Here is a 288,358-nt window from a genome sequence, read left to right on the forward strand (position 1 = left end):
AATATTTAACAGATAGTCCTTTTAGCATGAGCTAAAGACATTCCTATGATCCAGTAGGAGCACAGAAACTATTTGCACATTAATGTTAATAAATGTATCAATATCCTAATTCATTGCTAGGTGGTCATTTTCCAATCTAAACATTTCATTAAGCGGGTATATATGAGGTATAAGCAGGAATACAAAGGGAACAAAGCATCGGGTCATAATTAACATACAGATAGCAGGAGAGAGTAATGACCACTATTACAAACAGAATGATCATTTTTCTAGTCCTAAGCAAATCCTAGAATCATTTAGTAAACATTTTCAGGGCTCCTATGCATTTAAGTGACCATTCATTTAAATTTCAGAATAGCCAACGGCACATATCTAAAAAAAAACTTTTCAACTGATTTTTACATTTTTATGAGGGCTAAATCATTAATCATATTTGAGACCAGGAGGACCACAGAGGGCCATAAGAATTAGAACAAAGAGCTGCAAAGGTCTGCTCCACCTCAAAAACGGGACATCCAAAGGGGTACATTATTGACAAGAAAAAGAAGAAGTCCTTGGGGAAATTGAAGCCGCTGTACAACCAAGCCAGAGTGGAGTCTTCTCCCTGTGTCCGTTTGAGCCTCACAGGCAGGCTCTTGTTGTTTCCACGGTGGAGCTGCACAACTTTCAACTCAAGAATCAGAGCCCAGTTTCATGGGAAAAAGTCTCTTCTTTCAGGATAGGGCAGTCACCCACTAGGGCAAATGCTCTTAGCGATCCTGTCCAGTGTCTTAGGCAGTGCACCAGTTTTCTTCACTTCAATCTAACAGGCACCGGAGACACAGCACCTGTACCCTGAACTCAAGTCCTTCCCTAACTCCTGTATTGCTCTGCTGGTGCACTGCTCATTCATTGGGGCTAAACATTGCATCCAGTGTGCTCAGGCACCTCTTGACCAACAAACAAAAGAACAAACTTGCATTCACTTCGGAACCAGGATTCAGAGGCCTGATGCTAGGATCTCTGAAGCAACCCTTGTTTCAAAAGGGGTCACCTCAAGCAAAGCTTCCTCACCATTCTGGTCGGTCTGTGACTCTCAGCAAATACTTGATCCACAATTTCTCCTTTCTGATTTGTGACCCCGTCTTTCGCCCAAGACAGTGGCAGGGGTACACACTTTATCACAGGGCTTCTGCCTTCACTGAGGTCCTAGTTGCCAGCAATGCCTGTGCTGGTACCTTCACCTTGGCTTCAAGCTGGACTGGTGCTGACGCTGACTCCCCAAGCTGAATCTGATGTCCGAGCCCCTCTGGCAATGGTTGTAAAGCAGCAAATATCTATTGGTGGACAGAACAAAAGGTCTTTAGACAAGGCACAGAAACAGTCTATTAACAGAGAGGATAGACTCAGATTACTTCCTAGTCTTGAGACACCCCATATATTAGCAAGGCACCCAAGAACACTTTCAACTATCTATGAGAGAGTAAAAAAAACAATAACCTGGACCTATTTGCAAGTATAAAAGGAACTCTTTGGTGAACTGACAAGAGTAATACATCACCCAATCCCAAGCAGCCAAGGAAGTCTGTATATTTACTAAATTGTGAAGAAAAGAGAAAAACAACACAGACATACCCTAAATCCTTACATTAGTGTATTCCTGTGTACTAATCTGAAAACCCTCAAAAAAAAGGAAACGTTTTACACTTTTGCTCATAAACTTTACATTCCTTGTACAGGACTGCAGATACTTCTAAAATGATTCTTCTTAATAAAAGCACGTACATTGTATGCTCTCATGTTATAGGAGAAACAGGAACATCTAAAACTGCTAATTTAACAGGAGTTCTTATCTATAAAATAATGGGGCATATTATCAAGCCCCAGCGATAATTATCGCTAAGCGCACTTAGCGCTAGGATAATTATCGCCGGGTAGCGTGGATTTTCATCACTGAGATAGCGTGCTATTAGCAACGCTTATCTCAGAAGTGATAAAAATCCTCGCGCTAACTGCCAAATGAGAGATTATCGCTGGAAAACCAACCATAATCTCTCAAAGTTTGGCGTTAGCTTGATGATAGGGGCTCACAAACTTAGCCATGATATCCACCTTCCAGAGGATATCATGGCTAAGTCAGGAAAAAAGCAGCGCTAACCGCGATTAGCACTGCTTTTTTTATCATGAACAGGGTTAGCGACATCCTTGATAATAGGAGAAATGTCGCTTAACAACATTTCTCCTATTATTTTTCTCTGGAACGCCCCCTTTACTTCTCGTTAGAGATGCAAGGGGAAGCGTAGAGAAAAAGGGTGCTAACATGCGAATTTGCGTGTTAGCACCCTGTTGCTGAAAGGGAAATAATTTTATCTCCGCTTTCTTGGCTTTTAAAGCCAAAAAAGCAGAGATAAATCCCTTGATAATATGCCTAGATAATATAAGAGCAATATCAGCTCTAATAAGGACTGTCAGTTTATATACACAGACTAGCTCATAAAAATTAGCAATGCCCTTGCAAAACTATGTAGCATGAGAATAACATACAATAATGGTGTTATCACCTAAGACTTGTAGAACAAAAACTACCCACATCTAGGGGCATATTACCAACAAATAGCGATATTTATCGCTAAGTAGGGTTAGCGGCAATATTTTCATCGCCGCGCATCACCGGTTTTTATCACTGAGATAACTTTCTATTAGCAAGGTTTGTCTCAAAAGCGATAAAAATCAGGTGAAATGCGTGAATATCGCTGAGAATACAGCGATATTCACGCATTAGCGACAAAATGCTCTTAGCCATGTTATCCACCTCCCATTGGATAACATGGCTAAGAACTGGTCTGAGCAGGCGTTGGTTTTTGGCGATAGCGGTAATATTTCCATCGCTACGCCTGCCTTGCTAATAGGCGATAGCGACGTTAGCGACTGCTTTCAGTCGCTAACAGGTTGGGTACGCCCACTTTGCATATCATTAGCGATAAATATCGCTGACATGCAAAGTGGGCCCCAAACCGCTGGCTATCGCCTAAAAGCTGTCGCTAACATCAGTTAGCGACAGCTTGCTAATAGAGCGATAGAATTATCGCCGCTTAGCGGCCGAAAACGGCCGCTAAACCGGCGATAATTGCCTATTGCCACCCTTGGTAATATGCCCCCTAGTTCCCCTTATTTTGGAATCAGCTCCCTGAATCCATTCGGCTGGAACCTAACCACCTTGCCTTTAGGAAGCTGTTAAAGACCTTTCTCTTCCGTTGAGCAGTGAATACTGATTTGGTCTTAAATGCGCTGGGATGCCTCCGGGTAGCCATGCGCTATACAAATACGTATTCATTCATTCATTCATTCATTAAAGATCAAAATAACAATCTAGACTTACTCTACTTATCCTGTCATAATTTTATCAAACAGTATGGGCAGTAACATAACATATATTCTTATTCATTTTATTAATGCTAATAATGTTTAAAACAGTATTACTGAATAGCCAATTAAATGTCTCATTGCTATTTCACAGACAGCTTAGACAGGATAACAAAAATTGAGAAAAAGAGAGAGCAACATACATTTTACCTAGCCTTAATTTGTAGAGGAGCTACCTCTTTCCCCCATTTAACAGTAGGAAACCTGAAACAGGTTTCACTTCTGTCAACACTATCAACCCCTATTTGTAGCAATTGAGCATAAACAAAGTCATAGGAGGTAGCTAAAAAAAAACATGAATGCCCAAACCTCAATCCTCTTAGCAAATGTACAAGTGAAACATGAGGGCGAATTAATTCAAACTAAATTTCATTGCCACAGCTTTTTTTACAGTAATCCTCAGACTAAAAGCATTAGTGCTGTATATATATGGCAAAGCGTATCTGTTAATCAAAGTTCACACATACCATTATATAGTTTTCTATCATATGAGTACATAAAGTGCTTGCTTTTGCCAAAAAAAGTAAAACTTCTCCTTCTCTCCCCTGTCGTCTTTCAAAAAGTTTCAGAGATCAACATGTCAAAGCAGACCTTGCTCTGGGAGCCCTGCCAGGCTTCTAAATATAGAACTGACATTTAACTCTTCCCGGCTGTCCTACTCTGTGTGCAATGGTTTCCATGTGGCTTGCCCAATTCTAAGTCACCCCTATTTGTCAGTTTAATAACTTCTGCTGGTTTTATACAATTTTCAATTAATAAGCAGTGGGCAATATACTTGTCTAACCATGTAGAAGTCAGCTATTTGTAGTATACCTAAATGTATGCATTTACTGAAGCATAAGGCATTTTAAAAGCTGCTCAGAATGCAGAATTTGTTTTTAAATTAGTGAATTTTGCCCAATTTCGACTTTGATATTCGGGGCACTTAAAAATGAATATCCTATAATTTGTTTGCATAATAGACATCCTCAGAATGTTCTCTACAAATTCCAGAGATTGGGCATCAGAAATATCACTTATACCATTATAAAAATGAGTTTTTTATGCCTGCGCAGAGTGATATTTCATATGCAAATTTCCTCATTATGCGGTACAACACAATTTAAATTTAATTTTGATTCTAGGAGGTCACAGTATGAGTTTTAAGCTTTATAAATATTAAAAAACGAATTTAAAAGCACTTATTTTTATAATAATTTTTTCATATTTCTTTTTAATAAAACCAATCATTTTTGATAATTCCACATATGAAAAGCAAGCTGCATCCCTTGCCTATCATATTTAGACACATTCATTTCTAAGCCTAAGCACAGAAGCCTAACTTGAAACAAGAAACATTTTACACCACTTTTTTAATAGGACAGTCATTATTTACCATCAGAACCAAGAATGCGCTTATGTAAAAAGGCTTTAAGAAAGGAAATCCTTAACAAATGTTTTCCTGTTATCCAAAATAATGAACCTGATTTTTGTAACTTTTTAAAACAGAAGTCTGAAATGCAGGGTTTTACACCACTGACAAAATCCTAGCTGAGTCAACATTCCTGTCTCTCCGTGGCCTACAATCAAAATGACAGCTGCTGCTTAGCGACTGTTAAAACACAGCTGTTGGGAAGCTTTTTTTAGTGTTGAAATGTAAGCACGGTGACAGTCTATTTAAAACTGAGGCATTTCAGTGCATGTTCTATAATATGTGTTTTAGTTCAGCAAAAATTTACTCAGATGATGTGTTTGCCTGTTTATATCTAACACAATCTATCTAAGAAAAATGTTGTAATATTTTATAATTGTTTATTTATTGCAAAACACACAATTTCGATTTTGAGGCCTATTTTATTCCTATTCAATGTGAATTCTAATTTTATCTTTTAAGCTTTTGCAGTTTGTACATGTGCATAATTGCTTGCTCTATAAATTTAATAGTAACATGCAGTTATTTAGCATATCATATGGTTCATTTCTGGATTTTTATTGAATTTTTATTTAATATTAATTAAATTACATTTTGCATAACAGACTGAGGACAGCAAACAAAAAAAACACACACAAACACATTGAGCTCATTCCAGACATATACAGAAGGGGTCATACACTCAGAACACACGATACAGCGCCCTAAAGGCTAGCCATTATTTCACAAATAGAGCAATCGCTATTATCTCACAGAAGTTCCACTAACGTGAAAGCCACAAACCACAGACATTTAAACACACATTTAACTCACAGATCAACACTTAGGACAGAAACAAAGGGCAGCCCAGAGACTGTACTTACACCAAACCATTTGTAAATACTAGTTGTAAGTCATATTTACAAGAAGAGCTTCTCAATAGTATTCCAAAAGACTGCAAAAAAAACAGCCCATCAGACTGTTTCATTTTCAAGTAGCCAAAATACACTCAATTCACTAGCTTTGGCTGGCAGAACACCAAAAAATCGCTCTGCATATCTCCATTTATAAAAGTGCGCAGAAAAGGATCCTTGTTTGTATTATTGTTATATTTTAATTCCATGGGGATACAGAATCACCAAGGAAGAAATATGTTTTTTATACCTAAACCTAATTAGGTATTCTCTCTAGGGGAGCCGGCTAATTCACTTCACATCTCACTATGGTACCTCCAAAAAGCAACACATCCTTCGATGTGTGCTTGAAACAGACATTCCAAAAATATTGCAACATATGTAAGTATTATAATCAAAGTAGCACTTAAGGTACTCTTGTACTGTGTGCCATTCAAATCAATTCAAAACAGAGAAAAGTCTCCTCATTACCTGCCTACATAAATTGCAATTTACATATTACATACATACAAATACAAATATTGGCTAATCATATAAATCAAAAGCCACAGTAAGTGTTACTAAACTACCTTACCAATCCAAGCCATCAAAAACCAACAGCAAGTGCCGCAGAACGACTCTCACGAATCAAATGGTGTCCACATTCTAACTGCCAAGTTCTGAATGACCTTATGGTCGTTTTTTTTAGAATACTCACGCCAAAAAGGTTCTCAGGCAGGAGTGGTAAACATCATGTGGAGAATCAAAATCAGGAAGATAAGAAATATACTGGACTGCAGAGACAGAGAATCCCCAGAATCTCTGTGCACAGAGTACTTCCTTAGTAGAGTCCAGTCCTGTCCTCCTCAGTAGATTTCTGTCTCCTGACAAGATCACTCCCTTAGATAGCCATTTCTCTGATGAGGTATACGTTGGAGTGCCATTTGAAGAAAATAGAAACCTTCCCAGGGGTTTCATTGATATTTGGTCCTTTTAAACCAACAAAGAAGAAATTGGCACTGAAGCTGAAATATAAAAATAATGCATCTATTCACCTCAAATGAGGGAGACTACGTCACACAGAAGCCTTAGCAACTGAATGAGGCAGTCTAAGGAGTACAGAAAACTGGGGTCTTATATATGCTTAGGGTTACATAGTCAGCATAAGACCAAGGGGTAGTCCTGGCTCGTGTTAGCATGCAAAATGCCTAATATGGGCATGCAAGATCTGCTTGCGCAACAAAGTGGGAGGAGAGTTACTTCTCCATACAGCAGCAAAAATAGCCTGACAGTTCTATACTAGGAGCAGGTGCATTCTACTAGCGAGGCCCTTCTGAGCATGTCCAAGGCTCTGAAGAGGGAAACAGCACATGGCGAGCACATGGCTAACTAAAATGGCTACCAAAATACAAAATGGCTTTCAGCTCATACTAACAAATTCCTGCAATATTTAACAGTGGTGGAACCGAGGTGCGGGCAGCAAAAGACAAGTGAACTGCCAGTAAGTAAAAAATGTCTCCAAAATGAGCAGAGCAATGCTAGAACGCCAGAAATCAAGTATTTAATAGCATGTGCAAGCGGGTTTAATAATGGCATGGCAGTCTCACCACAGTGAAAGTCAGCGCGTGTCCATGCAAAAAGAACAGTTGGTGGACAGAATGCAGAACAATGTCATATATTCACCCCAGTACAGAGATCTGGGCCTAAATTCATCGTTGTTTTGCTCACCATGCCATTCCAGTTTGGACCCAGCCATAAGCAAATCAGTCTTGACCCTGCACCCAATGGCAGCAGTCCAGCCCGTACTGCCAGGCCATGTCCTCCCTGGACTGAAAACAAGCATCCTAGGACCGGTATCAGGCTTTCATTCATTTCAATCTTTATTCGGTTTAAAAAACCTTATAAGATACAATACATTCAATCATAATACATCATATCACAATTTAAATACATAAAAATAGCGGGTGGATAAAAATATCAACACACTTCCTTTGTATATAATACATAGAATTCAGTTAATTTCCCAGTTTGTCCACTTGGGGGTGGCTTGGTCCTAGTTGGCCCCTCTAATGTACAAGAACACTGAATAAATATACAGAATAGTAAAACAATAAGTTAAACATCTGTTTTTGTTAAAAAAAAAAAGTGTACACCAGAACATTAAAGCAGGCAGCACTTTAGCAGTCAACAGGTGACTCAGTAACATGGTAAACTTGCCTATTTCCTTACGTTTTTTGGTCTTTCATCTTCCTAATCAAGGCTACGCATAAGAGGAAACGGCTCAGGCTGAACACAATCGGTTGGGCAGTGTCTCCCTTAAAAATTCTAAGTCCAACCTTAATTTGTCGGAGACCTAACTTTTTACAGATTGGCTTTAGCCATTTTTTCCTGGCTTTAAGATATGCTGGGCATATAAATAAAACATGGGACACATCCTCTTTCAGCCCCATCTCGCAAAACTCACATATATCGGATCCGACGGCCCCGACCAACCCCTTATTGCAGTTCCAGCTAGATGTCCTTTCTTTTAATTGCAAAATACCATACCGGAACTTTAAGTATAGGCTTTTGGCCAATGGAGGGTAAATTTCATCCATAAGGGGCTCTAATTGCATAGTCACTTTAAATTCAAAAAATTTCGAGGTTAGAGTCCCTGTTCTGGGGTTTGATAGCACTGAATCTCTAATATAGTCCCAGTACCTTTGTTTCAAGATCCTTTTTGAGCTATTTGTGAGAGAGTCAGGGTCAAACCAAAAATCACTTAACCCTAGTTTTTCGAACCATTTTTTGACGTACTCTAACCATGGCAAATGCGTGATATTCCTTATAGCCAGTATCTCTTTCAATGCTTCTCTGTAATCAGTCAGCTCCTCAATGGACCATAAACGGACCCAATAGAGCAGCGGACGGAGAGAAGCATAGTCATCTGTACGTCGAAAATTAAGGTCCCATAGTACGGGTGTCAGTGGTGTTGACCCAGGTATCCCTAAAAGTTGCCTAATAAAGGAATTTTCCCTCACTCGGAAAGTATCCTTTAAAGCATAAGCCCAGAGATCCGCGCCATAAAGTGAGGATGATTGCACTTTGTACTTAAATAGTTCAATGGCTGGTGAGACTGCTTTAAAATGGCTATTCTTATGCCTCTTTAAAATCGGACACTGGTTTTGAGTCAGCCTTAATTTTGAGTTCTCCAATTGTGTTTTCCATGTAACTTTACTGTCTAAAATGATACCCAGGTATTTAAAATTGGGGACTTCTTCAATAGGTTCGTTATTTATCTTAAAAACTTTGCTAAAACCTTTGTGAGGGTTGATTGTCATAACTTTTGTTTTTGAGGAATTAATTTCTAGTTCCTTGTCATGTCTTGGTATCAGGCTTTCAGTCCTCATCAGCCAGGATAGCTTGACTCCAGTGTCATGGAGAGCATGGGACCCACGTCTTGGCATACCCGTTCCACTCGGGGTGACAAATACAAAAAAGAACAATTGATGGACAGAATGCAGAACAATGTCATGTATTCACCCCAGTACAGGGATCTGGGCCTATACCCATCGTTTTTTGCTCAGGATGCTTGTTTCCGGTCCAGGAAGGACCTGGCTTGGCAGTTCGGGCTGGACTGTTCCCACAAGGAACAGGGGCAAGACTGATTTGCATATGGCTGGGTCCAAACTGGGGTGGTGTGGTGAGCAAAAGAATGATGGATTAAACCCAGATCTATGTGACTGGGGATGAATGTTTGCATTGTCCAGCATTCTGGCCATCAATTGTTTCTTTTGCCTATGTCACCCTAAGTGGGAAGGGTATGCCCAGACGTGGGTCCCGTGCTCACTACACCACTAGATTCAAGGTAGCCTGGCTGATGAAGGGTGATGCCCTGAAACCGGGCCCCGATGCTTGTTTCCTGTTTAGGAAGGACCTGGCTTGGCATTTCGGGCTGGACTGTTCCCACAAGGAACAGGGTCAAGAATGATTTGTATATGGCTGGGTCCAAACTGGGGTGGTGTGGTGAGCAAAAGAATGATGAATTAAACCCAGATCTTTGTAACTAGGGGTGAATGTTTGCATTGTCCAGTTTTCCGGACATCAATTATTTCTTTTGCCTATGTCACCCTGAGTGGGAAGGGTATGCCCAGACATGGGTCCCGTGCTCACTACACCACAGGATTCAAGTTAGCCTGGCTGATTAAAGGTGATGCCCTGAAACTGCTCCCATGATGCTTGTTTACGGTCCAGGGAGGACCTGGCTTGGGAGTTCGGCCTGGACTGTTCCCACAAGGTACAGGGTCAAGACTGATTTGCATATGGCTGGGTCCAAACTGGGGTGATGTGGTGAGCAAAAGAATGATGGATTAACCCCAGATCTCTGTGACTGGGGTGAATGTTTGCAATGTCCAGCATTCCGTCCATCAATTGTTTCTTTTGCATATGTCGCCCTAAGTGGAAAGGGTATGCTCAGACATGGGTCCCATGCTCACTACACCACTGGATTGAAGCTAGCCTTGCTGATGAAGGGTGATACCCTGAAACCGGTCCCAGGATGCATGTTCCGGTCCAGGAAGGACCCGACTTGGCAGTTCGGACAGGACTGTTCTCAGAAGGAACAGGATCAAGACTGATTTGTATATGGCTGGGTCCAAACTGGGGTGGTGTGGTGAGCAAAAGAATGATGGATTAAACCCAGATCTTTATGACTGGGGGTGAATATTTGCATTGTCCAGCATTCCGGTCATCAATTGCTTCTTTTGCCTCTGTCACCCCAAGTGGGAAGGGTATGCCCAGACATGGGTCCTGTGCTCACTACACCACTGGATTCAAGCTAGCCTGGCTGATGAAAGGTGATGCCCTGAAACCGGTCCCATGATGCTTGTTTTCGGTCCAGGGAGGACCTGGCTTGGCAGTTCGGGCTGGACTGTTCCCACAAGGTACAGGGTCAAGACTGATTTGCATATGGCTGGGCCCAAACTGGGGTGGTGTGGTGAGCAAAAGAATGATGGATTAACCCAGATCTCAGTGACTGGGCTGAATGTTTGCAATGTCCAGCATTCTGTCCATCAATTGTTTCTTTTGGAAATGTCACCCTGAGTGGGAAGGGTATGCCCAGACGTGGGTCCCGTGCTCACTACACCACAGGATTCAAGCTAGCCTGGCTGATTAAAGGTGATGCCCTGAAACTGGTCCCATGATGCTTGTTTTCGGTCCAGGGAGGACCTGGCTTGGCAGTTCGGGCTGGACTGTTCCCACAAGGTACAGGGTCAAGACTGATTTGCATGTGGCTGGGTCCAAACTGGGGTGGTGTGATGAGCAAAAGAATGATGGATTAACCCCAGATCTCAGTGACTGGGGTGAATGTTTGCAATGTCCAGCATTCTGCCCATCAATTGTTTCTTTTGCATATGTCGCCCTAAGTGGAAAGGGTATGCTCAGACATGGGTCCCATGCTCACTACACCACTGGATTCAAGCTAGCCTGGTTAATGAAGGGTGATACCCTGAAACCGGTCCCAGGATTCTTGTTTCCGGTCCAGGAAGTACCCGACTTTGCAGTTCGGACAGGACTGTTCTCAGAAGGAACAGGATCAAGTCTGATTTGTATATGGCTGGGTCCAAACTGGGGTGGTGTGGTGAGGTGTGCAAAAGAAAGATGGATTAAACCCAGATCTTTGTGACTGGGCGTGAATGTTTGTTTTGTCTAGCATTCCGTCGATCAATTGTGTGTTTGGCATATGTCCCTAAGTGGAAAGGGAAGGCCCAGACGTGGGTCCCGTGCTCACTACACCACTGGATTCAAGCTAGCCTTGCTGATGAACAGTGATGCCGTGAAACCGGTCCCAGGATGCTTGTTTCCGGTCCAGGGAGGACCTGTATTGGCAGTTCAGGCTGGACTGTTCCCACAAGAAACAGGGTTGTGGTAAATCCAAGCACACAAGATGTAAGTTCCAAGTAGATTTATTGTTAAGAAAGACAGCTTAACAACCACAAGTAGGAGGTGATGTACTCCCAGGATCAACCTCTCAGTAACAGTAGAGAAATCAAGCCAAAACATTCTAAATGACCTGGACAAATTCTAATTGAGATGGATTGATTCCAAATGACATCAAGTCATGGAATACCACACACCTCCCCCCTTTTAAAAAAAACTAAAGAAAAAAACAACCAAAAAAAAAAAACCCCAAGTGAAAAAAAAACAAGAGAGAAAAAAAATATATAATAAAGAGTTAAGTTCTAACATAATCCTTAAACTTTGAAGGAACACATTTTACGCGCTCACTGCGTCTTAAAGAAATTTCTTCACAGTCTACATTCGATAAATGGTTGTCAACTTCAATACAAGGATCAGGTCTAACATCAGAATTGATCGCAACATTGGAATTATTTACAAACTCATTTTCTAAATTGTCATACACTTCATGTGTACCAGAAAAGCCATCAGAATAGTGATCTGAAACAAACTTTTCTGGTAAAGTGGTCTTTTGAGTGAAAGGAACAACAGTAGTCTTACATAAGGAGATCCTTCTCAGATTCCATATTTTCCCTCCTTCCACTCTAACAGCTTTGCTGAAAACCTCAATGACCTTGACAGGATCAGACCATCTAGATAACTTCCTGTGTAATAATCCGCCCAATTTTACACGAACAAGATCACCAATCTTTATGCTGCAAGAATCATACTTCATCTTGGCAGTGTGTTGAACCATCCTTTCCTGATATTTTCCAATTTTATCCTTCAACTCTTTAAAATCCACCTCATAAGAAGAATTACCTTTTAACCACCAAGGTAAAAGTCGAGAACCTGGTTTCCTCCCACGTAACAACTCAAACGGAGACAAACCAGTCACCGAATTAGGAGACAAACGATAGGTCAACAAAGTCGCTTGAAGAGCTTTCTTCCACTTCAACCCACTCTTCACAGCCAACTGGCAAGATTCTTTGATGACCCTGTTAAACCTCTCAACTTGGCCGTTGGCTTGTGGAAAATAGTTCGAAGTTCTTTTATGTACAATTCCATAATTACTAAGAAAATCTTCAAATTCGTTACTGATGAGCTGTGGACCATTGTCCGAAATAAGTTCCTCCGGTAAACCTTCCCTTGCAAAAATTTCATCAAGAAATTCAATCACATGCTCAGAAGAAGTTCTTTCAACAATTTTCAACTCAGGCCATTTTGAGAAGTAGTCAATTAGGACCAAAGCAAACAACTCTTTTCCAGATTGATAATTGAAAGGTCCATGAATGTCAATAGCTAGTCTCCGCCAAGGACCATTGGCATATTCAATGGGAGTCATGTCAACGGTAACACTTTTCACAGACTTGTCACTCAACAAGCAAGGAGAACAATTCCTGACCCAATTATCCACCATAGCATCGACACCAGGCCACCAGTAGTGTTCCCTAATTCTCCTTTTAGTCGTAGACATACCCATGTGTCCTTCATGTGCTAATTTGCAAATCGTATCCCTTAGCTTCAAAGGAGGAATAATTTTATCAGATCTGACAATAATGTTCTGACTCAACATTAATTCATCCCTGACTTTGTAGAATGATGCTAATTCACCGGAAAGTTTCCTTTCTTCAGGCCAACCCTTAATCAAGAACTGCTTAACTTGGTTCAAAACATGATCATTTTTCATAGCTTCTAACCAATATTTCTCGGAAAAGACCAGAGAACCTACTTGACTAAAGATCGCATTCACATCTGCAAACGAGTATGCAACATCACAATCAACACTTTTACCAACGGTTACACTCGCAGGAAAACGTGACATACAATCCGCATGGACATTCAAACGCCCTGGGACATACACAACCTCACAACGATATTCCTGTAATTTGGCTGCTAACCTTGCTAAACGAGCAGTAAGTACTCTTCCACCGCCGGCAGACAACATAGTGATCAAAGGTTTGTGATCAGTTCTTAAAGAAAATTTTGTTCCCCACAAAAATTGTCTAAAGTGCTGAGATGCCCAAGTACAGGCAAGTAACTCTCTCTCAATAGTTGAGTAATTCTTTTCAGCGTCACGTAGGGCTCTAGAAGCATACGACACAACAAACTCACCCGATCTATCTTTTTGCATTAACACGGCACCTAAGCCAACACTGCTTGCATCCACGTAAACAATGCACTCCTTACCCACTGAATATGGCTTCAAAAATGGAGCTTCAACAATTTTGTGTTTCAAAATTTCAAAAGATTCCTGTTGTTCCTTGCCCCAATCAAATTTAACATTTTTCTTTAGTAAGGTCCTCAATGGATGTACAATGTCTGAGTAATTTTTTTTACACATTTACCATAAAATTCAGTCAAACCTAAAAAAGAAAGTAATTGTTCTTTTGATTTGGGTGCAGAAGCATTGACAATACTCTGAACATGGTTAACCTTGGGTTTGATACCATTCTTTGAAATTTCATGGCCTAAGTACTCAACTTTGTCTTGCCTAAACTTGCATTTAGTAAGTTTTAACGTAAGACCCCTGGATCTAACTTTTTCTAAAAACAGAAACTAAATTCTCATCATGTTCAATGCTGTCTTTCCCAAAAATCAAGATGTCATCTTGGAAAGCTATAGCCCCTTTGCATTCCATCAACAATTCTTTCATAAGACGCTGGAAAACAGAGGCTGCACTCGCCAAACCAAAAGGCATACGCAAATATTGGAACATCCCTTCTGGTGTGACAAATGCAGTTAACTTCCTGGAGTCCTCATGTAACTCCACTTGGTGGTAGGCACTAGCCAAATCAATGGAAGAAAAGACAGTAGCGCCAGATAATGCAGCAATTAACTCGTGTATGTTTGGTAAAGGGTGTTTATCTATCCAAATTTCTTTGTTAAGACTGCGAAGATCCGCACATAAGCGAAGTTCGCCTGAGCTCTTAAGTGATATCACAATGGAGGAAACCCAAGGCGATGATTCGATTGGCTCGATTATGTTCCTTTTGACTAAATCATCTAACATTTCCTTTAATTTAGGCCTATAAGCTAAAGGAACATTTCTTACTCTATGCCTAATAGGAACAGCGCTATCATTCAAAATGATTTTGTGTTTAAAGTCAACGTATTTTCCTAATTTCTCGTTAAAAATTTCAGGAAACTTTTCCAGTACCATCTTAGTGAAACTAACACTGTTAGATACATCTAGAGTTAAATTCACCATAGAGTCAGGTATTGACTTTTGAAAACGGGGTTCATCAACATAAACTGGAGGATCTGCGTTAGGATCCAATTTAATTCCTAAACCATGTTGATGAGGCCAACTGAGAATGGATACACCTTTAGTAGCAACATAAACTTTTGCCCTGATGTCCCAATTCTTGAAAGTTAGCTTCGCCCAGAAAAAACCCTCTAGAGCAATCTTTTGTCCCGTGTACCCACCGGGATATATATCTGGACTTAATAATTCTCTTTGGTACCACAATTGTTCAAAAATGTTCTTGCTAATAATGGTGTACCAAGCACAAGAATCAACAAAAATTTCAACAGGTTTATCATCCATCAAGATTATACAAGAAGGAAAATTCTTTTGAACACACTCATCAACAGAAAGTATACAGCTCAAACTATTAAGAACCTCTTCTTCTTCAGGAGATATGTAATTGATTCTCTGTCCTGACCTGCATACATTACCAAAATGCCCTTTTTTCTTGCATTTTACGCAGATTTTGTCCCAAGCAGGACAACCTCTGTAATTGCCCACATGGTTAGAACTTCCACATCTATAGCAAAGTATAGTACTCTTCTTCACAAAACTTCTATTATCATTAGCATTTCTTACATATTCCTTCTTGAAATTAGTTTTACCACTGGAAACACTCGAAGTAGGTAGACCTTTAACAACAGCTACTTCTACGTCAGGAACATGTGTCTTCTGATTTTTCCCTCTAATTTCAGACACAAATATTTCAGAATGTTCTATACCTTTTGCTATATTCACTACTGCAGCTAATGTAGTCTCGGTTCCTAACCAAAGTCTTTCTTGGATCTTTTTGCTTTTAGTCTTCATCATAATTTGATCCCTAAGAACTTGCTCGTATGATATAGTTTCAAAAGAGCAAGTACAAGCAAGTGAACGTAATGCTGCAACGTAATCTTCAATAGTTTCGTCAGATTTCTGCTCACGAGAATAAAATTTGAACCTTTCCATTACAGTATTTATTCTTCTGCCAAAGCGAATTTTCATTTGCTTAGCGGCTTTTTCAAAAACATCCATGTCACCAGCATCCTCCAAAGATGGTAAATTATCAAATTCTTTAATCCCAGCACCCCCAAGACAATGTCTCAAAAGAGCAAGTTTTCTTTTTTCAGAACAACCATCTTTTTCTAATACTTCTACATATGCAATAAACATAGGGTACCAAAGATCCCATTCTATGTTAGGATCACCTGCAACTTGAAGAAAATGAGGAGGTGCAGCAATATTTGACATCCTGTAAATAAAAACTAATATTGAAACGATATAAGTGAATAAATAAAGATAAAAATACAGGAAAATGATAATAACAGTATTGGTGTGCAAATCACCGTAGTTGTGGATTTGCTAACATAGAAGTTTATTTTTTTTTTTAAATTGAGGGTCTGGATAAAGGTGTGCAAATCACCGTGGATGTTTGCAGCGAAGCGTTTTAAAGGAAGATAACAACGTTGTATGGATTCGAAGAAAAACGTTTCTTTCCTCGATGAGTTTTCAATAGACGCGAAGTCTTCACATCCAAACTCCTTCAAACTTCACAAAGATGGCCGCCGTGAGCGTCTAGTTGTGCGCGATGATGTCGGTATCCCAGAATACACTGCAGGAAGTCCAAACAGTAAACGAATTCCGGGAACACGGGAGCTCGAGGTAACAGCTCGAGGTAAACTTCTTTAAGTATTTTTTTTTTTGAAGGTCAAATACTCAGGAAAGCGTATTCGACTGGCAAATCCAGTGAAGTAATCCCAAATCAATGACAGGAGAAACACCGCTCGATGAGTGCGGTCGTAGAAACGATGAAATGTTAAAACATTGTGCAGGAGCAGGATTTAAAATAAATCCACAGTAAGTTGAAAGAAAAACAAACTTATGTTTGTGGAGCCAAATCAGACAAGTTCGTTTGACAAAGTCTCAAAGTATACCGCAGATGAGCTTTTCTTTAGTTGGAGAAGCAATGTAGGCTTTGCTTAGCTTAAAAAAAAACGTGTGAACGTTCTCTTCTTAAATCTAGTCGTCCCAATCGTCGCCAGTAAATGTGTGGTAAATCCAAGCACACAAGATGTAAGTTCCAAGTAGATTTATTGTTAAGAAAGACAGCTTAACAACCACAAGTAGGAGGTGATGTACTCCCAGGATCAACCTCTCAGTAACAGTAGAGAAATCAAGCCAAAACATTCTAAATGACCTGGAGAAATTCTAATTGACATGGATTGATTACAAATGACATCAAGTCATGGAATACCACAAGGGTCAAGACTGATTTGCATATGGATGGATCCAAACTGCTGCAGGTCTTCTTTATTGGTTGTTTGAGACATTATATAGCCCTTATGGCCAGACACCTGTCAGGGGTGGACAATTCCATTGCATATGCGTTGTCTTGTTTACAGTGGGAAATGTTCTCTGGGCTGGCTAGAGAGGCGATCAAGGTCAAGACAACAGTGCCTGTGGGAATGTGGTCCATAGGTGAAAAAAGATGTTGCAGTGGTGGTAGGGTCTCTTGCGTAGTCCACCAGGCTTTCATCCAGCCTGGCTTGACAGGAGTTTCTAGATGGGGATCTCAGGAGAGATCAGAATTTTAGGCCAGCGAAGAGGTTGTTGTTCAATTTATCCTGAGGCTAATTGAAAGGGGTTGCCCAGGATTACAATTACAGGAAAACTGCCAGGGATTACCTTTTTGGGAAAGATGTTTTGAGGTTATGCTCTATCAGCAGGTGAACTGGTCAGAAGTATGTTAGAAGGTTAGGCTAGGGAAACGGGTAACAAAACACAAGCCAGGAGGCCAGTGTCTGGTCCTCATATATGTGTCTTTTCAGGTGCAGTGGCAGGACCAGAAGCGGTGGAACTGTCTATTTGGATATTAGGACACTCCTTCCTGAAATGGGCCGAAAGGCATGAAATCCAGAAAGGGAAAGGTCTGAATCTTGGGCTCAATGACTCTCTGTTCAAGGTCTCTTATCACTGAAGAGGTGGGAAGCGTTGGTGAGAATTGCCGCAATGTTTGAACAATTTGCTGAGGCATAACACTTGCCCAGATGTGTTAATATTACATTTAGGGGAAAACAATTTGGTGGTATTTAAAGGTTTAGCGATGCTAAAGCAGATAAAAATGGTCTTAATAGAAATCAGACAGCAAGGGTTGGGGTATTTCCTCCTGTGGACGGAGTTTATTCCAAGGAGGCATTGGAGGGAGGCAGCCAGACTCTCGGACATTGATAAAACGAGGAGAAAAATTAACAGAGACATGAGAGTATTCTGTAGGGATGAAGGTTTTGGTAGGGTAGAGCAATCGGAATTGAAGCATAAGGCGGTCAATTTCTTTGGAGGAGACAGGGTTCATTTGTCTCGCTTCGGGATGGAGATCTATTCGATTCAAGTGAAGGAAGAATTAGATACGACAATGAACCTAAGAAGGTATGATAGATCTGCCTACTTGGGCCGGGGGGGCCGGCGGTAAGAAAATAGGAGGGGAGAAGGAGGACTTTTCTGAGTGGCGGTTGGCAGCTACTTTTTACATGGTTACAGGTTGGAAGCAACAAATGAGAAGTTAAGATATACGATACTTAGATAGGTAGATGTTAATAGAAGTAGGTAAGAGGATACAGGAGTTAAAGGTCAACAGTTACAGACAGAGTAGGATGTAAACAGTTGCAAAAAAGGATGTGAAAGGGGTGGGAATGTTAATGGTGGGGGTAGGAAGTGAAGTAGATAAACAAATGTTCAGTGAGGTTTATTTTTGAAAGGCAAAGGCCTAGGTTTTCCTTTGTGATGTGCACCTGTCTTCAATAAAGCATCCTTTTTCACACATTAAGAGTGTGCTTGTGGTATGTGCTGCGCCTCTTTGGCCAAATGGCAACATATTTTAATAGTGCGGAAAGAACGCCATTGTAGTAGACGCTGCTCTCTCGTTGGAGCACGGGGGTGCGTCCAGGCACCCAACGCCCAATCGGTCAAGACAGACATCAAAGTGTGCAGGGGATCGAGGTTCCCAAGCTTTATTAATTTGATCAAAACAGTTCCCATACTTTCTATAACAAAAATGTTTCTAAATGATTTAGATGCTGCAGATTGAAAGGTGAGCTGATGTGACTACTATACTGTGAAGTGAGAGAAGGGTCAGACAGCTGAAAAAGAAACAAGCCTTCTGTTCAGGGGAATTGCGACCTGATAAAAATTTAAATGCGTGCAATTAAGTGATTAATTTGGGACAGTGGTTGCAGGTGGGGCCCACACGCACTCATTTTGGGAACCAGCAACTTGAACTGAAAGCAATAGAGAGAAACACATAAAGGGGGGAAAAAGGAGTTGAAGAAATAAAGAAAAACTGACAAGAAAGCAGGGCTGAGAGAAAGATTGAAAGAGTGAAATAAAGGCACACACAGTGTTTTTTGATGGATGACAAAGGCATTAGGTGGAATCAAGACTATGCAGCCTTGGTATGTGGCTTTCCCAGCATTTGATAGTGCTGGTCGTAAAGGGCTGAGCAAAACTTTGGGCCCGGCACATATACTTTTACAAATAAAGCACTGGTGCAATAGTTTAATCAGCAAATCTTCAGGCAAGCACATGTAAAATATCATGCACACACCTTAAATGAAAAGAATGTTCAAATAAAGGTAGGAAATGCATCTTTTTAAGTTACTTAAATTCAATAGGTAGATGTGGTCACTCCAGGTGTATGTGTGTCTAACCAAACAGTCACATAACTGAATCATGGTAGGGGCACTATTAGAATACTGATGTGTATTTATAGTGCTGTGAGAACCCAACATGCGACTAAAAAGCACTTTGTTGGAACCAGCACTTTCTGGTTGGCTGAACAAATGCTCCAAGCCAGGCAGAACCTCCTACTCCCATCAGGGACGGGTGGTTACACACACTGTATAACCTGTGCTCACCCTTGGTAGCTTGGCACTGAGCAGGCAGGCTTACTGCAGAGGCAATGTGTAAAGCATTGGCACAGCACTCACTCACATTAAGGACCTTGAACATCACATGAGGGACTTCACACCTGATGTATGTAAATAATGCTTGTATTAAAAAAACATAATAATCAACACAACCTGAACATCATGTATTTCCAGGCATAACTCACATTCGGAATTATTACTAGCAGTCCCAGCTCCAGTGGTGTTCAAATGACATCAGTAATATGCACACTTGGGAAAGATCCTAATATACACTCCTCCCCAGCACTCGGATGTGGTGCCACACGTTTACTACCCCAGGACCACCCCACCAACTTTTATAATGCAATGCCACACAGTTAGAGGGTGCACCACGGTATCAACAATATCAGAAATATGTACATGCATAAAATTATACTACTGTTTAGCAGCACCAGAGGGCTGAAGCCGCACAGGAAAAACCAATGTCAAACGTAATGCTTTTCTGACAAGAAATCAACATTCTGGGCACTGCCATCCAGTGTTATGGATCACGGGCGGTTCTCCACTATCACTCACACACCCACACACACTCACCTTGCACCGCTATGTTGTACAATAGATATCAGCCTAGTCCGTAAGTAATCACTCACACACATACAGCACTCATCACCCGAATGCCGTGCAATAGATACCCAGCAGGTCAATTGGTTACACTCTGACCCCATGGCACCAGGCCTCCCTCTGCCCACCAACTCACCCGGACTATTCTACACCCACAGATTGGAGACACCACTTTTTCTCCCTCCCGTATACTAGGCTGCATACAGCTGAAATCACTCTTAGTCATGGTCCCAGGAAGCAGGTGGCGGTAGGCAGCAAGGCCAATTAGAAAGCAGTCGGCAAAAGGGGTTTGGCAACCACTCAAAAGGTTCACCCACAGGCTGCGGAGCATTGCCAAGAGCAATTGACAGTCACACCAAAGGTGTCCCCAAGGGCATTCCACCCCAGCTCAGTTCTACAAAGCACAGGGGAAGTCACGCAGTCTCTTGACCCGCTTTCGATAGTTCTCGGAGACATTCCTCCTGCCCAGTCTGTCACTCTCACCAGCCAGGTCCGAACTGGGCAATAATACCTTGTAACACAGTGTTGTCAGGGAGTGCAAGATGAGAATAGGGCAGTAGGTCCACTGCGCGGAGGACCAAGTAAGGGACAGTCAATGAATGGAGAATGAAGCAGAGGGGCTATCGGAAGGAGGAGGCACCCTGTCAGGTACATGTTGATCATAGTCACACCCAGGCAATCTGGGTACAGCGTCGAGTGCTCGATTATACGAATGATATCAGACCATCCAGTCACATAAAGCGAAGAGTTGCAGGATCGGTACCTCCCTGGAAAAGAGGCACAACATCCGGTGTACGTCTAAATAGGTCGCTCCAGACAGTCCCGGTCAAAAACGTAGGCGCAAGTTCAGCAATGCATCCCAAGGTGGAATAAAGCACTATTAAGGTTACACCCCCACCTCCGAGGTCGCAACCTGTGAATGAGACACTGCATGCAATGAGCATACAGTTGGCGTGTCGTACAAAATAGATGCAGCATGGGTGACGAAGCGGGCCATGTGACTCCTGCAACCGGTGAATCTGCTCCCCACCAACAAGATGCTTATGTGTGACAATGTCCCCACGATAAGGCAGGGACATTGCGAAGATGCGAGCCGGTCTCAAGGCACAATACTTAGTTCCAACCTCACACCGCACAACCAGTTGGTATCCAGCAGACGATGTGGGCACTTGAGAGGGCACCACCATCCAGGTGTCACAGGTGATGGTCTGGGTCCCTCGTAGGAGATCTATGATGTCCCTGAGATCTCCGAGAGAACAGGGCGAAAGCTCAATATGCACTTGGCGAGCACACTTCAGGTGCCACATAGTAGCAGGTAGTCGGCCCAGGCCAACCACTATTCAGGAAGGGTACACAGTCCATTTCAATGACAGTGATACTCCTTGTGCACAACAGAGTCCTCAGGGAATGTGCACCATATCATCCAGGATCTCTGGTCCTATGCCCTCACAAGCATATCTCACCCTTTGGTGCAGGAAGCCATCAGTAGTTATACTGGAGTGTGCCTTTGAAGTTGGGGATGGCTGAAAGGGTCTCCCTTTGAACCACAGATGGCTCAAATAAATTTCAGTCCTGTCTGCCATGAGGCCATCGAATACAGATCTTAATCTTTAGTGGGGCCATGATCTGACTACGGAGACCAAGTGCCAAAACCTCCTCCTGCAATTTCTGTAGCCGTGCCGCAGATGGCAGAAGTCTGGTGTTACAGTTGAATGCCCAGTGTTTTATAGATTCACTGGGAAATGCCCAGATGTCCTTTGTGTGGACCGGAGGCAAGCACCAAGGCACATAAAGAGTTTTAGAGCATAGAGATGCCAATGCTCTAGTAGTGGCATTTCTACACGAGTCATGACAAAGCCATCTTGACCACCGGCAAGGGGCTTTCATTGCAAATCAAATGATAGGAAACATCAGGAGGCTGCTTCACTGCATTCCACTATTGCAGTCTGATGTAATAGCAACCATTTCCCCATGTTAGCTTATGGGAAGAGCAAACTTCATAGGTAGCGAAAACACTCATGGTTATTCCTCACTACCGGGGCAGGGGACACACCTATGTACCTGCCCTGCCTTTCGCCCATCACTCACTTCACCTCTTAGGCCATACCCTCGCGGTACTTGGAGGGAGGTGAAAGGTCCTCTCAGAATGGTGCTCATCAACCTGCAATGGCATGCTGGGCACGTACTTAGAGACACGAGGTAAGCACCACCTCCTAATGTGTGTAGGAAGGTGCGTGCACTTTCACACTGTATTTACAGTGGGAAAGTGTCCTAAGCCCACCTCAAGGAAATCAGTTAAGCCTGATAGGAATAACAAAAAAGTTTGGAGAAACAATACCCGAAGGATTCAGGTCTAACACACTGTGAATAAGAAAGTCACTATTTTGAAATAATATTACACAAAGAATAAAAAAGTCTGCTGCAAAATGTGCAAAGAGATTTAGAAGCAGATTTACTAAGTTTTCACGCAACGCAGAGTAGCAGCTAAGGTCGCTGTACTGTGTTGCATGAAATGAAGAGAGCAGAGCAGCGCCATATCTATGTAGAAATTGTGCTGTTTCCTTCTCTCCCTGTGCTGTCACACTTTAGGCTGAAATGCGCCAATGCACACACCTCTGTATCACAGTGCAAAGCTGTGTGTGTGTGTGTGTGTGTGTCTGTCTGTGTGTGTCAAGCATAGGTTTTTTACTTAAAGATTAGCCTTCCAGTACAAAATACTATGCTTAGACGTGGTGTAACACTTTGCGCCCTGTGAATGTATGTTGAACAGTGCAGCACACATGTAAAGTTGGAAATGTTTGGTCAAATAAAAACATGAATACAAATTAGAACATTGGAATGTTGGGAGCTCCATTGAAAACAATGGAGTGCTCTGGGCTTATAATGGTGGTATAAGCCTGGAGCTTCAACATTCCAATGTTTCTTTGTTCACAGCTCTGGCTGTGAACAAAGGCTTCAAGGACCCTGAGGGGTTTCCAATCCCCTCACACTCTTAAAAGGCGTTGTTCTTTTTTGTTAGAACATTCTGCCCTCTAGTGGCAGAATGTTCTAATAGCCTTATAGCCCTTCGTAGCTGGGCTATACCGGGTATTAAAGTCCCTCTCCCTTGTTAAAGGCCCTCGCCTTTGGCTCGGGCCTTTAACGCTGGAGAGGGCCTTTAATAGCCGGTATGTCCCTCTACGGTGGGCTATAAGGCTATATAATATCTAGTCAAACCATCAGTTTGTGTCGGTTTGCATCACTTTTGGTTACCAGGCACAGATTGTTAGGAAATCTGCCCCTTTGTGTGTAGAAAAGATATATTTTTAGAAATATGAATCAGACTACACTGAATGCAAATGTTTTTTGTAAGTTTCCATTAGAAGGACGCTCTACAGAGCACAGCTAATAGCGCTCTTACATTACCCCTCAGAAAGAGTAACGCTTTGTCACGATTAAGTCTCAAATTACTGAATCAATAAAAGCCATATCCTGACTCCCAAGAAGCCTTTAGGTTTGCTGAACAACAAATTACACACATTTAAATTTCTTTCAGGAAGCATGCATCATGGTGAGAAGATTTTGTTTCTCTTTTCTCTGTCTGCCTCTCCCTTGGTATTAGAACAGGAGATCCCCTCTCTTCCTTTCAGCCAGAGGTCCCCGAAGGTCCCCAGTACTGGATGTATGTCAATACTACGCATGCTTTTACAACGCATGCCTTTACCACGCAGGTTTTACAACGCAAGTCGTTACAACGACTTGCGTTGAGGGCGCTGGATAGTGAATAGTTTAATTTACTATTCCAACTTCAGTCCCCGTGGATAGTAGGGAACGTTTTGGATAGTAAATTAAACTATTCCCTATCCTACAGCGTCCCCCAGCGCAAGTCGTCGTAACGACTTGCGTTGTGATACCTGCGTGGTAAAGGTACTGTGTTGTAACAGTTGCTTAGTAAAGGATGTTCCCCCCATTATCCATTCTGGAATGTTTTTTAAAGTATAGAAACCGGTATTGTAAAAATTGAAAAAGATTGGGAATGTCATTCTCAACACATCCCACCTCCTTCACCCACTGAGGTCTTATAAAAAAGACATTAATTGGTAAAGGAGGCCTTGTTAAGTTTTTTCACTGCTTCTCCTGCCTCATGGTGTTGCAATCTCTCTGTCAATCATCCCATCTGCAAGTTGCCCATAAGAGATGGGCCTCGATTGGGAAGTGTGCGGAGTGGAACTCCTGTGTGGAATTCCATTCCACACAATTATAAGAGGTCCAGTGTTTTTCTGCACCCAGATTTACTGAGTACGGGAACAACAAACTTGAATTTACAGACCGGACAATCAATCAGGTAAATCAGTATGGGATAAGGCTGCATTGAAGCCAGACCCTACCATAACCCGGCCCAAACATTAGACAAGGCATAGGGGAGCAATATAGGCTCCCCCGACAGCCAAGATTCTCCACTGCTTCCTTAACCCCCCCACACCCCTTACAACAGTCCCCTGTACCCTTTCTCCACAGCCCCTGCTCACTTTTACTAACTGCTTAAAGCAGGTGGTAAATGTGTGTGTTAAACACCATGGAAAAGGGAATAACGTGGAACACCACCAGGAAAATCTGAGTCCGCACAGTAATTCCTCATTCTGGGGGTTTAACTCGTAATGGCACAGTCCTATTGGGTAGTTACCTCGCGGTACTGATAATTCTCATATGGAGTTTGCACCACAACAGTACCAAGCAATTTGTAATGGGCACCACTGTAAGGTACCTCAGGGATATAAGGCCCAGTTATCACGTTGCACTACTTCTACAAACACTCAGAAGGGTACTTTACCACACTTTAACTTCAATAAAAGACAGGCAATGCAAAATCCCATCAGAATGGAACTTGAAGAAAAAACACCTTTAGATTCTGAGGGCCCGATTCACAGAACTAACTTAAGACAACATCCTAAACTTACTACTTTTGGTATTCACAGAAGGCATTTAGTAGTAGTAAAGTTAGGATTTTGTCTTAAGTTTGACTTAAGTTTGACTTAAGACAGACTTAAGACAGTCTTAAGACAAACTTAAGACAAACGTAGGACAGACTTAAGACAGACTTAAGACAGACTTAAGACAGACTTAAGACAAACTTAGGACAGACTTAAAACATACTTAAGAGAGACTTAAGACAGACTTAAGACAAACTTAAGACAAACTTAAGAAAAACTTAGGACAGACTTAAAACATACTTAAGAGAGACTTAAGACAACATCCTAACTTTACTACTACTAAATGCCTTCTGTGAATACCACAAGTAGTACGTTTTCAGATTTTGTCTTAAGTTAGTTCTTTGAATCTGGCCCGGTGCCACTGAAAGCTCGTATTGCTGCTTCCACCATGATCATTTCCAGACTGAACTATGCCAGTGCTTGGTAAATTGGGCTTTGTTATGTGAGGTATTCATAAGCTTTAATGTGTTTAGAATATACCAGTGTGACTTGTCATAAATTTTCAGGAAATTTGATAGGTTCTCCAACGCTCACCTCAGCTACATAGGTTGCCTGTTTCTAAAAAGATCCATTATAAGGTGCTCTGCTTTTTCCCACAGAGCCTATTATAAAACAGTCACCATGTTGTTTATGTCTTTGCTTCCAAGTTTAAGAGATCCCTTCATTTTAGCTCTTCCCTCCTGCTTTCCGTCCACAAGTTTAGAAAAGAGTCAATGGGTGGGTAGAGAGGGATGTTCTTTCTCTGTTGTTGCTTCCTTTATTTGGAATGCACTCAGTCTTAGCCTGCACAACACAGAGGACCTTTCTATATTTAGGAAGGCTCTTAAAAGTAATCAGTTTTGTTGATTATCTTCATATCTTTCCTGATAATGTTAGTTCAGCACCTAGATGCATTAGGGCGTTTGTTGCATTTCATAAGAAACAACTCAGCTCAACTCAAATTTTAAATGTATAGGTTTTCAATATATTTAGCTGGTGCCCTCAGACATTAAACACAAATCTGGTGGCAAATTTGGAAAGGAATAGAGCATAAATTATGGGTTGTGGGTCTTGTCCCTTGGAGGTGGAGTATCGTAAACTGAGGGATAGCTCCGGTGTTTGACACCTGATCTACAGGCACTCTGAGAGACAGCTCAGCTACATGAAGCCCAAACATATACTTTATGCACTACCAGAGGCATACACCTGCCACTTAAAGGAAATGCCTGTATGATCAGCTTCTCAGATAGCGTTGTACAACAGATGTAGAATTTGCTTTGTACTCATGCCTTGTCATTTTTCTGTGGGATGTGGTCTATGCAGAGACAGTACATCATCACTCCTCTTGTGTAGGCTTCTCATCGCTGTCCCCTGCCTCTTAAAGCTCATGTAGTTTGGCAGCAAAACGCTTGTGAAACATTATTCTGCTGTCAAACTTAGCCTAGGTCTGTCAAAAGCAGGGTAATTCTGATATTGTGTATAATAAGTTACCAACGCAATAATGTTGCACAATGGAAACTCTACTTATGAATAAATTCCTACCGTAAGTGGGCTAGGCTCTCCTGCTCGTTGACATTGTTCCTACTACCATGGTAGCATCATTTATTACTACTTTTTTTACCACATACTGTGCCCCCCTTCGCTACCTGTGTACAACTGTTTATTATAACCCTCCGTGCTGCAATTGTCTTGTAATCTGCGATCATTCCTGTTTTCACTCCTACCTGATGTTGATTTTGCATTAATGTCCTTCCTTCCTTCCTAATATAAAGCGCCCTGATATCCTTCAGGATCCTGTTCGCGCTATAGAAAACATTATAAATAAATAAATAAATAAATAAATGAATACTTGTTCCAGTGTTACAATGACAAATGGTTTACTATAGCAGATTCCATACATTAAATGCTGGGGCATCAAAACAACACTGAATGCATTGTCAATGCTAGTATAACATATGCTATTATGTGACTTGGGGCCCGATTCACAGAATGAATTTAAGACTAAATCCTAAACTTACTACTATTTGGTATTAACAGAATGCACTTACTACTTTCAGGATTCACAGAGTGAACTTACTTCTTTCGGGATTCACAGAATGAACTTACTACTCTCTGTATTCACAGAATAGATTTAAGACTACTAACTTTATGTCTGCACTGGGGCCGGAAATTCCGACCCGGAGGCGGAGCTTACGACTTGGGGGCGGAGCTTACGGCCCGGAGGTGGAGCTTCCGGACCGGAGGCGGAGCTTGCAGCCCAGAGGTGGAGATTTCAGCCATGGCTAAATCCCCACCTCCGAGCCGGAAGCTCCGCTTCCTAGCCGCAAGCTCCGCCTCTGGGCCAGAAGCTCCGCCTCCGGGCCACAAGCTCCACCCCCAAGCCAGAAACTCCGCCTCTGGACCAGAAACTCCGCCTCCGGGCAGAATTTCCGGCCCGAGTGCGGTCGTAAAGTTAGTAGTCTTAAATCTATTCTGTGAATACCGAAAGTAGTAAATTCATTCCGTGAATCCCGAAAGTAGTAAGTGCATTCTGTGAATACCAAATAGTAGTACGTTTAGGATTTAGTCTTAAGTTCATTCTGTGAATCGGGCCCAATATTTCTGTGTCTGCTGGAGTGGCTTCCTTGCGGGACATTGCACATCACCCACACATTCTAAGTGTCCTGGAGCTTGAAGGAATACTTTTGCAGGGATTCTGCTCAGGAACAGAACTATGCTTGGGACCACAGAACATCGGCAAGTAGGGACTGAGTCACTATACCACCTCAGTATCTATGAGCCTGAGTCATAGTGCCACACTTGCCCTCCTAACCCTTCCAGAGAGACCAGTGATTTGCCATCCCAGAACACAACACTCCCGACCCTCTCAGAGATCGGAGTAACAGGACACCGCCTCTCACTCTCTCACTCGTACTTGTCGACAATAAAATAGAAAAGGGACATGAAGGAAGTTTACAATGTTTATTTAAACTATCGTGCTCTAAAATGCAATAATTGAACCACAAGAAGAAAAATACATGACAATAAATCAGCATGGTTAATAAGCCATATACAATAAAGGGTCCTGTAATGTTACTTGACAGATCTGCCTAAACCCTACCCCACTACTGAAGCTAAGTGGTTATAAATGATAGATCTCTGGGTTTAGTGGCGGACCCCGTACCTCAGCATACATAGGTGGATGATGCAGCAGTCCTGTCTCAGGACCTTCACTCTGTGTGTGTTTTTTCAGAACGCCTGTCCTCAGTTATATAAAAAGACATGTGTATTCAAAACAGCACCTGGATTCTTTTATTATGTCTAGGCGCTAGCGTCTGACCAGAGAGAATAACAAGCAATAATGCTTGACATTGCCTAGGCTGGTCAGACTAAATCCCAGGAAAATAATAAAATGCCAAAACATGCTTGTTCTGTGTGAAAATACAATGTGGCATAAAAGCAAGCATGATCTTTAATAACATGCGCAAAACAAAAGAGCGCTATATTGCGCATAATTAGGCTAACATAGGGAAAACTGCAATGGACCATACAAAAAAACACAACAATACTTGTATCCTTGCATGCTAGAACTCCATTTGTTGTAAAGTTATTTCAAGGCAACTACCTGTTCAAACTGCTCAGCGTGAGATGCTAACAACAACTATTTTGTTTTGATTTAGAATTGAACAGATTCCTGAATAATTAACAGCTGGTAATATTGCCAACTTATTAGCACTCACCTATTCAATCCCTGTAGCAATGGAAGACGCATTAGAACTTAAACTCAAGACTTGCCAGCCAAACATCCCAAAATTAGGTGTGTTAACCCACTAAATTCAAACTTTCAAGACATGTACATGTATGCGGCCTCAAACCAGCATATGTTGCAATGTCTCAATGAGCAGACTGGAAATGCACCTTTGATTGACAGTCAGCATCTTTCTGAAGATTGAAATACAAATATTTCATGAGCTCGTCATTTCTTGCACAGTATTTTTTAAGAGAATTGGAAACAAAGGGTTGTCATCTTGAAATAACTTTGTAAAAACTCATTCTAAAGAGCTTTGGACTGACATGCGGTAGAAGCAGCTTTTTGGTTGTCAAAGCACTCATGTACCTTTTTTTTAATTGTTTTTATTAAGAACAATAGTAGGGCATCTTTTAGATAAATGGTACATACATTGGATATGGCAGTTCATTATAAAAGACAGCGTCAGTACATTATGCAAGATATTGAGATAACATAGTTCTAATTCTATTGGTACATTCCCATAGCCCCTTACCCCCTCCCGTCTAAGATTCAGAATCACTCTCTTCTTCTGGCATTGGTGGATCGCACAGATACCCCCTGTACTCATTCCTAGGGTCCTGTACCTTTTAAAGATCTCTATCAATAGCCTATAAACACTGTCAAATCTACTAAAATAGGTTTGTTATAACCATATGGAGTATGACCAATATGTTTCATATGCACAGCTTATCACTCTCTTTTCTTGTGTTGGCTCTAAGGACAGATCTGCCCCATTCTTTGAAGTGTTAGCTCTGTATCCATTTGTTGACCTGTTAGCTCCCCCAACTAAAGCTGGATCTAGTTGCACACCTGGGTATGTCTCATCACTTGTAGCAGCTGATGTTATCACAGTAAGTCTGCTGATGGTCTGAACAACCTACAGGATAACCTCTTAGGGGCTTATCTACAAGACCCTTGCGCTACTTTTACGTCACGTTTTCCCATGTTAAAAGGGACGCAGTGGTGGCGCTAGGGGCTTGTAAATCAGCCCCTTTGTTTCAGCACCTACGTGCACACTGAACGTGTAGCATAAGTGGATGGAAGGCCCAACTGCAGCCCTCGTTCATTATGCACATCGTACACGTCAACCTATGGAAAGTATACTTTCTACATGTAAGTTCCTTCATGTGTGCACCACTGGGGTAGAAAAAAGCCTTCTCAAATCCTCACCTCAATTCCTCATTGGGCAGCTGAGTCTGGTAGACATCAGCAGCCAGCCAAGGATAGGAGAGATGTGGGCACCTGGTTGGTACAAAGTTTAGAGGGTGCCAATAAACTGTTGCATGCCCCACTACCCTCCTTGCGTAGTCAGCTCCACAAGCCATCATGCCCAGCAGGTCCCTTGGGAGCCTTAGTGATGCTGGGCCTACATGGGGTGTCCATGTAGGCCCTGGGCAGGTCTGCATCTTCTTCCTGCATTTCCATGATGGTCAGTATCAGCAATATATAGGCCTGGATGCCCCTTGATCAACAATCAACTAGGACCAGATCAACAGACTGTGGAGGAGAAACAAATGTCATCAGGTGAGTCCGGATGAGGCTGGAAATACTAATGAAGGTGTTGCTTATGTATATGTTGGTATGTAGGGATACTAACATTCCAGGCTGATATTCTATGAAGGATAACATATATGAGACAGTGGGTGCCCCCTTGAGAGGTTTTAGTTAGTATGTACGAGTACCAAAGAGGTCCACCAGCGACCGCCTGTGTTGAGAAATCTGACCGCCCATGTTGAGAATTCTCGCCGGGAGGTGGATTTTCCTCGCTCCTACTCGCCAATGAGGGAAAACCCTCCACTACGTGGATTGGAGTTTTTCAAAACTCCGCGTGCTCCGCGGAGTGCGGAAAACTCTATGAACAAAGCAGAGTTCACCGCCCAGACCTAGCGATTTCGCCATGACTCATGAACCAGAGCATAGGTGAACATTTCTTCGCAGAAATGGATTTCTCCTACTATAAAAAAAACTATAGACTGTACAACTGTAAACAGTTTTATCGATTTGGAGGTACATTTCAATATTTATGAGGTTGTCAGTTTACTGTAGTCTCAGACATATATATTCAGTTGGATCAATCAATCAATCAATCACTCAATCATCATCATATGTAAAGCGCGCTACATACCTGTGAGGGTCTCAAGGCGCTGTGGGGGGGAACGAGGGCTGCTACTGATCGAAGAGCCAGGTCTTGAGAAGTCTTTTGAAGGCCAGCAGGTCCTGGGTCTGTCGTAGGCTGGTAGGGAGAGCGTTCCAGGTCTTGGCGGCGAGGTAGGAGAAGGATCTGCCGCTGTCGGTGGTTTTCTGGATGCGTGGTACTGTGGCGAGGGCGAGGTTAGCGGAGCGGAGGCTGCGGGTGGGGGTGAAGAAGCTGAGTCAGTTGTTGAGATATGCTGGTCCGACGTTGTGTAGGGCTTTGTGTGCATGGATGAGGAGTTTGAAGATGACCCTCTTGTCGACGGGGAGCCAATGCAGGCCTCTTAGGTGGGGTGTGATGTGGCTGCGTCGGGGGACGTCGAGGATCAGTCGTGCCGAGGCGTTCTGGATGCGTTGTAGCCGACTCAGGAGCTTAGTTGTTGTTCCTATGTAGAGGGCCTTCCCGTAGTCCAGTCTGCTGGTGACGAGGGCCTGGGTGACGGTTTTTCTCGTGTCGGAGGGGATCCATTTGAAGATCCTGCGGAGCATTCGGAGGGTGTTGAAGCAGGAAGCGGAGACGGCGTTGACCTGCTTGGTCATGGAGAGGGCGGAGTCGAGGATGACCCCCAGGTTGCGTGCGTGGTCGGTGGGTTCTGGGGCTGTACCTAGCGATGTTGGCCACTAGGAGTCATCCCAGGCTGAGGGGGTGGGGCCGAGGATGAGGACCTCCATCTTGTCTGAATTCAGCTTCAGTCTGCTGTCCTTCATCCATTCGACGACGGCCTACATTCCTCTGTGGAGGTTGGCTTTGGCGGTGTGGGGGTCTTTGGTGAGGGAGATGATCAGCTGGGTGTCGTCGGCATAGGAGATGATGTTGAGGCTATGTTGTCTGGCGACGTGGGCGAGTGGTGTCATGTAGATGTTGAACAGCGTTGGGCTGAGGGATGATCCCTGTGGAACGCCGCTGATGATCTCGGTGGTCTTGGAGCGGAAGGGTGGGAGGCGGACGCTTTGGGTTCTGCTGGAGAGGAAGGATGTGGTCCAGGCCAGGGCCTTCTCTTGGATTCCGGCGACATGGAGGCGTGCTGTTAGGGTGGGGTGGCAGACTGTGTCAAAGGCTGCTGATAGGTCCAGAAGGATGAGTGTGGCTGTTTCTCCTTGGTCCATGAGGATCCTGATGTCCTCGGTGGCAGCGATGAGGGCTGTCTCGGTGCTGTGGTTGCTGCGGAAGCCGGACTGGGATGGGTCCAGGATGTTGTTGTCTTCGAGGTAGCGGGTCAGCTGTCTGTTGATGATCTTCTCCGTGACTTTCGCCGTGAAAGGGAGCAGGGAGATCGACCGGAAGTTCTTGAGGTCCTTGGGGTCCGCCTTGGGTTTTTTCAGTAGGGCGTTGATCTCGGCGTGCTTCCAGCTCTCCGGGAAGGTTGCTGTCTCGAAGGAGATGTTGATTGTTTTCCGGAGGTGGGGTGCGATGGCTGTGCTGGCTTTGTTGAAAACGTGGTGAGGGTATGGGTCAGATGGGGATCCAGAGTGGATGGAGTTCATGGTCTTGGTGGTGTCTTCGTCGCTGACGTTGGACCAGGCGGTCAGGCGACTGGTGCGGGTGGTGGTCGCAGGGGTGGTGGTCTTGGGGGTGGTGGCCTCGGCGGTGGATATGGGGGTGGCGGTGTTGAAGCTGTCGTGGATGTCAGTGATCTTGCAGTGAAAGAAGGTGTCCAGTGAGTCGCACAGGTCTTGTGATGGTGGGATGTCTTTGGTGTTGGAGCTGGGGTTGGAGAGTTCTTTCACGATGTTGAAGAGCTCTTTGCTGTTGTGTGCGTTGCTGTCTAGGCTGTCCTTGAAGGAGGTCCTCTTGGCAGTCCTGATGAGTTGAAGGGGTCTGCGGGTGGCGCCCTTGTGGGCTGTGTAGCTGTCTGGTGTTTGGTCATGGAGTCAGCTCTTCTCCAGCTTCCGACAGGTGCACTTGGAGGTCCGGAGGTCTTCGGTGAACCATGCGGCTTTCTTGTTGGTGTGATTGGTGGCGGAGGTCTTGAGTGGTGTTAGACCTAGCATCCTTGGCATGGGTCTCCTTACATCCACTCCCCTAGGCCTCCCACGTGCATGACCCACTCTTCAGGCAAGACGCTCCCGTGCCCCCAATAGTAGCCCCGTGCGAGGCCCCCCTAATGTAACCCTGGCCTCTGACCTCACAGATCCCCCATGACCCCGGGGAAATAACAGAAACCTCAGCGTAGCACCCCCGATCCCCCAGATTCATGAAGCCTAGTCATAGAGCAGAACGATAGAATGCCCAGTCTAGAAATCACCCTTTCCCTAAGACCCCTGACTCCGTAGCCCCCATGCAGGGCCCCGAACCAAGGGAATCCTGGACGCCAAATGCACCATGCCAGGCTGTCTCCCCCCCGCCTGAGGGTAGCGAGCCTCTCCCAAGTGAGGGGGGGTGGAGTAGTTTCGATCACACATTCTGCCTCCCTCGGGGATGGCTCCACTCCCCGCTGGTCGTCTGGGAACCCTGTGGCAAGACTTCAAAGGATCGAGGTGCCAGCTGGCAGGAGCCCCCACAATCAGCACCGGGGCATCAGGAAACCGCCTGTGAGATCTCAGGACTTCAAAGAGAAAAGGACTATAACTGGCGGCCCTTTCTGCTACAGGGTGTTGTTGTTTTTCTTTCGTCGGAGGAGAGCCCTGCTGACCTGGTCGCGGCTCGTCCGACTTGGATCCTAAGTCCGCTTCACCCCTGGCACCCAGAGAGCCCTGCTGACGCTGTTGCGGCTCTACTCGACCCCCAAGTACGTCCCGTGACCCCCGGATCGAGCCCTGCTGACTTGGTCGCGGCTCTACTCACCCTGAGAATGGTCCGCTTTCAACTGCTCGAGCCCTGCTGAACTGGTTGCGGCTCGAGCTGAATTCTGGTACATCCCGTACCCGCAGCCTCAAAGAATCAACACGGCTTGAGGAGTGCGAGCCGAGCACCCGGTATGTCCCGTACCCGCAGCCTCAAAGAATCAATGCGGCTCGAGGAGTGCGAGCCGAGCACCCGGTACGTCCCGTACCCGCAGCACTGCAGCACCAACGCGGCTCGAGAAGTGCGAGCCGTACACCCGGTACGTCCCGTACCCACATCACCGTATCACACGGCTCAAGGATTGAGAGACGTACACCTGGTATGCCCCGCACCCGCAGCCCCAGAGAATCAATGCAGCTCGAGGAGTATGAGCCGTACACCTGGTACGCCCTGCACCTGCAGCATCCCCGTATCATGCGGCTCGAGGATTGAGAGCTGTACGCCTGGTACGCCCCGCACCCCCAGAGAATCAATGCGGCTCAAGGAGTGCGAGCCGTACAACTGGTACGCCCGCACCTGCAGCATCACCGTATCACGCGGCTCGAGGATTGAGAGCCGTATGCCTGGTACGTCCCGCGTCAGCAGTCCAGCAGTCCCCACGTGGCTCCGGGATTGAGAGCCGGTGGCAAGGTATGCTTAGTACCTCCCGCCACAACGTCACCGCTACTCTTCACGGTTTCCCAGAACCGGCCCGGACGCTGTGTACCTCGTGCCCGTGGACTCGTGACCACCTCTCTTTTGGGACTGTGAGTACTGGAACGTCTCTACAACTAATCCAGATCGAACTGTCCCTTAGTGACTACGTGCCTGCTGATGCCCCTACCCCCCCCCCCCCACCTGATTGTATGGTGTATTCCTTGACCTTGCAAATCTAATGACAATTGTTATATAAAGAACCCTTTATTCGTATAACCAACTGGTGTGGTGTCCCTTTGTAGTGTGATGAGACCTTACTGTGCACGACCATAAATGCATAACCCTCCCATCTGAGGGTCAGACTAAAGCGCTCGGCAACGTTCCTGGAGGAGGTGGGTCCCTGTGTGGTCAGAAGTATCTACCTCTACCAACCAGAGACCTCCAACTCCAACAAGTGGGGTGAGGGTGTCGGCGCAATCGTTGATCCACTGTTTGAGGTTGATGGCGGCGGTGTCGGGGGCGGTGGGGTCGGCGGGTGGTCCCAAGGGCGAGGGTGGGGGTCAGTTGGTCCTCGCTGACCTTGCCCCAGCAGCGGCGTGGCATCTGTTGGGTGCGGTGGTGTGTGGTGGGTTTTCTGAAGGTGAAGAGGACGCATCTGTGGTCTGTCCAGTGGGGTTCGGTGGTGTGGTTGAAGGAGATGTGGAGACTTGCGTAGAAGATGGGGTCCAGTGTGTGTCCGGCGGCATGGGTGGGTGTCGTCACGAGCTGTTTGAGTCCGAGGTTGACAAGGTTGTCGATCAGGGCGGTGGAGTTGGCATCGTTGTTGTTCTCGAGGTGGAAGTTCAGGTCCCCGAGGAGGATGTAGTCCGTGGAGGCGAGGGCGTGGGTGCTGATGAGTTCGGCGATGGTGTCGCTGAACTGTGGTCGGGGTCCGGGTGGTCTGTAGAGTGTTCCTCTGAGGGTGGTGTTGGGATCGGTGTGGATCTGGAAGTGCATGTGCTCGGCAGTGGTGAGGGTGTCTTCGGTGTTGGTCGAGACTCTGAGGGTGTCCTTGTGGATGATGGCGATTCCACCTCGCACTCCGTTGGTGCGGTCTCTGCGGGAGATTTTTTAGCCCTCTGGGATGGCTATGGCGATGTCTGGTACCGAGGTGGTGTTCAGCCAGGTCTCCGTCAGGAAGGCGACGTCGGGGTGGTTGAGTCTAGGAGGTCTCAGAGTTCGATGGTGTGCTTGCGAGCGGAGCAGGTGTTGAGGAGGATGCATCGGAGGTGGTTGGGTTCTCTGGTTGATGGTTTGGCGGGCCGGATGCTGGTGAAGCTGCAGTTCCGGCAGGTGAAGGGCCCTTGGGTACGTTTCGGGGTGGCCTGGTAGCAGGAGTGATCTCTTCCGGGGTTGGGTGTTGAGTACTGGGGGCACAAATACAGTGGTCACAATTAAATACTGGGGGCACAGAAGCAAGCAGCGGCAATAAACCTAAGACCCACTGGCCACCAGGGATGAGGCGCAGGTGGTAGCCTGCGGGTGGAGGTGGGCCTCGAACACCCTCAGAACGAAGTCAGCAGCGGGAGCGGGAGCACAGGAGCAGTCAGGTGGAGCTGCGCGGCGTGGGGAGCGACCTGCCTGAAGGCAGGGTCAAGGGTCGCTCATTCATGGCATTCATTTTCCTATGCATTATGTCATGCATTTCTGACTAACGTTTTAAAGTGAATGAATGACTATTAAGAACACAAATATGAAAATGAGTGAACACGAAAAGAAGTGTCTCTTTTGTATTCCTGTAATTTGAATCCTGTGCTGTTTCACCTAAAAACGGGTCGTTGAGTTGTACAATTAAATGTGTCTATCCTGCCAGAAAATGTGTGTCCACACTCAAATAGATTGTGAGCTAATGAGGAATTAGCAGTGATTGTGATATCAGGTTACTAAAGTGTCACTTTTTTTTCAGATATGCCTTTGACCGACGGGCTACTCAAGCACAGTGTAATGGTAAGACTTATGGGCGCTTCTAGACCTGGTGAATGCATGTGATGGTCATAGCCAATATATGCCGAAACATGTCAACAAAGGGGAGGGGTATGCGTGTCCTTTGAAAGCTTTTAGCGACCACGCAGAAGGATGAGTGAGCCCTCCCAAGGGTCTTACTTTACTGAATGTAATACTAAATGAAAGGTTGTTCAGCAGAACAAATGAATCATTTTGCTATATTTGTCTGAGCAAATTCTCTTCATGTTTTCAGAACGAATGCTCCAGAGTTTAGTTGGAGGGCTGTACTAGGTTGTAGGCGCCACACCCGCACTGAGGATGTTCATCTGTTCACCCAGAGTTCAGGAAAAAGAATTCTCTCCTTGGGATATATTATCTATGACAGACATTAATGGATCACAAGGGACATAGGGACATAGGGACACATGTAGGTAGCCACATACCGGTTGGTAACGGGCGAAAATTGGTAAATTTGCCTTTACCGACCGGTATTTAGCTTTTTCCAATGTAGGTGGGTATAAATAAGGATTTGGTAAAATTTGGTATTTTAGAATCGGTAAATAGGGATTACCTACATATGGCCCATAGACTTGAGCAGTATATTTATAATAATATGAATATTGCAGCGTTATTCTTGCCATCACTGACCTGATAATTGCTGAGCCGCCTGGCATGATGATTATCATTTCAGGTTCACTTGGGTCTTACCTGGAATATCTCAGGCATTATGGTAGTTCATTTTTGCAAGAAGGAAGCCATCTCTTATATATATAATGGAAGGAATCCTGTCATAGATGAAAGAGTTTATTTCAGATAGTGGTAATGAGGATATTTACTAAAAATAGTTGATGTGCTTAGAATGGCAAGCTGCAAGAAACCACAAAGTGAAGGAAGGAATGCTTGAAATAATCACAGCCACTGGAGATCTGTTGTCCAACAAATCATAGTTTTTCACCCACTATGATATTATAGACAAAGACCAACCATATGCAAATCAGTCTTGGGGCTGCACCAATAGAAACAGTCCAGCCCAACCTCCAAGGCCAGTCTACTCAATCCACGAACACAAGCAACCACAGAATAGATTTGGCCCCCTTAGGCCTCATCAGTGAGCTATAGTCGGGACCACAGGAATTATGTGGCAGGAGAGGACCAGATTATGTGACAGGATTGACTAAATGATGTGGCAAGAAATGGCAAATTATGCGGTGTAATGTGTTGCATTTTGGGTCATTAATACATCACTAGTTAGATATGTTTACACTACCTGGGTAAATGTTTCAGATCCTTAGTAACACTTTTACACCTAAGATTGCAATCATCAACTGAATGGTGACCCTCTAACGTTTGCAAATGAACTGGTAATGTGTGGTAACAGGTGTGGCAGTGCTTTTAGTCATTGTTGAGCCTTTAGTGCTACTAACACTTTTTTTTGCTAATGTATGCAAATTATGCAGCAGATAATAGATTTTGTGGCATTTGCACCCAATCCAAAATGAGGCCGATAATGGCACAGCCATTGATTTGAGTAATTCCAGTGGCCCTGGGTGTAGCTCTTTGATATAGCTTGCGTCCTATGGCACAGTAAACCTGAAACCCACATCTGTTCATACCTGTCCCATTTAAGATTGCTACTACATAAAAATTATAGATGCAATGCTTGAATAAATCAGTCACTGTCAATCCCTCGGCAGCATTCTAGTCCATCATTTTTTTGCTCGCTAAGCTACCAGCTACATACAAATCAGTCTTGGTCCTGCTGCAGTAGGAACTGCCCACCCTACACCACCATGTCAGTTCCCTTTAAGACTAGACCACCCCGACAGGTTTCGGCCAACTTTTAACTTGAGTTCTGTGGCATAGCAAGCATTGGACTGGGCATACCCATCTCTCTTAGGGCGTCTACTGAAACAATCAACAAAGTGATGGGTGTATGCTAGAATTACTCACCGCCACTGGTGATTGCTCTGAGACTCATTCAAGTCCATCATTTTTCACCCATTATGCCACTCTAGATAGAGACCAGCCATATGTAAATCTCTGGAACAGTGCAGCCTGAACTACCAGGCCAAGTATCCAAACTGGAACACGGGCAGTCCTAAGCTGGTGTTGGCAATATTAAGGCCTTGTAAGCAGTAGCAGCTCCTTGAGGGAGTGCTGCGGAGCAGTGGGGTGATGTGGGGGAGGAGCAGGGTGGGCGGTAGTAAACTACGGCATACGGACAAACAGAGGTAAGTAAAGAAATAAATAAACAAAACAAATGACATTGCACACGCTGCAACGCCAAATGGTGATACAGTGCCCGCAATGTCATTCGTTTTATTTATTTATTTCTTTACTTACCTCCATTCGGCCATACGCCGGAGCTTACTACCCCCCACCGTGCCCCTCCCCCGCCCTGCCTCACACGCCCCGCAGCACTCCCTCGAGTGTGGGTAACAATCTATCTAAATAGGATAGGAACGTTTGTATGACTATATGTACCTTTTTTAATGCATGGGTGAGTGTTTTATGGTACTGGTGATTATTTCATAAGTGCACTTTCACGCTGACACCCACCTCAGAACTGCTGCTTGACCGGATATGACATCTGAGCAAAGAGCCTGGTTGATATTTGGATTGGATCCTAGAAGGCTATGCAAGTCAAATTGATGTGCTATGTTCTGGAACTGTCCAAAAGATTTGACATGGAGAACCAGTGCTTAATTTGTAAAATATTATGTGCCAGGGCTCGGACCAGAAGGCCACTGCAGCTTGCACCACCCATCGCTCTTGTCATCGCTGCCAAAACACCTACTAACCATCTCTCTCGCATGTAAATGCAACAGTTCAGATTATTCCAGGTCCCCATAGCTAAAGGAATGGCTGGGGAGGCAGGTGTTAGCAATTTTTTTTATGTATATTGTATTCCTAAACGACCATTGTTCTGCTCCTCTCTAAATTAGATGAGCAGCGCCACCATGTGGTGGACTGTTTTAAGTATGGTGTTGACAACTAGGTGCTGGTGCCGAGCACCGGAAAGCACCAGCTCAAATTAAGCAATGTGCTGAAGCTTCATGGAGGCAGAGAATAGTTTCATTCAAACCAGTCCCACGGTACTGACATCATCATCAGTACCACCAAACGCTGGAAATAACTTGCATATCACCATTACAAGTGGATCTGTTGATCTTGCGCTCTCTATACAGGTGAGGGAGAGCAAGTTGGGTGGGTGATAGCAGACATTGTGAAAGAGACATGCCCCGTCAGTAACTGTAAGTCACACCATGTGCTTTTGGGTTACTGTCTCTGTTGACCTCTTCTTACCTTTTCCAGGCCACAGCAATCGCTGTGTGTGATTCGTTGCTGTGGACTCAGTTCTGAGAAGGGGTGTGGCCTGACTTCCATTCTGTCTTTGTGCTGTTTTGTCCCTGTGGTCCTACAGGTTCTCTCAAGGTCTATCCATGGCTCGAGTCTCGCCATGGTTGTACCCTCTAATTAATTGTTGCCAGTGCTATATAAGACTCTTTAACGCCTTTGCAGCGGGGCTAATTCCCCCGTGATGCGGGGGTGGGGTGATGGGGGCCGTGTGGCATCGCGGTGCTCGTGATGAGCTGGGCTTGTCCTGACCACGGCCATTAGATGGAACGCCCAGCACAGCAGGGGAATTATCCCTGCGTGGGCATTCCGCAACGGTCATGACGTGCTAAGCTCGTCATGTGCACAGCGCCACCGTGCCTCATGACGAGCTGAGCTCGTCATGAGCACCTAAAGGGGTTATCCAAATAAGTGCTCCACATCAGTGACGGCTGCTGCAAAATACAAGTGAGTGGGAGGATGGGGTAGAGGAGGGGGGAATGAGACAAGGGAAATAATTATAATTATTTTTTTTTACTCTCCTGTTCCGACGTTTGCCGGCTGCCCCTTTGCTCCTCTTCTCTCCTGATGGTGTGCCAGCAGGTCCTGAGATACCAGCACAGGGTCCCCACCCAATCCCTACGCTGCTCTCAATAGCATGAGAGCAGCACCAGGATTGGTCTGAGCAGCTTGGTTTGCCACTCAGACAGTGCCTTGGAGTCTGTGTTGTTTCTCCAACCTGGCTGCGCAAACCATCATGCGCACTTAGGTTGTACATTACTCCTCCACTGCTGGCTGTGATGACAACCAAGCCTGCCTTGCTCTGGGTAGCTCCAGAGGGAAACAGGAAAAATAAAATAATTTAAAAAACCTATTTATTATAAAAATAATTCCTGTGTCAGGTTTGCCCCACAAGACTCACCTTTGCTTGTGGCGCGATTCCGCAGAGACGACAAGAGCACCCGTCCCTGTACCCACCTAACCCTCGTGGACGACAACACCCAGCAGGGATGAGATGGACGCAGGGATGGGAGCCAGGGTGTTGGGGTAAGGATGGCGTGGAGCTGGTGGGGCGTTCCGGAGACACTGGAAACCAGAATAAGAAAGATCAGAAAGGGAAGCAGACCCGAAAGGAACCACCCCCACGTACACACACAGGACCAGGTACCCCTTGAGGACTTACCAAGGCTTCCGAAACGAAGAGTTCTCGATGAATGCAGCTCCGGTTGTGAATAGCGAGGAAGGCGCTCCTGCGCGTTATCGCCAAGTACAAACTAAAGAAAGCGCTCCTGCGCGTTCACCCAAGCTAAAACAAAAAGGAAAGCGCTCCTGCGCGGGTAGCTGGAAACGGGAAACAACCACCCAGCTTGTGGTATCCCTGGAAAGGTGAAAAAGGATCTGTAGGCGGAGTTATTCCCTGATAGCGCTCCGGCGCGATGGGAAACAAAGTAAAACCCCAAAACACAATCTTAGGTTCACTTAATACCCTTAGGGCGCTCCTGCGCACCAAGGGTCATGAAAACGAAATAAAAAGGCTTTTCCTGGAACCCCCAGGTGAAGTAGGACACAAGCGTTCCTGGATGGCGCTGTCTAGGACAAGGAAGCGCTTCAGCGCGGCTTGCCTCCTAGACGTTGAAACAGAGTTTGCAAAGCAGCGCGGCTCTTCGTGAAAGCCGCTGAAACAATGTAGCACTTCAGCGCGGCTTTCTGTAAATGCCGCTGATACAATGTAGCACTCCAGCGCGGCTTTCTGTAAATGCCGCTGATACAATGTAGCACTCCAGCGCGGCTCCCGTGAAAGCCGCGGAAACAAAGTTGCACTCCTGCCCGGCTCTTCTCCGGGCATGCAGGTCTCAGGAAACGTGAGCTTCAGCAAGAATCCGGAATCCGAAGCACTCAGCCGGCGGGAAACGCGCAGTTTATGCGTTTTCCCCCGGAAGTGCTTCTGTGCCTGGTTTTCCCAGTGGCTAGACCGGGTACTCGACTTCCGCCGGAAGTGAGTATCCCGGCCTCCCGTGTGTGTTGCGGGATGGCCGGCCGCGGCAACGCCGCGAGCCGTGACAGTACCCACCCCCAGAACAGAACCCCTCCAAAGCCACCCCCGAAGTCAGAAAAGAGAGACAGGGCGAGGACACAGGGGATGACGTAGGTGGAAAGCACGGACCAGAACAGGAGCATGGCGCACATGGGATAAGGGCTCCCAGGATCGTTCATCGGGACCGTACCCCTTCCAGTCCACAAGGTAGAACAGCTTGCCCCTGGTACGACGGGACCCCAAGATAGCCCTGACTTCGTATTCATCATGGCCCTCCACCACCACCGGAGAAGGGGGTGACGGAAGAGAACCGCCAGACTGAACTGCCCGCAGCAGGGAGACGTGGAAGACCGGATGGATTTTCATGTGCGAAGGCAGGGACAGCTTCATGGCCACAGGGTTGATTACTTTCTCCACAGGAAAGGGACCCACATAACGTGGCAACAGTTTTTTGGGCCCATGCACATTCAGGTGCCGAATAGAAAGCCATACGTTATCGCCTTCGCGATACGCGGGTTCACGTTGCCGATGAGCATCTGCTCGCTCCTTGTAGGTGTCTTTTGCTTTTGCCAACTCGAACCGTGCCTTTTGCCACAGGTCGCGCAGTGTCTCATGGTAAGAACGTACGGAGGGCAGGGGGCAATCCTGAGGCTCTTCCCATGCCGACGTGCGGGGATGGCGTCCATGGAGGCAGAAGAAAGGGGACATGCCGATGGCCGAATGCTTGCTGTTGTTGTACGCATACTCTGCCATCCATAGCACTTCGGACCATTCCTTCTCGACTAACAGCAGCAGACAACGGAGGTACTGTTCCACGGTGTGGTTTGTCCTTTCGGCCTGGCCGTCGGTCTGGGGGTGGTAAGCTGAGGAGAGACGTACGTCCATCTCGAGTATCCTGCATGTCTCCTTCCAAAAGCGGGACACAAACTGCGATCCCCTATCCGTTATGACCACGGATGGAATGCCATGGAGACGAACCACCTCTCGTACGAATATCAAGGCCAGCTCGGCCGCCGTGGGAAGCTTCGTCAAGGGAACGAAATGCGCCATCTTGGTGAGGTGGTCCACGATGGTGAGAACCGTGGTGTGCCCTGTTTTGGTGAGTGGGAGCTCAACCACGAAATCCATGGAGATGGTATGCCAGGGAGAAGGAGGCACAGGAATGGGCTGTAACCGACCAACAGATGGTTCGGATCTGTTCTTGCCAAGCAGGCAGACAGCGCAGTTCGTCACGTGTGCCTTTGTATCCGTCACCATCGTTGGCCACCAATACTGCCTCCGCACAAGGTCGAGCGTCTTGTGGTAACCAGGATGGCCGGAGAGTACATGATTGTGACACATGTATAGGGCTTTTGTTTGTTCGGGTACCCCGGTTAGATGCGTTTGGTTTCTTGTCCCTCCTTCTTCGTCCCCTTCCGAGACAACGGGATCGGAACGAACAGGAGCGATGATGCCTTGGAAATGTTTGTCCGGTAGGATCAGGCCAGGCTCATGGTCTTCAGCGTTTTCTTCCGTTTCAGCCAGCCGTGATAGTGCATCTGCTTTGGCGTTGTCTTTCCCGGGCCGGAATGTAATCAAGAAGTCATACTCGTTGAAGAATAAGGTCCATCGGAGCTGTCGGGCTGTGAGGGCACGTGCTGATCGTAGAAACTGCAAGTTTCTGTGGTCTGTATAGATGGTCACCTTATGTTTCGAGTCCTTCAGGAAGTGTCGCCATTCCTCGAAGGCGGTCTTGATGGCTAGTAGTTCCCGATCAGACACGGTGTAGTTGCGCTCGGCGGGTTGGAGTTTCTTGGAGTAAAAGGCCACGGGATGCAGTCGGCCCGTCTCGCAGTCCCGTTGTGAGAGCACACCGCCTATGGCGTCCTTAGAAGCATCAGCCTCTACGATGAAAGGCTGCTCGGTGTCAGGGTGCACCAGAACCGGGGCCACGGTAAACCGTCTCTTCAATTCCTGGAAGGCATTGTCAGCTTTTTGGTCCCAATCAAAACGTACTCCCTTGCGCAGCAAGCGCGTAATGGGAGCCACCATCTCAGAGAAGCCTGTGATAAAATGACGATAATAGTTGGAAAAGCCGAGGAATCGTTGGACGCCCTTCACCGTCTCTGGGGTAGGCCAAGACAGGATGGCTTCCACTTTTTTGTTGTCCATTTGGATGCCTGCCGGTGTGATGATGTGCCCCAGGAACTCAACCGAGGTGACGTGGAACAGGCTTTTTTCTAACTTCACGTACAGACGGTGTTTCTCCAGTTGCTGTAGGACTGAACGAACATGATGGACATGCTCTTCATTGGTTTGCGAATAGATCAGGATGTCGTCGATGTAGACGATACAAAAGACGTCGATGAAGTCCCTCAACACCTCATCAATGAAAAACTGGAATGCGGCGGGGGCGTTGCAGAGTCCGAACGGCATGACCTGGTATTCGAACAGGCCGAACTTCGTTCGGAAAGCGGTCTTCCATTCGTCGCCCTTCCGGACCCTGACAAGATGGTACGCCCCCCGAAGGTCTAGTTTGGTGTATATGGTGGCGTTTTTGACCTGGTCCAAGAGGTTGGTTATCAACGGTAGCGGGTACCGGTTTTTAATCGTGATGGTATTCATCGCACGAAAGTCGATGCAGGTCCTCAAATCCCCTTCCTTCTTCGACACGAAGAAAAGAGGAGAGGAAACCGGAGATCGGGAGTGACGTATGAAACCGTTGTCCAGGTATTCGTCCAGATAGGAGCGGAGGTGGATGTTCTCTTTTTCTGTGAGCGAGTAGATCCTGCTGCATGGCAACGTGGAGCCGGGAATCAGGTCTATGCGGCAGTCAAAGGATCGATGGGGTGGCAACGTGTTGGCTCCCTTCTTATCGAATACCCCCGCTAGGTCCTGGTATTCCTTCGGTATGGTCCCTAGGGAAACCATTCCCATCCCAACCACAGGTAACGAGTGTGCCTGAATGACCCGAGGACCTGTCAGGTCGATGTCTGTGTAACAGGTGCTGGTGCAGTGCTCTGATTCTAGATGGACGGTTCTGGTCACCCAATCGATGCGGGGATTGTGCTTCACCAACCAAGGCAAACCCAGGATCACCTTGAACTGTGGGGCGTCTATGACGTCGAAACATATGGACTCGGTGTGGTTGTTTGAGAAGACCATGGTCAAGTTTTCGGTTCGGTGTCGGATGGGGCCGGAAGTAAGGTCCGTTCCGTCAACGGCCTTGACGGGTTCAGGTTGGGCCTTCGTCACAGTGTTGATGCCCAATGCGCGGGAAAACGCAGTATCGATGAAGCAGCCTGTCGCCCCAGAATCCAACATGGCGGTCACCACCCAGGTTCTGCCCGCCTGATTCCGTAAGGACACGTCCATGCCGACATGATGACTACCGTCGTATACCACAGGGATCTCAGATGTGCATGACGAAGAACCCAGAAGACGGATCCCTGTGTCTACTGGGTTTCCTCGTTTCCCGTCTTGTCTCCCTTGCTGATGGGCAACACAAACGGCCTTCTGCCTCGTGGTCTTGAGGGCTTCGCAGGGCATTCCCGTACGAAATGGCCGCTTTTGCCGCAATACAGGCACTGGTTCTGCTTCCTCCTTTTTTCCCGTTCTTGACTGGTCAGGGGTCCTCTGACGCCGCCGATCTGCATGGGTTCGGACGCTTCTCCCTGGGGAGTAGGTGCTTCTTTGGCTTTCTCGGCGCCCTTGTCACCGATGGGCAAGGGTCGGTTGTCGTTCCCTTTTCCTCTGTCCGTTTTTCGTTCCTGTAGTCGGAAGTTCATTTTCACCACCATGTCTATGAAAGGGCCTATGGCTTCGGGCGGATCGGGATACTGCGAGATGAGATCCTTCAGGTCATGTCGTAACCCCCGATAGAACACGGATACCTTCTTGTCCTCTGGCCAGTGGGCTTCGATGACCAGCCGGTTGAACGTGGTGATGTAATGGAGCAAGTCCTGGTTGCCTTGCTTGAGGCCGAGCAACTCGTTGTCTGCAGCCTGCACGAAGGTATGGCGAGCGAACATACGCCGCATAGTTTCCTTAAACGTAGGCAGGTGGTTAAGCATGGGATCGTCGTTCTCTACCAAAGAGATGGACCACTGAGCCGCATCCCCGCCCATGTACGATAGTATGTAGGCGACCTTGGAAGCATCATCGGGAAAGGCCGCAATTCTAGCCATGAAATGTAGTTGGCATTGATGGATGAATATCCCGTACTTAGTGCTATCTCCGTAGAACCGTTCAGGTGGAGCCAACTGCACCGGATGGGGAGTGACGACCTGGATGGCTGTGTCTTGGTTGGTGGTGGTGGTGGAAGGCCCCCCAAAGGTGAACGTGGGTTGTCTCAACAGGCCGTCTTGTCTGGCTCTGGGGCTGGGAGTAGAACCCCAAGGACTAGAGACCCCGGCTGCCATTTGACCCTGTAGGGTCGTTATGTCCTGGCGGAGGGCGAGGTTCTCTGTTTGCATGGCAGCCAGCATGACTGCGATGTCTTGCAGGGTGACTTCCTCACTCATGTCGTCTGGGTGGAATGTATTACGTGGGCTTCGGATTCTGTCAGGTTTGCCCCACAAGACTCACCTTTGCTTGTGGCGCGATTCCGCAGAGACGACAAGAGCACCCGTCCCTGTACCCACCTAACCCTCGTGGACGACAACACCCAGCAGGGATGAGATGGACGCAGGGATGGGAGCCAGGGTGTTGGGGTAAGGATGGCGTGGAGCTGGTGGGGCGTTCCGGAGACACTGGAAACCAGAATAAGAAAGATCAGAAAGGGAAGCAGACCCGAAAGGAACCACCCCCACGTACACACACAGGACCAGGTACCCCTTGAGGACTTACCAAGGCTTCCGAAACGAAGAGTTCTCGATGAATGCAGCTCCGGTTGTGAATAGCGAGGAAGGCGCTCCTGCGCGTTATCGCCAAGTACAAACTAAAGAAAGCGCTCCTGCGCGTTCACCCAAGCTAAAACAAAAAGGAAAGCGCTCCTGCGCGGGTAGCTGGAAACGGGAAACAACCACCCAGCTTGTGGTATCCCTGGAAAGGTGGAAAAGGATCTGTAGGCGGAGTTATTCCCTGATAGCGCTCCGGCGCGATGGGAAACAAAGTAAAACCCCAAAACACAATCTTAGGTTCACTTAATACCCTTAGGGCGCTCCTGCGCACCAAGGGTCATGAAAACGAAATAAAAAGGCTTTTCCTGGAACCCCCAGGTGAAGTAGGACACAAGCGTTCCTGGATGGCGCTGTCTAGGACAAGGAAGCGCTTCAGCACGGCTTGCCTCCTAGACGTTGAAACAGAGTTTGCGAAGCAGCGCGGCTCTTCGTGAAAGCCGCTGAAACAATGTAGCACTTCAGCGCGGCTTTCTGTAAATGCCGCTGATACAATGTAGCACTCCAGCGCGGCTTTCTGTAAATGCCGCTGATACAATGTAGCACTCCAGTGCGGCTCCCGTGAAAGCCGCGGAAACAAAGTTGCACTCCTGCCCGGCTCTTCTCCGGGCATGCAGGTCTCAGGAAACGTGAGCTTCAGCAAGAATCCGGAATCCGAAGCACTCAGCCGGCGGGAAACGCGCAGTTTATGCGTTTTCCCCCGGAAGTGCTTCTGTGCCTGGTTTTCCCAGTGGCTAGACCGGGTACTCGACTTCCGCCGGAAGTGAGTATCCCGGCCTCCCGTGTGTGTTGCGGGATGGCCGGCCGCGGCAACGCCGCGAGCCGTGACACTGTGTCCCTCAGCTGGCTCTCAGCAGGGCGGGCGGGGGTGACGCTCCTCCACCATAGCAGAAGAGCCACCGCTGCTTCACATACTCATCAACGTCTTTGTGAATCAGCCCCAAAACCGTTAAACCAACTGTAAATTAACCTTATGGATTTGGTGGCTTCCTTCTTTCTTATCCCTTGAAACCAATGTTCCTTCTTATCCATGCTCCAAACTGTGGGGTCCATTCACAAAAAGCATTGATGAGCCATGTGCAGTGGCACCACAGGAGCCATGTGTAGTGGTGCCACAGGAGCCATGTGCTGTGGCACCACAGGAGCCATGTGCTGTGGCACCACAGGAGCCATGTGTAGTGGTGCCACAGGAGCCATGTGCTGTGGCACCACAGGAGCCATGTGCTGTGGCACCACAGGAGCCATGTGCAGTGGCACCACAGGAGCACCACAGCAGCCATGTGCAGTGGTACCACAGGAGCCATGTGCAGTGGTACCAGAGGAGCATTGTGTAGTGGTACCAGAGGAGCATTGTGTAATGGCACCACATTAACCCTGTGCAGTGATACCAGAGGAGGATTGTGTAGTGGCATCACAGGAGCCATGTTCAGGTGTACCACAGGAGCCATGTGAAGTGGTACCTCAGGAGACATGTGCAGTGGCACCACAGGGGCCATGTGCAGTGGTACCACAGGAGCCATGTGAAGTGGTACCTCAGGAGACATGTGCAGTGGCACCAAAGGAGCCATGTGCAGTGGTACCAGAGGAGCCATTTGTAGTGGTACCACAGGAGGCATGTGCAGTGATACCACAGGAGCAATGTGCAGTGGTACCACAGAAGCCATGTGCAGTGGTTTCACAGGAGCATTGTGCAGTGGCACCATAGGAACCATGTGCAGTGGCACCACAGGAGCCATATGCAGTGGTACCATAGGAGCTGTGTGCAGTGGCACCACAGGAGCATTGTGTAGTTGCACCACAGGAGCCATGTGTAGTGGTGCCACAGGAGCCTTGTGCTGTGGCACCACAGGAGCCATGTGCTGTGGCACCACAGGATCCATGTGCAGTGGTACCACAGGAGCCATGTGCAGTGGTACCACAGGAGCCATGTGCAGTGGTACAACAGGAGCCATGTGCAGTGGTACAACAGGAGCCATGTGCAGAGGTACCACAGGAGCCATGTGCAGTGGTACCACAGAAGCACTGCCTGAAATTCTCATACTTGCCTTTGTGAGTTGCCCATATAATCTCCATTTGAGATCTGTTTCTGAGGCATGAAGATGCTTTTATTGGTGTGTGGGTAATTTTCTAACTGTAATTCACATATACTTAATTACTGCATGGTGACTTCATAGTGGCGTTGACACTCAGGCAAAAGTGCCAATCGCTTCTGTCTCTGATACCTGTTGTACAAGTGTGTCTGATGTATGTCCTGGAGACCAGGGCCCATGCAGTATTTTTAGGATGCCTACTGACTATGAAAATTAGCTTCACTGAGATTCACCATAGGTCATTTTATTTTCTGTGGATATCATGAAACGTTGCCATGGAACTTGCTCCCCAGAGCAGACCCAGCTCGAGTAGTATATATCAGCTTGTTTGGTATCCATGATCATCGAAGTCATCAAACTCTTTCGCCAGAGGCATTGCATAGCTCACAATTGTGCATGTTGACCCAGGCAAAGCTTATGCAGCTTACAGATGGTGAATCATATGCAGGGTCACTGGAATTATGTGATTTTGCAGCTGCAGCCTTTTCCGCATAGTTGTGGATTTGCTACATATGCCACATCATCCATGGTCTGCATAATTTGCAGATTTTAACCCCTAAAAATGTTTCTAGATCACATTGCAGAGGTTGACTGGTCGCCTCTCTTTTGCCTATTGTTGTACTTGGGTGTTAAATCAGTACTAATAGGGTGAATCCTTTGTCCAAACAGTGTTAAAGTGTAAAAATGACAAAATATTCAAGGCAATTTACTTTATCCGCAGAACCTCCCATGCAAAAAGACCACCATATCTGCAAGTAAATTCAAGCAATACAAACAAAATAGGACATTGCTCTCCAGGCTTGCACCATAGACCATCAGGCCACTGAAATAGCAGAAATCCATGGGAGGCACTGTCTTTTCAGTACAACGTCCAATCATCCTGTAGCATTTATGGCACAGAGAGGTAAAAACATGGCTGTTTCCAAGATAATTACACCAGTCCATTATTCTTGAGCCAGAATCCGAACAATACCTGCTCTTTCAAGTACAGCCTCCAGTCCACGGATATGGAACAGCCAACCAGCGCTCTCACGTCCTGTGTGCAAACATGTTAACACATTTCTACGTTCAATAAAGTTATAAAGAACTGACCTGTGTCCAGCCTGGATACCATATAATATGTAAACTCATACATAACATCCTGGCCCATACTCACTCTAATATTATAACACTCAGCAGTCATGAACTGATAGTAATGGTTACAAACTGCATGTTATTTGTAATAAAGTCCATCACAACAGATCTGACCACCATTCCCTTCTGCTCAAGACCATAAACATACATAAAAATCTCAGAATGGACAAAACTTTTGGTGCTGGCAATCGTTCAGAGTTAGACGGGCTTTGGACGAAGCCCTCTAGTTTGCAAGGTCTCAACACCACTGTTTAATCAAGTACATAGTGAGGATGGTCACCTGAAAATCTGCATGTAATATGAGCCTACTTTAACTTTTAAGTGATATCACAGATTTATCAAGTTTCCGATTGGAATTATCAAGCCAGCAATTGAATTAATATTGAACAAAGGAAAGTGTTATAATAGATGAGTTTCCAGGTAATTTAAGCCCCCGGATCCATCTGCAAGTTTTTTTAGACGATGACCTGAACTACCACTTTGTGAATAGAGAGATTTTTTATGCAGTTAATCAAAGTCCTTGACATCAAAAGATGAGGATCGGTTTCAATCAAAGTACAACTAACAAATTGGAAGGAGTAACCACTGGTATGGAAACCCTGAAGAAGGCTTTGCCGAAACGCGTTGGCAGTCAACAACTATAACCAGTGTTTCCAAAATTGGCAAAAAATTGTTTGTGTGTAGCCTAACAGAGATCAGGCAGATCTTTGTAGATTATTTTTGATTGCTCTGATTATACCAACTGGAGATACAGATGTTTTTCAGGTTATACCATATAATGCAATAATCTGTGGTTCAAAGATGTATAATCACCTCTAGAATTTATGTTTTATGAAAATAATAAATCATCATGCAACAAGTGTATTTATAAATGTTTTTCTATCCTGAAATACTTTGAAAAAAAGAAGAAAAATATAAACAAAAAATACATTTTTCTATATTAGTTGTATTGTTTGTATATCTTGGTTTGTTGGTCTAAAGTTAATTTGCTTTGCTAGTATTATCCAGCACTGTGCCCGGTGCAAAATATCTTCCAAATAGTTGTTTTCCCTGTTAGGGTAGTATTCTTTCTTTCAGGGGGCCGTTCTTTTTCCAGAGTACAAAATTGTGCATTAACCAGGCTAGTGGATGGCGATCATTAGAAATCCCAAAAAGGGACATGCAGAGCTGATCAAGGCTACAAGCTTACTGAACTCCTTAAACTGTGTAGCTTTCCCTCACAATTCTACATCTATCACGCTGCTGAGTGCTGCGTGCCATATTACCATAACTGCACCTCAGTGGTCATCACGCACTAAATGGAAACCCTTCCTATATAGAGTAAAGCAAAGACAATGCCATTCCAGCCACATAGCCTGCATGGCGTAGCATGGTACCCACGTAGGCAAGCGATTCAGCATCCCACATAGGGCGGTAAGGACTATATGAATGTTACAGTACACCTCAGTCTGGCATCAGTGCTTAATTTGAGCCGGTGGTTTCTAGCGCTCAGCACCGGCACTTAATTGTCAACACCAGCACTTGTGACAGTCTGCCAGAAGGTGGCAATGTCTGTCTGATTTAGAGATGAGCACAACAACAGTTAATTATTAATTCAATATACATTAAAATGACTATTACCTGCTGCCCAAGCCATTCGTCTAGCCTTGGAGGCTTGGAGTAGTCCGAATTGTCATACTTGTAGGATTGTGATGGTTAGTAGTTGTGTTGTTACTATCACTGGCAGCTTATCAGGGGCAACGTGTGCTGCAAGCTGCAGTGGCCTCCTGACTAGAGCCCTCGCAATTATGTTTTTTTTACAAATTAAGCACTGACCCGGCAAAATTATTAGCTGTGATAAATGGGTTTAATTATCTTTGTTCCATGTAGGCGCAAACTAGGCCGGGCAGTGTCAAGGGTGGGGCCCCAGTTCAGCTCATGCTCCCTGCCCATGATTTGAAGAGCCAGAGGAAGGTCTCGCCTGAAAGGTATTACTTCCATGGTGGTTTCACGGAAACAGGACATGTGCATTTTCTGGTGTGAAAGTAAATCGTGCTGGACCCATTTGAAAGTATGATTTAAATGGGACTGAGTTATTGTGAGGACAGTTTGATATTATTCAGTTTAAGCCTGGAACCCGCATCAAAATAGGACCCAGTGATCTAGTTAACCGCTGGCTACATAGAAGTTAAGGAAACAGAATGCATTTTAAGCCCAGAAGGAAGAATTAATATACTACTTCCTGTGTCCAGATGCTCGATTGAACTGAATCCCGACTGGACTGGATGGAGAGAGACCAGATCCAATCAATCAATCAATCATAGCATTTATAAAGTGCACTACATACCCGTGAGCGTCTCAAGGCGCTATTCACAAATCCCTCCTGGCACCATTGGGGTATTAATGCTGCAGTTTGCTTCGGTGCTGGCTGAGGGGAAAATGTAGTCCCCTGACGTCGTGAGGGTTCCCTAGCTGCTAGATGGCCCATGAGGATAAGGCTGAGGCATCTGGACCCCTCTGTGGAGCTGGCTGTGCCTGGTTCCCTGTTGGACTAAAGTGGAAAAGATTCATGCCTGACTCTAGGAGCTAGAACCCATCTAACTGCTGGACAGATTTACGATATTATCATTGCGTGACAGGAAAAGGGAAGGAATGCGCCGTATTTAAAGCAATACAGCATCGTCCTGACTTTCCCCCTGCGCTGACGCTCATTTGGCTGCCTAGCGTCAACGCAGGCACCCTTGCACCATGGTTCACCTGCAGGCACCCTTGCACCATGGTGCACCTGCAAGCACCCTTGCACCATGGGGCACCTGCAGGCACCCTTGCACCATGGGGCACCTGCAGGCACCCTTGCACCATGGGGCACCTGCAAGCACCCTTGCACCATGGGGCACCTGCAGGCACCCTTGCACCATGGTGCACCTGCAGGCACCCTTGCACCATGGGGCACCTGCAAGCACCCTTGCACCATGGTGCACCTGCAAGCACCCTTGCACCATGGTGCACCTGCAAGCACCCTTGCACCATGGGGCACCTGCAAGCACCCTTGCACCATGGTGCACCTGCAAGCACCCTTGCACCATGGGGCACCTGCAGGCACCCTTGCACCATGGTGCACCTGCAAGCACCCTTGCACCATGGGGCACCTGCAGGCACCCTTGCACCATGGGGCACCTGCAGGCACCCTTGCACCAGGGCGCACCTCCAGGCACCCTTGCACCATGGGGCACCTGCAGGCACCCTTGCACCATGGGGCACCTGCAAGCACCCTTGCACCATGGGGCACCTGCAAGCACCCTTGCACCATGGGGCACCTGCAGGCACCCTTGCACCATGGGGCACCTGCAGGCACCCTTGCACCATGGGGCACCTGCAAGCACCCTTGCACCATGGGGCACCTGCAAGCACCCTTGCACCATGGGGCACCTGAAGGCACCCTTGCACCATGGGGCACCTGCAGACACCCTTGCACCATGGGGCACCTGCAAGCACCCTTTCACCATGGTTCACCTGCAGGCACCCTTGCACCATGGTGCACCTGCAAGCACCCTTGCACCATGGGGCACCTGCAGGCACCCTTGCACCATGGTGCACCTGCAAACACCCTTGCACCATGGGGCACCTGCAAGCACCCTTGCACCAGGGCGCACCTCCAGGCACCCTTGCACCATGGGGCACCTGCAAGCACCCTTGCACCATGGGGCACCTGCAGGCACCCTTGCACCATGGGGCACCTGCAAGCACCCTTGCACCATGGGGCACCTGCAAGCACCCTTGCACCATGGGGCACCTGCAAGCACCCTTGCACCAGGGCGCACCTCCAGGCACCCTTGCACCATGGGGCACCTGCAGGCACCCTTGCACCATGGTGCACCTGCAGGCACCCTTGCACCATGGTGCACCTGCAGGCACCCTTGCACCATGGGGCACCTGCAAGCACCCTTGCACCATGGTGCACCTGCAAGCACCCTTGCACCATGGGGCACCTGCAAGCACCCTTGCACCATGGTTCACCTGCAGGCACCCTTGCACCATGGTGCACCTGCAAGCACCCTTGCACCATGGGGCACCTGCAGGCACCCTTGCACCATGGTGCACCTGCAAGCACCCTTGCACCATGGGGCACCTGCAGGCACCCTTGCACCATGGGGCACCTGCAGGCACCCTTGCACCAGGGCGCACCTCCAGGCACCCTTGCACCATGGGGCACCTGCAGGCACCCTTGCACCATGGGGCACCTGCAAGCACCCTTGCACCATGGGGCACCTGCAAGCACCCTTGCACCATGGGGCACCTGCAGGCACCCTTGCACCATGGGGCACCTGCAGGCACCCTTGCACCATGGGGCACCTGCAGGCACCCTTGCACCATGGGGCACCTGCAGGCACCCTTGCACCAGGGCGCACCTCCAGGCACCCTTGCACCATGGGGCACCTGAAAGCACCATTGCACCATGGGGCACCTGCAAGCACCCTTGCACCATGGGGCACCTGCAGGCACCCTTGCACCATGGGGCACCTGCAGGCACCCTTGCACCAGGGTGCACCTCCAGGCACCCTTGCACCATGGGGCACCTGCAAGCACCCTTGCACCATGGGGCACCTGCAGGCACCCTTGCACCATGGGGCACCTGCAAGCACCCTTGCACCATGGGGCACCTGCAGGCACCCTTGCACCATGGGGCACCTGCAAGCACCCTTGCACCAGGGCGCACCTCCAGGCACCCTTGCACCATGGGGCACCTGCAGGCACCCTTGCACCATGGGGCACCTGCAAGCACCCTTGCACCATGGGGCACCTGCAGGCACCCTTGCACCATGGTTCACCTGCAGGCACCCTTGCACCATGGTTCACCTGCAGGCACCCTTGCACCATGGGGCACCTCCAGGCACCCTTGCACCATGGGGCACCTGCAGGCACCCTTGCACCATGGGGCACCTGCAAGCACCCTTGCACCATGGGGCACCTGCAGGCACCCTTGCACCATGGGGCACCTGCAGGCACCCTTGCACCATGGGGCACCTGCAGGCACCCTTGCACCAGGGCGCACCTCCAGGCACCCTTGCACCATGGGGCACCTGCAAGCACCCTTGCACCATGGGGCACCTGCAAGCACCCTTGCACCATGGGGCACCTGCAAGCACCCTTGCACCATGGGGCACCTGCAGGCACCCTTGCACCATGGGGCACCTGCAAGCACCCTTGCACCATGGTTCACCTGCAGGCACCCTTGCACCATGGGGCACCTGCAAGCACCCTTGCACCATGGGGCACCTGCAGGCACCCTTGCACCATGGGGCACCTGCAAGCACCCTTGCACCATGGTTCACCTGCAGGCACCCTTGCACCATGGTGCACCTGCAAGCACCCTTGCACCATGGGGCACCTGCAGGCACCCTTGCACCATGGGGCACCTGCAGGCACCCTTGCACCATGGGGCACCTGCAGGCACCCTTGCACCATGGGGCACCTGCAAGCACCCTTGCACCATGGTTCACCTGCAGGCACCCTTGCACCATGGTGCACCTGCAAGCACCCTTGCACCATGGGGCACCTGCAGGCACCCTTGCACCATGGGGCACCTGCAGGCACCCTTGCACCATGGGGCACCTGCAGGCACCCTTGCACCATGGGGCACCTGCAGGCACCCTTGCACCATGGGGCACCTGCAGGCACCCTTGCACCATGGTGCACCTGCAAGCAGCCTTGCACCATGGGGCACCTGCAGGCACCCTTGCACCATGGGGCACCTGCAGGCACCCTTGCACCATGGGGCACCTGCAGGCACCCTTGCACCGTGGGGCACCTGCAAGCACCCTTGCACCATGGGGCACCTGCAGGCACCCTTGCACCATGGGGCACCTGCAAGCACCCTTGCACCATGGGGCACCTGCAGGCACCCTTGCACCATGGGGCACCTGCAAGCACCCTTGCACCATGGGGCACCTGCAGGCACCCTTGCACCATGGGGCAGTTGCAAGCACCCTTGCACCAGGGCGCACCTCCAGGCACCCTTGCACCATGGGGCACCTGCAGGCACCCTTGCACCATGGGGCACCTGCAAGCACCCTTGCACCATGGGGCACCTGCAGGCACCCTTGCACCATGGTTCACCTGCAGGCACCCTTGCACCATGGTTCACCTGCAAGCACCCTTGCACCATGGGGCACCTCCAGGCACCCTTGCACCATGGGGCACCTGCAGGCACCCTTGCACCATGGGGCACCTGCAAGCACCCTTGCACCATGGGGCACCTGCAGGCACCCTTGCACCATGGGGCACCTGCAGGCACCCTTGCACCATGGGGCACCTCCAGGCACCCTTGCACCAGGGCGCACCTCCAGGCACCCTTGCACCATGGGGCACCTGCAGGCACCCTTGCACCATGGGGCACCTGCAAGCACCCTTGCACCATGGGGCACCTGCAAGCACCCTTGCACCATGGGGCACCTGCAGGCACCCTTGCACCATGGGGCACCTGCAAGCACCCTTGCACCATGGTTCACCTGCAGGCACCCTTGCACCATGGGGCACCTGCAAGCACCCTTGCACCATGGGGCACCTGCAGGCACCCTTGCACCATGGGGCACCTGCAAGCACCCTTGCACCATGGTTCACCTGCAGGCACCCTTGCACCATGGTGCACCTGCAAGCACCCTTGCACCATGGGGCACCTGCAGGCACCCTTGCACCATGGGGCACCTGCAGGCACCCTTGCACCATGGGGCACCTGCAGGCACCCTTGCACCATGGGGCACCTGCAGGCACCCTTGCACCAGGGCGCACCTCCAGGCACCCTTGCACCATGGGGCACCTGCAGGCACCCTTGCACCATGGGGCACCTGCAAGCACCCTTGCACCATGGGGCACCTGCAAGCACCCTTGCACCATGGGGCACCTGCAGGCACCCTTGCACCATGGGGCACCTGCAAGCACCCTTGCACCATGGTTCACCTGCAGGCACCCTTGCACCATGGGGCACCTGCAAGCACCCTTGCACCATGGGGCACCTGCAGGCACCCTTGCACCATGGGGCACCTGCAGGCACCCTTGCACCATGGGGCACCTGCAGGCACCCTTGCACCATGGGGCACCTGCAGGCACCCTTGCACCATGGGGCACCTGCAAGCACCCTTGCACCATGGGGCACCTGCAAGCACCCTTGCACCATGGGGCACCTGCAAGCACCCTTGCACCATGGGGCACCTGCAAGCACCCTTGCACATGGGACACCTTCCTGCACAAAAACAATCAATGGAGGCGATTTCCTCTTTCTATGTGTGCTGCAGAAAGAGAAAAAAAACTATGAGAAATAATGTAATTTCTCCTTTTTGAGCCTCACCTACATGACTGCGGAGGGTCAGGCTTTTGACGCATTCCCAGGTTTACATTTGTTGTAAATCTGGGAATGTGTTAAATGCCGTGGGTGTTACGTGGGATCACCCACTGTAATTCCCATTGCACGCCTCCACATCGTAATGAGGCAGCGCAGTGACTTGCACTGCGTTGCCTTAATCCTTATCTACAAGGCCATGAAAAGCAAGCAGGGTGGCTTTACGTGGCCTTGTAGATATGGCGGAGCCCTGTGCGCCCCCGGAACATCACAAAAAGTGGTGTTCCGGTGGTGCACAGGGCTTGTAAATGAGCCCCAAAGTCTGGGAGCCTCATTTGAACGACTGGGGGCCATATTATCAAGTAACGGTGATAACATTATTGCCGCTTTAGCGGCAGGTATAAAGCGACGATAATTTTAACGCCGTTCTTGATCATTTGGCCCTGGGTTCGAGTGCCTGCATCAATCCGACAATCGAGGTGCGACTTCATTGAACGCCCTTCGTCCCAACCTGAGACCTTTCATTCATTACAAAGCAGCCCAGTATGTACGCACTCCAGTATGTGCTTGGGGTCACTGTACGAGGGATCTGGGGCCTCATTTAAAGAGAAGTGATGCATCGCTGCGTGAAAGCAGCGATGCGTCACTTCTCAGTGCGCCCTCCTTGCGACATGATTGATGCATCATATTTACAGTATGATGCATCATGTCGCAAGGAGTTACAGATACGTCAGTATTTCTGACGTATCTGTATGGCGCAAAAGTGACGCATTGCTGGAGTGTGTCACAAAAGTGATGCAACTCCAGTAATGTGCCCTTTCACATGGGGCAAGCCCCATGTGAAAGGGCCTGCTTCAGTCTTACGCCTGCTGTGAGGCAGGCGTAAGATTTTGACGCATTTACGTCCAAGAAGTGGCGCAGTGAAATCTCATAGATTTCCCTGCGTCACTTCTTTGACCCTTTCTTGCGTCAATACGCCCCCCCTGCATACATTATACCTGGAGCAGGTATAATGTGGCACAGGGGTTTACAAAGTGACGCATCTACCTAGATGCGTCACTTTGTAAATATGGTGCAACAAGGCACATTTTATACGCCGCTGGTGCGGCACAAAAAGTGACACACCGGCGGCGTAAAAGTGACGCACAGCCTCATAAATAAGTTTCCATGAGTCCTGCTCCACCCGCACTTTCCAATTGGTAATTGAAAAGTCCATTCATTACCACATCACAACCGAATCTGCTCTGCACCTGTGCGGAGCTTTCCTTGAGCATCAGTCACTTCCAAGCACCCAGATGTTTATTACCTTTACCTGTTCAGGCTGATGACGCAGTTAGTGCACGTGACATCACAGAACCTTTCAATTAGCCCCGTTGGTGAATTTCTTGCCCTGCGAAAATGAATCCTTCCGAAGGTAACTTTCTGCACTGGATCTAACCCATCAACCCTTACCAAAATCATGCACACTTGAGTATGATCCAAGTCTCTGAAAGGTGCCCCTGGCCCCCTATACCACCGTTGTTAAAGCTGCATGTCTTCATGAGCACCCTTGCTCACAGGCTTCTCCATACACTTTTATTGACGCGCTCTCACACCGTTTTCACTTTTTCCCGTCGCAAACAGTTCGATATTCTTTTCCCCAGTATTTCTTTAGAATTTTGCCCTGTAGTCATCACTTAATAATTGTATCTAGATATTTATCAATGTCATTTAGTTATTTCATTGCTTTCATTGTTGCCTGTATTTCTGCATTCCTAACCCGAATCCCATGCTTCCGCCAAGGGCGGCTCTAGGCTCATGGCGGCCCTGGGCAGGGAGTGTAGGTAGGGGGCCCCGGAAGAGGGGGAACGCAGGCCCGGAGGGAGGGGGGGACCGAGGTCAAGGTGTTTGGAAGTGGAACAGAGCCGGAGGCCGCCAAATCCCTGCTAGGGGCCGCCACTCAAATATGTATCCATCCTCAGAGGATTATTATGTTAAGGATATATATTGGCGTGGTGACCCCTGGGGGTTGGTGGCCCTGTGCAGGTGCACAGCTTGCACATGCCTAAGGCCGCCCCTGCTTCTGCCCCCGAACAGACCTCCTGGCCATGTGGCTGTGGAAGTTTGGCCTTAGCCACAACGTCGTTTGCATCAGTTTCCACCTTTTCCTTCTCTATCGATATAACACGTCATATAGGCCCTAGATGGTATATAGTGGCACCCCTGGGAAGTAAGGGTTTCTGAGATGAGTTTATATGTCTCCATGAATTGACACCTTTCTCCTGTGCTTGATCGCCTCAGAGACTTTGATGCTGGTCCTTTTCTGGATGTCTTACACTGGTCCATGGATTTCACTTTGTATCTAGAAGTTGCGTGTGCTTGTGGTGGGTAGCTATATTTTTATGTTTTTTATGTATTTAGCTTCTTTACTGGCTAAGGGGGTATTGTGTGTTCGTGGAGTACATGTTAATGTTGTCTGCTGTCTTGTTTTGGCATGCATGTTCGACACTCAGGGTTGTTATAGTGTTTAGGACACATGAGCAGCACATTCTGACACTGCCTTCTTCATTCAGTCAGGTTACAGTTCTTCCAAACAGCAAATAACATATTGCCCAGCCACAGACTTGGACCGGGCCCTCTCTGCCGGGTCACCCTAGATTTTTGCCTTCCTTTGTTATGATATGTTAAAACTTTTGTAAAGCGCGACAGCTTCCCCAGCTAAGAGGCGTCCCGGCGCTGAACAGCAGAATGGTCACGCACAGAAAAGGCACAGGATGGCCTACAGTGAAGGGAAAAGAAAGGTTTTAATGGCTTTCCTGAATTGGAGGTAGTTAGTGAGCCCTCGAATATGGGGCAGCAAAGAATTCCAGAGGATGGCAGCTCTGTTCCAAAAAGGAACGACCTCCGGCAAGAGCCCTTCTCACTCAGGTGATCACTACCAGGCATTGTCCCATAGATCGAAGCAATCGCGTGGGAGTGTAGGATAAGGGAAGGTCGGTCAATATTTGCGGGGATGCCAATTTCAGTATTTTGAAGGCTATACACAGTGCCTTAAACTCGATTCGCCTGGCCACAGGCAACCAGTGGAGACGGCGGATGGCACTTGTCACTGAGCAGGTTCTGCGCAGACCAAAGAGGGATCTAGCAGCCGCATTCTGGACTCTCTGTAGCCTTTGTATTTCTGACTTGTTGACTTCCAGATACAATGAGCTGGCATAGTCGAGTCTAGACATAATCCGAGCCTGGATAATGACCTGCCTCGTCAGGTTCTAGCTTCTTCACTACAAGCTTAGGGACAGGGGCAGGGCCTAGACTCTTTGGCCACCAGAGCTTGTTCCAATGTTCATGGTTCCCTCCCACCAACAACACCTCCGACTTGTTGGTATTTATTTGGAGACAGTTAGTGGTCACCCACTCGGCGACTGCCACAAGGTCGCCCTGAAATTTCATGGCGTTCCGCTCGGGGTCGCTCGAGAGAGCCACTACCAACTGTGTGTCGTCGGCATAAGAGACCATGGTCAGCCCTCTGCTCTTGGCTACTTCGTCCAGAGGTTGAACATAAAGATTGAAAAGCAGAGGGCCCGATTTAGTTTAGTTGGCTTTCAGAACTCTGTGCACTTTTCCCTGCTAATCAGTGGAAAATTGTTTGTACTCTCTCTTCCTAATGTGGTAAAAGTGGCCTACACCTGATTGGTACATTTAATTTACAGACTATCTCTCCCATTGACTTTATTACACTGAATAAGTGATAACTTTGGTTTGGGAACAGATAGAGAAATGCTTCTTCCACTATTTTTAATTGTCAATTAAATTCCTCTATAATGGTAAAGTCGGGTTTCATGCTACTATGCTGCAAATAGAAAGCTGCCATTTTTCTGCCTGAACCAAATATGCTTTCCCGCCAGTGTCCAGGGTCACATGACTGTGAATGGCTCTCCTGTTGTCGGTTGTGTATTCCTACTAGACATGGGGACAAAAGGGGCCTGGCTGTAGAGAGAGTGTGTCATCTTGACAGGATGGTGGGGAGGAGCTGTCCCCTGCCCTGATTATTGTGCCCTGACCTGGTGGTAATACTCTTGTAATTGCATATGCGGGCAGTAAAGTGGTGTGTAGCCGCACGTTGTTTCTTACCGTAGGCTCGAGGATAGAGCGAGTATGGCTCCTGATGTGCCAATTGTTTCTGGAGCTGGTGGAGGAAATTGTACAGAGTTGCCACTATTGTTTAAAGTTGCTGTAAACATGGTGGCCTTCATGTGCCATTCCGTCGCCCAAACAGAAAAACAGCCAAAACCTTAAGCTTAATAGCACAGTGCAATAAAAGACTTTATTTCCCATGTATTTACAGTCAACTGTCAGGGTGTGAGTTGGTGGTACATTTTAAATAGAGGAAACGGAAGCGGACAGCAGAAGTGGTTGCAGGGGACCTTTATAAATAAGATGGGGCTGTCCTCTCAGTAGAACTGGTGCTTGCCCTGTTGGTGTCTGTTGGCCATATGCATGAGCTTGAGGAAGAAATCGCTGGCGGTCCCATCCAGAAGGGTCATGTTTCTCTCATTGGGTCCTCTCCTCCGCTCGGCGTCGTCGTCCAGGCAGCTGCCGTCCAGGGTGCAGCTCTCTAGAAAAACATTTTGAGAAGAAACATACTCATTACTGCCGGAATATAGTTATATCTGGTATCCATTTGTCACATTTTGTGACACTACAACAGTCAAAATATGGAAAAAAATGTTTTTTATACCAGTGACCAAATCCTATCGCCTTATAGCTCACCGTTGCTGGCTATACAGACCATTAAAGGCCCGGGCCGAGGGCCTTCAATAAGGGAGTGGGACTTTAATGCTGTTATAGTCCAGCTACGGAGGGCTACAAGGCTATTAGAACATTCTGCCACTAGAATGTTCTAACAAATACAGCAGAGGAGTCATGGAGCCCGAGGGGACTGAAATCAACATTGGAATGTTGGAGCTTCAGGCTTCTACCGGCTATTAGAAGCCCGAGCCACTCCGTTGTCTTCAATGGAGCTCTCAACGTTCCAATGTTCTAATCGAGATTAGACTTACCGCTATATGTATCAAGCTATTTAGCATTCGCAAAGGCCGAAATTCTGCGAATTTCGGCCTTTGCGAATGCTAAATAGACAAATGGAATGTATCAAACAAGTTTGATGCAAAATAAGGATTAGCAAAATTTGCTAATCCTTATTTTGCGATTGCACTTAAGGAATTGCAAATTTTGCGATTCCTTAAATGCAATGTATCAAACAAATATTATGGAAAAAATGCCATTAAGGATTAGCAAATTACCACCAACTTCTAGTTGGTGGTAATTTGCGAATTCTTATCAAAAAGCTTTTTTGAAAAAAACCAAAGGTGCCATATGACGCCCATACATGCCCTTAGGGCATGTATGTGCGCCATATGCCCCCAAATGTCTTTTTCAGGGGTGCAGCAGGGTGTTCTTGAGACACCCCTGCACCCTTGGAAAAATCCCTAATTTGCGATCAGCAAATTGCTAATTGCAAATTGCACTTTCATTCCTATGGGCCTCCTGGCCCATGGAAATGAAGGGGTAATTTGCGAATGACAATTTGCTAATCTCAAATTAGGAATGCTAAGGAATCGCTATTGGAAAGCGATTTTGTACATACATACCGTTTTGCATTTCCTAAATAGCGATTCCTTAAAATTCGCTATTTAGGAAATGCAAAATGGTTTGTTGATACATATAGCGGTTAGTCACAATGCTAGGCGTTGTGCTATGGTGACCCAGCAGTGCTTTGTGTGAGATGTGGACTTGCAATAACCGATTCAGAACCACCTAAGGGTGAGCAGTATAAAAAGTGCTATTTGGCTACAATTTCACCTTTTCTGTGCAAGAATATCGCGATATCCCACTTATCCCCTGTTTGCATATGGTTTACTTTGTCATTAGTGTTCACAGTAAACCAGGCAGTGCTAATTTAGATGATTTGACTTTGCATTAAAACACTTGGGCCCACATGTATCAAAGCAAAAACCGGTCGCAAACGGACAAATTCTCAGAATCTGCCCCTTTGCTACCGGTATTTTTGCATTTGGGATGCATCATCCCAAATGTAAAAATCGCAATTTAAGTAATCTCTAAATAGCGATTATTTAAATTGCCATTGCATTCAAGGAATCGCAAATTGAGATTCCTTAAATGCAATGCCTTAAAGTAAAAAAACTAGTGATTTCACTAATAGGGGGAGCAAATTACCATGAAATTGAACTTTATGGTAAGTTGCAAAACTTTGAAAAATGCACTAAAGTGCATTTTTTAAAGTTCCATTTTACACACAAACATGCCCTTAGGGCATGTGTGTGTGCAAGATGTACTCATATGTAGATTTCAGGGGTGCAACAGGTTGTCCTTTTGACACCCTGGCACCCTTAAAATTGCATTCTCAATTTGTGATTCTCTAATTGAGAATCGCAAATTGAGAATGTCTTCCCATTCATTCCTATGGGCCCCTAGGCCTATAGGAATGAATGGGGAGGTATTCCTTAATTGCGACTCGCAATTTGCGAGTCGCAATTAAGGAATATTTAGAAATTGCTATTTTTTAAGCGATTTCTACATGCATAGCCTTTTGCTATTTCTTATTAGCGAATCCTCATTTTTCGCTAATAAGGAATCGCAAATGCCATTGTTGATGCATGTGCCAGTTGGTTGTTGGGTCATAGATCAGTGCTCATTTCAACTTCCAATTTAAAAAAGATATTTCACTGGGAGGTTGATCAGCGCTGTGCTACGTGCTGATAAGCGCTGCCGTGCGTCACAGTAGAAACAAATAGTGAATCTGGGCCACGGTGCTCACTTGAAGACAGATAACACCACAATTGCAGAAATAAACATACTGCACTTAGGAGGCCCTGTGGCTATCAGCAGGTCCAGGACTAGAATGCACTGCGAGTCGTGAAGAAGAAGGGGCCACCGTCCTATGTCCATAGGCCTAACTGGACTGAACCTAAAGAGACTGGACCAACACAGGGGCCAAACACAGGCCCCTGCAGGGTCCCTAACATTGAGGTGGCCTCCCACCCCTTCATGGGGTCGCCATTCAGCCCAAGGTCAATGAATATCTGTGAGATATGGGAGACTCAGGGGACCCTCCTTACATTCTGCAGAGGGGCCCTATTATTTTCAGTTACCCCCAGGGCCGGGCTGGGAACCGAAACCAGGTCTGGCATTGGAGGGGGGTTGGTAGTGGAAAACTTTTATTTTTGGGGGACGATATTGCAGCTATGCTGCAAAACCAGCCCCCGTAACAGAAATGGCACCCAGGGGTCTAAAACTGGCCCCCACCCTGGCGGCCCACTGGGAAAACGCCCAGTGCCCACTACGGCCAGTCCGTCCCTGGTTACGCCACTCAGACCTGCAGATCACCAGTTTACCCCTGGTAGCAGAGGTCTTGCCTGCTGCAGGGAGACTTTAGTTTTTTACATTCCAAAAGACTAGCCTCAGTCAGCGGGAATGGACGAAACACGCCATAATGCAATTACTGCACAGACAGACCATTACCACACTGCTCTACAGCAGCCTTAGGGCAGATAACTTTTCAGGCATTTTTATTATGGGTCGATATAGAAATGTTGAATGGATAACCTGCAATGTTTGCATCCATGTGGAACCAATTAAATGCAAATCATGGCAGAGACTCAGGAAATCCAAATGTAGGATATCTAAAAAACACCGGTGACAGATATTAAATGGAAAAGCCATTCATGGGAGGAGGTGTGGCTTAGTGGTTATAACTGCTAACTTTGGAGCATAGGGACTTCGGTTTGAATACTGATCTCAGCTTTTGATTCAACATTGTGTGATTCTGGGAGAATCACTTAATCTTCCTGTGCCGAGTGAGTGTGTATGTGTGCTGATAGGCATTTAAAGGACAACTGAAAGCTACTTACAAAAAATCCAACAACAAGGAACACGTTCGGGACTTTAGCATTATTAGGATTAAAATGAGTATCTTTTGTTTTGATTGCTCTATATTTTACCTATATGTTCCATATTTATGGGATGTATATCTTTAATTAGATGTCTATGATTTTAATGTCTGCTTTGGTTTCCAAACAGTGCCTGGCTGCTGGTACAGCTGGCATTAGGCACTTTATAAGGGTAAACAACCTTTACAACGCAACTTTTACCACGCAGTGCCTTTACAACGCAACTTTTACAATGCAAACCATTACAACGCATTGCGCTGGGGGGCGCTCTAGGATAGGGAATAGGTTTAATGTACTATCCAACACCATCCCTACTATCCACGGGGACTGGAGTTGGAATAGTAAATTAAACAATTCACTATCCAGCGCCTAAAAGCACTATGCATTGTAATGGTATGCGTTGTAAAAACCGCGTTGTAAAATCATGCGTTGTAATGTCATACATCCCTTTATAAGTAGATACAATTAAAATAAAAACACTTCATTGTAGGAACGAAAGTTCTTGACAAGATGTTCAGCAAGCATCCTTACCATGTGTCTCTTATTCCCCTGAAGTTCTACCCTATTTTTGCATTGTTGGACACAGTTTGTGGTGCCCCTAATCCATAGGGGTAATCTCAAACAGTACATCAGGTGCCTCAGGATCACCCTTCGGTGGGACCCTGAAAAGATTACTCCCTCGACCGAGCCCTTGTTGGTTCTGGTTGATGTTTTTAGAGTGCCCAAGGGAGCGGGCTACTGGCCTCTCCGTGCAAACTGAAGTCGTAGATGCATGGTCAGAAGGCGGCACATTGTGAGTGTGGGGGTATATATATATGTATGTATGTATATATATATATATATATATATATCAGAGGCTCAACTAGAGTCAAATTTTGGGGGAGGCTAAGAAAAAATTTCAGTGCGGGCTAGGTCTTCCAGCAATTGGCAGAGTGTAGAGGCAGGGGGTCTAAGAAGGGGTGAAAAAACAACAAAGCCTCATTAACAAGCAAATGGTCTTTTAAAGACCTGTGAAGTACTCGGTGCGGCTGTGTGTGTGCCCAGGAAGCTGTCTCAGCCCGTGCGGCCACGCACCATAGGGGGGTGTTGAAGCCCCTTGAGCCCAATGGGTGTTGCGCTCCTGATATATATATATATATATATAATTTCTTTTTTAGTATTATATAGCGCGAACTTGACCCCGAAGGTATCAGAGCGCTCTACATGAGCACCAGTGGTATTACAGACGGACACATTTATTTTGTTAGGCACGGGGAGATTACGTGATTTGAGCAGAATCACAGGATGTTGAGCATCCCGTCCCTGCTGAGACTCGAACCCGGTTTCCCAGCTTCTAGGTCGACCACTCTAGCCATTACAATATATATATATATAAAATATGATGTTCACATGCCTTATGTGCAGTCATCAATGGTATACCCCTTCACGAGCATTAGTGCGTTTGAATTCTGATAAGGGGTTACGGACGTTCCCCTCAACTATTTGCAAACTTCTGTCATAATGTGAAAATGGCGTCTGCACGCTGGTGGAGTACTGCCCTTAAATGATATCACCAATGCCCACTTCTTTTTCCATCTTTTCCCTTTATTTGAGCCAGTCCAGAAGGAGTACACATGGGTTACTGCTGGAGACGTGCCTGATCCCTCACATGTAGGAGGAGAGGGTACAGCTTTCCCAAATTCACCTGTGAGGGGGGAGAATTGATTGTATGCTCGGCAATATAATGTCAAGATGTAGGTTAGAGGTGATGATCTCACAGACGCAAGTGCTGAGCTCATGTCAGTCCTTATATTAGCTGCTGCTGATGGTACAAGAGGGTCTGATATGATCCTGCTGGCTACCGCTAAGTCAACAATGGCTTCTGGGTGTGTATAGTTTACCTACCTCTCAGGTATCACCACTGAAATGGCTTATTAATTGAAATATGAATTGTAATTTCAGGAGGTACGTTGTTACCACGCAATTTATTACATTGCGGTACTTTACAACGCGCCTTTTACAACGCAAGTCGTTACCACGACTTGCGCTGTAGGGGTGCTGGACTTAGGAATAGTTAAATTTACTATTCGAACACCAACCTACGTACAGTAGGGAAGGTGTTGGAATAGTAAATCTACTATTCCTTAGCCTAGAGCGCCCTCCAGCGCAAGTCGTGGTTACGACTTGCGTTATAAAAGACGTGTCGTAACTGCACTTAGGGGTAACATCCGCGTTGTAAAGGATGTTCCCCGTAATTTCATAGCCACCTTCATCTAGGTAATAAATGCATTGCTTTTCTTTGCCTTCCAGGCGATTGCGTTGAGTCTGCCCAGTGCTGACCACTTACCGTCACTACAGCAGATCCCAGGGGCCGCGCACTTGCCCTCCATGCTGCAGGACTTGCCCCCAGCCTCGCAGGGCGATGGCAGGTAGTTCTCTTCGACACAGCGCATGGTTTCTGAGGTTCCGATGTAGCAGCCGAGCTCCTCGCCGCAGCAGATGTTGGGGCCGAAGCAGCGACCTCTGTTCCCTGGACCACACGGTATGCACTAGGAAACATAAGGAGCAAGGTTCAGATGCCACCACGGCTTACTCCCAGCAAATCAAACTGAATTGGACACCGGTTCATCAGACCTGGATGATCCACAATCAATTCTCATCCTACAAATTCGAAAAGATTAGGATAATGTGAATTGATCAATTTGAAAGGTTTGCACGCTGAAAGATTTGCTGAAGCCAAGGTATATTCCTGTCTCTGGTATATTTACCCATCTGATCGGGTCTCTATGTATCATCAATTTCTGAATTGCAAGTGTTATTGGTGGTACCGTAAAGATCAGAGATCTCCTTTACTTTGGGTTCTTCACTAGTTTCCAAGTGAATGGAGATGTGGTTTACCTCACTAAGGGGTCTATTACGATGGTGGGAGGACACCATAACGGAATGCGGGACTGTCCGCAAGGGGTGTGGCGGTTCCGCACCTGCAATTAGGATGCCACCGTGGTGGTGGCATCCTCTATTCCCAGCATTGTGGCAGGCGGTGCTCACAACACCACCCGCCACAATGCCGGGAATGCATGTTGTGCTTTGGCATGCACAAGGTGACAGGCACCGTGCGGGTCCTGCCACTTTGTGTATGCCAATGCAGGGGGTACCATAGATACCCCCCATGTGCGCCCCCACCTCCACCCAACTTCCTGGGGGCCCGCTATGGGCCCCCAAAGGCAAAGACCGCATGACTTTCCAAAGGCACATCTCCGCATGCATGCTAATATGGATGGCGGTGTTTTACAGACACCGCCACCATGTTAGACTCCTTTTCTACCCGGTCAACTCATCGATGGGCAGAAAAGCAGCGGACGGTCTTCCCGTCTGCCATGGAACCCCCAGCCATCCTAATATGGCTGGGGCGGGTCATTCATGCGTGGATGGCGGGCTGATCGCACACGCCAGACCTGCGGTGCCTATGGCCAGCCCGATGGGGACGATCCGCCAGCCATCCAAATAGACCCCTAAGTTGTTGCCTTTCTAACTAAGAGACCTTAATCTTTCTTTCACTCTTCCACTTAACCAATTATGAGATCCATGGCAAATAGCTTCTTTTCAGGAGCCACATGACTACTATTTCCAACAAGCATTGGCATTGCCAATAGGTCTCGCTTGTGGGACCTTATAAGTATTTAGTTATGCAGCACAATATCCTTAGTGCAACAACATCAACTGTTGCATGCCTAAACACTTATAAGGTACAAGGTTTAGCCGTGCAACAGCTGATGTTGTTGCACCAAGGATATTGTGCTGCAAAACTAAATACTTATAAGGTCCCACTAGCGAGACCTATTGGCTATGCCAATGCTTGTTTTGTATTTCAATGCAACTAGATCGCTCGCCTTCCTGCCCACGCCTACAAGAGAGCCTTCGAGACCAGCCTCGTAAGCAGGATGGGCAAGTTGTTTACTGCAAGTACTAGCCCCTCCCAACCTGCCTCGGGCGATAAGTCTACCTTGGTTTAACAGAAACCTCGGGCGATGGTTACAGCTTAAGAAAATAGACATACTTGTTCGATGCAAAAATGATAGGCAACGAGTTGCAAATGTAAAACCGGACAGTTGTTTTGATTTTGGGTTAGCCTCAATCCAGCTGCAGCATATAGTCATTGTGGTGTGGGGTTGGAAGAAGGGAGCACGAATGCGGAGGCACACGAACCACGAAAACACTACACAAGGAATGCGGCGGAGTGGAAAGAATGAAACACTTGGGATACGATCGAACAGTTTTAAATGGTACCAACAACACCGCCTGCTGCAAACTCTCAAAACCGAGGAACACATTGGTGTTTCTAATGGTCGTGGGACTGGCGTTACACATGCCAGATATTGAAAAATAGACTGGAATTTTTAAGAAAGGTAAAATAACGCAGTTTTTGTCCTGGAAAGTAAATCGTCTCCTGTTGTATGTGTTCGCATTTATGACACGGGCAGCAAACCTTCATGGGACTGAGTAAAAATCTAATAAAAACCAGCAAGCGGGACGTGTAAATTAAAGTAAACTGCACCCGGCTAAATGATAAACAGTCACGGGCGGAAGGTGGAAGCAAAGCCGGATGGGGGCGTGAGAGCCTGGTGGGGGGCGGGCCAGATATTGAAAAATAGACTGGAATTTTTAAGAAAGCTAAAACAACGCAGTTTTTGTCCTGGAAAGTAAAGCGTCTCCTGTTGTATGTGTTCGCATTTATGACACGGGCAGCAAACAGTCATGGGACTGAGTAAAAGTCTAATAAAAAGCAGCAAGCGGGACGTGTAAATGAAAGTAAACTGCACCCGGCTAAATGATAAACAGTCGCGGGCGGAAGGTGAAAGCAAAGGCGGATGGGGCCGTGAGAGCCTGGTGGGGGGCGGGAATGCGAGCGAGGGGAGGAGAATGGAGGGGGAGGCAAGACAGAGGCAAGGAGTGTGGCAAATGGCCGGAGGGAAGCCGGATGGGGGCGGGAGAGCCTACGAGAGAAGCACACAAGGGAGACATGGGGGAAGCTGGTAATTAGGGGAGGAGATGCCGCAGAGCGCACGCTGGGCGAAGCCCTTTGATGTGCTGTGAGGCCGTGAATGCGCGTGCTTGTTTGATCACGTGATTCACGTGAACTTAATGAAAACCGCAGTGCAAGAAGCCCTTGGTTTGACGAGGATTTCGAGCACTTGAATTCTCGCTCCGCTCAATGCGCTTGCGCGCATTGATAGGTCGCGAGACCTAAAAATGACAATTGACTGAATGCCTCTATCAATGGCTCTGTAAAACGTGCCTGCCCATTGGCTGCACTCGAGGCCACCCCCACCATGCGCTGGAAACCAATGAAGTTTGTGAAGGGTACAAGCAGTGCACCAGACAACAACCTTCGAAACCTGTCGCTTTTGGAAACTATAGGTGGCAATATGGGACACTCAATGCTGCGCTGCATTGCGTCAAATGTTAGTAAATATGCCCCATATTCTAGTGCTTTTGCGCCGACTCTGATTACATGTTTCACTCGGGTTTGCTGGGTTTATATACTCTGTTTTTTGTGGGAAACTACAGAAATACCTTTCTTTGTTTTGATACTTAACTAGCTGTGCACCCAAAGCTACTGAAATATAACCTTATAAAACACTTAAATAAATACGTCCTCTTTGTGCTTTCAGGTAGCGAGTCCTGAAAGCCACTTCTTCAAGCCCAGTCTTGCCAGTGGCTCTGCACAGCAGTCACGGCCGGCAGCGGGATACCTGCAGGGTGGGGTGACGTGGGGAGGGGGAGGGGCAGGGTGGGGGGTAGTAATGTATGGATTACGGAGTTTTATAGGTAAGTAAACATTTAAATAAATAAAACGAATTTCGTTGCGCGCACTGCGTCGCATTTGGGAATGCAGTGCACTCAAAAATCCATACATTACTACCCCCCGCCCTGCCCCTCCTCCTCCCCACGTCACCGCCCTGCAGGTACTCCCACTGCCGGCCGCGGCTGCTGCACAGCCCTGCATAAGATTCGGTGGTCATTATGTCCCCTGTGCTCTTCAAAGCACACACACACACTATGCCTGGCTTCCTCTCAGCTTGCTGTCTGGTGGTGACCCTGAGGGATTGTGGGTCTTTACTCTTGTCCAGGAGTAAGCTCGATGCAGGAGTATTACTCATGGAAATCTACCACTCCTGCATTTTTTTTATAAATCGTCCATGATGTTTATGGTCTGTGGGGAAACCCTTAAAAGTTGAGAATGCGCCCCAAAAAGGGAAGAAAAACCCATGCAAACCAAATGAAAAAGCTATTTGAGTATTTTTTGATGCAACTCATGTGCACAAATAGTTCAGTTCACAAGTTGAATTTCACATTTTGTATGGAGGAAATGTGAGTTTACACTCACGGGCATTCACTCACAGGTAACAGGACCCAAAACATGTATGTGAATGCAAAGGTCTCTCGGTTCATTCCCACCCTGGAAGGGGTCAGAGCTTTACTCTTGGCAAGGGCAGAGGTAAACCACTTTTCGTGGCATGGAATGGCTAAGTCAGTAATACTTAAAGTTCAGCCCAGAGACCGCATGGGGCTCTCCTGACCAGCCGCGGTCCATACAGGTAACAGTGGTGGGGCCGCTTTGGGGGGGGGGGGGGGGGGGATTTCGAGGGGCGGAATGCCGAGGGAAAATTATTTATTTATTTAATTTCCCCTCGGCATCATCCCTCGAAATCACCCCCATGCAGCCCGGCCGCCCCACCGCTGTTACCTGCACGGACCGCGGCTGCTCCTGACCTTCACATGCGGACCCCTGGTCAGCAGCAGCTCTGGGCTGCTGATTCTCCACTCAGCACTATGGTTGAGAAATATGTTAAATGAAGGGGGACATATTTATTTACAGCTTAACTAACGTCTAAGGCTCCCTGTTTTCCCTTTTTACTGATTTTTACAGATAAATACAGACAGAAAACCATTTATTTTCTTGTCTGTATTTATTTTTAAATGTGGATAAAAATGGACAACGGGTGCTTTTTGAGTGATTCTAAATACACTCTGCCATGATTGCCAGGCCAAGAACTGTGTGGATTGATAGGTGAGGGGGTTAAAAAAGAAAGGAATTTTAGTAAAGATGCTTAAACCGCAGTAGATATGTACAAGGCTGATACTGAAATGTGCATATTTTCATATATGTGCATTGATTTATCTTCTGCGGGTGTTCATATCACTGAAACCTGGCAGGCTTTCAAGCGTGACTGCATATTTATTGGTTAAATAAATGTGGAAATATACCAGTGTCAGCTTTAATTTTTCCACAAAACCCATATTAAATATGGATAAATACAGTTATAACTGGCAAAAAATAAATATGGATAAATACAAACAGAATTGTCAAAAAAATAAATACCTTAAAACCGGGAGCCCTACTAATGTTAAAGGAAGTAGTTAGGGTGTCCTGCAACACTTACATTTAGGAACAATTGCATTTTAAGACATGTTGCAACTGTGAAAATCTGATAGTCTCTTCAAAATTCAGAAAGTGTATCTCCTGAACATGCAGAAGCGTTTCGTCTCAGTACATTTGATTATATCAGTGCATTGAGAATTTTTTTCCTTAAAGTGATAGTGTGCAAAGATGAATTTAGAATTTTTTTTGCAACACTGCAAATAGTGAACTAAGAGGCAAGTCAGTTGTTTTGTTTACCATCTGAGTAGCCAGTGTTCCTATTGTACATGGATAACATTATAGCTTAGCAAATAAAACGCAAGAGAAGGTTTCAAACAGTGCCCATCTTGAAGTGGTGAATTTTGAGGTCCTCTTGTTTGTGATAATGAAGAAAAAGAAGGAAATGTGAACTCAAACAATTGTCTAGTATCATACATGTGGGGAAGCTGGCATTATCCCAGGTTTTCTTGCTTGACACTGCGCACTTTGGGGCAGATTTATGTTGCCTGACGCATCTCTGCTAATCCGCAGAGATGCTCCAGGAAAGATACGGCACGCAAGTTTATCCTTGCGCCACCCATGATGCGCCGCATTTACAATGCAGCGCACCATGGCGCAGGAATAAACAGATGCGTGTCGTATCTAGGGCGTGAAGTTGACGCAGTGCTGAAGTTGTGATGCGTGCAGCACGCAACTTCAGCACATTTCCAACTTGCCCTATCTGTAACGTGGTGCGTCAAGCCTTACGCCTGCTTCAAGCAGGGTTTTGACGCATCAGCGTTGGTAAAGTGACTCAGTGAAATCTTGTAGATTTCACTGAGTCACTTTTCAGGGGCGTTCCTGTGACGGAACGCCCCCATGCGTGGAAATGCCAACATGAAACCTGACGGAGGTTTCATGTGGCGCAGGGCCTTCCACCATGATGCATCTCCATAGATGCGTCACGATGTAAGTATGTTACATCGTGGTGCAAGGTTTACGCAGCCGCTGCGTCACAGAAGTGACGCAACGGCGGCGCAAAAGTGGCGCAAGTCCAACATAAATCTGCCCCTTAAGCTTTTATATGTACACACTTTGCTTCCCGTATACCCATCTTACACCCCCCACCGTCATCAATGCGGCCCTCGGTCACACGACAGGCAAACGTTTTGGCCCCTTGGAACATGTTTGCGAGTGCCCATGGGCTAGATGAACATTCCCAAAAATTGTGAATTTATAGGGGAAGGCGTTTCTCCAAGAGAAAAATATTTTCCAGTTAGAGAAAAACCAGAAAAGAGCCATCAGAAAGTAATTTGCACTTGTTCCGGCATCTTCACAAGACCAGATATGTTTGTGTGTATTAACCCTTGTGAAAATGGAATTCACTGAAAAATCAAGGATTACTCCTTGGTAAATGCAACACTCACACATCCTGATTCAAGAAGCTTTTCTTGTCAGCAATTGTGTCTTACTTCCATCCTAGATATAAATTAGCCCTTATATAAATTACACCTGAATATCCAGACCTGATTCACAAAGTTTTTTTCTGAGAGTAGTTCTACCTAACTTCTGCCCTAAATGTCATTTACACCTCTGTATGATTTGTGATTATTTTGCGATTCTCAAATGCTATTTTTTGCGAATCGCTATTTGAGAATCGCAAAATGCTATGTATGTAGGATTTGCAATAACTTTTGCGAATCCTCCATATTCCTTAATTGCGAGTCTCAAATTGCGATTCGCAATAAAGGAATACCTCCCCATTCATTCCAATAAGTCTAGAGGCCCATAGGAATGAATGGGAAGAAAATCTCAATTTGCGATTCGCAATTAGCGAATCGCAAATTGCGATGCAATGTCAAGGGTGCCAGGGTGTCAAAAGGACACCCTGGTGCACCCCTGAAATAAGCATGGGTGCACATGTGGCGCACATACCTGCCCTAAGGGCAGGTATGTGCTTCACATTGCACTTTGAAAAATGCAAAAAAGTGCATTTTTTCACAGAAATCGCAAATTACCACCAACTTGAAGTTGGTGGTAATTTGAGATTTCCTAAGGCCAAATTGCACTTTTTTGTTGCTTCTTACATTGCATTTAATGAATCGCAATATTTGCGATTCCTTAAATGCAATTGCAAAATAAGGAATCACAAATTTTGCGATTCCTTATTTTGCATACATACGCCTCATACATACCACGAAGCAAAATTGCGATTGCAAATTCCGATTTGCGATCGCAATTTTGCTTGATACATATGGCCCTAACTTTAGTATAAATAGGCTCAAGTGTGGCCTGCTCTTACATCTCTAGGACTTTAGTCAAATTAAAGATTGTGTGAAGTTTTTTTTAATGAATGAGCATTCCTACAAATAAAAATACATGAATAAGTCAAACAGAGCCTGGAGTAAGTCATACTCATTTGCAGGAGTACTTCTGAAAACGTCTGTGAATTAAAAAAAAGTCCGGTTTTCACTACCAGACTAAATGGAAATCCAATGAATTAAAGTTCAGATTTCTACGCTGAATAGAGCTTTAAAAATGTGTTTGTGAATCGGGTAAATTGATGTTTGATGCTTCAAAAAAGCACAGACTGCTCCAAATTTCAATGGGGTAAAGTAGAACAACCTTACAAAATGGTACTAAATAGTATATCTTTGCCCATAGGGCCAGCTGGGTAGTTTATCTAACCTCAAAAAGTATATAGGTCGAATAGGAGATACTACAAAATTGAAATGACTCAATGGGTTAACTTCTGGTGAGGCAAACTGGCATTAGACAGTCAATGTGTTATTTACTGGCTGTGAAAGGTTTGTACTGTAATTATGTGATTGGCACTTGTATTAAATAGTTTACAATTTAACAGGAGAGGCGAAATTAGATGCATCAAATGACCAATGGGATATTGTAGAGAAGGGATTCTACTAGTGAATCTCAAGTAGTTAATTCTATGTATACGACCCTCTGGGCTTACTCCTGAATTACAGGAGTAAACCAGTAAAAACAATTCCAGGATGAAACCAGGAGTACTTTAAGAGAAAGTCACGCCTACTCCCAGCAAAATCTTTATGAATTTGGCCCACTTTGCTTCTCTTCGTTGTTGTGGCTTTCAATATCCTTATAATGTGGAGCAAGGGGTACTTTATCCTATATTTTCTAGGACACAGAGAAATGGCTGTACCAAGTGGAAAACAGCTATTCTGCTGCCTATCACATGGGGATGTTTAAACTCTCTGGACAAACTTTTTATCTCTTTAAATTAATAATTACAGTAATCACCAGGTGGAGGTGACCCTTTAACTTTTGTGAAATATAGTGCACCGATTGCATCATGTACACTGGAAGTTTTAGAATATTTGACCTCTTTGATCTACAAAAAAAATTGTTTTTTCTTAAGGTCTGCAAATGATGCAGTTAGTGAAGGAATATTTGGTGACAGCAGCAAATGTATATTTATGTAGAAAAAGCGGAAGCCACGGAATCACGTTTTAGTAGTGGTCATTTTTATACATTTACAGAACCTATAGGTGTTCTAGAATGTCCTTAAATATATTTGATATGGGTATTTAATTACATATTTATGTGAAATGTAAAATAGGTATTTTGTAGGTAAGTTGTGAAAATGTGACTTAAAGTTAGTAAGAATAGTGCATTGAATGCTGACGCCTTCTTCCCTGGGAGGGATTTTTGTCAGTATACGTTCACTGACGTCACAAACCACCAATTGTGATATCATTAATAAAAACTGAGGAATTCTGGGCAACAAATGACAATAAAGATTTCCTGGTGCAAACCAAGGAATGGAGAATCAGATAACAAGGAAGGACCTATGGACACTGTGGGGCTAATTTATGAGGGCTTGCGTCACTTTTGCTCCGCCGGTGCATCAATTTTTGTGACGCACCAGTGGTGTAAAAAATGTGCCATGTTGCGTCATACTTACAAAGTGATGCATCTTGGCAGATGCGTCACTTTGTAAACCCCTGCTCCACATTATCCAGGTATAATGTACGCAGGGTGGGCGTTTCTATGTAAGTAAGCCTTGTAGAAGTGACGCAGTGAAATCTATGAGATTTCACTGCACCACTTCTAGGATGCAAATGCGTCAATATCTTATGCCTGCCTCACAGCAGGCGTTAGACTGACGCAGGCATATTTCACATGGGACTTGCCCATGTGTAATGACCCATTGCTGGAGTTGCGTCACTTTTGTGACACGCTCCAGCAATGCGTCATTTTTGCGCCTACAGATACGTCAGAAATACTGCTGTATCTGTAACGTCTTGCGACATGATGCGTCATACTGTAAACATGACGCATCCAGCATGTCTCAAGGAGGGTACAATGCAAGGTGACGCATCGCTGCTTTCACGCAGCGATGTGTCACTTTTCATAAATGAGGCCCAGTGTTTTTTGGTTTTTGGGAGTTTTATATAGTGTGAACTCGACCCGAAGGTATCAGAGTGCTGTTGCGTTACAGACGTTCACAAGATTAATCGATAGAATTATACTCGAGTAGCAGTGATTAACGTGGATATTATTACCAAGTGCTTCTAAGTAACATCAAAGAGACGAAAGAAAACCCGGAGGTAAAAAAAAACATCCCTGTTACTCACTTCTTACCAATCTATGGAGCTCATTAATGGGATTCTGGCACAGGGCAGCGGAGTGACGGACTTTGCTGCGCTGCTCTATGCCAAAGTGAAAGGGCAGGAATGCACCGTAATTAAACAATACGGTACCTTATTGTCCTTTCATCGTGCACTGGTGCCGTTTCTGCAGCCTAGCGCTAATGTAGGCACCCTTGCACCATGGTCCGCGGATGCCTTTGTTGCATGCAGGGTTGTTTTTATGCAGGAAGGGTTAGCTCCCTGCACAAAAACAATCCTAAGAGGTGTTTCCTCTTTCTATGTGTGCTGCAGAATGAGGAAAAAAACGAGGAAAAATAAACATATTTCTCCTTGTTACGCCTCACCTTGGTAGGTGTACGGATTTTGCTCTTCCCCAGATTTACATGATTTTGTAAATATGGGGCAAGGTCGAAATCCATGGGTGTTGTGTGGGAAAAGCCATTGCAACGCCCATGGAGCGCCTCCCAGGCTCAGAGTTGGGCAACGCAGCGATTAGCGCTGCGTTGCCTTCTCAAGATTTATGAGGCCACTCAAAGCCACGCAGGGGGGCTACATGTGGCTTCATGAATCAGATCAAGAGCCCTGTGCCACGTATGTACCTCTTTACGTGGCGCAAAAGTGACGCCGGGCTCTCATAAATAAGCCCCCTTATTTTTATGTATGGACCCCAAAATCATGACCCTTGCCTGACATCTCCAACCAGTGGCAGGTGTGTAATAGGGGAGCCACACATAACATGACCTCTCCTCCCGGTCCCAAATTTTAAAATAATATACCCACATTCCTGCCACTCATCCCCAACCTCTGTGCCTTCTTCCCGCCCTCCCCGGAGGCTGCGCTCCCTGCTGTCCACTGGAGCAGAGCGCCTGTGCTGCGCTGTCAGAGCAGAGCACCAGGGCTGCGCTGTCAGAGCAGAGCGCCAGGGCTGCGCTGTCAGAGCAGAGCGCCTGTGCTGCGCTGTCAGAGCAGAGCGCCTGTGCTGCGCTGTCAGAGCAGAGCGCCTGTGCTGGCTGCGCTGTCAGAGCAGAGCGCCTGTGCTGCGCTGTCAGAGCAGAGCGCCAGGGCTGTGCTGTCAGAGCAGAGCGCCTGTGCTGCGCTGTCAGAGCAGAGCGCCAGGGCTGTGCTGTCAGAGCAGAGCGCCTGTGCTGAGCTGTCAGAGCAGAGCGCCTGTGCTGAGCTGTCAGAGCAGAGCGCCAGGGCTGCGCTGTCAGAGCAGAGCGCCTGTGCTGCGCTGTCAGAGCAGAGCGCCAGGGCTGTGCTGTCAGAGCAGAGCGCCAGGGCTGTGCTGTCAGAGCAGCCAGGGAGTCCTGGAAGACACAGCAGGGGTGGTGCAGTGCAGAAGCAGATTCAGCCCCTGGAGGCCACGCTGGCGCTCGGTGTGAGCCGAACACAGCACTGATAGCGATATTTATCGCTAAACGTGGTTAGCGACTTTTTTTTTTAATCGCTGGCGATCGCTGGATATTTTAGCAGAGAAAACATGCTATTAGCAACGTTTTTCTCCATTGTGCTAAAATATAGCGATAGCTGGGAAATGCGAGAATATCGCTGGAAATCCAGCGATATTCTCGCATTAACGCCAATGGGGGCTTAATCTGATAATCCACCCCCCATTGACTATACAGGACTTTATCAGGCGTTAGTTTATAGCGATAATCGTGCTTAGCGCTATTTTTTTTACCGCTTCGCCTGCCTTGCTAATAGGCGATAGCTGTTTTAGCGACTGTTTTTAGTCAGTAACAGTTTGGGTACGCCCACTTTGCATGTCATTTGCGATAAATATCGCTGACTTGCAAAGCGGGCCCCAAACCTTTGGCTATCGCCTAAAAGCTGTCGCTAACAGCATAAAAGCTGTCGCTAACAGCATAAAAGTCCCGCTAAAGCGGCGATATTGCCCTTGCTAATATGCCCCTGATATGTTAAAATCATGACTAACACACCAATTTCCCATGCGCTTCCCACAGTTGCTAACTGAACGACTGTTGCCTTACCTAAGAGGGCGGTGCCCAATTTATCGACTTCATAAGAATGAATGACGAGGCGAACCAGCTTGAATGCCTTGCCGTTTACGTGATACCGGTGCATTAACCAACCGAGCTATCCCACATGTCAAAGGGCTGAGATTGGGTCGCAGCACTTTGGATTTAGAATCTCTTTGGGTCTGGATCTTCGGGTCGCTACATCTAAAGGACAATGTCACCTCAATTTAAAGCGCACTGAACGTGTGAGGAGCCCTCAGGGCGCTGTGAAGTGTTCTGGGCGCTGTGCATGACAGAGCCCCGCCTGTGCGCTGTCTGACAGAATGAAGCTCGAGTGTCTTGGGACACCACTGGGATGGGGGGAGGGGTCAATTAAGCCAGTTTTCGTCGCTTTATTGATAAATCCCCAAAGGCGCAGTGTTTCCGGGTGGGGGCTTCTAACCCCTCTTCCGCTCTCACGGGATGGGCCAGCAGAGGGGCACGCGCGCGCACGCGAGCCTGATGCATTAAACATCACCCGCAGCTCTCTTCTAGATATTCATGTTTTGAGACCAAGCGCCTAATAGCCCCTTGCTATGCTTTGGCACGCGCGCCAATGCGCAGCAACAGCGCGCGAGTAATGAAGCATTTATTATGGGGGGGGGGGGGGGGGGGGGGGGGGGGGAGTGAAAGGCCACTGCCCACCGGTGACGCACTGTCAGTAGGCACTGCACCCCTGTCACTTGGGGAGCCCCTCTCTGGAAGCGGAGCTGCAGGGGGGAGGGGTGTTGGGACTGCACCCCTGTCACTTGGAAGCAGAACAGCACGGGGGCTCTTGGGGCGTGAAAGTCTGGAGAGCAATCTCCCCTGACTGATTATACTTAGGGCTCCCGGTTTTATGGCATTTCTTTTTTTGAACATTCCTGTCTGTATTTATCCATATTTATTTTATGTTTTGTGAACAGATGATGTGATAACTCGTATATTTCCACATTTATTTAACAGACAAAAGTGCACTCGTTTTGATGCCTGTAGGATTGTAGCACATTCCACAGCCAAAGTAATAGACGAATAAACCCACATGAATACATTTGCATAACAGCACCAATACATATTGAGATATGCAGTATTGTAAGCAAATCTCATCAAGCTATGTAACTCCCATGCCGCCAATATGTACAGCTATTGGCCCACAAGTCATTAATCTCGGCATGGGCAGTCATTCAAAAGAAGCCAAATTATCTGCATTTTTCCACTTTTAAAAATAAATACAGACAGGAAACAGAATGTTTTCTGTCTGTATTTATCTGTAAAAATCAGTAACAACGGAAAACAGGGAGCCCTAATTATACTGCGGAGAGAGTGAATGCTGCGGTTCTTGAGCTGACCCGGAAGTGCCAGTGTCAGGCGCTGTGCGGTGAGTGCCGTGGTGCAGGGCATGACCAGGGCGTCACAGAGTGCAGTGCCAGGCGCTGTGGGTGAGTGCAGTGGTGCAGGGCATGACCAGGGCGTCACAGAGTGCAGTGCCAGGCGCTGTGGGTGAGTGCAGTGGTGCAGGGCATGACCAGGGCGTCACAGAGTGCAGTGCCAGGCACAGTGCGGTGAGTGCAGTGGTGCAGGGCATGACCAGGGCGTCACAGAGTGCAGTGCCAGGCGCTGTGGGTGAGTGCAGTGGTGCAGGGCATGACCAGGGCGTCACAGAGTGCAGTGCCAGGCACTGTGCGGTGAGTGCCGTGGTGCAGGGAATGACCAGGGCGTCACAGAGTGCAGTGCCAGGCACTGTGCGGTGAGTGCAGTGGTGCAGGTCATGACAGGGGCGTCACAGAGTGCAGTGCCAGGCACTGTGCGGTGAGTGCAGTGGTGCAGGGCATGACCAGGGCGTCACAGAGTGCAGTGCCAGGCACTGTGCGGTGAGTGCCGTGGTGCAGGTCATGACAGGGGTGTCACAGAGCGCAGTGCCAGGCACTGTGCGGTGAGTGCAGTGGTGCAGGGCATGACAGGGGCGTCACAGAGTGCAGTGCCAGGCACTGTGCGGTGAGTGCAGTGGTGCAGGGCATGACAGGGGCATCACAGAGTGCAGTGCCAGGCACTGTGGGTGAGTGCAGTGGTGCAGGGCATGACCAGGGCGTCACAGAGTGCAGTGCCAGGCACAGTGCGGTGAGTGCAGTGGTGCAGGGCATGACAGGGGCGTCACAGAGTGCAGTGCCAGGCACTGTGCGGTGAGTGCAGTGGTGCAGGTCATGACAGGGGCGTCACAGAGTGCAGTGCCAGGCACTGTGCGGTGAGTGCAGTGGTGCAGGGCATGACCAGGGTGTCACAGAGTGCAGTGCCAGGCACAGTGCGGTGAGTGCAGTGGTGCAGGGCATGACCAGGGCGTCACAGAGTGCAGAATCAGGCACTGTGCGGTGAGTGCCGTGGTGCAGGTCATGACAGGGGCGTCACAGAGTGCAGTGCTAGGCACTGTGTGGTGAGTGCCGTGGTGCAGGTCATGACAGGGGCGTCACAGAGTGCAGTGCCAGGCACTGTGCGGTGAGTGCCGTGGTGCAGGTCATGACAGGGGCGTCACAGAGTGCAGTGCCAGGCACTGTGCGGTGAGTGCCGTGGTGCAGGTCATGACAGGGGCGTCACAGAGTGCAGTGCCAGGCACTGTGCGGTGAGTGCCGTGGTGCAGGGCATGACAGGGGCGTCACAGAGTGCAGTGCCAGGCACTGTGCGGTGAGTGCAGTGGTGCAGGTCATGACAGGGGCGTCACAGAGTGCAGTGCCAGGCACTGTGCGGTGAGTGCAGTGGTGCAGGTCATGACAGGGGCGTCACAGAGTGCAGTGCCAGGCACTGTGCGGTGAGTGCAGTGGTGCAGGGCATGACCAGGGTGTCACAGAGTGCAGTGCCAGGCACAGTGCGGTGAGTGCAGTGGTGCAGGGCATGACCAGGGCGTCACAGAGTGCAGAATCAGGCACTGTGCGGTGAGTGCCGTGGTGCAGGTCATGACAGGGGCGTCGCAGAGTGCAGTGCCAGGCACTGTACGGTGAGTGCCGTGGTGCAGGTCATGACAGGGGCGTCACAGAGTGCAGTGCCAGGCACTGTGCGGTGAGTGCCGTGGTGCAGGTCATGACAGGGGCGTCACAGAGTGCAGTGCCAGGCACTGTGCGGTGAGTGCCGTGGTGCAGGGCATGACCAGGGTGTCACAGAGTGCAGTGCCAGGCACAGTGCGGTGAGTGCAGTGGTGCAGGTCATGACAGGGGCGTCACAGAGTGCAGTGCCAGGCACTGTGCGGTGAGTGCAGTGGTGCAGGTCATGACAGGGGCGTCACAGAGCGCAGTGCCAGGCACTGTGCGGTGAGTGCAGTGGTGCAGGGCCTGACCAGGGCGTCACAGAGTGCAGAATCAGGCCCTGTGCGGTGAGTGCCGTGGTGCAGGTCATGACAGGGGCGTCACAGAGTGCAGTGCCAGGCACTGTGCGGTGAGTGCAGTGGTGCAGGGCATGACAGGGGCGTCACAGAGTGCAGTGCCAGGCACTGTGCGGTGAGTGCAGTGGTGCAGGTCATGACAGGGGCGTCACAGAGTGCAGTGCCAGGCACTGTGCGGTGAGTGCAGTGGTGCAGGTCATGACAGGGGCGTCACAGAGCGCAGTGCCAGGCAGTGTAGTGACGCCACGGCCCGGGCGTCAGAGCGCATTGTTACTTTTATGTGGTGAATGCGGTGGTGCTGGCCATGGGCCTGGCCTGGCAGTGCATTGGTAGGTGGTATGTGGTGAATGCCTCAGTGAGTAAAAGGCTGGCACTGCGAGGTGAATGCGCCTTGAATGTGATGGTGAAGTATCAGGCAGTGTGGTCCTGGCCATGGCGTGGCGTCCCCCAGCAGGGCCAGGCAGTGTGGTCAGTGCTTTAAATGGGCCGGTACTGTCCGGTACGGAGTACCGGCACTTTTTTAATTTGAGAGGGAGAGTACTGACATTTCTCGAGAGTGGGTACCGCCCTTTAGTTCACCCTGTGGTGAGGTGCAACAAATACACTGACCTCTGCTCTCAATTTGATAATGTGGTGTCAGGCACAGTGTGCTCCATGCAGGGACGCTGCCCCTGGAGTTGGCATTGCAGAGCCGCGTCACGCTGGGGCTTCGGTTTGGGGACTCGGTGCTCTGCCAGTCGCACCGAAGAGAGTGGCCTCGGCTCTAGAGCTCACATCCACGCGTCACGTGCGTGCAGTGAATGCAGCGGCCCTCCGTGCAGGTTACAGTGTGTGAGCAGGTGCAGTGAGTGGCTGCAGTGGCCCTCCGTGCAGGTTACAGTGTGTGAGCAGGTGCAGTGCAGCAGCAGGTGCAGTGCAGTAGCAGGTGCAGTGAATGTAGTGGCCTTCCGTGCAGGTTACAGTGTGTGAGGCTGCAGGTGCAGTGCAGTAGCAGGTGCAGTGCAGCAGCAGGTGCAGTGCAGTAGCAGGTGCAGTGAATGTAGTGGCCTTCCGTGCAGGTTACAGTGTGTGAGGCTGCAGGTGCAGTGCAGCAGCAGGTGCAGTGCAGCAGCAGGTGCAGTGCAGTAGCAGGTGCAGTGAATGTAGTGGCCTTCCGTGCAGGTTACAGTGTGTGAGGCTGCAGGTGCAGTGCAGCAGCAGGTGCAGTGCCTGCTGTGTCTTCAGTCCTTGCGCTCAGTGGGGTATCCAGCTCGCCGAATTGGGTGGAATCGGCTCCAGAGTTCACAGCGACGCGTCACGTGCGTGCAGTGAATGCAGTGGTCCTCCGTGCAGTTCACAGTGTGTGAGCAGGTGCAGTGCAGCAGCAGGTGCAGTGCAGTAGCAGGTGCAGTGCAGCAGCAGGCGCAGTGCAGGTGCAGGGCAGCAGCAGGTGCAGTGCCTGCTGTGGCTTCGGTCCTTGCGCTCAGTGCGGTGTCCAGCTCATCGAATAGGGTGGCCTCGGCTCTTGGGTTCACAGTGACGTGTCATGTGCCATGCAGTTGTGTGAGCAGGTGCAGTGCAGCAGCAGGTGCAGTGCCTGCTGTGGCTTCGGTCCTTGCACTCAGTGGGGTCTCCAGCTCACCGAACAGGGTGGCCTCGGCTCTAGGGTTCACAGTGACGCGTCATGTGCCATGCAGTGACCATGTTCTCGAATTCTCAATATGATACATCAGCAGTGCGTGCAGTGGCCTTGCAGCGTGCAGTGCAGGGAGTCGTGCAAACCGATGCCATGGATACATCGACACGGTGCCCTGAGCCAGCGCCCCCTGTCCGTGGCAGGAGCTGCCCGTGGTCCTGAAAGCCCGTGTGCAGCCCACACTGCCCTCCTCCCTGTGCGCAGGATAGCGCCTAGCACGACCAGCGACCGACGCAGCGCATTCATTTCAAAGTCTCGTATCTGAACGGTGTAGACGGCGGCACCATTCAACGCGGGCACTTTTGTAAATGATTCCAATGATGAACACTGCGCACGGGTCACGCGCTGCGTGTTCACAAGTATCACCAGCACCACTCTGCCCAGGCCAATGAGTCACGAGGAGCATTGCAAGCACGGGCCCTCTGCTGCCCTCCGCGCTACGGCTTCAGGTCACGGCTTGGAATACTGTAAAGGGAAACCTAGCCTTTCATCCTCCCAAGGTCGATGTACCGAGCACGCACGCGGCCAACTTTGACATTAAGCGTTATAGGGCCATATGTATGAAACGTAGGTTTTGCGATTCTCAAATAGCGATGTTTAGAGAATCGCTATTTGAGAATCGCAAAACGCTACGTATGTAGGATTTGCAAATAATTTTGCGAATCCTACATATTCCTTAATTGCAAATCGCAAATTGAGATTCGCAATTAAGGAATACCTCCCGATTCATTCCTATGGGCCTATGAATGGAAAGACATTCTCAATTTGTTATTCTCAATTAGAGAATCGCAAATTGAGAATGCAATTTCAAGGGTGCCAGGGTGTCAAAAGTACACCCTGTTGCACCCCTGAAATATGCATGTGTGCACATGTGGAACACATAGATTCCCTGTATGTGCGTGGCACTTTGAAAAATGCAAAAAAGTGCATTTTTCAACGAAATCGCAAATTACCACCAACTTGAAGATGGTGGTAATTTGCGATTCCTTAAGGCCAAATTGCACTTTTTCTGTGCTTCTTACATTGCATTTAAGGAATAGCAATTTGCGATTCCTTTAATGGAGTCGCAAAATAAGGAATCGCAAATTTTGCAATTCCTTATTTTGCAAGGCAATTTTGCTTTCATTCATACCATTAAGCCTAATTGCGATCGCAAAGGCTGAAATTCTGCAAATTTCGGCATTTGTTATTGCAATTTGGAATGATACATATGTCCCATAGTGTTCTTGTTAACCGACAGCGCGGGGAGTAGTTAGCATGAACTTACGTGCGCAAGCTGCGACAACCAGTGACTTCGTCCCCCTGACAGACACTTGAACACAGGGTGACATTTGGCGCAGCTCACTGACTCAAGCATGTGTACACGCAGGGTGAGATATACTACACTTCTCTGACGTGTGCATGCGCACAGGGTATAAGATACTGCATTCCTCCGAAGCACACGAACGAACACCAGGCGGGCCTATCCCGCACCTCTTAACACAGAGTGGCATATTCTGCACCCCATGAACACGTGGTGGGAGGCTACGTCACCTACACATACATAGGTGGAGTGGCTCACTGGTTAGAGGCGGCAGACCCGGAAGCAGAGGACGGCCCGGGACCAGGGTTCAATTCCCGACGCAGCAGGGTCGTGGACCAGGGTCAGCGGACTCGATAATTCTCGCCTCGGTGCCTACTCTAACCAGGAATCACACTCGGCAACTCTGGGCATTAGCTTGCCTCCTCTCCACAACGGCCCCCCACATACGCCGGGGATGCCTGGTTTCACCTTGGAGATACCCAGTAGGGACCATCTCACAGGGAAAGCCAGGTCGGGTTCTCCAGCAGTCTACAGCGCGGAGATACCCCATGTGGGGTGATTCATGCGCTTTACAAGACATCATTACATTACATTACATTACATATGGGGAATGTATTGCGCCGCTGTGAAGTGCACATGCAGGCAGGATGTAGCGTACACCTCGCGCACATATACGTTTACACCGAGTAGCGTATACTGCACCGTCCCAAAGTATGTAGGAGGGACAGGTCAGTCATACATTCTCCAAGTTCCCATATACCTGCTCATACGGTACAACGCACTGCCGTGAAGCACACATGCACAAGGCGTGTGATCGTGTGCACACCCCTTAAATGTACATGCACCAAGGTGCAGAAGTGCACACTGCACTCAACGATACAATGCAGGCGATGGAATGTAATGCGCCTCTCCCAGGTATACGTGCACACAGCGGGCGGTACACACCTCACACACACACACTCATGCCACGAGGGGACATGCGGTTCATCTCTGATGCACATATGAACACATGGTGCGGTATTGCATCCCCGTCAGGTACATGCACACATCTTCCATGTGTACTCACGAAGGGGCCGATTCACTGAACTAATCTGAGACAAAATCCTAAATCTACTACTTTTGGTATTCACAGAAGGCATTTAGCAGTAGTAAAGTTAGGATTCCTAACTTTACTACTACTAAATCCCTTTAGTGAATAACGAAAGTCATAAAGTTAGGATTTTGTCTCAGTTTAGTAGAAGTAAAGTTAAGAATCTTAACTTTACTACTACTAAATTCCTCCTGTGAATACCAAAAGTAGTACGTTTAGGATTTTGTCTCAGATTAGTTCTGTGAATCGGCCCGATGTGCGTGTATATATGCACGAGGTACACTCACACATACATGCACACAGTATAGCTGAGGGAGTGATGTGTTGATACACTGCATACATATATCTGCACACAGGGTGTAGTTGTGTACACCCTAGTCACTTGTACATGCACAAAGGATGGACATATTGCACTGCATCTCGAGAAAGTACACAAGCACAGAAGATGTAGAGTGTACACATCACCGACATAGGCATGCACACAGGATTTACTATGATTCACCTCCCTGACAGGGAGTAATATTACACATATCACACAACACCTTGGGTCTGGGCAAATAAGTGATTTGTGAGTGAGGGAAAAGAATGAAAATATGTCGACAGGTAAAGGTACCAACCACCTCTGTTAAAGAGGAGAAACTCTATTGCCAGTACCTATCATTCACAACTTGTGAGATTTCATCATTTGGGTCTGGCCTCCTCTTGCTCGGTAACTCACCCTATGGAATTGACGGAGATTGCCTTTGCTGTTTGAGGAACTAGAGGATGGCTGTTGACTCCACAGAGTCTAACATAGAACCCATAGGCATAAGTTCATGCTATGTGAAGAGGGTTTCTTCCATGTAACAAAGAAACGTGCAGCGCTAAATCATACGAAAAAAGTGTTTTGAAAATAACTAGGGGAACTCAATTCTTATTTTATTCTTAGAGTGCCCTTGTCATATTTTAAAAAGCAGTATGTCAACATATGAAGTTATCAAATGTTAGACGGTATGGTGGGTCGACATGTTTCTGCCCTCACTAGGATCTAAAAGTATCGGGGCATTCCTCAGGACCAGCCAAGCAATAAATACAAAAAGCTGCTGCTAATATCCAAACAGTGAAAAAATTATAATAGAGTGAAAATGTAACAATACGTATACTCCACCGGTAATGTCCAACTCAGTGGTAGTAGAAGATTTTACCAATTACCCATAACAATTGGGTGTCACCCTCACCTCTACCTGGTAACTACTCAGGGAAGGGGGCCCCGCTCTGTCCATCGGTACCCCGCCCCGCCTCTGTACACGTCAGCGGAAGTGTACACCTCTGTACATGCAAGCTGTACAGTTCACCTCTGTACACGGCAGCGGAAGTGTACACCTCTGTACACCCAAGTTGTACAGTTCACCTCTGTACACGCAAGCTATAGTGTGCACCTCCGTACACGCAAGCGGTAGTGTGCACCTCCGTACACACAAGCTGTAGTGTAAGCCTATGTACCACACGCTGTAGTGTACACCTCTGTACACACAAGCTGTGGTGTACGCCTATGTACACACAAGCTGTAGTGTACACCACTGTACACACAAGCTGTGGTGTACGCCTATGTACACACAAGCTTTGGTGTACACCTATGTACACGCAAGCTGTAGTGTACACCTCTGTACACACAAGCTGTGGTGTACACCTATGTACACACAAGCTGTAGTGTACACCGCTGTACACACAAGCTGTGGTGTATGCCTATGTACACACAAGCTTTGGTGTACACCTATGTACACGCAAGCTGTAGTGTACACCTCTGTACACACAAGCTGTGGTGTACACCTATGTACACACAAGCTGTAGTGTACACCTCTGTACACGCAAGCTGTGGTGTACAGAGCGTGTACACCTCTGTACACATAAGCTGTGGTGTACACCTATGTACACACAAGCTGTAGTGTACACCTCTGTACACGCAAGCTGTGGTGTACACCTCTGTACACGCAAGCTGTAGTGTACGTCTATGTACCACAAGCTGTAGTGTGCACCTCCGTACACGCAAGCTGTGGTGTACGCCTATGTACACACAAGCTGTAGTGTACACCTCTGTACACTCAAGCTGTAGTGTACGTCTATGTACCACAAGCTGTAGTGTGCACCTCCGTACACGCAAGCTGTGGTGTACGCCTATGTACACACAAGCTGTAGTGTACACCTCTGTACACTCAAGCTGCAGTGTACGTCTATGTACACACAAGCCGTAGTGTACACCTCTGTACACGCAAGCTGTGGTGTACGTCTATGTACACACAAGCCGTAGTGTACACCTCTGTACACGCAAGCTGTGGTGTACGTCTATGTACACACAAGCCGTAGTGTACACCTCTGTACACGCAAGCTGTGGTGTACACCTCTGTACACGCAAGCTGAGGTGTACGTCTATGTACAAACAAGCCGTAGTGTACACCTCTGTACACGCAAGCTGTGGTGTACGTCTATGTACATACAAGCCGTAGTGTACACCTCTGTACACGCAAGCTGTGGTGTACGCCTATGTACACACAAGCTGTAGTGTGCACCACGCCTAAATATACATGGACACTGTATAGAATATACTGCACCCCTCTGTAGTACACACACAGGCTGGCGCAGGCAGCAAAGCTCTAAAGTACACGCACACATACAGGGTGGCACAGGCTGCAGTTCTCTGAAATACATGCATAGATAGGGTGGCACAGGCATCAGCTCTCTGAAGCACACGCACATACAGGGTGGCGCAGGCAGCAGCTCTGAAGTACACGCACAGGGTGGCACAAGTATCAATTCTCTGAAGTACACGCACATACAGGGTGGCACAGGCAGCAGCTCTGAAGTCCACGCACACAGAGGGTGGCACAGGCTGCAGCTCTCCGAAGTACACGCACATACAGGGTGGCACAGGCTGCAACTCTCTGAAGTACATGCACACAGGGTAGCACAAGTATCAATTCTCTGAAGTCCACGCACACAGAGGGTTGCACAGGCAGCAGCTCTGAAGTCCACGCACATACAGGATGGCAAAAGCTGCAGCTCTCTGCAGTACACGCACATACATGGGGGCTCAGGCAGTACCTCTATGAAGTATTTGCACATACATGGTGGCACACACAGCTCTCTGAAATACACTTGCACATGCAGGGTGGCACAGGGTGCAGAGCTCAACAGCACACGCATATGTACAGGGTGGCACAGACAGCAGAGCACTAAAGTACATGCACACATACAGGGTGGCACAGACAACTCTCACACAAACATACACATACAAGATGGCACGGCAGCCAGCTCTCTGAAGTACACGCACACATACAGGGTGGCACAGGCAGCAGCTCTCTGAAGTACACGCACACATACAGGGTGGCACAGGCAGCAGCTCTCTGAAGTGCACGCACAAATACAGGGTGGCACAGGCTGCAGCTCTCTGAAGTACACACACACATACAGGGTGGCACAGGCTGCAGCTCTCTGAAGTACACACACACAGGGTGGCACAGACTGCTCTCTGAAATACACACACACACATGTAGGGTGGCACAATTATCAATCTCTGAAGTACACGCGCACATACAGGGTGGCACAGGCTGCAGCTCTCTGAAGCACACGCACACACAGGGAGGCATAGGCAGCGGCTCTGAAATACACGCACAGGGTGGCACAAGTATAAATTCTCTGAAGTACATGCACACATACAGGGTGGCACAGACTGCAACTATCTGAATCACACACAGGGTGGCACAGACTGCAACTATCTGAAGCACACACAGGGTGGCACAGGCAGCAGCTCAGAAGTACACGCACACATACAGGGTGGCACAGACTGTAACTATCTGAAGCACACGCACATACAGGGTGGCACAGGCAGCTGCTCTGAAGTACACGCACACACACAGGGTGGCAAAGACTGCAACTATCTGAAGCACACGCACATACAGGGTGGCACAGGCAGCAGCTCTGAAGTACACACACACATACAGGGTGGCACAGGCTGCAGCTCTCTGAAGTACACACACACATACAGGGTGGCACAGGCTGCAGCTCTCTGAAGTACACACACACAGGGTGGCACAGACTGCTCTCTGAAATACACACACACACATGTAGGGTGGCACAATTATCAATCTCTGAAGTACACGCGCAAATACAGGGTGGCACAGGCTGCAGCAGCTCTGAAGTACACGCACATACAGGGTGGCACAGGCAGCAGCTCTCTGAAGTACACACACACATACAGGGTGGCACAGGCTGCAGCTCTCTGAAGTACACACACACAGGGTGGCACAGACTGCTCTCTGAAATACACACACACACATGTAGGGTGGCACAATTATCAATCTCTGAAGTACACGCGCAAATACAGGGTGGCACAGGCTGCAGCAGCTCTGAAGTACACGCACATACAGGGTGGCACAGGCAGCAGCTCTGAACGCACATACAGGGTGGCACAGGCAGCAGCTCTGAAGTACACGCACATACAGGGTGGCACATGCAGCAGCTCTGAAGTACACGCACACACAGGGTGGCACGAGCATCAATTCTCTGAAGCACACGCAGATGGAGGGAGGCACACGCTCACGCACACAGGCTCACGCACACGTGCGGCACATACTGCACCTCTCTGACATCGGCGTCGGGGAAGGACCTCTTGCCGCCTCGCGGGCAGTTCTGGATGTAGCAGGCGGAGCAGAGGGCCAGCAGGCAGAGGAAGCAGGCAGGCAGGGAGGCGTCCGACATCTTTGTAGCTCACGAGACGAGGGGGGGTCTGCTGCGGTGCTGCCTCTCAGCCTCCTCACTAGAGTCCCCTCTCTGCCGGGGCTGCTTATTTATACCCCCTTTATTTGCTCTCACGCCGACGTGATTGCTTTGTGTTGCTTTGCTGTCCTTGCCACGTGCTCGTCACTCCCCCATTGACGCGCTCACAAACACTGAATGCACCCTGTTTGTGTCCCCCCCCCTCCCTGGCTGTGACTGCCTGCCCTCGGGCCTCTTGAGGAGTCGAAGGCCAGGCTCCGAGGCTCGGCCCCCGCCCCTGAGCATCCCTGCCACAAACAAACCTTGCCACAGGAAGTGTCCTTTGTCACTACAGGGAACACTCAGTGCTAGAAAGCTGAACGGCAGGGAAAGCGCGCTGCACTATTGTTAGTGAACCTTGGGGTCGATAACTGAGTTACCATAACTCCCTCCCGACCGTGGCGTCCAAGTTATGCAAAAACAACAGTTGATGGACAGAATGTAGAACAATGTCATACATTCACCCCAGTACAGAGATCTGGGCCTAAATCCATCGTTTTTTCGCACTCCACACCACCCCAGGTCAGACATGGCCATATGCAAATCAGCCTTGACCCGGTGCCTCATGGGAACAGTCCAGCCCGAACTGCCAAGCCATGTCTTCCCTGGACCGGAATCAAGCATCCTAGGACCGGTTTCTGGCTATCAGCCATCTTCAGCCAGGATAGCTTGACTCCAGTGGTGTGGAGTGCATGGGACTCACGTCTGAGCATACCCAGCCCACTCGGGGTGACAAATGCAAAAATAACACTTGATGGACAGAATGCAGAACAATGTCATACATTCACCCCAGTACAGAGATCTGGGCCTAAATCCATCGTTTGTTTGCACTCCACACCACCCCAGTTCAGACATGGCCATAAACAAATCAGCCTTGACCCTGTGCCTCATGGGAACAGTCCAGCCCGAACTGCCAAGCCACGTCTTTCCTGGACCAGAATCAAGCATCCTAGGACCGGTTTCTGGCTATCAGCCGTCTTCAGCCAGGATAGCTTGACTCCAGTGGTGTGAAGAGCCTGGGACTCACGTCTGGGCATACCCGTCTCACTCGGGGTGACAAATGCAAAACAACAGTTGATGGACAGAATGTAGAACAATTTCATACATTCACCCCAGTACAGAGATCTGGGCCTAAATCCAAGTTATGCGGCATGGTTGACTAAATTATGCTGCAGGACATGACTAATTATTCTTCATTATGTGGCACTTCTTCCAATAATATTACTTAATTATCTGGCATTTTACCCATATCAGCACTGCCTTAGCAAATGGTCCACCTCAACACCAAAATACAGCAATAAGCTAAATATAGATGACTACCAATCTTTGCAAAGGTCATTCCACTGGAAAGCAATAAGTATCACAGCTTTTTTTCTGTTAGTAACTTTTGATCCGTTTGAGCTGGAAACTATTTTTATGTTGTTAAAATCTGCAAATTCTGCAGCAGATGATGGATTGTGTGGCAGATGCGGCAAATCCATAATGGTGCAAAAAGCACTGCTGCCGCAGAATTGCATAATTCCAGTTGGCCTGTGTATTACACACATCTAACGAGGCATGTTGAACGTACTGCGCGTCGGTGTATCTATGGTCTTAGAATGAAGACACCGGCTCACCTACTCACAATTGGCACTGGACGACTATGGTGCTAATAAGGAAATGAACCGGTACAAAAGGGGGTGGTGATGGACGGAGCATCTGAACCAATCAAACAGTCACACCCAGTCAACAGATCTGGGTTTGACCCATCACCGTTCTTTAGCTCACTCCGCCACCCCAGTTCAGACATGGCCATATGCAAATCAGTCTGACCCTGTGCCTCATGGGAACAGTCCAGCCCGAACTGCCAAGCCATGCCTTCCCTGGACCGGAAACAAGCTACCTAGGACCGGTTTCTGGCATTTCAGCCGTCTTCAAACAGGCTTGCTTGAATCCAGTGGCAAAGTGAGCAAGGGACTCACGCCTGAGCATACCCTGCCACACTTATGGCGAACAAAGCGGTACAAAAGGGGGTGGTGATGGACGGAGCATCTGAACCAATCAAACACTCACACCCAGTCAACAGATCTGGGTTTAATCCATCACAATAAGGAAATGAAAGCATACCTTCCTGCACAAAACAATCCTCTGAGGCTATTTCCTTTTTCTATGTGTGCTGCAGGATGCACATAAAAAAGGAAAAAAACGAGGAGAAATAAACATATTTCTCGTTGTTACTCCTAACCTGGGAAGGTGTTGCATTTTGACGCATCCCCCAGGGTTACTAGTCTTAATAAATTTAGGAATGCACCAAAAACCGCGGATGGAAGCATGGGAACACCCATGCTTCCACCCGTTGAACCCCTTCCCAGGGCACAGTAACACAAAGCAGCAACCTGCGCTGCCATGCGTCACTCCAGATTTACTATGCACGCAGACCCACAACAGGTGGCTTTGCACCGCTTAGTAAATCCCACTGAAGCCCTGTTGTTGCCATGTGCTGCATTGCAGGATGTGGCAATGCCAGGGCTTGGTACATTTGGGCCTCCGTGTTCTGTAACGTTAAACACAATACAGTCATTGGAGAAAATCATCGAATTGACGTTTTGAATTGGGGCCAAATATCCTTTCTAGTGAAGCATTTTAAGAGAGTTTTTATATTTTTAACATATTAGCTTATGATGTAATTAACCAACCATAATAACTTGTACCAATATTTTTTAATATACATATATGTACGTATTCACTTAGAAAACATACTAAGGTGGAGCTAAGTTTGCGTTGGAAGCCGTCGAGTGTGTATTTCTCAGTGTGAGAACTCGAATATTTTTTGAAAAAACGTCAGTTTTAGTAATATCAAAGTTTTACCCCAATACCACCGAACAATTGTTTTTATGTAATTTGGTGCTGGTTAGTCTTGGTAGTTGGAGAAAGTGGGATTATCATCCAAGCAATAAAGGAGATTTTTCCGAGCGAAAAGCTAAAAAATATTGCAGAGAAAGTTAGCCATTTTAGCTAGCAGATCTGTTTCACGTGCACTGAGTTCCCTCCAGCTATTTAAAAAAAAAATCATGGAATTATAGCTATCTGGTGCACTTGCTGGGTATTGCTATAACCATTAGAGGGTTTCAAAAACATTCCAAAAAACAAAAGTCTTTTTTTATGAGTTGATTTTTCCTCCTGTAAGAGATTCTGTCAAAATATTGATTGATTCTCTCTTTGATTCTTGACATTTTCCATCAGTAATTTCTTCCAGTCTAAATCCTCTGGTGTGAATCTTTCAAATGACTGTCTCCTTGAGCCTTTCTAGCCTCTCGCCAGGCACTAAGAGGCTTATTTACAAGCCTCTTGCGCCGCCAATGTGTCATTCTTCCAATATTAAGTGACGCACCAGCGGCGCAAGGGGCTTGTAAATAGCACCCGAATTTCAGCTACTTTCCTTGAGTGTGACGCCGCGTGGGAGACAAATCTCCTTTTCTGTATACCTCCCCATAGGGCTGGGATCCTTTGTCCAAGCAAAGTCCAAACCATTTGGTACAAGTCCTTTGTTGGAGTTTTATCATTAGACTAAGGGGCTGAGTTAGATCTCGGCGGAGGGAATACTCCGTCTCGAACGCGACAAATATTCTGTCTGCAGTATTAACGTAAGACGGCTGACGGGATATCAGTCACGTTTGTGATGGAGTCTTTATCCCCCTTCACCAAGATCTAAATCTGGCCCTGATGCCCATTTGACACACAATTAGGGCCGGACTGACCATATCGGACACCTGGCATTTCCCCAGTGGGCCGTCAGGGCGAAGGCCGTTTTTGGGCCCCTGGGGGGCTGTTTTTGCAAATGTTTTCGCTCCTTCCACTCTTTCCTTAGATACGACCCAGTTCTGACATCCTCAATATTAATGAGCAAATGAATGAATTCTTTAATTGTGTGGTTACTTAAAACCATTACAAAAAGACAGTTTATATAATGACAGTAGAAAAATCTAAAAATCTAAAAGAGCAAGTGTACATGCAACACAATGTTAAAATTCTCTTTTGCTTTCTTAGATAAAAACAATCAAGTAATAATCAGTCTTTTATATTAAATAAGTCTGTTTTGAAAAAGTAGCTAAGCGGCAGCCAAAGCAGTGCCTGCCTAGTGGGATAGGGGGAGGTGCCCTTCAATTTTATGCGGGTGAAATGGACGAATTTGCCAAAGTTGGCCATATGCTTCACTGTGTCCAATGTGTGGAGGCGATGGACTGCCTCCTTTGCTGTGCGAGTGCCCAGTTGGACGAGGATTGGCCTGAGGTAGATTCTGTGGGCTAGGCGCAGCGCCGGGCAGCAGAGTAAAATATGGGCCAATAACTCACGTTTGTAGTTGCAAAGGCGGCACTCCGTGATGGCTGACCTTACGTTCCCGGTTTCCTCGCCCGTCCATAGCGCCAAGACACCCACGGGTATACGTGCGCTCTACAAATTTTAATAACATAACATAACATATAGTTCTTTGAGAGGGAGAGGATGTAGTCTCGCAGTTAGAATTCTATACAGGGCTTGTCTCCTCACAGCCTCCGTAAGATGAAGTTTGAGGCTGGGCAGTGTCTGGGGGAGGCTTTGGGTCTCGTGAACGCCTCTTGCTACCATGAATTCCATATCAAAAGTGCGAGACCGTAGACGTACTTGCTTTTTATTGTTCTTTTAATAGTGGAATACTTGATTACGTGTCCAACCAGGTTGAATCCTTGCCCCTGGTATATTCACTATTCTCCTTCTTCTTTCAACTATATTTTAAACTATCATTTCTTTTTCCTATCCTTGTTTCTTCTGTCTTTATCATCATTAACATTTGTTTGATCCAATTACAATTGAGGTTCATTTATTCTCCACTTCACCCTATACAGCACTCTTATAAATACCGTAACCTGGTCCTGATGATGACCTGAAATTTGCACAGGTCGAAACGTCGATGACCCTTCAGCACCCTTGGCGCCACCTTCATGTTTCCCTCAAAATTAATTGTATTTCAAAATGCATTAATGTATGGGAAACCGCCAGGAGCCCATTGTATATGTTTATGTGCTTCTCTGCGCCATCTTTTCGCTGTATATAAACCTTCACTTGTCGCCTGCACCGTTCACTTTATGTTTCACGAGCACTGTTGTGCACAAGGTTTATACAGGTTACATGAACATGTAATGTAACAGAGTGCTGTTATTATTATTTTGCTTTTTCTTTTGTCTAAATACACAACAAATATTGCATTCATTGCACTTAAGTATATTTTATCATCTCTCTGTTTCCCTTCATTTTCAACTTGTATGTGTATGCTTCCTTGAAAGTACAATTGTCCTCTAAGTAATGCTTGTTGAGACGTTATTTGCAACATAGTTTCTAGAAGTGGCATTTCTAAGCTATTAATGACAAGCCCATTATCACCACAGGAGAGGGTTTGTCATTGTGAATCCAATGATAGTAAACAACATGATGCTGCTCCACGGTAGGCCATCCAGCACCTTAAGGTAATCTCAGCCATTCCCCCATGTTAACCTATGGGGAGAGCAAACCTCCTAGAGAGAGAAAACCCTAATTGGGATTATTCACTACAGGGGCAGGGAACACACATGTGTACCTGCACTGCCTTTCCTTTACCACTTTCCCCACCCCTCAGGGCTTACCCTAGGGGTGTCCTAGTGGTAGTGAACGGCCTACTCAGCATTGGCTAATGGTTTAGAAATGGCAACCAGAGCATAAGTGAAACTGCGCACACACAGGCCTGCAATGGCAGGCTAGAGGCATGTTTGAAAGGCTATTCTTGTAGATGACACAATTAGTGCTGCCGCCCACTGGTAGCCAGTGTAGTACCTGTCCTCGGAATATGGTATACCTCTTTACAGGGTCCTCACTGGCACAGCACCTAAACCAATCAGGTAAGCACCACACCCTAAAATGTGTAGGAAGGATGCATGTGCTTTCACACTGCATTACAGTGGGATAGCGCCCAGAGTCCTAAGGCCACTAAAACAGAATCAGCAAAAACAAGGAGGAAAAAGCAAAATGTTTTAGGGAAATCCCCTAAGAAGGGTCATGTCCGATTGTCGTGCTTCAATAGTAACAGTCCAATCTGAATTGCCTATTAGTCCCTCCCTGAACTGGAATTCAAGCAACCCAAGACTGGTTTTGGCCTGATTGGGCATCGTCAGTCGAGTGTAGCTTGGTTCCAGTTGTACAGTGAGCATTGGACTCACAATGGGTGAAAAAAGATGGGACAGAATGCTACCTAGAATGATTGCCAGTGGTAAGACTTTTTTTCAAGCATGTCTCCCATCACCTTTTGTGTGATTGATGTTATTCCCTAAGTGGCCAAGGGTATGCCCAGTTGTGGGTCCCTTGGTCACTGTGCTATAGGATCCAAGATATACCTCACTGACGAGGCCTAACAAAGCCAAAACCGATCTTGGGCAGCTTGCATTCCATTTTGGAGGAAGCCTCATTTGTCAGTTTAGGGTGCCCTGTTTCCGTTAGGAGCAGGGTCAGCACTTATTTGCATAATGCGACTATTGTCTACAGTGGAACAGTTAGATAAAAACAATTAGATGTAATGCTACCCCAAGAGATTGCCAGTGGTATTACTTTTTGCAAGCATCCTCCTATTACCTTTTGCAGCCGCGGCTGGTAGTGGAAGAACCGGCCGGTCGGTGACGTGGGGAGGGGGAGGGGCACGGTGGGGGGTAGTAATGTATGGATTACGGAGTTTAACAGGTAAGTAAACATATAAATAAATCAAACGAATTTCGTTGCGCGCACTACATCGCATTTGGTGATGCAGTGCACGCAACAAAATTTGTTTTATTTATTTATATGTTTACTTACCTGCTAAACTCCGTAATCCATACATTACTACCCCCCACCCTGCCCCTCCCCACATCACCGCCCGGCCGCTACTCCCACTACCGCCCGCAGCTGACCTTTTGTGTGATTCAATTTGCACCAGGAACATCTCTGGATATCGAGGGAGGAGGATGGAAGGTGCCACAAGAAGCTTTGCTATACTAGTGAGGCACTTCGAGAGTTAGGAAAGAAAGTGAGCGATAAGGCTGGCTTGTTCAGATTTGAGGATACTGCTGGCTTAGAGTCAGATTTTGTCAGAGGAGCTGTCTTGGTAGGAGGGCTGCTCAATGTTAGATCTCTACCAAAACATTATGTGGAGATCCAGCTGCTATTGGAAAATCACTGCTTAGATGCTCTCTTCATGACTGAAACCTGGACTCACCCTGGATCTGATCTAGAACCAGGAATGGCATGCCCTCTAGGTTATAAAGTTTTACATAAACCACGAGCTGGAGGCCGAGGAGGTGGGGTACAGATTATTTTTAAGGAGGCATGGGATTTGGCCTTAATGGATGTTGATGAGGTAGAGGGTTTTGAACTGTTGGGATTCTCACTCAAAGACCTCAAAGGAAAACTATTGGCGGGCATAATTTGTTACAGACCCCCGGGAGTAATTAGCAGCCTACATATGCAGGGACTGATAGATGTCATTTGTAACATGGCCCTCACCGGTTCTAATTTGATCATTTTGGGTGATTTTAATTATTGGCTAAAGGGAAATTTCGACTCATGATACAATAATCTCATCCACTCCTGTGAGAGCCTGAACCTGCGCCAATGGATCACAGAGGCTACCCATAGGACAGGGGCGGGAATACACTGGACTTGGTCTTCTCCAAGGAACAGGCCTTGGCAGCAGTAGAAGTGTTTCCGGCCGGATGGTCCGAACATCATTTGGGGAAGTTCAGGAGTAGAGATTGGAACGGACTCCTTAAAGGAAAGACTGCATCATCTTCAATCTTCTTCTTTGAAGAAGATTCTAACAATGGGGAGAAAGTGGAAGATAACTAGGCCTGGGCGGCAAATTCCGTCCAGCTCGCGGAATTTGGGTAATTTTGCGTTCCGCGGAGAGTGCAAAATTGCCCAAAATTCTGCGTTCCGTGACTTTGTGAAATGTTTTGCTTGTTCTCCTTCTCAAAATGCGTGTTCACAAGATATTTCCCCCCGAGCATGCAAACAGCGATTGCGAACAGGAAAAAAGCATTGCGAACAAACAATTCCACGTGTTCGCGGAATTTCTGTGTGTTCGTAGATATTTGTTATCGTTTCGCGGAGATTTGCGTAACGTATATTCCGCCCACCCCTAAAGATAACTATGCAGATTTTTTTGTGATCAGATTAAGTCGAGGCTTGATCAGGTTGCTCCCATGAAAAACTGTAAGAAGATTGGTGGACCATCAGCTTGTTGGTATAATGAACATCTGAAATCTCTTAAACTGATCTGTCAGCAGGCAGAGAGGAAATAGAGGCAGCTATACTCTGATGAGGACAAATATGCGTGGAAGGTCACAATAATGAATTACAGGAAGGGAATTGGCTTGGCAAAGTCAGAATACTTTGCAGACATTATTCTGAATTCCAAAAATCACCCCAGAAGTTTTTTTTAAATAGTGAAGGACATTACTACTGAATGTGCGCAAACCAAGATCGTGCCAACCCAGGCTCTTTGTGATAGTTTGGCGACCTTCTTTATGGAGAATATAAATACAATCATTGATGGATTGAAGGTGGATAATCTTACTGGGAAGGAGGGTTCTAATAGTAGAATTGATGGAACATGAGACATAAGGATGGAGAATGGGGCCGAGATTGGCAACCTGACCTCTTTGCAGCATTTTGAGCCACCCACGGAGGAGATCTTTAATAGAATTGCATTGGGTGTGTCATACGGTTCTCCTTTGGATCCTCTCCCACACAAAATCTGGAAGGAATTGGGCTCTGAAGTGTTTCCCATTCTCCGGCAGATTTGCAACAGCGCTTTGACTTCTGGATCAGTACCAGCCTGTTGGAAACAGGCTGATGGTTACCCCACTACAGAAAAAGTTGACACTTGACCCTACCTGTGCTAGTAATTACAGACCTATTTCTCTTTGACCCTATCCGGTTAAGATCATCGAGCGACTGGTCAGCAGGACCTTGTCCCAGTTCCTAGAATCTAACACCAGGTTAGATGATGTGCACTTAGGTTTTCGTCCTGATTATGGAACCGAGACTGCACTTGTGACCGTGTTGGACAATCTTTGGCAGCGTGCGGATAGGGGAGATTCTGGCATTCTCATTCTGCTTGACCTGTCCGCTGCTTTCGACACGGTCAACCATGATATCCTGCTGAACAGACTTGGAGAGGTTGGGGTATTGGGCAAGGCTCTAGATTGTTTCCGTTCCTACTTATGTGGTAGACGTCAGGCGGTCTCCCTCCCTCCGTATCAATCCGAGTTTTCCAACATCCACCATGGCGCTCCTCAGGAATCTGCAATCAGCTCGATTTTGTTTAACATTTAATGAGACCACTGATTAATATTATAAAGACGCATGGTGTAAAATTGGTGAATTATGCTGATATTATTCTACTTTTTTTCTCCATGGAAGGTAGCCAGTCCATATCTTTAGAGACTTTTCATGCCTGCATGCAGGACACTGCTTTCTGGTTAAGGGCAAACTCTCTACAATTTAACTAGCTCGGACAAGACTGAAGTCCTATACTGTGCTGTTGGGAAAGTTCCCTCCCCATTTCCTGATAATTTTTGGCCTTCTTCAACAACCCCTACTCCTGTTCCTGCTACATCAGTACGCAATCTGGGAGTAATGCCTGATGCTAATCTGAATTTGAAAGGACAAGTAAATAAATGAGTGGGGAGCTGTTTCTCCCTCATCAGAGCATTGAGGAATATCCTTTCGCTGCTGCCTATCACGGCTAGAGCCTTGCTAGTTGGAAGTATCATCCTTAGCAGGCTGGACTATTGTAATGCCTTATTACTGGAGTCTCCAATATTCCTCATTGAACGCCTTCAATCAATCAATCAATCAATCAATGCATTTATAGAGTGCGCTACTCACCCGTGAGGGTCTCAAGGTGCTGAAGGGAGGGGGGGTGCTGTTATTACTAGAATAGCCAGGTCTTGAGGTGTTTCCTGAAGGTGAGGTGGTCCTGAGTCAGACGTAGGTGGGCGGGGAGGAAGTTCCATGTCTTGGCGGCCAGGTAGGCGAACGATCTTCCTCCGGTGGTGGTTCTGCGAATCCGTGGGACGTGGCCAGGGTGAGGCTGGTGGAGCGGAGCTGGCGGGTCGGAGTGTAGAAGGTGAGGCGGTTGTTGAGGTATTCGGGGCCCATGTCGTGGAGCGCCTTGTGTGCGTGGGCGAGGAGCCTGAACGTGATCCTTTTGCTGATGGGAAGCCAGTGCAGGTTTCTTAGGTGGGCAGATATGTGGCTGTGGCGAGGGACGTCGAGGATGAGTCTTGCGGAGGCGTTCTGTATGTGCTGACGTTGTTTCTGAAGTTTGGCTGTGGTTCCTGTTGAATTATTTGGTCATCGAGAGTGAGGAGTCCAGGATGAATCCCAGGTTACGTGCGTGGTCCGTGGGTGTCGGTGCGGTGCCCAGCGCTGTGGGCCACCAGGAGTCGTCCCAGGCGGAAGGGGATTGTCCGAGGATGAGGACCTCTGTCTTGTCTGAGTTCAGTTTCAGACGACTGAGCTTCATCCATTCCGCGATGTCTTTCATTCCTTCCTGGAGGTTGGTTTTGGTGATGACTGAGTCCTTGGTGAGGGAGAGTATTAGCTGGGTGTCGTCGGCGTAGGAGAAGATGTTGAGGTTGTGTTTGCGTGCGATGGCGGCGAGGGGGCTCATGTAGATATTGAAGAGGGTTGGGCTGAGCGAGGAGCCTTGGGGTACGCCGCAGATGATCTCGGTAGCCGCGGAGCGGAAGGGAGGGAGGCGGACTCTCTGGGTTCTGTTGGAGAGGAACGAGGTGATCCAGTCCAGGGCTTTTCCTGGGATCCCAGTGTCGTGGAGGCGGGTTATTAGGGTGCGGTGGCAGACGGTATCAAAGGCAGCTGAGAGGTCTAGGAGGATGAGAGCGGTTGTTTCCCCGTTGCCCAGCAGGGTCCTGATGTCGTCAGTGGCTGCGATGAGGGCGGTCTCGGTGCTGTGGTTGGCTCAAAATCCGGACTGGGATGGGTCAAGGGAGTTGTTTGCCTCGAGGAATGTAGTCAGCTGTTTATTGACGGTCTTCTCGATGACTTTTGCCGGGAAGGGAAGGAGAGAGATGGGGCGGAAGTTCTTGAGGTCTTTAGGGTCCGCTGTGGGTTTCTATAGAAGGGCGTTGATCTCTGCGTGTTTCCAGCTTTCTGGGAAGGTGGTGGATGTGAAGGAGCTGTTTATGACGTTCTGGAGGTGGGGTGCGATGATGGTGTCGGCCTTGTGGAAGATGTGGTGAGGGCACAGGTCCGAGGGGGAGCCAGAGTGGATGGTGTTCATGATGTGGGTGGTGTCTTCAGTGCTAATGGGTGTCCAGGCGCTGAGGATGGTGGTGGGGGGCGTTGGTTGGGCGAGTGGTGGCGGAGTTTGAGCGCCGAAGCTGTCATGTATATCGGTGATTTTGCGGTAGAAGAACGTGGCGAGGGAGTTGCAGAGGTCTTGCGACGGTGTGATGTCATTGTTGCTGGCGCTGGGGTTGGAGAGCTCTTTTACGATGCTGAAGAGTTCCCTGCTGTTGTGTGTGTTGTTGTCCAGCCGCTCTTTGAACGATGTTCTTTTGGTGGTGCGGATCAGCTAGTGGTGTTTGCGAGTGGCGTTCTTGAGAGCTGTCATGTTTTCTGTTGTTCATTCGTGGCGCCAGGATTTCTCGAGAGTTCGGCAGGATTTCTTTGATTCTTTGAGGGCGTCGGTGAACCATGTGGTTTTCCTGTTGTAGTTCTTGCCTGGGGGGTTCTTCAGTGGAGCAAGGGCGTCGTCGCAGTCGGTGATCCACTGTGCGAGGTTGCGGGCTGCGTCGTTGGTGTCAGAGGTGTCGGTTGGTGGGTTTTGGCTCAGTGATGTGGTTAGCTGGTCTGTGGTGATTTTGCTCCAGCTTCTGCGGGGGATCTGTTGTGGGCAGTGGTGGGAAGCAGTCTTCTTAAAGGTGAAATGGATGCAACAGTGGTCGGTCCAATGTAGTCCGGTGGAGTGGCTGAAGGAGACGTGGTTGCTGGCGGAGAAGATGGGGTTGAGCGTGTGGCCGGCATAGTGGGTGGGGGTGTTGACCAGTTACTTGAGTCCGAGGTTGTTGAGCAGGATGGTGGTGTTGTTGTCGTTATTGTTCTCCAGGTGGAAATTCAGGTCCCCTAGGAGGATGTATTCTAATGTGGCGAGGGCATGCGGGCTGATGAAGTCGGCGATGGTTTCGCTGAATTGTGTGCGCGGGCCCGGGGGTCTGTAGATGAGGGTTCCTCTGAGGGTGGTCTTGGGGTTGGTGTGGATCTGGAAGTGTAGGTGTTCGGCGGTGGTGAGGGTATCTTCGGCGTTGGTCGTGACTCTGATGGTGTTCCTGTAGACGATGGCGATTCCTCCTCCGATTTGGTTGATGCGGTCCTTACGGGTGATCTTGCAGTCGTCCGGGATGGCTATGGCGATGTCCAGGGCAGAGGAGGCGTTCATCCAGGTTTCCGTGAGGAAGGCGATGTCTGGTGCTGTTGTATCGAGGAGGTCCCAGAGTTCTACGGCGTGTTTGTGGACGGAGCGGGTGTTGAGTAGGATGCGCTTGAGGTGGTTGTTGTCGTTGCCTGGTCCGGAGGGTGGGGTGCATGTTTGGAGGCAGGTGAATTTGCAGGCTTGGCAGGTGAAGGGTCCGTGTGTGCGCTTTGGGGTGGCTCGGTGGCAGGCGGAAGGTCGGCCGGTGTTGAGTGCGTGGAGGGCGGCGATGTCGTATCTCAGTCGGGTTTTCTGGCTTTGGCAGGGGTCCTGGTGCTGGGCGCGTACAGGCGCGGACGGGCGCAGACGGGCTTGCCTTTGGCGCACCGAAGGCGCGCTGGCGGCGCGCACGCTGCGCGGTCGCTGCGCGGCCTCCATATGAGGGGAAGAGGGAGGGAGGAGCAGCTGGGAGGCAGGAGCGGGGTGGCGAATAGGGATCCAGGGGGGCGGGGCCGCAGGGGATGCAGCGGCGGGAGAGAGCAAGGGGGGAGCGGGTGGGTGGCACAGAAAGGAAAGAGGGCACAAGACGGGCACACAAGACAGGCAATTACAATGGGCACACAATAAACAGCAATGAACCAAGACGAGCAGAAATGAGAACAACGCGGGGGACACAATAAACAGCAATGAACCAAAAAACGAGCAGCAATGGAAACAACGTGGGGGACACCCGGTACGAACCGGGGGACAGCGGGGCACAGCGAGTGGCAGCAGTAGGGGTAGCGCCACACAGGATGACGGTGTGGTGGCTGAGGGGGCGACCTAACTGGTTACAGGGTCAAGGGTCGTTCCCTTTACCACCGCACGGCCTCCATATGAGGGGAAGAGGGAGGGAGGAGCAGCTGGGAGGCGGGAGCGGGCGGCGAATGGGGAACCAGGGGGGAGGGGCCGCAGGGGACGCAGCGGTGGGAGAGAGCGAGGGGGGAGCGGGTGGGTGGCACAAAAAGGAAAGAGGGCACAAGAGGGGCACACAAGACAGGCAATTACAATGGGCACACAATAAATTTAATTTAATTTAATTTCATTGTGGGTTTATATAGCGCTAGAATCAACTCCCGGAGGAGAAGCTCCGCACTTCGACCGCTGGGGAACCCGTCCTGGCTCACCCTGAGAGATGGTCCCTAATGGGTATCTCTAAGGTGCGACCAAGCATCCCCGGCGGTCTAGGGGGCCGTTGTGAAGATGAGGCAAGCTAATGCCCAGAGTTGCCGAGTGTGGTCCCTGACTGGAGTAGGCACGAGGCGAGAATTATCGAGCCCGCTGACCCTGGTCCACGACCCTGCCGCGTCGGGAATCGAACCCTGGTCCCGGGCCGTCCTCTGCTTACGGGTCTGCCGCCTCTAACCAGTGAGCCACACCACTCCACACTCCAACAGCAATGAACCAAGACGAGCAGAAATGAGAACAACGCAGGGGACAGAATAAACAGCAATGAACCAAAAAACGAGCAGCCATGAAGGGCTTCAAGGGTCAAACCTTCGCGGCTAAGCTGGCTTTGATGAAGCCACGGTGCTCGTCGGGATCTTTGGCCCTTGCAGAGCTACACTGGCTCCCAATACGGCAAATAATTCAGTTTAAATCTCTTTGCATAGTGTTTAAAACCCTTCATGGTTCAGGACCCAAACCTTTACAGGAGAAATTTGCCTGGTATATTCCGACGAGGTGTCTTCGCTCGTCCTCTGCTTACTTGGTGAGAGCTTCTAGATTTTGAAGAGCGAAATCAGGTGGCACAGCCGCCGCAAAGCTCTGGAATAAACTTCCATTAGAAGTCAGACAGTCCCAGGACCTCCTGCAGTTTAGGAAAAAGGTTAAAACATGGCTGTTCCCTAGAATTTGATCCAGTGATGATGGAGAACGTTTACTGCCAATCCACTCCCTTTTTCCATCTGTGGGTGTTGATGTGACGTGCTACAGCGCCAAGATACCCGCTGGGTGAAAGTTACGCTTCATAAATTTGGCAAACAATACAATGCAATACAATACAACGTTTAGGCCTAGCAGATGTTACAGGCCCTATCATACATAGATCCATCTCAGTTAGCTGGCCCAAGTCTTGCGCCTAATTCAAGTAGGGATACCTACATCCCTCCCACAAACCTACCTGTTCTCACTTTATAACCAGATTCTCAACCCAATGTTGACCTAGTTTTGCATAGCTGAGCATGCAGCAGCCCCCTTCCTTCCTTTCATGGGCATGGCCAATTCACCCACAACTCACAGATCCATCCCCATACAAAAACACTACTTTTATATTGACCCATCCCACCACTGAATTTGTATGGAAAAACCTGTTCTGTTCACATCTGTATATAAAAAACTATTTACCCCGACCATTTTAGATGGGTGTTTACAAATAACGTAATGTATTGTTTTACTGAGTCTGTATCATTTAACATTCTCCTTTTATTGCAATATACTCGCATATGTCAACAGCAATGCCCACACGCTTGCAAAAGAATAGCAACACATCCACGTTAGTTGAGGCACAAATATTTTTAGGTAATTTTTTCAAGATTATATACATTGAGGCTTTAAATATGAATTAAAGTAAATTGCCCTTGAGAAGGAGGGAAAGAACAAAAATAGTGCCCGGTTCCAGGGAGGAATAGTCAACATGCAGGGTGGCTGGGCAAAGGAAAGAGAACATTGAGAACATGAGGTAAGCTATCCATTCAGATATTTTATTTTTATGGCAGCGGCAGTTGCTCGACTGTGCGTTGCTTCAGTGTTGCTTCAACCTGAAGCACCTTCGTTTGAAATGTGGTGTGAAAAGTTTTATAATGTATTTAATTTGGAATATAGGTTGTATAGCATTAAATCTGTGAGGAAAAAAATGTTGGGGGTTCAAATTTGGGGGCCTATGTTGGAACATATGGACATACTATTGTGAAAAATAATAACATCCTATATATCTTATGTTTTTCCTTTTTTGTTGTAGAAATTATGTTTACATTAATGCTTCAATTATTGATTTGTAAGTATATACATGCAATAAACTGAACAAAATAAAAAGAGAATATGAGGATATACGTCTATTTATAGAATCCAAAGAGAACAGTACAAAAAGTATGTAAAATGTCCAGAAAAATAGTCCAAATCAAAGGCCCCAAAGTCCTATAGTGAAGTTAATGTTAAAAGTAAAAGTCCAGGGGCCTCATTTATGAGGCCTTGCGTCAGTTTTGCGCTGCTGATGCGTCACTTTTTGTGACGCATCGGCGGCGTAAAACATGCGCCTTGTTGCGCCATATTTAAAAAGTGACGCATCTAGGTAGATGCGTCACTTTTTAAACCACTGCGCCACATTATACCTGCGTCAGGTATAATGTATGCAGAGGGGGCGTTCCCCCACAAAAAGCCTCGTAATAGTGACGCAGTGAAATCTATGAGATTTCACTGCGTCACTTTTAGGACGCTGTTGCGTCAAAATCTTGCGCCTGCCTCACAGCAGGCGTAAGACTGACGCAAGCCCTTTCACATGGGGCTTTCCCCATGTGAAAGGACGCATTGCTGGAGTTGCGTCACTTTTGTGACACACTCCAGCAATGCGTCACTTTTGCGCTCACAGATACGTCAGAAATACTGACGTATCTGTAACTCCTTGCGACATGATGCGTCATACATTAAATATGACGCATCATTGGTGTCGCAAGGAGTGCGCAGTGAAAAGTGACGCATCGCTGTTTTCACGCAGCGATGCGTCACTTTTCATAAATAAGGCCCCAGATGCTAACAGATGTCCACCCCCACCCCACACACTGTCTTCCCACTCGTGTCGTGGGTTGAGGGTAAAGGTTTCTGGGCTTCTTTTGGGTCTGACATTAGAACCACTTGGTGCCCCTGCAGGCCTTGGGTTTGCGGGGAGGTCCGGCCATCTCCTGAGAATCTTGACACTTTGGAGTTTGTTTAGGGAAAAAGAAGGAAGACCTATTGGGAGGCACAATAATAGATGGAGGGGTGGGTCTCTTGATGATGGCTAAAATCTAGAAGGACAGGAGGCAGCAAATCTCTCTGTGCTGGTCAGCCTGCACCTCTCTGTGTGTATCCTTCCCTCTGTCACTATCTCTTTGACATCCAGAGAGAGACCCTGCTGACCAGCTATCAGCAGCCTTAGATGTTACTCGTTACATGGAGGCGCAGGCATTGTAAGGGCGAATGGGGGGTCTCTTGAGTGGTCGAGGGGGTGCCATCAGGTCCACATAATGGAGCAGCCTGTTTTTGGGGCACCACTGATGTTTCTTAGCCAGGAGTATCTTCATGTCTGGCTCCTCCTTGCATCTGGTGTCCAGCACAGCCACTATCTGGATATTCTCCAGAACCCATGCCTAGAGCCTTCTTGACTGAGAAAGAGTGACTGACCAGGTGGGACGCCCTTCCTGCTGCTGGAACCTGCGCTTGGGCTCTCCTGTGCTTGGCTGTCGACAGCGGTCCTTACCCTTCTTTGCTACCGGTCCCCCGCTTCCTTGCTTGCGTTTGCAGCTGTAAGGGTAACATGACAAGAGAAAGAAATCATGAATGCATATGTACACTACTTCATTGATATAAGAACACTTCTTTCAGCAAGTTACATTATCTTATACCCCCACTCCTGTAGGCCATGCAAGGCTATAATTCACACCACTTTTAACAGTGGGTGCCTATGATAGTGCATCTGAAGGATGTTACTTCCCCCTCAAACATAGTTCTTTGTCTGTGACCTACATTCCGAAATGCTGCTTTAGGACATAGTATGCCTTGACTGACTCATGAAATAGCAACCTGACATTCCCTTATGATGCAATGTATTCATAACTGGAAGGTCAAAAGATGATGATTGATTGATGCAGTGTGCATTGATATTAGATGAATATGTGATGGTTAATCGTCCTAAATGCACATTATATGTACAATGTTGACAAAAATCTGTATATGTGTATTGTATATACACATGACTTGACAATGACCATTCCATGTGTGGTACCATGTCAAAATGGCAGAAAAACTTGTGTTTCACATTTTATATTAGCTGTGTCTCACATGATAAAAGAAACCTATATTATATATGTCATGTGCATTTAATAATACTCAGTCACTCATATTAAAAAATAAGGCTATATGATAATGGTAAACTGGGCATTTAAAAATGGGCGATTTTCCATTAATAACTTTCAGTATGCCAACATATGATACAAAAACCTTAAAAAAATGTTGGAGAAAAATTAAACAATATTTACAAACATGACATTCATTCAACTACACTTTTGACACAGTCAAACATGGATATAAAAAGACATATTAAACATTAGAGATTACACTATAACACGTTCAATTCATAGATATAATAATATTTCTTATTATAGTAAAACCTATCACTTCGCTACTGCTGTGGGCCTTCGTCTGGGTGTAGAGAGTAGGGCCTGCTTTTTGTAAGACCCTGCTATGCAGTAGTGAGAACCTGGGGCATCATGTATTGGGCTGGGAGGATACCCCAGCACGCCCTGTGCCTCCAGCCTCTCCCAGTGGGTCTCCTCTGGCACTCAGTGCCTCTACAAGTGTGATCACCAGGACACTGCAGCATGGTCAGATGTCCTGCCACATTTCCCTTCATGCTTCATTACTTCATTAGAATGTAGGATTCCCCCAGAGTTTAGGATATTTGTTGAGGAGCAGAAGGATTGAGGAGGCATGTGTGTCATTAGGTGGCTCAGGAATGGCCTACTTCCTGTTCAAAAGCGGTACAAAAGGGGGTGGTGATGGACGGAGCTTCTGAACCAATCAAACACTCACACCCAGTCAACAGATCTGGGTTTAATCCATCACCGTTCTTTAGCCCACTCTGCCACCCAGGGCTGAAGACGGCTGTAATGCCAGAAACTGGTCCTCGGTAGCTTGTTTCCGGTCCAGGGAAGGCATGGCTTGGCAGTTCGGGCTGGACTGTTCCCATGAGGCACAGGGTCAGCCTGATTTGCGTATAGCCATGTCTGAACTGGGGTGGCAGAGTGGGCTAAAGAACGGTGATGGATCAAACCCAGATCTTCTGACTGGGTGTGAGTGTTTGATTTGTTCAGATGCTCAGTCCATCACCACCCCCTTTTGTACTACTTCCTGTTCAAGTATGTAATATCCTGTTTGGTATAGTTGATAAAAAAACTCTAGGTATTTAAAACCTTTATCTACTATTTGTATTTCGCATCCCCGTGGAAGCCCTGGTGGGGAGACTCACAGCACATAAAGGAGCAATTTTGTCCAGTTTATGGTATACCCAGTGACCCACCCGCATGATGTACAGATGTCCAGCAGGCAGTTAATCGAGTGTGCCGGGGATGCCAGGTACAAAAGTATATTATCCGCATATAACGAGATGCGGTTCTCCCATCCCATGGCCCACTTTAAGCCTCTGATAACCGGGTCTTGACGTATCCAGGCGGCCAGAGGCACCAACCCCATACAATGTAAGTTCTCTGTTACTTGATTTTCCCCCAACATAGCGAAGAGAGAGAAATCCACTGCTTAGGTGAAATGTGTAGAACATGAAGGGGAAATGAAGTGGGCACACTTGCCACATCAAAATGGCAATTTACACTGCACATACAGACACTGCAGTGGCAGGTCTGAGACAATGTTACAGGGCTACTCCTGTGGGTGGTACAACCAGGGCTGCAGGCCCACTAACAGCATTTGATTTACAGGCCGTGGCACTCTCAGTGCACTGTACTAGGAACTTACTAGTAAATCAAATATGCTAATCATTGAGAAACCAATCATACCATGTTTTAGAGGGGAGAGCATATGCACTTTAGCACTGATTAGCAGCGGAAAAGTGCCCAGAGTCCTAAAGCCAACAAAGGGAGGTCAGAAAAATTGTCAGAGGAAGGGAAAAAGTTTGAGGATAACCCTGCAAAAAGGGCCGGGTCCTCCAATTATGATGTGCTTATCTTAGGAATTTATCAGACTTTAAATACATGATTACATTCAATTATGGCTTATATGTTCATACTGAGATGGGGTAAAGTTATGAGTGACTATGTGTCTGATACCATTCCCTATATGTACATGAAGTCAAAATGCTTGTTTAGTAACTAAATGTCACTGAAATCCCGTGCAACCAGCTGATGTACTAGAGTTGCCACATATGCACGAACGGCAGCATATCCACCAGTGACGCAGTCAGTGACATCACAGACAGTTTTCATGTTGCTGGACCGCCAATGCTGTCTGCTGTGGAACTCGTGTTCCCTGTTGCGGGTTGGCTGAAGTACTATATGGGTGCCACCCATGTCACCTGATACCCAAGGGAAGGCTGCAATATTATAGAATTCCTTTACAATCTGTTGCCTTTCTGTGCCTGACTGTGGTGATAAACGGTGGCACTCGTTTGGTGATGTATATGAGGACATGTCGTAACACCAAGGCCTCCCTGAGTTTGAGGTGCCACGTGTGTCTCGAGTAACCCTTTGGAAAGATTGAGGGGCATATTACTAACGGTGGCGATAGGCAATTATCGCCGGTTTAGTGGCGATAATTCTATCGCTCTATTAGCAAGCTGTCGCTAACTGATGTTAGCGACAGCTTTTAGGCGATAGCAAGCAGTTTGGGGCTCGCTTTCTATGTCAGCGATATTTATCGCTAATGACATGCAAAGTGGGCTTACCCAACCTGTTAGCGACTGAAAGCAGTCGCTAACGACGCTATCACCTATTAGCAAGGCAGGCGTAGCGATGGAAATATTCCTGCTATCGCCAAAAACTAACGCCTGCTCAGACCAGTTCTTAGCCATGTTATCCAATGGGAGGTGGATAAAATGGCTAAGAGCATTTCGTCGCTAATGCGTGAATATCGCTGTATTTTCAGCGATATTCACACATTTCTCCGCTATCGCTGGATATTTTAGCACAATGGAGAAAAACGTTGCTAATAGCATGTTTTCTCCGCTAACATATCCAGCGATAGGCAGCGATAAAAAATTGTCGCTAAGCCTGTTTAGCGATAAATATCCCTACTTTTTGGTAATATGCCCCTCAGTTTCCAGGAAATGCATTGCAGCCAGTATTTTAACATGTGTAGGGATGGTCAGAGAGCAGGCTGTAGGTGTGCTGAGCTCCAGTTCCCAGTCAAGAATCACATGAGGTGAAAGTCAATATATACCAATTTTTGTTTTTCTGAAGATGTTGACTTTCCTGCATATGCTCTTTCTCCTCCTCCTTGTTCATCTATATAAGACTTAAGGCAACAAAGACATTCACTGTCATGGTGGCCATGGTTGTCACTTGCCGTTTTATGTGTGATTGGTTGAAGTAGTGATTTTAACCTGTTGATGAGTCTTGTGTCTTGATTCACCCTCCCCCTTGAATTAGCAGGTGAGTTGAATGTGAAAGAAGCCTATGTGTTGTCTGCAAATTCTAGACATGCCTACTGTGATATGCTTGCATTTACATTTAGTTAATGAATGAAAAAGAACTAGAAAAATATGTAAAATTAGATTTTTGACACATAAAAGTAATTTACCCTATATTTTTTTTCTCCCTTAACTCTGTCAGTATGATTACCCGCCTCCATTAATTTCTATGGGAATGCCTTGCAGTACCAACGATTGGCCATGTGTGGTCTATGACTTACTCCAAGGCTTGGCTGAAATAGATTTTACTCTCTAAATAGAATGAGAGGGACCTTTTAGTAACCAAAGGACTAGGGTTCAATTCAGAAAAAGCAGCTATGTGTCCTTTGGTCTACCAATAATAAAAAACAGAGAACATTTGACGCACTAGACTCATAATCTGTGCAGAGGGCTCTTACACTAAATATTGATTTTCCTCTGTATATCAGTTCCCAGCCCCAACGCCATTATACACGGTTACAGTTTTGAAAAAGTGTAGTGTCTTTTAATGCTCTCTTTATTTCCTTTGTTATCTAATCTATTCATCTTTCAATTTATGGTGTGATTTTTTAAATTTAGAAGTATATGAATTTTGTATTATCAAATGTTCTCTTGTTTTTAACTTGTTAATTTTGCCTTATATGTTTTTAATAAATTGATATCTAATATTTTCAGTATTATTTGTGTGTGTTGGCACACTGCTTTCTCAATTGTATATGTGTGTCCCCCTACCCCCCCCCCCCCACACGTTGAATCTGTGTGATAGAGGTGTTTGAATGAATAAGGTTTTTTTTATTATTGGTGTACCAAAGGACACATTGCTTTTTTTTCTGACATAGATTTTAGCCTGTTTCATCTGTAGTACTACTGGCGTAGATGTGGCTGTAACTTTGGTGAATAGTAACTGGCTTACTCATTTGTAGGTATGTTATTGTATTTCCTTATGGCTCTCTGTGCGCCTCCTTTGTTTTACTTTTACTCTATCAATTTAGCATGAGATACTCTGCATTTTCCCGACAATCTCCATTACCCCCCACAATTCCACAAAAAAATGTATACATTCGTTTTGCGAGTTCTCCACATTTGTGTCGGAGAACTCCCAATTTCAATTCAATTTATTTAAATATGATTTTGGAACTCCTTGGAGATCCACATTTTACATAGAAACAGGCAAAATATGATAAAATAAAACCACATATAAACATCTTATATTAGCAAAGAATATGCAAATTGTCATACCGTTCATCTAATACAGTTCTAAAAAACATTTAAAAAAATTAAAGATTCTGTTACAGAAAATTTCGTTTGGGGGACTAAAAGTAGCATCTATCAGAGATCTTGCAGATAAAATACCAAACTGAACACATACGGGCTTTACCCAGCGACGGCGGTGGGCCATTAAAGCTGGACAAACTAGCAGGACATGTAAAGAAACTTGAACTGAGGCATTGCAGAAGTTGCATACATTGGATACGCCGTACCATTTGGCCAACAACTTATTCAGGGGAAGGAGATCCTGCCTAAGAAGCAGCCAAAAGCGGCGCAAACCATGGGGAATGTTCCAGGAGACATAAGGTTGCATTTGTCTAAATAAACAGGAATCAACCGCTTGCGTAACCCCCTTCTTTTGCACAATCAAATTGCAATCCCTTTCGTAGTTCAGCTTCCATGTAGCTTGTTTTAATGTTAATTTTAATTGGTGCATAGTAAGGTCTAAAAGAGTGGCTTCCTCTAAGTCCAACAGTGTAATGGCCTTCCTGTAATTCTTTATAAGGATCGAGTATTCTTTTAGGGGGCCCATCAACTCTTTTGTAATTAGGGATCTTAGAGTGGCTGGCTTCCCTTTGATCAGACAGATAACCCAGCGAATGACTCCTGCTAGGCCCTGTGCCCAGCTACTTTTTAGACCGAATTCTAAACGAAGAGCTGCTGCACTACAACTATTATTGACCGAAGTTAAGCTTCTCAAGAGGATGCCCTCGATAGTGTCCAAAAAGCCCCATTCGACTAAGTCGATTAATTCTACACCGTAAAGCAGAGTTGGGGGGACTTTTGCCCGAAAGGCCTCCAACAGGTAGCCAAAGTGTCTTTTGCCGGTTGATTTATACAATGTTCTTAAACCATTTCCCTGTGATTTTGCCTTGTGGGAGCTGTTTTCTATGTGGGGTTTGTTACTCAAGTTGCTATTAACAACCTTGCCCAGGAATACATATGCTTTTACTCTTTCTAATTTTTGGCCTCCCAGTTCCCAGCTAATGTGTTCCAACTTCAGTTTTTTTCGCCCCTCCATACACATTACCTTGCTTTTGGAGATATTTATTTTCAGGAAATGCTCTTCGGAGAAAGTGTATAATGAGTGCAGGCGATTATTAAGGCCTTTTGGGGTAAGGTCTAAAATAAGTATGTCGTCCGCATACATTAGACAAGAGATATATCTATCTCCCAGCCGTGGCGCAATTCCTTCACACGCAGATATGGTAAAGGGGAGATCACTAACGTAAAGGGAAAATAAGAGGGGAGCTAAAAGACAGCCCTGTTTAAGGCCATTCGCTGATGGAATGAGCTGGGATAGACCCCTTTCTCCCCCCAAAAGCACTTTGCACCACGTGTTATTGTGCAAATCCTGTACCAAACATAAGAGTCTATGAGGCATTCCCAAGGCATAAAGCTTTCTCCACAATACTTGTCGGTCGACCTTATCAAAGGCCGTGGAGAAATCTATGAATGCCGCATAGACTCTCCCCTTTCTGGCTCCAATATATTTGTCGGTTATTACCTGGAGTGCGGTTAAGTTGTCCATGGTCCCATGGTTTTTCCTAAAACCTGTCTGCTCAAGTGGGAGAATATTAGAAAACTCCACCCAATCGTTTATTCGTTTAAGCAGACATCTTGTAAAAACTTTGCCGATTGCATCCAACAATGCAATCTGGCGGTAGTTCTGAGGGGATAGGCGATCTCTCTTTTTAAACTATGGGACCAGGATACTTCCCTTCCAGGAGGGTAAGACCTTACCACTTAGTAAACAAATATTGAAAATTGGGCAAAGTAGCGTGCTCCATTTAGCCCTATTCTGTTTTAGTACGTTAATGGGCAATTCATCTGGGCCCATAGCTCCTGAACGCCTCATTTCTCCGATAGCTAAGTCTATGTCCTTTTCTGTAAATGACTCCAAAGGCAAACTCATTTTGATTGGCCATACTTGAGGGGTCACCATATTGTTGCTTGCATAAAGGTTAGAGACAAAATCCCTCCATATTTGTTCCCCAATAGGGATGGGTAGAGGGCTAGTTCTCAGTCCGCAACCCTCACCTATAAGGGACCAAAATTGCCTCATTTCCCCATTAATAGCAGCTTCTCTTATTTTTACCCAGATGACATCCTCTTTTTCTTTACGTAATGTGGCTAAAAGCCTTCTCCTTTTCCTTTTTAGCATTGTAATTTGTTGTGCTGTAACACCTGATCTATTTAAATATTGGGCCCTTACTAATTTATTAATTTCTATGTTGAGCAGCCTCAGAGGGCTAGGGAATATACCAGTGGACTTTTTCTTATTAAGCTTTTTTGCCCCTGTTATCACTGACTTCAAGAACAGGGAGAAATTTTCAATTTCAGAACCATACCAGGAAGGAAGCTCCGATATTGCTACATCGAGCATTGCTTCCAAATTTCGATGTGCCCTTGCATTCCAGTAGCACCTTCCTGATTTGGTACCAAAGTTTGTTTGATCACTGTTCAGAGACCACTGGTCACATTTAGAAGACTTTACATTCATTGAAATGGAGAGGATTCTATGATCACTTAGCGATGTATCAATAACATTGATGTCCTTCAACAACTTAAATGATTGGGTCCCCAGTATTACATAATCAAGAATTGATTCTCCTTGGTAGGATTTGTGCGTGAAATTAGCCGGGCAGTCTGAGGGGAGTCTCCCATTTGCAATAATCCCGTCCATTTCTGCCAATTCGTTTAGTAATAGTTTGCCACGTTTGTTTGTTTTTATATTTTCAGGGAACGTTGCCCGAGGGATATGGAGGGTTTCTTCTCTGATTTTATCGCAGAATAAGTTTATGCTAGAGTTGGAGATCTTACAGTTTAAGTCCCCAACGATAATTATAGCCGTCCTTGGATCTTTCTCCCTGATACTCTGAATATGCAGGAAGACCTTTTTTAGAATTGTGTTAAAACCAACTTCCGGAGGTATATAAGCATTTATCAGGGCCAGACAATTGCCAGCTTTAGGATTACCAGGCCCAGATAAAGTTACTACCTGAAAGAGGTTACTCGGGTCCATAAAAGGCTCATAGTTCCAATTTATTCGGTTTGATAAGAGGCAGGCTATCCCCCCGCTGGCATGTCCTTTTTTATTTGAAGTGGCGCTACCTTCCAATACATAATAGTCTTTCCCTATTTGGATTTTGTCGGGGCACCATGTCTCCTGGAGGCATATTATATTTGCCCCCAGGGACAAAAGGAATGCTGTTTTTTCCGAACTATTTTTTAGGCCAGCTGCATTCCAGGATATTATAGATAGTTCTTTGCTAAAGATGCGGGTTAGATAGTTGTTTGTTCAAGGATTTTTCAGCGAGTACTCTAGGAAGCCAATTCCATTGGGTATTTTCCTCTCCACTATCAGATTGATAAGCTGGCAAGGTAGGGTTAACATAGGTTACTACACGGAAATCCCTAGACTTACATATTTTTAACTCTGAAATCTCACCCACCTTATTTGTATTACCTGTTGCTGCTTGCAGCAGAGAAAAGGGGGCTTCTGTCTAGTTTGGAATATAGGAACATTGTTTTGTTTGGTATGCCCTAGTACCGGAATTACATCTATTCCTCTGCTCTGCAGATCTTCAGAACGTTGCAGAATTAGGTTGGCTACTAACTTAGAGTGAAACTTCACCCTGGATATCATCCCCACTTCTGATTTTAATAATAGAACCCTGTCTAGATCGGCTGTTTGTATAAGTTTCAGGTTGGCAGATTCTTGAAAATATTTAAGCAGGAGGGATCTGTTCAAGATGCACTCAGCATCAAAGAGTGGAAAGAATTCTACCCATACGGTATCTATATTTTTTTCCTTGGATTCTATTGATGAGACACCTCTTGCTGCTGTTCCCAGAAAAGGTGTTGCTAAGGGGTTAAGTAATGGAGCTATTTGACCAAGGGGGTTTTGCACTTGTCCTAAAAGTGTTAAATTTTGAGACCCAATTATATCCCTATTAGTGGTGACTTGTTGACAAAGGGTGTTTGTATCCATTGTTAGGGATGGGGGGTGGGTGGGAGTAGATAATAATATTGGAGTAGCCAGGGGCGGGGGGGCGATATTTTCTGTAATAATCTTATTTTCGGGGTTTTTATCTTTTTCAGCTGCCGCCTGAATTTGGTTTACCTCATACTGTAAGGGGGAATTTAGATGTTTTCTAAAGAGAATTTTCCTCCGCCTGTTTTTTTCTATCCGTCTCAATAGTTTCCTCTTTTTCTTTCCATTCTTTTTTATTATCTCAAACGTCCCTTTATTACCATTCTCTTCCGGGATAGCAACCACCTCTCTGTCCCCTTCTCCCTGTTGCCTCTTGAAAATAGGGAAGAGGTCATTCCCAGTTTTTAACGGGAGTTCCCCATAAACTTTAATTTCAGAATCATTAACTAAAGAACGATTTAGGGTGGGGGATGACTGGGTAGCATTTGTTTTTACATCCTCATGTATTTCATTTGGAGCATTGTTATCTACGGATGGATGATCTTTTATTCCTACCTCATCTGATGCTAAAGAGGGTGAGGATAACTCCTTTGGGACTGCATCCTTCTCTTTTTGAGTCCCCAGTAAGACTTTCAAAATTTGGGTCACTGTATCAAGTACACAATCAGATCCCCCCACAAATTTTTCCAGCAATTTTAAGATGGACGACAGTAAGTGTTCTAGTAAAAAAAGGGAATCAGAAAGGGGTTTGTCTGTCCCCTTATATTGTAGTGCACCTATCCCGGTCAGATTTAAGTTCGGGCTCATGGAAAAATTTGAGTGTGAGGACTTGGAAGGGGTACTGCTATAAAGATGCAAGCCGGCATGGTTTGATGTTACCGGAGTATTCTGGTCCATCTCAGCTTTGACCGGGACAGTGTCTAGATACCTTTGGCATAGGTCTTTATCTAGGATCATTGGAGACAGCCCATTGTTGAACGAAGCTTTTGTTGGTGTTATATTTACTGTATGATGGGCATCATCGTGTGGAGTTATCCCTATATGCAAATCATTTTGTTCTATGCCTTTCTTTGTTTTTATAACTACCTCTGGTACAAGGTCAATATTATTTTTCATTGTGGAGAATAGAGGAGGAGAGAAGCCACCTTCGGAAGATAGTGGAGCTACTCTTGTTACCGCTGAACTATTGTCCACAATTACCTTGTTGTTTTCAGGCATCTCTCGCAAGGTATCGGGTAAAGTGTCCAAATGGATAGTTCCAGAATCCTTAATATCCTCTGCCTTCTTGTCCACCCCTGTAGCTTTATTCTTGCCCCTTTCCCAGAGATTGAAAAGCTGGCAAGTGCTTTTCAAATTAGAGGCCTGACTGAGTTTATTTCGCAGAGGATTCGATCTGGTTTTTGAGCCTGATCTTCCTACCAGTATTCTCCCAGACCTTAATTTCTTTGTCATCATCTCAATTAAACAATGGAAAAAAGTTAAGAAATATGGGCGAAATTACTATTAGTACACCCAAACTAAAGTACTCGGTAGTTTTCCTGGGAACTGAATTTAATAGACAAATCCTATATCAAACAGTCTATGTCTACAGAATCAATATAAGTAAAATAAACATTCTATAACATATCTCAAATAGGTCAAAGAAGTCAAAACAATATAAAGATGACCGGATGTTAGAGGACTGGCCTAGCCTAGCCTTCCCGTGCCTCTGAGGGCCTCAGAGGGCCCGCCCTTGTCCTGGGCTTCTCCCGGGCGCTTCCCGCGCGCTCCCGCGCAGCGGTAATATGACACGTTAGATATAGGTTGGGAGTGGAGGGGGGCGTGGCCTACAGGGAGAGCGTCACCAGGTGGGTTCGGTGAAGGAAGGAAACTGCAGGGACTCTTGGGAGTTGGAGTCCTGCAGTATTCTCGCTCGCAGCCCTGTCTGCCTGATGCCCTTAGTCCAATGAAATCAGGAATCAGCAAGACACAGCTCCGTGAAGTGGGACCCGCGGAGCGGGTCCGGCGAAAGGTAGCGCCTTACAATGCACTAAAGGTGAGCCTCGAGACGCTTCCACAGTCCTCCAGCGTCAGGCACAAACTTCAACACCGCAAGTAACAGAGGAATGGTATCCACTGAAGTTCCAAGGCCGGGGTCTTTTCACTGATTTGCAGGGGGGCGTGGCCTACAGGGAGAGCGTCACCAGGTGGGTTCGGTGAAGGAAGGAAACTGCAGGGACTCTTGGGAGTTGGAGTCCTGCAGTATTCTCGCTCGCAGCCCTGTCTGCCTGATGCCCTTAGTCCAATGAAATCAGGAATCAGCAAGACACAGCTCCGTGAAGCGGGACCCGCGGAGCGGGTCCGGCGAAAGGTAGCGCCTTACAATGCACTAAAGGTGAGCCTCGAGACGCTTCCACAGTCCTCCAGCGTCAGGCACAAACTTCAACACCGCAAGTAACAGAGGAATGGTATCCACTGAAGTTCCAAGGCCGGGATCTTTTCACTGATTTGCAGGGGGGCGTGGCCTACAGGGAGAGCGTCACCAGGTGGGTTCGGTGAAGGAAGGAAACTGCAGGGACTCTTGGGAGTTGGAGTCCTGCAGTATTCTCGCTCACAGCCCTGTCTGCCTGATGCCCTTAGTCCAATGAAATCAGGAATCAGCAAGACACAGGTCCGTGAAGCGGGACCCGCGGAGCGGGTCCGGCGAAAGGTAGCGCCTTACAATGCACTAAAGGTGAGCCTTGAGACGCTTCCACAGTCCTCCAGCGTCAGGCACAAACTTCAACACCGCAAGTAACAGAGGAATGGTATCCACTGAAGTTCCAAGGCCGGGGTCTTTTCACTGATTTGCAGGGGGGCGTGGCCTACAGGGAGAGCGTCACCAGGTGGGTTCGGTGAAGGAAGTAAACTGCAGGGACTCTTGGGAGTTGGAGTCCTGCAGTATTCTCGCTCGCAGCCCTGTCTGCCTGATGCCCTTAGTCCAATGAAATCAGGAATCAGCAAGACACAGCTCCGTGAAGCGGGACCCGCGGAGCGGGTGCGGCGAAAGGTAGCGCCTTACAATGCACTAAAGGTGAGCCTCGGGACGCTTCCACAGTCCTCCAGCGTCAGGCACAAACTTCAACACAAACTTCAACACCGCAAGTAACAGAGGAATGGTATCCCCGGAGAACTCCCAAACATAGGAGATAGGGCAGGTGTGTGCAGAGATCTTAGGGGCATATGTGGGTAATTTCCATTTTGCGATTCCCAAATAGGGATTTTTAAGGAGTCGCTATTTGAGAAGAGCAAAATGGAATGTAGGTAAAAATTCACAATTTTTTTAACGATCCTTAATTGCGATTAGCAAATTGCGAATCGCAATTAAGGAATGAGTGTCCCATTCATTCCAATTGGCTAAGAGGTCCATAGGAATGATGGGGATACATTCTCAAATTGCGATTTTCTATGAGAAAATCAGAAAATCGCAATTTGAGAATCGCAATTGCAAGGGTGCCAGGGTATCCAAAGGACACCTGTTGCACCCCTGGAATGTGCCTTTAAGTACATGTGGCGCACATACATGCCCTAAGGGCGATTCCTTAAATGCTTGAGCAAAATAAGGAATCGCAATTTTTGCGATTCCTTATTTTGTTAATGTGCACCTACATACCAAAGCACCGTTTGCGATTCGCAAACACCGGATTTCGCATCGCAAACGCCTACCTACATATGCCCCTTAGTCCAGAGGTTACTGAATAGCTTATGTGAATATATGAAACCGTACTAATGCAGTACTCCTGTAAGTACTGAAAAATGGTTTGGTGACTATGTACAAGCTTTGCATGAATTGAAAACATTTACTAAAGAGGCGTATTGAGAAACATGTAGCTAAAAGGAAGCTATTCAAATGTGCATTTCCAGTGGGAAGAGCATTTAAAGAGTGCTTGAGATGAAAGACTGTTAGTACAATTTAAACAATTATTTGCAATCTTAAGAAAGCGTCAGATACTTTAGTGAACAAAATAATTGTATGACACTGAAGACATCTCAAATATATATTGCACTGCAAGATTATTAGACAACGATTTATGGACTGGGAATTAAAGAGCATTTACTAAAAGCTATGCATAAAACATTTTATGCAAATCTTGGAAAAAGAATGAAGTATACACATTGCAAGACACAGACTATTAAAATGAGATATAGGCCCTGATTCCATGAGGGGCGTCAACTTTCGATGTCGGTGCAAAACTGTTGGCGCAAAGATCTGAATTATGAGATTTCTGGTTAGCACTGCACTCCTGCAACTTTAAGTGAATTATACTACAGAGGGTGAAGGTATCTTTCTAAATCCTGTTATGTTCCGCGAGATTGTTGCATGGACCATGGTATATCTCTTCAGAGTGTGAGATTAACACGCAGGTGAATCAGTTTGATCAGCACATCTCTGAGATATTTTGTTTGGTGTAGGGGTGAGCGGAGCTCGCAAAGTTGTACTACACAGAGGGGCATATTACCAAGGGCCTTATCGCCGCTTTAGCGGGAATTTTTCCCGCTAAAGCGCCGATCATTTTATCGCCCTATTACCTAGCTGTCGCTAACACCAGTTAGTGACAGCTAGTAGGAGATAGCGATCATCTTGGGGCCCACTTTGCATGCCAGCGATATTTATCGCTAATGACATGCAAAGTGGGCGTGCCAAGATGTTAGCGACTGGAAACAGTCGCTAACATCGCTTTCTCCTATTACCAACTTTTGGAAATAATCGGGCTAAGCAATGGAGCATGAGACTGCGCTTGTGTAAAAGCACGTGCGGAGCATGGGTGACGGTTTACTGTCGGTTAAGCTCGAGCTGCCATTAAACAATTACTTATCCAGATGCACAGAAGAGAGGGGTTTGGGAGACATTAGGGCTCACCAATGTGTCTTCGTATAATGGCTGGCAGTGATTTGTAAGATAATAGAGCACAAAACTGAGATCATTATGTGCGGAAGTAAGGCCAACTTCTGGACCCCGGACTGGTGGGCGTTAGACCTGGGCACCCTCCATAAACCTACGGGGAAGGCTAAAAATGTGGGTGTTATAGTGGATGATAGACTGAGCTTTCACAACCAGATAAACACCACAACCTCGGCCACCTTCCATTCTCTTAAACTGATTAAAAAGGTCAAACCATTCCTGCCGGAACACAGTTTACGAGCGGTTGTCTCATCCCTTATTTTATCACGGCTGGATTACTGCAATGGGCTCTTCTTGAATATTAAAGAGCGTCACCTAAATAAATAGCAGATCCCGCAAAATGCGGCAGCAAGACTGCTGACAGTTACCTCCAAATTTGTATCTGTCACCAAGGAAATTAAAAAACGACACTGGCTGCCTATCAGGAAACGGGTGCACTTCATGTCTTATGTATTATCTTCAAGGCGCTACATGGCCAGGGACCTGAATTCTTGATTCGCCAGTTTCAATGGTACAGTCCCAGAAGAACTCTGGGTTCACTAGGAGCCAAACTAGTGAGCGTACCACCCACGTAGAAAGCTACGTGGGGGGGGGGGAGAAGTTTCATTACAGACGCGGCCAAAGCTTGGAATGCCCTCCCTTGGAATCTGAGGAACTCCACTGACCTCCTAGCATTCAAGAAAGAACTTAAAACATGGCTATTTAATTTATAGAATCTCCCATCTACACCTTACCTGCAATCTTGATCTCAGTAGAGTGAGCTACCAGCGACAGGACACCCTCGGGTAACCGTTGCGCTCTATAAATATAATTAACATAACATAACAAGTAAGCAATGCATCTTATGTGAGGCACTTAACAATGAAAAGTAATAGCACACAATTTCTTACACGGATCGTCCGTACACTCAGATTAATGCTCATTGTCCGTTATTGATTGTTTCAGGGACATTTGCTCGTAATATCACTCAGTAATATCGGGTTACATGACAACCCCTACCTTGGCTGAATGTATTTGGCCAGCCGTCTGGGAATTGTGAGCGTTTTTTTAATGTGTTGTAAACTCACCCAGGATTAGAGCACGGCAGCATCTCATCCAATGTGTGTTCCACATAATTCCGAAATGCTTATTGGCAGTGCTTAATTTGAGCAGGTGCTTTCCGGTGCTCAGCACCGGCTACTTATCCTCAGCACCGGTGCTTATAGCACCAGTTAAGGACCCACTCATTTGGAAGGCAGGTGATTTTCCAAAGAATCACAGGATGTTGAGCCACACTGAGACTCGAACCTGGTTCCCCAGCTCCGAAATCAGCAGCTGTAGCCATTAGAACAAGTCCTCTCCAGAATATTTAAGTGCCAGGCTATAGTCAGTAAGCAGTTTGCCTCAGCACATTTCTCCTGTTAGCACTGCCTCCTGAGGAGAGCCACTGCACTTTTTATTTTACAAATTAACCACTGCTTATTGGGGATGAAAGTTGTTACAATGTATGTTTTTACTACGCATGCCTTTACAACGCAGGTTTTTCAACGCAAGTCGTTACAACGACTTGCGTTCGGGGGTGCTGGATAGTGAATAGTTTAATTTACTATTCCAACTCCAGTCCCCGTGGATAGTCGCGAAGGTGTTGGATGAAGGCACTGCGTGGTAAAAGTTGCGTCGTAAAGGATGTTTCCCCTTATTGGCTACGAAGTTCACACGTGCCTCTGGTAAACATTGTCGATGGGTAGTCAGCAGTTACCAAAGCAATTCACAGGAACGTTGGTTAGTCTCTTCAATACTCTAAATCAGTCTCCCTGCCTCTCAGTTGTGGCTTTCTCTTTGTGATCTCCTTGGGGTTGTCATCACTCACCACTAGCCCCTAACACAGTCTCCATGTCTCTACAATGTGACCGTTTCTCTGGTTACCCTCTAGCAGTCTCTTCACTATCTGCTCTTAAGGCAGTCTCTCCATCCCTCTGTTGTAATTGTCACTCTGTTCTCCTGGCTGTCTTGTCTTGTGATGCTGCCCAATTGAGGGGCATATTACCAAGGGTGGCGATAGGCAATTATCACCTATTTAGCGGCCGTTTTCTGCCGCTAAGCGGCGATAATTCTATTGCTCTATTAGCAAGCTGTCGCTAACTGATGTTAGCGACAGCTTTTAGGCAATAGGGAGCGGTTTGGGGCCCGCTTTGCATGTCAGCGATATTTATCGCTAATGACATGCAAAGTGGGCGTACCCAACCTGTTAGCGACTGAAAGCAGTCGCTAACGTCGCTATCACCCATTAGCAAGGAAGGCGTAGCGATGGAAATATTCCAGCTATCGCCAAAAACCAATGCCTGCTAAGACCAGTTCTTAGCCATGTTATCCAATGGGAGGTGGATAACATGGCTAAGACGATTTCGTCGCTAATTCGTGAATATCGCTGTATTCTCAGCGATATTCACGCATTTCGCCTGATTTTTATCGCTTTTGAGATAAACCTTGCTAATAGCAAGTTATCTCAGTGACTGGTGATGCGCGGCGATACAAATATTGCCGCTAACCCTACTTAGCGATGAATATCGCTATTTGATGGTAATATGCCCCTGAGTTCCTTCTCTGTCTTCTAGTTTGTTAATAGATCCCTGCTGCTGAAGTGGTCTCTGTCAGCTCCCTCAGACTGATTCTTCCCTGGCCGTCTCGCTGACACACTCTGTTCACCCCTTCGTTCTCTCTCAAGTGCTCATCTGCAGTATTCCCGCCCTTCTCCCCGTTCCCCCGTGATCACCTGCAGCTCTTCCCGCCTGGCTACTCTGCGAGATGAGCTTAGTCCATAACTGTGCTCTCCGGCCTCACCCGGCCCCTGTCCACCCTTCCTGCACCCCCTCAGGGCTAATTACATCCTTTCTACACCTTCCGCAGCACTCTCTAAGGGGTCAACCACCTATGAAAGTGCCCCCATCTACCGTCAAGGCTGGAACAGTGTCTCCAAGCTCCTTGGGCCATCTGATACAAAGGGGCAAATGTACAAGTCCCTATCACCACCACAACGTCACTTTTCACGACATTGTTGTGGCAATGGGGGCTTAGCCTTATTTACAAGCCAGCCTTAAGCCACTTGATGTGGCTTAAGGCTGCCTTGTAAATAAGCCCCCCTTTCATGCTGGTTAGCGTGAAAGGGGTGGGCAGTGGGAGTTGGGGTTGGCGTTCCACCGCAACACCCATTGATTTTGAAGCTGCCCCCTATGTACAAGTGCAAAAGAAACAATTGATGGACAGAATGCTGGACAATGCAAACATTTACCCCCAGTCATAAGTATCTTGGTTACATCCGTCATTCATTTGCTCACCACACCAACCCACCCCATTTTGGACCCAGCCATATGCAAATCAGTCTTGACCCTGTTCCTTGTGGGAAGAGTCCAGCCCGAACTGCTAAGCCAGGTCCTTCCTGGACCAGAATAAACATCCTGGGACCGGTTTCAAAGCATCACCCTTCACCAGCCAGGCTAACCTGAATCCAGTGGTGTAGTGAGCACGGGACCCACGTCTGGGCATACCCTTCCCACATAGAGCGACATATGCAAAAGAAACAATTGTTGGATGGAATGCTGGACAATGCAAACATTCAAACATGACGTTGTGGAGGGGATAGGAGCTTGTAAATATTCCCCTAAGTGTGAGTTATATTTGCCTGCCGGATCCTAATATCTTGTGTAATCAGAAGGTCCTTTAGCAAGGTTAAAACAGTGAGACGCCACAGGGGTACATTGGCCCTAGACATCTGTGTCAGCCATTTTGATGCCCAGTGGGTCAGTTGACTTTCTTCAGGAACAGTTAGCATAATAACCCTTATGTGGTGGAGTTGCTAATTTCAACCAATCTTACATGCGTTCGTACATAAATTCAGTAAAGCATGCACGCAACAATTCAGCGAAGACATCACGGACTTCATCAGCCCACACGCCCTCCCCTCCGCTGACTACATCCTCCTAGGGGACCTCAACTTCCACCTGGAGAACAACAAGGACCGCAACACCGCCGCCCTGCTGGACAACCTCGCCAACCTCGGACTCAAGCAACTGGTCAACACCCCCACCCACTACGCCGGCCACACGCTTGATCCCGTCTTCTCATCCAGCAAGCACATCACCTTCAGCCACTCCACCGGACTCCACTGGACCGACCACAGCTGCGTCCACTTCAGCTTCAGAAGAACCACAACCCACCACCACATGCAACAGGTTCCTCACAGAAGCTGGAGCAAGATCACCGCCGGCCAGCTCACCACCTCCCTCAGCCAGAACCCACCCACCAGCACAACGGACCCCAACGAAGCAGCCCTCAACCTCACCCAGTGGCTGACCGCCTGCGCCGACGTACTCGCACCACTGAAGAACCCTCCCAGCAGACCCAGAAGCAAGAAGGCCTCCTGGTTCACTGACGAACTCAAGGACTCCAAGAAGACCTGCCGCACCCTCGAGAAAGCCTGGCTCCTCGACCGGACCACTGACAACATGACCGCCCTCAAACACGCCACCCGCAAGCACCACCAGCTCATCCGCACCACCAAGAAGAAATCACTGAAGGAACGACTGGACAACAACGCCCACGACAGCAAGGAACTCTTCACCATCGTCAAGGAGTTCTCCAACCCCAGCACCAGCAACAACGACATCACTCCCTCGCAAGATCTCTGCGACTCCCTCGCCTCGTTCTTCCACCGCAAGATTGTCGACATCCACAACAGCTTCGGCGCACCACCCACGCACCCAACCGCCGAACCAACGCCCCCCCACCGCCACCCTCCGCACCTGGACCACGGTGACCACCGAAGACACAGCCCGCACGATGAACACCATCCACTCCGGATCTCCGACTGACCCCTGCCCCCACCACGTCTTCAACAAGGCCAACTCCACCATCGCACCCCAACTCCGAGACGTCATCAACACCTCCTTCAACACCGCCCCCTTCCCGGAGAGCTGGAAGCATGCCGAGCTCAGCGCCCTACTGAAGAAACCAACAGCGGACCCCGCCGACCTCAAAAACTTCCGCCCCATCTCGCTCCTTCCTTTTCCTGCCAAAGTCATCGAGAAGATCGTCAACAGACAGCTTGCCGCCTTCCTCGAGACGAACGGATCCCTCGACCCCTCGCAGTCCGGTTTCAGAGCCAACCACAGCACCGAGACCGCCCTCATCACAGCAACCGACGACATCCGGGCCCTGCTCGACAACGGGGAAACAGCGGCACTCATCCTCCTGGACCTCTCCGCAGCGTTCGACACTGTCTGCCACCGCACCCTAATACAGCGCCTCAGCAACATCGGCATCCAAGAGAAGGCACTGGAGTGGATCGTCTCGTTCCTCGCCGGAAGAACACAGAGAGTCCGCCTCCCCCCGTTTCGATCCGAGGCCACCGAAGTCATCTGCGGCGTTCCGCAAGGATCATCACTCAGCCCCACCCTCTTCAACGTCTACATGAGACCTCTTGCCACCATCGCACGCCAACACAACCTCAACATCATCTCCTATGCCGACGACACCCAGCTGATCCTCTCCCTCACCAGCGACCCCGACACCGCCAGAACCAGCCTACACGAAGGGATGAAAGACGTTGCCGATTGGATGAAGAACAGCCGCCTGAAACTGAACTCAGACAAGACGGAAGTCCTCATCCTGGGACCATCACCCTCTGCCTGGGACGACGTCTGGTGGCCCCCAGCCCTGGGCACCGCTCCCAAGCCCACAGACCACGCACGCAACCTGGGCTTCATCCTGGACTCCTCCCTCTCGATGACCAGACAAGTCAACGCGTCTCCTCATCATGCTTTCACACCCTACGCATGCTTCGCAAGATCTTCCGATGGATCCCGACCGAAACCAGGAAGACGGTCACCCAGGCCCTCGTCACCAGCCGATTGGACTACGGAAACACCCTCTACGCCGGAACCACAGCCAAACTACAGAAAAGACTCCAGCGCATCCAGAACGCCTCCGCCCGACTCATCCTGGACATCCCCCGACACAGCCACATCTCCGGCCACCTGAAGGACTTGCACTGGCTCCCGGTCAACAAGAGGATCACGTTCAGGCTCCTCACCCACGCACACAAGTCTCTCCACGACCTGGGCCCGAAGTACCTCAACGACCGCCTGACCTTCTACCCGCCCACCCGCCAGCTACGGTCTACTAGCCTCGCCCTCGCCGCCATACCACGCATCCGAAGAGCAACCGCCGGAGGCAGATCCTTCTCCTACCTGGCGGCCAAGACATGGAACTCCCTCCCCATCCACCTTCGGCTGACCCAGGACCATCTCGCCTTCAGGAGACAACTCAAGACCTGGCTGTTCGAGCAGTAGCGGACCCCCTCCCCCAAGCACCTTGAGACCCTCCCGGGTGAGTAGCGCGCTATACAAGTGGTATGATTGATTGATTGATTGATTGATTGATTGATTGATACAGACCATTGATTGGACTTTTTCCTTGTTATGGTCCGAACTAGAAAAGTTAATGAAAATGATTGAACAATGCAATTATAAATGTCTCATGGTCATGTGCAATCTTCCTTTTTCTGCTGAGAAACATGCACACACGTGTAATAATCCATCAATATGTACATATATATACATTTAAAAGGCGCACATCAGACAAAAGATACATGAAACTGTACAAAATAAATTTAAAAACAGTGTACAACATGCACACACACACACAAATAGTTAACATAGTAAAAGTAGGTTTTATTGTGCACCTAAATGGCCTGCATATCTGTTAGGCATTATGAGGCTAGTGGGTGAGATGGTCTCTGTAGTCACAAACTGTCAGGGAAAGCAAAAGTTTAAGATTGCTTTTTAAAGTGTTTTAAACATATTCAATTCAATTTGTAGCCATTTGTACTTACTTTGTCAAGTGAACATGTCCACAAACACACCTAGACCAACACCATGGAGGAGTGAGAAGCTATAATTAGGTATGATCCCTCAGCCTCCCAAACCTTCTGGAATATTTACAGTATAGAGGGTTAACCAATCTTTTAATATAGCCTTATAGCCCGGCTATACCGGCTATTAAAGGCCCTTCAGCTCGGGCCTTTAACAAGGGAGAGGGACTTTAATAGCGGGTATATCCCAGCTACGAAGGGCTATAAGGCTATTAGAACATTCTGCCTCTAGAGGGCAGAATGTTCTAACAAACAAAATAAAGCCTTATGGGAGTGTGAGGGGATTGGAATCCCCTCAGCGTCCCTGAAGCCTTTGTCCACAGCCAGAGCTGTGAACAAAGAAACATTGGAATGTTGGAGCTCCAGGCTTATACCAGCCATTATAAGCGCAGAGCACTCCATTGGTTTCAATGGAGCTCCCAACATTCCAATGTTCTAAATCCCATTATGTTCCTGCAATTTTAACCTGTCAAATTTTAGCAGGTCAATTCCGCTGAAATTGACTGGATGAAAATGTGGTGAATTCCAATACATGTTTAATTTTGTACAGCAAGCACAAAATACTTCATGTAATGCATCACCTTCACAAGAAACCTCAGACTACAAGGTTTAACTTAACATGGTAAATACTGCACTCCATGGTATTTGTATTTACCAAGTGTGGTAAATGCGTCACACCCATCCACCACACTTATAAGTGGGGTATTTGTATCACCAGTAGAATTATTGCAGTTTGATTCTCTATTTTCCATTTCAGAGAGTCAACTTACTTCTGTTTTTAATTTACCCTATACCATTTACCTATGGTTCCATTACCTAAAATGTACTTTGAAATCCATCTAATGAGTCTGCTGGGCTGTGCAGGTTTTAGCAATAAGAGTTCATTTTACTTCTACAGTCAATACCAGTCTGACAGGTGGTAAAAAAAAAACCTCTGCCATTTTGTGCATTGGGACACAATTCCAAGGGGGGAAAATAAAATGTAAAAGTGGTAGTAGGGGTCAGGGTAGAGGTACGCTGACCCAATGGGACTGATGGAGGGGCGTCTGGGAGGGACCCCTCATGGGCAATACATTGTCCAATTTTTTTGTTTTACCTCGCAAGGATCAGGAGATCCACCTGGATCCCCTTGATCCTCAGGGACTCAGGCAGATTCAGGTGATCCACTGATCCAGTCCCCAATTTAATCAAAAACACATGCACCCACACTTCACACTCACACACCCACTTACACCCCCCCCGCACCCATACAGCTTCTCACACACCTACTCAAAGAACCCCAAAACCACTCACACCCCCACTCAGAGACCCACACAGCCACTAGCATACCTACTCACACACTCACACAACCACTCAAACACCCACTCACACATAGATAAAACTACTCACAGACGCACAAAATCACTCATACACCCACACAGCCACTCACACACCTACTCACACACCCATAAAAGCCACTCCCACACCCACTTACACACCCACACAGCCACTCACACACCCACACACAAGTAGTGATACACCTATAGAAATTGCAATAGCATATGTTTGTATTGAATTGTTGTTGGTTTAGTATTGAATGTGTGCAGTATAACTGGAAGACCCCTTATTTGTCTGAGGATTTGCGATGGATCCGCGGATCCATAAAATGAATTTAAAAAATAAGAAAGACTTGGTCCATGGCATTCATAGAAAGAATAGATAAGTGACCTTAACTTTATTATTATTGTTTTGTTTTAAAATCTATAATAAGAATAAATGTGTGAATAAATTGTATTTATAAGTTTGTGAAACTGTATATTAGTAATTGAATTTATGGGTCAAATCGTAGTATAATTTATATTTAAAAAACGGTGAAATCCACAAACAAAACACCAAAAGTTACAGGGAAGTTATGGTTAGGAAATAGAATTTTAAAAAGAAGAATTTTAATGAAAAAACAAAGGTTACAGAGATGTTATAGTTAGGTTCACATTTCAGCAGTAAAAGTTAAGAGCTATCTGAAGAAACTTTAACTCATGCCCTAAAGTAACTATAACTTGCACCCTCGTCATGCTTTGCTAATTACCCCACATATTACATCACTCATGACATCTTCTGTCACATCACTGATATCACTGCAACATTTGCAATACAATTATTAATTAGAAAACTTTGCATGGTGGGGGCATAAGTTATAATTACCTGGTAAATCTGGAGAAACACGTCAGCATAATTCGCTATTTTGCGTTACTGTGCACACCATAATCTACATTGCTGTCAAATTTCACATAAGTCTGTATGCCACGCCACTGTAGACATTCTACTATATGGTATCCCAATCTCTATATCACTATACGAGACTGGAGTTGCATAGATTGGAGTGGCATATTGTAGAGGTTTGTACAGTGTAAGAACGTAGAGTGCCGTGGCATACAACGACATTGCGTACAGTGTAATGGCTTAGAGGGCAGTGGCGTAGAGTGGAGTCTCCAATCTATAAAAGTCTACCACACTTCATGGCACTCTATGACATTCTACTCCACTTTATCCTGTACCCTCCACTGTCCAACTCTATACTCCACTCTATGTCCTTATACTCCAATACATAACAGTCTATTTCACTATATAACACTTTTTTATATACCACAGCACTCCACTCTACTGTACGAGACCCCACTCCAATGTATAACTGTTTACTACCTATGCTACACCAGTACACTCTACTCCATACCACTCTACGACACAACAATACACTATATTGTACTTTACTCCACACTACGCTACACCACTCCACTCAACTCTACTCCACTGTATTTTACCTCGCTTCATGCTACTATACCACAATCCACTCTATGCAGCCCTTCTGTTTCACACACCTCTGTACTCTTTGCAACTCCACTCTACAACACTCTACAACACCGTATGCCACTTTTTGACACTTTAATCCTACCTATACCCCTTCACAGTACAACACTGTACTATGCTGTATGCCACTGTACAATAATCTACTCCACTGTTCTCTATGATACTTTAGTCAAGTATATGACACTGTACGGAACTGTTTGTATGTGACTTACCCCACTTTAATCTACTCTGTTCTGACACAGAACTTCCCTCTACTCCACTATTCCACTGTACGCCACTCCACTTTACGCCACTCTATGCTATTGTACTCTATAACACTGTATGCCAATCTACTTTATCACACTCTACAACACTGTACTGTACTGTACACCACTCCACTCTACAAAAATCGACCAGAGTGCATGCCACTCTACTGAAGTCTACATCACTTTCGAAATACTGTACAACACCCCACTACACTCTACTGTACAACACGGTACTCCAATTTATGACTTTTTATTCGACTGTGTGCTACTGCACCCCACGCCACTAAAGTCTATGACACGCCAGTCCACTTTATGGCACTTTACTCCACTCTACACTACCCTACTCCAATGTACCCCACTCCACTATGCTTCACTCTGCTACACTTTATCTCACTCTACGTCACTGTACTATACTCGATTTTGCACTGCTGCACTGTCCGAAACTCTACTCCATTGTATGCAACTCCACTCTACAACACTGTACTACACTCAATGCCACTCTATGCCCATCCACTCTGTGCCAATGTAATACACTGTATGGAACTCGATGACATGCCACTCAACTTCTCTCTACGATACGCCACTCCACTATATAACATGGCACTCCACTTTACAACACTCTCCTCCACTGTACTCTACGACACCCTACTTGACGATACTCCACTCTATGACACTCCACTTCACCCTACTCCATTCTAAAATACACTACTCTACGGCGGTCTACGACACCCTACTCTACTGTCCGTCTCACCATTCCACTATACAGCTCCAGTCTACGATACTTGACTCCACTAAATGAGCCACCATGGCACTACACTATATAACACTTTACTAACTGTACAATACACTACTATACTCTACTCTACCTGACTCTGTTCTAATGTACCATAACTCGACTCTAGGACAATAGGCTTTACTCTCCTCCACTGTATTGCATGAGATTCCACATAACAACTCTCCACTTGCTGCGATGGACTCTACAATTTGAAACACATTATTATTATTATTTAAAAGTTTTAAAAAACATTAAAATTCAATTTAAAAAAAAGTTTAACGCTTAGTTAAAATTAGGAATACCTATTTTCCCTATACAAACCAATTTTAAACTATACAAACTTTAAAAATTCCATAGTTATAATTATAACTTTAATTTACAGTTTATCCACCACCTTCAAATAATTATAAGCTGCAGACCTTGTTACAGTCTTTTCAGCTTGCTAACCATACAACACTAACTATAACTCGCCACTTTACCATGCACTGTGTTCTTCCATATAATGATACTCCACTGCACAAACCTACACTGTACAAGACTCTCCACCACTCTACTGCATGACCCTATACTCGACAACACTGAACTATACAACACTCTACTCCACTTAAATCCACTCTATGCCACTATACTCTACAACACTCTGCCACACTATATGCCTTCACAGCGCTCTACTTGATGACTCTCCACTTCACCACACTCCATTTCATGACACTCCAGTCGACGACACTCCACTGTACAACACTCAGCTCTACTGTTCAACATGCCACTGCACTGTGAAACACGCCGCTCCACTGTACGATACTCCAATCCACGATATAACACACCACGCAACTCCACTGTATGCTACGTCACTCCACTTTACTTGGCTAAACTCTATTCCACTCTACAATACTCCACTCTACAACACTAGACTTGACAACACTCTCCTTCACTGTACGACTACACTCTGCTTAAGACACTCCACAATGCGATTTGAAATAAATTTTTATTAAAAAATAAAAACCATTAACATACAATAAAAAAAACAAAGGTTAAGGATATGTAATAGTTAAAAATACCATATGTATTCTTTCTAAACAAGTTCAACTTAAAATACAAAAACATAAAAAAAATTAAAGTTACAATTCTAACTTCAATGTTTAATATACGCACCACCTTTAAATTACAGTAAGTTGCGCACCTCCGAACACAGTCTGGTCACCTCCCTCACCACACTACATTAAATAACATGCATTTTGGTGCAATCCCACGTTTACTCACCTTTTGCAGCAAAATCCATGGGTGAAGGCATTGGAACACCCATGGGATGCCTCCCTGATGCAGAGAAACGGAAAACAACGCTATGAGCTGCCTTGCGTTACATTTTAGAAAATATCACATGCAAAGCCATGCAAATCTGATTTTCATGGCTTTGTAAATCTCAACTAACATTTGCATCGTGGCTGGTCAAAGAAGTTGCTCAACCATGACGCAGAATGCTAGTAAATCTGGACCCCAGTGTTATGGGTATATGCCCATTGCAAATCCATCTCCCCGGGCACTCAGTGTAATACGGCCGCACCCGGTCTAATAATGAGTCATATTGCCCAGTTAGCATGTGAGTATCTTTACTACACTCTCAGTTACAACTCCAACCTCACCTACAACTATGGGGCATATTAGCAACGGCCAGCGATAACTATCGCTGGCCGTGCTTAGCGATAATTAGATTATCGCAGGCTATCTCTGCTTTTTATCGCCGTGGAAGCGCGGGATGAACAACGCGTTACTCCAGGGCGATAAAAATTCCAGAGATAGTGAGGTTATCTCCCTTTTGCAGGGAACATCGCTGGTTCCCTGCAAAAGGGCGATAACCTTGCTGATACGACCCACAGGGTTGTATCAGCACAATCCAACCCCTATGTTAGGGGTGGCTAAGTCAAGAATTTAGCAGACGTTAGTTTTTGGAGAAAACAGCAGTTTCCTCCAAAAACTAACGTCTGCTAAAATGCTAGGGCATCCTTGCTGATAGCGTGAGGCCGCGCTATTGATGTCCTGACATGTAGTGTATGTCAGGAACGCCCACTTTGCATCTCATTAGAGATGCAAAGGTAGACGTAGTGCAAAAGGGTGCTAACATGCGATTATGCATGTTAGCACCCTCTTGTAAATAGGGCGATATTTTTATCTCTGCTTTTTAAGCCAAAACAGCGGAGATAAAGCCCTTGTAAATATGCCCCCATATATTTAGTAAAAGAGAACATAACATATATTCACACTGCTTGCTACTTAGTACAACTCACAAAAATCTCCAGTCTGTAATGGAATCTTTAAAGCCGCGGTGAGAAGGAACCAAAGCTGATAGTCGAAGCGATACCATACCAGTGGAAGAATATATGCCATATAAATACATAAAACACAACATAACACCTCAAATCTGCTTGGTAGTTCAGATTCCTAAATTAAATTCCAATTATGGTGACAGTATGTGAGGCACATCAGCAGAGAGTAATGAGTTGTAATCAACATTTGTTTGCACCATGTCATTATTGCAAGGGGGCGTAGGACGTCAGCAGATGTCAAAGTGCGTTCACAGACTTGTCAACAAAGTCTCATCTGATGTCCAAAGAGGAAAGCAATATATCGATAAGTGATCAGGCTGATGTTCAGAACGGACACATATCTGGGGTATCCTCAAGACAGCTTGCATACATTTATTTACGGGTCAAGTTTTCTAACACGTTTATTTCTTTCTAAATATAATGTCATATTAAGCACTCTGAAAATAACGTGTCAAAAATAAAATAATTCATAGGTACCATGCCTATAAGATGCACCTTGAATGTTATTTTAGGGTTTGCATAATATTGCTCCAACCCTATGCGTGTGTGTTTAATCACGGCTTGCGATAGGACGAACCACTCCGCAGGGCTCCTTTTAATTATTTTTTTTACATGAGAACTAGATACTAAACAACCTAAGAATTCTGCTAATCTAGGGCCATATGTATCAACATCCTCATTTGCGATTCTCAAATAGCGATTTTTTAGAAATCGCTATTTGAGAATTGCAAAACGGGATGTATTAAAGAAATCGCAATTTTTTTGCCAATTCTTAGTATCCCTTAATTGCGATTAGCAAATTGCGAAATCTCAATTGAGGAATACTTTCCCATTCATTTCTATGGGCCAGGAGGCCCATGGGAATGAATGGGAAGTTATTCTCAATTTGCGATTCGCAATTTGAGAATCGCAAATTGAGTATAATTTCAAGGGTGCAAGGGTGTCATAAGGACACCCTGATGCACCCCTGAAATGAACATGTGTGCGCATATGGCGCACATACATGCCCTATGGGCATGTATGTGCGCCACATGGCACCTTTACAAATGCAAAAAAGTGCATTTGTGAAAGAAATCGCAAATTACCACCAACTTGAAGTTGGTGGTAATTTGCGATTTCTTAATGAGAAATCGCACAACTTGGGTGCTTGGTACATGCGATTCCTTAAATGCTTACGCAAAGTTTGCAATGAGAAAACAGCTCATACATTGCGTTTAGCGTCTTTTCATTCGCAAACACTGTATTTTTGCGAATCGCAGCGTTTGCGAATGAAAAATCGTTTGATACATATGCCCCTTAGTGAATTAGTAAACATGCAGAAAATGAAAACCTTGACAGAATCACAGTACCATAGGAGTTCATCACAGATGGGAGTGGTATGCACCACATTACCATATACCAGCGGGAGGAATGTACCATTTCTGTCTGTGAATATCTGTTATTTTGTTTTCCTTGTTTGGTTTGCTTGTGGGAGTCTCTGTAGGATCTCCAGTGATGTCCACCTGCCTGGGCCATTGTGATACTGCTTGGGACCCCAAACTTAAATGGAAGGTGTGCCTATGTGGGGTGTCATATCGAAATTGAATGTATTTTAATAATGGAAATATGTATAAACTGTGGCATTGTCTTACTGCATGGCACAGTGTGCCCATGTGTGGTACTGTGATACTTACTACAGGGCAAGGTGTACCTAGCGACATTCATATGTACCTGGTGCACTTTGGTACTGCATGGAAATGTTTGCCTAGTTGGGATATTGTGACACATGCAAGTGTGTACCCAAGAGTGGCATTGTTATGCTACATAGAAAAGTGCGTAACTAGGGAATTACTAGCCTGGCCTAGAAATGTGTATCTACCTGGGCATTGTGATACTGCACCTAAATGTATCCCCAATTGGGTCTAGCCAAAACTGGCATGTGGAACCGGATAAGCTGGCACTTTAACTTGCCAAATCAAAAGGAACCTGCTGGCTGGCAGGCACAGTAAACATGGCACTAACAGCAACCAGCAGGTAATGGTTGAGCAACACCATGACATATTATGTTATGTTATGTTATGTTATGTTATGTTATGTTATGTTATGTTATGTTACAGGGTATTTGTAGTGCGCGCGGCTACTCCTAGGAGTGTCCCGGCACTGACGTGACCCCTTGATAGAATAGTGGAACACAAGAGTAGGTGCTCCCTCTACTGTTGGAAAAGCCAAGTTTTTAGGTTTCTCCTGAAAGACAGGTGGTCCTGCACCTGTCTCAGGGAAGGGGGCTGGCTATTCCATAGATTCGAAGCTGCCACCTGGAAAGAGGATGCTTCATCCATACGCGACCGAGCGAACCGTGGCACGATCGTCAGGCGCTGGGTCGAAGACAGCAAGGTTCTAGATGGTGTGTGGGGCAGAATTCTATTCCTAATGTAAGGGGCCAATATGCTATGAAAGGCCATGAAGGCCAGCTCCAGGGCTTTAAAATGTACCCTTTTTCGCACCGAGAGCCAGTGCAGGGACTTCAAGCAGGGGGTCATGTGTGTCCTGGGTCCGACCATAAGTACAGCCCTAGCCGCCGCGTTTTGTACCACCTGCAGGCGGCCCAATAAGTAGTCAGGGAGGCCCAAGTATAGCACATTGACCTAGCCGTTGTACATGTCCAAGAATATTTACACATCACTCATGTGGGTAAGTAAATATATGTGTGTCTGTATGTATGTGTGTTTTGCGTGTGTGCGTGTGTGTGTGTGTGTGTGTGTTTTGGGTGTGTACACATAAATAAAATACAATATTGAAGTGTTAATTGTATGAAATAAGTTAACTGTTCAAATGAGATCATCTACTTTGAAGGGGTTGAAGCAGTTTATTGCTCTTGTGTCCTCTGGCGTAATGAAAAGTGAGGGGGGCTCCCTGCACGGTACTTAGGGGGCCCCCTCCGGGCTCACTCAGGAGCTCTCCCGGCCAGAGTTCAGTGCCGAGGGTCCTCTTGGAGCTAGGGGCCCCCCGCACCACGTGGGCTGCGGGGGCCTGTGTTACACCCCTGCTTGTGTCTGTCCCTTGAGGTTGTCAGCCGGAGCTTGTGGCATGGAGTGCTTATAATGCAGGTGCAGGCCTCGGCAGTCCTCTTCACAGTGCTCAATTGGTAAAATAATAAGTGCCAGGAAGGGTCCTGACCAGGAGGCCACTGCAGCTTGCACCACCCATCCCCCCTGTCATCACTGCCAAAACTCAGTGTCCACCGGCATGATTTGTGGGGGGGGGGGGCAGACGTGGAGGCTCACAGGGGCGAGGGGTCGTGCAGGGATGGGGTTGCAATTGCAGGAGGGAGTGAGCAAAATTTTAAAAAATAAGAAAACTTGCCTTGCTGACAGGTCCCACGTCTCTGTTCCTGCTCTCCTGCCTCCGACTTCAGGCAGCAAGGCTTCCTCCCCTAAGGGAATCACAATGCTGCAGTGCAGCGTTGTGATTGGTCTGAGCACCATGACACGGTGCTCAGCCAGGTGCTGGAGGGGTGGGCATGTTCACCGTACAGGCTGTAATGCAGCCTGCATGGAGAACGGGAAAAGTGCGCATGACTGGTTTGGGTGGCCAAGAGGGCCGGCCAAACAGTCATTGCGCACTTAGGAGTGGGCAAACCACTCCTTCACTGCCCTTCTCTGAGAACACAGCAACCCCGCCGACCCGCAAAGCAGCACAAACATAAAATGATAATAACAAAAAGTATTATCATTTTATATTTTTGCTTCTCGCACTGCTTAAAAGCAGTCGGGCGACGCTCCGGGAAGAGCCACCACTGCCAAAACAATTTTTAACCATTTCTCTGGCCTGCAAGTGCGACAGTTCAGATTATTCCAGGACTGCAAAGCTGAAGGAATGGCTGGGGAGGCAGGAATTAGTCATTTTTAATGTGTATTGTATTTGTAAACAACCATTGTTCTACTCATCTCAAAATTAGATGAGCAGCGCCACCATGTGGCAGACTGGCATACATGCCGTATTGACAATTATGTGCCGGTGCCAAGCACTGGAAACCACCGGCTCAAATTAAGCACTGCCTCCTCAGCAGCCCAGTATAAGCCCCAGCATGAGTATTTGTGTCACTGCTCAGTCTGCATCTTCTTTGGGTGGTGAGGGTCGTTTTGTGCTGCTGGAGTCTCTGTAGTCCCCATTCTGTGAGGGTGAGGGAAGCCTGCGCTGCTGCAGTCCATGCTCTTCCTACTTATTGTGCCTCAGTGAAGCAAAGTTGTAGCTGTGCCTCAGTATCTGGTGGTTTTGAGGCTGGAATTGGACATCTTGTGTATGATGCTGGGCACTGGATGCATATCATGCTAGCAGCCTAATTAATATGGTATACAGCCTTTACAACGAAACTTTTACAACGACATACCATTACAACGCAACTTTTACAACGCAAACTATTACAACGCATTGCTCTGGGGGGCGCTATAGGATGGGGAATAGGTTAATTTACTATCCAATAACCTTCCCTACTATCCACGGGGACTGGAGTTGGAATAGTAAATTAAACTATTCACTATCCAGCGCCTAAAAGCATTATGCGTTGTAAAAGTATGCGTTGTAAAAACTGCGTTGTAAAAGCATGCGTTGTAACGTCATACATCCAAATAATATATACGTTCCAACTAAAATTGACTTACACAGCATAAATAGCAAACAGTTGCTAATGCACGTATAGTTATACTTGCTTTAGCAACTTTTTTGGTATTTTAATAACATTTAACTCATTATTTAATTTTGTGTTTATTTTAGTTTTTAATTTTCAGTGTATCATCTGTGATGTCATCAGGGTCCTTCGTATGACATTGCTACCTGTAATGCTACCTGGACCAAGTTTATATGATGTCATTTGCTGTGATACCATTGCTGGTCAAAGGGAGTGTGATGTCACTTCCGCTACCTTTAACAGTTTGGCGAATTGAGGGTCATGCAGACAGCTTCAGCATGCACACTTGCATAAGGCAGTGTGTGATATCTGTGGGACAGGTTATGTCAATGTCTGTAACCAAGCTATGTGTTGAGTTTAAATTCGAGCTGATGAGCAGTAGAAAAGAATGGAGGTTTGAAATGTATCCCTGGTCCTTTCTATTACTTCAAAATGTATTTCTAAAAGTCAGATTTAAATACTCAAGCCATAAAGGCACCTTACATCAAATTCCACGATCACCATGTCTGTAACACACCTTGTATTTTCTGCAAATATTAAAATATAGAATTCTTGGAAAAGCATTGCACAGTTATAATGTACAGTAATAATTGTGTTCTGATAGAGAGTTTTTAGGAGTAGGGCACGTTGTTTACCTGGCATGATCACCCCCACCAATGTAAAGGTCTCCTCCCTGCGAGCCCACTCAACCATACATCAGCTGATTACAGTATACATAGCCACCACTGAGCTCACAGAACCTGGTTTATAAAGCTCCTGGGTTAAAAGATGGAAATATACTTATATAGGATCATCCCTACATTTTGGGCACGTTTTTGAATGTCATGAAATTCTGCATGAATTACCAATTTATTTCTTGGAAGGTGAAATTGTTACAAATCTTCAGGAGTGCAAGCATGCACAGCCAGTAACATACAGAAATGTATATGCCTACATTGCTATATGCGGACATTTTTTTTGTGCTTTAGATGCCTTATATGGTCTGGCCTGACAGTGCAGCATCACTAGAGAGGGTCTTCTCTAGAGAACATCACTAACTTAATACACAATTAACGCCTTAACCGCGGAGGTTTTTCTGCCGTGGTGCTCGCGTTCTAAAGGGAGCGCAGCACCAGGGAGGTAGCACGCCCGACGTCCTAGGGCCGACGTCAGCAGGGAAGGGGTTAAGGGCCCCATGCATCAAACCAAAAACCAGTCGCAAACGAGATTCTCAGAATCTGACCCTTTGCCACCGGTATTTCTGCATTTGGGATGCATCATCCCAAATGCAAAAATCACAATTTAAGGAATCTCTAAATTGCTATTCCTTAAATTGCGATTGCATTTAAGGAATCCCAAATTGAGATTCCTTAAATGCAATGCATGAAAGTTAAAACAATTAGCGATTTCGCTAATAGGAGTAGCAAATTACCATGAAGTTGGACTTCATGGTAATTTGCAAAGACTTTGAAAAATGCACTTTTGTGCATTTTCAAAGTTTCATGTGGCCCACACACATGCCCTTAGGGCATGTGTGTGTGCAACATATGTGCAGAGATCAAATTCAGGGGTGCAACAGGGTCATTTTGACACCCTTGCACCCTTGAAATTGCAAGAGCAATTTGCGAGTACCTAAGGGTACTGTAGGCCCATAGGAATGAATGGGACAGCATTCCTTAATAGCGACTGGCAATTTGCGAGTAGCAATTAAAGAATGTTTAGGAATCGCTATTTTTATTGCGATTCCTACATACATAGGCTTTTGCGATTGCTTAAAAATCACTATTTAGGAATCGCAAAAGCCTAGGTTGATGCATGTGCCAGAATATCTTTTGGTAATAGAATTGGCAACAGGATACATAAATGTCATCCTTGAATCCACCACATTTTTCTAATATGAATTAGGGAAAAGATCCCCCTCCCTCTTTTTTTATGCACCGTTTTTTGTGCAGTGTGAATTTTACAACAGCACAGTTCCTTTTACCATTTTCAACAGTATTTTTGTCATGTCTTCATTGTTTCTCCACAATATGTAGTCTCAGTCTGACCTGCCATTATCATAGGGCCAAAGAAAACTTTTCTTTTTGCTTTTGATCTGTTTGTGTAACCCACTGTCAGGTGCTACAGCATCAGCACACGTCCATTTTGGCTTCCATGGAGCTATCCGTAGACGCAACTGGGTCATGCGACATGCGTGACCCGTACCGGGATGACACTATGGGGATGCGCCCATGTGAACGTTATGTATCGCCGGACTGTACTGACTACTTAGTTGGACATCGCTGGGTGCAGTACCAATGTATGGAGCTCCAGAGGCAGGAAGGTAGGTACTCATATGGCCGATCACCCTTGACGAAGTAAGTTCGGGCTGGGTGGGCTGAGCAGCAGAATCTTTTTCGCTAAAGACCTCAACGTTGGAGGGAGTTGTAACAATATATGTGTTCCCTAACAGTGTTCTGACTACAGTGCTCCCGCTCTCGGGGCCTCCATGTTTTTAAGGAATCACTGAACAATAAGTATGTAATTTCTACCTTCAATACTTTAACTTTAATACTGGATTTATCTGCATGATTGGATAATGCAGAATACGTAAAGCAGTATTCTGCTATTTCGTTGAGGGCCATGGAGTTTCCAACATGCTGGAACTGCATGCATGACATAAGCCCATGCTCCATTGAAAATAAATTCTACCGTAGTACGAAATGACACCTTTCTCACTTTTTATATTTCACACAGAGACTAAAATGAAGTAAAACAGAGATAAAACCATAAGTTACAAACTGTGATATTATTGCATGCCTTAATGCGCATTGGAATTTGGTCCTGAAGAAGGCCATACTGACCCTCTTGGGCTGCTTGGACATTATGGCTGAAACATGTCGACCTAAACTGAGGCTGTAAGAGTTCATTGGTTTCTCACAACACATCCACCACTGGTTTGAATCCATGTCCAAGGTTGTCACTGTTAAAATATACCTCATTGGTTGGTAACCTGAAGACAAGTTTAAATTTACTTCTTTCCTCATTAGAGAAATAAAAACGCTCTGCTGCAATCAGGTGTTGAAGCACACCCTAGATGCACTAGGTGGGACCCAGTGATGAAGCATGCCACCAACTAGGAGGGTGGGTGAGGGGTCTTTTAATAAAACCCAAAGGTGTTTTGTTCACACCTAGCGGGCGATTATGATAGCGGTTTTCCCGCATCCTCCGGGCCGGCGGAAGCCACCCCCGGCCCGGAGGATGCGGGAAAACCGCTGCGGAGCCTCAAAAGACCCACCGCCATATTAGGATGGCGGTGGGTCTTAAAATCCGTCCGCAGCTTTTCCGCCGCGGTCGCCTTCCGACCGTGGCGGAAAAGCTCTAACATGGCTGGCGGTGTCTATCAGACACCGCCAGCCATATTAGGATGGAGGAAATCATATGCTTTTCCACGGCGTGGAAAAGCATACGGACATTCACTTCGGGGGCCCGTTGCGGGCCCCCTTGGTGAAGGGGGGTGGGGGTGCACATGGGGGGTACCTATGGTACCCCCCTGCATTTGCATGCACAAAGCAGCAGGCACCGCGCGGTGCCTGCCGCTTTGTGCACGCAAATGCGATGCATGCATTTTTAACATTGCGGCGGGTGCAGCTTGAAGCTGCACCCGCCGCAACGTTAAAGATAGAGGATGTGACCGCCACCCTGGCGGTCACATCCTAATCTGCACGGAGGGAACGCCGCAGCCCATGCGGACGTTCCCTCCTCCTCTGGGGTCACGACGGACTCAAGTCCGTCCGCGATCCTAATCGACCCCCAAGTTTGGGGGGGTCTCAAGCCCAATAAATGGTACTGTGCGTGATTTTATTTGTTTAATATATTTATACGGGAAGGTGAGCCGGCTCACTTCTCACTCTTTTCTGATATCCTTCTAGGTTTTACTGTGCATAAGACTAGGTTCTATGCTGCATTATGCATCACAAGAGGTATTATTACACTATGCTCAATAAATACAAATATCACAGTACATTAATTATAATTTATATTAAATGTCAAAGTCTTTCTTGAAAAAAAGCAAAAGGTTAAGTATTTATGTCACTATCTTCCACTGACTTAACAAACAGTAATGAGAGAGGGTCAGCAGGTCAAGGACAGCAATTATATCAATAAGCAAAACAAAAAGGGTGTTGACATCTCACACAGGTCGCCAAAGGTTGCTCTCTGGTTACAGATGTTCATTGAGTAGCATACAAATTGCAGCTTAGCTGCAGACAGACCTGCACACAGCAGTGAAACATCTTTTCAGGTGCAATACATCCAGCAGTCCAGCGTTCAACAGGTTTAGGTTTTAAATGAGAGGTACAAAACTATAGGGTTTGGATGCTTGGAATGGCTCTGTTCTCCACAGGACAAAGCCTGAGCAGAGCCAGATGTTTGGCTTCCCCATCTCTAGAAAAAGCCTGCACATCCTGGCTTCCCTACTTTACCAAATTGTGTAATCCTCTACAATCACTTTACCTTAATGAGCCTATTTTCTTTGAACCTCAAGTTTGGGTGCACCTTAAAATAGGACGGTTGAGGGTGTGCTCAATGCAACATATGTATCTGGGTTAATAGCCTGTAATATTGCTACATGTATAAAAGCAATACTGATAATACAAGATTTGGAACATAGTGGACACGGTTAAGCGCCTGAATACCAGAACAAAGACCTAATAAGTGTGTGGTGCAATTCAATAACCACGGATAGGAAAATCTTGAACCTTGGTTGGAATAAAGAAAATATACCTTAATTACAAGAAAGTTTTTGGACAAGAAATAATTGAATTTTAGTGGTTCATCTACAACTCTGGAAATTTCATAAGGAATTTTTAAATGACTAAAAGATCCTAAATAAATATATAATAATAAGGATTACAAGTAAAACCCGACAGCCCAAGAGGTATACGATATTGATTATCACATGCAAAAAGTGAGAGTTAATGTTTTGGTCTTGATAAAGATGGTATAAACCAGATCGATACCATCGAAACGCCTCAACGCTTATGATTCCTAATCTGTGATCTGGGTTGGCACAACAGATGAAAAGTTGTCAATCTATTGGGTTCCAGTCCTACTTAGACACTGCAACAGATAGTTTGTTTTCATGACAAAGTGTACTGTCTTACGGATATTCTCTTCTTTCCTCCCTCTCCTCTCTTTTTTCCTATTTTGATATTTGCTGTAACCTTCTGTACCTAATAACATTCTTAATGTAACAATTATGTGGGCAAATTATTGGTGAACGTGTTTTAAATCAATCTCACAAACTGACAGTCTTTTTTAAATGTGTTGAAGTACAAGACGAAAAAAGATTTTTTTATAAATATATATGTGCATTGCGTAGTGACACACTATATCTAAACAATTACACACATTGGTATAATCCCTTTGCCTATTGAAGAATGGAGTGTTACATGAATGATAGTTGTTTAGGAGTGAGGTACATTTGATCTTACATTTTTTTAAACATATTTTATTGGATTTTCAAAGGGAGAACAGCCCAATATAACAATATCAATATAGTGCCAACATAACATATATCCAGCTTACATATATCAGCTGAGTATCAGGACTATGTATACACTCAGGAAGTACAATCCATAAAACATGGTGTCTCCCCCCTCCCTGCTACTATGAGCTATCAAACCATCCCACCCTCCCTCCCTCAGACTCACTACTATGTTAATTCAGCCTATCAACGGCAAACAAGTCATGATATAACCCATGGTTCTTAGTACATAACTTACATGCTTGCAAACAAGGGTCACATGGGGGTCCGATACTATTTGGGACCACAGTAATCCTGCAAGGTTCCAATGTGTATTAACCTCTTCCATGCTCATGATGAGCTCAGCTCGACATGAGGCACGGTTGAGCTGCACTCATGAAGAGCTGAGCTCGTCATGACCGTTGGAACCTTCACACGCGGGGATAATTTCCCCGCTGTGCTGAACGTTCCAAAACGGGTGTGGCTGTGACGAGCTCTGCTCGTGATGAGTGCAGCTGCACTGTGCCTCATGATGAGCCGAGCTCGTCACAAGCCGAGCTCGTCGTGCGCGGCCCCCTCCACCCCGCACAGCGGGGGGAAAACACCCCGCAGCGAAGGGGTTAATAGTTCATTGCAGTGATGGTTTAGTGGAGACAAACAATTCCAACATCGCATCCCATTCCAAAGATATCTGATTTTTCCTCAACCCTCTATGTTCCTCTCTTCTAATCGCCGAACTTTCAACCCTCCCCCATCAAACAACCTACTCATGCCAAACCAATGTCATCGGTGGCTGCACAGATTTCCACCGCATTGTGATTGATCGTTTCGCCAGTATTAATATCAAATTTGCAAACCTGATCTGAGTTCCTTGTGACTTACGCTTTTTACCCAATCCTAAAAGACAGTGTTCCATTGTATCTCTACCAATCCCAAGCCGGAACTTCATTAAGAATTTTGAGGACATTCGCCCAGAATGGAGTCCGTTGTGGGCACGCCCATAACATGTGTAATAATTCAGCATGTTGTGCGTGACATCCAGGACATGTATCTGTTGCACCAGGGAACATTTTGCTCAGTCTGTGTGGAGTCAGATACGCTCTATGTAATATCATGTATTGAATCAGTTTAAACTTGGGATTACGAGTAAATGTGATCCTTATAGGAAAAATCTATTTTCTAAGCAATACTGGCCATACATATGGTGCATATGACAAACAAACTTGTCTCTTGGTTGACTAGTGACATCATTGTCAGGCATGCTAGGTTTCAATGAATGCTTCTAAGTTCAAGTTTAGACAAAGTTGCTTTTAAACAATTGTTTTGTAATTGTAATTGCAAATTGCATTTATACAGCCCTTATCAACCCTGAAGAGGCGTTGAAGTGCTTGAGGGTGAGCAGCAGAGTACTCCAGAACCCAAGATTAGAGTTAAATACTTAGTAGTTCAGTAATAAGTGTTTTTCCACCACTCGTGGTGGAGACTCTGCATGTAAAAAGGTAGGCATTCTTTTTAAAGATACTACTCATAAAATTGTTTCGTGAATTACAAAAAAATTATAAACTTGCACAGCAGTGTAAGTTTACCTTTGTGAATCAGGCCCTTAGTAACATTGTAATAGGTAGAGAAAGCCAGTCTATACATACATACATCCATATCTACATAGAATCAGCAATTACTTCATGATCTGATATACGTATGGATTTGAGTTTACACCACAGACACTCTCAAAAGCATTAGAACGAAGGTGGTGCTCAATTTCACTACAACCTGTGATGTATGGGCTTTGTGCGACCGCAACAAAAATCCATCAGTCTAAGCCACCCCAAACCCCACACATATTAAGATTGTTGGGTCAAGCTCGATGAACTGGCACACTGTACACTGGCAACAAACATAGCAATAAAGTGACTCGGGTGCAAGATTTTATTCAAGCGTTTTACGATAATTTGGTGGCATATATACATTTTTCACAAGTCTCTCTATACATTTCCTTCAGCAAGGCATATTGAAAAACTCATGTTTATCATGCATTTAATTGTCCCAAAGCAGAAAAACAGAGATCCAACCTGTGGTAAGACTTGGAATACAGTTTGTCATGTGTTTTTTAATTCATACCTAGCAGGGCACACGTGCAAATCACTGGCAAATCACTTGGGGTAGCATACTAACCGATTGTACTTTTGCTCACCACGCCACCTCAGTTTGGACCCAGCCATGTACACATTAGTCTTGACCCTGGTCCGCATGGGAACAGTTCGGACCGAACTGTCAAGCCAGTTCCTCCCTGAACCAGAACACAAGCAACCCAGGACCAGTTTCACCCTAGTTAAGGGCTCATCAGCTGGGTACCGCTTGGTTTCAGTGACACAGTGAGCATGGGATTCATATCTGGACATACCCATACCACTTAGGGCGGCACATGAACCACACACAAAAGGTGATGGGAGGAATGCTTGCAATTAGTTTTAACGACTGCCAATCGCTCGAGGTAGCGTCTCAACCCATCAGTTTGTTTGCTCACCATTCCACGTCAGTGTGGACTCAGCCATATGCTAATGATGGAGCGAGGTGGAGAAACAAAATTTTGTATACCCCTTGTAAAGTCATTTTCTCATAACTGTAACCTTTATTAATTGTTTGGTGTGGAAAATATTAATCAACATAGTGTAGAATGCACACACAAATACACGTGGTTATACTAATCTGCTTGCATGAAAAACTATAATTGACTAATTTAGTAATGTCGTCTTGCTGTCTATTAATGTAAACTTTAAAATTAATCAAAAGCGGCATAAATGTGCTTTCTGTTTATGTGTTTTGTGGCAAAGACATGGAGATAAGTGAGTATATCACGCATATGTGTTGTTTTTTTTGCTAGGTAACAACTAATAGGGAAACCTTAGTATGGGGGGAGGTAAACAGAAGGGCTATATTTCAATAATTAACATTTATTTGTGTTTGTTTCTTGATAGTTCCCATTCTGGCTCTTGAGGCCTACCAAAACATGGAGTCTTTCAATTACTGTGACAGTGAGAGATAATGCGCACGCGCGGTTAAAGCCGAGAATGAATGCGAGCTGCCTGGGCGAAAGAGGTTCAAGGTCAACATGCCCCGAGAATACAGATGACTGCCAACAATTGTGGACATCTCTATTGTATAATGTGGGAATTATGTCTGATATGACAATTTGAGGACATGACTGTGCCGGACGCTAATAAAGACAAAAGACCCTTTAATTTCTGCTGATGCTGCACAAGCCGGATATTAGAATGATGAGGTGATGCTCATCCACCCCCAAATTGTCCAATCAGAACTCGAGTTTATGCTGATAGTTACTTTTATAGATAGATAAAGTTAGTGAAAAAGGTATAAAAAGTGCTGATTTTATTTAAGAAAAAACTCTCTTCCGATTTCCTCCTGAGATGCTGTCGGTATGCTGATTTTCCTGAGATGTAAGACTTTGAATAATGTTCTATTTTCTTTAAATGAGAAATGAGCTTTAGATGAGGTTATTAGTTAGGGAAGTTAGGAGAAAATGAATTTTGGGAACTATCTGTCTTTTGCTAATACTTGTATTCTGAAATTTAAAAATAATAATGTCTATTTCCGAACCTCTGAAAGAAAAATGAATATAACTGTTTGAGATAAAACTCTTATTTTAAAGTTATCTGTGAATAAAGAAAGAAATAAAGTGAATAACTGTTAGACATGCTAAGATTTGCTTTTAATAAAAATTAGATAAATGGAGAATTAAGCTGGTCTTATATTTTCCTGCGCCTAATTTTTTAACTAGCAGATTCGTCGACCATAATGGTGGTGTGTCTAAATAAAAATGTTTTGTTGATAAAAACCATGGTAAAACTTCTTAAAACTGCAGGTGTAAATAGTATATATATCTAGTTTAAATTTAGACACTCCGCTACAATACAGCAGCTCTTCTTTGAAAATCACTGAACCATGAAATAGGATTGAAAGTGTTTTGTGAGTAACTCACAGTGTTATGGGCCCCACTGATGAGTAGATGTATGATTTGGTATTTCAGGGAAAGGTGATATGGTTTTAGAAAATATTTCCGGAGTAGCGCTGCATCACTAATCAGTCTTGACCCTCATAGTAACAGTCCAGTCCGAACTGCCAAGCTAGGTCCTCCATGAACTAGAACCCAAACAACCTAGGAGAGTGCAATGTATTGTACTAACCTGAAACACTTACAAATATTTAATAAAAAGTTTTAATAAAAAAATGGTTTTCAATTTTTTTACTTGATGTTTGTTGACTAATTTACATGCCTGTTTTGGCTCTTCTCCTAGTGCCAGACTTGGCCTAGTCTGGCACTAGCTGTGCTAGCTGGTCCATCTCTATTTAACAGCAGTAAATCTCTGACTGTTTTTAGGGTGGAAGCGGACTAATTGCAAATCTTTGGGAAATACCTCCAAACTTGCAAGTTGGTAGGCCTCCCAGGGCAGTCCGCAAACTCACCCTGTGATGATTTCATCACACTGGTGGCAATTTCTGTGCTGGAAGTTCCATTGACAGGTGCAAATTCAAACTAGTTCAAATTTGAGCTAGGAAATTAAGTAATTTGAAAATGAAGGGCCTAAATACCTTTGTACTGGACTGGACCACCAGTCAGACAAACTATGTGTCATGCAAGGGTCTTAGGATCAGGCGATTGAAGCGCCTGAGCTGCCAGGTGGTCTTGTTTCTTCCCTGTATATTACATAAAGACACCTTATACACTGCACAGATGAACATTAAACTACACATGTTTGTCTATGTTAAATTATGTATGTACGTTTAGGCACATTTTCAAAAGTATTGAACGACTGTACACAGCTCACCATGTATGTCAATTAGGAGTAACAGTAGTTAGTCCTGACTTGTCATTGGGTGCCCGCCACTGTTCTTTCTACCCTTGGTCTCAGCAATCAACTGGGAGACCTGTTTACTTTCTCTAGCTTCTAATCCTTGTCCTTCCCCTGATTCCTCAGCAATAAAGACAAGACTAGAAGGGATAAAGTGTGTGGGGAAAGTAGGGGGTGAACCTTGTGATTGGCACTGACAGTCAAAGGCTGAGTGATGCAGTCGCGGCCGGCATGACTTGCTTGGCGGGGGTACAGTGGGCTAGGGGGAGGTTATAAAAAAATAATAACGTTACCTTTCAAGGTCCCGCCCTGTCTCAGCTCCCGGCCGGGTCCCGCGTTTTCCTGGAACAGGAGCAGACAGCCGCCCCCCATCCCCTAAGCCAATCACAATGCTACAATGGAAGTGTTGTGATTGGCTGGGATGCTGACCACACAGGTGTCTATGGGGAGACCATTTTCTCCATGTAGGCTGGTTTGGTTGGCCCTGGGGATGACCAAACAGTCAGCGCCCTCTGAGTGGGCAAGCCACTCCTTCCCTGGACTCCAGCAGACCACCCAACCATACCCTTCTGCTTTCTCACAGTGCAAAAGGCAGAAACATATAATGCTAGTTTTACCATTTTATATTTCTGCTTCTCGCACTGCGAGAAAGCAGTGCGGTGACGCTCCTATGCCCTAATAGAGGAGCCGCCCCTGGAGTGATGTCATTTCCTCTTCCTCTAGCATTTTGATGACTCCACTGCTATGAAGCTCAATACTTCACATAAGCACCCAACCTGAAGCTGGGTGATATTGCATAATTGTTTTGTTTTTAAGGTTTACTAAATTCCATGAAAATTTTGTGAAATTATGTTTCTATAGTGAAATGTCACTTGCCAGCATTATGTGGCACTCACTTTTTTTAGGTGAACCTAGAGTAAAAAGGTCTTGCGAGATGGAGGCAGGAGACTGGTTCAAGTTGAACATGTCACCCAGCAATCTCGGCAATACATTTTCTGAGGAAATCAGTCTTCAGATCGCACCTTGCAAGATGCACGCTTAGGTAAATCAAGCATTGGCAATGCAAATAGTTCTGGCTTATGAATAAAAGCGTCTTTTGTTTCATTGATGAGTTTAGGAACTCAATAACTAGGCTTTCCTGTTTTCAGTTTCTATTTTTGGTAAATTATGGTGTTTTTTTTTCAGTGTTTTCAATATCTTAAAAAACTGTTTTTATCAGTGGTTATACATTTTCACACCACTAAAAACAACAGAAGAAGTGTTTTTCCGGTGTTTATGGAACGTTTTGCTTTTATCATTGCTTGCTTTCTGCACTGAAAGAACATGGTATTTAGACAGTGTACGTATAGTGTATATGAGGTCCAAATAGATTTTTGCAAATTAATCTTATTGTAGTACACCACCCAACACTTCTTAAGTGAGTCTTTGGGTCATGTGCGCTCGCTCTTTCCTTCCCATGTAAACTTCTGTGAAAAGGCCCTCTCAGTATTCATATCCCCTTGGGATGAGAACCGTCAGCTAAGGGACACAGTTGGGATGACTCTTTCTTTGATGCCACATAAAGCACGAAATGATAAATATTTGCGTTTTAGTTCCTGTGCATAAGAAAACAGTGCACCGGAATGGACTAAAAAGTCAATAGCATCCCTCATTACCTCTGAAGACTGTAAAGATGCTTTCAGCATACCATCTAACAAGTGGCAAGGATCTCCTACAGGGAATCACTTCAGCTCGGGTATCAATTGGACAGGTCATCACACACTTTTTTATAAACGTAGCTGAATCACTGCAAATACAAACAATATCACTCAAATCTTTGTTGAATTCGGAAAGAACCTTTTTTACAGAGCATTACAAGTGACACTGCGTTTCATGTTTTCCAAAATTCTGGTGTCATGTTTTCACCACTATCCCAGATGCTTGGTGATATATATATACTTGTCACTATACCTTTCATTGAATGTTTAAAGCCTGAGGTGTTGGCAATTCACCTACTATCAACACTGACCCACTAGAAACTAGGGTCTGATGTATTAAGGGTTTTTACCCATTCTCTGTGGGTAAATGTGATGACACATATTAGGAAAGATTTCTATGAAACCGGCCATTTTATCTATCAGTGAAGGAATCCAATGCAGCCAAAATATCAAATATGAGTTTGATATTTCCTGAATCTTTAGACCAAAGGCCACAAAACTGAAAAAAAGGAAAAGGAAAAGAAACAATATTTTAGTGGCATACCTAAAGAACAAAACTCAAGCAGAATAATGTTAGACAGTCTTTCTTACTGCTAGCTTGTATAACAAAGTTAAATTCAATTGACCTTTCAGGAAGAAAAAAATGACTCTTTCACTCTCTTTTTCCTCTCTTTGATTGGCATTTAGTTTGTGGTTGTGCAGGTGTTTTTTCAGTGTTTATATGTTTTCCCCGGTGAGGGCTATTTTTCTTTTAGTGGGGTTTTACCAGTTATTATAGATTTAAACCTAAAACTCCACAGCCTATCAATAACTCATCACACATGCACTCTGTCACTCACTTTTGCACTTATGTATCCATTCATCTATCCATTTACTCATTCTTGCATCCAATCTCTGACACAACTGCAATATAAAACAACCACACAAACAAAGTTTGCATGATAAACTAAAAGAATGCTAATAGAAAAAAGAAAACATGCTGCTGTCTAAACTGGCGGTCATGTGCTTGCAATAACAAAACTAAATGTAGCAGCAGGTGTCTGTGTTACAAAGGTATTGTGCAAAGTCTATTATTGTTATAAAATTGCAGTATGGCCACCAAGTTGGCCATATTGAAATGGTAACAAATGGTACACTATGGACAACAACATTCCTTAATTGTCACCTGGTTTAGAGGAAGTGGTTTAGAAAAAAACGCAATGAAGTGCACATGAAATGTGCGGCAAGCAAGACTATTTAAAGAGTTGTACAGTATCCTCTTAAGAAAGATTAAGATGGAAAGAGAAGGAAAGAAATTAAAGGAGACCTATAAAAGAAGACATTAAAAATCATATGACTGGTCAACCAACCATCTCACTGAAGTGCATGAATTTAATTAAACTGAGGTCATTCACAAGGCAAGAGAGCCAATAACCAATACAGCTATGCTGCAAAAACGGTCCTGTAACAAAAACAGCTCCCAGGGGCCCAAAACCGGCCCCCACCCGTGCGGCGCAACGGGGGATTGCCCGGTGCCCGCTATGGCCAGTCCGGGCCTGGTACTCCTGCACATCAACATATGAATGGAGCCAAAGCCCCTGATTGTAGTACTCCTGAAAGCTCTTTTTTAGGTTTATCACATAAGGTCTGACAACATCTGTGCTGTCAAGCCAGACCTTAAAAAACATAACGCAAAATCACATAATGCATAATTTCAAGAAATTTCATATACCACTAAATTAAGGAATTTAGTAATTACACATACGTAATTAAAATTTAACCCAAGCTTACTTCCTATACACAGAGAATATGAGACGTCTCATGCGTTATGAAGAGAGTACGTGTGTTTGGATTGGTCAATTGTGAATGGTAGACTACCACGCAGGCGCTACAATAAATATAACAGATTCCACAATGCACGTAAAACTTGCATACACATTTGTCTTTGCTGACCACCGAAGTACGGTGATAACCTAATGCATTGTGTTTGTAGTCTTGTTTTGCTCTCATTCATTGAAGAGCGTTACAATGAACAGTATTAACCTGTCTTGAAATTATCCTATTTTATCCAATAAAATCAGAGGAGTGAAACAAAATCCTTTAAAGTGTATCCTTGCTGGACATGAGTATTACTTTACAGCAGGGTACAACTGGGAATGGATCTGGAGTGATCTCCATACTTATTGCGGATCCTAAAACTGGACCACATCATGAATAAGAGATGCCGTGCCATTAGAGCACTGCAGAAATGCCAGCCTGGGACAGAAGAATACAAACACCAATGCTTAATTTGAGCCAGTGGTATCCGGGTTTCAGCACTGGCACTTAGTTTTTAATACCGGCACGTATGACGGTTTGCCACATGATGGTGCTGTTTGTCTGATTTAGAGATTAGCACAACAGTTGTTTAATAATTCAATATCTATTTAACCGGTTCCGTGCTCGTGACGGAACCACTCCGTCACTAGCCACGGGCGTGCTGTACTGATGACGGAGTGGTTCCGTCACGCCGCCCCACCCACGCTGCAGTAATTCAGCGCCTGAGCGGCGGAATTAATGAGTGGGCGGGGCCGTGAGGGAACCACACCGTCATCAGCACAGCGGGCCCGTGGCTCGTGACGGTGTGGTTCCGTCACGAGCATGGTGGCATCGCGCGCCCCCCCCTCCCGCCCCCAGGCGGAATTACCGCCGCGGCCAAAGGGTTAAAAAACATGACTAATCCTGCCACCCAAGACCTCCTTGTACTCATGGGAGCCTGGAATTGTCTGAACTGTGATTTGTCACAATTCCGGAGTGTGATGGTTGGTAGTTGCATTAGCGTTGCCTTTTGGCAGTGTTGTAGGGGCAATGGGTGATGCCAGCACCAAAATTAAACAAAAAGAGCAATGACAAATGCACATGCCCCATTGCACATCTCAACATGCAATTGCGTGAATATCAAATTTGCCAACATTTGAAGAAAGGGTCTGCTGCAGATAGGAAGTTCTTGATGGCGTACCTGTATGTAATAAAGAACAGTTTCTGCCACAATATTACCCGGGACAGTCTCCAAATTGCCGGGACTGCCCTGCAGTAACAGGACAGTTAGCAACTAGGGAATATTATTTGTTAATCTGCAGATCCGTGAATTTGCGCAGAACGCGTTTGTGCTCAACGTCTGACAAGGAAATCGCATCTTTCTATAGCGCAAACCAGTCAATGTGTCGCCAATGAGTGGCAACGGTAGATTTGAAAAGTTATAAAAATGTAACCTGGAAGGTGAGCCGCTGTTCATTTACGGGTTACATCTGTATTAGTTGTCTCCGTGCGCAGGTACCTGCTGCTACTTATACGGCCGTTTCGCTATGTTTCCCTTTATTCTATGTACTACCCAATTGCACATAAGTTACTTGTTGTGAAGCGCTCTGATACCCTCGGGTCCAGCAAGCGCTATATAAAACTCCTAAAATAAATAAACAAAAATAAATAAATATTGAATACACACCAACTCCTGAGTAGCCTGCTACTTGCCGAAAAAGCGCTTCGACGCCTGCTCAGGGGTAGTAAGCGCTATGTAAATGCGATTACAATACAATGAGCATTTAATTCCCGTGTGATGACCTCGGCTGAACTAACCAGGCGACATATGCTTTAGTTAGCTGGGTGAGCCAGGCACAAACACTTCCATTATCTGCCAAGTAAGTGGGATGCAATTTATTAAGACTCGTTGGCAAAGATGACATGATTTCGCTGTGAGCTGCGTCGTCTTCCCCCCTGAGAGTGCCAGGCAGGCCTGGCGCCGGCGGGGGGCGACCCCGCGAACGTGAAATTAACATGGAAATGAAAATTACCCCCTTAATGAGCGCGTCATCGCCTCGGGGGCGCTCGATCAGAGCGCGGCTGCGCGGACCGGAAGGAGAAGGGCCCCCTCCTTTCTAATTAAAAAGTTTGGTGCGGATAAAGACACGACTGTCGAGCTCTTGTCCCGCAGCCCATCAGGGGACCCCGGATCCATGCACTTTTTGCATTTCCTCTGTCAGATTTAAATCCAGTATTTCGTGCTGTTGAAAGCAGATGGCTGGGTTATGTCGAAGCTGTCTGTGGGGGAGAGGAAATCAAATGACTCTCTTTAAAAACCATGACAATCGCTTAGGCGGTAAGTAGTGTGAGTCAATCACCGTAAGTGCCCCTCTCGCTGCTGAGGGCTCACTAATTCGCTATTGACCAGTCAGTCCGTGGAATGGCCGCATGGACGTCCTCGTCCAGCTGGCTGCGGCCTGCAGTGATTGACTGGATCAGGGGTCTCCAACTTTTTTTTTCTGTATTGAGAGCTACTTATGTTCAATAAAACACATTAACAACTACTAATATTATCAGTGCAGTATAATTGCAATTTATTTATATGTATATTAATTCAACCAAGCAACATCTTTCTACTTTAATAAGCTGGGCTGCACACAGGTGAGCTACTCAGAGTTAGCTCAAGAGTTACAGTAGCTCACGAGCTACTGGTTGGAGACCCCTGGACTAGACATTGGGGCAAAGTGACCTGGACGTTGCATCCAAGGGGTTGCAGAAATGTTCTGTACAGTAGACACAGGGTCTCACAATGCACTGGGTTTTGATAAGTGGTTTTGTCTGCTGACCAACTCCGCATCCCGCTAATATGCAGATTGCAAAATACTTTGACACAAATGTATTTTATTTATCAAAAGAGAATAAAATGCATTTGATTCGTAGATGTCTTGGATGTTCTTGCAGAAAGTGGGGCATATTTACAAGCCCCTTGCGCTGCCGGTGTGTCACTTTTTTTGAGACACCAGCGGCGTAGTGTGGTGCTCCATATTTACAAGGCCGTGTAAAAGCCACCCTGCGTGCTTTATCGTGTCCTTGTAAATGCGGCCCCTTTTCACGCAGCACTTTGCATGAAAGGGGCGTTCCATGGGTGTTGCTGTGGGTGTTCCCACGCAACACCCATGGATTCTGCTGCATTCCCGGATTGACAATGTTTCGTAAAACTGGGAATGCTTCAGAATCCTACGCCTTCCCAGGGGAGGCTTGGGAGACGCAACGAGGAGAAATACTTTCATTTCTCCTCGTTTTTCCACTTTCAATGAGTGCTGCATTCTGCACCACGCATAGATAGAGGAAGACACCTCTCGTGATTTGTTTTTGGGCAGGAAAGTGTTCCTTCCTTTTTACAAAAACAATCATCCCCGCAAAACAGGCCCCCTTGCACCAAGCCTGCGTTGGCACATGGCATCCAATTCTGCGCCAGCGCAGGGGAGAGCTCTTGCATCGTCATATTGTTGTAAATATGACACATCCTTTGCTTTGAAAGTAACACAGAGCAGCCAAATGGCTTGCGGCACCGCTCTGCGTTACTTTGTAAATGACGCCCATTGTCTCCTAATTCAGACATGATCATACTGTTTTAGTTCGTAAGGAGCAGAATAAGATCCCTTTCTGGAAAGAGTGGTCATTTTGCTGTCAGTGGCATGCGGAAAAACTGCTGTTGCAGAACAGGAAACTGTCCAATCGCAAAAGTCATTATGCCAGACTATCACCTCTTCCACCTTAGCTCAAATTTCAGCCTTTTGGAAAGGCATTCCAACCCAGTTTACTTCTAAAAGAAATAGGAACACCTGAACAGTGAAGTAAATACTGTTAATAGTCACTCTATGGGGTTCATGTGTGGTATTGAGGGGAGAATGCCTTTTGATGCAATGTTATTCCACCCCTACTTCATTTAAATGTATATTTCCATAAGGTAAGGTTTTTGCCAATCATTGTTATTTTTGGAGGTGCATAATAATGCTATCCTTGCTGCAGAAGAGCTTCAAATGATGAAATGAAATGAAATCAAATTAGTTTTGTATTGCGCAGAACTTTGCCAGGGGCATCAAGGCGCATAGGATGGAAAAGCTGGGAGCAGTGCAAGAATCGAAGGGGGAATCTACTGGTATGCTTTGGTGAAGAGCCAGGTCTTTAAGGCTTTGCGAAATTGATCAGGTGGTGCAAGGCCCTTGAGCTTATCAGGGAGGAGGTTCCAAAGCTTCGGGGCAAGAGCATAGAAGGCCTTCCCTCCCCATCTGGCCTTCTTCGTCCGGGGAGTGGACAAAAGGTTCCTGATGGCAGAGCTGAAGACCCTGCCAGGCGTATAGAGGGATACAAGAGACCTGATGTCCTCTGCACCGGATTCATGAAGGGCACAGTGGGTTAGACATAGAACCTTAAAATCTATCCTGGACAGCATCGGGAGACAATGGAGATGTTTTCTTATAGCCGAGCCAGAGGACCATCTAGGGGCGTTGACAACGAACCTGGCTGCAGCGGTCTGCACAACTTGCAGGTGTTGGACCAGACTCTTGTTTATGCCCAGATAAAGTGCATTACAATAATCTAGGCGTGAAGAGATAAGGGCCACCGCAAGTTGTTTTCTGGAGTCCAAGGAAAGATAGTTAGACAGTTTACGGAGGATCCTTAGAACCCCGCAGCAGGTGGAAACGGTTCTATTTACTTGTCTGTCGAGGGAAAGTGTGGTGTCAAGTATAACTCCTAGATTTCGAGCTGCAAGGGTGGGCGTGGGCCATGCTCCAAGGGCCGATGGCCACCAGTCAGCCGACCAGATCTCATGTTTGCCTCCGAAGACAAGAACCTCCGTCTTTTCCCCATTTAGTTTTAAGAAATATTTGGTCATCCATCCTGCTACAGCTTCCATACAGTTCCTGAAGTTGGATGCCTCGGTCTCCACGGGTTGATTGAGGGAGACCATAATCTGGGTGTCATCGGCATACAATAGTACTTCCAAACCAAATGATCTTACAAGCCTGGCAAGGGGGGCCACATAAATGTTGAAGAGGGTGGGGCTCAAGGATGAGCCCTGCGGGACCCCACATTGCACAGGCTTGGCCGGAGAGAGGAAGTCACCCAGTTTAACCCTGTGCATGCGTTGGTTGAGGAACGAGGCCAGGAGACTCAGGGCAGGCCCACCCACTCCCATCTCGCGGAGGCGAGCGATCAGAATAGAGGGGGACAGGGTGTCGAATGCAGCTGTAAGGTCGAGCAGGATCAGAAGAGTAGTCTGACCGCTGTCGACCTTAGCGCGGATGTTGTTTACCACCACTGTGAGAGCTGACTCCGTGCTGTGCGCCTTCCGGAAGCCATGCTGAGAGGAATCTAGCAGGCAGAATTTATCCAGGAAGGCGCTGAGATGGGAGTTAAGGTGAGCAGGTGGCACTAGAACTACCCTCGGTGATGACCACCACATGTATATGCCATTGGTGCTAATGCCATACTGCCGGAGGTGATAACCATATTAATACTTCTAACTCTACTGACTTGTGGTAAGAGCACAGAGTAGTAATTTACAAGCACCAACGCTTCTTGCGGAATAAGGTCCCTACTTTCAATTACAGTACTGACAATCACAGTTTTAGTTGTCTCCAAATTCTGGCTTGTTGGACTGAACAGTCTCCATGCTTGAAGTTTGAAGTTTGAAGTGTATTTATTCTGCATAGTTAATTAAAACCAATGCAATACATGTTACAAATATTCATAAAACATCGTTAAGGATCATTATGGATCTACTTAATGCCTCACTAAGAGAAGCGACTCTACCTACCGAATGGAAACACGCAATGGTCTTCCTCTTCTGAAGAAACCTAATGCGGATCCGACTGAGCCTTCTAATTTTCGCCCAGTTTCCTTACGCCCTGCTTTTTCAAAGATTCTTGAAAAACATGTGAATGAACAGCTAACACGATTCGTGGAATCTAATAACATCCTCCACGGATCCCAATCGGGCTTTAGAGCCGGCCACTCTACTGAATCTACTCTTTTAGGAGTTACTGAAACTATACGCCTGTTTCTGGATAAAGGGGAAACACTGGCACTCATTCTGTTAGATTTGAGTGCCGCCTTTGATACGATATCTCACTCTACCCTTTTAAAAGTACTCCAGGAAATGGGAATTATAAGATCATCTCTTGAGTGGATCAAAAGCTTTCTCACTAACAGGACTTTTCAGGTCTTCTCTCCATCGGCTTGCTCCAGGACCTATGCATCTCCGCATGGAGTGCCTCAGGGATCTATTTTGAGCCCCTTGCTATTCAATCTTTATGTCAGCCCTTTGGCTTCCATAGCGGAAGAGGCTGGGCTGCCAATCTTCTCATATGCAGATGATACCCAGCTTCTCTTTTCTCTATCCGCCAAAGATAAACCTAGTATTTCTTCCCTCTAGCTAGGGCTACATAAAATCGCTAACTGAATGCACACCAACTGGTTAAAGCTAAACGGAGGAAAGACGGAGGTTCTGATCATGGGGAGGGAGAAAAATCTCCGCGGCCCGCACCATTGGCCTTCTGAAATGGGTGAACCTCCCAAACCAGTACAGTCGGTACGCAATTTGGGCATAATGATTGACGACCAGCTGACGATGAAGCAGAAAGTAGCAAAGACCACTTCTACTTGCTTTATGATCTTCAAATGGCTCCGTAATATATTATGGATGATGCCTGAATCTTCGCGGAGAACAGCCATCCAGGCCTTGATCATGTCAAGGCTTGACTATTTGTATTTGTATTTGTATTTTGTTTTTATAAAGCGCAACTTACACTCCATGGAGCATCTTGGCGCTGATCACTCGTGTCGCAGAGGAGTTGGGCCAGTGATCCAGTGAGGTCTCGGTGGGAAGGATTATGATGTATAGGGTTTATACTAGGGCTGGCGCAGCTGGAGTGGGAGTTTATTCCAGGCTCTGGCACCTAGCACTCCGAGGGATTTTCCTCCTTTCGTGGCTAGTCTGAATTTAGGTGTTACTAATAGGTTCAAGTTGGAGGATCTGAGTGCGCGAGACGGCGCATATCTTCTGAACCTTTTTGACAGGTAGGTGGGGCCTAGTTGGTGGTAGGCCCTGAAGGTGATTACTAGGATTTTAAACAATATCCTCTTGTGGATGGGCAGCCAGTGTAAGATCTTAAGTGCTGCCGATGCAGATGACTTCCTGGGCCATCTCAACACAAGGCGGGCGGTGGCGTTCTGAACCATCTGCAGTCTATGCAGTACTGCTTTACTGGAGCCTGCATATAGGCTGTTGCAGTAGTCCAGACGGGAGGTAATGAGAGCCACCGCTACTGTCTTTCTGGCTGTCAAAGGGAGAAGGTCAAAGAACCTTCTGAGACCCTTGATTATACTAAAACAGGACCCTGCTACAGTGCCTGCTTGTTGTCTGAATGACAGAGCTTCGTCGAATCTAATCCCAAGGTTGCGGGCCGTCGTAATGGTGTTAGGGGGTACTACTGCATCTTGAGGCCACCATGATTTTGGGGAAAAAAGGTTTTGTGGACCAAAAGGAAGGATTTCGGTCTTGCCTGAGTTGCATTTGAGGTGGTGTTTTCTCATCCAGTCCAATGTAGAGGTAAGACAATTTCTCAGGTTTTCCTCTGCCTTTGTTGTGTTGTTGTCCAGTACGAGGATGAGCTGAGTATCATCAGCATAGGATATAGTACTGATGTGGAAAGATGAAATGAGTTCTATCAGAGGCGTCATATAAAGATTAAAAAGGAGTGGACTCAGACTAGAGCCCTGGGGTACCCCTGTTTTTAATGCTTTTTCCTCTGAGCAGTGGTTTCCTAATATCGTGACTTGCTTCCTATGGCTGAGAAAGTTTTTCAGCCATTCGAGAGCGGTTCCTGCTATTCCTGATTCTGCTAGGCGGCCAATTAATACGGTGTGTGAAATCGTATCAAAGGCCGCCGATAGATCGAGCAGAACCAGGACAGCCTTTTTACCTTGGTCCATGGCGGTCTTCAGTGTCTCCACTGTGTGTAGTAGTGCTGACTCCGTGGAGTGTTTGGCTCTGAAGCCCGCCTGGTTGGGATGTCGTTTTCTTCCAGATACTTCGTCAATTGTTTGTTCACTGCTGCTTCCGTAAGTTTGAACAGAATCGGGAGTAGTGAAATAGGGCGGAGGTTTGAAAGCGTGGTGGGGTCTGCTAGGGGTTTCTTTTGCAGAGGCTTGACGGCAGCTAGTTTCCATTCAGATGGGATTGCGGCAGTGGCCAGGGATGAATTAATGATGGCATTTATACTCGGGTTTACGGTATCCACAAGGGCATGTAGCAGCAGAGGGGGACAGGGATCGAATGGGGAACCAGATTTGCTGGATAAGATAGCCTGACGAGTTTCCTCCAGACTGACTGGAGTAAATTCTTTTAACTGAGTCTTATCATTGTTGGGCATGATGGTTTCTGCAAGGGGCGGCTCTGGTGAGTCGGGAAAGTCTTTGGTGAGATCAGTTATTTTCTGTTCGAAGCAGTTCGCTATTGAGTTACATAATGAGAGCGAAGGAGGGATCTCTTGTCTGAGGATTTTAGGGTTCATAAAGCTATCAACTATTTTAAAGATTTCTTTCTGTTTGTTGTTGGAAGAGTTTATAGCTTCCAGAAAGTAGTCTTTTTTAGCGGTTTTAATCATTGTATGGTACTGCTTCCTAGAAGTTTTATAGCTATTGAGTTCTTCTATTTCATAGGTAAGACGCCATTTCCTTTCCAGGATTCTTACCTCTTTTTGTTTCTCCTTTAAAGGGAGGGAGAACCAGGGGGCAGACCTTTTCTTCCGCTTTTTGCTTGCTTTATTTGAGTCCGCTGGCCCACAGAATTCTGTGACCCATTGACAGAAATTATTATCATCTGTTCCAGTATTTCCAGTCAAGAGGGGTTTAATCTCCTCAGCAATGAGGTACAGGTTGGGCGTGTTCCTGATCTTTTTCCAATCCTTCTTTGTCTGAACTTCGATTTTCATATGGTTCGTTTTGGTCCCTTTCTTATCTACGGTTAATTTAAAGGGAACTAGCGAGTGGTCAGTCCAGGTCTGAATGCGGGGGGATTCAACTGACAGGATTTTGGAATTAGTGCAGATACAGTCTAAGATATGTCCCGCTTTGTGTGTGGGTTCTTTGGTCAGTATTGTGAGTCCCAGGACATTAGTTAGGTCTCTTAGCCATATTGTGTTGGGGTCCTCAGCTTTATCCAGATGGAAATTTAGGTCGCCTAGTACAGTGAAGTTGGCGAATTTGACTATGGCAACGTCCTTTATCTAGGAGCTAATAGGGAGTTAATACGTAAACTGCAGGTGGTGCAGAATTCTACGTGATCTCCATTGGCTTAAGATTGAACAACGGACGAAGTTCAAGGCTTTATGCTATATGCATAAGATTAAGCTGGGCACTGCTCCACACTATCTGTGCTCTTTAGCCCAGGCTTTTCTTCCTTCACGTCTACTACGTTCTACATCCCAAGCCAACTTTATAGTCCCTAGATTCAGACTCTCACGCATTGGTGGACGCTCTTTCTCGTACTTGGCCCCAGCATTGTGGAACTCTCTTCCTTCCCCACTTCGCCACGAAATTTGTCACAAAAACTTCTGCAAAGGCCTTAAGACCTGGCTTTTCAATCAGTAACTTGTTTGTTCATTTCCGCCTGCTTTCTGTCCTGTGTGCCGGGAAACCTCCGGGTAGCTGGGCGCCCTATAAATTTAATTTAATAATAATAATAATAATCGTTGTTTAAAACCTTTAAAGAAATCAAGAAGTAAAAAAATTAAGTACAATTTAAGAGATAATCAATAGACTGGTTAAGACACGCTTTTTCACTAACTTCTGGGAAGAACTGATCCCAGTTTTAGCTTGCGCTTGTCCGATTCGACCATATATTGTGTTTAGCGCATGGACTCTGCTTGCACAAAGTTGTCCCTCTAGAGCTAGATGGACGTGTTTGATATGATGTTATTAGGTCATATTGCCCATCTGCAAGTCAGCCTGGCTCTGTAGCGTTTCCCGCCATTTTAGGCATTTTCTGTTCGACAACCGTCAGAAATTTCACAAATCTTCAATTTAATTTGGTGTTTGACGGATTCAGGCAGGCGAGCACCGCTTGCCTTCTGGTGCAAATCCCTTTTTGCTTGAATTGGTCTTTAAGGAGCTGTTGTCATGCATACTGCAACTCTTCACATGAGCAGATAACGTGAAGGATGTCGCTGTTGTTGGATTTACATAGCCTGCATGTTTCTTTTCCCGTCTTTTCTCAGCCATGGTGTGCATGAATCCCTAGTCTGTGCTTTAGAAAAATCATTTTTGTGGCTTTGGGGTAACCCTGGTGAAAGTATATTTGTGGAGTTAGTGATTTATAGGAGTTTAGGGTCATCCATGCACGGGCTCTTTTTGAGAATGATGCCTTGTCCTCCAATAGAGAGAGTAGTTTTACATTTTTCCAAACTAGTTTTTTTGAAATTGCTGTGACCAAGTTGTACGTCCCAGAGCTCTGAGAGTTTAGTGATGTTCAAGGCTAGCTGAAGGTAATTTCTTGCCTTGCCATGCGCCATCGGTTGCCCTTGCATGGATGCATTTCTAGTAGCCGCGATCTATACACCACGCTTCAGAGGAGCAGCAGAAGGCATCAAATTTACCCTCTTATATTTAGTTTAGTTTCAGAGTGCCAATATTCCCCATCTGGATGTTGATTTATAAAAGGAACTTTGGGTGGATCTTTGATCATTACAAGAGTGCGATTGAGGACATAGTTCCAGTTTTGTTGCTAAGTGAGTGCAAGTTTTCCAAGATAGTCTTCTTGAATCAACAGATCAAACACCCTCTGTTATGTGACAGCTGAAGACACAGAGGTGCATGAGCGACTCTAATGCAACATGGGACTATGCAAGCAGAGGCACGCCAGACACAGACGGGGCTAAGTTATTAGATAGGACTTCCGGTAAGAGCAGGGCTTACCGCAACCTCCACCCCACCAGGAAGAGTCTGCCACTATTGCACCGGTTAGATTTTGCAGGGGGTTACTTTTTTTCCATACGGTACCAGGCTGTGGCCCCCCCTAGTGCACTGAATTGGCTACCACACCAATCCTTTATGGTAGCCTGGCACATAGCTAGGAAAAAATAGAGGACCAAACACGGGTCATACATTAACCCCTTGCATGCTGATGGCAGCCCCCATCCATCATGCACTACGGCGCTCGTGTACTGATGACGGCTGGGGGCCGTCATGAACCCGCCCACTCGCGATTCTACCGCAAAGGCGCAGAATCGCGGCAGCGCGCAAGGGGTTAATATGACTACACTGCCACATGTAGTTCAATAAAAATAAGAGTGCAGTTCCCCTTCTGTGAAAAGTGCTTTACTTTTGGATCAAGCCCTACCACAGAGGCCTTTCCATAATATGACAACTTCAAGGTTTCAGAGCACAGAGTCACACATGCACTCTACTCTTGATATTACACAGCTCATCACAAATCGTAAAGTTGAACTAGACCCCAGGTCAAGTAAACATTACTTTCTCATGAAGCAGCTGATTCTGTAAACTATTTGTTCCGAGGAGTGACACCTACAGGGGCAAAAACTGCCCTCTTATCCCAAATCCACAGATCCTGATTTCCAGAATCAAGATCTGCCAATATATACGCGTGCAATTAGGACTACTGTTGGAAATGCACGAGGAGACCTATATTCTGCACTTGCGAGTGTGCGCTGCTTTGGAAAAATGGGGGTCCCCAATAGAAGCCCTTGAACATGGAACTGCCAATGTGGGTGAAGTAATAACAGTTAGTATCCACAAACATCAAAAGTTTGAAAAAACATTTATCCCACACTCATTTCACCTCTAGGCCTTTTTTTAATTCTCCTGAAAGGTGCTGTGAGTGTGGGAACTGGTCCAAATATTCCTATCTTTTCAGGAGCAGTAGAGGAAGGAATTCCTCCTCATTAGATAGCATATTCAATTGAAAAAATAAGACAAAGTTTCAAACTTTGAAAAGTTTTGTGCAGCGAATGCAAAACAAAAGAAAGTGTCCATTTACTTACCATTGTAAAGGGCAGCGTGCGAAAGGACTAAATTATGTTACTTTGCATCACAGCAGCGCCCTTGGAAACATCAGTAAATGTGGGTCAAAATGTTCAATTATACATTCTACCCCAACCTTTCACTGTAGACCATGAGGCTGATGACGTGGAGTCTTCTGCTGCAACCTCCCCATCTATGTGGTACTTATGGCAGAGTGCATAGGTATGTGTACAGTCTCATCTGCATCAGTGAAGATCAGGGGGCTCCCTCTGCAAAGATTTAAACAAGTGAAAATATCCCGAGTTGAAAACTTTGGGGCATATTACCAGGGGGGCGATAGGCAATTATCGCCGATTTAGCAGCCGTTTTTGGCCGCTAAGCGGCGATAATTCTATCACCCTATTAGCAAGCTGTTGCTAACTGATGTTAGCGACAGCTTTTAGGCGATAGCGAGCGGTTTGGGGCCCGCTTTGCATGTCAGCGATGTTTATCGCTAATGACATGCAAAGTGGGCGTACCCAACCAGTTAGTGACTGAAAGCAGTCGCTAACGTCACTATCGCCTACTAGCAAGGCAGGAGTAGCGTTGTAAATATTCGCGCTAAGCGTGAATATCTCCAAATACTAACACCTGCCCAGACCAGTTCTTAGCCATGTTATCCAATGGGAGGTGGATAACATGGCTAAGAGCATTTTGTCGCTAATGCGTGAATATCGCTGTATTCTCAGCGATATTCTCGCATTTCGCCGCTATCGCTGGATATTTTAGCACAATGGAGAAAAACGTTGCTAATAGCATGTTTTCTCCGCTAACATATCCAGCGATAGGCAGCGATAAAAAAATCGTCGCTAAGCCTATTTAGCGATAAATATCGCTACTTGTTGGTAATATGCCCCTTTCTTCTTAAGTTTTCCTGAAGCCAAAAACTGCCTGTCACACTAATTAGAATAGAAATGCACTAACTAGACACAAATGTGGGAAAACAAAATGCTCGTTCTTCATGGCAAACAATTGGCAAGGTAAATGAGTATGTTTGACATGTTTTGTAACAGCTCCAAGTTGACATCAGGGCGCTGCAGTACTGTGACTCAAGGTCTCCAGACAAACATTCTGTTCATTGACAAGTCGTTCCACTCACCTCTGATTCTCGGATGTGGGGATGGGATTAGTGCAGCGCTGGCTGTTGTGCTTTGCCACATATTCACATTGCTTGAAGGGGCAGTCTAGTTAACTATTGATTTTGATCATAGAGGTAACCACAACGGGGGAACATCCTTTTCTACGAAACCCTAACCACATGGCACAGGTTTTAGAACGAAAGTCGTTACAACGACTTTCGCTGGAGAGCGCTCTAGGATAGGGAATAGTTTAATTTACTATCCAACACCTTCCCCACTATCCACGGGGACTGAAGTTGGAATAGTAAATTAAACTATTCACTATCCAGCGCCCCCCAACGCAAGTCGTTGTAACGACTTGCGTTGAAAAACCTGCGTTGTAACGGTACGCGTGGTAATACCACGCGTGTTACCGTCTTACATCCCCACTACGACCAGAATGCTAATAGAAACATTTGGTCGAGTTTCACAGGGAGTGCTCCCTCAAACTATATTTCTGTTTTCTGATGATGTTTATAGACTTTGTGGCGCCCTTTTACCGGTTGTTTCATCCGTATTCCTGGTAAACCAGAGTACCCTTTGTACGATTTTGCTTTTGTTCAAAAATAAGCTTTCTGAAAACATGCACCATATGAATTCATTGTTATTTTTTCTAAAACATGGCCTTGTGCAGTGAAGTAACTGCAGTGTCATTATGCAGACATTACAGACTTTGTATAACTTTTCTCTTTGAGGAAGTTTATTCATTGAAGCAGAAAGATCAACCCACGTGAAAATACTGTCTGTACATTCAGCTTTTGTGAATAGTAGGGAATATCGTTTTTTAATGCTTGGATGTCTGTACCTGAATGGGTGTAGTCTACCTTGGCCATGATCCTAAGCTAACTGCTTTCTGGTTTAATTGGTTTCTAATAGCGTACAGCCCACTTAGGGCCTCATGTAGGTAAATAGTATTTACCGATTCGTAAATACCGAATTTTACCGATTCGGTATTTACAAATCGGTAAATGCTATGTAGCTTAAAAATCGGTAAAAATTATCGAATCGTTAAGATTTGGTATTCACCGAATCGGTATTTACTGATTCTGTAATTGCCATTCATTCCTATGGGCCTGGAGGCAGGGTTGCAGGGTGTCACTTTGACACCCTGTTCCACCCCTCAATTATTTATGTTGTGCACATGTTGCAGACATACATGCCCTAAGGGCATGTATGTCTGCAACATGGCACTGAAGCAATTTGCAATAAATTGCTTTTTGTTTTTTTTTTCTGTTATTTACCACCAACTTGTAGTTGGTGGTAAATAATGAATCCTAACATGGGATAAGCACTCATTCAAGTGCTCCCTACATTAGGAATTCGGTAATTTACCGAATCGGTATTTAATTTACCGATTCCTTAAATTATCGATTCGGTAAATTACCGAATCCTTAATTTTGGTCCCCTACATACGAAAAGCCCATTACCGGTCGGTAACAGCCGAAATTCACTGACCGGTATTGAGCCACCTACATCTGGCCCTTAATGTTTTTCTCGTGCTTGAAAGCATGTGATCTTAACCAGAGCTGGTGATGCTGTTTGAACTTAATCACTGTTGTTGGTGAGATGTCGCCATGCACTGCAGACTGGGCTTTATGTAGTCCTGTAGAAAGAGAAAGCAGAAAGATTTGAGTGAAATCTCTCCTTTGTTTGTGCTTTATGAGGATATACGTCCACTATTTTTAGATTCAGACGCCTTTGCTTTTGAGCATGGGGACTGTAGTAGGTGGTTGGGCCCCTTGCGATAGAATATCTTGCATCTTTTGGAAAGCTCAGTACTTGTTAAAGTCCAGTCAACTTGCTGGTAATCACCTGCTGTCTTTTCCTTAGCACTGAGAGAGATTTGTTTATAATCTGAAAATCACTGTTGGGATTTGTTTTCTGAAATGCGTGATGTTACTTATTGTCTGTTTCAGTTGCCAGTTACATGTTTTGATCTCTTTCCATTTAAGGTGCAGCCTGAACTTGTCAATGTCCTTGAATGTTGCACTTCATTTGGCTCTTGAGAGTAGGGATGTAGTTCCCCAGCCCCCTTTTTCACTCCCACTGTCCAAGAGCTTAACACAGAACTGCTGAATTGTGTCCTACAGCCAGCTGTCACCTGGTTGCTGCCCGTCATATCAATGATGGGAATATGTGGTGTCAGACACGCTCTCTCTCTACCTCTCTACCTCTCTCTCTCTGCCTCTCTCTACCTCTCTACCTCTCTACAACCCTCTCTACAACTCTCTCTCTACACCCCTATCTCTCGACCCCTCTCTCTACCCCTCTCTATACACCTCTCTCTCTACCCCTCTCTCTACCCCTCTCTCTACACCTTTCTCTCTACCCCTCTCTTTCTACCCCTCTCTCTCTAACCCTCTCTCTCTACCCCTCTCTATCTACACACCTCTCTCTACACACCACCTTTCTCTACACACCTCTCTCTTTCTCTCTCTCTCTACACACCTCTCTCTCTCTACCTCTAAGTGGCAGCCGGAGCCTGATAGCACTGCTTGTTTCACTTGTCTCTAGCTGAGTGCGAATCTTACCATTACTAATTAAAATTTTGTTAGCTTTGGCTTCTTCTCATTTCAAACTTTATCTCAAAAAGTTGCCGTAACAACTTGCAAGTCCGCAACGGAAGCCTATTCATTTGCTAATTAATTTCAACCTAAGGTTGCAAGACCATAAATTGGAGTTTTCATGATTTTTATTAGTTTCTTGTTTGAAGATGTTACTCTTTCCTGCGCACCCCACTCCTGTACTAAGGTTATAGGTAACCTGGCACCCGCCTTTCAGAGGTTCTTGCATCCAGCCAAATCAGGCATGGCACTGGAATGTCCCAGCCAGGGACACACCGGGTGATGATCTCCGCACCTCCTTCTAGACCCCAAATCACTACTGTTTGCAGTCTCTCACTCACCCCTCACTTCCCTGGCACTCACCCTTCACACATCAGGCCAGGCAGTCACTCTTCGCACCTGGCACTCACCCTTCTCCCTCTCTGGCACTCAGCATTAACTCTCTGTAACACTCAACTGTCACCTCTCTGACACTCACCCTCAACCCTCCAGGTACTCAAACTTCCCCTCCCTGGCACATATCTTTCACCTCCCAGAAAATCACCCATGTCCCTCCTAGCATTCACTAATCACCCCCTTGGCACTCACCCTTCACCTCCATGCCACTAGCCCTTCATCCCCCTGGCCTGGCAGCTACCCTTCACCCCTTGCACTCACCCTTCCCCTCCATGGCACTCAACCTTCATCTCCCTGGCGCTCACCTTTCATCCACCTGATCTGGCATTCAACCTTCACCTCCGTGGCACTAGCCCTTCACCCCCATGGCCTGGCAGCTACCCCTCACCCCTGGCACTCATACTTCCCCTTCTCAGCACTCACCCTTCCCGTCCCTGGAACTCACCCTTTACCCTCCTAACTCTTACGTCTCATCTCCCTGGCACTCACTCCTCACCTCTCTAGCACTCACCATTCACTCCCTTGTCCCTCCTGGCATTCACTACTCACCTCCCTGCCACTCACCCTTAACCCTCCTGGCACTAGCCCAGTTAAAAAGAATATACCCCGCATACCACTCAGTACCATACAATTACAAACCACATATTTACACACTAATCAATGCAACATAAATAATATCCACATCATAACACTCAAGACCACATAATTACACAACACATATTTACAACACATATTTACACTCCACTCAATACAAGATAACAACACTCAACATAATACCACCTAGTACCACATATGCTTGTTTCATAGGTTGTGGTCAGTATAAGATATTGTACTGCAGTTACTTTTACGTACTGTGATCAGTTTCAGGTATGTGGCTGATTTCAAGAACCGTGGTCTGTTTTATGTTGTGAAGTTAGTTTGAGGCAGTCAGGTGCTAGTGTTGCATTATTATTAGCAATACCAACAGCTCAAACTTTTATAATGTGAGACCTATTGCATTGCAAGTGCTTGTTTTCCTCTTTCTGTGGTGCATTCAGCACACATAGAAAGAGGAAAATGCCTCGGGATTGTTTTTGTGCAGGAAGGGAAAACAATTCCGCAAACAACCCAGACACCCTTGCACCATGGTGCCTGTCTTGGCTGTAGGCAGCTCATTGTGCCCCAGTGCAGGTAAAGGCAGGAATGAGCCGTATGATGTTAAATACAGCGCATTCCTGCCCTTTCTCTGTTACACAGCGCAGCAAGGTGGATTGCTGCGCTGCATGATTTTTTGATAAATATGTCCCTAAAAGTGTATGCCTCAGAAAAGCAAGAACAAACGCAGAATTTTAGGCAACGTTTGAGGTTTGTAGGGCAATGTAGGTATGAAAATGTCTTGGGATCAATACTCAATAAAAGTGATGCTAAGGTTACAAAAGGTAAAAAAAAAACCACTCTAACACCCCAGTTAGGCTGAGCTGTGCAAACCATACACCCGACTGTGTGCTGCCGCTGACATCAATTGTGTCATAATGCCACACCCTGCACCTCGTTTCTTCCATGCACAAACAAAGAACATAGCCAGTGGGCTATTCTCCCAGGCTGGATACCTGAATACAGGGTATATTGAATGGCCCTATACTGAGGGGTTTATTTACAAGCCCTGTGCACCACCAGAACGTCACTTTTTGTGATGTTACGGTGGCGCACAAGGCTTAGCCATGTCTACAAAGCTACACAAAGCTACCCTGCATCACATGGCCTTTTAGATATGGAGTGAAGCAACGCAACACAAGTCACTACGTTGCCTTACACTACGATGGGGAGGCATGCCATGGGTGTTATAGTAGGTGTTCCCTTGTAATACCCATGGCATTTGATACAATCCCAGATTTACAATAATCTCTAATCCTAGGAATCCTGCTATAGCAAGCACAGAAATCACACACTGACAGTGCCTCACAGGAATCCTTGGGCTATTAATTCCTCTCTATTTAAAGATAGCACAAGATTCTTTTTGCACATATTTATTTACAAATTTATTAAGATTGCTAAATCTTGAAATGCTTTTATACTAATGTGACTGTGATGAAATGTACTCCTTTTATCCTTTGCTATTTTATGTGCCTTGCAAAAGTGCTCAAGACAAGCACCTTTTATACCAATTGTAAAGATTTTTATTAATCATGCAATAAAGAATTTACTTATTTACTTACTTAATCCTAGGAATGCATCAAAATCTTACACCTCCCCAGGGGAGGCACAACGAGGGCAAATATCTTTTCTTTGTTACTCCAATAATCTGAGGGAGTGGAATCCACTTCATGAAAATATCACAGGGTCCAAAATTGATGATTCCCAATGCTTTTCTTTTTATTCAAATATCAGTCACACATTGACGACAGTTTTCAAAATTAATTCCAATGTTCCAAGTAAATCAAAGATGATCAATGACATCAGACAGCCGACGCGTTTCGTCCAATGACGGACATCATCAGGGCTTTCAAATCGCTTCTCTATGACACTTTTCTTTATCCAGTTCACATCAAATTAATAAGCAACAGTACTTGAAATCTATATACTATGTCTATTCAGCTGTACGCCCTCTGCTTCCCTTGTTCTTCCAATGTGTCCTATAATGTATCCACTATAACAATCCACCGTTCACAACAAGTATTAACAGATCTCAAGGTGACTCAATATTTCCCTTAGTTTCTGTATCTGCTCCCAAATCAACCAACTCTTCAATCAAGGTTCTGAGTCAATCTTTTCTTTGTCCTTGTTTTTCCACTTTCTTTGTGTGCCGCATTCTGCTGCACACATAAAGGAGAAAACCTCTATGGATTCTTTTTGTTCAGGAAATCGTCCCTTCCTGCACAGAAACAATCCTGTCTGCGACGCAGGCACCCTTGCACCATGGTGCGAGGGAGCCTGTGTCACGCTAAGCAGCCCACTGTGCGCCAGCGCATTGGGCAAGGACAGAAATGTGTTTGAATCTTGTATATGCTGGGCTTTTCTGCCATTTACAGGGCAGCGCAGCAAGGTCACTTGATGGGCTGCGCTGTCCAGCCCCACAGGGCTTGTGAATGAACCCCAGAGTGTTTAAGATAGAGAAAACGGGTGCAGAGCAAGACCAAAGCCCATTCCCTGTGCACAATGCTCTCCATGCAGAGCTAAACGCTGTTCATAGTTATTCTGATGCACTATGGCAGTTCTCATGTGTTGGATGAGATTAAAGGCTTCAGCCAGTTCCTGATGCACATAGCCAAAGAACGAGTACAGCGGGTTCAGGGAAACGGGGACTGCTCATCACTTGCATAGCCAAAGACACATTAGGCTCTGCTTTGGGAGCAAGAGGACTGAGTTCATGGTCTTCACGCAGTGCCCACTTTGTATAGCTGAAAGCGATGCAGTTTGTTTGGGGACAACCGTATAGCGTGCATTGTAAGACCGAAGACAAAGCCCTATGCCAAAACCCTTTAGACATAGTCAAAGGCTGTGTGCAATGAACTCTGTGTTGGATGCATGAGGGGTGGACTTGGGGCATGGGTAAAGTCCACGCACCACACTCAGAGGTTTATTTACAAGCCCCTTGCTCCGCCCGTACATCCCTTTTCCCCATGTTAACCGGTTCCGCGCTCCCGTCGGCGGTTGGCCGACAGGAGCACTCCCTCCCCAGTGCTGCAAACGGCCAACAGCCTTCGCAGCCCCGCACACTTAATAGAACGCCCGCACCGCGGCAGAATTGCCGCCGCGGTTAAGGCGTTAAAAGTGACTTACTATTGATGTGATCTTATATATACTACATTCCAGCATGACATCACTGGAATGTAGAATGTTGTAATGGGTTTGGTAATTAGAGATTCTATCTGTGTCAGTTACCTGTGGAACTGTTGAGGCTGTGGTTATTAAATACAGATCTTGTAGTATTTCTGTCTCCTGAATCTACTTATGAATATACTTCACCACACATTGGCGCAAGGGGCTTTTAAATAAGCCCATCAGTGTTTGCCGAGGACAGCTGAAGGTCATGCATAGTTTGGTCTTGGTTATGTTAACTGGGTGCAGAGGAAGGCTGAAAGCCATAGCCGTATCCCAATACCAGCACAGCCAAAGTCTCTGTGCAGTGACCTGCTAGGGGAAAGGGAACAATGTACATGTTTTGAAAAACCTTTGAAATTCAGTGGAAAGACCTTAGTTAGGGTTTGGATGACGTTTAGATAAGATTGTGGGTGAAGCAGTTGGACAACATTATTAACACCTTTGCTGCGGCGGCTATTCTGCCGCAGTGCTAAGGGGGCGGGGGGCCTCGCGGCGCTCACACGCTGGTGACGGAACCGCTCCGTCACCAGCCTCGGGTGAGCTGTGCTGATGACGGAGCGGTTCCGTCATGGCCTCGCCCGCTCAATAGAACGCGCCGCGCAGGCGCGAAATCAGCGCCGCGCAGGCGCGAAATCAGCGCCGCGCAGGCGCGTCGGGCGGGCCATGACGGAACCGCTCTGTCATCAGCACAGCGCCACCGCAGCTTAAGGGAGGAGCGGTTCCGTCATCAGCGTCGAAAAGGTTAATCAAAGCAGGAATTGTTGGGATACGCGTATATGACATGCAACATATGACCCTTTAATTTACCAGGTCATATAGGTTTACAGCCTTATCTCTCATTTGTCATGCACTCCTTATAACCTCAGATATGACAGCACAGATAACAAAAGAGAGATTCCCCCTTACGTGTGCCTTCACACACTTTTTGGTTCATCCGCCCTTCCCTTAGCCTCCACGATTCATAAAGGGGGTGGTGATAGACAGAGCATCTGAAATAAGCAGAACACTCCTACCCAGTCAAAAGATCAGGGCTTGATACATCACCGTTTTTTAGCTCACTGCACCATCCCAGTTCAGAACCTGGCTACATGCAAATTAGTCTGTCCCTGGCCCAGTGCATCATGGGAACAGGGCAGACCAAACTACCAAGCCAATTCTTTACTGGAAAGGAAACAAGCTTCCGGGAACCGGTTTCTGGCATTACAGCCGTCTTCGGCCCGGCTTGCTTGAATCCTGATGGTGCAGTGAGCAAGGGACTCATGTCTGAGCATACCCTTCCACTCCTATAGTGGCCAAAACGATTCATAAAGGGGGTGGTGATAGACAGAGCATCTGAATTAAGCAGAACACTCCTACCCAGTCAAAAGATCAGGGCTTGATACATCACCGTTTTTTAGCTCACTGCACCATCCCAGTTCAGAACCTGGCTACATGCAAATTAGTCTGTCCCTGGCCCAGTGCATCATGGGAACAGGGCAGACCAAACTACCAAGCCAATTCTTTACTGGAAAGGAAACAAGCTTCCGGGAACCGGTTTCTGGCATTACAGCCGTCTTCGGCCCGGCTTGCTTGAATCCTGATGGTGCAGTGAGCAAGGGACTCATGTCTGAGCATACCCTTCCACTCCTAAAGTGGCCAAAACGATTCATAAAGGGGGTGGTGATAGACAGAGCATCTGAATTAAGCAGAACACTCCTACCCAGTCAAAAGATCAGGGCTTGATACATCACCGTTTTTTAGCTCACTGCACCATCCCAGTTCAGAACCTGGCTACATGCAAATTAGTCTGTCCCTGGCCCAGTGCATCATGGGAACAGGGCAGACCAAACTACCAAGCCAATTCTTTACTGGAAAGGAAACAAGCTTCCGGGAACCGGTTTCTGGCATTACAGCCGTCTTCGGCCCGGCTTGCTTGAATCCTGATGGTGCAGTGAGCAAGGGACTCATGTCTGAGCATACCCTTCCACTCCTATAGTGGCCAAAACGATTCATAAAGGGGGTGGTGATAGACAGAGCATCTGAATTAAGCAGAACACTCCTACCCAGTCAAAAGATCAGGGCTTGATACATCACCATTTTTTAGCTCACTGCACCATCCCAGTTCAGAACCTGGCTACATGCAAATTAGTCTGTCCCTGGCCCAGTGCATCATGGGAACAGGGCAGACCAAACTACCAAGCCAATTCTTTACTGGAAAGGAAACAAGCTTCCGGGAACCGGTTTCTGGCATTACAGCCGTCTTCGGCCCGGCTTGCTTGAATCCTGATGGTGCAGTGAGCAAGGGACTCATGTCTGAGCATACCCTTCCACTCCTATAGTGGCCAAAACGATTCATAAAGGGGGTGGTGATAGACAGAGCATCTGAATTAAGCAGAACACTCCTACCCAGTCAAAAGATCAGGGCTTGATCCATCACCGTTTTTTAGCTCACTGCACCATCCCAGTTCAGAACCTGGCTACATGCAAATTAGTCTGTCCCTGGCCCAGTGCATCATGGGAACAGGGCAGACCAAACTACCAAGCCAATTCTTTACTGGAAAGGAAACAAGCTTCCGGGGACCGGTTTCTGGCATTACAGCCGTCTTCGGCCCGGCTTGCTTGAATCCTGATGGTGCAGTGAGCAAGGGACTCATGTCTGAGCATACCCTTCCACTCCTATAGTGGCCAAAACGATTCATAAAGGGGGTGGTGATAGACAGAGCATCTGAATTAAGCAGAACACTCCTACCCAGTCAAAAGATCAGGGCTTGATCCATCACCGTTTTTTAGCTCACTGCACCATCCCAGTTCAGAACCTGGCTACATGCAAATTAGTCTGTCCCTGGCCCAGTGCATCATGGGAACAGGGCAGACCAAACTACCAAGCCAATTCTTTACTGGAAAGGACACAAGCTTCTGGGGACCGGTTTCTGGCATTACAGCCGTCTTCGGCCCAGCTTGCTTGAATCCTGATGGTGCAGTGAGCAAGGGACTCATGTCTGAGCATACCCTTCCACTCCTATAGTGGCCAAAACGATTCATAAAGGGGGTGGTGATAGACAGAGCATCTGAATTAAGCAGAACACTCCTACCCAGTCAAAAGATCAGGGCTTGATCCATCACCGTTTTTTAGCTCACTGCACCATCCCAGTTCAGAACCTGGCTACATGCAAATTAGTCTGTCCCTGGCCCAGTGCATCATGGGAACAGGGCAGACCAAACTACCAAGCCAATTCTTTACTGGAAAGGAAACAAGCTTCCGGGGAACGGTTTCTGGCATTACAGCAGGCTTCGGCCCGGCTTTCTTGAATCCTGATGGTGCAGTGAGCAAGGGACTCATGTCTGAGCATACCCTTCCACTCCTATAGTGGCCAAAACGATTCATAAAGGGGGTGGTGATAGACAGAGCATCTGAATTAAGCAGAACACTCCTACCCAGTCAAAAGATCAGGGCTTGATCCATCACCGTTTTTTAGCTCACTGCACCATCCCAGTTCAGAACCTGGCTACATGCAAATTAGTCTGTCCCTGTCCCAGTGCATCATGGGAGCAGGGCAGACCAAACTACCAAGCCAATTCTTTACTGGAAAGGAAACAAGCTTCCGGGGACCGGTTTCTGGCTTTACAGCCGTCTTCGGCCCGGCTTGCTTGAATCCTGATGGTGCAGTGAGCAAGGGACTCATGTCTGAGCATACCCTTCCACTCCTATAGTGGCCAAAACGATTCATAAAGGGGGTGGTGATAGACAGAGCATCGGAATTAAGCAGAACACTCCTACCCAGTCAAAAGATCAGGGCTTGATCCATCACCGTTTTTTAGCTCACTGCACCATCCCAGTTCAGAACCTGGCTACATGCAAATTAGTCTGTCCCTGGCCCAGTGCATCATGGGAACAGGGCAGACCAAACTACCAAGCCAATTCTTTACTGGAAAGGAAACAAGCTTCCGGGGACCGGTTTCTGGCATTACAGCCGTTTTCGGCCCGGCTTGCTTGAATCCTGATGGTGCAGTGAGCAAGGGACTCATGTCTGAGCATAACCTTCCACTCCTATAGTGGCCAAAACGATTCATAAAGGGGGTGGTGATAGACAGAGCATCTGAATTAAGCAGAACACTCCTACCCAGTCAAAACATCAGGGCTTGATCCATCACCGTTTTTTAGCTCACTGCTCCATCCCAGTTCAGAACCTGGCTACATGCAAATTAGTCTGTCCCTGGCCCAGTGCATCATGGGAACAGGGCAGACAAAACTACCAAGCCAATTCTTTACTGGAAAGGAAACAAGCTCCTGGGGACCGGTTTCTGGCATTACAGCCATCTTCGGCCCGGCTTGCTTGAATCCTGATGGTGCAGTGAGCAAGGGACTCATGTCTGAGCATATCCTTCCACTCCTATAGTGGCCAAAACGATTCATAAAGGGGGTGGTGATAGACAGAGCATCTGAATTAAGCAGAACACTCCTACCCAGTCAAAAGATCAGGGCTTGATCCATCACCGTTTTTTAGCTCACTGCACCATCCCAGTTAAGAACCTGGCTACATGCAAATTAGTCTGTCCCTGGCCCAGTGCATCATGGGAACAGGGCAGACCAAACTACCAAGCCAATTCTTTACTGGAAAGGAACCAAGCTTCTGGGGACCGGTTTCTGGCATTACAGCCGTCTTCGGCCCGGCTTGCTTGAATCCTGATGGTGCAGTGAGCAAGGGACTCATGTCTGAGCATACCCTTCCACTCCTATAGTGGCCAAAACGATTCATAAAGGGGGTGGTGATAGACAGAGCATCTGAATTAAGCAGAACACTCCTACCCAGTCAAAAGATCAGGGCTTGATCTATCACCGTTTTTTAGCTCACTGCACCATCCCAGTTCAGAACCTGGCTACATGCAAATTAGTCTGTCCCTGGCCCAGTGCATCATGGGAACAGGGCAGACCAAACTACCAAGCCAATTCTTTACTGGAAAGGAAACAAGCTTCCGGGGACCGGTTTCTGGCATTACAGCCGTCTTCGGCCCGGCTTGCTTGAATCCTGATGGTGCAGTGAGCAAGGGACTCATGTCTGAGCATACCCTTCCACTCCTATAGTGGCCAAAACGATTCATAAAGGGGGTGGTGATAGACAGAGCATCTGAATTAAGCAGAACACTCCTACCCAGTCAAGAGATCAGGGCTTGATCCATCACCGTGTTTTAGCTCACGGCACCATCCCAGTTCAGAACCTGGCTACATGCAAATTAGTCTGTCCCTGGCCCAGTGCATCATGGGAACAGGGCAGACCAAACTACCAAGCCAATTCTTTACTGGAAAGGAAACAAGCTTCCGGGGACCGGTTTCTGGCATTACAGCCGTCTTCGGCCCGGCTTGCTTGAATCCTGATGGTGCAGTGAGCAAGGGACTCATGTCTGAGCATACCCTTCCACTCCTATAGTGGCCAAAACGATTCATAAAGGGGGTGGTGATAGACAGAGCATCTGAATTAAGCAGAACACTCCTACCCAGTCAAAAGATCAGGGCTTGATCCATCACCGTTTTTTAGCTCACTGCACCATCCCAGTGCAGAACCTGGCTACATGCAAATTAGTCTGTCCCTAGCCCAGTGCATCATGGGAACAGGGCAGACCAAACTACCAAGCCAATTTTTTACTGGAAAGGAAACAAGCTTCCGGGGAACGGTTTCTGGCATTACAGCCGTCTTCGGCCCGGCTTGCTTGAATCCTGATGGTGCAGTGAGCAAGGGACTCATGTCTGAGCATACCCTTCCACTCCTATAGTGGCCAAAACGATTCATAAAGGGGGTGGTGATAGACAGAGCATCTGAATTAAGCAGAACACTCCTACCCAGTCAAAAGATCAGGGCTTGATCCATCACCGTGTTTTAGCTCACGGCACCATCCCAGTTCAGAACCTGGCTACATGCAAATTAGTCTGTCCCTGGCCCAGTGCATCATGGGAACAGGGCAGACCAAACTACCAAGCCAATTCTTTACTGGAAAGGAAACAAGCTTCCGGGGACCGGTTTCTGGCATTACAGCCGTCTTCGGCCCGGCTTGCTTGAATCCTGATGGTGCAGTGAGCAAGGGACTCATGTCTGAGCATACCCTTCCACTCTTATAGTGGCCAAAACGATTCATAAAGGGGGTGGTGATAGACAGAGCATCTGAATTAAGCAGAACACTCCTACCCAGTCAAAAGATCAGGGCTTGATCCATCACCGTTTTTTAGCTCACTGCACCATCCCAGTTCAGAACCTGGCTACATGCAAATTAGTCTGTCCCTGGCCCAGTGCATCATGGGAACAGGGCAGACCAAACTACCAAGCCAATTCTTTACTGGAAAGGAAACAAGCTTCCGGGGAACGGTTTCTGGCATTACAGCCGTCTTCGGCCCGGCTTGCTTGAATCCTGATGGTGCAGTGAGCAAGGGACTCATGTCTGAGCATACCCTTCCACTCCTATAGTGGCCAAAACGATTCATAAAGGGGGTGGTGATAGACAGAGCATCTGAATTAAGCAGAACACTCCTACCCAGTCAAAAGATCAGGGCTTGATCCATCACCGTGTTTTAGCTCACGGCACCATCCCAGTTCAGAACCTGGCTACATGCAAATTAGTCTGTCCCTGGCCCAGTGCATCATGGGAACAGGGCAGACCAAACTACCAAGCCAATTCTTTACTGGAAAGGAAACAAGCTTCCGGGGACCGGTTTCTGGCATTACAGCCGTCTTCGGCCCGGCTTGCTTGAATCCTGATGGTGCAGTGAGCAAGGGACTCATGTCTGAGCATACCCTTCCACTCTTATAGTGGCCAAAACGATTCATAAAGGGGGTGGTGATAGACAGAGCATCTGAATTAAGCAGAACACTCCTACCCAGTCAAAAGATCAGGGCTTTATCCATCACCGTTTTTTAGCTCACTGCACCATCCCAGTTCAGAACCTGGCTACATGCAAATTAGTCTGTCCCTGGCCCAGTGCATCATGGGAACAGGGCAGACCAAACTACCAAGCCAATTCTTTACTGGAAAGGAAACAAGCTTCCGGGGAACGGTTTCTGGCATTACAGCAGTCTTCGGCCCGGCTTTCTTGAATCCTGATGGTGCAGTGAGCAAGGGACTCATGTCTGAGCATACCCTTCCACTCCTATAGTGGCCAAAACGATTCATAAAGGGGGTGGTGATAGACAGAGCATCTGAATTAAGCAGAACACTCCTACCCAGTCAAAAGATCAGGGCTTGATCCATCACCGTTTTTTAGCTCACTGCACCATCCCAGTTCAGAACCTGGCTACATGCAAATTAGTCTGTCCCTGTCCCAGTGCATCATGGGAGCAGGGCAGACCAAACTACCAAGCCAATTCTTTACTGGAAAGGAAACAAGCTTCCGGGGACCGGTTTCTGGCTTTACAGCCGTCTTCGGCCCGGCTTGCTTGAATCCTGATGGTGCAGTGAGCAAGGGACTCATGTCTGAGCATACCCTTCCACTCCTATAGTGGCCAAAACGATTCATAAAGGGGGTGGTGATGGACAGAGCATCTGAATTAAGCAGAACACTCCTACCCAGTCAAAAGATCAGGTCTTGATCCATCACCGTTTTTTAGCTCACTGCACCATCCCAGTTCAGAACCTGGCTACATGCAAATTAGTCTGTCCCTGGCCCAGTGTATCATGGGAACAGGGCAGACCAAACTACCAAGCCAATTCTTTACTGGAAAGGAAACAAGCTTCCGGGGACCGGTTTCTGGCATTACAGTCGTCTTCGGCCCGGCTTGCTTGAATCCTGATGGTGCAGTGAGCAAGGGACTCATGTCTGAGCATACCCTTCCACTCCTATAGTGGCAAAAACGATTCATAAAGGGGGTGGTGATGGACAGAGCATCTGAATTAAGCAGAACACTCCTACCCAGTTAAAAGATCAGGGCTTGATCCATCACCGTTTTTTAGCTCACTGCACCATCCCAGTTCAGAACCTGGCTACATGCAAATTAGTCTGTCCCTGGCCCAGTGTATCATGGGAACAGGGCAGACCAAACTACCAAGCCAATTCTTTACTGGAAAGGAAACAAGCTTCCGGGGACCGGTTTCTGGCATTACAGTCGTTTTCGGCCCGGCTTGCTTGAATCCTGATGGTGCAGTGAGCAAGGGATTCATGTCTGAGCATACCCTTCCACTCCTATAGTGGCCAAAACGATTCATAAAGGGGGTGGTGATAGACAGAGCATCTGAATTAAGCAGAACACTCCTACCCAGTCAAAAGATCAGGGCTTGATCCATCACCGTTTTTTAGCTCACTCCACCATCCCAGTTCAGAACCTGGCTACATGCAAATTAGTCTGTCCCTGGCCCAGTGCATCATGGGAACAGGGCAGACCAAACTACCAAGCCAATTCTTTACTGGAAAGGAAACAAGCTTCCGGGGACCGGTTTCTGGCATTACAGCCGTCTTCGGCCCGGCTTGCTTGAATCCTGATGGTGCAGTGAGCAAGGGATTCATGTCTGAGCATACCCTTCCACTCCTATAGTGGCCAAAACGATTCATAAAGGGGGTGGTGATAGACAGAGCATCTGAATTAAGCAGAACACTCCTACCCAGTCAAAAGATCAGGGCTTGATCCATCACCGTTTTTTAGCTCACTGCACCGTGAATCGTTTTGGCCACCACAAGCGTGGAAGGGTATGCTCAGATGTGAGTCCCTTGCTCACTGCACCATCAGGATTCAAGCAAGCCGGGCCGAAAACGGTTGTAATTCAAGAAACCGGTCCCCGGAAGCTTGTTTCCTTCCCAGTAAAGAATTGGCTTGGTAGTTTGGTCTGCCCTGTTCCCATGATGCACTGGGCCAGGGACAGACTAATTTGCATATAGCCAGGTTCTGAACTGGGATGGTGCAGTGAGCTAAAAAACGGTGATGGATCAAGCCCTGATCTCTTGACTGGGTAGGAGTGTTCTGATTAACTCAGATACTCTGTCCATCACCACCCCCTTTTTGAATCGTTTTGGCCACCACAAGCGTGGAAGGGTATGCTCAGATGTGAGTCCCTTGCTCACTGCACCATCAGGATTCAAGCAAGTCGGGCCGAAAACGGCTGTAATGCCAGAAACCGGTCCCCGGAAGCTTGTTTCCTTTCCAGTAAAGAATTGGCTTGGTAGTTTGGTCTGCCCTGTTCCCATGATGCACTGGGCCATGGACAGACTAATTTGCATATAGCCAGGTTCTGAACTGGGATGGTGCAGTGAGCTAAAAAACGGTGATGGATCAAGCCCTGATCTCTTGACTGGGTAGGAGTGTTCTGATTAACTCAGATACTCTGTCCATCACCACCCCCTTTTTGAATTGTTTTGGCCACAACAAGCGTGGAAGGGTATGCTCAGATGTGAGTCCCTTGCTCACTGCACCATCAGGATTCAAGCAAGCCGGGCCGAAAACGGCTGTAATGCCAGAAACCGGTCCCCGGAAGCTTGTTTCCTTTCCAGTAAAGAATTGGCTTGGTAGTTTGGTCTGCCCTGTTCCCATGATGCACTGGGCCAGGGACAGACTAATTTGCATATAGCCAGGTTCTGAACTGGGATGGTGCAGTGAGCTAAAAAAACGGTGATGGATCAAGCCCTGATCTCTTGACTGGGTAGGAGTGTTCTGATTAACTCAGATACTCTGTCCATCACCACCCCCTTTTTGAATCGTTTTGGCCACCACAAGCGTGGAAGGGTATGCTCAGATGTGAGTCCCTTGCTCACTGCACCATCAGGATTCAAGCAAGCCGGGCCAAAAACGGCTGTAATGCCAGAAACCGGTCCCCGGAAGCTTGTTTCCTTTCCAGTAAAGAATTGGCTTGGTAGTTTGGTCTGCCCTGTTCCCATGATGCACTGGGCCAGGGACTGACTAATTTGCATATAGCCAGGTTCTGAACTGGGATGGTGCAGTGAGCTAAAAAACGGTGATGGATCAAGCCCTGATCTCTTGACTGGGTAGGAGTGTTCTGATTAACTCAGATACTCTGTCCATCACCACCCCCTTTTTGAATCCTTCCCTTAGCCTCCAGCCTCCCCCACTGGGGAACTGCATACCTTTCTTTGTTTACAATATTTGGGCATGTGCGCTGGACCCCGTTAAAAATAGTCCATATCGTCCCTCTCTTTGTCACTGAGCACAGACAACATGACATGACATTTAGGTGTCTATTAGGATGGCGGGCAGACTTTCGTCCGCCCACCATCCTAGCGGTACTGGGACTGGCCGCCAGGTGTGGCGGTCCTGCACAGGCAATTAGGATGCCACCGCCACTGTGGTGGTGGCATCCCCCATCCTCAACATTGTGGCGGGCTTTGCTCACAGCACCGCCCTAATATCAGACATGATGTCAATGATGAAGGGATATGCAATGTTAAACGATATTACTAGTATGGTCTTCGATGAAGCGACTGGTGATGCAACTAGTCGTGCAATTAAAAACACAATTATTTTTTATCCTAAATACCTATACATATTTGCCAATTTTTCAGATGAAATTCACACAAATGGTTAAGCTCAAGATGCTGCTGACACTGTGCAACTTGCATTCCCCACAAAACCCTTCTGGTGCACACCCTCTTTAAACTGAATATGTACTATTCAAAAAAATCACGAGACAAATCCTGTATTACTTTCTTCAGTCCGATAACTGGGTGGTGAAGTCACTTCCTATAGCCTGCTTTCCTAGATTCACATCTGGTAGAACATCTAAGGTACCAGAGGGAGCACCACTGATGGACACGACTCACTTTGGGGCCTATATTGAAGCACGTACAGTAGCACCCCTAGAGCAGTCTTCTATATGCCTTTATGAATCGGGCACAATGTGTAAAGCTGTTATGGGTTTACTGTTTACACTAAGAGTACTGACGCAATGCACGATGTTTAACGAAAATAGATTTTGTACGCCCTTTTTTAATATGGATGCCGACTTTTTATCAACTGTTCTTAACTTGTTATGTGTATATATTGTGCGTTTATGGTTTTACATCCCAACCGAATAAAGCTTATTTTGAATTGAATTGAATTAAATCGGGCACAAAACATCTGCAGTGGGAATGAAATGGGAAAGGTTCAAGGAATATTCCCGCACAATTCGTTGGAATTGAAAGGACTGTGGAGCATATTACCAAGCTATAGCGATAATTATCGCTAAGCTTGGTTAGCGGGCATTTAAATTTCGCCGCGCTCCGACAATTTTTATCGCTTAGGAGCCTTGATATTATCAAGGTTTATCTCCTAAGCGATAAAAATCAGCCGAAATGCATGAATATCGCTAAAAAGTCAGCGATATTCATGCATTAGCGAGCAAATGCTCTTAGCCATGTTATCCACCTCCCATTTGATAACATGGCTAAGAACTGCTCTGGGCAGGCGTTAGCTTTTGGAGATAATCACGCATAGCGCGATTATTTCCAAAAGTTGGTAATAGGGGATAGCGATGTTAGTGACTGTTTCCAGTCGCTAACATCTTGGCACGCCCACTCTGCATGTCATTAGCGATAATCATCGCTGACATGCAGAGTGGGCCCCTAAATGCCGGCTATTGCCTATTAGCTGTCGCTAATTAGTGTTAGCGACAGCTAGGGAATAGGGCGATAAAATTATCGCCGCTTTAGCGGGAATTTTTCCTGCTAAAGCGGCGATATTGCCCTTGGTAATATGCCCCTGTGTCTTATTTGCACTTTTACTAGTAGGGAGTTGAACAAAGGGTATGTAAGATCCCTCCTGTAGAACTATTTCCCATCTCATAAATGCTTTTGTTGATCAGTTCCTTTGTGATTTAATTAGCACTTCTCTTATGTTTTCCAGAAGATCCATTCTATTGGCGTTGCCTGGGTTTTCTGTAGCAACTGGATGAGCTATCTTAGGGATAGGAAGTGGGTGGCGTCGATGGACTTCTAATAAACAATGGGTTCTCTGTCATCATATGTATGCTAATGAGTTTCCTCCTGCGTCATCAGGATCCTAAAAATATATTTCAAGTCTCATCACCAGGTAGCATCCATCAGACACCTACAGACTTGGGACAGTATCAGTCCCCTAAGATACATATCAATCACTAATGTCTTTTAACCTCGGGTTCACCCGGAAGCAGATCAATAGCCACGCCTGCTTCAGAGCCTCGGGCTGCGGTGTTCTTCGCACCTCTCATGGCCACTTACAAATTAGCGTCTTTGGCCAGAGGAGGCCTGGGGGGCTTCCATATACACCGTATCCCAACATCCTTTGAGCTCAAGATTGGAAGAGATGAAGGGGCATATTATCAAGAAAGGGCGTTACATTATCGCCGCTTTTATCGGCAGGAAACTGTCGAAAAAGAGGCGATAATGTGCTTGATAATATGCTCTATGAATTCCAATTGAAGCCCATGTTAGATGTGAAGACATCTAACATGGGCTTCGATTGGAATTGAGACTTGAGAGAACAGAACCTCGTGGAATTGAACCCTCTAAACGCTGACCGCACCGAGAAATGCCTGTACAGCAAAGTATGACCCATAAAAGAATAAAATGAAAAAGACACGAGTCAAAACACAGAAAAATTGGATTCAGGCCCCTTATAATTTGGGGCTGTGCCTGCAGGTGGTTCAAATGTTAAGTCAATCAGCGCCATTTTGTGTTGGTTTTCGCCACGGGCGCACCAGGGTAAAACTTCAGAAATAACACCCGTGAGAAGATTTACAACAACTGGTGGATCTCTGCATATTAGCAGGGATGCGCCATGTTAAGATGCAACATGCAAAAATACCCTTGCGCCACCAAGGTTGCGTCACATTTGCAATGCGAAGCCCCGTGGCGTAAGGATAGACAGATGTGTGTCACATCTTTTGTCGTAAGGGTAGCGCTTTGCTAGAGTCGTGTCGCAAGCGCGACGCAACTCCAGCAATGCTCAGGGGTGGCCTAAACTTATTGTGCTGCGTCACACCTTATGCCTGCTTCAAGCAGGCGTAAGATTTTGACGCAGTGGCCTTGTAAAGGTGACTCCGTGAAATCTTGTAGATTTCACTGCGTGACTTTTACGAGGCTTTTTTGCATTGGAACACCCACCCTGCATACATTATACCTGACGCAGGTATAATGTGGCGCAGGGATTTACAATGTGACGCATCTCCCTAGATGCGTCACATTGTAAATATGTCGCAACATGGCGCATTGTTTGTGACGCAGTAGCGGCGTAAAACTGTCACAAGGGGCCTGGAAATCTGCCCCACAGTTTATTATTCAACAAGTCACGGATCCAGGACCAAATTGCACAGGTTTCAATGTTGCTAGGCAGTTTGCGATAGTTCAATGTTACAAGAACATTTGCACTGGTTTACTACTGAATAAAGATATCACACACTTTTCTGCAATCAAAAGAGACCCAGAATTGTCTTGATATACAGACTCTTAGGCCCGGGTTTACTGAGATTTCACAAAACACAAAGCAGCAAGGGAAGTTGCGGCACTGCACACCAAGCATATTCTGAGTTTCCTCACTGCCACAGTTTTCATGGCGGTGAATCCTCCATTAGAACTGTTGCAGTAAGGATGCTGCAGGGAAAAGTCTTTTTCACGCCCTCAGTGCTCATCCAGATACACTCAAATGGAGTATTCCATATGGAGAGCTACTGAGGGCAAGAAGAAACTGCAGCACTGATGAAATATATGCATTGGAACAAGAAAGGATGTTGACTAGATTTAGGGAACGCAAATATCCAGAGTGGTTCTGACTATAGCGGTGAACAAAGTAAAGGAAAATACCAGATTCAGTACCCTAGAGGAAAAGAAACCTGAATCAGAAATGGTGACCAGAGTGATCACAACATTTAATCATGATTCTAGAAAAGTGCAGAAGGTGCTAGCAGACAATTGGAAGATACTCAAATCAGACAATATCATAGGTCCCAGTATAAGTACCAGACCCCTCATAACATACCGAAGAGGTAGGAGTCTCAGAGATATTCTGGTTAAAGGGGACATCTCAGAAACCTGGGGCAGGAATGTTCACAACTTGAAGGGCTTTTACCCATGTGGCCATTGTAGAGTATGTAAATCGAGCAACATGGTCAAAGAGATAGAGATACCTGGCTCTAGAAATAAACTTATAGGACAATCCTTGACGTGCAGTACCAACTATGCCATATACGTCTTGGAGTGTCCTTGCAAAATGCGATACGTTGGGAGCACTGTATGCATGGTAAAGAAACGCATACAGGAACATCTACGGGCTATTACCAACATTGACCTGCATTACCCCATAGCTCGCCATTTCCAAGCCAAACATCAATCCAATAACTCCCTTCTTAGATTTTATGCAATTGAACAGGTGAATCTAGGTAAAAGGGGAGGCAATAGGGAACTAGCATTGAGAAAGAAGGAATCCAAGTGGATCATTGAGCTCATGGCAAGGTTCCTGGGAGGGCATAATTTGGATGAGGAATTAGCCACCCATCTGTATGAAAACTAATTAGTGGTTTTTCTTTTAGCTTCGGACTGTATGTACAGATTTCATGTGTGTAAGGTGACAGGATGATGTCTACTTAGCATACTGTTTTTAATTTGTCTCTTTGTTGTTTTGTTATTTTCACAGGAGGAAAGGAAGGGACCCTTCACCTTCACTTTTAAGACTTCACACGGGTTCCCTACCCTTTTCTGCATTAGGATCGGCACTGCACTTCCACTAAGATAAGAAACTTTCTTCTCATAAATGAGCACTATTTTTTGTATAATTTTTGAATTGTGTTTAGTATCTGTGTAATGTCTTCGTAACTATGATGATTAGAGGCTTTTTTTTGTTACAGCCACTGGGCTCTTCACTTTTTTTGCCATATCATCTGATCAGGAGGGATGACACTACGTAGGGGTACTAGTCCGCTATAACAGTTAGGTCAAGGGGGCTAATACCTACTGGCACTAGTCCGCAGCAAATCAAAAATTTGCTAGCATTCGCGCCAAGAATTTTCAATTCTATTAAGGACACGGAGGCGGGGATTATGCTTCTCAATCTTTACTGCAATAAACACAGCAGCCAATGAAAATGTATATTTTCATAAAAAACAGTAAAACAAACTACATTGCCCATGATGCACATATGTATAGGCACGCCCCCATAGTCCATAAGAACCCCTTGCGTGCTCCCATCATCCTCTTTTTTTGAAGTGAACCAAGTCCAACAATAACTTGAATAAGAGTATAACTCCTCCAACATGGAAGAAACAAGACTTCAGGCATAAACTCCTGGCATCCGTCGTCGTTCAGTCAGACTTCTTATCTGATCCTGAAATAAAGGAAATAACACCACTGTAATCACTGTATAATTGGGTGGGCAAGCTTATTACTGTAAATTAAGCCGGGTGGAATAATCCTCGCCACCGTGTCCTTAATAGAATTGTAAATTCTTGATGCGAATGCTAGCAAATTTTTGATTCTATTACAGGACCGGAGGCTATAGATTATGCTAGTTTAACGCTCATTAAAAACCACAGAAGTAATATCACCCACCGGCTTATAATAAAACGTTTTTAAACGTTGATTCAGAAGACCAATCTGCACAACGCATAATGTCTTGGATATTAGATCCCAAACTGTAAGACTTTGACGCCATAGCGCCTCCCACTGAATGAGCACCAAAGATCTGTGTATCAATACCCGCTTCCTGCATTATGAAGCGAAGCCATCTGGCTATTGTGGCAGCCACCACTGGTCTAAAAGGTTTTTGCAAAGCAATCAACAGTTGAGAACAACCTTGAGGCCTCAAGGCCTTTGTACATTCCTCATATGTCTTTAAACATTGGACCACACATAGTTTCTCATTTTCAGGAAATGCATTATAATCAATGTGACGTAAGTAAGTAATTTTATTTGCACAGTTAATTAAAACCAATGCAATAGAATACAAAATATGAGTTAAAAACAACAACGTTTTAGTACGACCTGTAATATTGAAAGAAACCCCTTCCGGGGTAAACACTCTACCTGTAACGTCGAGTGCTCTCACATCCGAAGAACGTCTGCAAGATGACAGGAAAAGTAACATGGCAAGCTTGGCCGACAATTGTTTCCTAGACAAGAGTGCATTAATAGGCCATTTGTTAAACAAAGAAATGACCAGGGAAACAACCCACAGACCGTATATTTGGGTTTAGGGGGATTAGCTACTCTAATCCCCTTAAGTAATTTGCAAACCACCGGGTGCATGCCTACCGGTTTTCCGTCTATCTGGGCATGCCCCGCAGAAATGGCTGAACGGAAATTGTTCACTGATCAATAAGCCAGACCATCAGCTGCCTTATCCGACAAGAAGTTCAAAACGTGGGGTAACTCTGCCCCCACGGGATCCACCTGTCGTCCCACGCACCAATCCACCCAGTTCTTCCAGGCCGCGGAATAACGCTTCCTGGTGGATGGTGCCCATGCTTGTTTGATAAATTCGGAAGTCTTGCTCGAAACTCCTGGCAGTTGCCACTGTTCCCTGAGAGCCTCCATGCCATCAGCGAGAGCCTGCCCTCTAACAGCAATGGGTGCTGCTCCTGGCGAGGGCCCTGCAACAGCCACTCTGAGTCCGGCAGCAACCGGGGGTGATCGCAGCTCCACTGCAATAACTTGGGGAACCATGCTTGTGACGTCCATGGTGTCACCATGACTATTTCCGCCCGTTGTCTGATCACCTGTGTCACTACTCTGGGAATTAACAAGAACCGGGGAAAGGCATACTGAATCTCCTGAGACCAATCCTGAAGAAAAAGCATCGGTCGCTGCCGCCATCGGATCTGGCCTCCAGCTGAAGAACCTGGGAATCTGATAAGTCAGTCTGGAGGCAAATAGGCCCGTCTGAAATGGACCCCAAATCGTCTGTAACCACTGGAAAACCTGGGGAAGCAGTTTCCAGTCGCTGTAATCCCTGAGGTGCCTGGAATTCCAGTCTGCCACCTGATTGGATTGTCCTGGAATGTACTATCCCTACTACTCTGGCAATCGCCCTGAGTGTAACCGTCTGACTGCCCAGTAACTTCAGAATTTCTTTCTTCAGGTCCCTCAATTTCGCCTGAGGGAGGCACAGTTGTGCCGCCTGGGAATCTATCATGAACCCGAGGAAGTCTATCACCTGGGTCGGAACCATCACCGATTTCTTCTGATTGATGACAAAACCTAAACTCTGAAGCAGCGTCGTCGTCATGACCAAATGCTGTTCGAGTCTGGACTGGCTCTGAGCCAAGATCAAGATGTCATCTAGATAAATTATAAGCCTGACCCCCCCTCTCTCTGAGGTGAGCCACCACTGGCTTCATCACCTTGGTGAAGCACCAAGGAGCTGAGGAGAGCCCGAAAGCAAGAGCCAAATATTCGTAACACTGGCCGTTCCAGTGAAACTGCAGGAACCTGCGGTGTGGAGGAAAAATTGGTATGGAAAGATACGCGTCTTTGAGGTCCAGTCAGACCAACCAATCTCCTTCCTGTAACAAATCCGCTAACAGATGAATGCCTTCCATTTTGAAATGGTTGTAGGTAAGATACTGATTAAAATCCTTGAGGTTGAGCACTAACCTGTTGCCACCCCCTTTCTTCTGAACAATAAAGACATTGCTGCAGAACCCGCGAGGTCCGTCTTGGCATTGAACAATTGCGCGCTTCTGCAGCAAGTCTGCAATTTCTTCCTCTATGAAACTGCGATCTTGTTGGGAAAAATTGTGAATCGGTGGAGGAAACGATTGTGTTGGATGAGAGTAAAAATCCAACTGAAACCCTTGAACGGTCTGCAATACCCAAGCGTCCTGAGTCAGGGCCTGCCACTGTGGAAGACAATGTTGTGTGCGACCCCCCAATGGAAGAATAGAGATATCTGTGACACTCACCTGTGTTTTGCTGGGTCTTGAAATTCGCCCTGTTGTTTCCGGATTGGAAACGACCCTTGTTGAAGCGTCTGCGAGACGGGTAAAAGATACCTCCTCGGGTGGAGTCCCACTGTCCTCTTCCACGACCGAAGTCGCCGCGCAGGGAGCCTTGCTGAAAGCCCCGGCCTGACGAGCGGCCCCCGCCTTGCCCGGCCCGATTGAAAACACCCTGGGTAAGGGCCCTTTTGATACCGCTCTGCGCTTTATCCAGTGCGGTGAATGTCCCAACATATTTTGAGACATCCTTGACAAAATGGTCACCAAACAAATGACCACCAGCCAGAGGACCTGGCTCAGCCTCTGCCAACTCTGCAAGGTTGCTGTCCATCCTTAGGAGCAAGGATTTGCGTCTTTCCGAGGAGATCGCACAGTTTGCGTTCCCGATGAGGCATATAGCGCGCTGGGTCCAGCATGCCAAAATGTCTGGGTCGACTGGTGTTGCACCTTCCTTGGCCGCTAGAGCCATCTCCAGTATTTTTGCTAAGGGGCCCACAACGTCGAGCATTTTATCCTGGCAACCGCGCCAAGCACGGTCCAAACCACGTTTGGGGTCCTTAGAGAATTTTTTCAGGAAAGTGAGCATGCTGGCATCGATTTCTGGAGTTTCTGCCATGCTGTCTGGCAGTTCTGGACGTGGACACTCTGATTTCAAACGATTGCGGACTTCTCTAGAGAAGCTTTTTCGCAAATTTTCATGGAGATAATCCGACACCGTGGGAGGCGGTATCCAGTCCGAGGACCGGGGATGCACAATGTCTGACGGGTCAAATGTGAAAGGAGTGATGACCTGCTCTGCCGAGGCCTTGGGGGCAACCTTGGTCTTTTTTGGGGGAGGAGGCGGCTCCTCCGAGGTATCAGTGTCTGTGTCCGTGTCAGTGGTAGTGGTATCTGTATCTACCGGAGCCGGGCACCTGGCTTTCGCTTTCCCGCCTGTGTAGGCGTGTTCCGCCAACCCCGTCACTGGCAAGGTTGCCAGTGTCTGAGAATGCGGCCATTGTTTCTGGGTACTCGGGCTTGTGACTGAAGAAGAGGCTTCCTCCTTCTTCTGCTTCTTCTTCTTGTCATAACCATGACGCTTAGCAAAGCCCTCTAGTTGCTTCCTTATTGGGCGTAGGGCCACAGCTAGTGGCTGCTGCACAGTTTGAGGAACTTTTGTTTCCATGGCTTTATTTACGGAAGCCTGAACAGAAGCATCCAAAGCTTCAAAAATATTGTCGTCTAAAACAGCCTCCTACTGCCCATCACCAACTTCCTCCTCCTCTCCATAATACTCCTCAGGGTCCTGGGCCCACTCTTCCATAATGATAAGGATTTAATTAATTATCACACAGGGATAGCTCCCTACTGTCCAAAACCAGGAGGGGTAATGGGGGGGTCAGCCCAAAGCACACTTATAAACTTGCCAACGTTACCCAAACCCCCTCAGCAAAGCTGTACTCAAAAGGTCTGTGACCTTGGCCCAAACAGTTCTTAGAGCGTGTGCGCACTCTGAAGACCTCTATTTTACAACCTGTTATCAAGGCGATCCTACAGGGAGCCTGCCGGTGTGTAGAACGCACTGAAAATGCGTTCAAGTCTGCCTGGGAAATCGCGCCGAGGCGCGCAGCCCAAACGCGACCAAATCCGCCCAAAAACTAGCCCAAATTGGTCGCGTTTGGGCGCGCGCATCGGCCGTGAGCCACCCGGCTTAAACGCGTGGGAGGGTGTACCAGGGAAGGCCAACGCGTGCGCCAAAGCGCTGCCGGTAACCGGGCCCTGCTGCTGAAAGCGACCGTCTCCCTGCCGGACAGAGACCGTGTAATCAACGCGGTAGAGGTCGCGAGCCTGAATAAATTAGTTTAAAGCTGGACGAACGCCAGCGGCGGCCCGTACGAAGCTCCAGAGTACAACGGAGCGAGGCAACCAGCTCCCCAATATGCACCAACAAACTACAATTTTGTAAGGTAATCACCATCAATAAATCGTGTTATCAAATATATAAGTATACAATATAAAGCAATCAAGAAAATACCCCAATGCAAACGCAGAGTGAGGGAACCAGTAAAAGGTGCACTTAACTCTTGCTGTGAGCAGCAAAGAAAGAGGATGATGAGAGCACGCAAGGGGTTCTTATGGTATGGACTATGGGGGCGTGCCTATACATATGTGCATCATGAGCAATGTAGTTTGTTTCACTGTTTTTTATGAAAATATACATTTTCATTGGCTGCTGTGTTTATTGCAGTAAAGATTGAGAAGCATAATCTGAAGCCTCCGGTCCTGTAATAGAATCTGTTCTGAAACAATTTTTGTTTACAGAATACTTTTCCTCCGACCTTTCCCTCGCTATGTGTACATTGTGGGACTTATCTTGGCTAGCGGTGCTACAGAGGTAGACGGCACTTTGCAAGTTTACTAGTCGCTTAGCAACAAGCATACGTTGCCCTCAGCACACCAAATGTAAATACCTATGTGATTGATATACATTATCAAATAGATGAACTGCATTTTATTAATTTGCATATGAATACATTTGTGTATCTGTTTTCGCAACAAAAAAGTTTTGACAGTAATGTATTTACTCAAAAAGTCTCTTTACACTGTTGTAAGATTGTACCCATTCCAAGATGGCGGACAATTCTGACGTCAGGTTCTGGCGATCACCGTGTGCCTCTTCTATGTTTAATGTTTATTTATGCACGCTTGTGGGACACCGTGATATTCGTGTGATCAAGACACTTGAAACGCGTAGCGGTATACGGAAATAAACCTTGGTTTTTCAGTTAATCCACTTCTGAGTGTGCATCTCTACTATTCTTTATGAGTGCATATATATATATATATATATATATATATATATATATATATATATATACACAGAATAAATTACAAACTGTGACAAATATATTGGATAAGAATCGAAAAAACACACCAGTTTAAGTACACGTAAAAAGTATAATAAAAAATTTAAGTTTACATAAAATGTATTACATATTACAAACATTGATACATTATAAAAATATAATGTTAAATACATAGAAACATCATAATAATATAAATATAAACAATATAAACAAAACTATAAAATTGTAGGAATATTACATATACTATTTTCACTCCAATTTCTGCAACAGTAGGGAAATCGTTGGACTCAGGGGGTTAACATTTACTATTACCTCTCCAGTTTGGACCCTTGACTTTAGGAAGACTGACAGTCAGTCTTTTACTCTGCCATCAAACCAGCTGAACATGAGATAATGTGAGCTGTCCACTTAGGAAAAATGCTGGAAGGAATGAAGTGTGGGTCTTGTCAGAATGGCTGCGACTAGAAACATCTTTAATTTCAGAAGGCGCCAAAGTGCGTTTTGGGTCAAAAAAATCTGCACCAACTGTGGGTGGCCCGCCATGTCTCATTTTGAAATAAGTGTCATCACGTCCTCCCCTGCCTATCCTAAAGCAGACAGATTATTCAGCATAAGGACTGTTAAAATGCACAGCTTTGTGAGAACCTACAAGAAGAAGAAACAGCACACTTTTATTGCAGTGAATTTACTAAGTATACACCTTGCACTTTGCTTTTCAAGATGAAGCCTCCCTCTTAGACAGAGAGGGTATTTGTAAACAGCTACATCTATAATTCACAATTATATTTGTTACAGAATGACAGTGTCAGTATTGGACCCAATATGATGCTGAGGTGATAGTTACAGAAAAGAATTTAAATATTTTGAGAGGTGTCTAATATATCAAAATTCCTGGCCAGATGTGTCGGGGACAATGATGGTGGGATGGAGGCGTAAAAGCCAAAAAGAAGGGAAATGGGGCCGCATTACAGATATGACTAACTGCCCCATGCTGAGCAACTGCCCACCTTTATATGTTTGGCCTGAGTACAGAAAAGCATGGTTGCCACTGCAAGCGCAACCCGGCACCAGTACTGTTAATGGCACATTAGTGAAAGGCGGGCCAGCTGTTTAAAGCCACTGGGCCATCTTTTACAGGGGGGGCAACACAGCCTCTGTATCAAAGGGGTGCAGAGACACCCTGTAGGCGGATACAGTGTCTTTACCCTCCTGCAGGGGCACCTGAGGCGTTTCTGGGACCCTGTCCCTAAAGGGGCCCCATCGCAGCACCTTGTGACGTCCTCTTTGCCTCTGCACCCACTTCTGTAATATGGTTTGGAAACAAGAGGCAAAGTCACTCATTTGCATGTGACCAGACCCACATTTGATGCCACAGTGATCCATAATACAGAAAGGGCGGGGCAAGCATCTGCTGCACCTTCTGTAATACCATAGAACCGCGGCATGCAAAAAGTGGGCCCACTTGTGGTGGAGGGCTGACAGTGGGAGCAGAAACCCTGGTGCTTCTTGTGACTATGTGACGGCGAGAGCACAGCCCCACGCAGTCCCGGGTTCAGAAAAGTCTTTATGAACTCGTGAATTGATTCCCTCACAGAAATTCTGGAGAGGACCAAGAGTATGAGAAATTATCTACAGACAAAAAATACGAAGGTAATAAACACCCAATTAGGGTGAGGATTGGAAAGTAGGGACCAACACCCTGAGGAAAGCCAGCGCCACCCTTGTGGGGGCTTAGTATTGGCAGAAACATGTTGGTAATTGCAGTGGGGCTTTAGGGATCGTCGCCTTCCCTTTATACCCCGATATATACATTTTTAACCCTTCCAGGGGTCTACAGACAGAATAAAAATATTGATGTCGATCCCTAGGTTGTTTTAAATTAAGTACTGCACATTTTGGTGCCGGTATAGAAGGGAGGAGACCTCCCTTCTTTTTTTTTATTTTCTTTTTCTGTTGTGTCAAGTTTACGTGTTGTATGTTCACTATCACATCTTTTCTTTTCTTTCTCTACCCTCACCACTAATCTTTGTCAAAAAAAAGATTGCGCTCCATCTAGTGTGTTGGTCTGCACCTAGATGTATGATGCGGCCCAATGACCAAGCATGCCACTGCAAAGTGTGTGAGGGCAGTATTAAGACATGTGTTGTCTTCCCTTGTCTTGTCTTAGGTAGCAGTATATATTTTATTCACTGCTCTCATTCTTTGGATCACTATTGGATCAATAATCTCAGTCTGTTGTTTGACATTATACAGATGAGAGTGTTTTATACAGGGCTTCTCGGTTGTGTGCGTTTACCCTTGTGGTGCCCCCTGGCACTATGTATGATATAGCTCCATCCTCAGAAAGCACGGACTCAGCATAGTATCCTACGCCGACAACACCCAGCTCATCCTCTCCCTCACCAAGCAACGCAACATCACCAGGCACAGTTTCCACAAAGGAATGAAGGACGTTGCATCCTGGATGTCAGCAGCTGCCTGAAGCTCAACTCACTGATGCCTGTGATGGTATTAATTGGTTAAACACATGCATACCCTGACGTCTCGGTACCGATCCAGCCCAGGGCCATGGGTGGGTCAGCAGTGCACGGTGTGGGTCTTGGAGTAAGCCATATCACATGGCCATGTTGTGCAACACGCAAAAAGGTACAACTGTCATGCAGCATCCCTCATAAGGTCAAGGCATTTGAAGTGTAACTTAAGTATGGCAACTGTGTGTTTTATGATGTCTCAGGGCGTGTGTGTGCTCTGTTGAAGCTCCATGATTGGACATTTGAAGAGGATGAGGGGATGAGAAGAGTGGCCATGCAATGGAGGCTTGTGGAATTGGGTTACCCACCCAGGAATCCAGACCTTGCATTCAGGTATGTAATCAGAGTGTCCATCATGGATCTATTGGGATGTGTTACATTCACTGTAAAACCATGTTCCAGGTGTGGGGGGCACCAGAGAGGCTGATGACAATAGCTGCACTATAAGAGCGCTCCGATGGCCGAGCCAAACAAATTAGCATCTGAATTCCACTCTGACAATGCCTAAATGAAGAAATAACCCAGCTGCAACCAGAAATCACCCGCGCCCTTTGATACTTTGCTGTTGGCCCTCTGCACAGCTGGAGGAATAAATACCGTTGTCTGAGGCCCTAAAGTGCTGGGCTTGGATGGTGCTCCACGCCTTCTATCGTGAAGCCCATTGCGGTGGTAGGCATGTTTGAGCGGGTTTGTGCTCTGCCGTTCTGAGAAGCCAACCAGCTACGCACCAAGCAAGTGACCACCCATCCCCTGAATATCTCATGGTAAGAAGAGCGGAGGAGGCTGAAGGGGTAGAATATCACAAGAGGCCATCACAGAGGTGGACAATACTCGGCAGCTGAGGCCCGGCCAACAGGCCCAGACCACCACGGGCCAGACCGTGAGGGAGGATGCTGCAGTCTCTTTATCCATACTGGGCCCATGTATTCTTGTCAGACAATGAACTAATCCGAATGTGAAGTGCTGACCAGTGCGGGCCATAACATTGCTTCCCTCTGCAAATTTCCACAGCAGTGACCCGACCGCGATCCCAATGGTGGGAATCAATGAGTTCCAGAAAACCAAATCCAAGACAAGGTAGACTGGCCTTTCAGGCCCAAAAAAACCCCAACATGCTCCCACGACAAGCCCATGGAGGACACCTCGATTGTGTGTAAGGAAACTCACCCATCCGCCGAGACTGTCGCAGACGTGCGGTCCTTTCAGCTCACCTTACAAAACCGCCTTGTGAAAATTGTCTTGAAAAAAGTCATGTTGACTGTCAAATTAGATACTATAAGGGAACTCCAGGAAAAACATGAACAATGCATCAAAGCAGCCAAAACTCGGATCTCGGAGACGGAAGACTCCCTTACTGCTAATTACTGAACAAAAACATATGTTGGAGGAACTGGAATGTGTGAAACATAAAAATGAAGATTTGGAAGCCAGATCAAGGCGGGAAACATCCATTACAACACTGTCATTACAATGCACTACCTTCACAATGCAACTGTTACAACGCAACTGCCTTTGTATCGCATGCCATTACAATGCATGCCAATTACAACGCATGTCACTACATCGTATGCCATTACAATGCATACCATTACAACGCATGCCATTACAACTCATTAGAAGGTAAGTAATGGGGGGCGTGGCTTGGCGCCCGAGGGTAATGGTGGCGTCCGAGTGAGGCTCCGCTGCGGCTCCGGGAGACCTGCCGCTTCCAGACCATTTATTCCTGCCTGGAGAAACTATGGCTTGCCGGAACTCTTCGAGATGACTCCGCAACGCTTGGGGGCACTTTTCATGCTTCACTGACGAAGCTTTTTGACGCAGTAAGTTTTGCGGCTTTGATGCCAGTGCGGCGGCCATCTTACAAGCCTCAGCACGTCTCCTCAACTTCCCCTTTTTGCCGACTCAACCAGTTCCTCTCACGAAGGAGCCAGCATGTGGCTTGTCTCTCATACCGGCTTCTGAGACTTACGCCCTCACAAATGTCCTGAAGATTTGGCACTCCTCTTTCGCTACCTTCGCAGACTCTTCTGTTATGTCGCCTCTTTACTAATGTGACCGCCATTTTGCTTCACCTCACACGCATCTCCATTCTACCCTCTGCAACAGTTTATGAAGCCTTTTGACGACGGAGATTACCATTCTATATATCTCCCGCCGACTAACGATGTTATTAACCCTGCTGACGACATTGTGATTAAATACTTTGCTCTTCAGCGTGTTATTGCTCCTTTCTCCTGCTAATATCTGAGGTTGAGCCTATTGTGACTACAGGCGGTGTTCACTGTCGTTGCCACGGATGTTTTCACCCACTTTGCGCATTTTGGCTGTCTCCTTCTTCACCACCAGGAGTGCCCTTTGATCTTCCTTTGCTCGTCATATTGCCCTGCACACCTTGTATATTGGGTCCTTTGGCTGCGCGATTCACTCAATCTGCTGTTCTTCGCATCTGCTTCAATATGCGTTTTGTGCATTAATGCTTTCTACTTGCTCCTGTTTACCCAGCGATCTGCCATGAATTTTATTTTCCTCACTGGATTCACTTCATGTTGCCTGTTTCACCGATTATGAGCGCTATGTGCTTCTAACACCTGCACTTTGCTAACATTACCTGAGATCTCTGCTTCATTCACGTTACTTCTTCGCATCTGCCACGATTTCCTCTGTGAACTTTATCACTCTTCTGTGGATATTTTGTGACAAAATACCCTGGGACATATAATTTATGGGTAGGCTCAAGTCTCTGTCGCATTCACCTCATACAACCAAGACTATCTTTGTGAAAAACTCTAAAGTCTTTTCTGCCTTCTCCAAATTAGAAGATTCCCTCACCTCGTCTGGTTCAGATACAGCAATGGATCCCTCCCAACCTACACCTGGGAAAACCAATACCAAAAGATTTAAAAAAAGATCCCCCTTCACAACTCAAGCAACCACCGCTTGTTTCTATGGAGCTATTACTGGAGGAAATTAGAGCCCTCTGCCCTTTAATGGAGGAAACCAATGTCAAACGTCAGGTTCTTACTGATAATTGGTCACAACTTGAAACAAGAGTATCCTCCGTTGAACACTCCGTTACGTCTCTTCAGGAAACTTGCTCAACATTCTCTCATTTAAATTCCCAGGTGTCCGCTCTTCAGAAACAGGTGGAGGAGATGGAAAATCGAAACAGGCTTAATAACCTCCGCATTTACGGCCTGGTGGAAGGACTTGAGGGCTCAGACTCACTTGCCTTCTTCAAATCGTTCCTTCCTAAACTGCTCCACCTACCAGAAGGCACAAATCTCAATATTCAACTTGCTCACCGATTGGGCCGCCTATCTGCCCTTGCTTCCCCTTCACAAAGACCTAAATGTAAATGTAAATGTAGTTGAGCTTATATAGCGCACAGCTACCCGCAGTGGGTTTCCCGGCGCTTGCTTGGGGAACCCTTCCTGGTATTCCCCTGTGAGATAGCAGGGTATCCACATGGTGAAATTCAGGCATCCCGCCGTGAGGGGCCGTTGTGGAGATTAAGCAAGCTATTGCCCAGAGTTGCAGAGTGTAAACCCGTGAGTCGAGGAGGCACCGGGGCGAGAATTATCGAGTCCGTGGAATTTTTAGCCCAAGACCCCGCCGAGGCGGGGAATTGAACCCTGGTCCAGGACCGATCTCAGCTTCCGGATCTGCTGCCTCTAACCCCTGAGCCACACTTCTCCACCTAGAGGTGTTATTCTCTACTTCTTAGAATATACTGATCGTTTGAAGGTCTTGACAGCTGTCAAATCCTCTCCAAGACTAACTTGGTCTGGCTCCTCTTTGTTCTTTGCTCAGGACTACGCCAAAGCCACTGCCAACCGTCGAAAGGCCTTCCTGAACATGAGAGAGGATCTTCGCTTGATGGGAACAAGATATGGCCTATATCATCCTTGCTTGTTTAAAGTTACTTACAACAACAGAACAACCACTTATGAGGATCCAGTTCGCCTGCAGAGTTTTATTAATGCACATAAATCTTCCGCCATGGATTCCTCTGGTTTTCGTCCTCTCCCACTGGCTGAGATGTATTGTTGCAGTTTTTTCTTTCTTTCATAATAGTATTGCACTCTGTTTCTTTCACTTTTATAAAGAGTTCTATCACCTAGACTCTTATTTCCTAGAGCTGCATTGTTTGTTCATTGTTGTTTATATTTCTGATTACACTTTTGTCTCGTTCCTAATTTCTTGTTTCCCCCCTTCACCTCCACAGGAACCTTTTCCTCGTTTGATGATGTCTCCCTGGCTCTCCGCCCAGCTGACCTTGGATGTGTTGCCTTGCTTATGTGGCCCCATCCCCCCTCCATCCTTCTTCATCCTCTCCTTTTGTAGGTATGTTGTTTTCTTGTTTCTTCCATACGTGTCTTCTTTTGTTCTGTCCTTCTCCTCTTCTCATGATTTCCTCCCTCTATTTGTTCATAGGTGTTGATCTTATTTGCTCAGTTTTTGCTCTTTTTTTTGTCTTTACATTCTCCACTCTGGTGCTCTCTTCCCTCTTTTTCACTCATGATCTGCCTCTTCCTTCTCTCATTCAATTTAGTCAATTTAGCTTCACTGTTTTTTCCTCTCTCTCCTTTTTCTTTACTTTCTATAAACATTTTCTTTTTCTCCACTCACTTCTTCTCATGGGTTTCTTCTCTGATTTTGCTCATTGTGTTATTACAGTTTATTTTATACAGTATGTCATTGAAAGTAATTTCATGGAATGTTAAGGGTATTAACTCTCCAATCAAACGACAGAGGATTCTGTCCCACTTAGTTAAATTAAATGTTGATTTGGGATTTTTACAGGAAACTCACCTTTCTGATACTGAATCCGCAAAACTCAAAAGAGGTTGGGTGGGTGAGGTTTTTTACTCTCAAGATGATGGGGAGCGTAATGGGGTAACAATTTTATGTCGCAAGTCCCTTTCCCACTCTCTCCTTTCTCAAGAATCGGATATTGAAGGCAGGTGGACGCATGTCAGACTGTCTTTTAGAGGTGTTCCAATCTCTCTTCTTAATGTCTATGCTCCCACTGGTGGCAATCCTCTTTTTTGGACTGAACTCTAACACCACATCACTCGATTTGTTGATGATAATTTCATCCTAGCTGGTGATTGTAACCAACCCCTTGATCCTTTCATTGACAGGAACTCTGATGTCTCTCACATTCCTAATAAAACTCACAAATTTTTTACTCAAGCCATCTCCCAACACAAGCTCATTGACGCTTGGCGACTCTGTAATCCGACGTCAAAGGAGTTTCCTTTTTAATCTCCTTCCCACCACTCCCAATCACGGATTGATTACATTTCTGTTATTCACAATATTGCTCAAACCCTTACTAATGCCGAAATGGGTCCAATTTTATTATCAGACCACGCCCCTGTCCTAATCAACATTGACATACTTCCTAAAGCTGCTGGACCCAAAAGATGGCGTTTCAACAATACTCTTCTTTCTGACCCAAATTCACTACCTACTTTACCACCTTTTTTGATGAGTTTTTTCTATTCAATGATACCCCTTCCATTCCAAAACATACCATCTGGGATGCCTTTAAAGCTTCAGCAAGAGATTTTATTATTGGTTATGTGGCAAAGAAGCGCAAAGCGGCTCGTAAATTTACTGGGGATCTCCTCCGAGACATTAAGAGATTGGAACACGCCTATTTTACCTCTCACTCGCAAGACAGTTTGAAAGCTCTTGTTGCTGCCAAAATAAAATTTAACGAGAAATCTACAGAAGATGCCTCATTGTATTTGCTGAAATCTAGTGCAAAGTTTTATGGGGGCAGAAACAAAGCTGGGAAAATTCTAGCCAATTATTTGAAAGTCAAGTATAACAAGTTGAATATTGAATCTGTATATGATACTAATTCTGATCTTAAGCACAAGGACGCTGATATTTTTTCACCGAATTCTCCCTTTTTTACAAAACCCTCTACTCCTCTGAAACTCAGCCATCCCCTCATTCTCTAGCACACTTTTTTTCTACTCTTCAGAAACCTGAACATTTCCCTTTTGATCTTTCATACCTGGAATCTGATATTTCCCAGAACGAATTGCTCACTGCACTTCAACATCTCAAATTGAACAAAGCCCCCGGCCCAGATGGCTTCACGGTTGAATTCTACCTTCATTTCTCAAAATTACTTATTCCAAAACTTCAATCTCTCGTAGACACATTTGTTACCCTTGATAGTTCCTCAGGTTCCTTCTCTGATGCTCACATTTGCTTGATATCCAAAGAAGGGAAGGATGCCAAACACTGTAAGAATTACAGGCCTATTTCCTTGGTGAATATTGACTAGAAAATATTCGCTAAGTCGCTGGCGGCACAACTGGACCTTTTACTTCCCGACCTTTTAGGTGAGGAGCAGTCCGGTTTTGTAAAGGGTCGATTTATCACTGACAATACTAGACTTTTGTTTAACATATTATCAAAATCCCCGGGTTTGCAGCACCCCCTTGCAGCAATTGCCCTGGATGCCGAGAAGGCGTTCGACAAGGTTGAATGGTCCTACCTTTTCCACACTCTCGAATGGTTTGGTTTTGGTCCCAGGTTTATTTCCCTGATCTCCCTCTTATATTCTAGCCCACGTGCAGCAGTATGTGCTAATGGCCTCGTCTCCTCCTTCTTTGACCTTGGTAGAGGCGTTCGCCAAGGCTGTCCCTTGTCCCCTTTCCTTTTTAACTTGGCTTTGGAGCCTTTTTTGTCTAAACTTTGTCAGAACCCCAACATTCATGGCTTTCAAGCTGCGACCTCCCACATTAAACTTGATGCCTATGCAGATGATATTTTACTCTTCATCTCTAATCCCACAGACTCAATTCCCGCTTTCTTGGAGGAAGTGCGGAATTACTCCCTGATATCTGGTTACAAACTTAACAATGATAAGTGTGAGATTTTGCCCTTAACAAAGTTTACTTTTAAACCTGATTTTAGCGCCTCCAATTTCACTTGGAGCTCCTCACACATCAAGTACTTGGGCCTGCATATTACCCCCTCTATCTCAGACACCATTTCCCTATGCCTAAAAAAAGTATTAAAAAAATATCCGATTTAACAGCCAGATGGCACCCTCTCTATCTATCCTGCTGGGGTCGCCTTGACACCATCAAGATGATGCTGTCCCCCATAGTTCTTTACACAATTTCCAACATTTCACTGCCCATCCCTTGCAAATTTTTAAAGAAAATCAATTTGGTTATATCTTCCTTTTTATGGAATAACAAGAAATCCAGGATGTCCCTTGCCAGACTAATCCGCCCCACATCAGAAGGCGGGGTCAACTTCCCAGACTTTCCGGCCTATCAAAAAGCTTTCCTGCTGCGGCAAGCTTCCTTCTGGTTACAAGATCCCACTTCTCCTTGTCCTCTGTGGACCAAGGTTGAGCGCCTTTTCCTCCCTCCCTTTTCTTTTGCTGAATACATTTCCTTTTCGCGCAAACCCTACTCAGTTCCTACTCCCCTTCATAAATTCACCACCAAGCTCCTTTTATCCTCTACTCCTCCTCCCCCTTCTACTACTGCTGAATTCCTTACTTCCACTATTTGGCACAATGCATATCTCTTGATTCACAATAAACCCTTTTACTGGAAATCCTGGAGGCAAAAAGGATTAATATGGGTATCGCAATTATTCTCATACTCTACCTTCTTACCTTTCTCAACTCTGTGTTCCTCCTTTAATCTACCTACAACTTTTGTTCACAAGTATCTTCTACTTAAGGAAACGGTGATGGCAACTTTTACCCGACTTTCACAAACACAAACTCCTCTTACCCCTCCTACCTCTGCCTCACGACTTCACTCCCTCTTGCGTACCACCTCCAAAGCCTCTACTATTTACAAGTACCTCCACACTAAAGAGTCTATTAGACCTAAGTCTAAGGTAGAAGAATATTGGGAACACGACTTTGCTGCATCATGGTCAATATCCTTATGGGACAAGATATGGACTAAAATCCGCAAATCATCTAGAGCAGCGAACCTGACGCAATCTTTGTTCTTCATATATAATAGACTCCTTCTTATGCCCTCTACTCTTAGAAAGCGGTTTTCCGTCACTCCAGACATATGCTGGTCGTGTTCCTCTCCAAATGCCTTCCTGTTTCATATGCTGTTCCTTTACAAATTTGTTCATGATTTCTGGATCCAGGTATGGGCTCAAATTAATATAATCTTTCATACTTGCATTCCCTTTTCTCATACTCACATCTTTCTAGGAAGCCTCTCTCCCTGTTGGGAGGGTACTGATCTTAATGTTCGCATTGTTGACTTATTGTTGGCTGTTGCATTCCAACAGATTACTATCAATTGGAAAACTTCATCTAACATTTCCTTCAAGGCATGGTGGTATAATGTGTGTCACAATCATAGGCTAGACACCACTTTTGTCTTCCCTATTCATATGGCGGCGAAACCTGCAGATTTATTGCTTCCTATTACGTTGTATCTTGATAAATGTTATAATCGTTCATTTTGTCTACAGCCTACCCAACAAGAAGTTACCAAGCCCCCTTGAATACCCTTCGCATTTCCTCTTTCCTTAATTATTACCTGTTAAGTATATGCTCTCGCCTGACCATGTTTTGTTACCACTGTATCTCTTATGTTTAACCTTAGAGCCCATGATTAGCTTTTGCTATTGATTTTGTTGCATTGTTTTACTTCATTGTTATTACTCTCTTTTTCCCTTTTCTCCAATTACCTTTGCATTACCCATGTATTATGTATTGAAACCTTGTTTTTTGATCAATAAAATTCTTTTCAAACTTAAAAAGAAGGTAAGTAATGGAGATTTTATAGTTTTAGGGTGGGTATGGGTTTTGGGGTACATGGGAATAGTAATTTTTACTCCTACACTATCTAACACTTTCCCTACTGTTGCTCTCACTGGAGTGGGAATAGTAATTTTTACCCCTACACTATCGGACACTTACCCTATTGTTGCCCTAAAAGTATTATGCGTTATAATGGTATGCGTTGTAATAGTATGCGTTGTAAAATCATGCGGTGTAATGGTAGTTGCAATGTAAAAACTGAGTTGTAAAAGCATGCATTGTAATTGTGTGCATTGTAATGTCATATATTCGATCGAGGCATAGCAATATATGTATTATGGGAGCCCCAGAGATCACAGCCACAGGAAAAATTGAAGATTTTGTGGAACGCCTACTCCTGACTATGATTGGAAAAGAGAAACTGTCCTTCATGTTTGTGGTGGAGTGGGCATATCATACGCTGGGACCCCAGACAATCCCAGGCACCCCACCGTGACATATTGTTGCAAAGCTCCTAGACTACAGGGACCAGGATACCATCCTCGCTATGGGCAGGGACAGGACAGAAATCCTCTATGACAGTGCTAAGATAGCATTCTTCCCTGACCACACACAACTGGACCAGGAGGCTTGTCGTACATTTACCCCAGTAAAAAAGAAGATAGAGGATCAGAACATTAAATACACCATGATTTCCCAGCATGCCTTCGCTTCCAATGGCAAGTCAAAACCTATATTTATTACCACGTCTAAGAAGGGTATATCGTACTCAACAAACAAAGAGAAAAAAAGCACAAAGATGAGAAAGGAGGAGGTGGGTTGCCGCAACAAGGACATTGTAATATCGAATAAGATAGCAACTGTGGGGACACTCAGTTCACATACACTCTGTTGAACATTCAATGTAATGGCAGTCCAGTCGGAAAAGGGAACACCACAAACAACATTGATAACTGAACAATGTCCATATGGGGGTTGAGGTACTCATTTCTATCGCTGATAGTTAGATAGTTGTACCTTATGGATTGCCCGCTCCAGGCCCTCCAAGGCTGTATTCCTGCAATTGCAGTGGAATTTTGGGTTCCCAAGGATAGCGTTGTTTGCCTTGAAGGAGAATGCCAAGCTTCCATGCTTTTGCACAATTATTCCTTGCCAGGAGGCTGGGAGAGTGGACGCAATGCCGTTCACAAGGCCGGAGGGGCTATTGTATGCATTTACCCCAATTTCGTTGATTCCCAAAGTGTTACAGAAGATCAGAATGGACTAGGCCTTTTTGGTTGTGGTAGTTCTGGTAGTTTGAGGGTGGCAGAGGCGCCCGTGGTTTCCCCTGTTGTTAGAACTAGCAGTTTAGCCGCAGTGGGAGATATCATGTCATCCGTATCCACTGATGGGTCCTCAGCTCCCAGTCACCATGCTACTGACAATGCACCTTCAGCCCTGGTTGTTGAAAAGAAGAGTCTGATGGCTAAGGGTTATTCTACTGTGGTGGCTGATTTGATCCAACATTCTAGATGCCCTTCTGCATTAAAAGCATATGCCAAGCATTTTGCAAATCTTGGTAAATGGTGTGCGAGGAAGGGTTTTGAACCTGAGGATGTGGAACCCATTAATGGGCTGGATTTGTTCTCAAATGGGTTTGAATTGGGGATGGCCACTTAGACACTGGGGCATGGTTGCAACTGGTGCATTTGTGTGCCACTGACACATTATAGTGACTAGATATTAGACTAAGAAATAATACAAACCTGCTCATCATCAACGAAACAGCGATTGTACTAAGCCCTATGCAATAGATAGCTTAGCACATTGGGTGTCTTTACGCGGGCGGTCGAGTTCCTATCCCTAAATGGCTACCTGTTCAGGGGCACATCTACTTCTCTGGACGTGTTTACCTAGCACTGACTGTGAAAATCAGTAAGGGCGGCCATCCCAATCTGCGTGCGGGAGCCTGCGGTTGGCAGTTGCTTAGACTGCTTGCGGCTGGCCTATCTGTTCAACACTGTTATACAACATAAGGATTATACCACCTTTTTCCTAGGTAATGTAGTGAATGTTAAGTGTTCTAATCAAGGTCAGGTTCTAAACAAATAAAAAATGGTGTGAGAAAGCAAGCACCTTCTCGTTTGTATTGGAAGGGCAATACTTTTGAAATTGCAAAATACCCCTCACACACTGAAACCCGATTCAGTGTCATGCTTCATCATTGGGGTCTTCATGTCCCTCTACAGGACGGGGCGTGCTACGACCTACGTAGACGTGGGAGCACTTTTATTCGTGATTCATGATTATGTGTGGTGTGTGGGGTGGTAGGGTCGGGAAAGATATGTGAAATAGTTTAAAAATTCCCTGGCTAGTGGAAAAACTAATTTTATTGCCTTCCCTAGCTGGAAATAGTAAAAAATGGGGAGGTGTAGATGGTGTACTATATTGAGTCACTGTCTACAGGGTCGACATGTTTCATACATGTTTCATAAGCCATCCCCTGGCTTTCTTCCTCAGGACCAAAAAAGAACGATCCCTACGTCACCTTAATCGGTGATAAAATAATTTCGTTGTACATATGCCTGCCGGTCAAAAGTACTGTTCTCTGTACTCCTTACTAAGGCGATCAAAAAATATACCAATTGTATATTGTTTGCAAATGTTTGAAATGGAAAAACACAAGGGATAAACAACATAGCTCATTATTTATCACACATTGTATTCACATCACCATCATGTGGAAAGTATCGTGGTGACAACCAATGTGATATATTTCTCCTTGCAGACACAAAATTTCATTTCCAAAAGTCGGTGTTGTGCAACCCAATAGTGAATCTCGCTCAATTGTAGGAATTAAAAAACACTCCTTGCCTTGGTTTTGTAAAATATTTACGTATGACTCAGGTTACACATTCATTCATCTCCCATTCACGCATCATTGTCGATTCTTAGATGTTCATCGCATCCCACATGTAATCGTTAAATAAGCATGCATACATCTGAGCATTCACTCGTCAGCAATCATACTCTCACATCGTGTTGTCAAGATTTAGTTGACATACATACATCTGTGTATTAACGTTGTTGCCCCATGAGCTGGCACGAGAGGTTAACCCGTTTGCTGCGGCCCCGATTTTGCGGAATTGCGGCACTTCCGCAAAGCGGGCGGGGCCGCGTCGGCGATTGAACGTTTGCAGCACCAGCCAGGTAGTGCTCCGAACGTTCAACAGCCGACAGCAGGTTCAGACACTTCTCGTAGCTCGCCGAAACATAATTCAGATGTTTTCAGAGCCCGCTGCTCAACATACTGTCACACTGCTGGGATTACGGACAGCATGCTTTCTTATTTGGCCAGGCTGTGTGTGAATGGATACTGGCCTGAAAAGGCACAATTGGTGAGTATGATGCTGTGTAGTCAATGACCTCCCTCCCCCTTTCCAGTGATAGGTGTCTTTTACACAAGGTGTTGCTTTGAAAATATTTGTTTACCTTTGCGAATCAGCCATTACATATTTTTGAATTAAAAGCCAATGTTTATGTTATTGAATTTTAAGTGGTGTGAAGTAGACAGTTGTGTGTGGCACTTTCGATTCAAAAGCTTTATTCGAGGATTTATCTCATAAAAGCACGAACATACATTTAAAATACATCATTAAACAATTGTTTCCTCGTTAAATACAATAGTTTAAAAAAGATTAAGCAGACATACACAATTGGTTAAAAACAAATAGGTATAAAACTTGGTACATATTTACACGGGAGCCAGTAGAGATACTCCATTCGGTGTACTCTTGGGAACAGCCCTCCTTCTAATGGACCATGCCCAACCCAAATACTTAGCTGTTGCTAAAACTATAGGCATGTGGGTGGAGGTACAGATGATTCGTAAGGCCTCTACATCCCTAGATGTTCCTAGATTTTTACAAACAGGGACTAGCCAAACTTTCCTCGGGATGTCATAGGCTTTACAGGAGAATAAGAAGTGGCATATACTTTCATTTGGTGCTCCTCAGGCTGGGCAATATAGGGCGGAGGAGCTCCTCCACCTACCTGTCAGTGATCTCAATGGAAGGGCACCTGATCTTAACTGAAAGAAAAGCTTTCTGTCCCCAGGGTTGGTTATGCTATCCCAGTAGGGTTCCAAAACTGGATACAGTTTAGCTTCCACAAAGCGCCTCGTCATGGAGTCAGATTTAGTTTTACTCCAGACCCTTGCAGCTACCTGATCCCAGTACAGATCTTTAATCACTTTTTTGCTCGGAAAGAGCTCCCCGGTTGGATTATCCCATAAATTTGAGAGACCAAGATCACATAGGGAAAACCTAAGATTTTTCAGCCATTCTATCCTATGAAAGATATCAGCATTTATTATGGCTAAAAACCCCTCTGCATAATGCTGGATCTCCGGGGTAGTCCAGAGCTGTCTCCAATAAAGAATAGGGCGCAACCTCACTAGATAACTAACTGCTCTCCTCCCCAGGTCAAGACCAAGGGGAATCAGTGGGGTGATCTGCGGGAGTCCTGTGATTCCCCTAAGAAACCTGTTCTCAGAGGACTGCAAGGGGTGAAGTTTCCCAAAGCCCCACAGCTCTGCCCCATATAGAGCAGACCCAAGAGCCTTGGCCTCATACACTGCCAAGACGGGTTTTATTGGTTTGGACCTGGATTTTTTATGCTCCACCCGAAGTGCCCCCGAGATTTGTTGGTGCCTCAAGACCGCCATTTCTATGTGCTGGGACCATCTTGAATCGTTTGTTATCTGTATCCCAAGATAGGTGAATACGGTAACCACCTCTAACAAACTATTATTCAAGAATATTTTCGGCCTGGGTCTACGTTTTGGTGCGAAGGCCATCAGCTTAGTCTTACCCACATTGACTTCCAGGCCATGTTCCCCGCAAAAAGAATCAAAGATGTTCAAAGCTCGCTGCAGACCGCCTGGTGTTTTGGATAGAATTAGCGTATCGTCGGCGAACATCAGGATCGGAACCCTGGTGCCCGCCAACGATGGCGCATCTATACTGGCGTCCAACATTCGAGCCACAATCCCATTTATGAATAATGAGAATAGCAGGGGAGCCATTGCGCACCCCTGGCGCACTCCACGTTCAACCGGGAAGTCATCAGATGATTCACCATGCATGCCCCAATGGATTTTAGCGAAGTTGCATTCATGCAACCTCATAACCAGTGTAAGTAACTCAGCCGGGAGACCCATTTCACTCAGAACTGCCCAGAGCTTTCTCCTTGGGACCAGGTCGAAGGCAGCCCGCAGTTCGACAAAAGCGACATACAGACTGCCCTCGCCTAACACCACTGTCCCCCACTGAAGCAGAGTGAAACGAAACACCTGGTCAACTGTACTAGTGGCCCGCCGAAAACCAGCCTGGTAAGGGGACAGGGCATTGTTCTCCTCAACCCAGTCCATCAATTTGTTAACCACCATCCTACCTACCACTTTTTGAACGGTGGCAATCAGGCTTATCGGCCTGTAGTTGACTGGAAGAGACCAATCCCCTTTTTAGGTTTTGCCTCGGCAATGCGTACGAAGTACGCATACGCTAGCAAAATCTTATGTTTTGCTCTGTGGGGTTGGGTATCCGCCCCCTCCTTGCCCCCTCCTCCCATTGGCTAGCTCCATAAATGGAGGCTAGCCATTGGGAGCCGGATCTGTCCGTCAAGGCCGGACCAGATTCGGAGGCGTTCCCGAGAATTTTTCTCTTTTGGCCACGTCATGCAGCGGTGGGCGGGGCTTTTTTATGGGCTCGTCGAGGTTTGTTTGGGCCATTTGGCGGCCGACCGCTGGCCGAGGAAGTCCAGGTGAGTGGTTCCTTTCCTTTCCTGTCCCCCCTCCCGCTGTCGGTTCCTTTCCCCCCCCTCCCGCTGGCCGTTCCTTTCCCGCCCCCCCCCCCTCCCGCTGGCCGTTCCTTTCCCGCCCCCCCCTCCCGCTGGCCGTTCCTTTCCCACCCCCCCCTCCCGCTGGCCGTTCCTTTCCCACCCCCCCCTCCCGCTGGCCGTTCCTTTCCCGCTCCCGCTAGCTGTTCCCGCTACCTTCTACTTTTGCCCCAGTGAACTATGTTATCCTGCTAATTCTGAATCGGTGAAGACCTGCTGTTTAAAGGAGTGTCAACAATTTACACGATTCTGTGTTTGGCATGGTCATCCTCGTTTGCAGTTCCTGTGTTCCTGCCTTGTGGGACAGCAGTTCATGTTAACGCTGTACTGGTTACTGTTGCTTGCACATGCTGTGAGTTTTCAACAGTGTAGGTGCGAGGCCTCGCCCCTCCCACGCGCCCTCCTCGCTGCAGCCCGTCAAGGTGGCAAAGGTCCCTTTAAGATCAAAAGACTTTTCCAACTCTCGGGTGGGCTTCTGTGCGCTATAAGAGGCTTTGCCGTCCAGCTGCTGCGGGACTGAAAATACCCCTATACTTGAGGCCTGCAGGCTGCAGCCCCCCTCCTCCCCCCCGCTCTGCAGGTGAGGGGGGCGGGGCAGTGGAGAGGGGTGAACATCATATCATTTGATGCACAAGTGACTCGCCTCCGGCTGAAGTTGTACATACGTGCTGTGTGTCATAAAGGTATATAGCAAAAAAACACACCTAGAACCTTTTTCAGGCAAAATGCTGTCAGTCCGTGTCCCGTGTAAATACATGTCTCAGGACGGTGACCCCCGGCACGTTTTTTTTTTTAGGGGGGGGGAGGTCTCCTCCAACAAAATATTGCCGTGCAAAGTACAGTGATGCTGCTAGAATTCCGTCTGTGCTATATCATTATCAAACACTATTTGAGAATTACCTTCAATAACATATGTAGATTGGGGCCAGTAAGACGCGTAGGACGGGAGCGCCCCCTTGTGGCTGCAAATCAATGCATTCTGCGTGTATTCATTTATGTGTCCCACCCACTGGTAACGCGTTGAACTGTGCCCAAGGGGCCAAGAGTGATGCGGCGCGTGGGTACATTGGTACCTTTATTTATTTATTTATTCATGCGTTTTTATATAGCGCCGACTTTACCCGAAGGCGTCAGAGCGCTTCACAATAGGAACAGAACTGATACATGAGAACATTACACGTGAGCAAAATACAAAGGCAAACGTTACATTAAATGAGGCAAAAGTGACAATCGAGAGCCAACAAAATACACGAGGAGCAAACGGTGCATTACAGGAGGTGCATTACATGCTCCCGGCTGCGCCACTTCAACAAGTTGTTTGATTCCGCAATTTCCGCTCAAATGACATCCCCTCTCAGTGCTTATGCATTTTAAAGTGCCGAAAGTGAAAGTGGTTAGAAACAGACTCAAGGTCACAATTAAGCCCTACTTCTGGGCCGGACATTAGGAATTAACGTCAGCGTGCCCTGTGAGGTGACCTGCCTGTACTGCTTAATTAGTGGCGGTGGGGAAAGGCGATGGATGAACGAAGGGGGAAAGACACGGGGACTTTGGTGGTGGTAAAAGGCGATGGATGAAGGGTGAATGGTGGCTGCAACGGCTGCAGGACCATGGTATCTGCTGTGGGGACAGCGCCAGTGACTACTGCTGTGGCTATGCTGTCAGCGGCGGGTACTGTGGCTGTGGCTCCTTCGGTGGGTACAGTGCCTGTGGCGGGTATGATGGGTGCAGTGGGTAAAGTGGCTGCGGCTGCTGCAGTGGGTACAGTGGCCACTGTGGGTACAGTGGCTGCAGTGGGTACAGTGGCTGCAGTGGGTACAGTGACTGCAGTGGGTACAGTGGCTGCAGTGGGTACAGTGGCTGCAGTGGGTACAGTGGCTGCAGTGGGTACAGTGGCTGCAGTGGGTACAGTGGCTGCAGTGGGTACAGTAGTTGCAGTGGGTACAGTGCTGCAGTGGGTACAGTGGCTGCAGTGGGTACAGTAGTTGCAGTGGGTACAGTGGCTGCAGTGGATACAGTGGCTGCAGTGGGTACAGTGGCTGTGGTGGGTACAGTGGCTGCAGTGGGTACAGTGGCTGCAGTGGGTACAGCGGCTGCAGTGGGTACAGTGTAGCTGTGTATACAAAGCCTGTCAATGTGTGTAGAGGAGGAGCTCTGTGTGTGTGTGTATAGCTCTGTGTACATATACCTATATGTGTGTATAAGTGCAATTGCAATAGGCCTCACATTTCGTAACTATAAAGCTATTTACTAGTCAACGACAAAGCCATTTGTTTATCTGTTTTACAAAAAAAACATGCAAAAGCAAGTCTGGGAGTGTGCATGATGCGAGTGCCTCCAGATATTATTTGCCTCTAGATATTATTTGCCTCCAGTCTTACATTTAGAGCATGCGTTTTCCCAGACAGTCTTTGAAAGCTATTGAACGAAAAGTGGAGGAATCGAGACAGACTGTTTATGATAGCAATGGAAAGAGGGGACTTGGTATCGAATCCAACAGCGGCCATGATGCTATGGAAAGAAAGGACAAAGCATATTGACCCACTGTTGACACTATGGAAAGAATGTAGGAAGTATCAAAGAAAGACAGGTGGAGCATAAGAACCAAGCTAGGGGATGCTCATCCATAAAAAAGGAGGCTGCTGTTCTTTCCATGCCCTCAGAAAGTTCTCTTTAGGCCACAGGCCCCTAGATTTGAAATGGCTTGCTACCTACCATTTTCAGAACAAATAAAGGGGCGTGGCAGTTATTTTGATGAGGAGAAAAGATAATTGGCCAGAAGGTGTGTGGGGGGGCTCTGTGTGGGTGTGTGTGGAGGGCTCTGTGTGGGTGTGTGTGGGGGGCTTTGTGTGGCTGTGTGTGTGGGGGGCTCTGTGTGGCTGTGTGTGTGGGGGGCTCTGTGTGGGTGTGTGTGTGGGGGGACTCTGAGGAGGGCTCTGTGTGGGTGTGTGTGGGGGGCTTTGTGTGGCTGTGTGTGTGGGGGCTCTGTGTGGCTGTGTGTGTGGGGGGCTCTGTGTGGCTGTGTGTGTGGGGGGCTCTGTGTGGCTGTGTGTGTGGGGGGCTCTGTGTGGGTGTGTGTGTGGGGGGGCTCTGTGTTTGGGGGGGCTCTCTGTGGGTGTTTGTGTGTGTCATTTGCGAGAGATAAAGCTAGTGGCATTGTAAATGACAATGCCATTTATTTATGTTAAAAAAAAACATAAATAAAAATAATGTCAAGAGCAATGCCAATAGCTCTAACTTTAACAAAGGCAAAACCATTGCATTGTAAATGCTTGTTTATATATGGGTATAATGATCGCTCCCTTCCATAATTCCGGGACGGCCGCTCCCTTTGCAATGGCGTTTCCCCCCAAAAAAATATATATAGCCCACCGCGCCTTATCATTAATAAAAACATCAGCTGGTACGCCATCTAAGCCCGGGGCCCTTCCCCCGGGGACAGTGCTTAGAGCATATTCGGTTTCCTTAAGAGTGAATAAATCCCCAGTGGAATATACAGCTAGAATTTCTTCCATGCCCTTGTACTGTGCAGTCTCTGCATATTGGGATTTAAAGTGATCTACCCAGGCACCCACTGGGACATTGTTGCCGGGTTTATCTGGAATTCCACCTCTTCCCCACTTAACAATGTTCCAGAATAACCTAGAATCCTTTGCCCCCGAGGCCTCCTTTAGTTCGGCTCAATGCTGTTCGTCCCATAGTTTTTTAGCTAGGGATATGCTGGCCTTATAATGCTTTCTGGCGCCACTGATTGCTACCCCGTCCCTACTCCGGATTGCTCTGCCCAAGCTTAGCCTGGCTTTCCTACACTGGTGATTATACCATTTAGCTAGTCTAGGTGGTTGTTTGCTATTTATCTTGCAGGGCCTCAGGAAGTGCGGCTTTAGGAGAGAAAAGAGTTTATCATGAATATCAGATATTTCCCTTGACCCTGGAATTACTAAGGCTGCATCCTCCATGGCGGTGATTGCAATGTCCACCTCGGAGGTTATAAATGCCATGGATTCCACATTAGCCAGTACACATGGCCATTTCAATCTACGCATGTCATTGGTCATGTCAGGCAGCGGAGCATTGGTCGGTTGGGAATTCCCTGTTGTGACCGACCACCAGTTGTGGGCCACACAAAGGGGGTTGTGGTCACTCTCCAATCTACCCTTTACTTCCATGTCACATACTAGCTGCCACAGGTTCAGGCTACAAAGGACATAATCTATCCGACTTTGGCTGCGACCATTATCAAATGTACAGGCACCTCCCCTGTCGCTCTTCGTTCTCCCATTTAGGGCTCTTAGTCCCTGTTCCAGGCAGATGGCATTCAGTCGTATTATATCAATGGTCCACCGCCTAACTGGGGCCAGATCTAAAATTGGTACGCCCCATTGCGTATCCTCCTCCCGCCCCAAAGAATCATCAGAGATATCTAGGGGTTCAAAAGTCCGGTTTAGATCACCAGCAACAATAACATTGTTGCCCAAGGACTGTTTTTCCATAAGAGAGGACAAGGCCTCTAGGATAGGTGACTTCCCTCTTATATTGCCCCTAACGTAGACATTATAAATGTCTAATCCTCCCCTGGGGTCTAGGACCATTCTTATCAATTGGATATCGTTGCTACCCGTTTCCACCAACTTAATTGTAACGGGTATACTTTGACGTATCCAGATAGTTAGACCCCCCATGGGTCGTCCCTTGGCACCTTTGCTAGCCGCGATTGAAAAATTTAGATAACCCGGGAGGAATATAGGATCACAGGCCCATGTTTCTTGGAATAGACATACATCAAAACCATTGATGAAGTCTATCCAATTTTGGGATTCCAGTTTACTGCTTAATCCCGCGATATTCCATGAGACCATCTTGCCTAGACTGGAACCGTCTACGGGAGCCATTACTACAGGAGGAGCCCCAAGATGACTAATTGGGATTCCTACATACCCCTCCTCTACTAGATTTTTGTCCTCCTTGTTATTCGTAATATTGTGATTGCCAAGAATGCTAGTTTCGTTTAAGTCCTCATTTCCTAATACCCCGGAAATTGGTGCAGACTCCCCAAACCTTGCCTCTAAATTCATACTTTCCCGATTAATCATGATATAGTCTGGATTAAGGTTTTCTCGGCCCAATCCCAGTGGATCGTTACCATTACGTCAATCAACCCACCCCAGATCTGACATCGCTTCAAAACGATTGAAAGTTGGTACATTGTAGAGGTTTCCCTGCTGGTAAGGTACAGTAAAGGGGTCAAGTCCGGGAGTGGGAAGGTTGTGACAACGACCCACCTCTGGAGTGATGCCAAAATAAATACCAGGTGGTCTCGGGTAGAAGAAGGTCAGGTCGACTACACCAATACCAGCGCTACTTGTGCCCAAGTTCTGTCTCGAAATTAAATGAGCTACCCTAGAATCCTTGAAGTTAACTATTACACAATCCCCCTCAAAGCGCTTAGGGGTACTACCTACCCAACCTATCCTTCTAACACCAATAATCAGCCCATCCACTTCCCTGGGCAGTGGTCTATTAATCCTTAGCCAGTGCATTGTTTTATTTTTCAGCATCTGGAAGGATTCTTGCTGCCCAACCAACAACGGTGGTACGTTGGTAAGGATGGCAACAAAAGGATAGCAGTCTGGGGGGAGGATTCATGGGTGGTGTCCTACGGGGCACTTTAGTAGGGATTGTGTCGGGCAGACTCGAGGGGAGAGGAACAGGGCAGGTCGATGGAATTTGGGATGAGGTAATGAGATTTTTAGGTCCAAGATTCCCAGTTTTGGATCTATCATTGATTCCCGTGACCACAGTAGCTAAACGCTTCTTGGGTTGAGTTGTATTAACCCGTGAATAGTCTGGAGGGTGGGGAGTGATCGTGGGGATTTGCCCTGAGAGACGGGCCCCCGTTTTGGTAGTAGTAACAGCAGGAGGAAGGGGCTTAGAAACAGGTACTCCACTTGCCAACCCACTTATATTTATGGGATTATTACTGTCCCCCGTCCTAAGATGGGTCTTAATTAAGGATTTAGTTGAAAAGAAGTTGTCAAGGGTAGCCTGTTCAAAGCAATCTAATCGATCGTTAGCTGATTGATTAGATTGACTCGTTCTACAATGGGGGTCAATAATGACTACATCAACTTCTCTAGCTGCATAAGCAAGGGTGAATCCAGAGATGAAATCTCAGCAAGCCCTGTCACCGTAGGATCATTAGCGTTAGATACAGAGTTAGCCGGGGTGGCTCCATCCTTGGCAGCTTGTACCCCACCTAAACCGACCCCTTTAGGCTTGCAGGGAGCTCCCAGACCTATGCCAAGTTTCCTAATTTTCTTAGGGTGTTTAGGGAAACAACTCTTCCTCGGGGTAATGTGTCTTTTCCTTTTAGTGCGAGGGTTATTCGAGGCCACATGGGATAATACACCCGATTGGGCAGTGTGTTCATCGTCAGTAGAAGGAACATTTAGTGTGGTAGACAAAGGGGGAGGCAAGATGGTCGGGGCAGCGACCGAAGGGGTATTTCCGGTCTGGAGGTCCGAGCCTAACTTGCCTTCGACCCCAGCCAAACTGGGCGACTGTGGAGAGACTTGGGACATTTCTACTAACACTGGCATGGTTACAGGTGGTAAAGAGGGAACCGGTGCCAGGGAACCCAAAAGTGGCCGCTTTTCCGGAGGAAGTTTAAGGAGTTCAATGGATTGCCTACGCTCGGCGCGTCTCTCGGCTAGGGCAATCTCTTTATCAATATCACGAGTTGCCCTACTGAAATACTTGTCTAGGGGGCCCAAGATTGTTGTCCCTACCGTTGGCGGGGGGGGGGACTCAGTACCGAACTGGCCGGAGGGGAAAACATGCTTGGTAGTCAATGCCGTTTGAAGGGCGGGCTAAAGCAATGTAAACCAGAGCGGGTCCTCTCACGGCACAGGGGCCAACTAAAACTACTGCCCGTATATTAAGCAAATCAAAATGTCAGTTAGCCTCGCTTTTTACAGTGTTGTCCGTTTGGTAATGTAAGATGGCAGAGAGTGGGCCCAGCCCAGCCTCCTGCAGCCCCTGACGGCCACAGACGGCCCGCCCTTGTCCCGGGCTTCTCCTGGGACGCTCCCGCGCAGCGGTGAACTCTCGGTGCTATGAAGAGTGGACGGGGGGCGGGGCAGGCAGGGAGAGCGGACCAGGTGTAGACAATTGGTCATACAGGGACTCCTGGGAAACGGAGTCCCTGTAATATCGCTCGCAGCCCTGCTGCCTGTCTCCCCCTCGCCTCTCCTCACCACAGCGCCTCGACACCAGTCCACAATGCAGGCAGGATGACAGTGTCCAGGGAGCGCGACGCGGGACCCGCGTAGCGGGTCCGGCTAGCAGTTGCAGAAATATCCTTGGGCGTAGATTCCTCGGGCAGGCAACAACAACAGGAGGTAATCCGGGACAGTTTCTCCTCCTACCAAGCAGGTTCAATTACGTGGAGTCTCCTTTCTTTTTGCAGTTATAAGTGACTTGTCTTCCTTGACAGTGGGTTGTATTTGTTTGATTTTTACATATTGCCTAATGTCTTTGTCTTGTGTGCATGTGTTTATGTTATAGTTGTGCCAACTGTAGGGTTATGCAGTTTTCAGATTCATTTCCTTTTGATATGTATTTTCTTTGTGCTGGTAGGCATTACCTGGCTGATTTTGCTTCTGGGTGACTCCATTACAGATCCTGTGAGTATCCTGGTGTGGTGTGTGATTACATTCAAACCTGGATGGGGTAGTTTTGCAGTTTTGAGCCTGATTGGCGTGTACTGCTTCCTGAATAAATGTGACTGCAACTTTTGTGAATTAGACCTGATGTACACTTTTGAAGGCGTGCTCTCTTATTTGCATGGCCCTTTCTCTGTTCCTTGTTATTTTTCTTTTTGCCTTTTCTGTTTTGGAGAAGATACCACCCATTTGGAGCCACTCCACCTTGCTACTCCTAAATCAACAACAGAGCAGTTTATGGGAGGAGATTAATCCACACATGCAGTATATTATTACAGAAACAAGAGAGAGAAGCTTAGATTTATGCACGTACTTACTTTTGGTAGTTGCTACTTTAGGAGTATGTGGGGTAGTACTGGTGGAGTTCTGTTCCTTCTGGTCAAAGATGGATTTGTGACTCAGGGCCATATGTAGGTAATTGCCAAATACCGAATTCTTAATACCGAATTTTACCGATACGGTATTAAGAATTCGATATTTGTGATGTAGGTAAATATTCAGTAAAAAATACCGAATCGTTAATAATCCTTATTACTGATTCGGTAATAACGAATACCTACCCATTCATTCCTAAGGGCTTGGAGGCCCATAGGAATGAATGTGAAGACATTCGGTATTACCGATTCGGTATTACTGAATCGGTAATACTGGGAGGTATTTCAAGGGTGTCAGGGACCCTGTTGCACCCCTCAAATGTGCATGTGTGCACATGTGAGACACATGCATGCCCTAAGGGCATGCATGTGTGCCACAAGGCACTTTTAAAAAAGCAAAATGTGCTTTTTTAAAGGAATTCGGTAATTACCACCAACTTGAAGTTGGTGGTAATTAACAAATTCCTATGGCCCAAAAGCACTCTTAAAAGTGCTTCCTACATTGCATTTCAAGGAATCGGTATTACCGATTCCTTAAATGCAAGGCCAATTAGGAATCGGTATTAAGGAATTGGTATTTACCGATTCCTCCATACCGAATCCTTCACTACATCACAAATGCCTAAATACCGGTCAGTAACGGTGATATTTACCGAATTTCACCCTTACCGATGGGTATTTGGGTTACCTACATCGGGCCCTCAGTTCTTACCTTCTACAACGATACCTATTTCCTAGGTTACACAGATTTCTGAGTTGTTTGCTTCAGACAGCATAGCTATCCCTCATGTGACGTAGACCTCACAAGGTCTGGCAATGGAAAATAGAAGCATCAACAAGGCTACAAGCAAAGTACAGGTTCAGGTTTTAGATAGCACAGTTGACTCTTAATTGAGTATAGAGAAGAAGAGAGAGGCAAGCAAAGTGTAATTTAAGTCAATTTCCATTTTACCAACTCCAGTGAAAGTTATATATGAGCTTTTTCTCTCCACGGTATCGATGTACAATACTTAGACACACTGGGTCTGATTCACAAAGGCAAACTTACTCTTGTGTGTACGGTTACAATTGTTTGCTATTCACAAAGTGATTTACGAGTAGTATCTTTACTAGTGCTGAGTCTCCACACTTAAAAAGATGGGTCTCTTTAATTGTCCACCTGTTAAACACCACATCCTACAGTATTTATATTTACTGTATTTACCATCATGTGCATTTATAGCCGATGTGCAAACAAATTGAAATGATGTATAGGTACATTTTTAACTATCTAACTGGATCCTAATGTTAAAAACACTTTCAATAATCATTTGTTTCAATGTGGGCATGACCTTGTGTCCAGCAGAGGGACACGAATTACTGTGGTTCTCTGACTCCTGGTGATTTGTCGCTTGGTGTGATCTTGAACGGATTATCCGAAGTGAGCTGAAGTTCAGTCGGTAAGAAAACTAAATCTGTGAAACACTTTAGATCTTCTGCGGGCAGTGGCACTTTAAGAAAAATAAATTGTGTAAAAAAGCACTGGTAAAGTAAGGGCTGCTTTCTGAGAAGAAATATGTAAGTGGGACATTTTCAATCTCAATCTCAACCGAAAAAGTCTATTTCAACACTTTAATAGCTGCTTCCCTTCTAGGAGTTCTGTCTATATTGAATTAATAGCTGAACAGACCAAAGTCTCACTTCCCAAGCTTTTCAAGTGAATTATAAACGTCTTTGAATGTCTCAGTGACATGATGTGCAGGAGATGACAACCTGATTCGATTCCTTTGATGTGCTGGAGACAGAGCTGCATGCACAGTCACTTACAACCGTAATAGAATAGATTCATGAACCAGATGTTCTGGATGTACAATTCAGCCTGAATTTAATATTCATGTGATGTTTAAGAATACAAATATTGAATGAATACTAGAATAACTAGACCATACTAGCAAACCTATACTGATGAAATACATTGTATTTAACATTTGTGAGGTAGATTCCTTCGTTAGTTTTTACCTGTTTTATTTTAGACTAGCTTACGGGTCGCGCGTTGCTGCGATCTCATAAGAAAGGAAATTCAAGGAAACTCGTTATGATAACATTCAATTTACATTGTGTCATTTTTATTGAAACTTATTCATTTTAATATGGAAAACATTTCAAAGTGTTGTTTTAATTCTATTAATTTATGCGAGTTATACACGTTATTTTTTGTTTTTCCGTCTGGTGCGTACACAAATAAATCAGAAGGTTTTCCTTCGCTTGAGCTGGCCACATACAGTTGTCCATGTGAGAAGCACAGATTCTCCAAATCTAGTCCACACGCTTGCAGCGATTGTCCTTGTGCTTTGTTGATGGTCATTGCAAAAGCGAGTCGCACCGGAAACTGTAAACATTTGAATTCAAAAGGCATATCTGTTGGGATCATTGGAATATGTGGCAACAGTACATCTTCCCCCTTGAATTTCCCATTCAAAATTGTAGCTTCGATGATATTTTTCATCATCTTTTTCACCTTTAGTCTTGTACCGTTGCAAAGTCGTGGTGGATTGATGTTTCGGAGAAGAATGATCGGCACGCCAATTTTCAATGTTAAAATGTGCGGTGGCATACCTGGCAAATCCAGTGAATTCAATAATTCCGTTGGGTAATTGACAACTTCGTCTTGATTCATCACAGTTGGAATACGTGGCAACAGTACATCTTCCCCCTTGAAATTCCCATTCAAAATTGTAGCTTCGATGACATTGTTCATCATCTTTTTCACCGAAAGTCTTGTACCGTTGCAAAGTTATGGTGGATTGATGTTTCGGAGAAGAATGATCGGCCCGCCAATTTTCAATGTTAAAGTGTGCGGTGGCATACCTGGCAAATCCAGTGCTTTCAAGAATTGCATTGGGTAATTGACAACTTCGTCTTGATTCATCACAGTATCGATGGACTTATACGTTGTCGCTTCGCCTGGTTTTCTGTAAATGGAAAAATTCAGTATTCGAAAGATTATGAGGGCCCTAGGGGGGCCGATATTTCTGAAATGTTTATGCCAGAAACCTTCGCGGGAGTGTACTCAACAACTTCCCAAAGTTTCATGGCGATCGGATGAATGGTGTAGTAATGCATAAAGGACAAATAGACAGACAGACAGACAGACAGACATGCATTCATTTTTATATATATAGATGACACCCTGGATGTTTGCCACATGCTGAGGGCGGAGGCCTGATAAACTAGATTCATACCTTCTTGTTTATAGTTTATTTGACATTTTTATATTGCACAACTGCACCTGGTGGCATTAGTGCATCAAGGTGTTGAGTTTGTGGGTCGAGTGAAGGTAGGGATTGTTGATTGAAGGGAAAGGTTGGGTAAGCGGGAAAGATTTAGTTATGAGGATCTAAAGAATGGGGGCAGGAAAGGATCAAATTCAGCAGAAACAGATTTTTTTTTTTTACTCAAATTGTCTTTTGAATAGGAAAGGTGTATGTCGCTCCTGGAGGACAGTAGGTCCTTCTGCTTTCTCAAGTTTGTTGGTAGGTGTTTCAGAGACTTTCTGCTGCTTCGGCTCTAGTAGTAAGCTGTTTTTGTTCATTAAGTCTGTGGAGCCACCAGTGAGTGTCAAGAGTTTGGCCAGGTAGTTGGGTCATCTCTGTTGGATGGCTTTATGAATTTTGCAGTCAATTTTGATTATTATTATGGTCTTCAGAGAGAGGCAATGGAGATCTTGCACATTTAGCCTAATATGGTTGAATTTCTTTTTCTCCATAATTACTATCAGGTTAGCGTGTCATATTGCGTTAATGGGAGTAAGGCAGCTGGGAGGAGTTCAGCTAAAATCATGTTGCATGGTCTAATCTTGAAAAGATAGGAGCATGTGCGGCAGATTTTAGCTGGTAGGATGAAAAGGTTTTTGTACTTTCTTCAGTACTTATACATGATAATGTGCTGACTCAGTTGTTTTCCTGATGTCTTTGATAAGAGATAGATTGGAAACAACTGAAAATCTGAGTGACTTAACAGTCACGTTAGGTATGAAAGAAAGCCTCCATTTTGATTTGTTTGAGTAATTCTGTTTCACTTTGCTTGGATTTTGATATTAGTATGAATTCTGTTTTCAGTGGGTTTGGCATTAAGACATTTTTTGCTCTTCTATTTTGTACTTTCTCTACACAATTTTGAAGAGAATATCTTGGTTCGCTGTCCGCCTCAAATGTAATTTGTGTCATCTGCATATGGATGTCTTTTGACACTTATAGGTTGAATAATGTTGGAAGTAATAACACATTGTAAGACACCTTTCAATGTATTTTTGCCTGTTTTTACCTTCTCTATATGAGAATTTGATTGTAAACACCCCTTCTGTGAGGTTTATTTGCTATTGTTAAATTGCTTAGTACATCTGACGCTTAGGTTCTTAAATCCCTTGCGTGCTGCCATCGGCCGACGGGAGCACTACCTCGCTAGTGCTGCCGTTGGCCAACGGCCCCGCCCATCTAATGGAACGCCCGCACCGCGGCGGAAAAACCGCCGCGGTTAAGGCGTTAATAGGCATGGTATCTGCCCAGTCTTCAGTTGACTCAGGAATTTCCTTTGTTTCAGAGACGTAAACAAACAGATGGTTTAATTAGGATACACCAGTTTGAAGGGGGAAAGTTGCACTCTTGCCCTCAAGGAAGAAAGAGGCAACTTTATTGTTTACAATAACATCTGATTTCGTTTCATGTCTCTAGTGTTTCCATTATGTCAATGGCCTAGTATTTCATTTGAGGTGCAGTCCATTTTTAGGTCCAACCTGGCCAGCGCCTGCGCTGCTTTGCGAGGCATGTTGCATTCAGTCTATAGGCTTATCAAACATGCCCGTAGTTTCTGGTTGGTTGGTTGGCCTGCCTTTCAAAATTCCTTTACTGTGGTTGGTCAGTAGTGTCCATCTGACCCACCTTTGGGTGCTTGGTTCCCGCCCGAGAGACATCACAAATTGATCCTTTTGGTTGGCCATCTCTTGCCTCCTTGCTCGCACTCCCTCCCTCCTGTCATTGCTGCCGTCTTTCCTGCACTGCTGCTTTTATTTGAAAGGGAGTTTCCTTGCACTGCTTTTTGTTGGCCGACTGTTTCCTCGTCGTTTGCTTTACCATTCGATTTCTGTTTCAACTAAAGAGCCCCCTTGGTGAACAACTTCATTTTGCCTGTCTGTTATAGCGTGATTTCTCCTCGAAGGTATTCAAGCACTTACAGGCATAAGCATCAAAGTAAATACCGGTCACAAATGGGCAGATTCTCAGAATCTGCCCCTTTGCGACCGGTATTTTTGCATTTGGGATGCATCATCCCAAATGCAAAAATCGCAATTTAAGGAATCTCTAAATTGAGATTCCTTAAATTGCGATTGCATTTAAGGAATCCCAAATTGAGATTCCTTAAATGCAATGCATGAAAGTCAAAAAAATAGCATATTTGCTAATAGGAGTAGCAAATTACCATGAAGTTGAACTTCAGGGTAATTTGCTAAAACTTTGAAAAAAGCACTTTTGTGCATTTTTCAAAGTTTCATGTTGCGCACAGTGTGTGTGCAAAATATGTGCAGAGATCAATTTCAGGCGTGCAACAGGGTGTCATTTTGACACCCTTGCACCCTTGAAATTGGATGAGCAATTCATTCCCATGGGCCTGTAGGCCTATAGGAATAAATGGGACAGCATTCCTTAATTGCGACTAGCAATTTGCGAGTAGCAATTAAGGAATGTTTAGGAATCGCTATTTTAATAGCGATTCCTACATGCATAGGCTTTTGCTATTGCTAAATAGCGATTCCTTAAAAATCGCTATTTAGGAATAGCAAAAGGCTACGTTGATGCATCTGCCAGTATATGTTTATTTTTGATGGTTACGCATGCTCCCTTCCATCGCTGCTTGTATTAGTACGTTGTCGGAATGTGCGCTTTGAGGAGACCTCCCCGCTCTGGGGCAAGCACAGCTTCTTTATTCACTTCCCATATGTTTTTTTCCTCTCACATACGAATCACATGCACCGCTGGCCCAGTTACAGCACGTGCATCAACAGATAAACACTCCCAGGGGAGATGTCAGCGCAGTCGGTAGTAGGAGTTCCTGCAGGGCGGTGACGTGGGGAGGGGGAGGGGCAGGGTGGGGGGTATAGTATTCTATGGATTACGAAGTTTAACAGGTAAGTAAACATTTAAATAAATAAAACGAATTTCGTTGCGCGCACTGCATCACAAAATGCGATGCAGTGCGCGCAACAAAATTTGTTTTATTTATTTATATGTTTACTTACCTGTTAAACTCCATAATCCATACTTTACTTCCCCCCACCCTGCCCCTCCCCCTCCCCACGCCACCGCCCTGCAGGAACTCCTATTACCGACTGCCGCTGGGAGATGTGCGCTGCGGGCTAGAATGCAAGTTACAGAAAAGAACAAGCAATTCCACTATAGTAATAATACAAAATGGGTGTTGCTTCTCCCCTCACCCAGTGTTGTTTTGTCATCCCTGTTTTGCTTCGCCTAACCCCCCCCTCCTTCGTGTTGCTTCTGTTCCTGCCGCTGCTTATCGTCCCCGCCCTCATTCCCATACCAGCCCACACCAATTAACTAGGATTGGTAACAAAAACATTTTTTTTTTTAAAGCGCTAGAGGACCAGTGGCAAATGTCTGCTTCTCTAATCACGTGAGGTCAGTTCAGCTGCTGTTTGTACATAAAAGAAACATACACACAATTCAGAGTTCTTTATGTTATTAAGGTGGGAAGGGCATATCTATTGCATAGGTAAAAACATTGCCATTCACAATGCCAATAGCTCCAACTCCAACAAATGTGAGACCCACCTCATTTCCAATGCTTGTTTACCATCAAAGAAAATATAGAGTCCATTGACATAATAGAAAGACTCTACTCATAATACCAAAGCTAGTACTGGGTATGTAAACAAAACAATAAAACAGATAATCACAAGAAATAAAAGGGTCACAATAGAGGTGTCTTACCTGCACCTCTAGTGGAAGTCTGTCTGTTTTTTTGGGTATGTTACCTTGCTATGGTATCATGTCTGTAGTCCTTCTATTATGTCAATGACCTGCCTATTTGTTTTGTTTGTGTAGTCCATTTTTAAGACTACCATCGAATGAATTACAAACAGGAGGGCTATGGCTACAATACCAAAGCAACTGCTGCTAGTATACACGGAATAAATATTGGCAAAGGCAGTTATCTGTTACTAGCAAAACCTATTGGCTTCACCAGTGTTTTTTTAACCATTCATGCAAACACAAGGTGAAAGCCAGAGTTTTCTTAAGCACAGAGGAATTCAGTGTTTATTTACCAGTTCTGGGATCTCCTGTCCAGGTACCCCTCTGGGTCTTGTGCAGAGCATGAAGGGCTGCAGCAGGTGTAAATGCATGACTTCTTCACCCCTTTAAATGCTGACTCAGCACAAGTATCAATGGTCCTCTTTTCAGTCTGTTGGGAGAGAAAGGTTGGATGTGGGTGCTCTCTTTGTTATAATGGTTCAGTAAAATGGTGAACATCTGTGGTTGATGCCGCTGCATTCGTTCTCCATGCAGAATGTTGGGGGCAGATGTACGCTATGTTGCATGTGATGTGCACCGCATGCAATCACGGGCCATGTACAATGTGCACAATTTACTTGTATCGCGCATGAATTTACTAATGATATCTGTACGCATTGTATGACTTACATGCGTACTTTCAGTAAATAGACATAAAATCAGAGGTATTTCTGCCTGGGCTTTTCTCAGTGAGCTGTGGGTGAAGACTGTTGTGCATTGTTGAAAACAAAGCATAATGAATAGTAGAACTGTTTCTTCGGTTTGGAACTTTCAGTTGCTCTGGGCACTGCCTAACAATTACTTTCAGAGTGTATTGTGAACTTGTGTGCTGGTAAATTCACCAAAATAGGACTGATGTCTCATCTGTCCTGCCTTTGGTTCCACCGCCTCGTTTACAGTTTGGGGTCTCCAACAAGTAGCTCATGAGCTACTGTAGCTCTTGAGCTAACTCTGAGTAGCTCACCTGTGTGCAGCCCAGCTTATTAAATTAGAAAGATTTTGCTTGGTTGAATTAATATACATATAAAGAAATTGAAATTACACTGCACTAATAATATTAGTAGCTGTTATTGTGTTTTATTGAACATAAGTAGCTCAGGGGAGCTCCCAGTGGTAGAATTGAGTTGGCTCAGCTATCAGCAACTCCTTTAAACAGGCCTCTGGCAACCCCAATATGGGTTTATGGGTATAGACCTAGAACAGCCTGTTGTTGGAATAGGATGATTGGCATGAAAGGGTGATGCCCCAGGAAGTCAACATTGTCATATATCTGGATTTCACCACTCAAGTGCAGGAAGCAAGAAGAACATACATACAAGTTAAGAATAAACTACAGCAAGCTAACAATTGCTATGCAATGTTATCCCCAGCCAGACTGAAGATCACACTGATAGGCAAGAACTGCACTTTCAATGATGTACAGCAAGCAGCAACTATCCTAAACAAGCAGAAGACCAACATGCAAGATTCAATTGAAGAGAAAGAAGGAAAGATCTATTGTGAGTGAACAAGTCCACCGATTCGAGGTGCAAATCCAGTGGACAAAGGCTCCTCTGGCCCTTTATGATCTTATAGATGTATTGAGCTGTACCTAAGATTACACACAAGGTAAAGGCATCAATGTTTTTAACAAACTGTTTCCCTATCTCTTAAACCAATCTAAGTCTCAGTGCTAGTTGAAGCCCAGTGCAGTCACAATGGCCTAGGCCAGGGCTCTCTGAAGTCGGTCCTGGAGGGCCGGTCCATGCCATATTTTAAAGATAACTACATCTATCTGAATGTTGATATGATAAAAGTCTGGAATGGATCTGGCCCTCCAGGACCAACTTTAGAGAACTCTGGCTTAGGCAAATGCTTCTCCTCATAGATCATCTCTAGACGTGTTATTGAGATCATGAGCCACTTGTGCCACTATTATTGTTAGAAACCACAAGTTTATCTTCTTTTTTTAACCCGTTTGCCGCGGCCACGATTCTGCGGCAGTGCGGCACTTCCGCAAAACGGGCGGGGCTGCGTCGGCCGTTGGACGTGCGCAGCACTACGAAGGTAGTGCTCACGACGTCCAACGACCGTCGGCAGCACTTAGGGGGTTAAGGAGTGAATGCAATCACAGATCAGTAGGGGACCAGTGCGGGAGTGGGTGGGAGGATTTTTTGTAACAATTGTACGTTGTTATAACTGAAATCATACTTGATTGTTGGGCGAAATGTAAGCGTTTTCAAACATACGCCAGAGACCTTATAACAAGCATATGACATGATACACTATGCAAGAAGCAAACAAAGACTCTGTAGCAATTCACTTACAAATCACAGCAATCTCCTGGAACATCCAAGGGTTGAATAATCTATGCAATGAATGTAAATATTTGTCACACCTAGACATGCATCATGTAACGATCACTATGCTCTAAGAAACGCACCTAACAACCTACACTGAAAACACATTTCTCAATTCCACATCTATGTACCTTGAAGATATATATATATATATATAGATATATATATACCTATATATATCTATATATATATATATATAGGTCAACTAGGTACATATATATGGATAAGATATACCTACCTGCCAATATTTTAGATTTGATATTCTGTCCTCAATATTGTGTGCTGTTAGAAATTGGATTACTGGTTGACTCTGGTATGTGTTTTTTCTTCACACACAGTAAATGAGGGGTAGGAGGCAACACCCCACTTCGACCTACACACACACCCCACACAGAAATGGAGCAATAATAGCTATGTAGCTTTTTAGAAGAGGTGAGTTGACAAGACACACGTGTTGTAAACCTTGCTCGCTTTGTCACTGGATTCCAGCAAGCCGGGCTGAAGAGGGCTGAAATGCCAGAAACCGGTCCTCGGAAGCTTGTTTCCGGTCCAGGGAAGGCATGGCTTGGCAGTTCGGGCTGGACTGTTCCCATGAGGCACAGGGTCAGACTGATTTTCATATGGCAATGTCTGAACTGGGGTGGCAGAGTGGGCTAAAGAATGGTGATGGATTAAACCCAGATCTGTTGACTGGGTGTGAGTGTTTGATTGGTTCAGATGCTCCGTCCATCACCACCCCTTTTTGTAACGCTTTATTTGCCATAAGTTGGCAGGGTATGCTCAGACGTGAGTCCCTTGCTCACTTTGCCACTGGATTCAAGCAAGACGGGCTGAAGACGGCTGAAATGCCAGAAACCGGTCCTCGGAAGCTTGTTTCCGGTCCAGGGAAGGCATGGCTTGGCAGTTCGGGCTAGACTGTTCCCATGAGGCACAAGGTCAGACTGATTTGCATATGGCCATGTCTGAACTGGGGTGGCAGAGTGGGCTAAAGAATGGTGATGGATTAAACCCAGATCTGTTGACTGGGTGTGAGTGTTTGATTGGTTCAGATGCTCCGTCCATCACCACCCCTGTTTGTACAACACTGCCCTCACCCACAAATATTTGTGGCACGCGTCATCATAGGGCTGCTACAACACTTCTGCGCAAGCCAACGACAGAGGTGGAGCAATAGGGAGGGGGAGACGAGACAAACATCAAGAGAAAATATACGGGATCAATGGAAAAGTGCAGAGAAGACAATGTTAAAACTAACGCAGGGATCTCCTAACTTCCCTTTATTGGTCGATTCCCTGGTTAGATTAAAAATGTTTTAATCAACCAGTGGATGGTGGTAATTGGCTCTATAATGGACCCACTTATGTAATCTGGTTTGTTGCTAATTCTTTTCTCTGCAAACTGTCGACATGTTTCAGCCGGATGCAGTATACGGCTGAAACATGTCGACAGTTTGCAGAGAAAAGAATTAGCAACAAACCAGATTACATAAGTGGGTCCATTATAGAGCTGATTATCAGGACTAAAGAGTAGATCCATAAGAAACTCTCCCTACCTCCTACCTTAAGGAGCAGAGCGTTGTCACAGCCTGTGTAAATGCTCGGGACATGAAGCTTTCGTAACTCACTCAAAGAGAATATCCTGCAACCAATGAAAAGTTTCACATACAAACACACAACATACAGTAACATTCGTGGTATATGATTCTATAAAACAAAAATGATGAAGTGAAAAAGTGGCCTTGTCCCTCTTGACTATTATCATGTGACCTGGCTTATGCTAATATAAATGTAAAAGCCACTGATGAGTAGGACCAATCGTCCTCTATGAACATGAGAACATCGCTCTTTAGGTAAAAAGACCTTGGATCATCATTACTCAGTAAGCCATCATAAACGTGCACTCGGTATACCTTACCAAGTTTACTTGATACCAGGGCTTTAAGTGGGATGAAAAAACTGGGGGTCTCACAAAGGGGCGCGGCCAATGTAATTATGGGCGGAGCTTAAAACATGTAAGCTAAAAATCTGTGCTTAGCATACTGTGTCGCCTGTCAGGTATTTTTCTGTTTTTGTTATTGCATCCATATATATAATACAACAAGTAACATACATCACATCTACAACAACTCAGGGCTATTGGCTTTGTCAATGGTAGTGAAGTTGCATAAGATAAATAAGCAGCAACTGTGGCTTGTATGTAAGAATGAAATAGCTTCCACTTAAAGCCCTGCTGACACCAAGACAATGTTGCTGCTCCTGCGTTTCAAAAAGAGAAGGGAAATCCAGAGAGAAAATGACTCTCCACAACGCTCCCCTGGCCTGACGTCATGCTGTGACTTCTTCACTAGTGAGTAGTGAGCAGTGTGAGCGCACGCACATCGATGTGCCTGCTGTCACTGCAGTCCGGAAAAATCGCACCGCCTGTGCCAGGGCACAAAACAGAGCTCGATAGAGACCCGTTTCGAGCCCCCCTTTAAAAAAACTGCTGGTGCTCAGACCCAGTGAGACCCGGCCCACTTAAAGCCCTGCTTGATACTCGTGTTCGAACTGGCGGGGGATTGAGGACGGCTCCCTGTAGTCACACACTGCATCGGTAAAGATAAAAATGATCATGTAAAAGATGGTTGATATACGGTACGGTCGGAATATACAGCTGATCTCTCGCCATACTCATGACCAACTGCAACATAGTAATCTCACGTGTGTCGCTGATTCACGTTCTGCCCTGGTGGTTATACGTGTTTGGGGCTGAATCGGGCAATTGATCTACTCACCGGGTCCTTGCTCTGTGCCCCCCGATTCCTCCACTTACTTCGTCAAGGTGAGCTTGTCACGGACATTTCGTCCCATGATCATAGACTACGATCAATCAATCAGGATTTGTAAAGCGCTGCTTATCACCCGCAAGGGTGTGTAGGTGCTGGGGGGGGGGGGACAAGGGGGCTGCTGCTGGTCGTTGTTAGTTGAACAGCCAGGTCTTAAGTCCTTGTCTGAATTCCAGCAGGGTGGGTGAGGTCCGGAGGTGGAGGTTTTTCCAGGTTTTTGTAGCCCGGCTTCTGCTTTGTCGGAAGCGCAGGGTGTGGGCGAGGGAAGGGAGGCAGAGCGCAGGTGTCTGACGGGTGAATGGAAGTTCAGTCTGTGAGGGAAGTTCAGGGGCATATTACCAACCTACAGCGATATTTATCGCTAAATAGGGTTAGCGGTAATATTTTTATCGCCGCCCTTCACCTGTTTTTATCGCTGAGATAACTTGCTATTAGCAAGGTTTATCTCAAAAGCGATTAAAATCAGGCAAAATGCGTGAATATCGCTGTCAATACAGCAATATTCACGCATTAGCGTGACAATGCTCTTAGCCATGTTATCACCTCCCATTAGATAACATGGCTAAGAACTGGTCAGGGCAGGCGTTAGCTTTTGGAGATATTCGCGCTTAGCGCGAACATTTCCAAAACTACGCCTGTGTTGATCATAGGCGATAGCGATGTTAGCGACTGTTTTCAGTCGCTAACATTTTGGCACGCCCACTTTGCATGTCATTAGCGATAAATATCGCAGACATGCAAAGTGGGCCCCAAAATGCTCGCTATCGCCTACAATCTGTCGCTAACTGGTGTTAGCGACAGCTTGGTAATTGGGCGAGAAAATTATCGCTGCTTTAGCGGGAAAAAGTCCCGCTAAAGCGGCGATAAGGGCCCTTGGTAATATGCCCCTAAGTCTGCTAGCACTGCCGAACGGCAGAGTTGCTGAATACCAAGGCTGCCTACTCTTCATTTTACCTCCTCTTTTTTCTCCACTATGCACTTCCTGTCTTTTTATCTCTGATTTACAAGATATCTTTTATTCTTGTTTTCACCCTTGTCAGTGCTTTCCTCTTTCTCTCTCTCCCTTTCATTCTTATTCTGGGTCAAAGTCTGATGATGAAAAATAAGTCCTGGTCCCCAAAAATGAGTACTGCTCCCCACCGCCTACAACCACTGGCACAATTTAAGCCCTGTGTCTCAGAGAGAAGGATGAAGTTGGATTCTGTGCCACCCCATTTTATGTAGAGGTTTCTCCCATCTCCAAATACTTCTGTTTACAAAGGCTTCAGAAGAGTGTGACAGGCTATAGCACTCCATAAATGTTGCAAAAAGACTTGGTCCTCATTTATGAAAAGTGACGCATCGCTGCGTGAAAACAGCGATGCGTCACTTTTCACTGCGCCCTCCTTGCGACACCAATGATGCGTCATATTTACAGTATGACGCATCATGGCGCAAGGAGTTACAGATACGTCAGTATTTCTGACGTATCTGCATGGTGCAAAAGTGACGCATTGCTGGAGTGTGTCACAAAAGTGACGCAACTCCAGCAATGCATCCTTTCACATGGGGCAAGCCCCATGTGAAAGGGCCTGCGTGAGTCTTACGCCTGCTGTGAGGCAGGCATAAGAAATTGACGCATTTGTGTCCTGGAAGTGGCGCAGTGAAATCTCATTGATTTCACTGCGTCACTTCTATGACCCTTTCTTGCGTGGGAACACCCCCCTGCATACATTATACCTGGCGCCGGTATAATGTGGCGCAGGGGTTTACAAAGTGACGCATCTACCTAGATGCGTCACTTTGTAAATATGGTGCAACAAGGCACATTTTTTACGCTGCTGGTGCGTCACAAAAAGTGACGCACCTGCGGCGTGAAAGTGACGCAAGGCCTCATAAATGAGGCCCCTTGTACCTGCCTGCAAGTGTCACCTGATCAAACAAATCTATTTTTCAGTGGACTTATGTTGTTTGAATGTGTCACTGGATGCAGAAGGTGCCGCATCAGCATCTGGAACATGTCCAGTAATGGGAAGCGCAAGAATTTGTTGCACGTGTTTATCGTTCACGCCCCCAGGACAGCTGCATTGTTTCCTCATTATTTCACTGACAATTGCAACAATCACTTTCATCAAAATATTGGAAGAAGCTTCTGTTTATTTGCATGCAGCCTCTAATCAGAGCAGGTTTGTGCTGTTCTGTCACTTGTGGACGCTCACTGGTTGCTGGCAGTGCTATATTTATTTCCACTGGTCCTCTTGACGCGTTTTAATGATTGCAATTGTGCGCTAACAAAGAAACTTTCTTCTGTTCATGATTGACAGGGGCGGCTCTAGGCTCATGGTGGCCCTGGGTAGGGAGCGTAGGTAGGGGGCCCCGGAAGAGGGGGTCCGGATGGGGTGGGCCCCCCGGAGCTCAGGAGGGGGGGGGGGGGGGGTGTCAGGGTGTTAGTAAGTGGAACAGAGCCGGAGGCCACCAAATCCCTGCCAGGGGCCACCACGCAAATATGTATCCATCCTCAGAGGATTAATATATTAAGGATATATTTTGGCGTGGAGACCCTGGGGTTTGGTGGCCCTGTGCAGGTGCACAGCTTGCCCATGCCTAAGGCCGCCCCTGTGATTGACCATGCATAAGGCAAACGTTTGGCACTGTGCTATCTCCATGCTTGATTGGCACGACTTAAGCATCGCTCTCATCCTTAAGTGTGCAAACAGGTCTCCCCTGCTTTTGAGATACATGCTTGACAAGGCAGGCAACCTTAGCCACCACTAGCTGCCACCATAAAACCAGAGAAGGACCCCCCATCATATTTGTGACCCGAGCACCACAATAAACTTCTCACAAGCCTGCACCCACTTCTGGAACTTGTTGCCTCTTTATTTAAGACTCACAGAGAACTTCCTTAGATTCAGAAATCCTCCTTCTGCTCAGCTTATGGTCAGTAATATGCAAAGGTAGATTCAAACCCAGGTTCCAAGGTTTCAATGCCGGTATCTTAGCCACTATGCCACATCCCCTCTGTCCTTGTTGCATGAAAGCACAGTGCTGAGATCTGTTCTAGGTCGTTCTGCTGGAGCAGGAGGTGCCCTTGGTGATGCTGGTGAGTGTGAGGACATTGCTGTGTGGCTTGAAGACTTGTTGGTAGCCACATATAACTCCTAGTTTCCTGGGGCTCCCCCTACCTACCCAATATGGTGTATCCCTTTGGTGGTTGTGTTGCATGATCCCACCTTGGCCCCCACTAGATCAACATGCCCCTCAACTTGGCAGGATTGCTGAGATTGCAGCCCTGTCAGTTTGGGTGCTAGAGCTAGGCTGACATCCTGGCAAGTTCAGGCAATGGCCAAGGTCAAGGGCTTGTCAATGTAGCAGTATATCTAGATAGTGGAGTTTGGTGTACTGCAGGAGCATCCGTGATTGCACTGTGTGAAAGCACAGTGTGAGGTTTGGAAGTGCTGTTGGCTATGGTGCTGTGCTTGGTTTTGATCTGTGCAAAACAAAAGGGGGTGATGGACGGAGTGTTAAACATTGCAAGCACTCACCCGCAGTCAACTGATCTGGGTTTAATCCATCATCATTCTTTAGCTCACTCTACCACCCCAGTTCAGACATAGCCATATGCAAATCAGTCTGACCCTGTGCCTCATGGGAACAGTCCAGCCCGAACTGCCAAGCCATATCTTCCCTGGACCGGAAACAAGCATCATGGGACTGGTTTCTGGCTAACAGCCGTCATCAGCCAGGCTTGCTTGAATATCTGTGTCAGAGCATAGGCATCAGACAGGAAGTAGTGGTAGTGATCTGAGGAGATAGGGTAGGGTCTGTGCCTGATGGTCAGTGCTGTTTGAGAGTGCTGTGCTGGAAGTAAAGTTCTACTTGGCCATGGGTGCAGTATAAGAGTGCAGTGCCAGACTCAGGAAAAGTTATTGGAGCTGTGAAAATGCAGTGCAGGTACTGGGTAGGCGCAGTACCTGTTCCTAGTGCTGTTTGAGAGTGCAGTGCTGGAATTACATATCTACTTGGCTTTGGTGCTTTGTGAGAGCGCAGTCCAACCGAAGACCTTCTTAGAGCTTTCAGAGTGCAGTGTTTGCACTGGGCAGGAGCTGTACCTGTCCTCACTGCTGCCTGAGAGTGCAGTGCTGGAATCAGAGCTCTTCTTGTCAGTGGGTGTTGTATAAGAGTGCAGTGCGAGACTGGGAGGATTCTTGGAGCTGTGGAAATGCAGTGCTGGGATTGGACAGTGGTTGTACTCAAGTGGCTGTATGATAATCAGTGCTGGGCCTGGAGCAGTGCTCAGCTTGGTGCTGTGTGAGTGTGTGGGTCGGATGGGAGCCTGGTCTTGGATCTGTGTGTCATTGAGTGCAGAGTCAGCGTATGGGTTGCACCAGGGATTGACGCTGTGCACTAGTATGGTACTAGAATGGAAGCTCTCCTTGGATAGAGGCCCTACAGGGACACAGTTCTAGCCCCTTGTAATGCTGATAGAGGCAACAGGGCAGATTTACAAGCTCTTTGTGCCACTGGTGCGTCACTTTTTGTGACACACCGGCGGCGCATTTCCCTGCCCCATATTTACAAGGACAGGAATAGCCACACAGCATGACTTTTCCTGTCCTTATAAATATGACCCCTTTGCACGCAGCACTTTGCGGGAAAGGGGCGTTCCACGGGTGTTGCTGTGGGTGTTCCCTTGCAACATATTCAACGCAACGAAGGGGAGAGGGCCGTTACTGTTTAAACTCCACTACCCCAGGCCCCCAAACAAATTCAAATGTTCACACAAGAGGGGTGTGTAGAGTACACACTAAACATAACCAAGGAAAATTTCTCAGTTGAGAAAAACTGCCCTCACTCACATACCGAAGTATGTGACATGCTTCATCATAGAAAAACCAAAGGTGATGATGGACGGAGCGTTGACAATACAAACACTCACCCCCAGTCAACTGATCTGGGTTTAATCCATCACCGTTCTTTAGCTCACTCCACCACCCCAGTTCAGACATGGCCATATGCAAATCAGTCTGACCCTGTGCCCCATGGGAACAGTCCAGCCCGAACTGCCAAGCCATGTCTTCCCTGGACTGGAATCAAGCTTCCCAGGACCGGTTTCTGGCATTACAGCCGTCTTCAGCCTTGCTTGACTCCAATGGCAAAGTGAGCAAGGGACTCACGTCTGAGCATACCCTGCCAACTTAGAGCGAACAAAGAAAAACCATAGGGCCTGCTACAAACGCCCTGGTGTAGCCACATCCAGGGCGGAGCATTAGGGAGGGGGAAAATAATAAATTCCACGCTACAAGACCTACAACCAAATAATATCAACACATACAACGAGTAACACAAAATGAGGTGAAAAGCGTGTGCAAAACACCCTGTGACTGGAACTGATAGTGCGACAAAAAAGTGTAGTATAAGGAAGTGATTAAAACTGATTAAGGGTGCCAATAGAAAAAATTACTTTATTCAACACAATTTGGTACCCCTACCAGGATTAAAAATAAGAAAAGGATGGGAGATGTCTTATTGAGAAAGTGAAGTTCCTCAAGACTTCCCTCCTACCACTGCTGAAGTCAACATGTTTCGACCGCTAGAATTGTACCTAGAACACTGTTCCCTTGCAACACCCATGTAATGCTTTGAAGTGCTACGCCACCTTAGGGGTGACGCGAGGCGCAACGAAGAGAAATGTTTTCATTTCTCCTTGTTTTTTCCTCTTTCAATGCGTGCTGCAATCTGCAGCATGCACGGAAAGTGGAAAATGCCTGCAGTGATTGTTTTTGCGCAGGAAGGTGCCCCTTCCTTCATAAAAACAATCTCCCCATGACGGAGGCATCCTTGCACCATGGTGCAAGGGTGCCTGAGCTGGCACATGGCAGCTGTTTGTGCGCCAGCGCAGGAAAGAGCACAGGAATGTGACATATCATTGTTAATATGTCACATTCCTTTGCTCTGAAAGTGCTCCAGCGCGGCGCAGCCATCGGGCTTGTTGTGGCACTTTCTTGTAAATCTTCCCCATAGTTTCTTGACCATTCGGGTTTGAAAGGTGTGTATCCACCCCAAAGTGCCATGCACTGACACTGTCAATAGTGGAACTAAAACCTAGAATTACATGTCTTCAGGAGGCTGCTAAAGTGCCACTGGTTTTCCATGTCTCTGAGAGAGACTGGCGATGATGCAAAGAGGGAAGGGAGGAGTATGTTACAGAAGAGCCAGTATCATTTAAAATACAACCATTTGGAAACAACTGAAAACTGCTTTTCCTATATCTTTAACTTGATTGTGTAATGAAAAGCAATGTAAGAAGACTTCTCACTGGGGGAAACACCACTTACAACACTATGCTGGGAACGGGTCTCACATTTACTCTGACGTCACTGACCATAGTGGAGAGTGGGTTGGGCTCCAGCCAGAGTTCATTTCCGGTTCAAAGCTAAGGATCCCAAGAAGGTTGCCAGTTAGTTTTGGCACTTACACTAGCGTACGTGATCTGGCAAGCTACCCACCGCCCCACATCCTCAACAGGACGCGCCATTTTGGATCAGACCTCATCCAACAGCCAATCGGTGAGCATTTTCTATTAGAAGTCACCTCTTCTATATCGAATGTGATAACAAACCATTGATACGTCAAGCGTTCTTGTGCAAGGCCAACGCATATTTATTTGTGAGAAATGCGAGTCTCTGCACAAAAGTACTTCCAGGGAGAGCTGACACAAAAAAGGGCTTACTCCAGATATCTATCTTATGGCTGCCACCTGGTATCTTGATTTCTGCTAAATCTTGAGAAAGTGAGCTCCAAGTTGCCAGCTGACAGCTGCCCAAGGGCTGCAGATGCAGGCATGTTGACGCTTATTCACTGCTCTTTGTAAATGGCCGCATTAGGGTAATAATAGAATGGAGACAAGGAGCTTGCCAACTTGGAAGCGCCTTTTGCAGTCAAGCAGCAAAGAGCGACCGCTACCATGGCGACCAAGACTCTGTCGCGCGGGCTTCAACCAAAGTTTTTACTCCAAGTCCAGGGATCTCTATGAGCACGTGACAAGCTACAGACACATCTTAAGAAAACCTGCAAACACTCTTAAGAAAATCGTGACTTTTGGGGCAGGTTCTGGTGTTAACCTGGGCTTCTATGGGAATTCACAAGGGCATATTATCAAGCCTATTATCCCGCTTTAGCGGCAGTTTCCTGCCGATAAAAGCGGCGATAATGTATCGTCCTTTCTTGATAATATGGCCCCTGATTCCTATGGGGAACTCAGTGAATCTGATGGCTTCCAGTTTCAGCCACTTCCACAGTTTACCTCTATCTCCCATAACATTCATACAGCAACCACCCCAGATAACCTTTCCTGTCCTCCATCCAGGCTTTGCCTATTGGGGACTTTCACCCAAAGCCTTAGCATAGGCACTTTCTCACATCTCACATAGCACTTACACAGCAGCCACCTCAGATGACCTTTCCGTGTGATCGTCTGCCCTCCACCCAGCATGTTCTCCGCAGCGGCCATGCCTGGGGGAATACCTCGACTGGGACCTTTCTACATAAGCCTAAGCATAGGCACTTCCTCACTGCCCAATGCTTCCAGTCATTATGCCTCCAGCTGGACATGCCACCTGGACAAGACGAAGAGGCATCAGAGGCCATCTCAAGCAGCGCCTCTGAAGGGTCGACACCAATCAGATTCCCCCACGCTCTCAGCGAAGACGCCCTCTAGGTCCACCACTTGCCCACCTACTGGTCTTTATTCTCTTCCAATGACCGATCCCAATACCTCCACCCTCCACTTTTGCCTCCTTGCCCTACTTATCCTTATTATAAATGTATTTCCTTTGTATGTAGCCACCACATTTCCATGTATCACCTGTGCAGCTCTCAAGTCCTGACCCCGACCTTTATCTTCCTCAGGAACACTCTCAGGGCTGGACTGGGGAACCAAAAGCAACCCTGACAAAAATGCTGCAGCATCTCCACTCCCTTCGCCTCTAATGCAACGCCTCTCTTTCCATCCATCCATTGTCTCACTCTCATCCTTCTTCTCTCTCTTTTCCCTCCTGATCACTTTCTCTTGACCTCCCCTTTCCTCCCTCTCTAATTCTCTCTCTTGAATCCTCCCTGTGCCTTATGCAGTTAACCAGGCACCAGGTCCTGGGCTTTCAAAAACCCTCCTTCACAGTCTCTGGCCCACCGGGGAAATGCCCAGTGTAATAAAAGGCCTGTCCAGCCCTGGACATTCTTCACGGGACACTCACACTCTTGCATACTTTGTTGAGTTGCTGTAAAGTGCTCTGATAAACATGTGGCTTTGGTTCGCGCCTAACATATAAATATGTAAAGTGACGTATACCTTATCCAGCGTACAGCTCTCTTCGCTTCCAACATACAAAGCCATAGCGACAGGAGTGGCAGTACAAACTGCTGGCGTCACCATCAGGAGCTAACGTGCGGCTCACCGATTAGAGCGGCAGACCCTGAGGCAGAGGTCTGGCCCGGGACCAGGGTTCAATTCCTGACGCGGCAGGATCTTGGGCTCAATGTCCACGGACTCGATAATTCTCGCCTCGGTGCCTACTCTAATCATGGGTCCCACTCTGGGCAATAGCTTGCTTAATCTCCACAACGGCCCCGAAAGCGCTAGGATGCCTGGCTTCACCTCGGGGGTGCCCAGTAGGGGGCATCTCACAGGGAAAGCCAGGAAGGGTTCCACAGCGGTATACAGCGCCAGGATGCCTGAAAGGTGATAGTGCGCTTTACAAGTATACATACATTTACATTTACAAACGGGCCGATTTGGTGAATCGGCCCCTTTGAGACGAGTATTTGGCATTTGGGATGCATCAACCCAAATGCAAATTTGTGATTACCTATTTTGCGAATGCATTTGTGCCCCATAATTTAGTCAAACGTCGCAGCATAATATGGTGCTCACTAGCTCCATTACTGAGAAGTCATACAGTAAGAGAAAGCATATGTTCCAACTTGTGCTCTCTTGGGAAGACAGCGATGTTGGATACCTTTGCATACAGAGTATGCTACACTGTATCCTCGACACTCTGCACCCAGCATCGTCATGTGCTTCGCAAGTGAAATAAACGACATGATCATTTAGAATAGTTGGTAACGAGCGGATGGTCATAGGCACTTCACCAACATCAGGAAGTCTCTGGCTTCATTTATTTTACAGATACATTCATGCTGGAGACCTGAAAAACATTGAAAACCTGCATGATCTCTGCATGTGAAAACACAGCAAGTCACTGCCAAATGTAGGAAAATTGTAAAGCATGAACGGTCCGAAATTGGATAAACTTGCATTTGTACATTAAACGTGACCCAACTTGGATGCAGTGGTGCACACCTCACTCATATGAAATGTTTCAGAGAAGTAAATCAAACTTGGTTGAGATTAAAGCCAAGCACACGGTTACTGCTGTAGAAATTGCTCACCTCATCAACTGAGTGGATTATACTCAAACACAAACTGGAACACTGACAAAAGGCAACGTAAAAACAAAACAAGAGCTAGAGCAGTAAAAGTAAACTTAAAGAACATCGAAAAAAAAAAAAAAAACAACTTCACTTGCTCCTCGCCGTTTGTTCCCCTTAGTTAAGAGTATTCGCCAGCGCCAGGAAACCTGCAAGGTGTCAGCCGCGCTTTACAAATGCTTAAAATAATAATAATAAAAATGAACACAAGGATACAATTAGAACTAGGCCATGTTTTGTAAATGACAGAGTACTGGAGGGCATTAATAATAATAACAATACTATACACATATTTGGCCCACGTGAATGTGCAGAGTCTTGTAAAATGGAAGAGTTTCCGGATAAATGACTACCTATCAGCTACCCGACAACAGAAATGTATTGGCACATTACCTTAACAAAATGTTTGCAGGACAGATTGCAGGGTCGCCGACTTTGCCAGTGAGCTAGCATGGCAGTGACGGATAATAAGCAAAGATTACTTAAACAACATTAAAGATGACATAATGAATTGATCACTTTGACATTTCTACTAAAGCGGCTGAAGAGAACGTATTAAGATGATGCTCTGTAATATAATTATCTAAACTTTAAACGTGCTTCGATGTTCCAGATATGTTTTTACGAGATAAACTAATAAATATCCCCCAACAGCGTTGTTAAAACAATTGGCCATAAAGAAATGCAATATGCAGACCCCCCAGGATATAGCGGCTTTTGTAAAAATGCAGCGCGATTTCTACAAAAGTGCCGATTTCGCTGGCACTTTTGTAAAAATCGTGGCATTTTTACAAAAGTGCCGATTTCGCGCGAAATCGCGATATCCTGGAGGGTCTGTTTAAGGATTCGCAAATTACCACCAACTTCAAGTTTTTCAAAGTACCATGTGGCACACAGAAATGCCCTTAGGGCATATATGTGTGCCACATGTGCACACTTACCTGTTTTGGAGTGCATCAGGGTTTCCTCTTGGCCCCCTATCACCCTTTCAAATTGCATTTGCAATTTGCCAGTACCTATTTGGTACTCGCAAATTGCGGAGGCAACCCTATTCATTCCTATGGGCCTTTTGGCCCATAGGAATGAATGGGAAGCCATTCCTTAATTGCGAATCGCAGTTTGCGATTCGCAATTAAGGAATGTTAAGGATTCACAAAAATATTTGCGAATACTTCATGCATAGGCATTTGCAATTACCAAATAGCGAATCCTTAAAATTCGCTATTTGGTAATCTCAAATGATCACCTTAATTCATGTGCCCCATAGCTCACAAATGAAAATCCACAAGACATCATATGTGTGTTTTTACATTCTTCGAATAAAGGGGAAGCGCTTCTGTGTGCAGCTAGGCCCCTAACCTCGTCACTAGCTGTGTACTGTCCGAGTCCGCGGTGCTACCCAGCACAACATCATTACAAGTGATAAACCAGGGGCTGCATATGAATGTATTGTTTCTATTCAGCTAACATGGGGCCAGATGTAGGTAATCTCGATTTACCTACTCTTAAATACCGAATCATACCGCGGTATTTAAGAGTAGGTAAATGGGATGTAGGTAATTTCTCTTTTTAAATTACCGAATCAGTAAGATTCGGTAATTACCGAATCGGTATTTACCGATTCGGTAATTGACATTCATTCCTATGGGCCTGGGGGAAACATTGAAGGGTGGCAGGGTGTCACTTTGACACCCTGTTGCACCCCTCAATAGTGTATGGGTGCACATGTTGCAGACATACATGCCCTAAGGGCATATATGTCTGCGACATGGCACTGTTGGAAAAGCAAAAAAAAATGCTTTTTGAAAGCTTTTCATTATTTACTACCAACTTCTAGTTGGTGGTAAATAACGAATTCTTAAAGCCCTGTAGCACTGATTACAGTGCTACCTACATCTCATAATACAGATTCTGTAATTTTACAGATTCTGTAATTTTACAGAATCTGTAATTTTACAGAACCGGTAATTTTACAGAACCGGTAATTTTACCGGATCTGTAAAATTACCAAATCTGTATTTTAGGTGGCCCTACATTTTCCAAATACCGGTCGGTAACGGCCGAAATTACCGAATTTCGGCCGTTACCGACCGGTATTTGCCTACCTACATCTGGCCCATGGTTGTTAATTCACTTATAGAAACTGTGGGGCCAGGTTTACTAAGAGTTTGCATTGGGGAAGCAGCACTTTTTTGGCGCAGTCCTGAAGCAACATTTATTTTGGTATTTACAAAGCCTGATTTGAGTGGCTTTGCATGACTGTAAAAAAAAACCAAAAAAAAACAACACATCACATACTGCTGCCTTGGTTACCCTGCATCGGGAAGGCGTAACATGGGCGGAGCATGGCCGCTCCCGTGCATTCCCCCATGTATTCTGAGACTGTCACAGATTTACTAAAGTCTGTAAAATTGTGCCAAAATTGTGCACCTACCTGAGGTTGGCATAATGAGGAGAAATATCTTTATTTCTTCTTGTTACTTCCTCTCTGCAAGTGTTCAACATTCTGCAGCACACATACAAAGAGGAATACGCCTCCAAGGATAGTTTTTGTGCAGGAAGGTGCCCCTTCCTACACAAACACAATCCTTCCCACAGCGCAGGCACCCTTGCACCATGCACAGGCACCCTTGCACCATGCACAGGCACCCTTGCACAGGCATCCTTGCACCATGCACAGGCACCCTGCACCATGCACAGGCACCCTTGCACCATGCACAGGCACCCTTGCACCATGCACAGGCACCCTTGCACAGGCACCCTTGCACCATGCACAGGCACCCTTGCACAGGCATCCTTGCACCATGCACAGGCACCCTTGCTCAGGCACCCTTGCACCATGCACAGGCACCCTTGCACCATGCACAGGCACCCTTGCACCATGCACAGGCACCCTTGCACCATGCACAGGCACCCTTGCACAGGCATCCTTGCACCATGCACAGGCACCCTGCACCATGCACAGGCACCCTTGCACCCTTGCACCATGCACAGGCACCCTTGCACCATGCACAGGCACCCTTGCACAGGCACCCTTGCACCATGCACAGGCACCCTTGCACAGGCATCCTTGCACCATGCACAGGCACCCTGCACCATGCACAGGCACCCTTGCACAGGCACCCTTGCACCATGCACAGGCACCCTTGCACCATGCACAGGCACCCTTGCAAGGCATCCTTGCACCATGCACAGGCACCATGCACCATGCACAGGCACCCTTGCACCATGCACAGGCACCCTTGCACCATGCACAGGCACCCTTGCACAGGCACCCTTGCACCATGCACAGGCACCCTTGCACAGGCATCCTTGCACCATGCACAGGCACCCTGCACCATGCACAGGCACCCTTGCACCATGCACAGGCACCCTTGCACCATGCACAGGCACCCTTGCACCCTTGCACCCTTGCACCATGCACAGGCACCCTTGCACCATGCACAGGCGCCCTTGCACCATGCACAGGCACCCTTGCACCATGCACAGGTGCAAGGGTGCCAGAGTTGGCACTAGGCAGTCACCATCTCATGGACAGAGTTGAATAGCGCCACTATCTTTGTAAATATGACACCGGCCAGCTCTCCCCGTTCACACACAGCAGTGCAGCAACTTACCTTCCTGTGATGCATTATGGGAACATTTCGTAAATCTTGGCCATCGTTTTAAGCGTTGTGCATGCTAAAAAAATGCACCTGTTGTGTTTGCGTTTTAAGACAACTCATTGGCAAATACTGTGGCTGGCTTTATACTGGGCACATCATCCCTAGATTGGCTGATTTGTCCCTCTCGTGGAGATGCAAATGGAATTCTAAGAACACATGCAGCGCTTTGTTGGCTCAGGTCAAGACTTCGAGGTGATTACTTCCCTCTCCCAAAAAGATTTCTAGGTTAAACCTCACTAACTCCACAACTGCATAGTTGCTTCTTCGCTCTCTTCGTGTACTGTCTCCTCAAGCCTCCTGCTCGCCCTAAATCCACTGCTTCAGTTCTCATCCCTCAGGGCTGGGTGCACCAAAAAGGATGTACGTTGTTACAACGCATGCTTTTACCACGCATGCTGTTACAACGCAAGTTTTACAACGCAAGCCATTACAACGCATTGCTTTGGGGGGTGCTGGATAGTGAATAGTTTAATTTACTATTCCAACTCCAGTCCCCGTGGATAGTAGGGAAGGTGTTGGATAGTAAATTAAAACTATTTCTTATCCTAGAGCGCCCCCCACTGCAATGCGTTGTAATGGTTTACGTTGTAAAACCTGCGTTGTAAAGGCACTGCATGGTAAAAGTTGCGTGGTAAAGGATGTTTCCCCACCAAAAAGGTCATGCATAATTGTTTTCACTGGAAACATTAGATAACAGAGATGCTATATTCGTTTGTATAAGCTTTATTCGAGACAATTCTCATAAAAGCACATAAAACCGAGATAATACACAATAATACATAATTTACAGAATAAAAAATTCATTAAACATGACGTACAGCTCATACTACATTTACATTATAAAAACCATTTATACCAATGATATTACATAAAACATTTAAAAGGAATACCTGTTTACCTGCTACCCCCCAAGGACCGTCGTCTAATTGCCCAAGCCCAACCCAGGTATTTGGCTACCCCTATGACTATCGAATCCTGGTTTGTTGTACATAGGATTCTTAGAGCCACTGCACTGTCACGTGTCCCCAGGTTTTTGCATACCGGCGAGAGCCATTTTCTCCTTGGGTTTACGTAAGCTTGGCATACGAAGAGGAAATGACCTATACTCTCCTCGGCATTTTCACATGCTGGGCATAAGTTATTAGCGGGTCTGTGCCAACCAGATGTCAATTTATTTAGGGGGATAGAACCTGATCTAAGCTGAAAGACAAGTTTCCTGTCCATAGGTACCGTAATATTATCCCAGTAATTTTCTAGGACTGGAAGGATTTTTGTCTCCAGGTAGCGGCCAGACATAGAGTCAGCCCTAGTGTCTTTCAGCATCTTTCCACCCCCCCAGTCCCAATATTGTTCTTTGAGGGCTTCTTTACTAGGGAAGATTTCTCCCTCGGGATTATTCCAAAGATTTGAAAATCCTAGATTTACTAACATGGTCTTTAGATGTTTTAACCATTTTATCTTATGGAAGATATCTTCCTTGATAATCCATAGAAAACCCTCTGCATATTGTCTTATTTCTGGAGTCGTCCAGAGGCGTCTCCAGTAGAGGACTGGGCGCAATCGGGCTCTGTCTACAATGGTACGTCTACCCAGCTCCAAAAACAATGGGATTAGAGGGGTACTCTGTGGGAGTCCTGTTATCCCTCGCATGAACTTATTCTCGGAAGTCTGGAGAGCCACTAGGCTATCCCAGGCCCATAGCTCCGCACCATATAGAGTGGCACCCAAGACCTTCGCATCATACACTGTTGTTACTGGCTTTATAGGCTTTGTTTTAGATTTGTGGTGTTCTCCCCTTAGAGCACCTGAAAGCTGCTTGTGCTTTAGGACCACTTTATCCACATGATGCGTCCAGCCAGTACCCTCTGCGATCTGTACACCCAAATACGTAAATTCAGTAACGGTATCTAGCCTACTGCTATTTAAGGTTACCTTGGGGTAACTCCTGCGTCCTGTGGAAAAGGCCATTAATTTTGTTTTTCCCACATTTGCCTCTAGCCCATGCTCCAGGCAAAAAGCCTCGAAAATGTTTAATGCACGTTGGAGCCCCATGGGGGTCTTAGACAAAATAAGAGTGTCGTCAGCGAACATCAGGATCGGGACCCTGGTGTCCGCTAACGATGGGGCATCCACACTAGCCTTCAACATTCTCTCGACGATACCGTTAATAAATAACGAAAAAAGTAGAGGGGCCATGGAACAGCCTTGTCGGACTCCCCTTTCCACAGGGAAATCCGCTGTTGTCTCCCCACTTCCGCCCCACTGGACTCTGGCGAAGTTGGATTCGTGCAGTCGCATGATCAATGTTAGCAGATCAGCAGGAATCCCCAGCTTTTGGAGAACCGACCATAGCTTGTACCGGGGAACTAGATCGAACGCCGCCCGCAGGTCGACAAACGCGACGTACAGGCAGCCCCTTCCCAGTACAACGGTCTTCCACCGCAATATGGTGAAGCGGAAGACCTGATCGATGGTACTGGTAGATCGCCTGAATCCCGCTTGGTATGGAGAGAGGGCGTTGTTATCTTCTACCCAGTCCATAAGCTGGTTTGTTACCATTCTCCCAACTACTTTCTGCATGGTGGCTATTAAGCTTATAGGCCTATAATTAGCAGGCAGTGAGCGATCGCCCTTTTTGTGGATTGGGATAATGGTTGCACCCTTCCAGATGTCTGGGACCACTGCCCCCTTCGCTAGGGCATTTGCTACAAGGAGGGTATATCTCGCCCATCTAATTACGTCGTGCTTGAAAATATCGGGGGGAATACCATCTGGACCTGGTGCCCTCCCACTTTTCGCGGAACAAATGGCAATTTCCGCTTCTCTAAGAGAGAATAGATTACCGGTTGCATAAACCGATATTATACTGTCAGCTGCCACGGGATGATTACCTTTCGCGTACTGTGGTCTAAAATAATCAACCCAAGCTTCCTCTGCTATGTTATTATCTGGCTTCGCAGGACCTGCTCCACTACCCCACTTTATAATTTTCCAGAATAGCGTTGAGTCTTTGTTATCAGAGGCCTCTTTTAATTCGGCCCAGTGGGCTTCGTCCCATTTCTTTTTGGCACGATAAATGGCTAATTTGTACAGTTTCCTATTCTTTATCACTGCAGCGCGGTCCCTATTCCTTATGGCTTGTCCCAGTTCTAATCGTGCTGTTCTACAGTGATTATCAAACCACCTGCCCACTTCCTTAGCTTTCTTCCCTTTCCTTTTTTTAATATAAAAGCATGGTCTCAGGAGGGAGAATAACTTATTGTGGATTTCGGTGATGCAACTGTTCCCTGGAACCACTGGAACCGCAGCTTCCATCGCGGAAATTGCACTATCAACCTCGTTGCTAATGTAGGTCAAAGTGGCCTCATTTGCCAATACCTTGGGCCATTTTAACCTACGCTCATCGTTACTCATTACAGGGGTTTCGTCATATGTCTCTATAGTATTTCCTGTACAGATTTTCCACCACCTATGGGTCACACATAGGGGGTTATGATCACTTTCAACCCGGGGCCTAACAGCCATATCAACAACCCCGTTCCACAACTGGAGACTACACAAAATGTAGTCAATTCGGCTCCTATTGATACCATTGTCAAAAGTGTAACTGCCCTCCTTGTCCCCCGCTGTCCTCCCATTCAGTGCTCTTAAACCGTGTTCCATACAAATTCCATTTAATAATAAGATCTCTTTAGTCCATCGCTTCACAGGTTTTAAACATAGAGATGGTACTCCCCAGAGATTGTCCTCTTCACTCTCCAGGTGGTCATTTGTACAGTCCAAAGGTTCAAATGTCCTGTTTAGGTCCCCGACAATTATCATTGCACTTTCCCGGGAGTTCGCCTCTATGGCAGCAGACAACAGCTCAATAGTGGGTGAATTGGTCACATTGTTGCCTCTCGCATAGACATTATACAAATCTATCGGTTGGCCCTTAACTACGGGGATTCTTAGTGCTTGGAGATCACTATCTCCCAGGTCCAGCATTTTGATGTTGATATGCAGGTCCTGTCTAACCCAAACTGTTAAGCCTCCCTTGGGCCGCCCTCTTCCCCCTTTAGAAGCTGGTATACAATAATTCAGGTAACCTAGGCAAAAAAGGGGATCACAAGCCCAGGTTTCTTGGAAACAACAAATGTCAAAACCACTTATAAAATTCACCCAGGATTGGGAATCCAACTTGCTAGCCAACCCGGCGACATTCCAAGATAAAAGCGTACCAATGCCAACATTTGTCCCATCTCGAGCATTAATGGATGGAAATACTTGGGCTAACATTGGGCTATCCATAGAACTATTCAGCCCTTCTGGGTCATTTATTGGATCGACAGTCAAGTCTACTATTGCTGGGTGTGTTATCATAACATTTGCACTTAAGGTTCCCGGTCTAAGACCACCTTCTTCAGGCAAGCCCCCAGTCTCGATATTATTGACCGATAGGTTTGTGACAATTGTGTTACCATATACATCAAATGACCCTTTTAGCTCATTAATAATCCCACCCACACTGTCTGTACCGGTTTGTCAATATCCCCATCCCGGGTCCTGCCATCCTACATGGGGGTTGTAATATGTGTTTAAGGTGTAATGCTGACCAACAGGACGAGGTGGTAAAGGGTTGACTGGCCATGATACAGTAGGGGGGATTATGGGTTCATTGAGTAGACTAGTCGTTACACTTGTGGGTCGGGGGTAAAAAAAGGTGAGGTCCACAATACCGATACCACCCTTGTTTGTTCCCCATCCCTGCCTTGTTATCCATCCCACCACCCTTGGGTCTTGAAAATTGAGCACAATACAATCCCCCCCCAAGGTTTTTGGTGTATATCCCATCCAATCTATTCTCCTTGCCCCTATTATTAGCCCATCGACATCACCAGGCAGAGGACGATTTTCCTTTAACCAGTGCATGGTCTTGTTTTTAAGCATCTGGAATGTTTCTCTCTGTCCTGGGGATAATTGTGGTACGTTGATGAGAACTGCCACATAGGGGAAGGAGTCTGGGGTGAGATTAATTGGGGGTTTTCTATGGGGCGGCTTTGCCAAGGGCGGTAGGATAGATTTGGGAACTTGGGGGACATGTTGGGGGGCGGGCTTCTGCGCCTGTTGTTTGTTGTTTGGTTGGGACGACACTAAAGTTTTACTTACCAACGGGCATATATTAGCCCTATTTCCTCCCCCCGTGATGTTTGGAGCTATCTGTATGTTATTAGTTACATTTACAGGTGTTGGTACTTTACCCACTTGGTGACACAATATAGCCTCAGCATTTACATCAACCGATGGATTTTGTGTCTGGGGTATTGTGGGCTGTGTAAGATGTGTTATGGTCGACTGAGATGGTTCAAGACCAGCGGTCGCTCTCTCTGCTCTATCTAGAGTTTTTGCAATAGCTTTTGTTGTAGATTTACTTTGCTTTGGATGTAAAGGAGAGCTATTTCTGGGGTTTCTTCCCTTATCCTGAATAACAGGGTTGTTAACGACCTGAAAATTTGTATTCGCTTCCACCCTATTTGCTTTAATCAAAGATTTAGTAGAATAGAAATTGTCTAATGTTATCTGTTCAAAATGATTTAGCCTATCGACAAGCTTGGCAATTCTATCCTCTATAGGGGTAAGTAGTAGTCTAAACAATTTTTCCAAATCTGGCAGTACATTTGCAAGGGATAAAGCATTATCCTTACAGGGTACATTAGAGACAGAACAGGAATTATCCACTTTGTCTTGGCAGTCCAGGGATACAAGAATCGTGGGTGAGACACTTTCTGGACTTTGAACTTCTTTGGTAACAACCTTTCCAATATTCGCAGGTTTGTGTATCTTCCTGAATTTTTGTGGGGGTTTAACCGCCTTTTTACATTTTTTTACCGAAGATGTCCATTTCCTTTTGGACCCAGTTTTAGGATGGGCCAATATGACCTGGAGGCCGGAGTCGGAGTGCAGAGTTGGTTGCGATTTACTACCACATGGTTTATTTGAATCTATCACAACACACTTATTTACTTCTCCAACCTGGACCTCAGAGTGTTCGGTTGTAACTGGGAGGTTTACTGATGATAAGGGGGTTACCAGGGTGGGATAAGCTAGATTAGGAAACTTATCCGTTGTGTTCTTAAGTATTTCAATTGATAATCTGCGCTCCGCGCGCTTCTCTGCCAGGGTTAGCTCTTTATCTATTGACATTGAACGATTAAAAAAGAATTTATCTAAGGGGCCAATTGCCAGTGGGCCAGACTCTACAGTCGGAGTTACCAAGTGGCTGTTGACAGAGTTTGTAATTGTAGACAATGCCATATTGATCTCAAACAAACTGGGGTTTTCAATGTCACTTACTGGTGATAGTAGATGTGAGACGCTGGTAAGAGGGGTGGCCCAGCCCGGCCTCCAGCGGCCCCGGACGGCCACAGACGGTCCCGCCCTTGTCCCGGGCTTCTCCCGGCGCGCTCCCGCGCGCTCCCGCGACGCGGGTGTCTCAGTCCGTTTTATTCCCTATCTGTAATTGGTTGGTGGACAGGGGGGTGTGGCCAGCGGGGAGAGCAGCCCAGGTGTGAGCAATGGGCACGCAGGGGCTCCTGGATACTGGAGTCCCTGCCTGTGCTCGCAGCCCCGCCGGCTCCTCTGCCTGCCCGCTCCTCAGCCGTGTACCTCTACAACCAGCAGCCCCAGATGGCCAGGCGCTGCGGGACCCGCGAAGCGGGTCCGGCGAGGTGCAGGCACAAAGCGTCAAACGTCCTGGAGAAAAGCGCTAGGGATCCTACGGTGAGGCACACCCACAGTCGGCAGCACGAACGACAGCAAAACAGGTATTGCAGGGATTCCACAGGTCGATGGATTCAGCCCGGTTTTCAACTCCAAGCGGGGGGCGTGGCCAGCGGGGAGAGCAGCCCAGGTGTGAGCAATGGGCACGCAGGGGCTCCTGGATACTGGAGTCCCTGCCTGTGCTCGCAGCCCCGCCGGCTCCTCTGCCTGCCCGCTCCTCAGCCGTGTACCTCTACAACCAGCAGCCCCAGATGGCCAGGCGCTGCGGGACCCGCGAAGCGGGTCCGGCGAGGTGCAGGCACAAAGCGTCAAACGTCCTGGAGAAAAGCGCTAGGGATCCTACGGTGAGGCACACCCACAGTCGGCAGCACGAACGACAGCAAAACAGGTATTGCAGGGATTCCACAGGTCGATGGATTCAGCCCGGTTTTCAACTCCAAGCGGGGGGCGTGGCCAGCGGGGAGAGCAGCCCAGGTGTGAGCAATGGGCACGCAGGGGCTCCTGGATACTGGAGTCCCTGCCTGTGCTCGCAGCCCCGCCGGCTCCTCTGCCTGCCCGCTCCTCAGCCGTGTACCTCTACAACCAGCAGCCCCAGACGGCCAGGCGCTGCGGGACCCGCGAAGCGGGTCCGGCGAGGTGAGGGCACAAAGCGTCAAACGTCCTGGAGAAAAGCGCTAGGGATCCTACGGTGAGGCACACCCACAGTCGGCAGCACGAACGACAGCAAAACAGGTATTGCAGGGATTCCACAGGTCGATGGATTCAGCCCGGTTTTCAACTCCAAGCGGGGGGCGTGGCCAGCGGGGAGAGCAGCCCAGGTGTGAGCAATGGGCACGCAGGGGCTCCTGGATACTGGAGTCCCTGCCTGTGCTCGCAGCCCCGCCGGCTCCTCTGCCTGCCCGCTCCTCAGCCGTGTACCTCTACAACCAGCAGCCCCAGATGGCCAGGCGCTGCGGGACCCGCGAAGCGGGTCCGGCGAGGTGCAGGCACAAAGCGTCAAACGTCCTGGAGAAAAGCGCTAGGGATCCTACGGTGAGGCACACCCACAGTCGGCAGCACGAACGACAGCAAAACAGGTATTGCAGGGATTCCACAGGTCGATGGATTCAGCCCGGTTTTCAACTCCAAGCGGGGGGCGTGGCCAGCGGGGAGAGCAGCCCAGGTGTGAGCAATGGGCACGCAGGGGCTCCTGGATACTGGAGTCCCTGCCTGTGCTCGCAGCCCCGCCGGCTCCTCTGCCTGCCCGCTCCTCAGCCGTGTACCTCTACAACCAGCAGCCCCAGATGGCCAGGCGCTGCGGGACCCGCGAAGCGGGTCCGGCGAGGTGCAGGCACAAAGCGTCAAACGTCCTGGAGAAAAGCGCTAGGGATCCTACGGTGAGGCACACCCACAGTCGGCAGCACGAACGACAGCAAAACAGGTATTGCAGGGATTCCACAGGTCGATGGATTCAGCCCGGTTTTCAACTCCAAGCGGGGGGCGTGGCCAGCGGGGAGAGCAGCCCAGGTGTGAGCAATGGGCACGCAGGGGCTCCTGGATACTGGAGTCCCTGCCTGTGCTCGCAGCCCCGCCGGCTCCTCTGCCTGCCCGCTCCTCAGCCGTGTACCTCTACAACCAGCAGCCCCAGATGGCCAGGCGCTGCGGGACCCGCGAAGCGGGTCCGGCGAGGTGCAGGCACAAAGCGTCAAACGTCCTGGAGAAAAGCGCTAGGGATTCTACGGTGAGGCACACCCACAGTCGGCAGCACGAACGACAGCAAAACAGGTATTGCTTATATGAGAAAATAGTTTGCTATTAAAAAAGCTAAATTGACGGCCTGTTATGCACAGGGGGGGAGGCTGGTCTATAGTACAATCTGGCAGTGCCCAAGGGTCAGTCTGACTGGCCTGTGTTTTGGCCACTGTTATGGCTGTGTGTGGGCTGGTTTTGTTGCTCTGCACACCCCCACAGCAGGCACAAATGCCTGCAGTTCCCCACCCCTCAGAGACCATCCAGACAGCATGTCTTAAAAAGTCCAGAGCTGCTCGATTTACAAATATGGGCCACTTTATTTTTTCACTACACAGTTCATAAATGTGAGCCACTGTTATTTTGGTGCCCAGGCCTGTTATATGCCACAGTCTGAAACTAGTTATGTATGGTATTGCAGCATTTTTGTAGCATTTCATATCCCATTGAGGAGTGCTGGAGAGCAAATTTTGGGAAATGTTTATATTATTTGTATATTAGTTGTGAGTCATTGAGTGGGAAGTGCTTTGATGTAGTGTGTGTGACCAGGAGGTGACATGCCACTTTATTTATTTGTGTGTTCCTACCGCGCTCGCAGCAGGTGAGACAAGGGGATCACTGAAATAATATCGACTACCAAAATATCGACTACCCAAAATATCGAGGAAAAAATATCTACAACCAAAATATCGAGTTTGTATGTACAAACAGGTAAGTACAAAAATATCGAGTACAAAATATCGTTTACAAAAATATCGTTGTAAAAAATATCTACTTTACTAAAAACAATGTTTAATTACATTAATATAAAAAATTAATTACTAAAATATAATTAACAATACTTAAAATAACTTTTAATAATTAAATAATTAATGAAAGTAAAAAAATAATATTTTTTTAATCATATTTCTTAAAACATATATATATAGTAACAAAATTTAATTAAATAATAGGCAATATTGTATATGTACCCCAAACCCCAAAAATGACCCTGAACCCTAAAAATACCCCTTTACCCAAAAACTAAAAACTGACCCTGAACCCTAAAAATACCCCTTTACCCAAAAACTAAAAACTGACCCTGAACCCTAAAAATACCCCTTTACCCAAAAACTAAAAACTGACCCTGAACCCTAAAAATACCCCTTTACCCAAAAACTAAAAACTGACCCTGAACCCTAAAAATACCCCTTTACCCAAAAACTAAAAACTGACCCTGAACCCTAAAAATACCCCTTTACCCAAAAACTAAAAACTGACCCTGAACACTAAAAATACCCCTTTACCCAAAAACCAAAAACTGACCCTGAACCCTAAAAATACCCCTTTACCCAAAAACCAAAAACTGACCCTGAACCCTAAAAATACCCCTTTACCCAAAAACCCAAAACTGACCCTGAACCCTAAAAATACCCCTTTACCCAAAAACTAAAAACTGACCCTGAACCCTAAAAATACCCCTTTAATTTAACATAATTAGCAATTAATCAATTAAATTAAATTAATTACAAATTACATTTTAATTAATTAACAAATATTTTTTAATTAACAATTAATTAAATATTACTACCAATTATTAAATTAACATATTTAATTAATTATAATTAAATTACTTCCCACCCTATTCCCCTATAAACCCACAACCCGCTACAGAAAATACATTATTTTAATTTACATAATTAGCAATTAATCAATTAAATTAAATTAATTACCAATTAAATTTTAAATAATTAACATATATTATTTAATTATCAATTAATTAATTATTACTACCAATTAATAAATTTACATATTTAATTAATTATAATGAAATTACTTCCCACCCTATTCCCCTATAAACCCACAACCCGCTACAGAATAAAATTACACAATAATTAAAAAAAATCATTAATTAAAAATAATTATAAAATAAAATGACACTTTTCACACATATTATAACATAAAAACACTATAAATAATTAAATATTATTTAAAAAACTATATTTTTTACTAGCTAGATTATATACTTGGATATTTTCACTGTCTATATTATTTACAGTCGATATTACTTCACTTACCTTAAAAACGATATTTTGGCTGTCGATATTCTGTCTAGTCGATATTTTCTCCAAACGATATTTAAAACTCGATATTCTGTCCAAACGATATTTTGGAGTCGATATTATGTCTGTGCACCGAGACAAGGCTCCTACACTCTTGAGGAGGAGCCGCCACTGAAGTAGGGGTGGATGAGTCCACCTGAGATAAACCACAATCCACAATAAATCTGGCATTCTTTCCTTCACTCATTTTTGTCCTTATGTCACAATTAAGGCAAGAGAGAGGGAAAGGGCCCTAAAACAAAGTGAAATGGAGCAGGTCTCCTTTTGGTTCTAACAAAGCTCTTGGGGGCATATTTACAATAACTGGCGCATCCCTGCGGATCAGCAGGGATGCGCCAGTTATTGTGCATCACGGCTCCGCCATCATGGATGCACCGCATTTACAATGCGGCGCACCATGGAGCAAAAACGGCACAGATGCGTGACACATCTGTGCCGTAAAAGTGGCGCATTGCTGGAGTTGCGTCGCAATCGCGACGCAGCTCCAGTAATTCTCTGGGGGCCCTTTCAAGTTAATGCTGTGTCAATCCTTATGCCTGCTTCAAGCAGGCACAGGGTTTTGACGCAGCACGGGCCTAAAAGTGACACAGTGAAATCTTGTAGATTTTGCTCAGCCACTTTTAGGAGGCGTTCCTGCGCCGAAACGCCCACCCCCTGCGCAGTAACATGTGGCGCAGGGCTTTACAACGTGACGCATCTCCCAGATGCGTCACGTTGTAAGTACCCCGCACCATGGCGCAGGTTTGCGCCACTACTTCACAAAAGTGACGCAAAGGCAGCGTAAATGAGGCGCAAGGGGCTTGTAAATCTGCCCCTTGGTTTCCAATGTCCCTAAGGTTGCAACTTCATATATGAAAAAGCTAGAAACTCTCACTGGTCTTGCAGACAGTTTGTGGGAGACAGGAGCCAGATCACCCCCCCTCAGAAAGTGCTCTACAGCACATCCAGCATTGAGTCCAAAAGGAAAAACATAAATCAACCTCCAAAAGAAGGCATGCTGGTGAATTGACACACTAAACATGCAGCATTCTACCAACATTCTCGCTGTGAAAAGAGCTACATACATCCATGGTTACTCCAACCCGGAAGCGGGCTCAGAGTCCTGAGAGGCACTAGGATCCCTCCGAAACCAACATGCAAAGCCCATACAAAGAAGGAAATCCTCTTGTACTTCTGTTGGGATATATCTGAGATCCCAAATCACCTGAATACACTCTAGGCAGTGCTTAATTTGTAAAATATTAAGTGCCAGGGCTCTGACCAGGCGGTCACTGCAGCTTGCACCACTCATCACCCTGAAATTACTACTAACCATCTCTCTTCAGTGCTTAATTTGAGCCGGTGCTTTCCAGTGTTCAGCACCAGCACTTTTTATTGGTTTCCGGTGCTCGGCACCCACACCTAATTGTCAACAGCATACTTAAAACAGTTCACCACATGGTGGCGCTGCTCATCTAATTTAAAGATGAGCATAACAACTGTAGTTTAGGACTACACTATATATTAAAATTGCTAATACCTGCATCCCCAGCCATTCCTTTAGCTTTGGGGACCTGGAATAATCTGAACTGTTGCATTTACTTGCGAGAGGGATGGTTAGTAGTTGTTTCGGCGGTGATGAGTGGTGTAAGCTGCAGTGGCCTTCTGGTCAAAGCCCTGGCACTTAATATTTGACAAATTAAGCACTGACTCTAGGCTAAGGTGGCCTGGGCCAGGCTAAGGATCCGAAGAGTCCGAACCAGCTGAAAGAGAAGCCGAGTCACTTCCTGGCATCAGAGCCAGAGTTTAGGACAGGCAGTACTGGTCTGCAATGTCAATTTAATTAAGCCTCAGCTTGACACCAGCCATCTTCAGTTGTGCAAATGCAGAATTAGCCCATGAGTTAGTCTTATGCTGCAAAGGCATCCTTGTGCAGAGGTCAGCGACTTCATGCCGTAGGGCTCTTCATTGTTTTCTGACCCACATCTGGGTTTCACCCAATGAGCGGAGTGGACACTTCTCTGATAGGTGAGAGACAATGTGCTAGAAGATTAGGTCACACAAGAGGGATTATAGAAATGAAGGGCCACCTACCTGAGAACAATGAGGATTTTTCTGATTCCTGAATTTTTGAATATCTCACATAGCATTCGATCAAAAAGTGGAAGGCCACTGGCCAAGTTAATTTAAAACCACCCTGGAGCATAGCGAACGACAGAGCGAATTCAGGCGATGGACGCTCAGCACTGTCCAAACACAGCAATTACATGTCAGGTATGTAAGTCACAGTCACATTTAAGAGTACATCATGCTCAATGGCAGTAGTTTACCCTACATTCACACTTTACACGCCATTATAGGCCACAGATCTTTGGGAACACAGGTAGTTAGTACTTGGAGGAGTGCCCATTGCTTGATTGACAGGGAGCTACGTTTCAGCTACGCTTCAGCATTACACTTCCACATTACACGGGTGGGCGGTCACTTCCGGGTTAAGGCAGGTTGAGAATCGGTGCTTAGCAATGCCTCGATGTTGTAGCTTGTCCACGCTTCCATCCAGTTCGCACCCAATCTTTAATTCCTACAACTTTATTTTATTTTCCCTTCTTAGTCCCCTTAGGTTCTCCCTCTGGCCTACATTAGTGGTTTTACTTTTTACTCCTCGTTGTCTCCAGTCTTCGCGAATGTTGGTTTGGATTCCTGGTCTTTCTGCACATTCATGACTACATTTGCATTCGCCACTGATTAAGCGTAGGTTTACCTGTTCAAAGTGTGTATGTTTTTTATGGGCCCAGGTGAGTATTGTAAAATCTGCTCCATCACCACTACGAAGGCCGGTAAGAGAAGTTGAAAGTGTGCTTTCCTGTTTATTGTTGATGAAGTCCCACTGCTGTTTGTCTTTAATACGCACACAAGAAAATAGTAAAGAAGTGAACTGGCTTGAGAATAAATCTACTGACAAGAAGCCAATGTGGTTTGTGTCTGTTCCTCTCCTCTCTTCCCCATTTTCCTCCCTCTCCTTTTATCCGAGTCAAGGTATTGCTGACCTGAGGTAGAGACTCAGGGAAGGTGTGTGGATCGCTGACCTGAGGTAGAGCCCCCGGGAAGGTGTGGGTATCTCTGAGCTGAGGTACAGGCTCTGGGAAGGTATGTGGATTGCTGACCTGAGGTAGAGGCTCAGGGAAGGTGTTGGGAAAACTGACCTGAGTTACAGGCTCCGGGAAGGTGTGGGGATCGCTGACCTGAGGTAGAGCCCCCGGGAAGGTGTGTGGATTGCTGACCTGAGGTACAGGCTCTGGGAAGGTATGTGGATTGCTGACCTGAGGTAGAGGCTCTAGGAAGGTGTGGGGATCGCTGACCTGAGGTAGAGGCTCTAGGAAGGTGTGGGGATCACTGACCTGAGGTACAGGCTCAGGGAAGGTGTTGGGAAAACTGACCTGAGTTACAGGCTCCGGGAAGGTGTGGGGATCGCTGACCTGAGGTAGAGCCCCCGGGAAGGTGTGGGGATTGCTGACCTGAGGTACAGGCTCAGGGAAGGTGTGGGGATTGCTGACCTGAGGTAGAGGCTCTGGTAAGGTGTGGGGATCGCTGAGCTGAGGTAGTGGCTCAGGGAAGGTGTGGGGATCGCTGGCCTGAGGTACAGGCTCCGGGAAGGTGTGGGGATCGCTGTCCTGAGGTAGCAGCTCAGGGAAGGTGTGTGGATTGCTAACCTGAGGTAGAGCCTCTGGGAAGGTCTGGGTATCTCAGAGCTGAGCTAGCGGCTCAGGGAAGGTGTGTGGATTGCTGACCTGAGGTACAAACTCTGGGAAGGTGAGGGGATCGCTGACCCGAAGTAGAGCCTCCTGGAAGGTGTGTGGATTGCTGACCTGAGGTAGAGGCTCCGGGAAGGTGTGTGGATTGCTGACCTGCGGTAGAGCCCCAGGGAAGGTGTGGGGATCGCTGAGCTGAGGTAGCGGCTCAGGGAAGGTGTGTGGATTGCTGGCCTAAGGTAGAGGCTTCGGGAAGGTGTGTGGATTGCTGACCTGAGGTAGAGGCTCCGGGAAGGTGTGTGGATTGCTGAGCTGAGGTAGAGGCTCCGGGAAGGTGTGTGGATTGCTGACCTGAGGTAGAGCCCCAGGGAAGGTGTGGGGATCGCTGAGCTGAGGTAGCGGCTCAGGGAAGGTGTGTGGATTGCTGGCCTAAGGTAGAGGCTCCGGGAAGGTGTGTGGATTGCTGACCTGAGGTACAGGCTCCGGGAAGGTGTGGGGATCGCTGTCCTGAGGTAGCAGCTCAGGGAAGGTGTGTGGATTGCTGACCTGAGGTAGAGCCTCTGGGAAGGTCTGGGTATCTCAGATCTGAGCTAGCGGCTCAGGGAAGGTGTGTGGATTGCTGACCTGAGGTACAAACTCTGGGAAGGTGAGGGGATGGCTGACCTGAAGTAGAGCCTCCTGGAAGGTGTGTGGATTGCTGACCTGAGGTAGAGGCTCCGGGAAGGTGTGGGGATCGCTGTCTTGAGGTAGAGCCCCCGGGAAGGTGTGTGGATTGCTGACCTGAGTTAGAGCCCCAGGGAAGGTGTGGGGATCGCTGAGCTGAGGTAGCGGCTCAGGGAAGGTGTGTGGATTGCTGAGCTGAGGTACAAACTCTGGGAAGGTGAGGGGATCGCTGACCTGAAGTAGAGCCTCCTGGAAGATGTGTGGATTGCTGACCTGAGGTAGAGGCTCCGGGAAGGTGTGGGGATCGCTGTCCTGAGGTAGAGCCCCCGGGAAGGTGTGTGGATTGCTGACCTGAGGTAGAGCCCCAGGGAAGGTGTGGGGATCACTCAGCTGAGGTAGCGGCTCAGGGAAGGTGTGTGGATTGCTGGCCTAAGGTAGAGGCTCCGGGAAGGTGTGTGGATTGCTGACCTGAGGTAGAGGCTCCGGGAAGGTGTGTGGAAAACTGACCTGAGTTACAGGCTCCGGGAAGGTGTGGGGATCGCTGACCTGAGGTACAAGCTCCAGGAAGGTGTGGGGATCGCTGGCCCGAGGTAGAGCCCCCGGGAAGGTGTGTGGATTGCTACCTGAGGTAGAGCCCCCGGGAAGGTGTGGGGATCGCTGACCTGAGGTAAAGGCTCTGGGAAGGTGTGAGGATCACTGACCTGAGGTAGAGGCTCCGGGAAGGTGTGGGGATCGCTGAACTGAGGTAGTGGCTCAGGGAAGGTGTGTGGATTGCTGACCTGAGGTAGAGGCTCCGGGAAGGTGTGTGGATTGCTGACCTGAGGTAGAGGCTCCGGGAAGGTGTGTGGATTGCTGAGCTGAGGTAGCGGCTCAGGGAAGGTGTGTGGATTGCTGACCTGAGGTAGAGGCTCCGGGAAGGTGTGTGGATCGCTCACCTGAGGTGCAGGCTCTGGGAAGGTGAGGGGATCGCTGACCTGACGTAGAGCCTCCGGGAAGGTGTGTGGATTGCTGAACTGAGGTAGAGGCTCCGGGAAGGTGTGGGGATCGCTGTCCTGAGGTAGAGCCCCTGGGAAGGTGAGGGGATTGCTGACCTGAGGTAGAGCCCCCGGGAAGGTGGGGGGATTGCTGAGATGAGGTAGAGCCCCCGGGAAGGTGGGGGGATTGCTGAGATGAGGTAGCGGCTCAGGGAAGATGTGGGCATTGCTGTCCTGAGGTAGAGCCCCTGGGAAGGTGTGGGGATCGCTGAATTGAGGTAGAGGCTCTGTGAAGGTGAGGGGATCGCTGACCTGAGGTAGAGGCTCTGGGAAGGTGTGGGGATCGCTGACCTGAGGTAGAGCCTCTGGGAAGGTGTGGGGATAGCTGTCCTGATGTAGAGGCTCCGGGAAGGTGTGGGGATCGCTGAGCTGAGGTAGAGACTCCAGGAAGGTGTGGGGATCGCTGAGCTGAGGTACAGGCTCTGGGAAGGTGAGGGGATCGCTGAGCTGAGGTAGAGACTCCAGGAAGGTGTGGGGATCGCTGAGCTGAGGTACAGGCTCTGGGAAGGTGAGGGGATCGCTGAGCTGAGGTAGAGACTCCAGGAAGGTGTGGGGATCGCTGAGCTGAGGTACAGGCTCTGGGAAGGTGAGGGGATCGCTGTGCTGAGGTAGAGACTCCAGGAAGGTGTGGGGATCGCTGAGCTGAGGTACAGGCTCCGGGAAGGTGTGGAGATCGCTGACCTGATGTAGCGGCTCAGGGAAGGTGTGGGGATCTCTCTGGGTTGCTCTACAGGCCTAGGAATGTTGACATCCCCTTGATGCGAGTGAGCTTTGGAAATAGGACCTTTCCACGGCCAAGGACAGAGAATGAGACGAAAGATAGAAGAGGCTTGGGCGGGGCAGTCTCACCAAGGCAGAGAGATATCGAAGCGGGCACTGAATAGTGTGATGCCAGGTATGTTGTCTCGAGGGATGAAACTGATGTTCAGCCCTTGCAGTGCAAGCTCCGCCCCAGGGCTTGAACCGAGACTGGACGTTCATCCCTTCAGCCCTCGGAAAGAAAGGCCGCAGGTCCCCACACCAGTGCAGCCTACGAAGCCAGGGAATGTGCACCTCGAAGACTACATCGATTAGGATGTATGATGTTACAACGCATACTTTTACAACGCCTACCTTTACATCGCAAGTTTTACAACGCATACCATTACAACGCATAATGCTTTTAGGCGCTGGATAGTGAATAGTTTAATTTACTATTCCAACTCCAGTCCCCGTGGATAGTAGGGAAGGTTATTGGATAGTAAATTAACCTATTCCCTATCCTAGAGCGCCCCCCAGCGCAATGCGTTGTAATAGTTTGCGTTATAAAAGTTGCTTTGTAATGGTAGGTCGTTGTAAAAGTTTCGTTGTAAAGGTTGTTTCCCCATCGATTAAGGTATTCTCTGAAAACTACCAATATTTGATCTGACAGTGGGGCAGCACAAAGGACGCAGGTCTGTTTTTCTTATTTGAATTTTTTAATTTTTTTTTAGAAAAAGCAGAAACAAACAGGTGAACCGAATTCTATGCACGTGGCACCATTGCATTAGAAGAAGCATTTACAGAGCCCCAGCAGGAAGAGAAGCAGCTCCATTCTAATTTGAGAGTCCATTGTAGGCTGGAAATGTCCTACAGGAAACCAGCAGGTCTGGAAATGAATGCACAGATTGCTTGCTAAAGAGTTGGAATATGTCCCAAGCAGAACACTAGCACAGCCAGCCACCATCATTACTATACTTAGGGCCTATTTATAGAAACTATAGCATCTTTGCAAAGACAGAGTAGTCCATAATGGGAGGTTTTGCTTTCCTGGGACAGTCGATGAGGACAGATGACGTCAGCCCCACCAGGCTGAATTTCAGGCAGGCAGCATTGCCAGCTCTGTCTCCTCAGTAGGGAAAGTGCAGATCGGCAGCCATCTTCCCTTCGGGTCACTGATCCCAAAGCATTGTGAGTGTCCTGAATTCACTACTGGGGCAACATTTAGCATATGCGTGAGTTTGTGTCATGGGTGTGTGAGCATGTTTGATGTCAGTTTGGTGCAGTGGATGTTTGTGCGTGCTACCACCGTATACATGTGAGTGAGTGTTGGACATGGCGCTTAGGGGATTTCCCTAAACATTTTGGGTTTTTTCCTCCGTGTTTTTTTGCTCATTCTCTCTTCATGACCTTAGGACTCTGGGCGCTTTCCCACTGTAATGCAGTGTGACAGTGCATGCGCTCTTCCTACACATGCTAGGAAGTGGTGCTTAATTGATTGGTTTAGGTGTTGTACCTGTGAGCGCCCGTAAAAACCCAGGGCAGGTGATGCATTGGCTAATAGTGGGATGCAGCTCTGACTGCGCCACCCACCAGAATAGCCTTCCAAATATGCATCACAGGCGCGCAACACCCATTGGACTCAAAGGGCTTCAGCCCCCCGTCGTATGTGGCAGCCCGGGATGAGACAGCTTCCCGGGCACACACACAGCTGCACCCGAGCACTTCACAGGTCTTTAAAAGATCATTTGCATGTTAATGAGGCCTTGCTGTTGTTTTACTGCTTCTAAGAGCCCCCGCAGCTCCACTCTGCCTATTGCTTAAAGATTCAGCCACACCGAAATTTTTTCTTAGTGCCCCCCCTGAAATTTGCCTCTAGTTGCGCCTCTGATGCACCAAGCCTGTCATTGCAGGCCTGGGGGTGTGCAGTTGTGCTTCTGCTCAGGTTGGCATAATTTCTTACTCGTTAGCCAATCCTTAGTGGGCCATCCACGACCACGAGAGCACCCCTGGGGTAGGCCCCGAGCAGTGGAGCAAGGGGTAGGTGTAATGCAGAGCATGTACACAGGGGTGCTCCATGCTCTGGTAGTGAAGAACCTCCATGTGTATTTTCGCTACCCAGGAGGTCGGCTCTTCCCATGGGACACCACCGGGGGTTTGTTGAATATCATTTAGTGGCCTAAGGGCTCTCTGCACTTTACCACTGTAAATGCAGTGTGAAAGTGCGCGTGCCACTCCTACACATGTTAGGAAATGGTGTTTACCTGATGTTTTTAAACATATCGCAAGACTACCATAGCAGGCGTGTGTGTGCGCAGTTGCACTTCTGCTCAGGTTGGCCTTTCTAAACCACTGGTCAATTCTGAGGAGGACCTTTCACTACCAATAGAGCACCCCTGGGGTAAGTCTTAAGGGGTAAAGCAAGTGGTAGGTTAAAGGTGGGGCAGGTACAAATATGTGCTTCCTGCCCAGGTAGCGAAGAATACCCAGGTGTGTTTTCACTACCAATGAGGTTTGCTTTTCCCATAGGTTAACACAAGGGAAAGGTTAAAATTACTTAAAGGCTGCAATAGGGGTTGGCAGTGGAGCAGCCTCCTAATAGTTCCTATCATTAGATTCACAATGACAAAACCTCCCCTGTGGCAAAGGTGGATTTGTCATTATAGCTGAGGAATGCCACTTCATGAAAGTGGGCATTTCTCTGCTCTAAAACTTGGTCTGTGCCTTTTAGCTTGACTCAAGTCCACACTGGAGACTGGGGGAGTGCATTCTCCAGTGACCGCTATTAAACATTATGCATGCAACTGGAATGACAGACTTCTGCCATTTGAGGGCTTGACTGGATAGATTGGAGGGAGAGGTTTTGACACTTGGCCTCTGGGAGGTCAGATCATGGCCCTACTTTAAATTAAGATCTGCATTCGACTGCCCTATGGACTGAAATTTAGGAGAGACATCTGTGGTTCAAAGGGAAACCCCCTGAACCACCCCCAACTTCAGAGGCACTCTTCAGTATAACTACTGGTGCCATACATAGCAGGGTGGAGACACACTTGTGGGGAGAGATTCCTCTGGAACTGCGCAGTGCACACTGCCAGAGGAACTGTTGTGCACAAGGAGGATTATGCACCCATTGTGAATAGTGGGTACGGAACTGTCTGATGCGACTCGGATTAATGCACTCCAGATGTTGTGCTTCATTTCCAGGGAGGTACTGAGTTTGTGACTCTTCATTGTGTGTGACCGGGACTGTCTGGTGCGACTCGTATCAATGCGCACCAGACATTGTGCCTCATTTCCAGAGAAGTGCAGACGTGTGGATTCATGTTCCATTGTGCCTGCATCGACTGGGTGCTACTTTGATCAACGTGTGTCTGATGGGATGCCTCCTTCTTCCGAGAGGCTCACCTGCTTCACCCCTCATTCATTGGTTGTCCTTTAGTGCCCTCCGTTTGGCGGATTAATGGCCCTCTCCTCACTCGGCCCGAGAAATTCTTGTTTCCAGGTTCTATTGCCCGGATCCGGCCTGGCTAGTGTGAGTAACTGACTGGGCTGAGGAACGCTTCCAAGAGCAATCGGGATCAGGTCAAGAGACTGCATACCCCCTCTCCCCCATGCTTTGCAGAACAGGACTCATGCCAGAAGGCAGTCTGGAATCCTTTGATTGGACAACTATCGCTGTTCAGCCCGCTTCTGCTCCGCATCCCACAGGTGAACTTTCAGAGTGGTGGCCAAACCCCCATTTGTCAACTGCCACCTAATTAGTACTGCAACCTACCCCAGCCTTCTTCCCTGGGACCCTAACTAAGTGTGTCTGTAGTCACATTCAGTCTATTATCATGGGGGATGGTTTTGTATCTCCAACCTGTGGGTGTAGGGTAGTCAGGGTTAGCAGAAAGGTGGAAGAGGGCTTGGACCACGGCGTCCGCATGTGTATTATCTACTGACCTGCCGGAAATCAGTTGCACCACATTACGGTGCTGTGTGTGTGTGTGTGTGCTTGTGTGTGTGTGCGTGTGTGCGTGAGTATGCTCCATACAGACCTGCCTGATATCTGTGGCACCACATATCAGTGCTAAGTGAGTTTGTGGGAGTGACTGCATGAGGTCCACCTGTCAATAATCACACCGCTTGGCAGTGTTGCTTTACACGTTGATTCCTTGGCAAAAAATACTACGTTTGACATGGGTTTTTACCCGTGCGGCCTCGGCCCACGATGCTGGTTGGAAGTGTAATTATCTGTGTGTGTACTTTTCTGATATCGGGGCTGCATCCTATAACTGTGTGGTATTGAATTATAATGATTGCCAGGGTGGGCCTAGTTCTAACAACGTTTCACATCGCATAAGAGTGCTGGGGGGTACAGTAGGATCTTTCCCAAGTGTGCATACTACTGATATCATTTTAACATGGTTAGGCCTAGTACTGCTAGTGATATTTCCAAGCGTGATTTATGCTCAGAAATACATGATGTTCATGTTCTGTTAATTAATGTGTGTGTTGAATACAAACTTTATTTACATACACGTGTGATGTCTATTTTGTGACGCTCAGTTTATTTGTTGTATGAGAGGGCTGTGCTAACATTGCCTCTGTGATAAGCCTAACTGCTCAGTGCCAAGCTACCCAAGAGTGAGCGCAGGTTATACAGTGAGTGTAATCATCTATCCCTCATAGGTGTGGTAGGTTCTGCCTGGCTAAGACATCACCTCAGCAAACCAGAAAGTGCCAGTTCCAACAGTGACTTTGTCTCAATGGATGTATGAGCAGGTTTGATGCCGGTGTGGTGCAGTGTATGTTTACAAGTACTACTGCCATATGCATGTGAGTGAGCTTGTATCAATGGGTGTATGAGCATGTTTGATGTTGGTGTGGTGCAGTATATGTTTATGTGTGCTACTGCAATATGTTTCACACTAACTCTGCAGTTACCAACGCAGATCAGAGTCAGATTCCGCTTGTGATCCATTACGAGTGTACACTTTTCACAGGTTCACCATTGTGATTGTGTAGGGTGTCTTCTCCTCTATGATAGCTTTGTGACCTGATCTTCTTAGCCTTAGTCGACATAGGAATCTGCAATTGTGAATCACTCTGTTGGAACTGGGTCTTCTTTTATGGATATAAGAATGTGATAATACATATTCTTCTGTCTCTTGTTCCCTTGGTGATGCAGTTCACTTCCACTTTTTCTGACCTATAGATTCATGGGATCATTGAGACAGTGGTGATAGAGTTGAATTAGATGTAAACGGTACTGGGACACGGGCAGCAACTTCCCTTCACCATGCTGGGTAGACGGGAGGGGCAGTGGCAGCAAGCTAATCATGCAGGGCAGGCAGAAGGGGCAGTGGCATCACAATCGACATGAAGGTTGGATGAGGGGACAGGGGTATGGATTCAAATAACCGAGGGCAGGAGGGGTGGAGACAGCAAGCTAAGCATGTAGGGCAAGCAGGAGGAGCATTGGCAGTACAAAAGAACACGGGCAGGGGTACGCAGATGGTGAATGGAGGGAAGCAGGCGGGGGCAGAGTCAGTAATCTGACCATGGTGAGCAGACAAGCGACTTCCGGCGGCAGATCGTTCTCCCACCTCGCCGCCAAGACCTGGAACACCCGCCCCATCCACCTACAGCAGACCCAAGACCTGCTGACCTTCAGAAAACTCCTCAAGACCTGGCTTTTCGAGCAGTAGCAGCATTCCCCATCCCAGCGCCTTGAGACCCTCATGGGTGAGTAGTGCACTTTACAAATTATATGATTGATTGACAAGCGTGGACAGGGTCAGCACAATGGACCATGGAGGACTGGAGGGTTGGGCAGCATGATGAAGAATGAAGGCAGGGGTATGGGGGGTTAGGGCTAGCAAGCTGAGCACGGAGGGCAGGCTGGCATAGAAAGGTGCAGCTCAATGAACCACGGAGGGAAGGTGAGAGGGGGCGGGGCACACACACAGAATGTGTGGGGCAGAGGCAGCAAGCTGAGCATTGAGACAGGAGTTAGGGCCCGGCACATGCAGAAGGAGAACAGAGGGCAAGCGGAAGCGGGCGGAGGTGCAAACTGACGACAGAGAGCAAGAGGTGGGGACGGGACATACAGATGAAGATTAGAGGGCAGGCAGGAGTAGAGCAGGTGCTAAAGAAACACGGGTTAACCCAAGAAGTCACTGGGACCTGGGCAGATAAGTGGTACAAACAAAGTGGTCCCAGATGAACAATCAATTAGTTCAAAATTAAAAGTACATACAAGAAACATTTATAACATTGTTTTTAATCACAACGTGTAGCATACAAAATCTTTTATAAAAATCCATGCACAGTCAAACGCATATAATGCCCCAGGGGGATGGGTTCAAGGAAGGGTAGTGGTGGGATAGTGAAGGTATGGAAATAACATAAATTGGTCATTAATACCCAAGCACAAAATCACAAATGATAACTCAAAAAAGAGGCTGAACACAAAGAAAGATGTCGACGTTTCGACCCAGATAGGTGCAGGCGTGCTTTAAACCTTGCTAGAGGGTCTTCATCAGGACGGGGGATCTGTGAAGAACGGGGCAATCGATCTGATTTATGCCTTTCTGAACCCCACGATACGATCTCGTCCTTACCCAGTTGCAGACTCCCACGGTTGCTGCGAGGCGGAAATCTGAATGCGAGTCCTTCGCTCCGGCAAAGACTGTGTGCCGTCTTAAAAGTGGTTCCCACTTCTGCCGGTGTTTTTCACCGTTGCAGATTGCGACAAAAAGACGTCGAAAGTACAACACTAATTGAATATCAGGCACGATATTACCAGTCGAATCCTGTTGTTCAATTACGTCTTAGATAACGAAACGGCACGAGCTTATCAGACGCTGTTTCTACTGCATCCTTGAGAAACTTCTGTTATCACTTCTATTGCTTCACTGTACCCATCCAAGATCGATTGTCCCGTTCTTCACACATCCCCCGTCCTGATGAAGACCCTCTAGCAAGGTTTAAAGCACGCCTGCACCTATCTGGGTCGAAACGTCGACATCTTTCTTTGTGTTCAGCCTCTTTTTTGGGTTATCATTTGTGATTTTGTGCTGAGGCATGATTACCTAATCTAATTTTGATTTGTTCTCTATTGTGTTCAACTTTTATCATCTCTGTTGCATTTGGGTATTAATGACCAATTTATGTTATTTCCATACCTTCACTATCCCACCACTACCCTTCCTTGAACCCATCCCCCTGGGGCATTATATGCGTTTGACTGTGCATGGATTTTTATAAAAGATTTTGTATGCTACACGTTGTGATTAAAAACAATGTTGTTATAAATGTTTCTTGTATGTACTTTTAATTTTGAACTAATTGATTGTTCATCTGGGACCACTTTGTTTGTACCACAGGAGTAGAGCAGGGGCAGAGACAGCAAGCTGACCACTGAGGGCAGGCAGCAGCGAGTTTGACTCTAGCAGTGGGTGAGCCTGTACCTACTCCCTGTTGCAAATGACCGAAGGCAGTGCGCAATTGGGGTGTTAGCTGAATATGTTTTTAAAAAGTAGACATTAATTAAAAACAAAAGGTTATATAAACATTCTAGTCAGGTATGGTAATATCATCATCTCTACCAGTACAAAACACTGAAATACACCTTGTTGAAATTATTTAAAAACAAATGCTTAAAAAACAAAAAAAGCACTAAAATTCAGCAGTTCTAGTCCAATGAACTAACTATAGATTGCGCCCCGCCATGCACTGCTTATGACCTTGCATTTTACAGTTTTGCTAAAGGGCATCATTGATGACATCTCAAATGACATCACTGATGACATCATCCAAGTTACTGCTCCTTAAAATACTCTATAAACCACTTGATCATTTTAGAAAAGAAAGCAAATAGTTAAGGGCCTACCAACATACATAGTATACATTGACTGTAAGTGCATGTGTGCATCTATGAAATATAAATAGTGTAGTCCTGGAGACAAGTCTGATTCAGTATGGTAACATTTATATTATGCAAGTTTAACTACTAGGAAAATGTTAAGTGCTAACAGTACTTCACTTTAAAAAGGCAGTCTGAGCGCATTCAGTGCTGTTAGTTGCAGATGTTTGTTAAAAATAGGTTGTGGTTTAAATTAGGGACCTATTGCCAAAATATGTGAGAAAAACGAAAGCTTATGTATACAATAAATTATTCACCTGTGGATTTTTGGGCGCGTTCTGACATTAAAGAGTTGTCATTTAGTTCTATCAACAATTTTTATATAAACTAGAAATTAATAAGGTACAGATATTTAGGTCCAGAAATTCAATGAAAATTCGGAGACATTATACATTATTGAAGAATATGTAATCTATGGATGACTTACAAACGGTTCAAGTCGCAGAATGGCTGTAAGCGTTATTGCAATGGTGTGCGTCATTCTGCAAATTTCAATAATATGCATAAGATATTTTTACAAACATGCTTTATCAGTACTTAAATCATAGATATGAAGCCATTGAATAAAAATTGCATGTCAGATTAGGTATTTAACAGGTACATTTCATTAAGGTAATTAATGACCAAACACTTTTTTGAATGGTATTAATGGTTTAATAAATTGCTGATTAAATTGTTGTCTAAGGAGACATTATGCTCCTTAAGTGCTTGAATACCAGTAAAAGAAAGAGCATAATTTCTACAAAATGGGGTTGCTTTTACAGATATGCATAATGCAAAAGGTTACAACCATTAGCACTACAGACGTGCAAGAAAATTGGATGTAGGTGTAGCTCGCTGATACTTTCCAATATGAAAAGAATATAGCAACTGTTACACTCATTGGATGAGGATGTCACCAGTGATGTCATTAAACATGTCATTTGAGATGACATCAGTGGAGTCAATGATGGTATACCCCATCCCGTGAGTGATGTAATATGTCAGATCATAAGCAGTGCATTACGGGGGTTCAAATGATAGTTTGCGCACTGAACTATGACTGATGAGTTTCCGTGGTTTTTAGCATTCGTTTTTAACTCCTAGACACCTAACTATAACATTGCTTTAACCTTTGTGTTTTTTCAGGGTTATATATAGATATATGCATAACTATATATATATCCATATAACGTGCAGCCATCGCTACACTGCGCTTTGACCCCTCCTCTACCAACAGTGGTCCGTGCTGGGCAGCGAGCCCATTAATTCCAGGAAATCACACTCACGTCCTCACAATCCTGGGACAGCGTGAAGCATGGACACAAATAGCGTGTTCTCAGAATATTTATTCAGCAGATGGCAAACAGAAACAATGTCACTCGACGCGTTTCGGGGCTCCTCCCCTTGCTCACGAGTAGTTGACAGAGTAATAGGATCGACGTAAATATAGTGAAAAACACATGGTCATTGTGCAATAATAAACATAAACAAAATACTAGCGCGTTTATGCACGCTGCCTAAAGAAATAAATAAATCATAAGCAGATCACATTAGGGACAATCAAGTAATGAATTCTCATGTTAGTGAAGGAGCAAATAATAGCGGTATTCATGATATGCCATGTGACATAATTAATTCCATGATATGCAAATAAACATAAACAATAGACTTGGAATGACATATACGTCAAAGAGACAGTGTACATGACCTGCTTAGCGTTTGTTGCTGCAAAAGGGCTGGATTGACAAAAATAATACTAAGCTCAACGCCCAAGTGGGCAAATTATTTATGAATTTACTAGAATTAAATAAATTGTAAACAGCCACTACAATAAGTCACTCTCCCTTGTGGGCTAGTGAGTAAGTAAAAAAAAAAAATCACAAGCTTCAGCAAAGTACTGCCCTAGTGGGCTTAACCATTCATGCATGTCGGTCAGTCAGTTATCGGTTCCAAGTCAGCTCATTGTTTTGCTATCTATAGCTGATATTCCCCTTCAAACATAATAGATTTTATATGAGTAATCCCTAAAAGAAAGAAAAGAAAAAAAATATAATGAATAATAAGATAACGACCAGTGATACATAAAAAAGTTACCTTGTACCCTTCACAACTCATGTAAAGGACATAGAAGCTAAAAACAAATATGGGCAATACATCCTGAATACATTAACATTAACATCATTCTACCATACCCAAATGGGGGGTCTCCTACTGGAGGGCGTGGAAGAGGCAACAGAGGAGGAAAAGGCAAAAATACATCTGCAGGAGGAAATCCTGGAAGCCCAGTGGGAAAGCGTACAAGGGGCCAAATGAAAATGAAATAATGGAGAAGAAATCTGTGATCAACTTGTCGGATCGTATTCTGACCAACACTGAGGTAGAGTTACTATCTTTGGGACTGACTTTTTGCCCATCTAACAATTTTAATCATACCCAGAGTAAGATTGACTTATTTTTCTTCACAAGAAAATTAAAAATAAGAAAATGGTACGCGACTAAGGTGGGACATGGTAATGCTACTAGCAGGGATGAACCACATCATTTGAGCATCTCTGATGTCAATTTGGCACACTCCCTCAATGTACTAAGTGGCGAATGTGAGGAGAGTCATGACCCTTATCAAGACCTTGCTGATGCGCATGTATCATTAGGAATGAGTTCCAAAACTAATTTCAAACCTAAATCAATATTCCTACCACAAATTCGCAATGATACCATTGATGTGTTTGAAAAATGCATGGTTAATGAATTGAACAAAATTGAGAACAAGAAATATTACCAAAAATGGAGTAATGTCACCAAAGAACAGTGTAAATTGATTGAAAATTTGAGGAGAGATCACACCATTGTGATCAAAACTAGTGACAAAGGTGGTAACATTGTGGTTCAGTCTAGGGAGAACTACGTAGCAGAAGGTTTAAGACAATTGTCAGACACTAATAGCTATTGCAGGAGTAATCGGATGGAGTACGAAAATTCGATTAAATTGTTTCACATACAACTTACTGAATGGAAAACCAAAGGGCTATTAGAAGAGGAGGAATACAGATTTTTATTGTGTAAATTTCCTAAATTACCGGCTTTATACCTCCTCCCCAAGGTTCACAAAAATATGACACATCCCCCTGGTAGACCTATTGTTTCGTCCAATGGCAGTTGTTTTGAATGTACTTCTCAATATGTGGATTATTTTTTGCAGCCCTTTGTCCACCAATTACCATCTTATGTTAAAGATTCAGGAGATTTCTTGAAAAAGATTGAGACAGTGGAATGGGATGATGAATTTTCTCTTCTCTCACTTGATGTGACAAGTTTGTACACCTCTATCCCTCATCAATTGGAACTTGATGCTTGCATGCATTTTCTCTCGAAAAGATCAGTGTCGTATTTATACCACACTAAAATGTTAATTACCATGATGGAGTTATGTCTCAAACAAAAATTTTTCTTGTTTGATAACAAGATCTACAAGCAGACTCTCGGTACCTCTATGGGGACTTGCTTTGCTCCTAGCTTTGCGGGTCTCTATATGGGGTACTGGGAGGAGACTGTGACATACAGGTCACCTATGTATCGCAAACACATTGTCAAGTGGATGCGGTACATTGATGACGTTCTGGTAGTATGGAGAGGAACGGAAGAAGATGCCAACATGTTTGTGAACGAACTTAATCTTAATGTTTTCAATTTAAACTTCACCAGCAATTGGTCAAAAGACAGCTTAGAATTTCTAGATCTTAATGTCAAAGTGAAGAATAGGAAATTGGAAACAATTCTGTTCAGGAAAAAGACAGCAGGGAACAGTATACTTCACGCGCGTAGCTGCCATCCCAATTCCCTAATTAGGAGTATTCCAATGGGAGAACTCTTAAGAGCTAAACGGAATTGTAGTACAGAGGAAACTTTTCTGGTTGAACAACAAAATATGATTACGAGATTTTCCGAACGTGGCTATTCCATCAAGACAATTTCCGATGCACAGAAAGCAGTAGAAAAACGCTCAAGGGAGTCGTTACTACAGCCAATCACAAACGAACCAGTGAGTGACAACAAGACACGGTTTATCACCACTTTTAGCAGTCAAGCTGGTCTACTCAGGAAGAGCCTTAACAAACTTTGGCCTTTACTACTAAATGATTCTGATTTGGCGGAATGTGTCAACGATTCCCCCCAAATTTCATTTAGAAAAGCAAGGTCTCTTAAGGATCAGTTATGTACAGCTGCGATTCAGAAAAAACCAAAAACTACTGGGGTAGCAGGCTTTTTTACCTGCAGAAATTGCAAGGCGTGCAAAAACAGTCGTAACTTGAAAAAAGTACGACTTTCACCCTCATCCAAAATTCTAGTCATCAAAGAACAATTCTTGTACCAGTGACCACGCGGTCTATGCTCTGTTCTGTCCCTGTAATAAAACCTACATAGGGAGTACCATCAAGCCAGCCAAATTGAGAGTGCTAGAGCACTTACGTGCTATTACTAACATGGACAAATCTTACCCGATAGCACGACATTTTCATAGTCATCACAACCAGAATGCTAACTTGCTTAGCTTCTGTGTGTTACGCACAGTTAAATTTGATGAGAGAGGTGGTAATCGGGTACAGAACTTGCGAAGACTAGAATCAAAAATGATTATTCAATATCAAACAATGGTCCCAAATGGTCATAATTGCGATTAAGAAATGGAAGTACACTTAGGATGATTTATGGGATTAGTATAGTTTCATTGAGCATTCTGTAGTTTTTGTCCAGTAGGAGACCCCCCCTTTGGGTATGGTAGAATGATGTTAATGTTAATGTATTCAGGATGTATTGCCCATATTTGTTTTTAGCTTCTATGTCCTTTACATGAGTTGTGAAGGGTACAAGGTAACTTTTTTATGTATCACTGGTCGTTATCTTATTATTCATTATATTTTTTTTCTTTTCTTTCTTTTAGGGATTACTCATATAAAATCTATTATGTTTGAAGGGGAATATCAGCTATAGATAGCAAAACAATGAGCTGACTTGGAACCGATAACTGACTGACCGACATGCATGAATGGTTAAGCCCACTAGGGCAGTACTTTGCTGAAGCTTGTGATTTTTTTTTTACTTACTCACTAGCCCACAAGGGAGAGTGACTTATTTTAGTGGCTGTTTACAATTTATTTAATTCTAGTAAATTCATAAATAATTTGCCCACTTGGGCGTTGATCTTAGTATTATTTTTGTCAATCCAGCCCTTTTGCAGCAACAAACGCTAAGCAGGTCATGTACACTGTCTCTTTGACGTATATGTCATTCCAAGTCTATTGTTTATGTTTATTTGCATATCATGGAATTAATTATGTCACATGGCATATCATGAATACCGCTATTATTTGCTCCTTCCCTAACATGAGAATTCATTACTTGATTGTCCCTAATGTGATCTGCTTATGATTTATTTATTTATTTAGGCAGCGTGCATAAACGCGGTAGTATTTTGTTTATGTTTATTATTGCACAATGACCATGTGTTTTTCACTATATTTACGTCGATCCTATTACTCTGTCAACTACTCGTGAGCAAGGGGAGGAGCCCCGAAACGCGTCGAGTGACATTGTTTCTGTTTGCCATCTGCTGAATAAATATTCTGAGAACACGCTATTTGTGTCCATGCTTCACGCTGTCCCAGGATTGTGAGGACGTGAGTGTGATTTCCTGGAACTATATATATATATATATATATATATATATATATATATATATATATATATATATATATATATATATATATATATATATATATCACTGAAAAAATTAAGGTTTAAGTTTGTAAAGGTTTCATCTTTATGTTTTTCAGCGGTACATATATATAAAAAAACAAAAGTTAAAGTGCAAAAAGGTTAAATTATGTCATTGATAATAACACTGTGGCAGGTGCCCAGCTACAGTTACTTCTGTTAGCTATACCTAGTGAATTTCTGTGTTTTTTAGTTTCAAATGTTACATTTTAACTGATATGTTCACCTAACTATAACATCACTTCAACCTTTCTTTTTTTAATTGATGCAAGGTCACAAATTATAGTTACTTTAGTTTACCATAAATGATGGATTTCAGTGTTTTTTTAGTTTAAAATGGTATGTCTTAACTGACAGTTTCAGCTAACTATAATGTCACTTCAAACTTTGTTTTTTCCAGTGATGCAAGGGCACAAGTTATAGTTACTTCAGTTAACTATAACTGGTGAATTTCAGTGTTGTTTGAGTTTAAAATATTATGTTTTAACTGATATTCTCACCTAACTACAAAATCATATTGACCTTTGTTTTTCCAGTAAATTTGGACTTTATTTAAATGTAAAATAATATTTTATTACCATGCCAAACTAGGCCTAACCCTTGCCGTCCACAGCTTTCAGCATGAGGTTGACTGCAGGACCTGCAATCACCCACCACAGGCTGCTAACGTCACCTCCACGCACAGCCTTTAGACTAGCGCAGCCTAGGGTTGGCCGCATGGCATGGCATGCGGCCAGACCGTACACCCAACTCTTTCGCTTATGACCTTTGGCCATGTTCAGCATAGCAGTTGGCCACAGGACTTAATGGCAAGGTCCTGCGTCCAACCCCTCCATGGGCAGCCAGTCCATCCAACGTGCATTGCCACTGCTGTGTGCAGTGTGGGATTGGCTGCCGGAACTGGTCTGCCACCGAGCCCTATCCCCAACCCCCTGCGGGCTGCCAACCCTCTCTGCATAGTGTGGGGGTTGGTTTCAACCGTGCACAGTGGGTGCATGGCGACAGGGCTTGGTCTGCGGCCAGGCACTGCACCGAACGTCCCCTGGCAGCCATAACCACATTGCTGGCAAACCTCTTTGGTCTTACAGCACTCCATGGCCCACTCCATTTTTTTTTGACACAGTGTGCTGTGAATGGACATGGACCAGTGCTGAACATCGCTGCAACAAACTATTTTTAATTTGACAACAGGGGGCTGTACCACTAGGACCTGACCTCCCCACAGGTCCAATGGGTCAGGGTATCCCTACCCTGCCCCCTTATTCCTTATATTTATTTATTTTCAATGACATGGTACTGAGTCCCCAACTCATAGAATGGCAGCCACAACTTTCTGTTCATATTGCAGCCAGCCAATTAGATTGCATGTTTGGACCTTGCTTTACCACAGTAATACAGAGGGGGTACCATGCCAACCAATCATATGGCGTGTTTTAAGCTGTGGTACTGCATCATAATTTATGCATACATGTTGCGCCTAAATTTCTCAAAAACAACTAAACAGATTTATACCAAATCACAAAAAGCGAGCTTTCTGGATAATGATCTAGCTGACTGCCAAATTTGCTGTAATTCTGTTGAGCTGCTTTGGCTTTAGCTCTGTTAAATTTTCCTTTTGGAAATTGCATGGGGAAAATGCATTTTGGGGCCACCGTATTTTTTCAGCCCTTGCTTGATGGATCACCCTGAACCTTTCCAGGAAGGAGCTGAGTTAGCTTTACCTTTTTTGTGGAAATTTGAGTGAAGATTCATCAAATCGCGCAACTCAAAAAATCGATTTCCAATGGAAACCCGGTCCTTACTATAACAACACAGTCGCGACTATACAAACTGAAAAGAACAAAGGTTAAAATTACATTATAGATAGGTATGGTAATAATATCTTATTTTGCATTAAAAAAACTTAGAAATTCAGTGAAAAAAGCACAGGTTAAAGAGATGTTAGAGTTAGGTGAAATTGTTAGTTACAACATACAATTTTTCAATAACAAAGTCACTGAAATTCACCAGTTATAGTTATCTATAGTAACTATAACTCGTGCCCTAAAGTAATTATAACTCGGGCCATTGATGCACTCTGTTTTCAGAGTTGAAGCTCAAATTCAGTAATGCATTCATCAGCCCAAAAACAATCTTGAGCTTTTTTGAGGCTGGGCAGGTGTGCTTTCTCCCCATATCTACCGTCGAAAATGAGCTGTGATGCTGGAAAGAGGCCTCTGCATCCTTCACTTTCACGAGCGCAGTCCCCGTGCAGTTCCTGTGTCCAGGAGCTTCTTTCTCCTCATCTGCTGCTCTGATCGGTCTCTGATCTTTTTTACACACAAGAGGCATGTGAACTCGCATAGAACCCCCCCCCCCCCTCCGTTTGGCCCCGCCGACACACTAGCGGTGTGCACCGTCTTCCCGCCATTTACCCACTAGGATGGACAGCTAACTCAAGGGACCCCTGCGCCCTTCGGCGCGATGGCATAGTAACACACACATGGTCACTGGAGACAACTCTTCTGGGACTTTACGCAGCTGTAGTGTAGAAAAGCACTATACATTTACCCAACGAGGTAGCACTTACTGGATTAGCCAGTAGAAAGTACTCCAGTGCAAATCGCAAAAAAATCCGTGAGCTTGCGGGAAAATCCGCGAACTTGCTGATTTTTCTGCGATTTCACGCAAATTCGCGGACTGCAGATCCGCAAAATTCGCCCAGGGCATTATGGGGAACGCCTCGCTAGGGGCAGTGAATAATAAATGGGTGTCTCTTGCTGCCTATTTATTATTCATTTTTTAAACATTGATATTAATGTTGGTGTTAGGGGCCCACCCAGGATATATACCACTGTTACTTTTTTTTGTGACTGGGGCCACAGGGGAGCCCAGGGCCCCTGCAGCCTTGCTGGCTCCCTGTCACCTCCAATACTGGGTTTCAACAGGAGCCAACAATTATTTTCAGTGTTTGTCTTCTAATATTGGGGGCGGGCAGTCTCCCTCCTTGAGCCCTTTAACAAGCCCTAGGGAACCCATCATGTTTATGGTGAGGGGGCATGCACCCCCCTTTCTGAGTCACTACTGGCCCAATTAAACCAACACGCCCCCCCAGAGCCATATTCATTTTAAGGGGAGGTGGCGCGTGCCTCCCCTACCTGAGCCTTTTCAGACCCCTGGGATCCCTACCCCTGCGGCCCTATTAATTTTAAATTGGAGGGGGCATGCGGCTCACCTCCAAGAGGCAACACTGGCCCCAGGGCTCCCATACCCTAGGGGGGTGTCCATATTTAAGAGAAGGGCAAGCACATCTCCCCTTCACAAGCCAACACAGACCTCAGGAACCTCATCTGCTGGAGCCAAAAGTGGGTGCCTCGGTGACCAACCTGGGCACCTTCAACATATAATGTTGGGGGCCACAAGGGCAGCCCCAGGGCCCTTGCCGGCGCCCCCCACATACATCAATCCTGGGTGCAGCAGAAGCCAGCTTTTCTCCTTCCCGGCAGGAGCAGGTTTTTTTCTCTGCTCCTGCAGGTGCAGGAGCAATCTCAGATTCCCTGCCTGCAAGAGCACAGGCAGGGATAGTGTGTGTGCTCCCACCCAGCAGAAGCATTTTTGCAGCTCCCGTCATGTGGGAGCACTCATTTACCTGCCCGCGCCTTTGCAGGCAGGGAAACAGCGTCTGAGGGTGAGCTCCGCAGGACACAACAATTGAGCCGATCCCAAGGGATGGAGTCCCTGGGGCATGTAAGGGCTTTAAAATAGCGGCTCCTTTAATTACCTTTTGGCCCGAGGTGATTGGGTCCATGGGACTAGAAGGCTCGAGGAAGGAGGTCACATTTCCCCTCCCCTTTTAACTAATTCTGGATTTTGAGGTATGGGTCCCTGGGGCGGTTGGAAGCTCGCGGAGGGGATCTGCCATTGGCCCTTGGTGATGGGGTCCCTGGGGCATCAGGGAGGCTCAAGAAGGGGGTGGCATGCCCCGCACCCTATTAAATTGTTTGTGCCGCCCCTGGGTCCTGGCTCACGCCAGAGGGTTTGTTTGTTAATGCGGGAGCCCATGCCTTTTTAAAGAAAATATATGACTGCATATTTGTGGATCCACTGCAAATTTGCAGTACAATTAAAAATATATATTGTTTTAGGCCCTAAAGGGGGAACCCAGACCACCAGTCCTAGGGGCGCAGGGTATCCCTACCCTGCCCCCGTATATATTTTCTTTAAAAAAAATTGAGGACAAGGGGCTCAATACCTGAGTCCTAAGATTGCTGCCGCCACATCGTTTTTAATGTAGTGGCAGCCAACCAGATCTCATCTGGAGACCTGCCCGCCCGCAGATCCGATGCGGCATGAAATATGCAAAGCTTTTGAGCCTTAATATCACATAAACTACTGAACGGATTTGTACCAAATCACAGAAAGTATACTTTCTGGACCAAGATCTAGGGTTGTGCCAAATTTGGTGTAAACCTGATCAGCTGTATGGGCTGTAGCTGTGTCTAAATGTCCTATACAAAACTAATGGGGAAAACGAATTTTGGGACCCCTAATTTTTCCCTACCCTCGCTCGTTAGATCACCCTGAAACATTCGAGGAAGGAACTGAGGTGGATGAGACTTTGTTTTTTTTGCAAAGTTTCATAAGGATTAGTCAAACCGCACCAAAATTATAAGCAAACCAAAAAATGTTTTTCCTATGGAAGCACAATACAAACTATGACTTGATAATTAAAATAATAAACATTATATATGTGCACAGTTCTGAGCAACAATATTTACATTGACACAGGGCAAACGCCTTTAAAACAAGCGAGACAGCTTTCAAATCCACATTCTAGTGTACAAGCTGGTTCAGGGGTGTCCAACTTAGGTCCAGGAAGGCCAGATACATGGCAGGTTTTTACTGACTATACAATTGAGTTTTCTTTGTGACGAAATTTCCTTTAAAGGGGTATCCTGAAAATCTGGCACATTCTATACCCCCCTTGGACCAGTATGACGCACCGGTTAGGTGGCAGATTTACTTTAGCCATCATATCCATAACCTCATCTTCATTGGAAAGAGATGAAATATTGACTGGGCGAGGAGCGTGGGCAGAAGCAGCCCCCGGTCCCATCCGTGGGAGACAATGAAGTGTTGTCTCGAGCCCTGGCTGAGGTTTTATGAGCGCGCCCACCTGTACAAAGTGGAGTCGCGCGCCCTTCCCCACACAGCGCGTTCATTGCCCACACACGCCTGCGCCTCATCTCAGCCCTCCAGAGTCTGCCGAAATGTGAATATGGAAAAGAGATTCAAAACGTCGGAAACAAAATGTCATCCGCAAATTGAGGCGGAGCGTTATACGAGCATGTCTCGTCTCTTCATTACTGTATCTTAACATTAAAACTGCATTAAAACAGATTAATTAATATTCAAATTACGTTGTGTCTAGAATAATAACCACTAAATGTAACATTAAAATGTAATTACAGTTTTTAATGTCAAAGAGGTTAATAAAATGTTTTCTCCGTTGCAGGGAATTCATATACACGCGGAGGAATCACTTAATAAAATCAGATAACCGAGCAGAAATAGCACAGGAGAAGGTAGTGAAATATGCTTTGCCTTAATATGGAAAAAACACAGAAACATAAAATGTTAAGCTGGATAACAGCGTTTTCTTAAAAAAGCGTATGTAAGAAATTGGGTTATTGGTTGGGGGGGGGGGGGGGTGGAAGCCTCACTCAGGCAACAACCACAATCCTTGTCAGGGTGAACTGCATAAGTCAGTAAATTAACCTGGGCTTAACCCTCAGGTGGCGTGGCACAAAGTAGTCAGGCTTAACTTAGAGGTAAAATGTAAAGTTTTTTTAATTTAATTTTTTTAAATATTTTTATTGGGTTTTTACAGACCTACAAAAATGTGAGAGCTCTCCGCTCTGATACCAAAAATCTTCTGATCACTCCTAGATTCAATAAAACTCGCTCTGGAGAGAAAACCTTCCAGGTCTGTGCCGCCTTGCACTGGAATGAATTACCTCTTTCCATCAGGATTATTCCTGATGAGTTCCCCTTCCGTAAGGCCCTAAAAACACTTCTCTTTTGCTGATTCCCTCTGGAGTAAGATTCATATACACTCTCAGAAGCGCCGGGACACCCCGTTAGGGTAGCCGTGCGCTATATAAAACACACTAAATAAATAAATATAAAACAGTTAACGTTTAGTCATTTCGCGTTGTCCATACAGGGTGGCGTTCCATTTAGGCTTAGGTGTTGGTAGCCTGAGTTACAAAGGCTTGAGTTCCCTGTTACAACTATTGTCAAACAAATAACATTTGACATATAACATAGAACATAAACACTGTGGCGTTTTGTGTTAGGGGTGTCCGAAGGGTCGGGCTGGATTCGGTAGACCATGGGCTTAGACGGGCACCTGCCCTATGGACTACGTGTCCTGTTCTGACTAACGCGGCTGTGCTGGGTTATGTCACTGGTGTTGACCTGCACCTTCACCATGGATCATACGGGTCTAGCAGTACAGAAAAAGTAATACTATTTATAGACTAAATATATTTATATGAAATGACATCTGATGCTCCCGCCCCCGCCATGCACAGTTTTCTCATCAATCATTTTATTGCATATGTTGCAGGTATATTATAAATGATGTTATGAAAGATACCATTACTGATGTAACATGTGGGGTAAGTAGCAGTGCATGGGAGGGCGCAAGTTATAGTTACCCTAGGGCCTTCTTGAGATAAGTATAACTATAACTGTTGAACTTATATGATTTTGTGCATGTACAATCTGAGCCGAACTATAACTACCCGCAAACCTTTTTTTTTTGTGAATTAAAAAGATTTTTTTTATTCTATTTCCTAACTATAATGTCCCTGAAACCTTTGTTTTTTCAGTGAATTTCTATTTGTTTTTTTTTAACGTAAAGTAATATTTAATTACCTTATGTTAATCTAATGCCGCCATGCACTGGCCAGGCCCTGTGGTCAGCCCGCCGTAGGCACTAAACTCCGTGCCACGCATGGCCTTTGGTCATGTGAGGCGGGGTTGGCCGCAGAGTCTGAACTGTATCCAAACTATGTTAATCGTATTAGAGCCTGCCCTATGGCCTTTTCCAGTGCTTGGAAAAAGTAGCAAAAATGACTGGTTGCTGTATAGAATCCTTATAGGAACTAAATAACGGAATGTGGGAAACAGCGCGACGACTGGCTGCACTTTTCAGATTTAAAGTAGTACCTTATGCATTTCAATGAGAGCTCCTCCTGGAAGGCAAAAATATACACAACTCTTCTGGGTGGGGCCAAAACCCACAGTATTTATATTTTAACACCTTGCATGCTGATGACGAGCTCAGCTCGTCATCAGCACGGTGGCCGTGTGCTGGTGACGAGCTGAGCTCGTCATGGCCTCCGCGGAACGCCCACGCGGGGATAATTACCCCGCTGTGCTGGGCGTTCCATTGAGCGGGCGTGGCCATGACGAGCTCAGCTCGTCATCAGCACACGGCCACCGTGCTGCATGATGAGCCGAGCTCGTCATCAGCACCGCGGTGCCGAGCGCGGACCCCTCCACACCGCGGGGGAATTAGCCCCGCGGCGATGGGGTTAAGAAATTAGGAACAAAACCTCTTGTAGACCACTTTACTGCCAAGCCAAATCTACAAATGATTCTCCAACAGAGACTTTACAGGAGGATCAGAAAGCTTTAGGACATTTTAAATAAAAATATAACTACAGAAGAGTACCAGATAGACATTTTAAGCAACTTATAGAAAAATTGCAGTCTGGAGTGTCTGTTCTTTAATTCATAATAAGAGCTCCAGTACAAATAACCCGAGCTGCATTCAAATGTCGGCATTTTTTGTCCATTGTGTGCCCCTTTGTGAAGTTTGCTATTTTGGCCAGAGGGGGCAGGTGTGCACGGCTCCAGAGTCAGCTACATGACAAATGGACACATGGACTCCCACAGAGGAGAGATGCACAGTTTTCTCATAGCATTATTTCGTTATATACCAGAATTACCGATAAAATCTGAAATGCACGCCAGAAATCAATGTTAAAAATGTCACAAAAGCATGGGCGCTAGAGGGCGTACAGCAAGATGGCCGCACTGCTGTGAGGCTCTGCCTGACTGAGCCACTATCGGTCAAAGTGCCTGTCACTCACTGGTGGACGGAGTGACCTTCCACTTGCCGGCTGCCTTTGATCCTGCTGTTTGTAGCCCTGCGGGACCCTTCTTGCAGGTTGAACGCGCCTGACACATTCGGCCGCTGTGACGCGGAAAATGGTGGCTGTTAGACTATGGTAGGCCTTCCTGCTGTATGAGGCCTCTGTACGCTGCTCCCTGCTGTGTCCTCATCGCACATCGAAGGACTGAGACCTGCGGCGGCTGGTGAGCTCCTTGTTGCGGAGGGTATCCCGGACACTGGTGCAACTTGTGAACGGCCCAAGGGTGTGTGTCGGATGGGGGCGGATTAACTGTGGTTCGGTTGCAAGTGGTGACGCCCAATAGGAGACAGGACGGCGGACCTGTGGAAGCTGATTTGACCCCCCCCTGGGAGGAAGCAAGACGGCTGCTGGAGACTCCGTGCGCCCGTCGGCGCCGGTGCGGTGAGTGGGGTTGGGGCCCATCGGAGGCCTGGGCTGCAGAGGCGGGGTCGGGCTTTGTGGCGGGTCGCGCCCTGCGAGCCGCGGCTGGGTCGGGCCTTACATTGGCACGCTGTCTGGCAGGAAAATCACGGAGGCACCTGCTTCACAAGACCTGTCTAGAGTCCCCAGGGATTAACTCCTGGCGATGGAGCCTGTATTTAGGCGCGTATATCATAGCCCCCGGGTCTCCTGAATGCCGCATTGGTTATAGGCCGCAAATCCCCGGCCTAGATTTGAGTGTGTAACGGACTTTGGGGCAAGTTTAACTGCAAGGTGTTTCACTGCTCCTGGGCCCTCCACACGGTGTATATTGGACTCTACACTGCCATGCTCCTGTGCTATCGTAGGTTCTACACAGCCTGCTTGCTGGATTGCTTAAAGTGGTGTTTGCGCGGCTGGGGGCTTCACTGGCGGGCAATCTTTGGAATTGATCGAGGCCTTGCGTCTACACCTCCTTAGGCCTCTGGGGTTATCTGCCACCAATAACTTTACCCTACGGTGAGACTTCTCGTCCAGTTTGTGCCCCATATTTGCTTTTGTTCTCCCCACGTCAATTCTCACATATTGCACAGTGACGCCATTCACAACTATGGGGAGAACGGAAAAGTCTCAGCCGCGTCTTACCTTCGAGTCGCGAAGGGCCCCCAAGACTCCGCAGAAAGCTGCTTCTGAATCTGAGGCTGATGTACACACGGACGGCTACCCCACGCTAGAATCCACATTTGTAGCCATGCAGCGCACTTTGCAATCTATTTAGCCCGAGATGGCTGTGGTGAACCATCAGCTCGACCACATGTCATCTCAACTTGAGAAACAGAATGCTCGCATGGGGGAGGTGGAACAAAGGGTCTCCGCGCCTGAAGATGGCTTGACTACGGTTTCTGAGAAAACTCTAAATATGGAAAAAGTCTTATCAGTTATCCAGGCAAAGAACGAGGACTTAGAAGTGTGGTCCCGGCACAATAACCTCTGTATCACTGGGCTGCCGGAATCGACAAATGTGGGAAAAAATTGAGACTTTTATTGAGCACCTTATCTCGGATATCTTTGGCACAGAACAACTGTCCACCATGTTCATAGTGGAGCGTGCTCATCGCTCCTTGGCTGCAAGGCCGGTTATGGGGGCTCCTCCTTGCCCTGTCATAGCCAGGGTCTTGAATTATAGGGAACGTGACACCATCTTGCGCCTTTGGCCTTTTTTCCTGATTTTACAGTTGCCATCCAGGCTGCCAGGAGGGGATTTGGCACTGTGAAGCAGTTTTTGAGGAATGAGGGGGTCCCCTACGCTATGTTGTACCCAGCCCGGCTTTGCATAGGTACTGCAGATGACAACAAGATTGTCTCCTCCCCGAAGGCTGCAATGGAGCATGCCAAGCAGCTGAAACGTAGGAAACATGACTCTATGACTGCGCCCGAGGACGAAGAGTAGTGGGGCACTGTGTAACCTGTATACTGAATGATGACATCTTTGGGTTTTAGTTTATTGTGATGTCCGTGTGGTCTCATTGATCTCATGCTCATTTACTGTCTACGCTTATGGTGATTCTCTTGAGGGATGCCAATGTTAAGCACACCTGTTAACTTCTAACTGGCTCTGCAGCTTCTTTACTTTTTTGATAGATCCGCCGCCATATTGCTAGCTGCCAGCTGTGTGAGCTCTTTATACAGCGTTCTGCTTATTTTGTATGACTCTCTTGGACCTTTGAACTGCAATACTTGCACTGTTGGTTTTCCCTAGGTCACAGTAAGCTCTGTTACAGTGAAGTGATGGACTATTGCTTATGGTATGCATTGCTCGAACATTGTTTTTCTCGGTCGACTCCTACTCTGTGGGAGGGCCTCGTCTCTTTGCCCCCCGCATATGGGTGTACCCTAAATCTGTTTTGCTGTTGTAGGGTGGGGGAGGGGTTGGGTAGGGTGTTGGGATGGCTTTGGCATTGTTGGGGTGCTGAAGTGGGTGGGGGACTGGGAGTGTTTGGGGTGGGGATGGTGGAATGTTTCTGGACCTCTCCTAAGCGCATAATATGTGTGTATGCCATTAATCACTGCCTGTTATTATTCAGTTCATGATCTCTTGTCAGGTATCTACCTCTGTTGATGTTATGCAATGAGTAACGTTATTAAGTTTCTCATCTGGAATATACGCGGCCTTAACACGCCAAAAAAGATTAGGAAGATGTTTGCGTGTCTGGATTGTATGGGAGTGCATGTCGCCCTTCTACAGGAAACTCATTTGACCCCAGATTCGGCAAAAAGAATAGGTACGCGCTGGGCGAGTGTGAGAGCGTCGTCTTCCTATTCATCTTATGCTAGGTGGTGTTAATCTTTGTGAAAAAGGGAGTCCCCTTCACAGTAATTAGAACTGAATCGGATGATTGTGGCCGGATTGTGATTCTGCATGGCCGATTGGGTGGTGAGTGTGCTACTGGTAAATATCTATGGGCCCAATATCGATGACTCCTCTTTCTTCTCTGACGTGTGGCACAGTATATCATTGTTTCCACCTGCAGAAATCATTTGGGGAGGGGATTTCAATTTGTGTTTAGACGTCACTATGGATAGGCATGGCATCAGTGAGGTCCGGCCTAAACGGGCTGCAGACATGTTATTAGGACTTTTGGATGCGGGCCATTTGCATGATGTGTGGCGCCAACGTCACCCCATCGATCGGGAGAGCACATTCGCCTCATCGGTGCATTGCTCTTGGTCCCCCATTGATTTCTGACTCGTTTTGGAGGTGGTCTGCACCTGGACGCCGAAGGTATCTCATGAGGCCCGCTCCTTATCAGACCACTCTCCCTTACTCCTCGAGATACGACTTCCGGAGTATCAATCACTGCCTTTTGATTGGCGGCTTCAACCTTCTGAGCTCAAAGAACCGGTATTTAAGCAGTCTATAGTGGGGGCGATTAGAAACTATTTCACAACCAGTGAAGGCACTCTGGACAGTGCAGGTGTTCTCTGGGAGGCCTTTAAGGTCACCATCCGAGGCGCCTGTATCGGAATACAGTCCGGTGTTCTGAGGGACATCCGGCGTAGGATAAGGAAGCTGGCAGCTGATATGTCAAAATTGGAGCGTGCCTTTGATTTGGACCCCTCCACTGCCAAATTAGCAGAAATAAAAGAGCTGGGTACGGAGCACAGTGAAACTGTGGACCAGGAATTGCTGCATTGTTCACGGCGCAAAATTGCTAGATACTATGGCGAAGGTGGGCGGACTAGCCGTTCCCTTGCTCAAAAACACGCAGAGCCACCATGCCAGGAAGCTATCACTGAGCTTATTGATGGCAATGGCGAGCCCCGAGACTGAAGAACTCTGTGACATTGTCTTAAAGTTCTACACGGATGTATACGCTGCTAGAGAATCCCCATCTACTGAGGAGACACATGACTATCTAGATGACGTGACTCTAGGGTGGCTGTCCAATGTTCATCGGGATTATCTGGTGCAGCCCTTTGATGAGGAGAATGTGAAGGAAGCCATTATGTCCCTGCCAACTTGTAAGGCCGCTGGTCCAGATGGCTTGCAGAGCGAATTCTACAAAGCGTCTGCGGCAGCCCTGGCTCCTAGGTTATTGGCAGTCTATGCAGAGGCCTTTGAAACTGGAATCCTTCCACCCTCCCTTCGGGAGGCCCTCCTTGTCACCTTACTAAAACCGGCCAAATCTCCCAATAAGTGCGGGTCGTATCGCCCTCTCTCGATTATCAACATCGACACGAAGATTTTAGCGAAAATTATTGCCATTAGACTACAGCCTCTGATACCCCTATTAGTACTGCCAGATCAATC

The 288,358-nt window shown here is 46.3% G+C and overlaps 1 protein-coding gene across 2 annotated transcripts; it reads right to left on the reverse strand.

The window, feature by feature from the left end:
- Positions 1-61,761: 61,761 nt before the first annotated feature.
- Positions 61,762-227,618, reverse strand: LOC144821887 (vasotocin-neurophysin VT-like). 2 transcript variants are annotated; one of them, XR_013608489.1, is made up of 4 exons: positions 227,479-227,618; positions 123,382-123,446; positions 108,603-108,646; positions 67,815-67,952 (listed from the first exon to the last, which is right to left on the reverse strand). XR_013608489.1 is itself a non-coding variant. In XM_078679043.1 (3 exons), exons 1-3 carry the CDS (start codon positions 91,597-91,599, stop codon positions 61,906-61,908), a joined length of 486 nt encoding a protein of 161 aa, XP_078535169.1. In that variant the 5' UTR covers positions 91,600-91,649; the 3' UTR covers positions 61,762-61,905. The 2 variants fall into 2 exon arrangements, 1 of the variants encoding a protein (XP_078535169.1); XM_078679043.1 differs by lacking the exons at positions 108,603-108,646; positions 123,382-123,446; positions 227,479-227,618 and adding exons at positions 61,762-62,069; positions 91,480-91,649 and having other exon boundaries at positions 67,751-67,952.
- Between the last annotated feature and the right edge of the window lie 60,740 nt (positions 227,619-288,358).

Source organism: Lissotriton helveticus, chromosome 2_2 (genome assembly GCF_964261635.1).
Source record: "Lissotriton helveticus chromosome 2_2, aLisHel1.1, whole genome shotgun sequence".
In the NCBI taxonomy this organism is placed as follows: Eukaryota; Metazoa; Chordata; class Amphibia; order Caudata; family Salamandridae; genus Lissotriton; species Lissotriton helveticus.

Excerpts from the sequence above, each read along its gene's own strand:
- LOC144821887 (XM_078679043.1), bottom strand. The coding sequence starts at position 91,599 with ATGTCGGACGCCTCCCTGCCTGCCTGCTTCCTCTGCCTGCTGGCCCTC. Across the intron at positions 67,953-91,479 it reads CCGACGCCGATGTCAGAGAG|TGCATACCGTGTGGTCCAGG; the intron begins GTGCAGTATGTG and ends TATGTTTCCTAG. Across the intron at positions 62,070-67,750 it reads TGGGATCTGCTGTAGTGACG|AGAGCTGCACCCTGGACGGC; the intron begins GTAAGTGGTCAG and ends ATGTTTTTCTAG.